The sequence below is a fragment of the Lepidochelys olivacea genome, assembly GCF_965140295.1.
Source record: "Lepidochelys olivacea isolate rLepOli2 genome assembly, chromosome: 3".
Taxonomy (NCBI): Eukaryota; Metazoa; Chordata; order Testudines; family Cheloniidae; genus Lepidochelys; species Lepidochelys olivacea.
This window is the reverse complement of record NC_140413.1, coordinates 8,204,277-8,470,791: the sequence shown is the minus strand read 5'-3', so window position 1 is coordinate 8,470,791 and position 266,515 is coordinate 8,204,277. Positions and strand designations below refer to the sequence as shown.

The following is a 266,515-nucleotide window of genomic DNA, read 5'->3' as shown; positions in this document are numbered from 1 at the left end:
TTTCAGACAGTTGACAAGAAGTTGTGAGTAACAGTAGGGGGAAATTAGTTTTTGTAATTACCCATCCACTTCCAGTCTTTATTCTGTCCTAATTTGATGGTGTCCAGTTTGCACTTCGGTGATATATGCCATCATGTGCCAGCAATGCCCCTCTGCCACGTACATTGGCCAGACCAGACAGTCTCTACGCAAAAGAATAAATGGACACAAATCAGACGTCAAGAATTATAACATTCAAAAACCAGTCGGAGAACACTTCAATCTCCCTGGACACTCAATAACAGACTTAAAAGTGGCAATTCTTCAACAAAAAAACTTCAAAAACAGACTCCCATGAGAAACTGCAGAACTGGAATTAATTTGCAAACTGGACATGATCAAATTAGGCCTGAATAAAGACTGGGAGTGGATGGGTCACTACAAAAACTAATTTCCCCATACTGTTACTCACACCTTCTTGTCAACTGTTTGAAATGGGCCACCCTGATTACTTTGGTCTCATTACCACTACAAAAGTGATTTTTCCTTCCTGGGTATTCTACTGTCGAGAAGAGCCCACTTCCACTTTAATTGCATTGTCTCATTAGTACTGACCCCCCAACTTGGTAAAGCAACTCCCATCTTTTCCTGTACTGTGTATATATACCTGCCTACTGTATTTTCCACTCCATGCATCTGATAAAGTGGGTTTTAGCCCACAAAAGCTTATGCCCAAATAAATTTGTTAGTCTCTAAGGTGCCACAAGTACTCCTCGTTGTTTTTGCTGATACAGACTAACACGGCTACCACTCTGAAACCTACACTAACTAATGTAACTTCTCATAATACTGCCTGGCATTATAAAACTTCTCTACAATCATTTTTTCCAAATGAGCTTCACTTTTATTCTTCCAATATGGGTACAGATGGCTGGCTAATGTGAAGCATCCTCTTGACTTCGCTTTTATTAATCTCACCATTTCATTTATTGAATTTGGGAAAATCCTAACTTGTCCTTTTTATTGGTCCCTTATTTGGAGCATACAGTGTTGTGAATGATAGAGCCATGTTTTCTGTTAATCCCTATGCCCCCCCTTTTCTCTTGCACCATCATATATTACCTGCAGGGTCTGTCTTCGTGAAAAGTGTATATGTTAAATGATTGATCTTTGTAGATTTGATCCAGTGCTTTCACTAGTATTTGGGGACCAAGCAAAGGGGAGCTGGATTAATATTTCATTATTTATTTTACCTAGTATGCATTCCTTTTTGGCCATGTTCACATTGTGATTTTGTAAACACTTCAGCCGATGAGTAAAGGATCAGGGTCTAGGGTGGAAACTCTGCCACCCACTAGAGCTTTGGCCTGGTTACCTAACCTGTATAAACAGGATATTTTTTCCTAATCATGTTATGAAACCATGCTACAAAATGTCAGTAGGGTTATACAATAGCATAATTTGGCTAACAAGAAAGAAATCATGCTAGCACAGTGTGCTTTAAACATAGCTGTTGCTAGCATATATTCAGCCTACTTTGGACAAGGCCTTACACCAGTTTTAGGAATGCACGGAGAGCTCTCCTCAGTAATTCATCTTGAATAAGGAAGCTGTGTTTTAGTGATGGACCATCTCAGACTTCAGTAGATGGTTAGTATGAAATCCTGGCTCCATTGAAGTCAATAGTAAAACATCCTTTGACTTCAATGGAACTAGGATTTCACCCGTAGATTTTTTTTGTATATAGATCTAGATAAATATAGATCTATCTTCACCATACTGATGTTTGAATTTTTCAATTCCACCCCCAAAAATCTAATCCATCTGAGCTTTTTCCTACCCAGATCATTTCCATCTTACAACTGCGGTTATAAGCTCTTTTTAAAAAAAAAAATCAAGGAGAGGCTCTTACCAGAAGCTCTCAAACTCCATTATCCTCCTCCTGTTGACATTCCTCAAGCAGACTGTTTGTGCTAATGTTAGTTCCTAAATCTTATTATAGTGAATACAGTTTTTTACTCAGAGTTTGAGGTCAGTGCTCTGTCCACCCTCCCGTTGGCCAAGCATACCCTAAAAAAATCATGAAGGCAATAAAAAAACCTTATTAAATTGTGCTGGAACAGTTTGTAGTTAAGGCTGGTTGCATTAATAACTTTATACACATTTTTGGAAGACTTTCATGCACTTTACACAGGAAAAAAGGAAAGGCTCCTGCATTAAACATCTGTAGCAAATATTTGCTGTCATGTATCTGCTACATTTTTAAGTTTTCTTTTTAAATCCAATAGGTCTGCTTTGAATGATTTGGGGTTTCTATAAATTGTAAAGCATATATAAGATTTCAAAGAGAATAGAAAGTGTAATGGTCTAAATGTGTGGTAACCACTAGATAGATCCTTTTATTGCACATGGTACAATGTTTTATGCAGTTGAAATGTGTTGTTTTTGTCCCACGTCAGGCGTAAGAATCCTTGTGTTTTTTTAAAACAAAGCCAAGACTTTCTACTGTGTTATTTAGAAGATATCAGACCTCAGCTGTCCCACAGTGTCTTGACCTTTTCCTTGTTGAAATATCACCTTTGGATTCTTGAGCGTGTTGATTCACACTGATTGTAATGCATGTTCTGTTCATGGAAAAGTGAATGGAGATAAGTTTGTGTTCAGTAGTGTAGCCACAGAGTCCTTAAGAGCAGGTAGAATTTGTCAGTGACTCAGAACTGGGTTGTATCCCATTCTATACCTGCTGCTCATCAGGAAACAAATGCACTCAGTCGCTGACTTCAAAATGTTCAACACCTTTTTCTTTTGTTATGTATGAATCAAGAATCCAGCTTGGGTTATTACATATCAGACAGGCAAATTTATATGACATGAAAACTTTTTGTGTGATGGTCTCAGTGGGGGCTGAGAAAAGCTTCCATGAGGTCTTGTGTTGCCATTACACTGTTAGTTCTTTGCACAAAACTATGTATTTAAACAGTGCCTTATCCTTGGGTCAGTCTTTACCGAATTCAGTGGGGGGGGCTAGGCTTATACTAGCCGGAAGCATTTGTGTGTAGCTTTTCAGTAATTTAAAATGACAGTTTAAAGTAAATGTGTAGGTTATTCACACTATAGGATGCAAACTGCTTGATCAGCTGTGATTGCAAACAACAAGTGTCTTGCTCCAGTCTGCTTTTTCCTTATTCATCTTTTTGTTCTCTAAACTTCCTCTCCCACTACATGCATTTGGTTCTGCTGTCCACCTTGCTCGAACCCACACACCCCACCAAAGAAAACCTCAGATATCATTGACTGACTGAATACAAGCTGATTGGAGCCAGTGACACACATAAAACTTCCTTCTGTGCTTTGGGGGTGGCTCTGAAACTAGCAGCTCCCCACTCCTAATTTCTCACTTGTAGAGTCCCTGAGTCTGATTCTAGCAGCTGCTACCTGTTCAGACCACAAAATCATTGAGAGGTTCTGATTTGAGTCTAGTGCTGGATCATCCAACACTGCGTGCCAGTTGGGTCTCTCACATCACAGCCATGCACCAACTTCCACTGGTGCATAGCTGAGACCTCCTCTCTACGGCCATGTCTAGGAACACTGCCTGAATAAGTATACTGGTCTGCTGTCTCGGCAAAGTGCTCCTAGCATGGACACAGTTTATACGGGCAAAACTACACTTCTGCCCCTCCCTGAGCAGAACAAGCTCTAGTAGCATGAGCACAGAATGGGCATCTACACTAAGGGCTTTTGCCAGCACCGCTATGTTGATCAAGGGTCACACCTCTGAGCAACATAACTAGACTTCTGCAGGTATAGCCAAGTCTATTGTAGCCATCACCTAAGAGTACTCCCTGCACCCATTATGTTAAACAGATGAAGAAAATATACTGGGGTAAATTGGATTATTGAGACAGGCAAGGGGGAGAGGAAGTTGAAGCACCTGAGGGAAGTGAAAAGAGATTGGGATGTTGGAGGAGGTGTGGGAAGTGTAAGCAATTCACTTCCTTTCCTCCTTCCCCACAAGTGCCAAGCTGCTCTTTCAGTCTCTAGGTCTTGTGACTAAAGTTGCTCTCAACTCCCATCCTATTCTGGTTGAAGACTCCATTGGTACCTGTTTAAATATTCCAAATCTAGCTCTTATAATGGAGTGGATGAAAGTGGCTGTTGGGCCGCAAACTGCTGAAAGGGCAGGGTTGTAGAGAGCTCCCCATGAGTAGGGGAAACCTAGAAAAAATACTATAAATATCCAAATAGTAGGGAAAGTTCATTTTACAGCCATTTCCCTACTATTTTCTTTGATTGGGAGCTTTTTTTTTCTTAATAGAATACATTGTATGACACCCCTTCCCGCTGCTGACTTTTAAGGCATTAATACATGCATCTTACTCTCAGCAATAATGGTTAAGTTATGAATTAGTGGGCTACTGCTACAATTCCAGGGTGTCTGAAGACCTTCTGTCTTCAGTACGGTTTCAGTCCTGTCCTTCCAACACACCCAAGGCATGTGCCGGTAGCTGACTAATGCAAACCATGGTGTGGCTTGTTACAGTCAAAGTACCTTTTGCTTTGTTATCAACACTAACATTTGAAATGTCTTGGGAGAGCCTTTTGTAATTTGTCTTTCTGTTGATTTTTGTAAATGCAGTGTATCTGTATATAAAGAGTGGCTATTTAGACTGTGGATTAAGTGTTGATCGATATACTTTAAATGAGCTAAAATCCAAAGATACTTTGTAATGAACTGTAAAGTTTTTAATTTTGTTGTACAATACTAAATGACTGTAATAGTGTATCATACATGCAATGCGACCTACAGTATCTAAATAAACACCTTCTCTAGAGCTGAGAAGTCCTCTGCTATTTTTTTTTTTTGGAAGTACCATCAAAGAGTTTGAAAGCCACAAAGCTAGAATTTATTTAGCTTGTTTAGATTTATACACATCAATTAAAAGGGAGAACCCCTATTCCTTCCTCTAGGTGCATCTTTGTACTTCTTATGGCTACATATTTTAGAATTGTCAAGATATCCGCTATTTTCAGACCACTTTATAATTGTTATACCTTACAAAACCACATGTGCGTATAAGGTCCATTTTACAGATGGGAAAACTGAGACACCGAAGGCCCGATTCTGCAAAGCAGATGTTTTAAGTGCTTTCCTGAATTGGGCCATTAAGTGACCTGTGTAAGTTAACAGAGCAAGTGAATGAACGAAGATGAGACGCGCTGTCAAAATGTCAGACAATGCCAGCTTCCATCACCACATGTTAAATTTTCAAACAACCACCTTTGTGCTTGGGAGAACTCCCAGTAAACATCCAAATAGCTACCTCATTGTCCTCCTTCAAGTCCCTCCTTAAAACTCTCCTTTGCCAGGATGCCTGCAAAAAAATTGACAGACGTTAAGCTGCTGGTGTGCTGATAGATCACTGCCTATCATGCTGACCAGTAATGTTTCCTTGTACTCCCGTCTGTCTGTCTCCATCTATTGTCTTATACTTAGATTGTGAACTCTTTGGAGCAGGAACTGTCTTTGTTCTGTGTCCTGGTTCATGAGTAGGGCTCTTAAGTGCTCTAGCAATTCAAATAATGGAATGCAGAAATTCTCACTCCAAGTTCCCCTGCTTTAACCTCTAGACATGGGACTGAATCCACAAAGAGATTTAGGCACCTAACTGCCACTTTAGATGTTTAAATGCAACATTTAGGCACTTCTGAGATCCTCAAAAACCCCACTCAGCCACTGCCTAACCTGGTAGGCAACTAAAATCCCAAGCCACCGCGTGTGGATGGGCATGTGCAAAAGTGCCTACGTCTTGATGTTGCTAATCCTGCTAGCCATGGCAGGATTCTCGAACTAGGCATCTCTTGCCTATCCCACCTATGGGCCGCAACGGGAGCAGGCCATGTACAAAAGACAGCTGGGGGCAATCAGATCAGAATTATTTGGGGGCTGGGGGAAGAGATCAGACTATCCCATGGCTGAGGGGTTAGGGCACTCACTTGGGAGGTGGGAGACCTGGGTTCAAGACTCTGCTCCGTATCAGGCAGAGGGGGGATTTGAAAACAGGTCTCCTGGGTTCATAGATTCCAAGGCCAAAAGGGACCACAGTGATTATCCAGTCTGACCTCCTGTATAGCACGGTCCATTGTGCCATAACTGCTGGGATATTGGCTATAACGGGGTGGGCATCTCTGCTTTTTCTTGAGAAAGGGCTGACCTGGGTTAGGCATCTAATTCCAAGAGAGAGTTCATGGCTGAGAATCTCAAGTTGCGATAGGCACCTCCGTCAGGCCCAGAGTTAGTAGCTGCATAAGCCACACACCCCCTCCTAAGCATTTCTTACTGGCTAGTTTAGGCCAGTGGTTCTCAACTGGTGTACGCGTACCCTGGGGGTACACAGAGGCCTTCCCAGGAGGTACATCAAGTCATTAGATATTTGCCTAGTTTTACAACCGGCTTCATAAAAAGCACTAGCCAAGTCAGTACGAACTAAAATTTCATACAGCCAATTACTTGCTTATGCTGCTCGATATGCTCTACACTGAAGTGAAAGAACAATATTTTTATTCCAGTTGATTTATTTTATAACTACATGGTAAAAATTAAAAAGTCAGCAATTTTCCAGTAACCGTGCGCTGTGACACTTGTGTTGTCTTTTTATGTCTGATTTTGTAAGCAAGTAGTTTTTAAGTTAAATGAAACTTGGGGTACACAAGACCAATCAGACTCCTGAAAGGGGTACAGTAGTCTGGAAAGGTTGAGAGCCACTGGTTTAGGCAGCTCCCCACACAGTAAGCTGGCTTCTGTGAATCCCATTCTTACATGCCTATCTTTCCCTATGCATTGTATAGGGAGCCTGGACAATTAACTCGGGGCTGTGTATTCCACTGGGCAGTAGGGTGCCTAAAGGTTAGATAGGGCAATGCTTAAATGTATTCTCTCCCAAAGGGGCTGTGTGCATTTGGAAATATCGCCTCATTCACAGCTGAAATCGCCTGCCTTTAAGTGCCCTTTAACAGAAAACTAAAGAGAATAAATAAGAAAATTGTTTCAGAATTTTTGGAGACTGTTCAGGTTGAGTCGGGCATAACCTCTGGGTTAAGTGGCAGAGATGTCCTCAAACCAAGCCGTTACTTAATGCCAGTCTGCCTGCGCTGCTTACACATGCTAACGAGCTTGTTAGGAGCGATGTTTGAATCAGAAAATACAGAACTGCAGAAATGCTAGGGTGCCTCCAAATAACGGAAGTCACAGTAAAGTATAAGGGGCGATGATCCTATTTCATTCTCTGGACCACCGAAGCAATGGGCAGTTCCAATCTGGGCCGCTAAAATTACACCTGTTCTGTACAGTGGGTTCTACTCAGAAATGGAGTCCAGGCAAACAGACAAGACAGCTGGGATATTAAGGTGCAGGACTGTTTCCCTGCTCCCAGAATAAAAGCTTCTGTTTAAGTATAACATTGTATAACGTTGTATAAGGGGACATGCTGGATACACTGTATATGAGAGGGCATGCCAAAAGTATCTTACAAAGTATCTGAGGGAGCACACATAGGGACAGTTAGCTTTTGAATGGAGAAGCAATTAAGATAGAGCCAGCATGTCTAAGAAGCAGGCATCAGAATGGAAGGTGTGAAGGGCAATTAGTTAAGTTAACTGGAAGCTGTTAAAGGAGATTGTTAAGGGCGGCAGGTAATTGAAGATACGTGACTGGTCTCAGGGATCTCGAAGGGTGGTGACTAAAATCTTTTTCTTCTTTTGTCTGTAACTTCTCTGTAACTTGTTCTCCAAAAAACTGTATAAATTAAAAGACACAAGCCCCACTTGAGGGCTTCTAAATGTATTAGCAGAGCAGCTTTGCTAATAAAACAGAGTGGTCTGATGAATTGTGAGTCTGAGTCAAACTTTGACACTTCATATAACCTTTTTTGGGGGCGGAGGGGTGCCTTTCTCCCTGCTTTGTAGGTGTACCTTTTACATTATCCTTGATCATCTCACTATTTGGAAATTAATACCTTTGTGAGGTGAGTGCTTGCTTTCTTTGCTGCTCTTTGGTATGACCTCGTGCAAGATTTGTTAGTAATCTGTCTTTGTATTTGCCTGATTGGTCTGTGGGAGGGGAGGAGAAGGGGGGGTCAGTTTGTTTTATATTTGGGTTTTATTATAGAGAATTTAAACTATTTTCAATAGACCTCTTTTATGGATGGATCAATTGAATTATTTGAATTGAAGTAAAAGTCAGCACATTTAAAACTGATGACATTTTTCACAATTTATGTTTTGCTGATTCTGAGGAGCCCCAGTCATGAACCAGAATCCCATTGTGCTAGGCACTGTGCAGTCACGGGGAGGAAGGGGGTGGGGAAGGGGCGGGAAGATGGGTCCTGCTCTGAAGAGCTTCCAAGCTATAATCAGAATAATATGATCTAACTATTATCTGCATTTCACATATATTATCTGCCTTTCATAAGGCACAGAAGTGAAGTGACTTGTCCCAACTCATGCAGCAAGTCTGTAGCAGAGAGCGAACCTGTCCGCTCTTGTGCTTTATCCACACTCCCCTTCCTGTCACCTTTGCAGTGGAACTCACCGTCACAAGACATTGCTGAGATACCTCACGTAGGCTTTGAAAAATAATTAGACATTTAGATGAGTAAATCGATAGTGTAACTACAGGTACTATTCATCCCGTTAGATTTATACAGAGAATAAAGGGCGCCTCTCCAAGGCTGTAGACGCAAAACAAAACCAAATTAAACTGCCTGCAGAACATCCCATTCTTCTCCCCTCCTCAAATCTGGTTCTTCTCAAAGGCCCACCTCTGACGCAGCCTGTGTAAATTGATGTGTCTTGCAGCATACTCTGAAGGTCAGTCGGCTCAGTCTATTTTGGATGAGAGGGGAAGCCTATTCCAGAGCTATGAGCCCCACACAGACAACACTGCCCCCAGCCCTCTTCCTTGGCAATTGCAGGGATTCAGCCTGCCTGCCTCTGTTGAGGGCAGCTGTGGCCATGGAGCCGGAGCCGAGAGACAAGCTTGCAGGTAGCCTGGTTTTAAGATCTTTGTGGCTTTATAGGTTAAAACTAGCACAATAGCTTAAGTTTATAGCTAGGGCTGCACATTAGGTCACTGTGAAGCATTTTGCACTAACCAAGTCCGTAGGTGACAAAGGCGTGAATCACAGAAGTAAGGTCCCTACATTAACAAGAAATGGCCACAATTTCCTGCCCAGGCACATAGCGTGAATCGCTTTTCTGGACACTGCAGCTATATGCTCATCCAACAGCAGTTAGGGATCCAACACACCACTTCAATGTCAAAGAGGAGTAACAAGTAGGAACACACCTCACTCAGAGGGGAAATTTTCAGCCTTACTTCCCCCAGCCTACCAGGCTCAACTGGATTTTACAAAGATTAAGCTCCAGCCAGTTATTCATCCATGCCCCAATCGCCTTCAAACACTGGTTATTACATGGGTCACAACACTGGCTGGATCCAAAGTGCTAGCCACTCCTATCTTCTCACTAGTCCTCCTAGCAGCCCTACAGATACAAATTAATATGGGGTCTCAATCCTAAAGTTTTAGCACATAAATCGGGCCAGGATTAAGAATAGTTTTATTTTACAGTCATGTTAATGCGAAATTGTCTGTTTAAACCCCTCGGTTCTGGAGGACCAGAACGGTGTTTGTCTTTTCAGGCGTGAGCTCCTGTTTTGAGTGCAACCTACTGCAAACCTCGAGCCACACCAGAGTTTTAAGAACTGAGTGAAGGTGCCCATGAGTCACGATGAATCTTAATGGAGGCTCCTTTATATTCATAAAGAGCTGTTTGCAGACATAAGCACTGCCAAATAGTGACACACGTTTGGCAGCCTGGATGCGGCCTACTTTGAATGAATTGGGAATCTTATATTGTAGAATTGATCCATCTCCATGGCAGAAAACGTTTTTCCCCCCCAGACAGCTGCTACCTTGCAAGTCAATGAGCTCCATTTAGAGAAAGCATCAGATGCGTCTGCTGAGCAACTGCAGCTCTGATTTGAGTCTCAAAGGAGTTGAGCCCTTGACAGAGCTGCATATGTGATCAGTGGTGGCACCTGGTGGGCCTGTTTTGCTGTCGTCGGGTGACCGTGAGCACTGGTGCAAACATCTCACCTCTTTTTGTGCTCAGTCAGAAATGGCCAAACGGTGTCAGCCCATTGTCTTCATTGGAGGCCCTTGCTGATACCATTCTGCTGCATGCAAAATGAGTTGTCTCTCTTGAAGTGGGGTCTAAACACCAAATGCCTTCACGTGCCAGTATTGGAGTGACCAGTTGTTCATTACTCAGCAGCTTTAAGTTGGATGTTTAATAGCTATCTGTATATAGAGAAATAAGCTAGATCAGTGTTTCTCAACCTTTTCAGGTTGGTGACGCCATATTCAAAGTCACAAATCTTACGTTTTTAGTCTTACTTTAATAATAAACATAGGGGATAACGATCATCCTGTACTTACTACAGCTGCTGCTACCATCTTTGACCTCACAACCTTGGAAGGTTTTGGCCTCCCTGCCGTTACCCTGAACATTTGGCTTTAGAATTGTAAAAATAAATAAATAAATAAATAAATTTCAACACTCCTGTTTTGCTTTCTGTCACCCCAGAGGTTGTGACCCATCAGCTGAGCAACACCGAGCTAAATTAAGCTGGAACTAGTCACATCTCATTTCCGTGTAGCAACTAATTGTTACAGCGATTCCATTAGAGCGAACAACCTGCAACGCTGCCGCTGATTCCAGCTGCAAGATGTTGATACAGAGGACTGATCCTCCAAGGTCTCATCCCCCTCGAAAATATCTCCCCCTGGACCTCAGCAACTTCTCAGCCTGGGTCTGCAAATAATGCAGGTGAGTGTTCATTACAACAGTGTCTTTGCAAGAAACATATTTTACCTCATGAAAACTAGTTACCCTTGATGAAGTGGTTTGCAGGCAGGGTCCACAGAAAACGCTTTAATTCAGGGATGAGCAAACTACGGCCTGTGGGCTGGATCCGTCCCGTCAGGGCTTGGATCCAGCCCACGGGATTGCCAGCCCCATGCCACAGTGGGGCTAAAACAGGCTCCCTGCCCTGGCCCCGCACCACTCCCAGAAGCGGCTGGCACCATGTCCCTACGGTCCTTGGCAGCGGGAGGGCAGAGGGCTCTGTGCACTGCCCTCGCCTGCAGGCACCGCCCCCACCCCCGCAGCTCCCATTGGCCGGGAACAGGGAACCGCGGCCAATGGGAGCTTCGGAGGAGGTACCTGCAGGCAAAGGCAGCGTGGGGAGCCCTCTGTCCTGAGCCCCTCTCTGCACCCTGCATGCCCTCCCTGCCCCAGCCCTACATTCATGGCCCTGCATGCAATTTCCCACCCGAATGTGGCCCTTGGGCTAAAAAGTTTGCCCACCCCTGCTTTAATTGCTGGTGCTGCCCTGGAATGGCGAGTGACAACTTGTTTAGATCAAGCCAAGGCTGGTATCCAAGTGGAGATATTCCCTACTGCTCACTTGCTTTGGGGGGCGGGGCTGACTTCCCTGCAGTGAGAGGGTAGCATACGTCTGGTCCTCTGATCTTAGCCAGGTTTCTCTCTGTTTTCATCCACCAGAGCAATTCTTCACCAACGAGCTTTGGCCGGAGGCCTCTGGCTGCTACTGCCGTAGCTGAGGGCTGATCTACGCTTAGGGGAGGGGTAGCAACGGTGCTGTAAATACGCCACCGTGACCCCAGAGTATAGATGCACCCTACAGCAATGGAAGGAAAAGCCCCCTCCGCAAGCACCAGCAGTTAGGTTGACGGAAGCCTTGGCGGGGGGTCACCCAAACTGTGTCTACAGCCGGGGTTAGGTCAGCGTAGCTACGGCCTGTGGGGGGAGCCTGGATTTTTCATAAGCCCAAATGCTAAGTATGGCCCAGGCCATGAAACTGTTCTCCTGCTATTGTAATCAACTGCAGTCACCAATAATGCTTCCCCTTTGCCCCCATAGGCCTTTCCACTGCCCTCGGTGACCAATTTCCACAAAAAGCCGCCCCCACCCCCCGAACATACGTGGTACGTTTCAACGTAAGGGGCGTTACAGACGCTTACTCCTCAGGGTGGCACCTCCAAGCCTATGGCAAAGTCCAGCATGCCGGTATTACAGTGCCATCTCCCAGGGAGCAAGGAGGCAAAGGCAGTGACTGTAAGGGCAGCACCCACCCTTCAATGCTGACAACTCGAGCAGCCTGGAGCTCCCAAAATGCTCGGGGAGGGACACACCAGACAGCAACTTTCCACTGCTGATTATCACCCTGCCCCCGACCCCCTGCTTCAGCCTGCGGAAGAGCCTAGCTACCCACGGCTGCAGCGAGTCGCCCCCCATAAGCTGAGACGCTTGGGCAGCTTCGCTCACGTTTTCGAAGGCCTGGGCTACGCTGCAGCGTCAGGTCGCCGTCTACATGAAAACGTAGTGCGGGGGGCGGGTAAAACCCCTTCAATTACTGTGGTGGCCGTGACATAGGGTGCCGTGATGTTGGAACGGAGCCTTGCCCCAAGCGCCTGGGCTAACGTCGCCCGTTCGAAGGGATGCATACACGGAAGGACTCTTTCTGCCTTCAGAACGCATCGTCTCCTCGCGCCGGGTGGAGGGGCCCAGCCTCAGTAAACCTGTGGGCGCATTTGTGTGGCCGTCCCAAATCATTTAGGGAGGAACCATGCAACAGGCAGCAGGGTATAGGGGTGGGAAGACTAGGCCTAGGGAGTGCAACATGCTAAGCTGGGAGAGGCATAGAGACCCCCTCCCCAAATCAGCCTGGAGGGCGTGCAGCAGAGGAAGGCGCAAAGAGACTCAGAGGGACACCTGCCGATTGATGGGGCGGGGGGGGGTAATGAACCCACAGTTAGAAATGGAAGCTTTTAATGAACCACTAGAGAAGCTGAATGAAGGAGGGAAACCTGTTGCTGAGGTGGGGGTGGGGCAGATGCCTTACACCGAGAGCCAAATAAATTAAGCCGCTGGGCAGAAATTTGGTGGGAACTCTACCCCCCCGGGCGCGGGGGTGGGGGGGGTCAAGTCACCGCTTTCCTCCGGGGCGAAGCCAAGCAGCCCCCTCCTGTTGACCACCAACGCTGGCTCTCCCGGCTGGATGGGAGCACTGAGGCCCAGGGCTCTGCAGCTGCGGGTTGTTGGCATGGCATGAAGAGTAGCCATGTGCACAGCTCAGGGCTGGACTATGGCATAGCCCACAGAGGGCAGCTGGGGTGGGGGCTTGCCCTATGGCCTCAATCCCCCTGAGGCAGGGGTGCCTGTTGCTGACCTGGGTGGGGGGACCCACCACCCCTCCCTTGGTGCCAGCTGGGGGATGGCCCAGAGGTGGGCGACCTCAGCCATTCCCCCCACCCCGCCCCAACATACACCTGCCCTAGCAGAGCCACAAAGAGGGAGGGGGAAGGGGGGGCCAGTTGCAGCAATGAACCCACACACAGTGTCCAGTGCTGGCAGCAGGGGCTCCCACAGCAGTAGGGTTCAGCATTCGCCGTGAATGGAGCAGGTCTCAAAGTGAGGGTCGCTGGCTGCTGCAGCCCTTTGCTTAACATTGAAAAATACACACACACACCCCTCCCGCCACCAAGCACTGGCTTATGTGTGCAAAAACTGAGCCCTTTGTAAATGAAAGCAGAGCAGCTACTGTCATTGTGTGACGCCCGTCCCTGTGACCATAGGCCCAGGAGCACCACGTGGCTATGGTTTAATCTGGCCTTCCATGGATTGGTAATATAGCCAGCCCTCCCATTTTAAATCCCACGAGAAACAATCAAGGGTGTTTTATTTCTGGATGCTGGGAGCCATAGCAGGCAGCAGAGGTCTAGCAGCATTCAGATTAGGCTGCAGTTAGCTACTCCCGTCTCACACACCAAAAAAAAATTCATTCATGTCCCAGTCTATGCAAAACTGGCCATTTGGGGGAAAGTGTACACAGGAAAAGCAGCTTTCGCGGTCTTGGACAGATATTTTCCGTTTTCACTTGTCAACAGTTTCTCTTGCAACAGCGTTTAACGTTGCAGACGGCCTCATTTGGTTTTGTTTTTTAAGCAGCACACGTTATGCCTGCAGCTTTCACCAACTCTTCAGAAAGCCATTTAGCAAAGGAGAGTTTTATTAGCAGTGTCTCGCAATCAGGACATGAAGAGTGCAGCTTGTTTCAACAGCCTCTTTGCTTTAATGTGGTCTCCGCTGAAAAAAAATCTTCCCCTGCAATACACAAGTCGTTTGAAGTGCATCGATGTTGTTCCAAGGCGCTTCCTTGAGAGGCCTGTAGCATTTCCTTGTGCTATAACCATGCTTGAAGCTATGGGCTGCAGCCAAAGCAATTCTTAAAAGCCACTGAACAAGTGAGCCGTAAGAACAACAATTACTTTTTCTCCCATCTTTCCTGGACAGCATGAAGGCCTCTCGCCCTCCTGGACTTAACTTTTTTCAAAAAACCCTTTATTACAGAGCCACAGCTTGAACGCTGTTTGAATCGTGTCCCTTTGACCAGTTATTTCAACAGGTGAGCGGAGACAGCAGCACAAACTTTGAGCTAGAGCCCAGTACAGAAGAAGGATGGTTTTGTAATTAAGCTGAGAAATCTGGATTCAGTTCCTGGTTCTACCACCAAGTTCCTTGTATGATGCTGGGCAAGTTGGGGCCAGAGTTTCCAGGGCTCAGCACCCTCCCTTGGGACTCGATTTTCCAGACAAGCTCAGCGCCCGTGAAAAACACGTGATTAATGGTCAACCTGACCACAGAGCTCATAGTGACAGCTACGGCCAGTGCTTCCAAAGAGCACAGCAGGCTGGGTGCTGAGCCCTTTTGAAATCTGGCCCCAGGTGTGGCTGTTAAGCCTGTCTGAAGATTCCAGCATTTGCCCATTATCTCAGTTCCCCAGCTGTGAAGTGGGGCTTATTATATTAATACCTCCATTTGCCCACCCTTTGCCTTGTCTGTTTAGATTGTGTCTTCTGAGCAGGGAATTGTCTCTTACCATATACATATGAACAATGCCTAACACAAAGGCTGCAACCTCAGATGGGGTCTCTAGACATCGCTGTAACAAGAGTAAACACTCGATTCCTATTTTTATTAATAAAAATTTAAACATCCGTGGAACAGAGAATGAGCCCCTCTGTACTCCCATGAGACTTAAGTATTTTGGTTCCTCCTTGCTTTGACATAATACTGCTGTGAGATGCTGTCCCAGCAACTGAAGCCATGTTGCCAGGTATGTAGTATTTTTACTCATGTTGTAGGAAAAAGCTACTTGTAAAGCCACTAAATTAGTTAAGAGAGGGATGCAACCTGCACACACAAGGGGTGACTTGGTCTTTGTTCTGTTTTCTTAGCTTTTTTTGTTTTGTTTAATCACTATTAAAAACAGAAAATGAAACACAAATTAATTCTTAATACTTTCATGTATCTAAGTTCAAATATAGCTGGATTAAAATGATGGTGTTGTAGGGCTCTTTACTATGAAAGTTATTGCTTATCCCAATTTTTTAGCTGCTGGCTTTCCAAACTCCATCTGGGACCTGCAAGCCAAGCAGGGCTCTAAAGACAGCCTATAACCAGAACTTTGCTTTCAAGTCTGTTGTTGATTCATAGGGAAGAATAGAATCTACTGCACTCATCCGTAGCGGCATGATGAACACAGAGCAATGATGTGTAAACACACTTTTGGGTCAGGTGGATATGCAGAACATGGCACGATTTTTACATCGTTTCTCTCAGAATGGTCTCACTTAAAGGCTGCTGTTGAGGGTAGGTATTGATTAAATTAGTATTAAGCCCAGAAAACATTTCAGAAACAATGTCTGTTTTGCTCACCTTAACTAATAAGTGCAAAGAGCCACTCTAACATGGTAGCTGCCTAGCAATGGCAAATGTAACGTGCCAGCCATGGCTGTTGGGCTGGAGAGTGTTGCTGGATGCCAGCAAGTGCATCTCTCATCGATGGGCAAGCACAGACCTTGCTGAAGCTGGTGGGCATGCTAGCCACAGCTCATTCAGGGTAAGTGGAAGAAACAAGTCCGTTCCTTTGCAGAGTAGGATAGCTGAAACGGTAGAAGCCACTGCTCAAGACATATGACCATGTGGGAAAGAAAGAACTCACAGAGTGGGGTTTCCCTGGGACTGAAAAGGCCGTGGGCTGGGTGTTGATTGAATTGGAGCCATGTGCCTGTGTCAGAACACAAACCAATTAGAAATCCAGAGCACGATAGCATGGCCTTCTGAGGGAACAGCGTTGCTGAGGCACAGGACTGGCTGGAAAGCAGGACTGGATTTCTGAACAACAAAGCTGCCCTCCTGTTTTTCTAGTGTTAGGGAACCAGGATTTCATGTGCATTCTTTGTAAACAAACAGGATTGCACCCAAGAAATACCTGCCTCATAGCATCAATTTCCTCTCCTAAAAGCAAGCACCCAGCAAGGCCTTGAATTTCAGGTAACTCAGGGGTGGGCAAACTATGGCCTGCGGGCTGGATCCGGCCCCTCGGGGCTTTGGATCGAGCCCATGGGATTGCCACCCCCGTGGCCCCGCGCCATTCCCAAAAGCGGCCGGCACCATATCCCAGGGCAAGCAGGGAGCAAACCCTGCCCCCAACCTCTGCCCTGAGCCCCCTCCCACATTCCAGACCCCTCCTGCACCCCAACCCCCTGCCACACCCTGCACCCCATCCTGACCCCCTGCCGCACCCCACCGCCCTGCCCCGAGCCCCTCCATACACCCTGCACCCCCAACCCCTTGCCCTGAGCTCCTTCCTGCACACCACACCCCCTCCCCACACTAACTCCTGAGCTAACCCCTCAAGTCAGAGGGGCAAGACCTGGTGTCACCAAAGCCAGGAGGTGGCTGTGTTGTGAATATTGCCTTTTTATTACTTTGGTGTAAGAACATTCTTCTTTCCAGCTCCTGCCATCTCAAACAGCTGCTTAATTTTCCACCCTCCTATGGTAGGTAACTCTTGTCTTTTCCATATCTGAGAAGCACCAGGCCATACAGTTCGCATGAAACAGTTTCTATCGTTATTACTGCTAGGAAAAACAAGTAGTTGTAAAGAAACCTTTTATAGAATCATAGAAATGCAGGACTGGAAGGGACCTCAGGAGGTAATCTAGTCCTTCCCCCCTACGCTGAGGCAGGACCAAGTAACTCTAGGCCATCCTGACAGGTGTTTGTCTAATCTGTTCTTAAAAACCTCTAGTGACAGGGATTCTACAACCTCCTTTGGAAGTCTATTCCAGTGCTTCACTCTCCTTATCATTGGAAAGTTTTCCTTAATAGTTAACTCTTGCTTGGTGCAGATGAAGCCCATTACCCCTTGTCCTACCATCAATGGACAGGGAGAACAACTGATCACCACCCTCTTTATAACAGCCCTTAACATAGTTGAATACTGTTACCAGGTCCCCTTCAGCCTTCTTTTCTCAAGACTAAACATACCCAGTTTTTTTAAATCTTTACTCATAGGTCAGTCAAGGTTTTCATTTTCCTTGTATCATGTTTGTTGTTCTCCTATAGACTCTCTCCAGTTTGTCCATATCTTAAGGACACTCCTGTTAATACACCCTAGAATATTCACTTTTTTCACAACTGCATCGCGTCGTTGACTTGTATTCAATTTATAATCCACTAGACCCCTAGATCCTTTTCAGCAGTACGACCGCCTAGCCAGTTATTCCCCCTTTTGTAGTTGTGCATTTGTTTTTTCCTTCCTAAGTGAAGAACTTTGCACTTGTCCGGATTGAGTTTCATCTTGTTGCTTTCAGACCCATTCTGTAATTTCTCAAGGTCATTTTTAATTCTATTCCTGTCCTACCAAATGCTAGCAACTACTCCCAGCTTGGTGTCACCTGCAAATTTTATAAGCATCCTCTCCACTTCATTATCCAAGTCATTTCTGAAATACTGACCAGTACCAGACCCAGGACAGACCTGTGTGGCACCATACTAGATATGATCTCCTAGTTTGACAGGAAACCATTCATACCTACTCTTCATTCATTACATTCATACCTACTCTTTGAGTACACAAAAGGAAAAGGAGTACTTGTGGCACCTTAGAGACTAACAAATTTATTTGAGCATAAGCTTTCGTGAGCTACAGCTCACGTCACGGTCTTTCGACCAGTTGTGCAGCCACTGTATAGTAATTGAATCTAGACCACATTTTCATAGTTTCCTTATGGGAATGCCATGAGGCACTGTGTCAAAAGCCTCACTAAAATCAAGATATATCACATCTACAGCTTCCCACCCATCCACTAGGCCATTAACTTTGTCAAAGAATTAATTTAGGTTGGTTTGGCATGATTTGTTATTGACAAGTCCATGCTGGCTACTATTTATAACCCCATTACAGAGGCTTACAAATTGATTAATAATTGGAGTGTTTTTCCAGATACCAAAGTTAGGCTGACTGGTCTATAATTTCCCAGAGTACTCTTCGTTTCCCTTTTTAAAGATAGGCTAACATCACACCTTCCTTAAGTTCCTTAAGTACCCTAGTGTGAATTTCATCAGGTCCTGGGGAACTGAATACATCTAACTTACCTAAATATTCTTTAACCTGTTCTTTCCCTATTTTGGCTTGTGTTCCCTTCACCTTGTGGTTAATATTAATTGTGTTAAGCATCTGATCATAATTAACCTTTTTAGTGAAGACCGAAGCAAAATAGGCATTACATTAAAGAACTTATGTTTCAGTTGTGTTCAGAGCCTCTTGATCTTTAACCTCCAGGCAGTTATTACACAATAGCATTTCACAAAAAGAATTATAGCAAAAAACCCTGTCTTTGTTCAGTTATACAGTTTTATTCTCTAATAGGTACAATACTAAAATAAACACAAATTAAAAAAAAGTTTTATTAAAACAAAACTGTACAAAAAAGCAGGTATACTACATTTTAATTACAGAACAGTCTACTGTCCAAAAGGCACTAATCCAGAATAGGAGATACAATGATACAGGACTCATTTTAACTATTTTAATCAATACAATAGAGCACTTGTTTCTCTGTCCATTCACATACAGAAACAAGGACTTTTGCTACAGTCATTACACATTGTTATAAATATGAGCCCTACGTATAAAGATGCAGTATCATTCTCCTTGTGGAAGAACTAATTCCAAAATTAAACGTTACTTTTTAAAAAAATATATGAAGGGCACAAAGGAAAAACCTAATAATACTTTGCACTTTTATTGTGCCTTCCATCTAAGGATCTCAAAGCACTTTACAAAAGTTACGTAAGTATTATTATCCCCATTTTGCAAATGGAGAAACTGAGGCACAGAAAGATTTGCCTGAAGGCCACACAAGAAAGTCTGTGGCAGAACTGGAGTTAGAACCCAGATCAACTGACTCCTAGACCTGTCCTTTAGCAACAAGACCACACTTTCCCTTCCATATGTCCTGCATGCTGTTTTACCTAGCTCTGCTTTGACATTTCAGTCTCCCTGTACAGCTATCAATGTTACACTTTATAAATAACTTTCCCACCACACCCAAAAGGGAAAGATTACTTGTTTTTCCTTTTAAACTGTAGCTGAGAGATCCAAAACAATGAAAATCATGGCGCACGCTCCTGCAATGTATTGGAGATATTCAGCAATTTTGAAAAGGTGCTTTCAGAATATTATTTCTGTGTTGCAAGCGTATCAAGCGATAAATGGAGGTTTGGGGCCCTTATTTAATAAGATGTACTAAAATATCCTTACAGCAATGGTCCCAACCGTCTTAGAATAGGGCAACCGTAGTGTGTGGGGTGATTAACAGAACGTTTAGTAATTTTCTTTTTTTAAAAGTAAAGTGGAGGCAGTTCCCACATAAGATGTTGCAGACACGCCTTCCACGGGAGCAAGAATAGACTACAACAGCATGTGCCAATGGAGAGCAAAGGCTAGCTCTCGCTGAGCTCCCATGTGGCCTATTCCTCAGATTACTATTTGGTGTTGCTTTCTAAGGTTCACTCGCTTGTGGTGTAAGATTTTATTTCTCTAACTTTTTGTAGCCTGAAAGCACCTTCCTAACAGAAGGATCCTCTTATTGGTCATCTTCCCTTCCAACCCTGCACTAGTTGGTTCTCAAATACTTCAGGGCTGAGGGCCACCAGGAAAGATTCAGTGTCTGTCCATGGAGCATGGCTGGAGGACTCTTGCATGGAAAGTTCTCTATCCCTGCTAGATTCCACAACAGTTCCTGCCTCCATTGGGAGTAATGGCACAATGAGATTTCCTCCCAGATATATTCTCTTCCTACAGCATTTCGCATAGCCACTGTGGAGTATGTACCCTTTAGTATGGGCAAGTAGCCCTTGTTCAAATAATTGACGCAGGCATATTGCAGGGGATGACGACAGTACCTGCATCATCAAATGCTTTCAGTGCCGAAAGGGTTTAAAATATCCGATAATATCTACTTCATGGGAGAGAGATACTGCAGCTTTTAAACAGTGTCATACACATATAAAGACAAAGACAGGCATCTGGATGTTAACAAAAATAAGTAACAAAGAAATATGATTAAACAAAATCTCTTCTCACATCATCCTATACTACATCCTCCTTCTGCTTAGCAGAAAATTGTACGTACACAAAAATACAAATACACAATTTTGTAGAACAGTCTGATTTTAATATATTTATATATATTTATATTTATATGAGTGGCAGGTTAGTTCATTATATAGAGCATTTTGCACTTTTGGCTCATATGCAACAAGGCTTATAAATTCAGCTTTAGCTTTCATTCAGGTTTTTATAGCTTTTTGAACAATTGTTTTCACATTTAAAGCAGCATCCAATTTGCAACAGGAGTTGGTGTCTACAGCAAGGATCAGGTCAAGAGGTTATTCGGGGGGAGGGAGAATATACATTCCAGTGTGTGTGTGCTAACGCTAATGCAAAAAAGATTGTGGATGCAGGACTATAGGACACCATGTTTACCTCTTGAGGTAGGCTGTACACCTACAGCAGATGAGACGTGTGTGATTTCCACCCGGGGAATACACTAGTGAGAGATGAAGGGTTTTAGAAATTAATAGAGAAACACACACACAAAAGAAACTTGTCGGCGGTCTTATACTGACCAGCAAAGAAAGGAAGTAGCTCATCTTATGCATTTGGTGGACACATGAAGTAACTGCAGATGACTACCAGCCATCCAACACACACACGATTACAACAACAGTCATGCTCGCTTGCCGTTTCATTAACACAGATGCAAGGTTGATTTAACACTCCACTCTCCCCCGAGTCAAAGTTACACTGGAACAATATGAAGAGGCAGGGAATTCTGAAATGAAAAAGGTAATACCCTTGCACTTTGCTAGTTTTTTGCACATTCAAATCCAGTCAAACTAAAGGAAAAAAAGCACAGACTTTTTTTCCCCCCTCTGATACTGTTCCATTGGGTTTTCCCCACCCCCTTGTAGGTTTGCAACACTCACGGTTACATTCACCTCTTTTCAATTACAGTCATGGTGATTGACAATCTGTTTAAAAAAAAAATCTAGCCATCAGGGTGACAGTACAATGCCGAACAGTCTTTGTGTGTTATAACTCCACAAATACTTTATTATCATTAGTACCACCGCAATAGATTCCCCTTTGATCACGGCTTTATCAACACCCATTGTGATCCTACAAGTTAATTGTCTGTCTTCTGCTGCTTAGATCTACTCATCACTATCTTTGCCAATAGTAATTGCCCACAGCTTCCCAACTTATCGGCATTATTAAATTGCCAGAGTGAAAATAAATTGTGTGATTAATGAAAAATGAAGCATCTACACATGGATGACTCCCATTTTCTGAATCCTTAAGTGGTACCAATAAATCCGAACCATGTGGTTTTGTTATAAGACTTATTTTTTGTGACCATACTAAATACAAGAAGTCTCCTTTCATGTGATTTTTTTTAAACCAGCATTTCAGATACTTTTTTTTTTTTTAATCCATATAAAATTCTCAGAGATGTTTACAAAATTATAACAACCCGTCAACGGTTAAATGATTTTGATAAAACGCTGAGCAGCTGTCACTATTATAAACTTAGACATAAATGAGAACACAGAAGGAAACAGCCTCCATGATCTTCAGAGAGGTGATTCTATATGTACATTTCGTCACTCCTATCCAGGATCTCAGAGGGTTGGTTACCCAGATATGAGTGATCAATATAGACACCGTCACGTGTATCCAGAATCCTAGAGGCAGTTTCCTATAATTTAGAAACAGAAACTTAATTCTACTCATGGCTCTTTGTTTCCAAATCAGAGATTATAAAGATTTGATTGAGAAACAGAAGATTCCTAAGAAGTTCTCTAAGAACGGGGGAAGGAGGAGGGGAAGGCAAAATGAGAAAGCAATGAGGATTTCTTTCTGGCCTGATTCTGCAGTTATTCCAGGCTCTGGATTCCCACTGAAGTCAATGGGAGTTTTGCATGTGGAAGGACTGCAGGGAGGGGCCTTTCTCAGGAGGGAAATGGGGTCGAGTCCTATTCCTCCAGCTCTCTCAAGAGTCCTGTTATTCACTTAGGCACTTTTTAAATGGACACTCAAGAAAAGGTACTGCACACATTTCATACTTACTGGGCACTCATGATGAGCCTTGGAAAGATCAGAAAGGTCCAGAGGGAGACAGCCAAGGCAATCTGTCAAAGAAAATAACACCCCCGGGCATGCAACTGACTTGAACTTGTCACGCTTAGCTAGAACTACTGTTCAAACTAAACCTACTTTAAATTGGTTAGTCCAGTATCAGCTTTAAGGTAAAAGCCATCCCTGTATTGGTTCATCGGCTTGTGATATTCCGCCATGCTGGCATGTGGAATCCGACATGTGACTCCCAACGAGGCTTCACGGCCTCCCAGCCTACGACACAGGCAGTGGGCTCAGCCATTCCATTGGGAGTGCTCCCCACCTCTCAGTAGCAACCTAGGAGGGTCTGTTGTTGACAGAATTCACAATGACACTGCTAACATGACAGCTGGATTTAAAAGGCATGTGAGGGCATTCCTGCTGGTCCAGTTTGCAGCCCATAGAACAACGAAACAGGAACCTGCTACTCTCAGAAAACAAAGCTAAACTCTGATCTCAGGTAAACTAGAAACAGGTAGACTCTCCAGGTAAGAGTAAATCACAATCCAGTACGGGAATCTGAACATCAACCAAGAAATGAAGAGAAGCTTCAAAGGATAACAGTCGAGGTTGGGAAGCCAAACATTTGAACGTAATTTTTATATCTTATATCAATCAGCATACCCACCCCCCCAACCTCCAAAAACCACAAAGCCACTCCAACTGCAAAGCTGGACAACAGCCCTAGAATCTGGGAGAGGCAAGGATCAGAATCACTATCAAGTCTTCGTGGACAAAGCTTTGCAGATCTATTTTATCCTGTTCACAGCTCAGGCATCACAAGGATGGGCAATAGCAAACCAGTGTGCAAACCAAGAAAAACATCTGTAATTAGTGTAAGAGTTTCAAGCTTCAGGTATGAAAAGGAGAACAAAACCAAATGAAAATACCATCCTGGAAGTGGCCTTTAGCTGTGGTCCAAAACTTAGTACTGAGTTATTTCATTCAGGATGTCACTAGTGAAGAACCTATTGTAAACTGCCTGAATTTACATGTTTTGGTTTTCTTTTTATGATCAGAGGGTTGACTCTACAAAGTGTTTCATATTTATACTTCAGCATGGACAATATATCTGGACTTCAACTAGGCATTTGACACAGCACCATTTGATAACCTAAGGGAAAGTCTAACAATATGGTGACTTGGACAGAAGTACTATTAAACAGATAAAAAACTGACTAATAGATATACTGCTCAAAGATCTGAGTGTAATACAGTGCCCGTATCAGAAATGGAGAAGGCAGGGAGGAACCAAATAAGAAGAGAGTAAGACTACGGGGGTGGGGGGAAGGTTGTAGCATGCAATAAGTCAATTCTAACACAAGAAGCTAAGCGAAGTAAGCAAGGCTTCCACAAATATCAGGAGATGGTAAAAGACCAGAGAGACTGCTCTCCCATTAATAAATGAAGGCGGTGATATAACAGATCATTTCACTGAGCTCCTGACCTGCTTTTTTCAAATGGCATTTTAAATCAGAAAGACACAGGACAAGTTAGGAAGCAATGAACGCCTTGTGAATAGAGATTCTGGGAAAAGATGGCATTACATGGAAAAACAGAACATCTACAGAAATCAGCAAATATGCAAGAGAGGCATCCCCTGGGAATCTGTAATGAACTTACCACTATCACGGCACAAACAAGAAAGAAAGAAAGGGCAGTTAGTAAAGTTATGGAGAAGTGAGGGAGATTCAAGAGGACTGGTGGGGCAAAACAGTAATATGATGATCAACACCACTCCTCTCCTGCATGTTTGCCATCCACATAGGTTAAATAATATAACATATAGTTAAAAAAGAATACCTGTACGCTGAGTATCACCAGCGATGACTACCGTGATTTACATAAAGAACTAATTATACCAGACAAACCTGAGTACTTTAACTGTGTGCTAGAAATGCCTAATTAATTTGTCACAAGGACTGCAGTAGGTGTAACACACCCGTAACTTCACATATTTGATAGTGTCACACTGGAGCTTTACTGGCACTCCAGGCACAATCCTGCTCTTGCAAGCAGATCGACCAGATGATCGAAGGGGTGACTTCTAAGTCTAGATGATATTATTTTAGTCATAAATATGATATCTATGATATAGGATTCTTATTTAGCAGGTCAGGCAGAAGTTTGCAATGGGCACCCTATACCTATCCGTATTAAGACCTATTTTGTTAAGAGTCATCAACACGCACAGGGATCAAGAGACAAACAAAAACACAGATGATCTGGAGAACCAGAGAGAGACTGTTTAGAAACTAATAAAAAGGAGATTACATTTAGGGTTATTCTTCCCCAGACTTACTACTTTATCTAAGCATCAAAACTAAAGCTGTAGAAAAATGGTTATTGACTAACAATGTTAAAAAACTTGGGTTTGCTGCCAAACAGAAAACTAGAACTGATTTCACAATATACTGAAACAACAAAATTCCAGTAACCAAACTGGATTGTACATGTCCTACACTTCTGAAGATGAGGGAGATGGAAATTTAGTGCATATAGAATTCAATCATTTTACCTTCTCTTTTAGTGGTTTAATACTCTCTTACAAAGTAGCTGGACTTTCACAGCATCAGGCCAAATTTTTACTTTTCCAGAGTAAATCCAGAGCAGCTCCATTGAAATTTGGCCCATTACAATCTGTTATGTAAACCAACCCTGTCACTACTTTGCACTTGGAGAAAACATACATCTTAAAAAGAAGGTAATTCAAAGTGTGCTAAAGAAGATCTGATTCCATGTTGATTTCAAAGATGTGGTCACAACATGCAAAGACAATGCCTCCCACCCTGGTTTAGGAAAAACTCCTTGATGAGCTGATATTCCAGATCCCTGGCTCTGGTTAGCAGTGGAGTGACGTTTACAGTCCCATTGCTATAGTCCTGTCCTAGCAGCAACTTTCTCAGCAGACTTAAATAATCAGCCTTACCAATGTCAAATACGCCTTGTGGATATATTGGATGCAGAAGATTAGTCATTGACTTATTTTCCATTATCTCTTTTGCTCTGCTTGAATGATTCAATGGATAACTTTATGAGTAAATGTATTTTTAAAAAATCTTGAACGTTGTCAAAACAGATCAGAATGCCAAAGTTATCCTCTTAAAGACACACTAATTACAAATGTATGTTACTTATGCTACATTTTGTGTCTTGTCATGACATGGAAGACTTGAGTCAGGCAAGTCAGGAAAGAATCTAGGTAGTCTAGCAAACAATAGCAGCAAAATTAATGCCTAAAGTCTTGTACACATTATGACTCCCCACCAAAAAATTTCCTGCCGTTCCTACTGCCAGTACAGCATCGCTGGAGATGGTGATGTTGAGAGAACTAGCATAAACAGATTTTTAGCCATCTTGTCAGGTAGACCTGCTCTGAACAGCACTGGACAATGAGCCAGACTTACAAAGGTATTTAGGCACCTAAGGAAACAGAAAGGTATCGACTGGGATTTACAAGAGTGCCTAAGCGTCTTAGGCGAATCCCGCTAGACGCCTGCCTGCATCTTGAAATGCCTTTGTAAATCTGGTCCAATGTGATTAAAATGCCAAGGGTGGCTCTGGTGACAAAAAAGGTAAGAAATTAGGTGGGGTGGAAATGCAGCATAGACCCAGCACAGCTGTACTCAAGATCCATCACTAAATAATGTTTCTCTTGCATTCTCTCCAAACAGCACAATGGGGGAGTGTTTGTCACGCCTTGTGATAGGTGTTTGACAGTATCCAGTGAGAACTTATGCAGTGACTTCGACAGCAGCTTGGTTCACCACTATATATTCAGCTCTGTTACCTGGCAGAACAGCAAGTGGAGGACAACTGAGTTCTTGTTTGACGTTAGGATCTATTTTGATATCTGAGGTATAAGGTGAGCTAACTCATATCACTTCTCGACAGCTCTCACAATAGGCAGTCTAAGTGACATGCAGCTCAAAACTTGATGACAACTGCTGACAACATTCCCAGCATGAGACAATACAACAAGATTACTTGAGAGCATCTAAGAGCTAATTATACTGTCTGGTCCAGGGGTTGGACAACAACAATACAAGCAGTATATTCCAAGGACAGATTCAGGATGAAAGCAATGGCAGTATTAAGGTGTGAAATAAACTGAGTTCTCTGGGTTTCTAGTGATCCTTCATTCAGAAAATGGAAAATAATTAAGCCATTACATGCATTTTTTTTTTTTTGCAACCCAATGAGACGCTATACAGATATGGCCAGGATAAAAGAAAGAGAAAAAAGCTTTGCGTAGAAACCTAATCCCAGTTTTGTCCAGCATTATAAGGAACAGGTCATTATTTTAGTTTACTCAGTAGCTGTTCCAAACATTGTTGAGTGCATTGGTACTAAGGGAAATTAGGGAATGGAAGATCTGCTGTTTTCAATCACATAAAGGGACAGAAATCCTTTTAATTACAACCATGCCAATCTACATCTTCCTGAAGCAGCTAATTACATGTCAGGCAGACATCCAGTCATTCAAAACTGCCATTACACTTTTATGTATTCATTCTACCCACCCAATTACCATGGCTACAGTTTGAAAAGACTGAGCAGAACCTTCATCGGATCACAACACATCAGTATGAATTGGAGAGTGAATTACAACAGAGCACACCGGCTTACATTAAAAAGATAGAGAATGAAAATGGAAGACAGAGCATTTTGCCAGATCATCTGAGTACTATAAGTACACAAACATCAAAGATCCATTATACAGCTCACTATGGCTCAATGGCATTAACGCACTCACACCTACTTGTAGCATCTAAACTCCTGGCCTGAGTGCTTCAATGATTACTGGAAAGAACGGCAAAGAGAAAAGCTGTGTATTATCCATGGATTGTTATTGTTCAGACTGATGAAAACAACTCAACCACCAATCTTGAAAAGGGGCACAAAAGTGAATAGGCATATTTCTCTCTCAACCCACTTTCCAATTTGTCCGTATGATTTAGCCCTTTGATACTGTAGCAATGAGCACTTTAAGAACATCCTAGTTAGACTGGGTGAGAGAAATCCTGAAGAAACCAAATATATTTGGGTCTTTTTTCTCATTAACACAAACTAGAGTGTGACATGCATTTCCACACAAGGGGATGACAGAGAAGATGCTTAAGGACTATAACCCCATCGAGGAGAATACCTTTTTTGCTGTGTCGGACACCACACATAAAACGCTGTCTCACTTGCTTTAAGTCCTTAGATGACCAAACACAGTCCTCTAATGCACTTCTCTCAAGAGAGAAAAATAAATTTTGTTTCTTTGAAATTCTAATTTGTAGCTGCCACCTCTTTTTTCTTGAACATGGAATATCTTTAATTGGACAATTTAGCTACTGTAAATTAGACATTGCTAAATGAAACGAAGAGACAGGGGTTTCTGGCCATGCTTCTCAGTCTGCCAAATTTGTGTTGGCCAACAACTGATTCAGAATCCTGAGTAAATACCCTAGCTATTAAGAAAAGCCCAGAAAGGAATGCTTTATTTGGAAATTGCTCAGCAATCCAGCTCCTTAGTTCTCCTGATCAGTGCACTCGCCTTCCATTCAAGGGAATGATGAGGAGTATGTCTTGGCTCAGTAAAACTGCAAAAGTTAGCTGATGTCTATGCAGCCCAATGAATTCAGCAGGAGGGCATTAAAAAACAGAAAAAGTCCTATACCCACAACAATGAATATATTTTGGTTGTGACATATAACTCATTTTTCAAGATACAACCTGCCAACAAAGACCCACGATAAGAGCAAAATTGCTAAACCAAATAAAAAAATTATTACCTAAAAATGTGTTTAGTAAATAATATTGTTAATGAAAAAAAATTGCATTGAAGAGTGCAACAGCTACTGGGACATGAAGCCCTTTACTAAATAAGAGCAAGGGAGTTTCTTCTGATGAGAAACCCAAAGTTTCTTGGTCATAATCCAACAAACTGTGACGTAAAGGAAGAGATAAATTACTTAGCTGATGAACAGAAAGCAATACTAAATTCACAATGTCCTGGTTAAGAAGAAACGTACATTCTAGCAAACATCACAACCATCAGAAATTAACTGATTTGAGGAAATTAGATGGAGCATTTTCCTCCATTCAAAACCCACAAGGGCAAACACCATCATAGTGACCAGTTCCTGGGGTCCAAACCTCATATAACTTAAGAGACTCAGACCAGATCTTGGACACAAATACTTATGAACCTCAGGGAGGAAGATGGGAATCTACATTTGGATCTCAATTCAAGCTACAACGTGAATCAAAATCCTGGATTAAATAGTTGGGGCAGTGTTGTTATTAGATGCATTCAAAATCCACACACCAATTTTGCAAGTCTGACTCATGTGTACAATAAAAGATGCTTTAAGAATGATGTGGACAAACTGGAGAGAGTCTAGAACAGAGCAACAAAAACAATAAGAGGTTCGGAAAACCTGATCTATGAGGAAAGATTTTAAAAATGTGCCCATCTAGTCATGAGAAAAGTCATCTGAGTGGGGACCGGAAAACAGTCTTCAAGGTTCTCTATGTCCACTGAAGGTAGGACAAGAAGTAATAGGCTTAATCTGTAGCAAGGGAGAGTTAGGTTAGATATTAGGAAAATCTTTCCGGCTGTAAAGATAGTTATGTACTGGACCAGGTTACCAAGGGAGGCTGTGGAATCTCAGTCACTGGAGGTTTTTAAAAACAGGTGAGACAAACACCTTTTGGGGTGGTTGAGGTATACTTGGTACTGCCTCCGTATGGGGCAAGGGATTCCAAAGATCCCTTCCAGCCCTAGATTTCTAGGATTCTGAGACTGTACCCCAGCCAGCCAGTGGAATCCTGCTGCCATTACCGGATAGCTCTGTGTGACAAAACTAATTAGATTGCATGAGGTAAGGCAGCGTAATGATAGAAAAGTACTTTAACAGGGAAGCTGAAAATCTTAGTGAAATCTTGCTGATGTCCCTTTAAGGCAGCACGACAAAAAGATTTCGACCAGTTCCGATATGAGCTGATTAGGTGCCATTCTACTTCTGCCACACTACTGGGAGTATGCCTACACTGCAATGTAAACTCAGGGGTAGGGTTTGAGCATCTGTGCTCATTTGTAATCCCAGATTAGGAATTGTTGAACCCTGGGAACCAACCTGGCGCTTCAGTGTCTACACTGTATGATGTGGGCCACAGCCCAACCACCCATATCCCAGACTTCCTACTGAACGTGTCCGCTCTAGTCCTTTGTTTGGGTGCAGTGTGGGAAAACATGATTGTTCCAGAGGACAAAGAAAGTTGGCCTGTGGGACAGTGGGATACTTTTGTCAGACTCCCGGAGCATAAGTCCAGTGGGACTACAGCTACACTGCAAAGCAATCAGGCTTGACCCCCTCTGTCCCAGCTTGACTCAGGCTCGGACCCTCCGCCACCACAGGGCCCTGGGTCCGAACTCTGGATTAGAGTGATTTATGTGTAGACGGAAGGAGGGCAAGGCTTGAGCCTGAATTTGAAGCCTGAGTTTACGTTGCAGTGTAGACATATCCTATGATTTTACTAGCTTTACACGAGAAGTAAAATAGCAAAAATCTTGCCAGCCTGCATATGAAAGTGATACTTATAGATAATCTCATTAGCTATGCCAAACTAAAAGATTCCCAGCCACAATAGCGAGGTGGTAGAAAGTCCAGTCAATGTATGCTAAAACCCATCTCAAAACTGTGCATCCACCTACATAGATAGTCTGGGTGTTATGAAAACACTGATCCATTAAACTCCACTATAGTCAATGGAACAAAATAGAGTTATTGAGAAATTCAATGAAGACTCATATAAGCATTATAGGTCACTACTGCAATTTATATTATACATGGGTCTGAACCAAAACTATTAATCCAAATACCCCACAGCTTTGAAAAGCTGGATCCAGACTTTGCAGACAAGGTCCAGCTCTTATAGGAGAATATTTTAAGTAGGTGAAAATAAAAAAAACAAACGCCACTCGCAATCATGTTAGGTCAACACAGCATCGCTGGAAAACACGGGTCAAAGTTAGAAACTCCCTTCTTGGTAAGAACACATTTACTGAAGCAGTGAAACTGTTGTAACACCACCTCCAAGTACTTAGAAGATGTCTCTGCATCACAAGGGCATCAAAGAAAAATGCTGTCTGCGGCTGTGTTAACTTACTATCTACGGCATCCTTTGCAAAATATATGGACATCGGTACCAAATTTAAATGAATATATTACACATAATAGTCCAGGAAAAGACACTGCCCAAACTACATGAGCAAAGAAAAAAGAAAAAGGGGAGTTAAAGAAAAGTGGAGCAATGAAATAGCCAAAGATGAACAAATCAGAGGAGAAAGGCCTGATGCAGAGTCAGGAGCCAGCCTGAGGAAAACTCTGGGGAATGTCCTCAGAGAAGGGACCTCCATGGACGGAGTCCTGTTCTGCACCGCACTCCCACACGCTCAAATAATATCTAGGAATAGATAGCAAGGACAACCTAGACAACCTCTCCTGCTCTGGAGGATGAAAAAAATGTTGGGTAAAGTATTATGAGCCATGAGATGACAATCTGGATTGAATCTGTTGGTGTAACAGCAACATGGAAGGAAGGAATCATAGATTCTTTAAACTGTATCCATGGAAAGAGTCAGTAACCGTTGTGTAACCAATTCAGCTTTCAGATCAATTTCAAGCAGAACCCAAGTGGGTGTGCTGCACAATAATTTAGCCTGGAGGTGATGAAGGTATGAATGTCAATAACAAGGTTTGAACTGCAGCACTGCAGAGAAAAGCCTGATTTGACAGAAAATGCAGAGATGGAAATAGCCTCAGAAGGACTGTCTCAGCTTGTTGAGGGAGTGACCCAGAACAAACCTTAATTTCCAGGGCTGTCTCACCAGCATTGTCCTCGCCCTGAACGACAAGGCTGCAGAAGCCATTCCAAAGTGTCTTGAAATTTTTCCCTCAACGCAGTACCCAAGAGTTATCTAATGAGAGCCTAGACCGGCTACCCCTCATCAAAACAAGTGTCTGTCAATCAAGAAACAGTCCACAGCGGGCTATAGAGGGAGCTAGAGAGCTCAGTGTCACCGGGATATTGAGGATGGCTAAGGTCATATTCCTTGATCATATCTTCTGGGGGCCGCACAGAGATCAAACAGAATGCAGATGAAGGGAGATAAACAGAACTATGTCGCACCTGGCTCACCGAAGGCATTTCTTACCTACTGAATCAGCCTATGCTTTTCCTCTGGTGCGGGGAAGACTGCTGTTTACCGGCAAGCTGCAATTTAGGATGGAAGACCCACTGATCTCTAATGATACACAAGTTGTTCATCTGCTTATTCTTTTTGATGTGTTATGAGACACAGGAGCTGTAAGACGGTGCTAGACAGAGTGAAGGCCAGATTCTCTTCTATACAGTGGTGTAAATCCATTATTTTTAGTGGAGTTATTTCAAATTTACACCAGTGCAGCAGAGGTCAGGATCTGGCCTTTACTGTATTGGTGTTATTCTTCCTTAATGCTCTAAATAGATGTTTGTTTTAAACAATGAATTTTTAAAGGTAAAATGTAAGCAATCTTTATTTTGTAAGTGCAGCTATCAGTTTGATTTGATTCTTTAAAATGCAACAGCTAGAACAAACCCTAGTGGAAATATCAGCATAAAGAGGCCATAGATTATTAAAATCTCCTTGCAATAAATTGTGGTGGTTTCTTGTCAGCTCTGTGTATGACTGTACTATGAATAAGTAGGTAAAATTCCACTGAAGCTAGTTTGCTGGATCATCCTGCGGCGCAAAAACACCCCTCCCCCGCTCTTGCTCACTAGTACCGAAAGATTCATACACACACACACACACACACACACACACACAAAGAAAGAACACTGCAATGATGACTGAAACAATTTCGTTCTTTCCTGAGTCTATTCTGACACTATTCATGAATTTGCCTACTCAAGAAATACAATAAAACAGAAAAAGACAGCTCCATTCTGCTTCAGTGATCTACTGCTAAAGAAAGCACATATATTTTCCAATGAAATCCATAAATAAACGACCGGACCAAGCCCTGCCTATATATCTTCAAAGTCACAGGGACAAAGAGGTGCCAACTCCCCCACATCTACCTAAACAGCTTTCACAAGATTAGCAGACATAAAGATGATCTAAAAAGAAAAGGAGGACTTGTGGCACCTTAGAGACTAACCAATTTATTTGAGCATAAGCTTTCGTGAGCTACAGTTTGCGAAAGCTTATGCTCTAATAAATTGGTTAGTCTCTAAGGTGCCACAAGTCCTCCTTTTCTTTTTGCGAATACAGACTAACACGGCTGTTACTCTGAAAGATGATCTAGTTAGTCTTTACCTTCAGGGGGTTTAAGGCTGGCTAAAACCCTGCTGATGTGCCACAATTTCATCTTTCTTTCTTTCTTTTTCTAAGTGCTTGCAATTATATCTGAGGGTTTCAAGTTGCAACCATCTTGCAAAGCTGGGGGATGAAGAGGAGATGGGAAGGAATAAAAACTAAACAAGTCATAGTAACTTCCCTTCACCTTTAAAAATGAACAAAAGACAAAGGAAAGCCACGCTTCAAAACAAAGCCATCTTCCCTCTTAAACTATTTCCATATAGCAGGGAGGATAAAATGGAATGCCATGGCAATGCTATGTAAATGTATTCATTTTTTCAAAGATATAATGCAGCCTAGACCGTCTCTAACGCATCCCGTGCTACTTCCAGGGAACAGTTTCCTCTTACCGGCAGCGACATATCACTTTTATCAGGATGCCATGAGATCACTTCCACACAATGCCAGCAGATGTAATTTTCTTAGATGCATACACAGTTCATCATTTAGATACTAGATGACAAGGTGATCACAGGGTGACTCTGTAATGCAAGTTTGTCGTTTGGTATTTTGAATTCTCAAATGATAAAAAAAAAGATTTATCAAATATAAATATCTTTAAGAAAAAAGTAACAAAAGTGCTACATATGATCAAGGAAAAACAATTCCATTAGTTTCTGCTACTTAAAGTAGGTTTGCTTTACAAATATTACCACATCCATTATCAATATGGCTTCCCGTTATTAATTAAATTGTCTTAGCAGTATAGCTTTCTCACACCTTAACAAGGACAGAGTAAAGAGAACACAAAAGCGTTACACCCTATATCTCAAGGAGGAGATCTTCCTGCCTTTTAAGAAGTGTTCATATTTGGGTGAATATTTATGCCATGTTGATAACTAGCAGAAACTAGATACCAAAGTCCTCCAAAAACCTTTCAGGCCTGTTGGGATTGCAGGCAGTAGTTACACAGACTTGTACAAACTCACCCATTTATTATCTTAATCCCTTTTTTTTGAAAACATTGCTTTTGAGAGGGGCTGGAGGGGGAAAGGTGAGAGGAAGAACAAAAGGTAACGCAACTTCTATGACAGATCGATAGAGTCTAGACCTCTTCGGAGCAGGCACTGCTAGATGTGCCAAATAATGAATAGTGGTTTTGAGAAGTGGACTGCCATCCATTAGACATTCAGCTCATTTTTCATGTGATCCCAGGCTGGGCTTCTATCATGGTCCCAGAGGCAGAAGGCAGTATTTTATCCACTAAGCCATGCAGCTTGTGAGAGTAGAGGATGTCTGTGTTGAATATGTGAGCATCAACCGAAATGTGTGAATATGTTTCCCGTGGACATGCTCAGCGCAGTACCCAAAAGAAGTATATCAAGTCACTGTGTGACCAGTGAGGCACGGCTTATTGCAGCTGGAAATCACTTATTCCCATGCTGAAGTGGGGTTTCTAGTGTTCTTTTTACTCTCTGTTGATACTCCCAATATGGTGTCCATCGACCCTGAGCCTCTACCTCAGCTTCCATCCTTTCAGTCTTGGAGAAGGAAAAGCGTACAGACTAGTTTTACATGCTGTCTAAGGGTATCCAAGATTTGACATGTAGCCTAAGACTTGGAACTGAGGGCTCTCTAAAATACCTGGAAGCACTTTCTTGGAATGCTAAGACAAAGCAGCAAGATTTTCGAGCCACTGGGGCTGGGAGAGGGAGGTTGGTTGGTTGACTGATTATTTACTGGGAATTAATACTGAGAGAGTATATGCAAAGGCTGAGGGCACCATGCCATCTTCACAGAACAAGACCCTAACAGCTAACTGACGTACAAGAAACTGCAAAGTTATACTGTAAGAAGAACACATATTAAGGACCGAGGAAAGTCTGCTAAGGTGCTACGTCTAAAACTAAGTTACTTCTTGTTTTGACCCTCCCCCTTCTTTGTATCAGTCGTCGTCTAGGGCCTCTGTCTTGATTTCGTTGGTTCCTTGCCGGGCCAATGCCAAGATGGTGTGGTTTACTGCTGCCATTTCCACGGCTAATGAAATGGGATCTTGGTGGTCACTATGGCTAGTGCTGTCATCCTGTGTATGCAGAAAGGAAAAAGATGAAGCGTTGTTAATTAGTGAGCATTCAGTCTGAGTGAAAGAGTTTTTAAAGTGAGCAGTTAACTAAGGGCCGCAATTACACTTTTGCTAACTGGGTAGGGTTGAAAAGAAACATGGACTCCCTTTAAGAAAATGTCATTCACTGGGCAAACACAGGTTCATTGAAATGGGCAGGGCAAGGCGTGGAGATTCTGTTTATTTTCAATAGATAAAAACTGGTTAAACGCAAGCTTAGTGAGGAATGTATTAAATAATAAGGTAAGTGTGATTTAGTGTAAAATAGAAGTGACACATATATACATAGGTTCTATTTTATATAGGGATACCCCTATAGACAATTGAGCACTAAACCAGCTGCTGAAAATGTCCCCAAGAGATAAAAAAGGTGGTGAAATGACCTCATGCAGGAACTGCCACAGCAGATCACACAGTCTAGCCAGCCTTCCTGCTACATGCCACACCGCACTTAATTAAATAGTGAAAACCTGTGGGTTTTACTGCTGCCTGCACTGCAAGTCAAACAGATCTGTCACCATACTTTCCTGTGTGTCTTTTTTCTAAACACTAAAAAGAAGCCTCTTAATTTTAACAGGACAACAGTTTACTTGTTCAGGATGTGTGGTTGCTGTGAAATACGAAGAATATGGGGAAACTTCGCTGCTATAGGCCTGCTCTCTGGCCACCCAGCTCTGAAGGCAGCGCAGAAGTAAGGGTAGCAATACCGTGATCCCCCTAAAATAACCTTGCAAACCCTGCAACTCCCTTTTGGGTCAGGACCCCCAATTTGAGGTCTCCCCTGTGAAATCTGTATGGTATAGGGTAAAAGCACACAAAAACACAGATATCATGATCCGTGACGCATTTTTCATGGCTGTGAATGTGGTAGGGTCCTAGGAATAAGACAAAGTCATAGAGTTTAAGGCCAGAAGGGAACAGCAAATCATCTATTCTGACCTCCTGTACATCACTGACCACTAACGTCACCCAATACCCGCACACTAAACCCAACTACAAAAATCCAAGTTCTAATCCTAAATCTAAAAACCAACTCTTTCTGGGACCTTGGGCAAACTAAGCATCAGCTTCCCACCTTTCTGAACTGGGGGTAAAAATACTTACTTACCTTACAGAGGTCTTGTGAGAATTAGTTAATATTTTACAGCATTTTAGAGAGCAAAAATGCTACATATTTTTGTCATTATTACATCAGGCCCATGATGAAGAATTTGCAACAGTATCATTTCTAAATCAAGATGGCAGGTGGTGATTGCTGGTGGGACAGAAATGCCAGTTTTCAGTAAACTCCTGAGGCTGCTTAACAGAATCTCTTAATTTGCCATGAATTTTGGGCCAGATGTTCAAAACCCCACATGTACATCAGAACTTGTGTGCATGCTTTTGAATACCTGACCCTAAAAGTCATATAAGTGAACTAGATCATGCCGAGAAAGTGTAAAAAACACAATCCTTCTGAAGTTGTATTAACATTATGTTATTAACTTTAATGGTAATTGGATAAACTTTATGTTTTAAAGTTTTCTGGAGTCTGAATGATACACTGAAACACAGGTTTTATGGTTTTAACGGCTGAATGGGTGTTAAATGGTCATCAGGACAGCTTTCCACAGTAATCCATTTAACTTTTAATGCCTAATTATCCTTTACAGTGGAGTCTGGGCTAGATCATTGAGAACTGCAATGTCTAAGGACTCTGAACAGAGAATTTTAATGCAATTAAGCAAATTATTTCTCTTTCCAAAAATATGTTGGATAATACAAAAATGCAGAAAGAAAGAAATGGTTTGGAATTCTAAACAATGCATCTGCTAAGCCATCAATTCCTCTATCTCACAGGCATGCAATTAAATGTGCTTGGCTGCAATTTCAAAATATATCACACCAATTATTTAGGAGATTCTGACCTTGCACAGCCATACGGAGCAGAGCTCCACCAACTACTCCCAGAGATGGTCTATAAAAGGATCTTCGTCCTCCACCAAAGAAACAGCAGCAGCTCCAAGGATGGTGGAAACAGAGCAGGTATGCCAGCACCTCTCACCCAATCACTGTCCCACTGGACTTGGGCTGAGCCTACTGGGGTAGCTACTCCAGGATACTGGCCTCCCAGTAACCACATGGAGATGAGATCTCCTACTTCTTTCCAGGGATGGCCTATTAAGAAAACCCCAACAAAACCCAGACACCTGGGTGTGGCAGCATGAACACAAGGAGCAAAGGAAGCAGAACCATCTAAGTGAACTGTTCAGTAAGGTCAATGATGTCAAATGAATCTATCCAAAATGGACTTAGTCACCATTGACTCTGCAGGGGAAGATGGAGAAGGAGAGGTGGGATAAGAACATGGGTGCCTGATGTCACAGGGACGCATGTTTGTGCCCAACACACTGCAGAAATGGTTAAAGATCTGTACATCCTTTCTTGAAGGTTAACCACTGTACCAGTGCCAGAGATAAGGACAGCTTGAATTATGCATGGTGCGTAGCTTGAGTTAACACTGTCCTAGCATTTTTCAAACATTGTGTGTTGTGTGAATGGTGTCACTTGCTTGTTTGGAGCAGATCCTCCTGTCTTCTTCTACCTTCTCTGCTTCTCTGCCTCCCTCTGAACATCTTCCCTCCTCCTCCCCATTGCGTACTTGCCAAGTGTCCTGTTGTATGACAATAAATCCAAGTGGGTGAATACTGGTTTCTCACACATTCAACAGGGGAGCTGTGCTCTTCCACTTTCCCCATTAAAATTACATGAAAGAAAAAAAAAGAAGGAAGTCTGACTCATGAGAGGTACAAGGCCCCATGACGCTGAAGTGTCACATGCGGGGTCTCCCATCTGGGGCCATGCAGCTCAGCTCAGATTCTTACCTGCTCTGAATAGTCATTCCCATCGACGTCATCGCTATTGGAATGGCCTCCTGGACTCTGTACATCTATGCCATGGCTCTCCAGGATTGCTGCTTCTTCGAAAAAAGCAAATGGATCCCTAAATTATCTGATGCATTACCAGAATTAAAGACAATCCATTTTTAGGCATTTGAAGAAAGTGGACTAGCAAGGTCAATTCTTGGCCTCCTCCTCTCAACTCTCCACAATTTGGGGTGGGTGTTGAGTGTTCACCTCTGTTGCCCCACAAAATTGTTTCCATTCTTCATGTCTAATCATCAAAATCTTCCTTCTTCCCCATCTAGTCTATAATGGACAGACTCTCCTTTGTGCATGCAGTGTTGCTGTAGCCGTGTTGGTCCCAGGATATGAGAGAGACAAGGTGGGTGAGGTAATATCTTTTATTGGACCAACTTCTGTTGGTGAGGTAGACAAGGTTTCGAGCTACACAGAGCTCTTCTTCAGGTCTGAAGCTCGAAACTTTGTATAGTCTGCAGAACCAACACAGCTAAGTTTGTGAGCTGTATCCTATTCCAGCTTGCACACCGTCAACAGAATTGTTTACTATGTTCCAATCAATTATGGCTCTGCAAACCTACTGAAGGCAATAGGTGGCACAGGGGTAACCGAAGGAAGAATTTGGCCTGCAGAATCCTTGGTACGGTGATGGAATTTGAGATGTAAAGAACGCATCTTGACTTTCAGATCTCAGTGGAATCTTATAGGGTTGGCAGTAAGAAAAATCACCACCATTTTGACTTGTAAAATGAGTACATTTGAGCTAGATATTACTGAGGCAAGAAACTTACACACAAAGACCCCTTTTTTAAAAATCGCTTCCCCTTTCCCCCTGACACTTTTCAGAGTGGGACTACACTTTAAAGGTTTTAAACTCAGTACATTTTGAATTTCCCCTATCCCCAGTGCAGAAATTACTGCTTCTCTTGCTTCATTTGGGACATCTAATGGGACTGGGCCAATAATCCGGTGTTAGGGAAATATGAATCCTTCTATATTGATCAGATTCAGACTTAAAACAGAAATTAGGTCCTCTAGTGACAGCCGAGCACTGAATCATTTTTCCTGTCCTACTACTGACATTTGTAAACTGAGTCCCCGATGATAGTTTAGAAATGTTGAGAAGGTGAAAGATTTATTTTAAAAAGTGCTTTAACTGACTATTAAAAATGCTTGGAGCTCCTAGCCATTTGCATTAATAGAATTCAATCTTATACTTTCCATCTCCCTCGAGCTGGCCTATCTACTTAAGCCCTTCGGGCTGTCTGAAAGCAGGTTCTCGGATACATTACCGATATTGGCTCTTCTCTTGATTTCCTTTCTTCTGTTGGCAAACCAGTTGTACACTTTAAGGGAGGTAACTCGTTCCAAATCGGACAACTTTTTGCCTGTGAAAATATACAGTAGAAAACACACAGTTGTTTACTGGGTTTCACAGGTATGGATGACACTTTGCACATGCATATAAGATCAGCAGATCCCTGCCCTGTGATAAACCCTTGAAACTTAGAGTAGACAGCATTAGAGAGTGGAACTACATAAGAACAGTTCACAAATGAAATGCAGGGCTTTTCTTTGCAACTACAGCCAGCTCAGTCCTAAACTGTGATAGCGAGCAAAGCTGCTCTTCCAATTCAGGTACTGAGATTCAAGAGACCAGGATTAAATTCACAGCTCTGCCACAGAATTTGTGCATGACCTTGGTCAAATCACTTCACTTCTCTGTGCCTCAATTTTCCACAGGTAAATTGGGGATAATACTTTCCCGCCTCATAGGGATAATGTGAGGCTAATCTGGTTACTGAGTCTGAGGTGCAAAGGTAGTGAGTGCCATAGAAAAGGGAGTAAACATTAATAAGAAGTGAGATATGAGGATGGCAGAGAGAAGATCTAGTAATAGTAATAACAACAACTTATATAGCATTTTTCATCAGCTGATCTCAAAGTGCTTTAGAAAGGGGTTGCTATCATCTCCATTTTACAGATGGGGAAACTGAGGCACAGAGCAGGGAAGTGACTTTCCCAGGGTCACCCAGTGACAAAGCTGGGACTAGAACCCCAGGATACTGAGCCCCCAGTACAGTGGTCCGTCCACTCGACTAGATTGCCTCCTTACTAGTTATAGTCATTAATGCTAAAATTGTCACATATGTTAGGACGTCTCATCCTAGCTTTTCTTTTTCTCCTTTGGGTTTATTGCATTACTTTTAATTCCTGTAAACAAACGTTGCAGAATGTGTTATCTGCAAGGTTTGGGTATGTTCTACTATTTCAACTAAGCAAAGGCAGGTGGGTTCACCTCTTCAAACTAAACCAGATACCCCCACTTCATTCCAGGTACCATTTCTCATTTCCTACCATCACAGGAGCAGGAAGAACGGAGAAGATGCTGGGGAGGGGGGAAGGGAAATGAGATCCTCCAATTTAACACACACAACCTACAGGGCAGGTTCATGCCTAGAAGCTACAGAGAAGCTTGGACATCAGGAGACCAGAGCTCCCTACTTTGCCAAGGATACACCATGTGATCGTAGGCAAGTCACAGTCTCTCTGTGCCTACATTTCGCCATCCTTAAAATGAGATCAGTAATAACAATAATAATAATAATGCCACATAACCACTTTTGTAGAGGGCTTTGAGATCCTCAGATAAGAAGCGCACATATTTGTAAAAGTAAACTAAAAATAATTGGCTTTAAAGAATGCAAATCTCTGAAATTTGTTCCCTTTCTATGGATACCCCACATGACCCTGTATATATGAAATGTTTTGATGCTGAACTTCACATCTAGCTCTCTACTATTTTAATTAGTAGAAATTTAACTTTCAGACATCAGTGTTTTGGTCTGAAAACTACATTAGCCCTCATGTTCATCCAAGTACAGCAGCGTGAATGACACGAGCCATACAGCGCTCTAGGAAAAACTTACTACTGGTTGAGAGCACTAAATTGTTAGTAACAGCCATAAAATGAGATTTGCTGAATTTAGCAGGAGATGTTGAAATCTAATTGCAGACTCCTTTGAGATGAACAGCGTGATCAGGTCCTTACCTGGCTTTTGTATAACTGCATTACAGGCATTTGCAATTTCTTCTCTCTTTGCCTCATCAGGATATTGATTCTCATTGAAGTAACTTCAGGAAAAAAAAAGGTTTTCAGAAATCAAAACATGAATGCACCAGAACAGCTTTACTAAAAGGTGTCAATGGCTAGTAAATGCACTGGTCTTAAAGGGACAATACAGACACATTAGGTTTTATGTTAAACAGTATGTGCATGTTTATGTATTACATGTGAACACACAGTTCCCCTTTAAAACCTTCTCAATCGCCTTAGATAACCAAATGTCACCGCCACACTTGCACTGTTCCCTATAGCAAGTGAGTATGTATGAAAAAATAGAAAATGCGGCAAATACCAAAGATACTATTGCAAAGTGAAGCACTTCTGGTAGGAAACCCCACCGTTAGTACTGAGGCACCACTACCCATTTAATTAAGAACATAAGAACGGCTATAGTGGGTCAGACCAAAGGTCCATCTAGCCCAGTATCCGGTCTTCCAACAGTCGCCAATGCCAGGTGCCCCAGAGGGAATGAACAGAACACAGGTACATCAAGTGATCCACCCCCCATTATGTGATAACTATTTTTTCTGCATGAGCCGTCTCATTCAGTGCACAATGTTCAATATTTATGTTGATTCTCAGGGTTCAGTAAGCATCTCTCATTCATTATGTACCTACTTCCACACTGACCACCAAAATCTTCACATTTTACCAGGAAACACATAACTACAGCTGTTTTGAGTCATTACTGTGGGAGAATGTAGTGGTTTTCTTACAAGGGTTCTGTGAGTGCAGAACTATATAGTAATACTCTAAGAACTATGAATTAACTCTAGTATGCACTTTTAAAATTATATTTGCAATTTAATAATTGTAAATTTACTATAGGATAATAAGATACTATTTTAATGTAACATTTTAGTGCTATAGCTTTTGATAATTATTTTACTATACCTATAGTTTTGCTATAAAAATTATAATTTTACTATTAGAAATGTTTTCCTTAGCCTTAACAAGCTCAAACAAACTGATTTAAAACCTGTAAGCCCAATCAAACTCCCATTGAAGTTAATGGTGCTGGTTCAGACCCTATATGCAGGAATCACTTCATTGCTTTTCAGTTTTCATCCTAGGAATATATTTGTATTTGTAGGGGTTATTTTGCAAAAGTAAAAGTCAAAGTTACAAAAGTTCCCCCGTCAGCTTGGTAATGGACTCTTAAAATTGTTGCTGTGTATTTAAGGGAACAAATTTTGCTTTTTATTTTTACCAGGAGACTATGTAGCAGTGGACTCATTAAGGAGGCAGCACACACCCCCACACGCAGGTGTGCACCCCGCCACCGCATCTTTGTGCGCATCTGCTCCCAGCATAACTTCATACAGTCGATATACCCTGATTTTTCAGCTAAAAGTTGCTATATATAAATAAACGGATGAAACCAATTTAGGTCGCCTTGCTGTTAAAAGCATGATTTTGTTCCCTATAATATTTTGTTCCCAAGCTACCTGCGAACACCGGCAGGTAACAGCGCTCCCCCTAGTTCGCTTTGGAGATTCTTCCACAGCCAAGGCAGCCTCATGGTGAGTAAATTTTTGTACATGTCCAGCCTGAATTTTCTTTTCTTGCCTTCCAGCCCTGCTGCTCACCCTGCACTTTGTAGTTACAGCTACACGCACAATCGGAGCCCTGCCTGCGGGCTGGCTACTCCTTGATAAATTGCTCATTTCGCATGGCAAGAAGTACTGTTAATGTGCATCCATTTGATTTGCTTGCTTAGAGAACAACTGCAACCACTGAAATTACATTTTTAAGCGAGGAGCAGAATATAGAAATTAGTGATTTGGGTACTAAATACCGTCTCTCTCTCTCACACACACACACACACACGCCCACCCTTCCTCTTCTAGGTTTCTTGTTGAGAGTCTCTCTTACGGACTAAGATAGGTCTACGTAGGCACCTAAATCCCAAACATAGGGACACAACTCCTAGTTTTGGGTTCCACCGAGATTCACGGAACTCCGGCTTGGTGGCCACCTAATCCTGTAGGCACCTAAACCTCACTCAGTGCTTACATTTTTGCTGCAAGTCTCCTAGGCCTCTATGTTTCTGCGCCCAGAGATGCGCACTGTAGCCTCATGCTAGGCCAGCTGTTCCCCATGAGGGGGCATGACCCTAAGTGAGGTTGCGCCATCAGCAGATGGGGTTGTGGCAATCCCGAGTGTGCAGACGCCATTTTGCTCCACACAGCATGGCCTTGTGGGTATGGTGCATGCAACGCCAAGCTGTGCAGAGGATGACATTTGGTAATGGCATCCTGCATGCTGTCTGGGCTCACGGGAGGCTGAAAATGGGGTCATGCAGGCAAAAAGTTCAGGAACCACTGCTCTAGGTGTACGAATGCCTATTTCCTGCCTAAGCCCCAGGGTGACCCACAAAGCCTGGAAAGATAGGCTTTGCCCACCTCTCTCGCCTGCGGGACCTGATCTGGTAGGCGAGCTCTGAGCATGCCTTTTGGACTGGGTTCCATTCAAAATCTGGCCAGAGGAGGCGGCAGCAGTGGGGGCCCCCATCATAACGCTTAGCCCAGTGCACTCATCTGCAAAGTGGGACACCCACGTTCAATGCCCCCCTCTGCCTGCTGTAGAGAAAAGGATTTGAACAGGGGTCTCCCACCGTTGAGGTGAGTGCTCTAATCATTGGGCTATGAGATATTCTCATGTGGCTCTCCCTCAATCTCCCCTGTTGAAGGTGTTCCACTTGGGATAAATCAGAATCACCGGAGCAGGGGGACCAGACTCAGGACTCCTCAGTCCCAGGTGAGTGTTTCTAACCACTAGGATATAGTGTCATTCTCTCTCTCTGCCCTGATGTCTATTTAGGTATTTATCCAAAGTGAAACAGTTTGAACAGGAGATACTGAGAGACCCACATCAGAATAGCCCAGTGGTTAGGGCACTTTATTCAGAGGTAGGATTCTGCCCGATGGGAGAACGGGAAATTGAACCCAGGTCTCCTACATCCCAAGGGGAGTTCTTTAACCACTGGGCTAAAGGAGGTATCGCTGCCGCTTCTTCCTATTTGGGGTTGAGTTAGGTGCCTGTTTAGCTCATTCTCACAAGAAACTGGTTAGGCACTTAAGTCACCTGGCTCCAGGAGTGGGGCTCCAGGCTGTGGATTGCAAGCAGAGATAGGGACCTCTTTGCAGCCTGGATTTAGGCACCTAACTTTGTGAGAGGGGTGGGGCTCATGACACACCCATCTTGTCTGCATGCAGCTAGCTTAGGCAGGAAGCCACCTAATGTGCTGGCTTTTGTGGATCCCATTCTTCAAGCACCCATCTCTCTCCATTCATTGTCCAGGGAGCTTAGCTCAGCTTTGTAGATTCCATTGCAATGCTGAGTGCTGCAACTCTGAACTCCCTTTGAGGATCTGGGCCTAAATCCTGAGAAACTACACACATCTACAATCCACACTATGCCTGGTGCCATTCTGTCTTAAATCAGGGCAAGCATCAGCAAAGGCTGCAGGGCTTTATTTGATCTGGCAATTTCCCAGGCCTGGAATCAATGTAATTTTCATTCTTTGAAACATACCATCCCTTGGATATACAGTACCATGGAATATTCAGCACAGAACTGTCCTCCCTTACAAATTCCTGTTTGCGGGGATTGTGTTTGTACAGGACTTTTTTCGAAAAGGGAATAACAAGGAAAGAAAGTGTAAAGAAATGTATAATGAAATGTGTTAGAAAAACACATATTATATATTTAATAGTGTAATACGAAAATGTAAAGGAATTTGTTGCATCCTGTAAGTATCTTGCTGACACAGCTCTCAAAACACTGGTAAAACAACTTCAAAGGCTAAAAAAATCATGAAGCTGGTTTGTGTCTTACCTAGAGTGGATTCTTGGTTGGTGTAGATAACAGGGCTAAGCACACTAGACAAATGTGTGATTTGTTAGCCAGACGCAACTCTCCTTAGTAAGACAGACTAGGGGGGATGGATTCTGACTGGACAGGACTAGTCAACCAAGGCCACAAGATGCAGACAAGTATGAATAAGACAACTGTTTTAAGAAATAATGGAATATGTGAAAGCAATAAAAGGACAGCTGGTTAAAAAAAATAGACAAGGCGGTACCAATTAGAGTTTTAGCAGGATAAATAAAAATGGATGAGTTAGAAGGATTTGGAGTTAGTTATTATATGTGTATGAAATATATTTAGAATCGAATGGTTATAAATAAGGTAGTTTTAATAACGTGTGCCTGCTTGATGTTACGAGACAAGGTATAATGGACGCATGTATAACAAAGGGGGCTGGAGGACGAGGAGCCAAGCAGGACCCTATCAGAGAGAACCAGCATGGACCTGATGATGACAAAAACAGCCTACCTATACCCCAGAACTGGGTAACTGATTGTTACTCTATCCTGCTCTCTCTGTTTTACTTCTGCTTGATTAAGTTGGTGATATATTGTCCTAAAATTCTCTTATTAAAGCTTTAAACTAGTTAGGCTTAGTAATTGGGTTCAAAAAACACCCCCCCAAATGACAAACGTTTTAATGACAAAAAGCGCTGGTGTGAACAGTGCATTGTTGGCAAGAGCCATTCTCCCGCCGACAAAGCTACTGCCCCTCGTTGGGGGTGGTCTTATTTTGTTGCTGGAGAGCTCTCTCCTGATGACAAGGAGCAGCTACACTGCTTACCCCACAGTTGTAAGGTGCACAGCGTAGACATAGCCGTAGATGCTGGGAGTTGCAACTCCTAACTTTTAGGCACCCTGCCGCCTAGAGGAATTCACAACTGAGAGCTAGGCACCTACTGTCCCTGTGCAATGCATGGAAAGTGGTAGGCGCCTAGGCAAGGGATTCACAGAAGCCAAGACGCTGAGTGGGGAGCTGCCAAAGTCCCACCCCTCAAAAGGAGTTAGGTGCCTCTGCTCGGGATTCTCCCTCTCTAGTCAGGCTCCTAAGCCAGCCCTTTCTTATGAAAAATTGTGATGGTTCTACCACGGCCACACAGATACCAAACAGCCCAGAGGAATTAGAGCATTCACCTGAGAAGTGGGAAACCCAGTTTCAAATCCCCACTCTGCCTGATGTGGTGCAGGGCCTTGAACCCAGGTCCCCCATCTCACTGGTGAGTATACTGACCAGTGGGGTGTAGGCTATTGCATGGTGTGGCTTTCACAATCTCTCTGATTGAAGTATAAGGGACTGCAATCTATGCACTAACCACTAGGCTCTCCCTGGCCCAATGTCTACCTAAAGCTCTGCTCCAACACTGATTGGGGATCTGAACCTCGGTCTCCCACATCCCAGGTGAGTGCTCTATCCACTGGGCTATTGGGTCTTAGGGAGACATCATTACCACCATCCTCCCTTCCTACTCCTCGTGGATTGGGTGTGCTGAGAGCATGCCCACAGGACCAGGCGACACAGGTTGGGGAACGTCTAGTTTGAGAAACCCACCAGGGCTTAGGCATGAGCTAGGTGCTGAGTTGTTTGGCAGTGTCAGGAATTAGTTGGCAGCGTGCACATACATCTGCAGAAATGTAGGTGCCTACGGGACTTTAGACGCCTTCAGGGTTAGGCGACAGCTGAATGGGGGTGGTTTGCGAATGCCAGTGATGCCAAAATGTTGGACTTCAGTGCCTAAAGGGGCACTTAAGTACCTAATTCCCCTTGAGAATCTAGTCCAAAGATGAAGTCTGCAAATCTGCCACAAATAGCTGTATTAGGTTTCCTGTGAAAACTCTATTTCATTTACAGATACTTGCCAAAAATCTACAAAACATAAAACAAACCCCATGAAATTAGAAAGAGAGGGAAAAACTGTCATGTACTAAAATCATAAGGTGACAGCCTGATGTTGTACTCCTGTACGCGCTGGATGATCCACAACCCTGTACCTGGTGGACGATGCTCAAGCTTAGTAAAGAAAAGCAAACAAAAGCCAACGTAAAAATGCAGGAAAAGCTCTGCATCTGAGAAACGGGGAGACATATTAATAAAGAGAAGAAAATGGAGAAGCCGTTCGCGAGCCTCTCATTCAGCCCATAGCTATGTGCTACACTGAATGCACTATTAACAAGCTGCAGGCTACCATATGTTCTGGCTGGCTCCAGTGCCTTGGAAAGGGAACAATGCTTGCTACCTGTAACAGAACTCAGGTTTGTGATGAGTGGGAGCAGGCTCCTTTGGACAAGCTAACCCTTTTCACAACATGAGGAGGAAATGACATGCCAATAGCAAAGTTTCATGGCGGATGCACAGAATGTGGTGAGGGTGGGCATTAAGGAGGTGTTGGGAGCGACTCCTCAGTTAAGATTAACAAATTCATTTGAGCATAAGCTTTTGTGAGCTACAGCTCACTTCATACAGACTAACACGGCTGCTACTCTGAAGTCAGTTAAGATTGTTGAGATTTAAGTTTAAAGCAGAACTAGAACCCCCCTGCTTCACACTTAAATGGACAAATTCACTCTCAGATCTGGCACAATAACCACAGGTGGTTTGCATTAGTAGAGATCACTTCTCTCACTCTCTGTCCATAGCCCCTTCTAGCTCAAACCCTATGCGGCATCTGAATTCCCCCCACTCACCCATCAAGCCTCTAATAGCCTGGTACAACTCCTTTCCTGCCCCTCCTATTAACTCAACTCACATTTTCCTCCACATCCAGTCTCCTGGACAGCTCCTCCCATCAACATTCGTAATCCCCAATGTTCCTTCTCCCCACCATGTTCAGCTTTTATACTTTGATCGAGCAATTCTGTCAGCTACTCCAGGCAGAGCAGACTGAAATTTTCCAGTCTAAAAGACAAAGATCTCAGAAAGTTACAAGCAACGAAAAACAGGTTAGAATGGAAAATTTTATGCAACCTTAACAGTAAAAACCACACTCCCACTATACTAACCTACACTCTTGTAACACCTTTCATGCAAAGATCTTAAAGTGGTTTATAAATATTGTATGCTACATCTACACCCTCCTCCACTTCTTTTGGGGCCCCAATCTCATCTGGCCCTATCGGTGATACCATAATACAAAACAAAACAACTAAGGGCTTGCATACAAGGTGCAAAAGGACTATGTTACCATGTACTAGGTACTTTTTCAGAGTGTGCTAGCAGGCTCTACATGGGACAGTTACAATCCAATACATTAGAGTACTCTCAAAATCACATCCCCCTAGTTCGCTGCTGGTGCCATGTAGACAAGCCCTAAAAGCTTCCCAATATCTCTGTAAGGTAGGTAAGTGTTATTATACACATTTCAAAGATGGGGAAACTGAGGCACAAAGACATTAAGGAACTTGCCACTGGCCACAGCTCTGGTGGCAGAGCTCCGAACAGAGCCTAGGAGCACCCAGTTGTTACCACCATCCATTCTCCCTGCCACAACCCAGAAAAGAACTCAAGAGTCCTCATTTATGGTTCCTGTTGAAATCATTGGAGTACACTCTCCCCCAGAGAAAGGGACAGAACCCATGAATCCTGAATTCTAGTTCACAGCTGTAACCACAAGACAACACTCCATTCACAATACTGGAAGTTCCCTAAAACTTCAGAAGAAAAGCCATGAAGCAAACTTAGAAGATATAAGAAAAATAGTGATTAAGCAGGCACAACTAAATCCTGCAAAGGGATTATGCTTTCTAGACAAAGGGCAGCTGTCAGCCGAGTAATCACTGAACACCTTCAGCGAAGAAACCAAATGATCTCTTTTGCAGAGAATGACAGTAAAGGATTAAAATGAAAAGTGGCCAAATAATTTACATGAAATGAGAATCCATAAGATGGGAAAGAATGGAGATATCCTTGAAGCAGTTTCATTTCAATAACACTGAAGTCTAAAAAATTGCAGATTCAGAGAAAACCTTTCAGGGATAATGTGCCTGGGACAATGACAAGTCAGAGAATCTATCTCAGCCCAGGGCTCTGTAACGTACATTTACACATCTCCACCAAGGTGCCCCTATTTGAATTCCAGCAATAGCTGCCAACCTTTTTGCTCAGTTGTAGAGTTTAGTTTTCCAGGCCAAGATCTTATATACACCAACTAATGCCCTCAGCCTCCCATTCTGTTGTGATCCCACTGATCCACAGTAGGAGTTTTATTGCTCCACATCCAACTGCTGGAAAGACAAGGGTTCGAAGTAACCTAAGCTCCTTAGCAGTGTAAGAATGGATAGCACTGGGGCATCAGCACTGGGGCTCGGAGAGGGGGTCTAGGGTATTAGTTTCAAAAGCCTGAAACACCAATACTGCCAAACAGACCCATGGCTTGGAACCCTTAGTACAGGGTGCCACTCTAGCAGCCTGGGGTTCAGGATACCTAATCATTTCCACATGTAATTCATTTCTATTTGTCAAGGAAGCTTTTGAGCTGTGAAATATTTCATCTTCTGTGGGGTTCTCTGGGTACCTGCTGGAGCCTGAACAGCGCCCTGTGTTATAGCCACCATCTGTCCAGGGGAGGGAGGAAGTGACAATCCCTCAACACCAGCTCCCATTTGGTTATTGCTGATGGGTATAAATTGCCTGTCCCACAAGGGGCTGTGTTCATGCTCCTGCAGTCCTCCTGCTTCCAGACACATACTCTTTTTTCAAGGCTCCCGAGTTGTGTTTAGTAGCTGTAGGCCGCCACGAATTTAAGCTCCACGTTTACGCTGTTTGAAAACCACATCACACTCTGCTTTCCAAACAAGCGCAGAAGTTCTGCCAGCTGCTTCAACTGAATTGCCGACTTTATCCCTCGTTAGTACATTTATCAAGGTGGCATGTCTCTGGCTAGGTCAGGGGTCTCAAACACACAGCCCGAGGGGTTATTTTCTGCGGCCCGCCAGCTCCCTGCGGCCCCCACAGCATTTACCTAGAGCGGCTCCGGCCCAGCTCCCCGCCTGCCTGCCCCCACGCTGCTCTGGGAAGTGGCCAGGACCTGGGGTAGGGGGGGCACAGGGGTCTGTGTGTTGCCCCGGCCGCTCCTCCAGGTACCTCCCCCCGAAGCTCCCATTGGCCGCGGTTCCCCATTCCCAGCCAATGGGAGCTTCGGGTGGAGGTACCTGGAGGAGCAGCCAGGGCAACACACAGACCCCTGTGCGCCCCCTCAGCAGGTCCCGGCCGCTTCCCGGAGAGGTGCAGGGGTGGGGTGGGGTGGGGTGGGGCGGGGAGCCTGTCTTGCCCCCGGTGTGCATGGCGCCAGGCCAGATCCACCCCCTGAACCCTTCCTGCAGCCAACCCCCCCGCCCTGAGCCCCCTGCTGCACCCCACAACCCTCCTGCACCCCGACCCCCCTGCCTAAAGCCCCCGCCGCACCCCTCCTGCACCCCAACCCCCTGCCCTGAGCTCCCTGCCGCACCCCACAACACTGCTTCACCCCGACCCTCTGCCCTGAGCCCCCTGCCGCACCCCACAACCCTCCTGCACCCCGACCCCCCTGCCTAAAGCCCCCGCTGCACCCCTCCTGCACCCCGACCCTCTGCCCTGAGCCCCCTGCCGCACCCCACAACCCTCCTGCACCCCGACCCCCCTGCCTAAAGCCCCCGCTGCACCCCTCCTGCACCCCGACCCCCTGCCCTGAGCCCTCTGCCGCACCCCGCACCCCTCCTGCACCCCAACCCCCTGCCCTGAGCTCCTGCCGCACCCCACAACACTGCTGCACCCCGACCCTCTGCCCTGAGCTCCCTGCCGCACCCCACAACACTGCTGCACCCCGACCCTCTGCCCTGAGCCCCCTGCCGCACCCCACAACCCTCCTGCACCCCGACCCCCCTGCCTAAAGCCCCCGCCGCACCCCTCCTGCACCCCAACCCCCTGCCCTGAGCTCCCTGCCGCACCCCACAACACTGCTGCACCCCGACCCTCTGCCCTGAGCCCCCTGCCGCACCCCACACCCCTCTAGCACTCCGACCCCCTGCCGCACCCCGCATACCTCCTGCTCCCCAACCCCCTGCTGCACCCCACCCCTCTGCCCTGAGCTGCCTGCCGCATGCTGTACCCTGACCCCCTGACACACCCCACACCCCTCCTGCACCCCAACCCCCTGCTGTACCCTTTGAGGGCAGGGAGGGGGCGGAGTTGGGGTGGGGATTTCAGGAAAGGGGTTGGAATGGGGGCAGAGAAGGGGTGGGAAGAGGCAGGGCCTCACGGAAGGGGTGGAGTAGGGGCGGGGCCGGGGCAGCAGTGCAGGTGGTAGTGGTGGTCAGTGGTGCGGCCCTCGGGCAAATGTACTAGTCCTCATTTGGCCCTCATGGTCATTTGAGTTTGAGACCCCTGGGCTAGGTCTACACTACCGCTTATGTCGGTATAACTTATGTCGCTCAGGAATGTGAGAAAGCCACCCCCCTGAGCAACATAAGTTACACCGACCTAAGTGCCGGTGTGGACAGCACTATGTTGGCAGGAGAGCTTCTCCTGTTGACATAGCTACCGCCGCTTGTTGGGCATGAAGAGATTAAACAGCTTGCTCAAGGTTATATAGGTAGTCTGTGGCAGAATAGAGACTCAAACCTAGATCTCCTGAATCCCCACCAAGTTCTTTAACCACACGACCATAGTTCCTTTCGCCAATATCTATCAAATGAGCAGTACTGTTTATTTAGTATTAAAGACCATTTCTTTCCTCATTAGTCAATTTTGCAGTTGAGGTCAGTGAGATGCTAGAGCTACCAATCTCCCAAATGGGGACGAGAGTAGTCCTGTGGGAGGCTCCTAGACTATGGCTTCCACACAGAGAAATAGTTGGTAATTATAGCTATCTTAGGTTTTTCTATTGCTGTCTGCAACTGCAGGATCTATACATCTAGCTAGGAGTCTTTGTAGATTTAAAGGCCAGGACTATTATGATCATCTAGTCTGACCTCCTGCATAACCCAGGCCAAAGAACCTCATCAAGCCCATATCTTCTGGCTGAGCTAGAGTGGATCTTTTAGAAAGAGAGCTCCAGTCTTGATTTAAAGACTTCAAGAGATGGACAATCCACTGCATTCCTAGATAATTTGTTGCAATCGTTAATTACCCTTACTGTTTAAAAAATCTGAATTGGTCTAGCTTCAGCTTTCAAGCATTGGATTTTGTTATGCCTTATTCAGTGAGACTAAAGAGACATTGTCAGACATCTCGTCCCCAGGCAGGGACTTGTAGACTATGATCAAGGCATATCTTAACCTTCTCTTGGATAAACTAAATATATTGAGCTTCTTGAGTGTCTCACTATAAGAGCATATCTTCCAGGTCTCAGAAGATTCTTGTAGCTCTTTTCATGGAAGGAATGAGTGTGGAGGAGGGATCTTAACGGGTGCAGGTTACTTAGAAGATCATAGATACGTAAAATAGTCATTACATTTTTATATACTTTAATATATATTTTTTATAATTTATATATATAATGAATTTCACAAGATTAAAAAAAATATATTTACCATGATTTTACAATTTCCTTTACTACAAATAAGTGTTTGGATCTCCCAGGAGAAACAGCAATTTACGAAATGCTTCCCAGCATGCATATAGTTTGATACTGTAGATCAGGCACAGGTAATGTATCTCCTGTAGCAATGCATGAGAAAGCAAAGACTTTCAAAGCTACTATAAGACTAACTGTATTTTTAAAATATGTTTCTCCTCACTAATTTGACAGCAGTTTCAAGCACAGCAAAGTTCTATCAAACTATTAAAATTATCTCAAAATGTGTTTGTTTAAAAACTGAATTTACCTTACAATAGCTTTGAAAGTCTCATACCTTCGGAGGGTGATCTTCACTTCCTAATCTATAGCGTCAGACTGTCAAAGTAACTACTCTCTAATTGTTAATTATTCTTTATTATAGCTAAGGCATTTTTAATTTAATTTTAAGGCATAATTTATTCTTCCTGTTAATTGAATATGGTAATTAAAATATTTTTGATAACATACAGAAATTTTCTGCTCAACAGAAAGATTCTCAATTATTAAACATTTGAAACAGAGAGGTCCTTCCTGGTTAAAACACCTTGAAGGCACTAAATGCAGACAGTGGTTAAAATCATTGAGAGAGGCCCCTGGCTTAACTGTGTTGCTGGTTCCTAGAACAAGTATGTACAGAACCACTGACAGACAAAAAGAGAAGAAAAGGGACAGGAAATTTTTTAAAGCTTGCAAGTAGATAAAACACCAAGACTTGATAAAGTGTGAATTATTCTGTAATAATTCACAACTAGCTGGGGCAATACACCTTGAAAGCTGTGCCTAACAATGCACCTAAGTATGAATCATTATAGCTTGTCTTATTGCTTTATTTACTTGATATATGTTACTTAACATCAGAACTATAGACTACAGATATATTTATGTACCTTGATATTAACTCCTCTGTGCATAAGCTTCTCTTGCTAAGATTTAATAGGGTGACAAGTGAGACCTTTATATAGACGCCCATCAAACAAGGAACTCATTCAAAACTTTAAACCTTGTGCAAGTGTTACTAAACTACCCCCAAATATAGCTATCCACCTATACTGCCTTGTGCTGTGGATTAGTTAGTTCTCACAAATTAAGTCAAGGAAGGGTCAGTTCTTGGACAGGGAACCTCCAAGGAACACCTAAGCGCTGCAGAAAGGGGTGTTGCCAATTCAGCAATGGCACCCTTTCTGACAAATCAATGCACCACCAAAGTCAGCAGGTATTCTGCTCCTGGAGGTACCGTCCTGCAGAGATGTATGGTAAAACTGAGGTCCTGACCACTTGTGATCATTAAAGGGTTCATTTCGTCAGAGCAGTGAATGCAAGTTTTCAGGGCTTGATTGGATACTATAGTAAAGGGTAACAAAGTGGATTACTTGTCTTAAACCTCATTCAGAGCTCTTGCAAAAAGTGCCCGGGGAGCTTTAATGACAAGATATGTTTTATGTCACATTTGGACCACAGTCGTTCCAGCAGCCCAGCCCAGCCCAGCCCAGCCTTCAAAACTGCGTAGGGGCATAAAGTTCTGGTCTGAGTCAGGAGGAGTTCTGTATTGCCAAGTGTTTAAAAATAAGGAACCCAAAATCATGATTGTAAAAAAAAAAAAAAAGGGGGGGGGTATTTTTATTTGCCTTCTGGGTTTTAAGCCAGGGTTCACTGTGGTCACATTTCTCAGCCTCTCTCTGCAACCTTGAGGGCTAGAAATTTGCTTTAAAAAAAAAAAAAAGCTGAGATGCTCACCTAATCACATGCCTCCAGGAGTTAAGGGTTTAAGAAAAAAAACCAAATATAGTGAGATTCATGATAAAATCATGAGAGTTGTCAACACGGAGTGCGCTATTGCTGAATTACCAGCACCCGTTCCCCACAGTGCCCTAGGTTTCCCTTTGCCATTTCCCAAGTACTGACCTGACCCAGCCCTGCTTAGCTTGGGACAGCTTAAGCAATCACAGTCGGAAGGTAAAGTTGCAGGTCAGATAACATCTGGAAGTCATTAATGGATTATACACAGGTTCAAAAGACCAGTTCAGGCCACTTCTTATGTGGTGCCATGTAAAGGTGCTTGGCAAAATGCAGGATTAAACTATCTAGTTCGGACTGTAACAGCAACACCTTGTTTGTAACATATGGTAAAGTTATCGCTTGTACACTGCCTCCATGGGCAGGAGATAAACACTCTTATAGCCTGCATTTATATTAACCTTTTACTTACAAAAACAAGACATCTGAAAAAGATGGGGGTGCTCAGAGTAATAATGTTACTTAATATAAAATCCTGTAATAATACTTGACACTTCTAAGGCACCTTCCAGCTTAGGGTCACAAAGCCCTTTATTAACATTAAAGACTATCACTTCCCACCAACTTTCTCAGATAGCTGTGTATTATTAGGCCAATTTTTCAGAGAGAGAAACTGAGCAGTTAAGGGGCGTGCACATAGGAAATCATCAGCAGCAAAACCACGAACATGACACAGCGCTCCCGATTCCCAGGCCTGAGCTCCAAATCACAGGATTTCTCTTTCTTCCTAGACCTCCGCCCTGCCCCCCATACTCAATTCAACAGAAAAGCCAAGACTCTTGAGGGGGTCTATTCTTCCCTCCAGCATTCACATCCCACGCTACTGAGAGTGGGGCTGCCAACAAGAAACTGATCAGCTGATTAACAGAAGATTATGGAGTACAGGGGGCGGGGGGGCGGGCGTGTGCGTGTGTGCTCACTTTACTCGTATGTTGTGTGGCCCCCCTGCCCTATCGTCATCCTCTTTGTTGCACACAAAATAAGCTTTTGGTGTTTGTACAGCACCTTGCATAAGGTGCATGCTGCTGGAAACAAATTTAAAAATGTAACAAAACATGGGGGTTACACAGGTGCCATCAAGGGAAAATAGGCCTCCTTTGTAAACCCAGCAGTTGTATAAGACACAAAATGGAAGAAGAAAGCCCCAGTGACACTCTGCAGATAAAGCCCATAGGATACTCCAATGCAGCATCCTTTTGCCTCCCTGTTTAAAGCACTCCACTACCCGACAGAGCTTACATAAATACATGATACAACCTCTCCGAAGAGTTTTAATCAGGAACTTAATTTCCCAATTTCTCCTGTTAGTAACTCCAAATGTTGCTTGGACAAATATCTTACATCTGCTGCTAGATAGTTTATTTCCTCTGGTGTGGGTTTGGGACTCTATTCAAAGACTAGCTTGCAGGAAAGCTAGTTTCTAGGAGAGGAATGGTATGAGAATCGAATGAACCCAAGTGATGCATTGAGTTGGATTCCACTGCCACGCATCTAACTGCTGACAATAAGATGCCCCAGAACTGAAGGTGACAAGATGCTAGCCTGCTTGCTAATTCCTTTACAGTTATTTCTAGAACACACAAGAGGTTAATTTTTTAATCCATTTAAGCAAGGTTTGCCCTGAAGATAATACCCTGTGCAGAGCTGGGTGATTTCACTGTGAGAAGCAGAGATCTCCCTAGATGAACTTGGGCTCTACACGACTCAGCTTTGTAGGTCATAGTTGATAAGTTCTCTCAGAGAAGTCTAAGCAGATTGGAAAGGAGCCAAGGGGTGAAAGTTAAACCAAAGCAGTTTTTTGAACAGTAGTATTTGCTGTTCTCTAGGACATAAAGGTACCACCGCATTGCTGGAAAGCACTGAATTCTCCAGCATCCTGCTCACAGAACACAGTGAAATATACAGGAGTACCAAAGAGCAACCAAAAATGTACCACCTTTAAAAAAGGCGCTGAGGAGAGCCAGGGAATTCCACCTGAGTGAGCCTTACCTAAATTAATAGAAACAGTAGCTGAAAGATCATTATAAAATATCTAGACTGAATGCAATATGCTAGGGACATGTTTGCAAAGCTTCTGTGAAGGAACCCAACCTCTTAGAATTCATGCTAAGGGATAAAGGAGACTGGTATATATAATTTATTTGGACTTTCAGATAGGCCTTTGATACGATCCCTTACAAGGGCTATTAAAGAAACTAAGTAGCTACTGGGTGAGAAGAATCTGTCAGATTAAAACTGGTTAAGAGAGCTGTAGAAAGAAGTGGACAGCAGCCAAACATAATTAGAAAATTATATACTACGTTATTTACCTGCTAAACTAGGTTTAACTCCACCACAAAGACATTGGCTCCCGAGAGCTGCAATGATCACCAAGTGCATGATTTTACAAAAATGGAAGAGTAAGGCATATACCCGGAATAGAGCAGCAGTATTTGAACCTGTCTGAGTTCACAGCCAAAGAAAGAATAGCTTATCCCTGTAGAGAGCAATTATAACAGATACATTTCTAGATACGTTTAGATAAAGAATTTTGAGATGGTTCAAAGACTGTGAGACTTCCATTCTACCTAACTCCTCCTCTTTTTCCCTACCTCTTGGTCCCTCCTTCCCTTAGTCATGTATATTTTCCCCTATTTTATTACTGTTACCGAACAGGTTATGTCTGTGTGGTATTGTCCAGTTTTGCAGCTTTGACAAGCTGTAAAACTGCACAATTGCATAATTCTATTGGAGACCCTGTGATGCGTGAAGTACTGGAAACAAGCACAAAAAGGTAAATGACTTACACCTTGTATCTTTCATTGTCTGTTTCTTTATGAAAATACAAAATTAATCACAAATCCAACCAACCACACCTGGTTAAGAGGTAAAAAAAAGGGTCAATTTTTAGCATAGAAGGACGTTAGTAAAGAGGTACACCAAGGTTCCATACCATTATTATTAATGATTTCCATAAGGCTGAGGCCCCACTCTGCTAGGCTCTCTACAAAGATATAGTAAATGACATTCCTTGCTCCAAAGAGTTTATAGTCTGAAAGAACCAGTGTTATTTATTACATTATTAATATCCTGGATCTAAAAGAGGGAGACTGAAAAGACTGCAGAAAGAAAACTCTTTAAATTACATAAGAATAGGGATTCTTGGGATTGGTATATTTAAAGGAATTGTTGGGAACTTTCAAAGGACTTAACAAAAACCAAATGACTGAATTTCAACAGTAACATTTCTCCAATGTAGATAAATGCAGGACGATGCACATTGGAAGGAGCAATTTTCAACTTCTTCTGTGCACTAACTGGTTCTAAATTAACTGTAAGCTACTCAGGAACAAGACCTAGGTATCATCGTGCACAGCTCAAAACATACACTAAATCAACTTACACCAGTGGCCAACAAAGCAAAAAAGAAGTTAGGTTGTTTTAGGAAATGTTAGAGACTAATCCTGAAAATATTTTCATATTGATATCAAATTGATAGCATGCCCTCCCCCTGGCATACTGCAATTGGTTCTGGTCGGCTCCTCTTTACCCAAATGGGGTCTCAAACAGAACATAGCAGAAATGAGAAAGGTCCATAAAAAGGCAAAGAACGTTATTAGAGGCATGGAAAAACTTCCAATATCAGGAGAGGAATCGAATTCTTTAGTTCAGCGAGGAAATAAATAAAAAGTGATCCGACAGTCATATATAAAACAAATGATACAAAGCAGGTAAAGGAGGTGCTCCGTTATATCCTCTCTCAGTATGCAAAGGGACTGGCAGTGAAATTTTTAAAAAGCAACACATTAAAAACTGATAAAAGGGAAATTCTTTATTCTTTGTATAATTAGCCTGTGGTTCTCACAAAGTACTCTAAAGAACTTAGATTCAAGAAGGATTAGAAATGTATATGAATAATAAGAATGCCCACACCAACCCTAGTCAGGATAAAAATTGATGCTGAATATCAATTTTTACCCATAGCTGTGTAATCACCAAAAGTGTCTATTTTGGGGGGAATGGGGAAAAAAAGGGGTGGGACTACATCTTCCTCTAAAGCATCCGATCAATGTAAAACACAGATGGATTTTCGATCTGATCTGCTATAGCAATTCCAATGCTGCTAGGAAAGGACTCTCTTCTTAAGGCCTCATCTGAAATCATAGATTTGCTGCTTCTCACCTGCATGAGCAGGACAGAAAATACTACAGTGCCTGGACTAGTACTGGAGAAAGATGGGAGAGTGTCAAGATTCGATATGGGGAGCTGCCCATTTTAAAATGTATTGTTATAGTATCAGGTAATGCTGCTATAATTCAGATTGTTATGAAGTGTAACCAGTAGTTAGCTAAGAGGATTATTTTTTCTTTTATTGAAGACAAAAAAAAAGAAAATTAAGTTACAAAAGGCTCCAAAATTCTCCTCAAAAGAGAAATAACCCATTAGGTGCAAAATCCTTACAAGACAGCATTGCCTGATGAGCTGTTTGAATGTAAGTTTTTGTATGTATTATATTTTACTGTGTGCAATCTGATTGGAAAAACTGGGATTTGATCATTACTGATTAGAACAGAAAGCTAATTGCATAGTGTGCATGTCTAAAATGGAACATGCTCGATGTAATCCAAAATAAGGAAGGCGCTATCCAGCAAGAATAATACGGCTGTTCTTGCATTTTATAAAAACATACAGCGGTGCCCCTGAGTCCAAGCACTTGAGCCTCTGAGCAGTAAAAAGCCCTTGCTGTTATGTCTGAACTCTGACATGTCCTTTTAGTCAATATGGTGTGTAGGTGCCTGCCCTGGAGGATCTCAATAGCACTTCACAAATATGAACAGCAAATAATAAATTAGCTCGCCATTCCTTCCACAGGCCTCAAAGCATGTAATGAGGTGAGCCTCCAGCTGGACTTGATCCTGCAGAACTTCAAAAGATGAAAAGTCAACAGCAAGACTTGAGGATCCCTCAATCGACTTCAATGGGAGCTTTGGGCCCATGGCGTCTTGCAGGAGGTATTCCCCCCCTCTCTGTGTGCTGGTGATGCAGATCATTATTTTAGAGATGGGGAAAGCCAGGCACAGAAGGTTTCAGTGACTCACCCAAGATCACACCATAAGACAGTGGCCAGAGTTTGACTGTCCACAGGCTCCAGTTCTATCCACTTGCTCATGCTGCTTCTCCAAAATCAAGCTGAGGAACGCAAGTGGAATTTCTGAGCTAACTAGTGGCATCTGTCATATTGACAAGAGAGCAATGTTCTGTCTCTACCAGTATGTGAAGAGACTGAAAACCAGTTCCCTTCTGCTCTGTTGCCAGGCTGGGAAGGGAAGAACAAGCAGAGCCCTAAACTTAGATCCCTCTTGAACACTAGGCAGGAAACAGGGTACATCTACACTGCCCTGCAGGTGTGTGTGATAGTGGGTGCAAATAGCAGAGTGCACCAAAGGGATGCATTGTAACTGCTCCATGTGGATGCTGCAGGCATGAACTAAAAGGTTCCTACTTTGTATTAATGTAATCCTCTTTAAACAGGATTATATTAATGGTTCCCAGTTTTCATTAATGTAATCCTGTTTGAAGAGGATTACATTAATGTGAACTAGGAACCTTTTAGTTCACGCCTGCAGCGTCCACATGGGGGTATTACAGTGCCGCACTTTGGTGCACACTGCTCTTCACACCCTTGTCACCTGATCTGCAGAGCAGTGTTGAAAAGCCCTTAGATCTCCTGTGGGACCAATATCAAGGTTCTGCAACAAACCAGAACTCATGGGATAAAATTAACAAAGGCAATTTTCCTATTTCACAAGCTAATGGATCTCTTTCTCCCCAGGTAAGCGGTGAGAGCCCAGTGCTTGGGACAGTGACAGTAATAATGCTCATAAGCAGGATAATTTTTTAATAATGAGCGTCAATGCAGACATCGCTCACTCCTCACCATGGGACTCAAGCTTGCTTATTCTGCATGCCAGCAGATACTGGGTGCACTGCAGAAGGTGCGCTGCACTAGTCATGTCATGCAGCCAATGCACAAAGTAACAGTGACTGTTTTTGGAGGGAAGTGGGTACAATCCTCTTTAGCCAGCGGGACGGTCATTGTGACATGGGGCCACTCCAGGTGAGCAGAGAGCGTAAGAGGGGAGAACTATTGAGGCTTAGTTATTTTTGATTGTTGGTACCTTCCCTAATATGTCTGTGGGTCCATCTACACTGCAATCAAAGGTGTGACTGCAGCATGTGCAGACATACCCAAGCTAGCTTTGATTTAGGTAGCTGAAACAACAACAACAGGAAGAAAAGGAGGACTTGTGGCACCTCAGAGACTAACAAACTTATTTGAGCATAAGCTTCCGTGAGCTACAGCTCACTTCATCGGATGCATGCAGTGGAAAAAATCAACAACAATAGGGAAGCCACAGCAGCACGAGCTGTACAACCCTGCCTGAAACCCTGGGGATGCACTCGAGTGGTTAGCTCATGCTGCTGCAGCTTCACTGCTATTGTTATTTGAGCTAGCTTGGGTATGTCTGTGTGGTACAATCACACCTATGATTGAAGTGTAGCATAGACACACCCTGTGTGAGTCTCCCAAGCATACAACTCAAATCCCTTCTTCTGCTTCCTCATCAAGTATAAACTCCTCGTCCTCATCTCCATCCCCCTCTTCCACTCTCTGCTTTACACTCCTTTCATGCAGTTCCTGTAAGCCTGGAAAGGCGTACTTATGTTTACTGGCCAGTTGAAAGTCAGGCTTTCTCCCTTCTCCACTGTAGTGTAGAAATAATGAGGGGCGGGGGAGAGGGAAGAAACAAAAATAACCCAAAGCAGAACTATGAAGCTACCTAGACCATCCCTCTGCCATTGATGAGCTGTCCCTGCAATTTTTGAGGGGGAGGAAAGGGGAGAGGAGGCAGCTGGGTGTGGAAGAATGAGCAATGGTTGCAGAGTCAGGAAGTCTCATCCCAGCTCTATTGCCGATTCACTTTGTGGCCTTGAACAAGTTGTTTCACATCTGACTCAGTTTTCCATCTGTAAAATGGGGCTAGTATTTATCGACATCTCTGAAGGGCTGTGACGATTAGTGAGTTAATGTTTGTGCAGTGCTTTGAACTTGTAAACTTGTAAATGCCAAGTATTTTTTAATGTCTAGATTGATTTAACCAGATGCTAGTCTAGGTCTTTGTCTAGTATAGGTTGTTTCTTCTTTAAGTTCCTTTGGGGGGAGGGATAGCTCAGTGGTTTGAGCATTGGCCTGCTAAACCCAGGGTTGTGAGTTCAAACCTTGAGGGGGCCATTTGGGATCTGGGGCAAAAACTGGGGATTGGTCCTGCTTTGAGCAGGGGGTTGGACTAGCTGACCTCCTGAGGTCCCTTCCAACCCTGATATTCTGTGATTCTATGAACAAAGCCAAAGGAGAAATAAAACTCAAAACCAGAAACCTCAAAACCTTATTACTTAGGCAATCCATAAATAAATAGTGCTGTACACTCATTAATTGCATCACTGATGTAACAGCTTCGTTTACAATAGCATGTACAAGCTGTGTGTGTTATTTTTATTTAAACATGTTCCAGCTTCATAGAATGGTTGTCAAAAGAAAACACTGCCCCTCCAAACCGGCAATGGAATACATACAGGAACTGCTCACTTAAAGTCGTAGGTATGTTCCTGAAAAATGCGACTTTAAGCAAAATGATGTTAAGCGAATCCAATTTCCCCATAAGAATTAATGTAAATGGGGGGATTAGGTTCCAGGGAAATTTTTTTCACCAGACAAAAGACTATATTATATTATATATATATATATACACACACACACAGTATAAGTTTTAAACAAACAATTTAATACTGCACACAGCAATGATGATTGTGAAGCTTGGTTGAGGTGGTGGGGTCAGAGGGTGGGATATTTACCAAGGAATGCCTTGCTGCTAAATGATGAACTCGCACTTGGCTGAGCCCTCAAGGGTTAACTCTCACACTCTACAATGCAGCAGGAAAGGAGGGAGGGCAGAAAGAGACAGAGACATGGCAGTGTGGGGAGGGACATCTGAAGTGCCTGCAATTGACAGCCTGCTGGGCAGCTGCTGCACAGGGAACTTAGGGGAGCGGGGAGCTGCTAGGGGGAGCTGCTAGGGGGGCTGCTGGTCCACCTTTGTTCCAAGCCCCCACCAGCGTGCTGCAACGGGCTGCTCTTCCTGCAAGCAGTGGACAAAGCAGGTGGCTGCCAAACAACGTTAGCATCGCACAATTTTAAACGAGCATGTTCCCTAACTGATCAGCAACGTAACAACGAAACAACGTTAACTGGGACAACTTTAAGCGAGGAGTTCCTGTACTTGTATAAAGGATGTCGTTTTGAAAAGGCCTCTTACAGAATGCCTTGAAATGGGTATGTTCTCCCAAGTTGATTCGGCTGCTACCGCTAGATGGCACAGCATTAATGAAAAGCCTGCAAAAGGAGGGAAACTGAGTTCTGAGGTATATAATTAGAGGGAAAAGCACAGACGTGTTTAAAAAAAGCAGAAATGGTTTCATTAAAAAATATATCTCTCTCTATCCCCCAGGGAACTTTCAGTCTGACAGTTCTAATGAGAGAAGCTGAAAGAAACAAGGGTGATTTTGATGCTGTGGAAAGAATCTTTGGGACTAGATGAAATAGAGAAAAACACAAACCTGCACAAGGAACAGACTTTCAAGCCTAACTTCAGATTCCAACCGAAACGATTACTATAATCTTCGCTTTGTTCCCAAAGGAGGGTGAACCATACCACACCACCACCACACATACAACTCAGCATATTTCACGAGCAGCTGGCTAGAGAAGAGAACGTTCCCCGCAGGTCAAGGTTGATATCACTGGCAAGGCAGCATGAGGGAGCTCGCATTGCAGTTGTCTGAACCACACCTTGTTTGCAGTTAAATATAGAACTTCACTTTCCGGAACTATTGCTCCTCTTAACCTTCAGAGCATAAATATTCAGAAAGAAATTAAAAAAAAAAAAAAAACCCAGAAAGAAAGACCTTCTAAATCTATTGTCCGAAACCCAAGCCTAACAACTAATAAAACTGTCCTGGGAGAAATTCCAAAAAGCAGCAAAAACAGGAGAATTGAATTACAGAAACCACAAGCAGCATTCTGGAAATCCAGAATAAACTCATTAGACCCTTTGATACACATGCACTGTATATAACCACACGTATCCATGGCATGAAAGTACACTCACAGGGACTGATTCTGATCTCACATAAACCAGTTTGACACCAAGTGTAATTCCACAAGAGTTGCAGCTGATTTACACAAATCAAAACCAGGAACGCTGCCAAATGAAACCATCACATTCCTTATGCAGTTCAAGAGCCACATCCGGCCACATCCGGAGTGGTGCTGTACACCCATGACGCCCATTCAATGCAGCAGTGGCACTAAATATGTGATTGCAGGATCCTTTGTAGACACAGGAACAAACACAAACAAAAGGGGTGTGGAAGGGACAGTCCTGGGTGTGTCTTTGATGAAATTGATAAACATGGCGTGTCGGTTGATCCTCATAATTCAACTAGACTATGTATCTGTGACCAAAGACACATTTACCTTTGGCACAGCAGTCGGCCAGCCAGCGCTCACTTTAACAGTGCAAAAGCAACTTCAGACGGTCATTCCTTGGGCAAATGGAGAGGATGCACACTGGGTCACTGGAGACATGATGCACTTTTTAAAACAGCATGTCTTGCCCTTGTCCAGGAATTGGTTGGCATGTGCCCTAGTCCACAGCAGAGTTAACTTAAACAACGAAGAGTGCACAGGAGAACAAGGACTGCACAGTAATGCTCAGACAAATATCACATGGAAAGCTAGAAGCATCCAAGAAGAGCCCGCGAGGCCCACTTAAAAGCAGTCACTATGTGCTCCATGGGACACACCAACATCACTTTAGTGTTTTCCATGAGTGGCACATCAGAACTACCAGGTGCTATGAGGACACAAAACAAGGGAACGTGTCTAACTGGTAAGGAAAATCCTTTGGTCTACTGAGTTGGATCAACTGCCTCCACTAGCAGCCAAATCCTAGAGATGAAGAAGCAAACCACCAGTGTGAAGCAACCAGATCACTGTGCAGTGTTATATGCTATAAACAGAAGCGGAAAAATTCCTTTCTGTTCCCAGTGGTAATCAGCACTGGCCAGGCATCAGGAAACCCGGCTGTGTAAGCATGTATTATGAGTCATAAAATTGGTGGGCCTGGGGACTGTGGTAACATGTAAGTGTATAATGTGTGCAACATCCCTGAGCTCCTACTCAGGTGTTTCCCCTGCTTTAGGCAATGTATTTGCACATGTCAGTGATTAATATTTGTTTACAAAACCCTGGCTGCATTGCAGCAGTGCCTAGAGTCAGGATCAGGTCACCATTGCAGGAAACACTGTGCAACCACACAGCAAAAGACAATCCCTGCCCCAGGAGCTTACAGTCTGAGACAAGATGCAAGGAATGAGTGTGGCAAACAAAGGAAAGAAGGCGCGGAAGGAGGGGGAGAAAGCAACGAAAATAAGATCACCTGGTTACATAGGTATCCTACTGCACAAGATATTGGTTTCTGAGAGTTTAAACAAACCAATTTTGACATTTTTTCTAATGCACAAAATTGTCCCTCCCTTACTGAGGTACAGCCAAACCATTATAGACTGATTTCTGGTAGGTGTCAGAGGAGGGATCTGAAGGAGAAGAGGGTAGTGTTTAGCATTGTCTTTTTGTTCTGTAAAAAAAGAAAAGGAGGACTTGTGGCACCTTAGAGACTAACCAATTTATTTGAGCATAAGCTTTCGTGAGCTACAGCTCACTTCATCGGATGCATACTGTGGAAAATACAGAAGATGTTTTTATACACACAAACCATGAAAATAATGCGTGTTTATCACTACAAAAGGTTTTCTCTCCCCCCACAAAAGAGAAAACCTTTTGTAGTGATAAACACCCATTTTTTTCATGGTCTGTGTGTCTAAAAACATCTCCTGTATTTTCCACAGTGTGCATCCGATGAAGTGAGCTGTAGCTCACGCTCAAATAAATTGGTTAGTCTCTAAGGTGCCACAAGTCCTCCTTTTCTTTTTTTGCGAATACAGACTAACACGGCTGTTACTCTGAAACCTTTTTGTTCTGTGTTTGTTCAGTGCCTAGCACAATGGCAGCTTGGTGCACAGCTAGGGCTCCTAGGTGCTACAGTAATACAAAACAACATAATAATCATTGTAACTGGGGGGGGGGGGGGCAGGGAGACATGTTTCCTTGCCCCAAAGAGCTTCAATTCTAAATCAGAGAGACCGTACAGTAGACACAGTGAATTAAACGTCCAGCCTCAAAGTGGTGCAGAACTGCAACTTCGCTGTCATTTCCCAACTATCACCTTGCAGAGGGGACACTCGGTTGTAAAGGTACTTCACAACTTTTTGTTTTAATGCTAAACCTCTAACCCATTATATTTAAGGGACAAAGTAAGGAAAGGGGAAGAGAAATGAAGAGGAAAACACCGTTGGAGTGACTCTCCTACGGGTCTCACGCTATATTAACTACTTACCTAGTTAGTGCAAACTCTGCTGAAGGCTATGCGACTCTGCACTGATGCAAGGCTCTGCACTATCAGCTTCCAGTAAAGGATGGGGCCTTCCATTACACAGACTCTTCAGGGCAGGCACAGGTTTACCATTTAAGAGAAGCATTTATGAGGAACAGATTTAACAAACCACAGATAGACACTGGTGGAGTCTCAAGAGAAGACTTGGAGACAATTGCTATTTACGGACCCCAAGACTGCAAAGCCTCCCTTCTGTGGATTGTCTCATTACTTCACCAAGACCATCCCTGTGAGTAAAACACTTTTGCTTGAGGAAGGGTGGCAGCACTGGGCCCCCAAGGTAGTTAACATTGTGGACTCAGCATCAGTAAAAGCAAGCTGACTCCTGTTAGGTGACAGAGCTCAGTGTCTGAGTGAAGGAAAGGAGAAGTGTTTTATACAGTGAAAGTGCCCCCACAAATAGAGAGCACATATTTCAAAACCTGAAAGTGGCTGAGAGCCTCCATCTCCCACAGATTTCTTTAGGAGCCAAAAGTGTTGATCCCCCCCCAGAGGTGCAGAACCACTTTGCAGGATCAGGCCCTTGCTATGTCAGAGTTAGGAGGCAGGCATCAATGTGCATCGGAGAGAACAAAACCCTATGTGAATTTTTGAACACCATATAGGTTGGAGGCATGATTGTGGCCTTCACCAAGTGCTCTGCTGGGTGTGCAAATGCCATCGATACTATAGCGATGAGCGTGACATGCATGAATAACTTGATTGTTGCCGTTGCACTAGGCGCTTCAGCTGCCTTTATGAAAAGCAGCTGAACTGCTCCTTATTGCTACATCCCCATAACATGTGTATCCTATTTTACTCCCCGGGGTTGAGCTGGAAGATGGCATGAAAAAAACCTGCAGCTTCAATTTCGACTTTCATGGTCTATGTAATCTCTCATGTTTACGGGTTAAAATTCTGGGATGTTTAATATTTTATTATTTACAATACCTTAATCTTCCCTAGGTTCTAGAACACGTCTAGCAGGAAAATACTAAACACAACAGCCCAAATGCCGCAAAATAGACAGGCTTGGATAAAGAGGTATTTGTCTGAACCCAGCAACATTTGCAGGATCTTCTGTGCCCTAACTGCAGATCCTCTTCTCACAAGGTTTTGGGCCTGTTGCTGTACGGAGCTTCCAGATTCCCCTCTGGCTGTCAGCACAGGGTGCTCACAGCCAAGTCCATTACCAGGGACAAGCTTAACACCCAGTGTGCCCCACACTCCAAAGTTGGAAGAAGACTGAAGGGGGGGTGGGGGCGGGAAGAAATTGCCTCCCAGCAATTTAGTCTTTACAAGGAATAAGCACTTACCCCTACGTGGTCACTCTGTACACTCTGGGCCTTTCGCAGCTACCAATTTAGACACTAGAGAGATTCTGAAGTGAGCAGAGGGCAAAGGCAAAGCATGCAGGCAGACCTTGCTAGGAGAGTGCTTAATTTCTGCAAGGCTGAAGAGCTGGGAGTTCTAATGACCACTTGCTTCTCTGCTTATGTATTTGAATGGATCTACCTTGCCCTGTATTGTTCCCTGCCAACATCCAGGGCTGTAATAGTCTTCTGGGCAGGGAACTTGTTACTTATCAGACAAAGCTCTCTTACACAGCACTGTATATGGACATGGTGCTGTACAAATGCCAGCATAAAATATTAGTTTTATCTGTTTGAGGTAGGATCTGCAAAATGGAAAGAGCTGCACAATACAAAGCAAAGATCATTCAGACTCCCATCTAGACAGAGCCTGAATTAGCTTGAATGAAAGCTCCCTGGAAAGCTAAGGAAGAGCTGAACAACAAAGACCTGGAAGGATCTGCAAACTGAACCAAGGGCAAGGCTTCCCAAGGGCTACGAAGAACGTTCAGCATGATCAAGAGGACTATGGCACGTAAATGCTTTACATGAAATGGGATGCAATAGTTCCTCCTAGTCCTCTGAATGAAAGAACAGGTCCAGGTAGCTAATTGGCTTGCACATTACTGCAGCACACTCACAATAAAGCAGTTGTTACTCATCAGAGCAGGGACAAATAGTATCTCATTCTACTTCCATTTAATGCACATCAAGGCCTTGGCAACCCCAAGGAGATACATACCTTTCCATAACTGCCAGACACTCCTTTCTCCATGTGAACCGACTGCCTCGCCGTAGTCTGAAGGTCCCAGAGGTAGCTGTGACTGGGGGAGGCGTCTGTCTCCATTCTGGCTCTTCTACTGGGATTGGAGCAGGTCTCATACTTAACGTAGCCCCTAAAAACAAGAATAAATACTGTGTTTCCTAATGGACTGAAAATCTTGCTTCTCTTCTCAGTCCTGCTAATAAAGAAACAACTGACTGGTGAAGCCATTCAAGCCAAAGATAAAACAAACACATTAAAGACACATAAGGCCAGATTGTGTCCTCACACAGGCATGAATCAGGAGTTACCTTGTTGAAATCAATGGAGTTAAACTGGTCTAAGTCAAAGGAGAATCAAGCATGCAGTCTTCGTTATACCCACTTTGGAAGAGGCAATTTGCCCTCATCAAGATGGCCAGCTTCATATAGAATGTCTGAGCTGTGCTCAGCGGGGACCCATTCCGGCTTTGCTTTGTGCTCTTTGGTCATGAACATAAAATCAGCCAGACCGAGTCAGACCAAAGGCCCATCTAGCCCAGTATCCTGCCTTCTGACAGTTATGCTGAAGTTAGGCTTACCAGCCTATAATTGCTGAGATCGCCTCTGGAGCCTTTTTCAAAAATTGGCATCACATTAGCTATCCTCCAGTCATGTGGGACAGAAGCTGATTTAAATGATAAGTTACGTACCATAGTTAGTAGTTCTTCAATTTCACATTTGAATTCCTTCAGAACTCTTGGGTGAATACCATCTCGCCATGGTGACTTATTACTGGTTAATTTATCAACTTGTTCCAAAACCTCCTCTAATGACACCTGAATCTGGGACGATTTGTCATCTAAAAAGAAGGGCTCAGGTTTGGGAATCTCCCTCACATCCTCAGTCATGAAAACCGATGCAAAGAATTCATTTAGTTTCTCCACAATGGTCGGAGAAACTAAATGAATGCTGCTGGCTACATTCTGGAGTGAACCATGGCAGAAATCTGGGGAGGGATGGCATGTGACCTTGCGCCGCCCCCCAATCCCAGGTTGCCTCAGAAATACATGGCACCAGGTACCAGGAGAGGGGGGTCCCTCCAGGGGGCCCAGCCAGACATGGAGGGCTGAGAGCGCCAGGCAGGGAGGGTCGGTCACCCCCTCATGTGAGAGAGGTGTATGGGAGTGTGTGTGTGGGTGGGGGGGATAGGGGTGTGGTTGTCACCCCTCCCTGTGTGGACCCTAAAGCCTTAAAGATAAGAAGGTAAATAAAAGGAATCCAACTACTCAGTATTTCTTTTTAACAGGGGCTCAGTCAATTTGATGTTAATTTGAATGCTTGTACTGCATAGTTCTGATTGATTGACATTGAACTCGCTTGAATTTGAGTAATTTTACCTGGTGCCCCATATTCAGCATAGGGAAATATGGTCACCCTATGTAATAGCCTTATCCCCCTTGACTGCTCCTTTAGCATCTCGACCATCCAGTGGCCCCATTCGTTATTTAGCAGGCTTCCTGCTTCTGAGGTATCTTAAAAAAAATTATGTTATTATTTTTTGAGTCTTTGGCTAGCTGTTCTTCAAAATCTTTTTGTGCCTTCCTAATTATATTTTTATACTTCACTTGCCAGAGTTTATGCTCCTTTCTATTTTCCTCAATAGGATTTAACTTCCACTTTGTAAAGGATGCTTTTTTGCCTCTGCTTCTTTTAATTTGCTGTTTAGCCACGGTGGCACTCTTTTGGTTCCCTTACTATGTTTTTTAATTTGGGGTACATATTTAATTTGGGCCTCTAGTATGGCGTCTTTAAAAAGTTTCCATGAAGCTTGCAAGGATTTCACTTTTGGCACAGTCCCTTTTAATTTCTGTTTAACTAACTTCATTTTTGTGTAGTTCCTCTTTCTGAAATTAAATGCTCCCATGGTGGGCTGCTTTGGTGTTTCCCCACAAAAGGGATATTAAATTTTATTATGTTATGGTCACTATTAGCAAGCTGTTCATCTATATTCACCTCTTGGACCAGATCCTGTGCTCCACTTAGGGAAGGAGTCGGAATAGGGGCAGGGAAGGGGCGGAGCTGGGGCGGGGGCTTTGGGGAAGTGGTTGGAATGGGGGTGGGAGGGGGCGAGCAGGGGGCAGGGCCGGGGGCAGAGTGGGGGTCAAGCACCCACCAGCGCCAGAAGAAGTTGGCGCCTATGCTCTACACTGTAGTTTTTTGCCATGCAAAATATTTACCCAGTTAAATGTATCATCATCGGCTGGTCGCACCATCATTTCAAAGTAGGTTTTTGGCCAACTTTTACCAATGTTGGTGCACGATTTTGTACGTTCTTATGTTTCAGAAAAGTATCTGATGGACACTGCCCTTCAAACACAGAATTAATGGGTCAGCAAGAGTTGGGAAATGTTAGCTTCCCCCGCAGTGTCTTACCAACAAACCTCCCCCTGACCAGGAGCTGTGAGAGCAGAGGCTCTCTCCACCTGCTCAAAAGCAGGCAATTTGGTAGCAGTGCTCTCTCAGGAATCAGATGAAAATGAAAGAGCATTTCAGTGATACTTAGCATCAAGGTAACAGCTGCAGAGTAATGATATTACATTAGTGTGTCTAAAATTTTTCTTAGGTAAAGGAGAAAAAAATGGAATAATTTTTTTTAAGAGCGTAAATCTGCTTCCATGTAAATCAGGCGTTGATACATTTACTTACTGAGTATAAAATGCTTTATTTTTTTTTCTTTGGGGTAGTGATAGCCTTGGTGGATCAATTCACACATTTCTCTTTTCCATGGGGCAACATCAGTAACAGCAGCATCCTGAAGTTGGCAGAAGCTGGAGAAATGTTTTCAGAACTGGGGATGAATATAGGCCTCCACCTCAACACATACACATGAGATCCAGCACAAGGAAAACCAAATAGGAGCATCAGGTGCTTGGAGCTCAGCTGCTGATAGGGGAAGTGCTGTTCAGCATAAACACTGCTGGCATGATCTTTAGTGAAAGAATCTGAGAGAGCTTCTCCTCTGAGCCCTTTGGTCACTTGTTCTTTTAACCTGCTGCCCCAAAGCATCACCTTGATTTTCTACCCACCCAGCTCTGCTTCTATAGTTTCTTTAAAAAAAGGCATAACATGCCATTTGTTCTACACTCAGGGCCAGATTCTTCAATTATACCAATGCACCTCTGCATGCAGATCCAGTTTACCTGTACCATGATGGGTGTATACAAAAGCCTATGACAGATCACAAGATCTGGCCCTAAAAACAGCAGATTTTTAAAAGAAGGGATACTGCTATGTTTTTGGCTCAGTAGATCCACAAAGTTAGGAAGCAATTAAATAAAAGCTCTGAGAATTGTGCCATAGCATATACATCTAAAGGTGAGGCACTCTGTACGTGAAGAGAGAGAAATTGTGTGGGATAACATGTGGGGAAGCCCTATTCATAGAGCATATAGGACTAGCATCTCCTACCGTCATCCAATGCCAGATGTGACCTTGTCCATGCAATGAAATGGATGTGACTAAATCGTTCCCTGGAAGGACCACGTCTAGATATCAGAGAGGAGTTCAGTCTCCATGGCCCTTTCAGTGATTGGCCTTTGTGCTGAAATTGCCAGCTAGGTTACCTGTTTATTTGTTGTTCCCTTTCCCCTAATCTGCATCTTCTTGTGTGTCTGTCCTTACACTGTGAACGCCTGGGGGCAGGGACCATGTCCGCTTTTCATAGAGTTTAAAACCAGGAAGGACAACCGGATCATCTGTTCTGACCTCCTGTAAATTTCACCCTGCTGCTCCTATGCTGAGGCCATTGACTTCAGTTAAAGAATTTCAGTCCTCAAGAGACTAAACTATTCCATGCCACTGGCAGAGAACAGGAGAGACCAATGTGTCACCAAGGTCTGGGGTTCCAGCAACAGTAAGGAATTGATTAGGTGAGATATGCCCAGATGATCCTAACAGGCGATCTATGCCCTATGCTGCAGAGAAAGGCAAAATGCCCTTAAGGTCCCTGACAATCTGACCTGGGGAAAATATCCTTCCTGAGCCCAAATTTGGTGATCAGTTTGACCCAGAGCATGTGAGCAAGACATGCCAGCCAGGTAGCTAGGAAAGAGGGCTCTCTGTACTACCTAAGGGTGCTGATTCACTCTCTCTCGTCCTGTCTCTAGCTAGGGCTAACCTTGGATGCTTCAGAGGAAAGTGAACACCCATCCCCACCCCCATACACCAAGAATACATCTGGACAATTGTGCACCTGGGAATAACATTCCTTCCTGACAACTAGCTGAAGCCTTGCAGTGCGAGATCTGATGATAGCTATTGTCTTAATTGAGAGGCGCAAGTGTTCTGAGCGTGTTGAGGACAATGCTGAGTTTCCTGTTCTCTCCATGAAGGAAGGGGATGAATAGGGGGATCTGTAGATTCACACACTCCAAGGCCAGAAGGGACCAACAAAACCATCCAGCCCAGCGCTTCCCCACCCTCACAGGTGGTAGAATTTCCCCAAGAAGCCAGATTAAAGCATATCTTTTAGGATACGTCTACACTGCAGCTCAGAGGTGTAATACCCAGCTCAGGTAGATGTACACAAGCTAGCTTGAAAGCTAAATGTAGCAATGTGGCTGCAGGACAATGGGCTAGCCACCCAAGTACAACCCCATCTGAGACCCCAGGTACATATTCAGGCAGCTAACGGGAGCTGCTGCCATGGCCATGCTGCTCCTTGAGCAGAGCTAGCGAGTGTATGTCTACCCGGACTGGGAATGACCCATCCCAGCTGCAGTGCAGACGCACCCTTGGAAAGATATCCAATCTTGTTTTAAAGATTACGTGCTGGTGAGTCCACCATCTTCACTGCAAAGCTGTTCCAATGTTCAATTAGCATCACTGCTAGGAAACTGCATCTCATTTCAAGGCTGAAATTTTCTACCTTCAACTTCCAGCCACTGGCTCTTGTTTTGCCTTTGTCAACAAGGTTGAAAAGCCCCTTCTATCGGATTCCTTTCCCATGTGTAAGAACCTAGACACAGTGATCACATCATATCACCTCTCCACCTTTCCTTTGACAAGCTGAATACGTTAAGCTCCTTAAGCCTCACGTCGAGGAGCTGGAAAACAAGCTTTATGATCGCTTTTGTGGCCCTCCTTTGAACACTCCTGCATATTTCAAAACTCTCTTGAAGTCTGGACACCAGAACTGGACACAGTGATCCAGCAGCTGTCTTTGAGTGTTTGGAGAATGCTCAATTCAACCCCAGTGCTATGCTAAAGAAACAATAACATTTTTTAAAAAGTGCCAAGCATGATGGTTTTTCCAGTGTGGACACAGGTTCATTGGGACCTGTCCTGAACCCATCTCATCTCACAGGTCACTAACTTCTTATCATGTGATAACTTTTGGCCATTACTGAGCTGGGCTGGATTGGAAACTGCAACCTAGACAGTGAAAGACTTTTTGCAATTTTACAAACAAGCCCATCGTTTAGATACAAGCTCTTCAGCACAGGAGATCTGTTCTCTGTGAAACGCTTAGCACGCTTGATGCACTATAAAAGAACGAATCATACCATCGCAACCCTAATACAAAGCTCCTGGGATAGCCAGCATCTTACTTTTTCATAAGCTTTTCTTTTAGAGCCAGACAAGGGCTCCCATGGCATTAAAATGATGGAAGATGCTACATGTTGCTGACAGCTGCCTCTCTCTTCAACCTGGCAGCACACACAGCCTTGGCCAAGATGACTATTTCTGCCTTCCTATTAAATGATTGGCAGGAAAAAAAAAAAAAGCTTAAATGTGGGCAATCAGACCACATATTGTAGTCTTAATGCATCATTTCTACAGCCTGTCTGCTCTGTCACAGCCCAGAGAGAAGGTGCCAAGGTTACTAAGCAATGAACATCTCACACTGCCCCCTGCTCTCAACCACACTAATAAGGCCAACCTTAATTAATTTTTTTATTTCAAAACATGGGTATGGGAAGATTTGTTAGAACAATGCAAGACTTCACTGATGCAGTAACGCTTAAATTTGGTTCCAAAACATAGAATATCATGGTTGGAAGGGAGCTCAGGAGGTCATCTAGTCCAATCCCTGCTCAAAGCAGGGCCAATCCCCAACTAAATCATCCCAGGCAGGGCTTTGTCAAGCCTGACTTTAAAAACCTCTAAGGAAGGAGATTCCACCACCTCCCTAGGTAACCCAATCCAGTGTTTCACCACCCTCCTAGTGAAAAAGTTTTTCCTAATATCCAACCTAGACCTCCCCCACTGCAACATTAATCCTTGTTCTGTCATCTGCTACCACTGAGAACAGTCTAGATCCATCCTCTTTGGAACCCCCGTTTCAGGTAGTTGAAAGCAGCTATCAAATCTCCCCTCATTCTTCTCTTCAGCAGACTAAATATCGCCAGTTCCCTCAGCCTCTTGTCATAAGTCATGTGCTCCAGCCCCCTAATAATTTTTGTTGCCCTCCGCTGGACTCTTCCCAATTTTTCCACATCCTTCTTGTAGTGTGGGGCCCAAAACTGGACACAGTACTCCAGATGAGGCCTCACCAATGCCGAATAGAGGGGAATGATCATGTCCCTCGATCTGCTGGCAGTGCTCCTACTTATAACAGCCCAAAATTCCGTTAGCCTTCTTGGCAACAAGGGCTCACTGTTGACTCATATCCAGCTTCTCGTCCACTGTAACCCCAGGTCCTTTTCTGCAGAACTGCTGCCTAGCCACTCAGTCCCTAGTCTGTAGCAGTGCGTGGGATTCTTCCATCCTAAGTGCAGGACTCTGCACTTGACCTTGTTAAACTTCATCAGATTTCTTTTGGCCCAATCCTCTAATTTGTCTAGGTCCCTCTGTATCCTATCCCTACCCTCCAGTGTATCTACCACTCCTCCCAGTTTAGTGTCATCTGCAAACTTGCAGAGGGTGCAGTCCATGCCATCCTCCAGATCATTAATCATTATAAACATATTTATGAAGTGCCAAACAGGTGCTCAGCCCTCCACAAAACATGACATAGTCCCTGCCCCCAAAACGCCCCATCTCAATAAAAAAGTATCACTGTTAATTAGATTAAATGAAAGACATTCCAATATCAACTGATCGTAATATTTTGCAATGAGTATTTCTTTACACAAAATCTGCCTTCATCCCCATCTGCAACTGCTTCCATAAAGAAAAACACAAGTGCGAACACATAAAATGACCTATCAGTTTTGCAGCATTATCATTAATTCCAGTGTCCTCTCTTCCAGAAAACCATTGATCATCAAGTTGGGAGCAAGATTATTATATCTAGTAGGAACAATATAGCCCTATTATTGCATCAGAGTTAAAACATTTCCCATAACTAGTTTTCTTTCTTTCTTTCAGTTTATCTGAGGCTGTCTGAACAAGAGTAACAAGCAAAGACACTAGAAAGATGTAGAGACTATCCATGGAGAAAAGCTAAACAGCGAAGAACATATACCAAAGGCCAGACAAAGTTGGGAGCCAACAGAAGCTTTGGAAGAGCTGAGCCCGCTTCTGTATTAATAGCAGAGAACATTACAAAATCTTGTTGTTATAAGGCTTCAAAACACAAAATTGCTAGATTAGCAGATACAGGACTGTATGCGAGTGATTTAAAGCATAACCCACCTATGTAGCACTGCTATATAATAGAAAAGGAGAAAAAAAGAAGTCATTTCTTGCAGTATTTATATTTCTTTTCTGTCTCTGCCTTACAGTAGCATCCAGAGACTATCATCATGTTGGTGCCATACACACACATAGAAAGAGACCGTCCCTTCCCTGAAAAGCTTACAGTCTAAATAGACAAGACAGATAAAGGACGTATTATCCCCACTTTACAGATGAGAATGGAGGCACAGAGAGTTTAAGTGACTTGCCCAAGGTCACACAGCAAGTGTGCGAGAGCCAGGGACTGAACCCACATCTCGTGAGTCCAGTGTCTTAACCATAAAACCATCCTTCCTCTCGAGGTCCCAGGTTGATTTTATCTACCTTCCTGGCCCGTCAAAACTGTTCCTGCTCTACAGGAAGGGAGAGTCTTTTTCAATGTTACTCAGCTGAATTCAGCCTGAGAGATGCCAAAAAGGGACAGGTCTGTAGGTATACATTTACCTAAATAAGAATTAATCTGAGAAAGTAGCTCCCATGCCCCATTGTCACCAAAGAACTCCCAATTCCCAATGTGACACCACAGCTTGGAGTAAACGAGTCACAGAAGGGAAAGGGATACAGTTGCCTTCCCAGCTACTGGCATTGTAGGGGAGACAACAAGAAGAAAAACAGACAAAACGAAGCATGCCTCTCTGTAGAAAGTTAGAAAACAGAAAAGGCACATGCCGATAATTTAATTTTGTGAGTTCTTTGGAAAAAGAGCTGTGTTTTAGTGAATGGTCGTACAGCACCAAGCACAACGTAAGTTTCTTCGGGCAGGAACCATATCTCTGTCAGTATGATGTATTCACCATTAGCACTCCACAAATATATATTAATTATCCACTGACTGGCCAGTCTGGACTGCAATACAATTGGTTGCATGGCAACAGTTCAAAGCAGCGGATTGTCCTAAAAAAAAAAATCCCCTCGAGTAGAAAATTCAAACAGCTATGGAAAAACAAAAAGGGTTTTCCAAGTCTCTCTTAGTAAATTGAGTGTTCTATTGGTCCGAAAGGGAATTTAGAGGCATCAATGCAATCCCTTGGCATAGGTAAGTGTCACTTTGTCTTTACAGTACTTGAAAAGGCTGTGTAAGGTCCCTTATGAAAAAACAAAATTAAAAAACCCCAGTAAGCGGCTGTTCAAGAAACTCTCTCCTGTGCCAATACAAAAGAAAAAAAACCAACAGACAAGTCCCCAGCCAGTCAGACAATGAAGTAGAACTTCAGAGTTTAACATCAGTTCATTTTGATTTAAATTGGTAAACTCTCATCAGAAATCAGTTCTGAGGAGTGAAAAGACACATAGGAAGATATGGGGGAGGGAGGCGTCACTGCTGAGTTTAACAAGGACTCTCTTACCGTGGCCCAAAACGCTCTCACAAACAACCCCAGGCAATACTGTAGCAGAAGGATCTATAAGGTTATTGGAAAACAAATCTAAGCAGCAGTTTCAATCTTCAGGAGAGGCAGTATTCTGTTTTCCAGCACTTTCCAAAAGCTCCAGTCCTCTTTTCCTGTCAGTTTTTGGGCCATGTCTTCTGTCAAAGGGGAATTTCTGGGAACTATTCCATAGGATGGAATCTGAAGGCAGCTGATGCTAAAACTTGTTTCCAATAACCTTACAGATCCTCACACAGTGCCAATTGCAACATCAACAGGGATTGTAAAATTGGTGTTCCTCACTGATCACAGCAACCTATCAACACCTCCCTCCCCTGGGCACAGTCTCTCTCTGAACAGCATTTCCAGATGCTTGAGAGAAAGAACAAAACTCAGAACTGTGTGTCTGAACCTAGCTGACCTTAAATTAAAGTATTCCTGGACCAACTGATGTATGAAGCCTCTTTATGTGCAGTTTACACACACAGCACTTGTTTTCAAAATCTGTTTTTACTGGAGTTTTACTTAACAGAACTCAGACTTTTGGAGCAAAGCTCACAATAGACAGACTGAGTTTTGACTCCCTTTAAATCAATTACATTTCAAAGGGAAGACAGATGGCACAGGGTGGGTATAAGCAGGCCTCAGATTAAACAAAGGAAAACTGAGGCTGAATAGTATCAAGGGGGTGGTCAGGGACTGTGGGATTTGTCAAAAGGGAGTAATGGAAGCCTGGGTCAAGCAAGAAACTACAAGGAAGAATCCTGCCAGGGGACAGACTAGATGATAACTTCACAAGTAACACTGCCATCCCTTATTTCTGTGATTTTCTATACCCACAATTTTGATTTTTCAGAAGAGAAACAAGCAGGCTTTGCAAGACAAATCTTGACACCATCATATCCCAACCATAGGGTCAGGGCATGATCCAAAACCCATGACACCCTACTGAAAGACTGTCCTTGGTTTTAAGGGGCTCTGGATCAGGTCCTTAAACCTCCTGTTAGTTTATATGACACAGCTATTTTCAATGCTATGGCATGTTTAAAGTTCCCTTCTCTTGATCCAACAGGGCTTATCTATTATTTATATTGAGAGGCTGGGTGTAAATTTAAAGCCATCTGATTACACCTCCAACAGAGACTACATATTCCCACACTTTCAGAGGGTGTGAAAATGAGCCAAGCAACCAAGAAACAGGCCAGAGCTGAAGACCTGGAGAGGCAGTGCTTTGGGTCACTTGCTGCAACCAAGAGTTTACGCTTAAAAACAGTTCTATTCCCAAGTAGGCTTACCCCCATTCCTCCCACTTTCTAAAAAGTAACTCAGTTACGGGATATCACCTCTTGGAAGATGCTTCAGTGCAGCAAGGTGAAGTGAACAATCAGTGCCACTCACAAACATGACCCAGGGTTTATTTCAGAAGTAAAACCTTAGCTTGTTTTGTTTACCAGGGTTTGTCTTCTCAAGCTGGTACCATCTGTAAAATGCCCTTTTCTTTTGTTCACTCAGGTCTGACCCCTGCTGCAACAGCCAGTGAGAGATCCGACTCTGGCTGATACCTACAAGAAAGAAGGAGGGAGAGAGAGAGAGAGAGAGAACACTTTTGTTCTATTTAAATTTTGACTGGATTCAGTGCTAGTGAAAGGTACTGGCTTAAGAGGCCCAGAAATGGAAAGCTAATATTTTATACACAGAAAAGGTAAACGGTTCAAGCTTCCCCCGCAGTGTCCCACCAGTGTGCCTCAACTTTTGTCCTTTATTATTTTTGACCTGACTCAGACTCCACCCCCACAGCAGGCACGTAGTCCAGCAGTTAGTAGAAAGTTCACCAGACTTTGGAGTGGGCAGGTCTGGGTTCTATTCCTAGCTTGGCCACGGACTCTCACAACATGACTTTGAGGAAATCATAATATCATTCTGCCTCAGTTTCCCCTCCATAAAATGGGAATATTGGTACTTACCCATCATTGTAAAGTGCTTCGAGATCTACAGACGAAGAAGTTTATTAAAGTGATTATGATGATTAAATGCTTGCAGTGCATGCAGTGCTCGACAATGAGGTGAAAGCAGAACAGCAGTCTGTGATATACAGATATTAGTCCAACAGAAAATGAAGTCATTCACCTACCAAGTCATATCTCACAGGCCAGAAACAAAACAAAACCCATCTGTCAGATGATAAACCGCTTCCAAACACTATGTACCTGGGCTGGATTAGACCCTGTGACCTAGTTGTGAAAAGTTCCATCTCTCCAAGAGAAATTTAAATCAGACTTTCATAAAAATAGTAAGAGGAGGAAATTTCCCAGAAATTTTTTCAGAGTGAAGCGGAATGCAGGATCAACATCGGCATTCCATCCATAACATTGAAGGACAAATTAATTAGGACACAAACCAAAACTAACCAAAAAAACCGAGGACGACTTGTGGCACCTTAGAGACTAACAAATTTATTTGGGCTGAAGCTTTTGTGGGCTAAAACCCACTTCATCAGATGCATGCAGTGGAAAATACAGTAGGAAGATCTATATACACAGAGAACATGAAACAATGGGTGTTGCCATACCAACTGTAACGAGACCAATTAATTAAGGTGGGCTATTATCAGCTGGAGAAAAAAAAAAAAACCTTTCGTAGTGATAATCAGGATGGCCCATTTCAAACAGTTGACAAGAGGGAGTGAATAACAGTGGGGCGGGGGAGAAATTAGCATAGGGAAATAATCTTTACTTTGTGTAATGACCCATCCACTCCCAGTCTTTATTCAAGCCTAATTTAATGATGTCCAGTTGGCAAATTAATTCAAATTCTGCAGTTTCTCATTGGAGTCTGTTTTTGAAGTTTTTTATTGGAGAATTGTGACTTTTAGGTCTAAAATTGAGTGACCAGGGTGGCTGACGTGTTCTCTGACTGGTTTTTGAATGTTATAATTCTTGAGGTCTAATTTGTGTCCGTTTATTCTTTTGCGTAGAGATTGTCCGGTTTGGCCAATGTACAGGGCAGAGGGGCATTGATGGCACATGATGGCATATATCACATTGGTAGATATGCAGGTGAACAAGCCTCTTATGGTGTGGCTGATGTGATTAGGTCCTATGATGGTGTCCCTTGAATAGATGTGCGGACAGAGTTGGCAGCGGGCTTTGTTGCAAGGATAGGTTCCTGGGTTAGTGTTTTTGTTGTGTGGTGTGTGGTTGCTGGTGAGTATTTGCTTTAGGTTGGGGAGCTGTCTGTAAGCGAGGACTGGCCTGTCTCCCAAGATCTGTGAGAGTGAGGGATCGTCCTTCAGGATAGGTTGTAGATCCTTGATGATGCACTGGAGAAGTTTAAGTTGGAGGCTGAAGGTGACGGCTAGTGGCGTTTTGTTACTTTCTTTGTTGGGCCTGTCCTGGAGTAGGAGACTTCCGGGTATTCTTCTGGCTCTGTCAATCTGTTTCTTCACTTCAGCAGGTGTGTATTGTAGTTTTAAGGCTGCTCAATAGAGATCTGGTAGGTGTTTGTCTCTGTCGGAGGGATTGGAGCAAATGTGGGTGTATCTTAGAGCTTGGCTGTAGACAATGTTGTCTACTTATGCTACATTGATGACATCTTTAACATCTGGACCCATGGAAAAGAAGCCTTTGAGGAATTATAACATGATTTCAACAATTTCCATCCCACCATCAACCTCAGCTGGGACCAGTCCACACAAGGGATCCACGTCCTGGACACTACAGTGCTAATAAGCGATGGCCACAAAACCACCACCTTACACCGGAAGCCTACTGACCGCTATACTTACCTACATGCCTCCAGCTTTCATCCAGACCACACCACACGATCCATTGTCTACAGCCAAGCTCTAAGATACAACCGCATTTGCTCCAATCCCTCTGACAGAGACAAAGAAAGTAACAGAACACCACTAGCCGTCACCTTCAGCCCCCAACTTAAACCTCTCCAGCGCATCATCAAGGATCTACAACCTATCCTGAAGGACAATCCCTCACTCTCACAGATCTTGGGAGACAGGCCAATCCTCGCTTACAGACAGCTCCCCAACCTGAAGCAAATACTCACCAGCAACCACACACCACACAACAAAAACACTAACCCAGGAACCTATCCTTGCAACAAAGCCCATTGCCAACTCTGCACATCTATTCAAGGGACACCATCATAGGACCTAATCACATCAGCCACACCATAAGAGGCTCGTTCACCTGCACATCTACCAATGTGATATATGCCATCATGTGCCAACAATGCCCCTCTGCCCTGTACATTGGCCAAACCGGACAATCTCTACGCAAAAGAATAAACGGACACAAATTAGACATCAAGAATTATAACATTCAAAAACCAGTCGGAGAACATGTCAACCACCCTGGTCACTGAATTTCAGACCTAAAAGTCACAATTCTCCAATAAAAAACTTCAAAAACAGACTCCAACGAGAAACTGCAGAATTTGAATTAATTTGCAAACTGGACATCATTAAATTAGGCTTGAATAAAGACTGGGAGTGGATGGGTCATTACACAAAGTAAGAACTATTTCCCTATGCTAATTCTCCCCCCCCACCCCCGTTACTCACACCTTCTTGTCAACTGTTTGAAATGGGCAATCCTGATTATCACTACAAAAGGTTTTTTTTTTCCTGCTGATAATAGCCCACCTTAATTAATTGGTCTCATTACAGTTGGTATGGCAACACCCATTGTTTCATGTTCTCTGTGTTTATAGATCTTCCTACTGTATTTTCCATGGCATGCATCCGATGAAGTTAGTTTTAGCCCACGAAAGCTTATGCCCAAATAAATTTGTTAGTCTCTAAGGTGCCACAAGTACTCCACGTTTTTTTTGCTGATACAGACTAACACGGCTACCGCTCCAAAACTAACCAGTTTCACAAGTAAAGAGACAGGTCTAAAAACCCACTTGGATGCAAATCACACTCATTTGTGATCACCACAAGCTATTCCAACAACTTATATAATTCAGTGTTCAAATGGCTGAAGCAGAAGGCTAACAGATGGGGCAAAGGAACTGCCAAGGGTGCATTCCCAACAAGTGTTAACAGCGTACAAACTCTCTTGGGAATTAAAGTTCTAGGAAGTGCTCACAGTAACAATATATTGCTAAACACCACCTGTGCCAACACCTGTTTAGAATTATAATACACAACACAAAGTTGCTTTTCATGAGGTACTCGCACCTACCTCTCCCATCTTGTGTTCTCATGATCATATTTAACTTATGAGAAATAGGCTCCAGAAGTTTTACATTTTCTCTAATAAGGGATTTTTTCCTAACATGTATTTTTGAGTTAAACAAAGATGCTAATAACATTTCAGAACGATTCAAAATCTCAGGAGAGTCTAATTCATATGGGTTAACTCCAACTAGGTTTTCAAAAATCATAGTTATGTTCCTAACTAGCCTGCATTTTATAGAATTCTGGAGCTACTAAAATGTCATTTGTCCTGCAGGAAAAGGGTGGGTTTGGTTTTTTTTAAACAGGAACTTTTGTGTTCAACAGAAATCCTCGTGCAAGGATGCATGAGACTTGAAGGCTCCATGAGTATATTCTGACTGGCTTGCTGCAGGCAGGACTGTATGCTTTTATTGTAGATCCCAAACCAATCTCTTTCAGGGACTGCCTCTGCCCTATCTATCAAAGATGGTGCAAACAGCTGAGGCCCTCCCACTTAGTCATCCCCGGGGTTGAAATCATGTCAACTGGAAGCATGTGCTCAGTAAAGGGACTTGGTTCTGAAACCTGTGTCCTTTGGTGTTCCATCACAGTCCACATCAGGACACTTTTTGAGCACAGAACTACATGCCTTAAGTGTTTGGCCTCTCAGTTATGGTTTTTCAGCTGGATGAGTTTTGTCTGTTGATGGGTGAGGGTAGCATTAGTTTATTACCTGGTTTCTAAGTACCGTGGTCTACCTTTAATTATGTAATAAAAATATTGTGTGTACAGTTCTTTGGTAACAAAGTAGGATATAAAAGCAAAGTATCAAATACTAAAGTTATGGATGCAGAACATATTTTCATAATAATATATTGGGGCATCCACTCTTTGCCAGAGAGGCTGCACCGGCAACTTGCTACACTTGTTTTGTATAAAATAGTACAGATTGCAGCTACCTAATACACTTGTGCTGCTTGCAAACGTTAATGGTAACTTGGTCCAGTGGTTGAAGCAAAGGAGTGAGAGCCATGACATTGGGGTTCTATTCCCAGCTTCACTGCTGACTCACTGTGGTCTTTGGTACATCACTCCGCAGTCAACCCCTTTCTGTAAAACGGACCTTTGTACAGGACATTGACATGCACAGATTAGAACAGTGCTCTTCTACAAATTCTATGCACACTACTGCAGGTTCCAACATGACATGCTCTGTAATGACTACTGCATCCCATGACCTGCACTTCAGAATGTTGTGGGCTGCATCTCGTCTATATCAATAGACTAACTCCAGGTAATCACTCCTGTTGAGAATCAGATCCTTTTCTCTCTGTCCACACAGCTAAAATTCTTGTTCAGGCCTCATATCTCAGTCTCTGTGGTTTCTCCAACACCCACATCACCCCCAACCCTCCCACCTCCAGCCCATACAAAATGCAGCTGCTGAGGTCATCTTCCTCGCTCACTGTTTTGATCAGTCAACTTTTTAGAGTTCTCCATTGGTTCCTCTTTCTCTACCGCATCACTTTCAAACTTCTTGTGATCACTTTCCTCCCCAACTCTTCATCTATCTTTGTCAGTTCAGTTCGGATACTCTCTGGGGCAAATATTGTAGTTTCCACTGTTAGAAAAATGCTAGCACATTTTGGATGCTAATGCAAATTAAATAATACTTTGTATTTATGAAATGCTAGCTAAGACTACTGGGAATTATTTCCTCTGTGAAATACACAATTTTTTATTATTTGGATCATGATCCAGTCTAGAGGCCCCAACACTGTACATAGTACACAAAGCAAGAGATGATTTCTGCCTCAGAGACCTTGCAGCCTATATAGACACGTATTATTATACTCATTTTACAGTTGGGAAACTGAGGCAGGGAGCGTGTGACTTTCCCAACATCACACACGTGAGTGACAGAGCCAGGAACTGAACCTAGATCTTTTGAGTCCCAATATAGGGCCTTAACCACAACTCCATCCTTCTGTTATTTATTTTTAATGATGTCCTTGTAGCAAAAACAAATAACAAAAAAGATTATTTGATTGTGATACAGTTTCTAGTTCCTAAAAGTTTGGTTTTATAAGTGGACTCACCAGAGCACTGGGAAAGGGATGCTTCTCAATCCAACACCAGTACCATCCAGTAACATAGCTTCTAATCCTGCTATTTCAGGAAATTACACTGGCAGGAAAAAAACGCTGCCAAAAGCAAATTCACGAAGGTAATTATCTGGAGCATCTAATATCCGGCTGTCTGGAAAAAAAACTCTCAGACTGACTCACGGATCACGAGGAAGATCGAGGTCCGTTGGTCTCTGGGCCAACAAGCCAGAAATACTGTACATCACGATGACGGCACCCAGCTTTGTCATAGAAAATGCAGGGGGGAGAGGCAGTCACAAAAGAACCAGGGCAAATTCTGATAAGTTTGACATTTTAATGAATATTTGTCAAATGCCTGCAATTCTGTCCCTCTTCCTGCTTCTCTCCATGCTCCCATTTTGCCTCTGTCCTTTCTTTCTGCCAGGTCTTTTCTCAGACACACTCCCCATGGCAGGTTCCGGTTCACAGATGATGATAACCCAGAGATATTTCCTCAGACTGCACTGCTCCTTGGGCCACGTCCCCCCGAGCAGATGATTTGGAAGAAAATTTACCTCCCACATGCCAAAGAGGCAGTAAAAACCAACACCAGGAGAAGGCAGGCACAGAGGCTCGCTACTCCAGTGTGTTCAGCGCATACCTGCTCACAACCCTGGAGACTGCTGCTCACACAAACCCCTAATCACTGGTTTTCCCCTTCCTCTCACAGATGGGTGCGTTCATCCTCTGTGGCTGCAATTTTTATTTTTTTTAATGTCTCTTGCAAAAAAGTATATAGAAGCACCTGGAAAGTATGGGATTTGGACAGTGCTTAATCTGTAATGAAAGAGCTGGGGCTCAAGCAATTAGGTGCCGAGACTCAAGCAATTTTTTTACTTTCATAACTGACAGCAAGCCCAGAGGTGCCGGGGCTATGAACTGCCAAGCCCAGAGGTGCCGGGGCTCAGCTCTGGCAAGCCCAGGCACAAGTTAAGCACTGGTTTTGGAGGAGAACTGACTGATTTTATGCCTTCATTCTCGTGTTTATAACAACGAATCCTGGATTTGTACAATATGTGCCCGCAAAGAACATCGATCAACTTTGTACGTTAGCAAGGTTTGTTTGGAGGAAAGGTGCAAAGATCAAAATCGTGTTAAAATAAATCCTCACCTGTGTCACCACCAACACCAAATATTTTAAAAAACTGTTTCTCATCATTTATGCTGGTCGATAACTTTTTGAATTCCATTCAGTGTGACAATGGAACTACTCTAGTCAGTTTCATTTTCTTCATACTGGGTTTTGCTTTGTGCACTATTCCATGTTGCTGTGTTTGGCTTTCCAACACTGCATGGATGATTATTATTTGTGCTAGGTTCTGTACATACCATAGGAGATGGTTCTGTTCTCAGGAGCTTATTGTCTAAATAGTCAAGACAGAGAAAGGGTGGGACAGGGATGAGCCATACAAGTAGAATGAACAGAATGATTGTTGACAAACATGTTAGAAAAAACCCTGTCGTTATGTATTTTTGAAACATATGAACTGATGTTCTAAGAGAGAGGATAGCTAGGCCACTAGCCTAGGACCCAGGAGGCCTGGGTTCAAGTCCCTGCTCTGCCACAGATTTCCTATGTGACATTGGATAAGTTACTTAGCCTCTCTGTCCCACAGTTCCCCATCTATACAATGAGCAGTACCCTGCCTCAGGGGTGTTGTGAGCACAAATACATCAATAATCTGTGAGGTGCTCAGATACTTTTATGGCCCCCATTAAATATATAAATAATGCAGGTATTAGGTTTCAAAAACCTACACTTAAACTCTGCCCCACCCTCAAAACACCCCAAATTCAAACCCTACATCAGGGTCCTAAATTACTTGGCAGCTTCCTTTAGTAAGCACAGAAAAACACTCTTTGCCCTACTGCAAGGGATCTCAAACTTTTTTTTGCTGGGACCCCCTTTGAAAATATTTCAGGCTGTGACAACCTTCCCATACCATGCCATCCTGACTTCTGTACTGCTAATGGCAGCAGTGCTGCCTTCAGAGCTGGGTGCCCGGCCAGCAGCTGCTGCTCTCACAACCCCCCTACAATAGTCTTGTGACCCCTTTTCGGGTTGGGACCCCCAGTTTGAGAAATGCTGCCCTAGTACCTATAACCACTTGGTTCAGAGGCAAATTTTCAGTTTTTATCACAACCGATTAAGACATGCCACTCTCTGTTATTGTTAAGGGGGATTTGGCATCTCACTCACCGCATGCAATGTTGAAAACCTATCCTTGAAGGGAGTAAAGCTGCAACTATGTTAAAGGAGTTTCAAACAACAAGATGGGAAATTCAGCAGGAACTATTATTAGCTCCTGTTTATACTGTCATTTTTCTTATCAGTAGAAGATTATTTATACAGCTCCCAACCCAAGAGCTTCTTGTTTATCTTATTACAGAAACCATTAAAGAAAGTTGCTATAAAAAGCAGCTTCTGTATTTAGTACGAGCGCTAGTAAATGCTCTGATGGGTTTTTCTCCTTATCAATCGTTTCTTTATTTTCTGGTCACCATTTCATAATTTCCTTTGCCATTTTTCACACTGTTCTCTTCTGACACTACAGACGACTTCACTGTGTGCCTTCCTCATTTACTACTCCATGTCAGTTTTATTATTTGATCACTTCATAAATTTATGGTCATTAAAAAACAAAACAAAAAACAAAACTAAGTAGGGGGAATATGGTTCAGACTGAAAGGCCTACATTGTACTACCTCAGCTACAGAATTCAACATTCAGCTACAATTAGATATTTTTTCTCTCCCCTCCTTTTCCCACCATCCCCCTCACCAGCAATGGAGAAATAAAAAGGAAAAAGTCATAGCGTGCTACTGCAGATGCATAGTAAAGAGTGTATTTTTTTTGGTATGGTGCCTTTTGTACGAACTCTATCCCAAAACACTTCACAAAAATTAAACAGGATCCCAACAAGGAGAGCTGGGACCAAGGGTCAGAGCAAATCTAAGGCTGGAAGAAGTGGAGGAATTTGCAGTCAGGTTCCATGGCAGGGTCAAAACCAAAGGTCAGAGTCCAAGTGAAGTTTCAGGGTCCAGGTGAGGAGGCAAAGTCCAAGGCAAGTCAAGGTCAGAGCAGGGAGCAGAAATGATTATGGCAACTACAGAAGATCCACACTGTCGTCTGGACACTTCCTGGAATGCCCCTTGGGTCTGTATAGAGTGGGGAGCCAGTGAGGAACCATGAGGCTGCTGCTTGTCAGACCCCTTGAGACGGAGCTTCCCATAGTCTGTGTCCACAGCAGGATGTTGGGCCATAGAACAGAAGCGGGTTACAGCTGCTGCTGAGTAGCATCATGGAGATGTCAGCAGCATGGCAGCTCAACAGACCTGGGTTCTAGACCTATAGGGGGTCTTACAAGTTGCTGCAGTGGAGGTAAGATTAGGAAAGGGAAAAAGAGGTTTTCAGAGGAGATTTTAAATGGGATGGAGGGAGACAAGAAAGTAGTCCCAAATGGCAGAAGATTGAGCAGAGAAGGCTCTCGCATCAAGAATGGTAAAATTATGTGAAGAGATGGGGAAGAAAAAAAAGGGGGCCTCTGGCTGGCAAGTAGAAGGAGATAAAGAATCATATCCTCAGCTAGTGCAAATCAATTTACACCAGCTACGCTGATTTACATGAGCTGAAGATCTAGTTCAAGATCTGTGATTTGAAATTGACATATACACCACTTTAGCTACCATGCAGTCAACAGTCACTCACTCACGTGCTCGTCCCTAACAACCCAATTGAAGAATGCCTTTTTTAGGAGAGACAGGGGGAGTTAAAAGTTTACACCTGGAATCCTGAAGCAACGTCCTTCAATAGAGCTGCACTGTCCACATCAGCATTTTCTTTAAAGGCCTAACCGACTGGCAACACCTGCAGGCAAAGCTTTAGGGGAGGGGTTCATCCATGAGGTAGTCTTTTTTGGTCAAATTGGGATTTATAACAAGAGGGCCAGAAATAACCCTAATTTTGGAAAGATCCAAGGAATGCGTCTTGTTTCTTTTCCTTTGCTCACAGCATCTGCCTTTGTAAACTGAGAGTGGGTACACCGGAAGAGGTTGCACACTTCCCAAGCATTTGTTCACTCTCTCTTCACATGTGGGGAGAGATGGAAAAGAGCTAGAACACCATCCAGGCCATCTTCCCATCGGTGCAGGATCATTTCCTACAAGGCAATTCTCTAGAACTTCTCCTCTCACAAGAGTTTGGCACTTATAGTCACATTTTCTTTCTTAACTATCTGACTATTTCAAGACTTCTATTCAGGCGTGGGTCTAAAAATAAATAAATAAAGGTCAGGAAGAGTAAGTTGTTTTGTCTCCAGTTGTACTCCTGATTCTGCTACCAAACTCTCTGGATGGCCTTGGCCAAGCCACTTAAACCTCTCTGCAAAGAATTAATCCACATTTGTAAAGTGCTTTGCAAACAGCATGTTGTGTGAAGGTCTAAATAGCTTTACTGGAGTCTGCTCACTCATCCCTAATGCCAATGGAGAAAAAGAGGGAAAGGGGAAGAAATACGGTACTTTCCCCTTTGAAACAAGGTTACAGATAATATGGCCATTCCCTCACCCCTCACATCTGCCTTTTATTATTATTTGCGACTCAAGGACAAGTGGACAAACTCTCACAATCAGTATGCTAAGTGTATTGATGCCAGCTATGGATACATTCCCAGATATATATTTGTGTATATACATTTGCCACACGTAATAGTGTAACTTCAGAATTAAAGAAAACTGTTTTAGTTTTAATATAGGAACTCTGCGCTTATTGCAATGCTGTAAAATAAAATTTGCTAGCAAAAGCCACACACACACACACAAAAAGTGATTCACTGGGGAAGTTCTATGATGTGTGGGACAATGGGTCTTAAATCAAAGGCATACATTATCATGACTAAGCTGACAGATCTGCACTGCAATGCAGAAAGCTGAGCAATAATCCAACATCTGCACAGGCACACACAGGAGGCTAGACACAGGACTCAAAATGAATAAAGGGCTCTTCAAGCTCTTACCTGTTACCTGTGCAACAACTGCTTGAGAAATCCTCCGATTGGCAAGAAAGGCTTTGATTTCCTCCTTTATCACGCTGCTGTCCCTCCTACCAAAACAAAACAAAAAACAAGAGAGACAGACAGACCAAAGGGCACTCTGAAGATGTAAAATGGTTTCGTTTCCTTTGCTTAAGGGGTGGGGGCCTCTGTGCGGCGGGGGGTGGGGGGGAGAACAGTCAAAATAGCTCACCAGTGGACACTTCTTTTAATGAGTGTCATGTTTGATCAAATCATCCCAGCAGGCGGATGGATGACTCATAGCCTATATAATACATACTAGGTGTAGGGCTGCCATATGGAATGTACAAAGTTTCATTACACAGGGATGAATAAATCTCTCACACCTGCATTAAAACTCAGTCGTAAAATGAAGCACAAAAAATAAAAGATAGCAGGGTCTGCATGGTTAGCTCCACAAATGAGGATATCGACAAGCCCTCTCAAACATTTCAAACAACGGGGCTGAAGGAAGGAAAAGAGATTTCGCAACCTCCACCCCAACAACCTCCCTCGCCCCCAAAAGCCTGGTGTGTGGGTGCACTGAATGAAAGAATACCCGTCATCGTTATATCCCTAGTTTTTCTGGAAGGATTATTTTTAAAAAATGTGGAGAGATGGTTCAGAAGGGACTGAATAATTATGCTAAAAGAAAAAGAATTTATTGGTTTCTTAGGGGCTGTAATATGCAGCAAGCTTAAACTGCAGTAAACAAACGCCTGCACCTGTGAAATTCAGAATCCGTTTTGTTGGGCTTTTAAAATCAGGTCGGGTTTATTCCTGGGGAACACATTTTTTCTTTGACTTTTTCTGAGCAGGGTTCGGTGATCAAAATTGTAATGTGACCAGCCTCAAGTTTGGAAAGTGTGAGTGAAACACAAATACTGCAGGTTCGTCATCTCTTCTACGCCCAACCCGCACCCTCCACACAAGAAAACATGGGACATTTCAACAGGAACAAGCACCAAACACTATCTGGGGCATCATGCTCATGAACTCCCAATCCGACAACAGGTAGATTTCAGCGAAAGGAGCGCCTGCCTACTGCTACCCTCAACTCTTTCAGATTCCCCACTATGCTGAGCCCAAGCAGCATGACTCACCACCTTTGTGGTTCTCCCCACCCATTTCTGAGTCTCCTTGACCCAGCCACCACACCTTCATTCAGTCCCTCCTTAAAAGGCATGTCCTCCAGGGGTCTGCAAGCCCCAGTCCAATATTTGCCAAGTATACATGAGAAAACATAACACTCCAAAACGACGACGAAAAGCAGCAGCAACAACAAATAAATCATAAAATACAACACCCCCCCCCAACTGAATTTAAAAGACATGCTACATTTCATCACTCATTCTGCCTCTTGCTTGAGCTAATCTTCCATCTCTCGTCTTATACACTATTAAGATCATGGATTCTTAATTTTGGAGCAACAACCACCCTAACCTTTCCCATATTGCTAAATGGAAGGGGTATCCTGCCTAACAAGGAAGAAGCCCCTCAACAGGAAAAAAGATGACCACTGATCTTGACTATAAGTTCTCCATAGATGATACCTGCCTTTTCATAATTGTTTTTATTTCAATGCTGTCATTCTTGGCCCTACATAACACACAAACAGAGGCAGTCCTGCCACAAGGAGCTTATTATCCAAAAGGCAGATAAGACATGATATATTAAGTCCGTGAAGAAGGCATTAACAGAGCTGTTTCCCTCTTCTCCCATACAACGTTGGGAAAGAGAAGGCATTGGACTGACATGAGCCCGTGGTGGAGAATCTCATGGGAGAAGAGGGCTGTTTCCAAGGGATTTGAATGTGGTGAGGATGGAAACAGTGCACTGAGATAAGGAACTCAATCCAGGCTTTGGAAAAAACTAAGACTGAAGAGGGATCCGTGACATAGCCCAGGACAAATGTGCACAGGGCTTCGAAGGGGAGGGTGGCCAATGGGGGACAAACATGCGGATAATTATCTAAGGCACCCCTCACACTATCGACAATACATATAAAAACTAAAGTAACCCTCCCGCCCCGCTCCACCCGAGATGCAGCTCTCTTCTTAGAGGGTTCGTCAGGCTGATTTACTGAACCATCTACAAGTTTTACTAACCTCATCAATTCTTCCACTTTGTCATCTACATCCAAGTCCTCTTCAGAGGCTTCAAAACTGTACGATCTTTGAGCCAAGCTGTTCGCAAGTGGATAGCGTGTGGGCGACATCTTCCCATTGAAAGCCGACAACCTCTCGTTACTCTCCCTCCCGTTCTGATTAGTAGTGCAAGGCTGTGGGGAGGTGTCGTAACTGTTGCTAGGCGATGGGGACATCCCAGAGTGCTGGGTCTGCGTAGAAGCTGTGGCTGTAGAGGAAGATGCTGGGATATTGTTGGTACTGTTGCCGTAGGAACCACCTGCATAGCTAGACCTTCTTCCAAACTTGTCACTATGCTCTTGATCGAGACGGTCCAAGGTTTCCAAGGCGTGGAGGATTTCGTGTCTGGTCATTCCAGTACGTCTCAGGCGCTGAAGCAGGTCTATCTGCTCTATAGTAAATCTGGGTTCATCTGTGTAGTGAGACATGGTTTCCAGCAGACTAAAAATAAGGTGAAATGTGAAAGCAAACAATTTAGTGCAAAAGCTCACTATGGGACATGTACAGCATCTCAGGTATGGCACTTAACAGAGGACAATAGGCCTGATTCTGGTCTCATTTACACCAGTGTAAATCATATAAGTGAGAGGGCAAGCCGGCCCAATGGGTGGAATCCCTCTCACTCATTGAACTCGATGGCAAAGCTCCCATTAACTTCAGGTTCATTGTTTGTTTGCTTCTGGTAAAGAATAACTTTGCATAGTTTTCAGAGAATACCTCACTCTCTTACTTCAAATCTCGCCCAACATACCTTTTGATTACTTTCCCATCCCCAGCTCCCTTTTCTACTCTCTTATCTTCAATAAACATGCCTTATGGAATGACAACAGTTGCTCCATAATTAAGGCTGCAACTGAGATTCCGTTATATGCCCAATTTTGCCCAACCCCCAAATCCACCAGGAAAGTCCCATTGGTAGAGCCCTGTGTGGATACAAAATTTGTATGCACATCTGATCCGCAAACATGGTCCGTGGATATAAAGTGGATATCCAGATTTGCAGGGTTCTACCCATTGGCCTCAAAACTCGCAGGTTAGAGCTGGGCCAGAGGTACAATTTTTCTAAAAATATTCAGGGATGCAGAAAAGGGTTAATGAGTTTTATGATTCCCTAATGTCAGAAGTGTGAAGAGTTCAAATAGTCTTAACTTTTTTGAAGGAAGGAGAGAGCTACAACCCAGTTTCTTGAACTTCCCTAACTGAAATCTAGTGCCTTGCAGCACCAACGTTGATTGAAGTTTGATTTCAGAAGCTGTTAACTTTTGAATCTGGAATGTTGCCATGGATCACCAGATCACCAGACCTGACAAGCAGAGTGCAGCATGTCTAATTACTGTTAGAGACCTGAGCTCTTTCATTTAAAGAAATAAGGCCCCAGCCTTGTTCTTTGCCAAGGGAGATCTCATGTGTAATCACTAGGGAGGCTTGTCAAAAGAACCTTTTTCCTCCTAAACTTTGCATAATGGTGGACAATATCCTGAGGCTTGCTGGGCACTCCCCCTTCCTGGCAGGCCTCAGCAGATCCATGGGAAATGGCCATACGACCCCTTAATCTTTCTCCCCTCAAGTTCCCTCATAATAGCTCTTCTAAAGTCTGCAGGAAGCAGGGGCCCTTCTTTCAGCCATCAGAAGATCTTGGAGATCGCGGCTGGAGGTCAGCATGAGAGTGGGGAAAAAATTATGGGGCATTCTTCCCTTCCTGTGGTCCTACACAAGGGTGTGAGGGGAGAAGCAATGGCAAACTCTCTGAAGCTCATTGGAGCCCACCTGGAATCCCAAGCATGGCAGTGGTGGGAGAGAGAGCTGACAACATACTGAAACCAGTGGGGGAATGGGGCCCCAATGAGAATCCCAAACCTTTATAGGAGTGGGGCTGCCTGCCCCAACAACCCTGCATCCCTAATGAACTCGGTGTTTATGTCTTTCTCTGTGCTGGGCCAAAGGCACACAGAAGCTGCAGTGGTATGGCAGTTCCCAGTCCTGACTACTACTGGTGTTGGTGTGGGTAAAGGGGGGTCCTTTCCAGGCACTCACACCCCAAGCTGGAGCTCTGTGACCTGCGGGGAGAGAGATGGGCCACGCTAGAGCTACGCTGCCGTACCATGATGCTGATACAGGGTGCAGGGGTCCCTTTAAAAAGGGTTTTACCCTTGTCGATGGAATCCCAGGGTAGAGAGGGAGGGGCACTGAAGCAGAACCTCCCACCTCCAGTCCTGCACTGTTATATGTACTCAGTCCCTTTCACTGGTTTGCTTCTCACAACTGTAGAAGCGGCTACAGCTGCATTCTTAAAAAATGATTTAATGAACGAATGCACATTTTTCTTCTGAAGTCCACAAGTGTGTACATCCTCGCAACCGCTCTGCACTGCTGCTGCCACCGGTGGAGAGGTGGGTGGGTAGGGGGAGGAGGATTCACAGGGACTCATGCCCCCTCCAGGGGACCCTAGCTGCGAGGGTGGGATCAGACTGAAGTCATGCCCCCAACGCGGCTCTCCTTCTGCCACTGGCAGTGTATCACTCTCATGAGAGTCTGATTTTTATGGCTGATTAGTATTAATTTCTCCAATAAGGATTATTTTAAATTAAAAAAAAACAAAAAAACTGGCTCCCAACTTAGCCCACTATAAGCAGAGAGTAACAGCCAGTGTAGAAATCTAATAACTGAATGGAATTGCAAACAATTAAGAGATGGAAGCCAGCTCCCAGATCATTTAGCTTAGTCCTGAGGGAAAATGAAATTATATATAATGTAGGGAATATCCTTCTCTGAATTCCCTTCAGTTTGTTTGTCTTTCTATTACCAAGGTGCCCTGAATGGTACACAGTGTTCCAGTGGTTGTCCAGTCATTTGTCTATCCTGCAAAACAAAGGTGGGTTCTTAACTCAGATTTGCTAATCCAAGTTAAAAATAGCAGTGAAAACATAGCAACGCCAATTTTAACTTGGGTTAGCAACTTGAATTCAGCCCCAAGCTTTAATTCAAGCTGCTAACCGAAATTGCCATGTCTTCATTGCCATTTTAACTGGAGTCAGCTACTGAAGGTTAGCTAACCCATCTTAAGAACACACACTATGGCTGTGTCTACACTTAAACCGCTACCGTGGTGCAGCTGCCGCTGTGCTGCTCTAGAGCTTCAGTGCAGACACTCACTACAGGGATGGAAAGTTTCTCCTGTCACTATAGTTAATCCGCCTCCCTGAGATGCAGTAGCTAGGTTGACAAGAGAATTCTTCTGTTGACCTAATCTTATCTACGCTGGGGATTTAACTACATCCCTCAAGGGGATGGATTTTTCACACCCCTGAGAGACATAGCTGGGTTGAACTAAGTTTTTAATATAGACCTGGCCTAAGTATTGTATCACGTACCTACCAACCCTGGGGTTCACATCACTTTCCAGTTTAATAACGTCTACAGATTTAGGCCAGGATCCTAAAATGCATTACACCCACACAGAGCCCCAGTGACCTCATAGGCTCTGGCAGGACTGGGGCCTTAATGTGCTCTTTAAGCTCGCTTCCAGATGTGGCTCTGACCCCAAAACATAATTTTAAAAGGTGTGGCGCTTTTCCATAGTAAATCCTCATTTGAGAGGATTTAATTCACAACCTTTTATTTGTTTTTAGATTGTATTTTCCTCTCTTTAGTCTGACCTCCAATTTCTGACTGAGGGCAGGGAGGGTTGTTCTAATGCAAAGAAAGGCAGCAGATTCAAATTAGACACTTAGGGTACATCTACCTTTTCCTGGGAGGTATGATTCCCAGCCTGAGCAGAGGTACCTGTGGTAGTTCTACTCGAGGCAGCATGCTAAAAATAGCAGTGTAGTTAGGGTAGCATGGGTAATAGGTTGGGCCCCCCCCGACACTGTCCGTGCTACCTCAGGTACAGTGATATTTTTAGCATGCTAGGTCAAGCAGAGCTAGCGTGGGTGAACTGAGGGTATGTCTACACCTTCCTGCTCCAGCAGGAATTCCAGCTTGAGGACATGTACCCGCACTAGCTTTGACTGAGCTAGCCCGGTGAAACTAGAAGTGTAGCTGCAGTCGCACAAGCAGTGGGAGGGGCTAGACACCTTAAGTACAATCCCTTCCGAGATGCTAGGAACATACTCAACACGGCCAGCCCCTCCGACTGCACTTCTGTTTTGAGCGCCCTTCCTCAATCAGAGCTAGTGTGGGTATGTTTCCTCGAGCTGGAATTTACATCTTCCAGCTCCAATGTAGACACACCCGAAGACTGGCACAATGTCAGGCAAGAGAAACACTGGCTCCTTGCAGGCTTTTGTGGCGAATCGGCTTTTGGTTTATCCAGTTTTCCTTTCCCAGCTCTCCATCACTTCTCAAAAAGGACCATCAACAATTCTGCAAATTTGTTAGTTAATTGTCTTAAGCATAAGCTCACATGCTTTAAATTGTGAGTCAGACACCCAAAAACCACGAGCCAAGAGGTTTTTTTTAAATAATATATGTGAAAGACTTATTTGCTTTGTGGATTTTGAATGGCAGGTCACGTTTTCAAGACTTTCTACTCAATGATGAGGACTACAAAAAACTTGATTTTGTTTTTAAATGAAAGATGAGCTTCTCGCATATCCAAATGCGAGAGCTGGGACTTCAAGAAAAATACCACATAACGTGAGACCCACAATAAAAGTCACAAGAGTTGGCAACACTAGAACATGTTCAATGTTACCAAGCATCCACGGCATTTTAAAGAATAACTACACTGAGTTGATAGTACAGTTATTTTAACCAGGTCTCAGTTACTTTCTAGTTCTTCATGCCTCCTTTTTCACTTTCCTTGTTAAAGACCAATTTACAAAGGAGTGAAGCAACCCAGCCACTTTAGAATAATTAATTTCATCCACCTCAATTAATTAATGGACATTCTCTAGTACTTTATCCCCACATAGGAGTCTGGTGGCACCTTTAAGACTAACAGATTTATTTTGGCATAAGCTTTTGTGGGTGGAGCGGGGTGGACACCCGCTTGGGCCCAGAGGGGTTTAAGATAGCCCTGGGAGAGGGCTGGGGCAGGGGAAGAGCTGGGCTGATTGGCAGAGCAGCCGCAGCTGGGGGCCACGCCCCAAACAGACCCAGTGGGCCTTATAAAAGCCAGGCGCAGAAGCGCACACTCTCGCTAGCTTCTGAGAGGGAGGGACCTGGCTGCAGGGACCTAGATTGGAGCAGGGCTGGGGAAGGGCCTGAGGAGCTCCAGCCAGGAAAGCCCCAGACTGCAGCCTAGCATTAGGCCCAACAGGTACTGGGGTTGCAGGGGACAGCCCAAGGTTAGACCGAGGCAGCGGCTCCAAACCCAACCTTGCCTGTGATGAGTGGCTCATACTGCAATCTGCCCCAAGGGGCGGGGGCTAGCTGGTGACTGGCAGGAGCCTATGACTGAGGCAAGGTAGGGATAGTGGGTGAGGGGTTCCCCTGGGAGGGGGAGACCCAGAACTGTGGGGTACTGCCAGGGGGCAGCACCCAGTGAAAGGGGCACCAGGGTCCTGGGAGGGACACGGGAGCCAGCAGCAAGGCGAGACACTGGCCTGAAGAGAGCGCTCTGGAGGCTGGAACACTAATTCCCTGAGATGACCAGAAGGAGGCGCTGCCAGTGAGTCTGCACCCAGTTACAGAGGGTAAAAAACCCACCTCTCCATGCATCTGAAGTGGGTGTTTTACCCACAAAAGCTTATGCCCAAATAAATCTATTAGTCTTTAAGGTGCTACCAGACTCCTTGTTGTTTTTACTACTAGCTATATCTACACTAGCACTTTTGTTGGTAAAATTGTCTGTTGGTAAAATTGTCTGTCTGTGTGTGTGGGGGAAACAAACCCACTCCTGATTGACTTAAGTTACACCGACAGAAGTGCTGGTGTGGACAGCACTGTTGGCAGGAGACGCTCTCCCACCAACATAGCTACTGCTGCTCGTTGGGACTTGTTTAATTATGCCACAAGAACAGGGGTCGCACAATGAAATTAATCGACAGCAGGTTTAAAATGTTGGATCATATTAAAATCACAAATGAGTTTGATTCCCCATAGTTTAAATTCCAGGGTATTACTAATTAAGAGGTCTCTTGGTTTTTGGTACTGTTTCTCTCCCTCTATGTGTGAAACTTGCAAGCTGATAATTGTGTTTTCTAAGACAGACTGTTCTCAAAGCAATTCTTCGTAACAACTATTCACACAGAGAGACTCAAAGCAATACTCTGTAACAACAGAAAAAGCACCCAGAGACTCCCCGCCCTTTTGTTATATTCATCTTGCTTTAACAATTGTGATTAAAATAGAGATAGAGGATGGATGCTTGGTGTGGATAATAACTGAATGATCAGGGAGGTGCCAGCTTAAGAATCCAGTGTCCATCGGTTGAAGAAGGCATCAAGTGGAAATAACCAGAGGACCTCTGGAGGGCAGCCTGCAATCCACCGAACAGCCTCAAGATGAGAGAACCAAAGAACAAGATAACATCTGGCAGCATGGAGCACTCAGGAATGTGCCATCTGCTGATTGATTCAGCAACAGCATGATGAAGCAATTCCCATAGACTGGCATAGGAAGAAATTCCTATAAAAATGGACTCTAGAAAGTGAGCACTTTGGGGTCTGATCCTGCAAACCAACTTCCAGGAGCATCAGATGTGCATCTGAGAAGGCCCTGCTCCCTCCTCCTGTTCAGGCCACCTGGCCAATGGCTTGGCATGAGCAACTCTAAGGCTGGTAACTATGATAACAACCTTACAGAACCTGTGTGGGTGTGTATGAATGAATGTGTGAATAAATATGAAATTGAATGGAATGTTATAGCTATAACTAACTGCTTACTATGATTCTTTCTGTGTTCACAATAAATGTGGCATTTGGCTTTTCCCCTTTAAGATCCTACTGGTTTTTATTTTATTGGTATAACAAACAAAGTACATCTTCATACAATCCATAATGAATTGTGGAACTCATTGCCAGGGAATGTTGTGAAGGCCAAAAATATAACTGGGTTCAAAAAGGAATTAGATAAGTTAATAGAGGGTAGATCCAATTAGCCTTGGCTATTAGCCAAGATGGTCTGGGACAAAACCCATGCTCTAGGTCAGCGCTTCTCTAACTGTGGGTCGTGACCCCAAAGTGGCTTGGGACTACATTTTAATGGGGTCACCAAGGCTGGAGTTACACATGCTGTGGCCGAAGCCCGAGCCATGCTGCCCAGGGTCTGAAACCAAAGACCAAGGGCTTCCCGCCCTGGGTGGTGGGGCTCAGATTACAGGGCCCTGGCTTGGGGCTGAAGCCCTTGGGCTTCAGCTTTAGTCCACCTGGGGCAGCGGGGCTCGGGCAGACTTAGGTTTCAGTCCCCCCTCCAGGTGTTGTGTAGTAATTGTTGTTGTCAGAAGGGGGTTGCGGTGCACTGAAGTTTGAGAACGCCTGGTCTAGGTGCACCTAGGCTTCTCACTGCCAGAAGCTGGGACTGGACAATAGAGGATGGATTACTTGATGAATAGCCCTGTTCTGTTCATTCCCTTTGAAGCATCAGGCACCAGCCACTGTCAGAAGACAGGACACTGGACTAGATGGACCTTTCATCTGACCCAGTATGGCCATTCTTACCTTATCCCAACCAGAAAAGTGCAGAAGGAAGAAGTGCCACCTCTGCAGCATCGTTCTCTCGGGCCCAGTCCTGCCAAAGCCACGCCATGAATTCGGGCTGTGTTGGTGCGATGACTGCTCTCTATACCCTCTCTGCCTTCCTTCCCAAACCTGTGGGTCTTAACCTTCTCTGTAGTTTTAAATTCTTCCCCTTTACAGGTTGGAAACCTTCTCGAGGGACCAGTAGACTGAGTGTGGGCCCCCCCAGAATTAACTTTGCCTGAGAGAAGCACACTGCCAGGCAGCTGGGACTCTAGCCTCTGCTGACTGAGGAGGTGGAATGCCTGGCCAGATCCAGGTAACCCTGTCCTGTTGTGACAATTTGGCCTACAAATATACCTGAATTGTGAGCGCAGCTGTAAGGAGTATGTCAACGTTTATAAGATGTTATATAATCTGTAACAACAAACGTGGATGGGGAAAAATACAAAACAGATGGAATAACTAAATGAGTCAGGAAAAAAAGGCCAAGTTAATATGATTCAAGGACTGTGTTTGTTATGCTTGTTAAAAACAGGAGAGATGAAGCTGAAAGTTAATGAATGAAAATTGGCATGTTAGATATTAGGCCTAATTGGTAGGCAAGATAATGAGGGGATGGGCTATTTCACCCATCATTCCCTTTTTGGGTCCTTAAAAGAAAGATTTGGTAGGGACAGTATGGAGAAGAAAAAAGAGACTAAAAGAACAGAGGCTACTGGAGCAAGCTTCACCAGCGTGGCTGCCACCCTTACTGTTTCCTGGGACTCTGGGCCTGACATCATCCTGTTCCTAAGAAATGTCCTGGCCAGCATGGGCCAGAGAGAGAGATCAAAATGACATCACTACCCCTACCAGATCCAACTAGATCCCAAATATCATCTGGGATGAGTTATTACCATTCTTAATACCACCTAAGACTTCTAGACAAGCAGACTTTTCCTTCTAAGACTGGACATCTATTTTTCCCACAAGGACACTTACAATCATCTTTGATACCATCTAGTAGACTGTCAATCAACCAGGGTGGGGTGAGGGGTGAAGGGGGTGTTGCTTTTAAAAAGTCTCTCCAGCTGAAGGGAAAGGAAACAAGTCCTGTTGGTAAAATGAAAGCTTTATTTAATACTTTACATTTCACATGCTTTGTTTTATCTTTTCTGTACCTTTAACAAAAGCTTAAGAGGATTTTTAATGGTGTGTTTGCCAGAGTGCTATGCAGGCTGAGGTCTCTATATACCAAGTCCTGGACCTCATTTAACACTGTTTAATGTTGGACAGTGACAGGGTTATGTTAATACCTTTGGCCCATATATTCCATCTAAATCAATACAACAGCCCCCACTTCCATGCCCCAACAGATGAAACTGCAATTCTAAACATAACATTTCCCTGCCCCTGAAGAGCTGCAGGGTCTCAATGCATGGATGAGATGATATTGTGAGGAGGAGGGGTTTAGATTTATTAGGAACTAGGGAACCTTTTGGGAAAGAGTGAGCCTATACAGGAAGGATGGGCTCCACCTAAACCAAAATAGAACTGGACTACTGGCACAAACTTAAAGGTTGCAGAGCAATTTTTAAATTAAGGGCTGGGGGAAAGCCAACACCGACACCCCTTAGGGGAGGATCTGTTAATGGAGATTCTCTATATCCTAGGAACAAAAGAGGATGGAGGATGATAAAATATGGGTAGTAGCTGACGAGAAACAGTCAAATGAAAAAGAGCCCCATTGAATTACATCATGTAATGGCAGACAGCTAAAAGTGACTTAAGTGCTTACATACAAATGCTAAAAGTCTAAATAATAAGATGGGTGAACTACAGTACCTCGTATTAAATGAGGATAATCAATGGGACACAGTAATACCAGGGTATAAACTATATCGAAAGGACAGAACAGGTCGTGCTGGTGGGGGAGGGGGCACTATCTGTGAAAGAAAGAGTCAAATGAAGCAAAAATCTTAAATGATCCAAACTGTACCAGAGAATCTCTATGGATAGTAATTCCATACTTGCATAATAAGAATATAGCAATTGGGATATGCTACCAACCACCTGACCAGGATGCTGCTAGTGACAGTGAAATGCTCAGGGAGATTAGAGCGGCTATAAAAATAAACAACTCAACAATAATGGGGAATTTCAACTATCCCCACATTGACTTGGTACGTGTCACCTCAGGACAGGATGCAGAAATAAAGTTTCTTGACAGCTTAAATGACTGCTTCTTGGAGCAGCTAGTTCTGGAACTCACAAGAGGAGAGACAATTCTTGACTTAGTCCTAAGTGGAGAACAGGATCTGGTCCAAGAGGTGAATATAGCTGAATCGCTTGGTAATAGTGACCATAACATAATTAAATTTAACATTCCTATTGTGGGGAAACACCAAAGCAGCCCACCATGGTAGCATTTAATTTCAGAAAGGGGGAATACACAAAAATGAGAAAGTTAGGTAAACAGAAATTGAAAGGTACAGTGCCAAAAGTGAAATCCCTGCAACCTGTATGGAAACTTTTTAAAGACAACGTAATAGGAGCTCAACTTAAATGTATACCCCAAATTAAAAAACATACTAAGACGACAAAAAAGTACCACCATGTCTGAACAATAAAGTAAAAGAAGCAATTAGAGGCAAAAAGATATTATTTAGAAAGTGGAAGTGAAATCCTATTGAGGAAAATAGAAAGGCACATAAACGCTGGCAAGTGAAATGTAAAAATACAATTAGAAAGGCACAAACACATTTTGAAGAACAGCTAGCCAAAGACTCAAAAAGTAAGATAAATGAGAAGCAAGAAGCCTGCTAAACAACCAGTGCGGTCACTGGACAATTGAGATGCTAAAAGAGCACTCAAGGACGATAAGGCCGTTGCGGAGAAACTAAATGAATTCTTTGCACTGGTCTTCATGGCTGAGGATGTGAGGGAGATTCCCCAATCTGAGCCATTCATTTTAGGTGACAAATGTGAGGAACTGTCCAGGTTGAGGAGTCATTAGAGGAGGTTTTGGAACAAACAAACAGTAAGAAGTCACCAAGACCAGACAGGATTCACCTGAGAGTTCTGAAGGAATTCAAACGTAAAATTATAAAACTACTAACTATGGTATGTAACTTATCATTTAAATCAGCTTCTGTACCAGATGACTGGAGGATAGCTAATACAACACTGATTTTTAAAATGGGTCCAGAGGTGATCCCTGCAATTACAGGCCGGTAAGTCTAACTTCAGTACCAGGCAAATTGGTTGAAACTATAGTAAAGAACAGAATTATCAGACACTTAGATTAACACAATTTATTGGGGAAGAGTCAACATAGTTTTTCGAAAGGGAAATCATGCCTCACCAATCTATTAGAATTCTTGGAGGGGGTCAACAGGCTTGTGGACAAAGGGGATCCAGTGCATATAGTGTACTTAGATTTTCAGAAAGCCTTCGACAGAGTCCCTCACCAAAACCTCTTAAGCAAAGTAAGCTGTCATGGATAAGAGGGAAGGTCCTCTCATGGATCAATAACTGGTTAAAAGATAGGAAACAAAGGCTAGGAATAAATGGTCAGTTTTCCGAATGGAGAGAGGTATATAGTGGTGTCCCCCAGGGGTCTGTACTGTTACCAGAACTGTTCAATATATTCATAAATGATCTGGAAAAGGGGGTAAACAGCAAGGTGGCAAAATTTGCAGATGATACAAAACTACGCAAGATAGTTAAGTCCAAAGCAATCTGTGAAGAGTTACAAAGAGACTTCACAAAACTGGGCAAGAAAACGGCAGATGAAATTAAATGCTGATAAATGCAAAATAATGTACATTGGAAAACATAATCCCAACTCTACATATAAAATGATGGAGTCTAAATTAGCTGTTACCACTCAAGAAAGATCTTGGGAGTCATTGTGGCTAGTTCTCTGAAAACATCCACTCCATGTGCAGCGACAGTCAAAAAAGCGAACAGAATGTTGGGAATCATTAAGAAAGGGATAGCTAATAAGACAGAAAATATCATATTGCCTCTATCTAAACCTATGGTACCCCCACTTCTTGAATACTGCATGCAGATGTGGTTGCCCCATCTCAAAAATGATAGATTGGAATTTGAAAAGGTACAGAAAAGGGCAACAAAAATGATTAGGCATATGGAACAATTTCCATATGAGGAGAGAATAATAAGACTGACTTTTCAGCTTGGAAAAGAGACGACTAAAGGGGGATATGATAGAGGTCTATAAAATCATGACTGGTGTGGAGATGGTATTTAAGCAAGTGTTATTTACTCCTCCTTATAACACAAGAACTAGGGATCACCAAATGAAATTAATAGGCAGCAGGTTTAAAACAAACAAAAGGCAGTATTTCTTCACACAACACACAGTGGAACTCTTTGCCAGAGGACGATGTGAAGGCCAAGACTATAATAGGGTTAAAAAAAAGAACTAGATAACTTCATGGAGGATAGGTCCATCAATGGCTATTAGCCAGGATGGGCAGGGATGCAAAACCATGCTCTGAAGAGTCCCTAGCCTCTGTTTGCCAGAACCTAGGAATGGAGAACAGGGGATGGATCACTTGATGATTACCTGTTCTGTTCATTCCCTCTGAAGCACCTGGCATTGGCCATGGCCGGAAGACAGGATACTGGGCTAGACGGACCATTGGTCTGACCCAGTACGGCCATTCTTATGTTCTTCATGAATGTGCCCCACCAAGGAGCAGGACTTTGCCCACGTGGACAGAGGAATATCTCTATCCACCACTGAAGTTCTAAATGGCAGAATGCAGCAGATGTTTAACAGCTCAGAGCAACCCTAAAAAACAAGTGTAGGGCAGCAACAGAATAAGAACTTCATGTCCTTTTGAAATTGCATGATACTGTGACATTGAGCCAGAAAGGGTTAAGAAACTAGCAGGTTAAACGACCTAAATTCAACCTTTAGAGACATATTAGAAAAGTATGTGAATGGTATTTAGAGCCATTTCATGTTAGATAAACTACAGCTTTGAAATGCAACCTGAATTGTTAGAGAATATGGGGTAATAGTAATTGTGTTTATTTATATCTTGCTAGATGTTAACCCTGTCAACAGACGGTTCCTGTCTGTTGCTATCTCTATTATTCAGAAATCAAAAGGCAATATTAACATTTAGATGAAACTTGGGTGTAATAATATCATTGTCTATATTTCATAGAATCATAGAATATCAGGGTTGGAAGGGACCCCAGAAGGTCATCTAGTCCAACCCCCTGCTCAAAGCAGGACCAATTCCCAGTTAAATCATCCCAGCCAGGGCTTTGTCAAGCCTGACCTTAAAAACCTCTAAGGAAGGAGATTCTACCACCTCCCTAGGTAACTCATTCCAGTGTTTCACCACCCTCTTAGTGAAAAAGTTTTTCCTAATATCCAATCTAAACCTCCCCCACTGCAACTTGAGACCATTACTCCTCGTTCTGTCATCTGCTACCATTGAGAACAGTCTAGAGCCATCCTCTTTGGAACCCCCTTTCAGGTAGTTGAAAGCAGCTATCAAATCCCCCCTCATTCTTCTCTTCTGCAGGCTAAACAATCCCAGCTCCCTCAGCCTCTCCTCATAAGTCATGTGTTCCAGTCCCCTAATCATTTTTGTTGCCCTTCGCTGGACTCTCTCCAATTTATTCACATCCTTCTTGAAGTGTGGGGCCCAAAACTGGACACAGTACTCCAGATGAGGCCTCACCAATGTCGAATAGAGGGGAACGATCACGTCCCTCGATCTGCTCGCTATGCCCCTACTTATACAGCCCAAAATGCCATTGGCCTTCTTGGCAACAAGGGCACACTGCTGACTCATATCCAGCTTCTCGTCCACTGTCACCCCTAGGTCCTTTTCCGCAGAACTGCTGCCTAGCCATTCGGTCCCTAGTCTGTAGCTGTGCATTGGGTTCTTCCGTCCTAAGTGCAGGACCCTGCACTTATCCTTATTGAACCTCATCAGATTCCTTTTGGCCCAATCTTCCAATTGGTCTAGGTCCTTCTGTATCCTATCCCTCCCCTCCAGCGTATCTACCACTCCTCCCAGTTTAGTATCATCCGCAAATTTGCTGAGAGTGCAATCCACACCATCCTCCAGATCATTTATGAAGATATTGAATAAAACCGGCCCCAGGACCGACCCTTGGGGCACTCCACTTGACACCGGCTGCCAACTAGACATAGAGCCATTGATCACTACCCGTTGAAACTTCATTTCTCTCTGAAGTTTGTAGTAAACTGTCTATGAACTGCTTAATGGATAATTACTGTATGCTGATGAATGCAACTAATTACCTGTGTATAAAGAAAATAGGTGATTCTACTTCAAAGCCACAATGCTCCATCCAAGGACTGCATGCTGTCAAGAGGCTGCCCGTGAACTATAAAAAGAACTCCTGTATCTCAGATCTGCAAAAGCTTCGTCAGGAGAAGTTTGAGTCACAAGACTGAGGTCCCCAGGTCCAGTCTGGGTCACTCTGATATTGGACACTGGTCTATAACCTATGGAACTAATTTTGAAAGAACTTTTTGCAACTCAGAAGCTTATCATCTCTACTATGAAACTGACCGAAGAACTTTATTCGTATCTGTATGTATAATGATCTTTTAACCAATACTCTCTCCCTTTTCTTTTTAAAAAATTTTTAGTTTAGTTAATAAGAATTGGCTGTAAGCGTGTACTTGGGTAAGATATGAAATAATTGACCTGGTGGGTAATGTGTCCGATCCTTTGGGATTGGTAGAACTTTTTATATAAAGAACAAGATTTTCAGTAATCCTCCTCCTCATATTTGACTTGGCTGTCTGGGTGGAAGCCCAAGGCTGGAGTGCTTTAAGGGAACTGGGTTTCTGGGTAACCAGTAAGGTATTGTAGAAGCTGTTTTGTTGCTGGCTTGGTGAATTTAAGTATTAGAATGACCACCAGTTTTGGAGATTGTCTGCCCCATTCTTTGCAGTTTGCCCTGATTGAGCAATCTCAGTGTGGCCCCGCTTGGACCCTGGTCACAGATACGTCTAATGGAATTTAATTAATTCAAATGGGAATCAGGGCTAATATCCCTATTTTTGAGAGAAGTTTTGGGCTCCTTAATGGCCACAAGTGGTCATGTTTCTCTATCCTGCATGCTGTACCTGGATGCGATGTATACTGACCATCACCGAAGAGATTTCTTTCTGCAGGTCCTCTGGGTCTGGAAATCTCCATTAAAATGCATTGCTCTAGCCCACAAGCTCTGCAAGACTCATGAGACTGCAGAAATGGCTGCGCTTTTTGACGCAAAGCACTACAAACATTTGATATGATGTGTAGACATCTAGACATGGGCTGAAGTCAAAATGTCGAGAACCAGATCCTAACCTTGGATGATTTTTGAATCACAATTCTAATAAACTCATGTCAATTGTGACCTGCCAGATGCAGACGTGTTCAGATGCACATCTGCAATGCACAGTATAAACTGCTGTCGCAGGTAATAGCATTATTCTTCATCCCATTAAGCATGTCATCTACACTCCTAATTTTGTTTTATAAAAAGATCATTTGCAACAGATTACTGTTTTTCGGGTGCCACTAAATACGACCTTCTCCCTTGACTTTAACATACGATTTGCCTTCCCTCTTTAAAATTACATTTAACAGTGAGTTATGACCCTTTCAACCATAAAAATGGTAACAGTATTCTCTGGATAATGTCTATCCGGCACGAAGCTAGATAAACGGTAACTAGAGAGAGGTTTAAATCAACACAGCGTTGCTTGCAGTTTGTTGCTGACAAACTTCTTAATCACAGAGTTTTTATTTTGTGTTTGTGAATTTTGTGGTGATGAGAAACGCTGACCATACAGCCTTGGAAATTGTATTTCTCTAGTCACAAAACAGGTACAGTGCCCACAGCAGCTGTGCAAGCTTCCCTCACGCTGCCCCCATAACATGCAGTTAAGTTGCCCTTGAATCTAATGGCCCCTCTGCTGAGACCACCAGCAAGAGTATCACTTTCCACCAGTTGTGGGGGTGCTTTCTATGCAGTTTATTTGTCTGGTTTGACTGAGACCAAACAACTAATTTCACACAAGCTAACTGGCCGAGCTGATAATTTAATGTCATAACCAATTCAGGCTGGATTTCAATCACTCTCTGACGCGGAAGTCTATTCTGCCCTCAGCCATCCAGGTTGTCAATGTTTTAGCCTCTTCATATATACACGTTGTACATTATACCCAGCTTATACTGTATAAAATGTTTTTCTCCTAAGACATTTTTATATATGCCCCCAGTCATCAAGAAAAGGCTTCAACCCTCTAGTCTCATAGAATCATAGAATATCAGGGTTGGAAGGGACCTCAGGAGGTCATCTAGTCCAACCCCCTGCTCGAAGCAGGCCCAATCCCCAATTAAATCATCCCAGCCAGGGCTTTGTCAAGCCTGACCTTAAAAACCTCTAAGGAAGGAGATTCTACCACCTCCCTAGGTAACGCATTCCAGTGTTTCACCACCCTCCTAGTGAAAAAGCTTTTCCTAATATCCAATCTAAACCTCCCCCACTGCAACTTGAGACCATTACTCCTTGTTCTGTCATCTGCTACCACTGAGAACAGTCTAGAACCATCCTCTTTGGAACCCCCTTTCAGGTAGTTGAAAGCAGCTATCAAATCCCCCCTCATTCTTCTCTTCCGTAGACTAAACATTCCCAGTTCCCTCAGCCTCTCCTCATAACTCATGTGTTCCAGTCCCCTAATCATTTTTGTTGGATCATATTAAAGAAGTTCTGTATTAAAATCACAAATGAGTTCGATTCCCCATAGTTTAAATTCCAGGGTATTACTAATTAAGAGGTCTCTTGGTTTTTGGTACTGTTTCTCTCCCTCTATGTGTGAAACTTGCAAGCTGCTAATTGCGTTAGTACATTCTAAGGCAGAGTCTGTTCTCAAAGCAATTCACACAGAGAGAGACTCAAAGCAAAACTCTGTAACAACAGAAACAGCACCCAGAGACTCCCCGCCCTTTTGTTGTATTAACAATTGTGATTAAAATAGAGATAGAAGATGTATGTGGATGGATGCTTGGTGTGGATAATAACTGAATGATCAGGGAGGTGCCAGCCTAAGAATCCAGTGTCCATCGGCTGAAGAAGGCGTCAAGTGGAAATAACCAGAGGACCCCTGGAGGGCAGCCTGCAATCCACTGAACAGCCTCAAGAATGGGAGAACCAAAGAACAAGTTAACATCTAGCAGCACAGAGCCCTCAGGAATGTGCTATCTGCTGATTGATTCAGCAACAGCATGATGAAGCAATTCCCATAGACTGGCATAGGAAGAAATTCCTATAAAAATGGACTCTAGAAAGTGAGAACTTTGGGGTCTGATTCTGCAAACCAACTTCCAGTAGCGTCAGATGGGCATCTGAGAAGGCCCTGCTCCCTCCTCATGTCCAGGCCACCTCGCCAGTGGCTTGGCATGAGCAACTCTAAGGCTGGTAACTATGATAACAACCTTGCAGAACCTGTGTGTGTGTGTGTTTGTATGAATGAATGTGTGAATAAATATGAGATTGAATGGAATGTTATAGCTATAACTAACTGCTTACTATGATTCTTTCTGTATCCACAATAAATGTGGTATTTTGCCTTTTCCCCTTTAATAAGATCCTGCTGGTTTTTATTTTATTGGTACAACACCCTCCGCTGGACTCTTTTCAATTTTTCCACATCCTTCTTGTAGTGTGACGCCAAAACTGGACACAGTACTCCAGATGAGGCCTCACCAGTGTTGAATAGAGAGGAACGATCACGTCCCTCGATCTGCTGGCAATGCCCCTACTTATACATCCCAAAATGCCATTGGCCTTCTTGGCAAAAAGGGCACACTGTTGACTCATATCCAGCTTCTCGTCCACTGTAACCCCTACGTCCTTTTCTGCAGAACTGCTGCTGAGCCATTCGGTCCCCAGTCTGTAGCGGTGCATTGGATTCTTCCGTCCTCAGTGCAGGACTCTGCACTTGTCCTTGTTGAACCTCATCAGATTTCTTTTGACCCAATCTTTCAATTTGTCTAGGTCCCTCTGTATCCTATCCCTACCCTCCAGCATATCTACCTCTCCTCCCAGTTTAGTGTCATCTGCGAACTTGCTGAGGGTGCAATCCACACCATCCTCCAGATCATTTATGAAGATATTGAACAAAACCGGCCCCAGGACCAACCCTTGGGGCACTCCACTTGAAGAAACCCTTCTTGTTACTCTTAACATCTCTTGCTAGCTGCAACTCCAGGTGTGATTTGGCCTTCCTGATTTCACTCCTGCATGCCCGAGCAATATTTTTATACTCTTCCCTGGTCATTTGTCCAATCTTCCACTTCTTGTAAGCTTCTTTTTTGTATTTAAGATCAGCAAGGATTTCACTGTTAAGCCAAGCTGCTTGCCTGCCATATTTACTATTCTTTCTGCACATCAGGATGGTTTGTCCCTGTAACCTTAATAAGGATTCTTTAAAATACAGCCAGCTCTCCTGGACTCCTTTCCCCCTCATCTTATTCTCCCAGGGGATCTTGCCCATCAGTTCCCTGAGGGAGTCAAAGTCTGCTTTTCTGAAGTCCAGGGTCCGTATTCTGCTGCTTTCCTTTCTTCCTTGTGTCAGGATCCTGAACTTGACCATCTCATGGTCACTTCATTTTCTCCCCTCCCTTTTCTGCCTTTCTTCTTTCCTGGTTTACCAGTGCAGCTCATCCCTGCAGAGAGCTCAAGCAAGACAGCTTCCTTTAAACTCCACTCCATACAACAGCCAGCATAGAACATACGGTGAATAGTGTAACTAGCTCCCCTTAGTTTGGTAGTGCCCACTGCTACCAGCTCCAAGAGACAGAGACTTCAAGGTTGTTTCCCATCCACCACTAGGTAAGAGAGGACTAAGGAATAAGTTAAGTTGCCACACACAGGGCACAACATTGTAAGGGACATTAGAACTAGAACTATTAATATGCCAGTTCTAGACTGTTCTTCGAAAACTATCAAGTTTCTGCTCACTCAGCTGCCACTTCACAAGTGTATGCCATTTTTGTCTCAACTATGCGCAGCAGGCAGCTGTCTCTCTGATATTATGTCCCAGAATCTTTTGGCTTTATTAAGGCCATGTCTACATTGACTGGTAGATCAGCACTGCTGTGATCTCACAGCGGTGAGAATGTAGTGGGTCTGGTGAAGACCCACTAAGTTGATGGCAGAGGGCTCTCCCATTGACTCAGATTCTCCAGCTCCCCAAGAAGAGTAAGTCAGCAGGAGAGCGTCTCCCATCGACACAGCATGGTATAGACACCGCGTTAAGTCAACCTAAGCTATGTCGTCTTCAGTTACGTTATTCACGTAACTGAAGTAGTGTAACTTAGGTTGACTTACCGCGGTAGTTGAGACAAGGCCTCAGTAATGCCACTTTTGAAGCTACAGTCAGTGCTACGAATGCTGGGTTGCAATTAAGAACTAAGGATATGAGTCTTCTCCTTAACACTTATGTAAAGCAATAGTATCTCCAGCTACTTCAATGGAGTTTTACCAGTGTAAAAAAGAAAAATCAGGCCTTAAAAGTGCTCATCATGTCAATAAATACAGAGCCATCCCTACATGTAAGATAGCTTTTACAGTTGCATCCCTTAGTTCTGATTTTCAAAGAGGATTCCACTCCCATTCATCCTGATCCACAAACATAAATGCAACACTCTAATGACTGCTCTAGTCCTAAGAAAATAAAACCTAAGACTTCCAAGCAGTGAAATCAGACTTTAACTGATCTACCAAGTTTAAGCATTGCTGATTGTGTTTATGAATGCAAAACACTGTCTTATGAATGCAGAACACTGCCATATGCTTTCGATCAAAATGGTGACAGCTAATAAGAGCAGTCTGAAACTTCTGAAAATAAATCCAGTGTAATCAAATAGGCTGAGAGTGGAATATCAACTATCAGCACATCACTCCTCTAGGGTGTCCTCTGGTCTCTGAACTAGCTTTAAAACCAAAAACCAAAACAAAACAGCCCCACATTCTGGTTCTCTCTGTAAACTATTGTTCCATTTAGTCTTTGGAATTCTCTACAGCTGATCAGTGGATAGCAGCTGGTTGGTATTAAGCAGACCTGAGCTCTAGTCCTGGTTTTACCATTGACACTCCCGTGTCACCTTGGGCAAGTGATTTAAGCTCTGCGGCGGTTTCCCCTCTGTAAAATGAGGATAATAATGTTTGCCCACCTTTGTAAGTCACTTTGAGATCTGCCATACAGATAAAAAACACTACATAAAAGCTGATTATTTTCATAATCAAAGTCTTACAAAAATGTTTACCTCGGACTGAGCACAGGATTAGGAGCCTGGAATTCCTGAGTTCTACTACAGCTCCGACATCTACTCTGTCTGCAGTCTGAGATAGAGACATAGGGTATGTTTACTCTACGAGTGCGATGGTGGCAGAGCTGCAGCTACGCTGCTATAGCATAGAAACTTGCTACGGAGATGAAAGGGGTTTTTTACGTCACTGTAAAATCCTCAAGAATTTGTCTATTGACCGAGTCATGTCTATACCAGAGCTTAGGTGTGTTTAACTACATCTCTTAGGGTTTTCACACCTGAGAGATATAGCTAGGTCGACCCATGCTTTAGGTGTAGCCCAGGCTTTAATCTCTCTGCTCCTCAAGTTCTCCATCTGTAAAATCAGGGCTACTAGCATTGCTACCTCAGAGCAGCGTGGTAGGAATTAAAGCTGCTGGCTCCAGGGCAGACTCCACTATTTCTTTGCTGTGCCTGATAGGGAAGGACTATGAATGAACTCCCCCAGGAACTAAGGACCGTCACAAAACTTACCACCTTCCACTCCAAGTGCAAGGTGCATTTATGTGACCTTGCCTTCTCTAACAAAAATACAGAGCAACATGTACATTGAAAAAAAAATCCTACCAAAACAAGACACTCTACTGCATAGACTTCTCCCCATGGGGAGAGGCCAAGACAACAGATGATAGATGTGAGCCATATCACTTAATGACAGGTTTCAGAGTAGCAGCCGTGTTAGTCTGCATTTGCAAAAAGAAAAGGAGGACTTGTGGCATCTTAGAGACTAACAAATTGAATTGATCTTAAGCTTTCGTGAGCTACAGCTCACTTCATCGGATGCATTCAGTGGAAAATACAGTGGGGAGACTGTATTTTCCACTGAATGCATCCGATGAAGTGAGCTGTAGCTCACGAAAGCTTATGCTCAAATAAATTTGTTAGTCTCTAAGATGCCACAAGTCCTCCTTTTCTTTATATCACTTAATGCAGTGCTGAAAAGCACTCAGGGTATCTCTACACAGCAGCTAGGAGTGTACTTCCAAGTGCACGTAGACAGACATGCATTAGCTCTGCTCGAGCTAGTGCTCTAAAAATAGGAGTGTGGCTGCAGTGGCATGGGAGGCGGCTTGGGCTAGTTGCCAAAGCATAATCCTGCCTGACCTCCTGGTTATGTATTCAGGCAGCCAGCCCGAGTAGCTGTGGCCACACTGTCCTTTTCAGCATGCACCTCAGAACCTTTGATGTATCTATCTTCAGAGCACCCCGTGTGGTAGGGAAGTGCTATCTCTCCATTTTACAGATGGGGAAATGGGACAAAGGATAGACTTGCCCAAGGTCATACAGGAAGTCTGTGGTGGAGCAGGGATGTGACATTTTAAGACCAGGACCAGAGTAAACACTGCCTGGTATATATCAACTGCTTATCACCCTGCAGGTCTGACTGGGTTTCAGCCATTTGCAATTCCACAGAACCTGTGACCAGTGATACTGACTACTGGTGTTCTTAAAACCAAGTATTTTTACTAAGTAGTTGGAACAAAGCATCCAAGAAATAAAGGATTTTAAAACAAACAATCTACATACATATTTAGACTCATGTAATCTTACCCTTCACTGCAAGGTAAGGCCTTGTCTACACTAGAATGAGTTTGCCAATATAGCTATAATCGGTATAGATATAGCAGGAAACCCTGCTACTGTAGACACAGCTTATTCCAGAAGGGTGTGCTTTGGCCAGCATAGTTTATGTCAGTAACCCAAACAAAAACTATACTGGCAAAAGCACTTTTTTGCTGACATAATTGTGTCTACACTAGACTTTTTGCCTGTATTAAAATATTGTTTAAAAAAAAAATCACAACCCTAAACAATATTACTATACCAACAAAAGTCTGTAATGTAGACCAGGCCTGAGTTAGACAAGCTTTCCTCTTCAGAAGCAGCTTACATTCTTCTAGCAAGCCCAGATCTTTCTGTGACCCACATTGGTCACCACTCACAGCATGCCCTGTTCTGTGAGAGGTTTGTCTCCGGGCTTGTCAGCACATGGAGACATTGTTATTCCTGAATAACTCCATTTGTAGACAAGCCTTAAACCTGGTTCTCTTTGACCCAGATTCAACCTGTTTTTTTTCCAGTCAGCAGGAGCATCTGTCAAGGCTTATCCAGGAGAATGCACCCCTGAGGCCTGCTCCATTGTATGGGTAGTTAGACCCATTAGTCTCAATGGCTTGTAATCACTGGCCTGGAGACCATACCCCCCTGAGAGTGAGGGTGTTCAAACTGTCAGATCCCATCAGACGTCAAGCATATAATCACCACATTTTGGAATACAGACCAAAATATGCAATTAATATTGATACTTATGGCCATATTCCATCACAACATGCACTGTGAGGTAAGTAGATAATTCACCCCACTGTACAGATGGGGAAACTGATACAGAGAATTTATTTACTTCAGGTCACAGAGGGGATCAGTTTCAGAGCTGTGATCTGATTCTTGAAGCTCTCAAGCCTTGTATATCTCTAAAATTCTGCTGTAGATTTGTATTCTTTGGTTCTTCTGAAGAACTATTTCCTGCCCTGATCAAGAATTGCAAAATGAACCTCATTTCTGGGAGCCTTTGCAGTAGGTTTGATAGCTGTTACCTCCTTTTTTAAAAAAAATAGGCTTGACATATGGCCTCACATGAAGATGATCATAAACTGGTTCCATCTGGATGGTAGGTTTGCACCACTATTGTTTTATGGCCCTTCATCTTCTTTGTCTCCATCACTTATTTGTTAAGCCTATTCAGCCCTTTACATAAATTAATCTATAGTTTAGTCTGGAAATTTTTTTCAACCTGACACACCATTTAAGTGGAGTGTTTTTCCTCCATTCTAATATTCTGCCTCTAATCCTCCATTGAAAAGCTGCCACCTCTGGGGTGGAAGACAGCATCTCTTTCACGGTACAGAGCAACATTCCACAACAATTTTGGAAAAAGTCACCGAAGAACACAGTACCCAACTAAAACTGCACAGAGAATTTAGAGAGGCAGAACGTAATTGAAATTAGGCCAGGACAGCCGAGCTAATAGTCTAAATCTACAAACCAGGCATTAAAATTGTGTTAAGAGTCTGATTCAGAGTTAAGACTGACAAGCTGGGCTGTCCTTGTGCCTATACACAGCTCAGGTGATCGCTCAGGGTATGTCTACACTGCAGTTAAAAACCTGGTCCATGCCAGCTGACTTGGGCTCACAGGGGCTCAGGCTAAGAGGCTGTTTAATTGCAGTGTAGATGTTCAGGCTTGGGACCTTCCTACCCTGCAGAGTCCTAGAGCCTGGGCTGCAGTCCAAGCCTGAACATCCATACTGTAATTAAACAGCCTCAACAAGCCCAAGTCAGCTGGCACAGGCCAGTCACGGGTTTTCAATTGCAGTGTAGACCTACCCTAAGTTCACCAGCCATTCTGCAGCCTGTAAAACACAGGTGTAACCAAGGGAGTAGAGGAAGGCGCTGGCATTACCTCCACGTTTCTTTCCTGCTGTGAATTAAATCTTTAAAATTTTTAAATGGTGTCTCTATTCAATACTGAAATAAATCTGAAATATTTCCAGCTATGGTAAGAGAAGATGGGCGTGGCTGAAGAGACCGGTAATGTAATAAGAAGCCTTTCACTTCTAAATTACTGGTTCAAATCCAGAAGCAACTAAAAGTCTCAGAGTTCTCTCCAGGGGCCTTTTTGAAACATGTTGGTGGTTTAGTCGACAGGTGGCCACAGCACAAAAACCATCTCAACTGTTACCCTTGCCACGAGCCTCAGCGTAGATATTTGTGGCATTGGTATTATACAGACAGATCTGAGCTCTAGAGGTGGTTCTTCCAGCAGAGAATGGAGCACATTCACAGAAAATGCTTGCAGTCCTGCTTCTTGCTACCTGTTCTGTGAACAGAGGAGTTTACTTTCCAGTGTCAGGTAATCTGGTACATTTCCTAAACTCTAAATCCGGTGGCTCACTTACCGTGTGCAGCTGGGAGTGGGAGGTTGTTATGGTGAAAATCATACATAAGCATATAAACTAGAAGGCTTAACTTAAAGCCAGATTTAAAGACACCTGAATTCTGAGGTGTTTTGAATTCACACCCAAAGCTTTTCAGCTTGAGTTAAACAAAAACAAAGCAAAGATATAGAGCAGCACAAGGATACAGGCATTTATATTGCTTTTACAATTATCTTTACAAACCCTAAGACAACAAGACAAAAATAGAAGAGATATTCCAACTTAAACTGGTGCAACCAATTATTTTCACTCTAATGGACACTGCCTTAGGCTTTTTGTTCTTCTAATATATCACCACCCATATGGCACCTGTAACCCTTTCTACTAACTCACAGTAAGGATGTTAAACCTCCTTGAGAGCATTGATGTTTAACCATTATGTCCGGGAGACATGAGAAGATTTCCAGTCTTAAATGGTAATGCTCTATCGTTCACCTCGAAGTTTCTAAGGCCATGTCTACACTACAGAGCCTATGTGGGCATAGCTATGCTGGCAAAGCCCCCTAGTGTAGATGCAGCTTATATAGACAGAGGGAGTTTTTCTGGCAGTGTAGGAACACCTCCTCCCTGAATGACATTAGCTATGCCAACAGAAGCACTCTTCTGTTGGAAAAGTTGGGTTAATACTGGGGTTTTTATTGGCCTAGCTATGTTAGCCAAGGATGTGGTTTTTTCACACCCCCAACTGACATAGCTATGTCAGTATACATTTTAAGTGTCGCACAAACTTAAAAGTTACAAGCATTTGTCTCCTGACCACAGCTCTGACCATTCCTCTGTTCTCTTTACATTGAATTACAGAAATGTCAACTTTTGAACTTTCCTGGAGTGACTTCTTGTTGTTGTACTTACACTACTGGAAAGGTTCTGAGCATACTTTACATGAGGAGGGCAAGTCAGAAAGCCTCGCAGGGGTCTTCAGTGTTATTTACCATTCTGTAACAGACAAGTTAGAGAAAAAATACCATTAAAATGTGCTCAAAACGTAAAGGCATTTTCATTTTTACTATCTGGCTAACAACAACATAACCTGGATACCACCGTGATGTGCAGCTTTATAAAAGCCAGACAGAAAGACACATTAAAATAATCTGAACCCACCATTTTGAGAGCAGAAAACAGGGACCACACGACTAAATATGATAAATTAGGGAAAATCCTCCCTGCGATCCTTGAATTTCTCATACAATCTTTCAATATTTTGTTGTATTCCAAGTACCATTCGGGCCCCAGACTCATCCCATTGACACCAATTGGAGCTTCACCATTGATTTCAATTGGCCCTTAGTAAATAATTCTTCGCATTTAAACACCATACATATTACAACGATTCAGATTACAATTTGATGTTTATAGGCCCCAAAAGGATGACCAGCTAAGTACACTCTGCATCAATATAGGTATATTTTAAAGTCTCATTACTATCATGGTAATCTGTGACAAATCCATCTCCATATATAATCAAACATACAAATCAATGTACACAGAACTCTACTGAGAATGGTGGCATCTGGTTCTATAACCATAGGTCTCCGGGCTAAGAAATCCAGACTACAACAGAGTCTCTATGGCCATGGGTAAAACTAATCCGTGCCTCCATTTAGTACTCTGTGAAATGATGCTAGCCACAATTACTTATCTCCCTTCCAGGGGTGTATGAGGATTAGTTAATGTCCGCAAAAAGCTCTGAAGTGCTAAATATTATGGAAATAGGTGACCTAATAACACTTTCTTTAGCTTCCATTTCTAGTGACTTGCTCCCCAAGGTGGCATGAGTTGGAAGCACTGCAAAAACAGAACTATCATCCATTTGAGACGAGGCAGGCAGGACATGCTCAGGCAGACTACAGAGAGAGTTACTTGGATTATAGGATACTTCATTCAGTCTGGGACAGACCACTCTACTTCATTCAGTCTGGGACAGACCACTCTATAACATGCATGATTGGAACTAGAATCATCAATGGAAAAGCCCTAGAATACAGAGGGACCCAGAAGGCACCACACAAACTTACAGAACAGCATGAATAAAAGCTCAACTGTTGCCACTCAACAGCAAACCTTCCAGCTGGATAAGAAGCAATATTTTATCCCCTCGGTCCTATTAGCATGGATTTAGGGGAGAGAAAGGGTGCAGTTCATCTTCCCTGTACCGAGTTTGGATCTTCCATTACGATCAAGTGGTCAGATCCAGAACAATTTTTGGGGACTGCAAGAGATGAGCACTGGGGGACATTGGTCCTGTTATCCTCTTTTCTATTTATTCCAAAAATTTTGTGTCTGGGATAGCAGCCATGACACAGTGTTGAACGTGCTGAAGGATGGGGAAAGTCAGCCTCTCTCTCCCGCGCCCTCCAAATCTCCCTTTCCAAATGTTGTTATACAGTCAACTACTCTCGTTAAACCTCTCAACTGCATGAAAAATGTTTTCCCTCAGCTGAAGTCACAAAAGCAATGAGATCATATTGTTGACCAACTGCCAAATTTCAGCTTTGAAAATCAAAGCAGTTTCTGTGTTAAAACAGAAACAAAATAAAGTCGCATCTTAAAATATATATAAACTTTCTGAAGGGCAGAAGGCCTAATTATAGCAAGTTCAGGACTCTAGCTCTGATGCTTGATCCTAGGCCAAGAGCAAGGAAGAAGCAGTGCAGATAGCCGCTAGAGTTAAAGACGATCACTTTCCATCGCCACAAAACAGAATTTTAAAATCTGGAGGGAGCTAGGCGATATACGGGGAGCCAAAAAAGAGGAGGCTGCAGGGACTTAGGTGAAAGATGACAAAGGCACAGACAAGGATTTTAGTGGTGGTAATGGAAAAGAAAGGATGGTACAGATTTCTGACATGTTCCATATAAAGAACTGGAAACAACTGGATGCAAGTAGAGAAGGTAGGGATAGCTCAGTGGTTTGAGCATTGGCCTGCTAAACCCAGGGTTGAGAGTTCAATCCTTGAGGGGGCCATTTAGGGATCTGGGACAAAAATTGGGGATTGGTCCTGCTTTGAGCAGGGGGTTGGACTAGATGACCTCCTGAGGTCCCTTCCAACCCTGATATTCTATGATTCTAAGGGAAGAGAAGAAGGAAACATCTAAAAAGGGTGACAAGCTGTGAGCCTGGGTGAGGTTAGGACAGCAGAATTTCAACGGAGATGAAGAGAAAAGGCTTTGGGAGGAAATAGGAGACATTCAGTTTTTCCATGTTAAAGGCTGGGGTGGACGTGGGATGTTCAGACAGCAAACAGTCACAAACATCAGATGGAACAGCAGGGTAGATCTGGGATCCTTAGGGGTAGCCATAGTGCTCAAATTGTGACAGTAGATGAGGTTAAACAGGAAAAAGAGGAGGGGAAACTAGTGACTCCTCCAGCTAATGTAGGGACAGTGCCAACAGCCTCTGGAGAGGGTTACAACGGATCCTCCTTGCCCAAAAGGAAAGTTGGTCTAATGTTGATCAGGGAGAAATAGCAAAGGGCCTTCTCAAGAGACTCTCTGATTTGACTAACCCTAAGAACAGGAACAATGAAAACATAGAAATGTAGTGCTGGAAAGGACCTCAAGAGATTATGTAGCTCAGCCTCCTGTACTGAGGCTGGAACAAGCTATTTTATCTAGCATGTTGGAGGAAAGGGGGTGCCGGTAAAAGAAAAATGCCAGTTAACTAAGAGGGAGGGAGTTTGGGCGTGAGAGAGGGCTTGGGGCATGGGAGGGGGCTCGGGATGCCGGATCCAGGGGGCACTCACCTCAGGCGGCTCCCTGCAAGCGGCAACCTGTCCCGGCTGCTGCTAGGCAGAGGCATGTGTCAGGCGGCTCTGCGCGCTGCCCCTGCCCTGAATGCTGGCTCCGCAGCTCCCTAGGAGCAGCCAGGACAGGTCACCGCTTGCGGGGAGCCACCCGAGATGAGTGCCCCCCAGATCCAGCACCCTGCACCCCAACCTGTAGCCCCAAGCCCCCTCCCAGAGCCTGCGCTCTGCATCCCCTCCTGCATCCCCACTCCCTGCCAGCCGTGCGCCAACCAGACTATAAACCAGACTTCCAATGAAGATCAGAAATGCCGGTTTAACCTGTTCTTAAAACCCTCCAGTAATGGGGATTCCACAACATCCCTTGGAAACCTATTCCAGAGCTCAATTACCCTTATGATTAGAAAGTTTTTCCTAATATCTAACCTAAACCTCCCTTGCTGCAGATTACGACTATTACTTCTTGTCCTATCTTCAATGGACATGGAGAACAATTGATCACCACCTTCTTTATAAAAGCCTTTAACGTATAAAAGCCCCCCACTCCTCTCTTCTTAAGACTCGACATACACGTTTTTTAACTTTTCCTCATAGGTCAGGTTTTCTAAACCTTTTGTCATTTTTGTTGCTCTCCAATTTGTCCACATCTTCTCTAAAGTGTGACACCCAAAACCGGACACAGTATTCCAGCTGAGGGTTCACAAGTGCCAAATGGAGCAAGACAATTATCTCCCAGGTCTCACATACAACTCCTGTTAATAAGCCCCAGAATATTTGTCTTTTTCGCAACTCCACCACATTGTTGGCTCATATTCTATTTGTTTGACTCACTATAATCCCCAGATCCTTTGCAGCAGTACGACCGCACTGCCAGTTATTCCGCATCTTGTATTTGATTTTTTCCTTCCTAGGGTGTAGTACTTTGCACTTGTCTTTACTGAATTTCAACTTATTGCTTCAGAGCATTTCTCCAATTCTAGTCCTGTCATCCAAAGTGCTTGCAACCTTTCCCAGCTTGGTGTCATCCACCAATTTTACAAGCACTCTCTCCTCACTGTTACTTGAGTCCTCATTGTGAATGTGGAATAGTACCAGACCCAAGACAGACCCCTGTACCACTCTACTGGATACGTCCTCCCAATTTAATAGCATTGATAGCTGCTGTTGAGTACAGTTTTTTCAACCAGTTATACACTCACTTTATGGTAATTTCATCTAGACCACATTTCCCTAGATTTTAGCCAGGTCATTCTGCCTACATAACATGACTACAGCCATCAACAAACTTCTACAACGGTGTATCAATGCCCTCTTCCTTTTATTATACACCAACATGCTAAGCCAGCCTTAATCACAGCAGCAAAAGCAGGTGCCACCGTAATCTATAGATGATATGCAAGTAAAAACTCACAAACCTTTGCCCTCTTCATATTATTAATTAAATAAATTACCCGTTAGTAATACAGGGAAAACACACAACAACTCCCTTTTCACTTTCCTAGTAGGGACAAAATAAAAAAAATTCAGTATTAATATGGACATCATGTCCACAATTGTAGAATTGAATGTAATGAACAACCCTGCTCCCAGCCTAAGTTACTGTAAAGGCAGCTTAAATTTACAATGATGAGTCTTCATGACAATCTGTTTCTCAGATATTAAAAATCTCATTTTCTCTGTGCCAAGGACAAGTGGATGTGTGAAGCACTGGAGTATCAACTTTGCATTTGTCTCACTTGACATGATATCTTTCTCATTTTAGTTCAGATTTTCTAATATGTTCTTGGGAACCACTTCAGTTTTCTTTATTTCTCACTATGTGCAATTAGATGTCTTGAAGTACAGCTTCCCCTGATCCCCAACTGCTGGCAAAAGAAAGAAGGAAGTTTCTTGGTTAAGATCTCACTGATAGCACTTTATTTCGAAAAGAGATAAATTTTTCCCCTTAATTTTTTTTTTTTGAGGGGGTCAGGCTTTGTATTTTGTACACTACTTCGTATTTCTCTAGTACCTTCTATCTAAGGATCTTAAAAAGTCTTTACAAACAATGAATTAAAAAAGTCTTCACGCACTTGTGAGGCAGGAAAGTCTTGTCTTTATTTTCTAGAAGGTGACTCAGGCACAGAAAGGTTAAGTTGCTGGCTTACGGCCACATAACATAACACTGTTGATTGAATGTGTGCTGCACCTGCCCCAGTGGATGGTCCATTAAAAACCTACTACTGCTACCAGATAATGGAACTCCTCCGTTAGCTCAAATGGTGGAGGTCTGTGCTATGGTGCTGAAGGGCCTAATTCCAAACCTAGCTGATGACCCATGGAGGAGGGTTGTTAAATCAGCATGGGCCAAATTCAGCCCAGGTGTAATACCACTGTCTTTAAAAAATTAAGTTGTACCAAGGCTGAATTTTTGCCAGAATCCAACTCACCAGTCCTGTGCTCTGATCATGAAACAATCCTTCTTCTCAAAAGTAACAGACAGACATACAGACTGAACTCCTCTAATTACCCATGGAACTTAAGCCCAGCAGGGACCATTAGATGAACTAGTTTGGCTGTCTGTATATCATGGGCCATCACAATTCACCCAAAGACCACTGTATTGAGCCCAATAATTTGCATTTCTCTAAAGCATAACTTGTGTTTGGCAAAAGAATCTCTCTTTCAAAAAGGCAGCCAGTCTTGATCTGAAGACATGTTCAGATGAAGAATCCACCACTTCCCTTGGCAGTTTGCTCCAATGGTTAATCACCCTGTTACAAATTTATGCCTAATTTCTAATTTAAATTTGTCTTGGGTCAGCTTTCAGCCACTGGTTCTTGTTATGCCTTTCTGTGCTATAATAAAGAGCCCTTTTATTCATAGTAGAGGTTCAGATTAATGTTTAAACAGGGCTTTGACAACTACATGTGCTGTATTTATTAAAAAACTTATTTTAAGATGTGACCATCTGGAGCTGTTGGTGCATGCACAAAAATAGGACTAGTATCCAAAATATGAAATCTTCCCTTCCAAACCTAATCTAGGACTCTCTCGCTAGTCATTACAGTCCATTCACCCACTTTCCCAAAATAAACCTCTGAACAAAAGATAAACTCTGCAACATGACCTAAAGGTGCATAAATCTGGGTTCTGGGAAGCAAGTTCCAGAGCTGAGGAGCCTTCACTAAAAATTCCCTGCCTCCAAGCTCCTACCAGTGATTCTTAACCTTTTTGGGCTCAGGACCCATTCACAGAATCAGAGAATATCAGGGTTGGAAGAGACCTCAGGAGGTCATCTAGTCCAATCCCCTGCTCAAAGCAGGATCAATCCCCAACTAAATCATTTGTAAACCTTCGGGGTCTGTCACAACCCAATAAATAGTTTTAGTGCAAAAAACATCTGGCTTACTAAATATTTCTTACCCATGATATATAATATACAAATGAACGTAGTAAGCACTAAATAAGTGCACTGGGCATACCATAGTGGTGGCTCCTGAGGCTCCTCTCCTGAGGGGCTGGCTGGGCTTGGCTCCTCGCTCCAGGCATTGCGGCCTCCAGGGTTGAAGTACTGCTAAGGTTTGGCCTGATGCCCCGACACAGGGTAAGACGGACCAAATTTGAGCAAGTGGTGTTGCTTTCTAGTGTATGGGCTCCAGTACAACGTGCTCAAATTTGGCACATCTGGCTCCCTGCCATCACCATGGAGGAGCAGCTGGGCCAAATCTGCGTAGTGCTGCAGCCCCACGTACCAGGTCGCAACAGCCAGAGCAGGGTGCTGAGACCAGACAGCCCCATGAGCTACTGCTGCGGGGCAAGTGCAGGGAGAGGGAGAGCTCTGCAACCACTGCCAGGGCCTTCCCACCCATCTAGGGGCAGGGACCCAGCTCCCACAAGGCCTTTCCCCCGGAGTGCCTCCCCACCACGGTGGAGGCAGGATCCAAACCCTCTCTCCCAGGCTTCCCATATAACCCTTTGACACATTCTGGAGACCCAATTTTGGGTCATGACCCATGGGTTGAGAAACCCTGGTCTAAACCACTTGGGCATGGAGAGTCCTCCAGCACCTTCCCACAATCCCACCTTTGAGCCCAGAAGCATAGACAAGTTCTCCCACCATTCTCTGAAAAAGAACCGTAGAGCTGCTCAGCTTACAAAAGCACAAAAGAACCATGGGATGTTCCCCCAGAAGTCCTAGCGACACACAGTGGGGTGTGCAGCACCAGGGAGAATGCAGTAACTTGGCTATGGCTTTGCAGGGTAGCTGTTCACACCCGGGGAAGGGTAACTTGGGTGCTCAGAGAGTTAGACCAGTGTGCCCATCATCCAAGCTACTTTTACAATTAAGACATACCCTCGGACATGTTCCAGTGGGGAGTCTCCTCCTGAAAGGGGAGTCTCAATGGTTCATTCAATTCTTAGCCACTTTCTTGAGACTGCCAGCTAATACTGGCTACCCTGGAGATTCTGTGATATGAACACTTGTACGCTAAGAATTACGCTTACCTGTATTACAGTAGCACTTAGAGGCCCTAATTGAGATCAGGGCCCTATTGTGTTTGGCACACATCCAAAGAGACAGCCCCTGTCCTGCAGAGACAAGCAAGGATGGGAAGGGAAAAAGATGCACAGAGGGGTGAAGCGACGTGCTTGAGAAAGCTTGGAAAAAGAACCAGGGTCTCCCAACTCCCAGTCTAGTGCCCTATCCACAGACTAGACAACATACTTCTTGCTAAGACCAGACTGAAGTCCTTCCACTCACTTCACATATGGCACACAGAGCGGATGGTTAGCAAACAGTGATCAGATTATTTTGTATTAAACACAGGCAGAATGCCCAGAGCGATACGAGAAAAGATAATCTCAGTCTCAAAAAGTTTATCCTCTGAAAAGATAAATTAAGCAAACTGGAAAACTAAAGGAAAATTCTATATAAAGCATTTTGCAAAAATCTGTAGACCGCATTGGGGAGTGACAAAGATTTTTGTTGAAATCCCTTAGATCAGAAAATCCAGCGTCAGCTGTGTGAATGTATTACAAGTGTTGATAAAAGCCAAAACTGCAGAACATTTGGAAATGCATAATTTAATAGAGGACAACTGGTACGGCTTCATAAAAGGAAGGTCATGCCTGACAAATCTGCTGAAATCCTTTTTATTATACAACCAAATTGTTAGGTTAAACATGAGTGAAACAGTAGATATAAGTTATCAGGATCTCAGGAAAGCATTTGATTTTGTACCACTCAGACTGATTTACCAAGTCATAAAGCTTTGTCCAGGCAAGAGGTACTGAAATGGAGTAAAGAACGTTAAGGATAGGATGCAAAGAGTGCCCGTGAGCAGTAACAGTCTGCAGCAATGAGGCAGGAAGGTCAGTAAATCATTTGTTTACCTTGGTAAATGGACTCTCAGGAGGGTAAAACTTCAGTTTAGCTCAGGGGTGGGCAAACTATGGCCCACGGGCCAGATGCGACCCACCAGCCATTTTAATCCAGCCCTCAAGCTCCTGCTGGGGAGCGGGGTCTGGGGTTTGCCCCATTCCAGTGCTCTAGCCAGGGAGCAGGGTCAGGGGCCGCTGCACGCATCTCCCGGAAGCAGCAGCATGGCCTCCCTACAGCTCCTACGCATCGGGGCAGCCACGGGGCTCCGCTCTGCACGCTGCCCCCACCCCAAGCGCCACTCCCGCATCTCCCATTGGCCGGGAACCACAGCCAATGGGAGCAGCAGGGGCGGTGCCTGCGGACAGGGCAGCGCACAGAGCTGCCTGGCCGCGCCTAGAGCTGCCTGGCCGCGCCTCTGCTTAGGAGCCGGAGAAGGGACATGCCACTGCTTCCAGGAGCCATTTGAGGTAACCGCCACCCGGAGCCTATGCCACCTCATCCCCCATGCTCCAAACCCCTACCCCAGCCCTGATCCCCCTCCCGCCCTCCGAATCTCCTTGGTCCCAGCCCAGAGCACCCTCCTACACCCCAAATCCTCATCCCCAGCCCTACTCCAAAGCCTGCCCTCACAGCCGGAGCCCTCACTGCCCCCCCACACCCCACCCCTCAACCCCCAGATCCCACACCCCCAACCAGAGCCCTCACCCCCTCCTGCACCCCAAACCCAATTTTGTGAGTTTTCATGGCCCGCCAAACAATTTTTATTCCCAGATGTGGTCCTCGGGCCAAAAAGTTTTCCCACTCCTGGTTTAGCTCCTACAGAGGCAGAGCATACCAAAAACCCCGGTCTGGGGGCTGAGCTGCGAGAAAAGTATATAAAAGGCTGGGAGGCCAGCACAGGGAGGAGGAGGAGGAGGAGGGAGACGGTACATTTAGAACCAATAAAAAGGGACTTGTGAAGTGCCGAGCCAATCTGTGGAATTCCCTGCTGCCAGAGCTGATCAGTGAAAAACCACAGTGGTTGGATGTATGGATTAATTTTAAAGAGGATTCAATAACTTTATGATCATTAATAAAACCTGCAGCTACGCACATTGTGATGACATGGGTAATTAAATCGGAAGTTTCTGGGAATAAGCTGATAGACTGAGAGGGTCAGGAAGGAGGAATTCCTTCTGTCCCTAATCACAGGAACAGCTTTGCAAGTTAGGTAAGGGAACGCCAAGTGGTATGGGCTCTTCCTGTCCCTGAAATATCAAATGCTGCCCACTTCCTGAGACAGATGGTTGGATTAGAGTGATCTATGATCTGACCCTGCTTGGCACTCCTGAATGTGGAAAGGAGTGACTAAAAGTACCCCATCATCTCATGAGGTTTGGTAGCCTACAAGAAATCAGTTTGGTGGTTCTCAGTCTTGCTTCCAGTGCACAATTTTCCACATGCAGCCACCTCTGAAGATCAGCCATGGATTAAGGAAACCTGCAAACAACAGTCTTACCTAGAGGTGATCCTGTCAGGTCAGAGTTGAGGTTCATTTCTGGAGGACAGTGTAAGAGTTTTTAAAATTCAAATATTGCCTTTTCTAAGATCCTTGTCGGTGTCGTATTAGTGCCTCAGAACCATTAGTGAATGAATTCTCTTAACAGCTTCATGAGATACAGAAATATTACAGATGAGGAACCGAAGTACAGAGAGATCAAGTGACTTGCCCCCAGGCAGCTGCGGTAGAGCTGGAAACAGAAGGCTGCTCCTGAGTCCCAATTTAATGCTTTAACCATTAGACTATGCTGCTGCCACGTGTGCTATCTGTGGGTAGAGGGTTTCAATCTCTACGGCTATCAAAGCCAGCAGCTTTCATGAGCACTAAAATTCACTTTGAAAACAAAAATTCATTTAAAAAAAGTTAAAGAACGGGTGGTTCCTAGGTCACAAAAACTCTTCAGTGCACACTGGAATCTTTCATCCTACTGTTCTACACTGCACCTTTAAATATTCTTCTACATAAAAGGTATGATATGCAAGACCAAAAGAATAACTGAGAAACCGTAATTCCTAACAGATCAACTGTGCTTTATCTACACAGATTCTGCTTTCATAAAGGCATGGAGAGGAGCTGGGGGAGGCGGGAGGGAGTACATTTTATTGTTTTCTGAAGCTTAAAATAACCACAAAATGGCTAAAAAAAATAATCAAAGCTGTTCCATAGAACAGCCAAAAAAACTCTCAATGAGCATTTCAGAAAGACGGTAAGTTGTTGAAGATGGAATTACAGATCTAAAGAGAACCATGGTCAGTGTTTAACTGCTATATTGGTCTACTTTGAAACAGGTATAGTTTAAATGGGAAATAGCCTCCAGAACGTGTGCCCATGTATATGATGTGGAAGTATAACATTGTATAAGTATAACGTTGTATAAGGGGACATGCTGGATACATTGTATATGAGAGGGCATGCTAAAACATGTTACAAAGTATCTGAGGGAGCACATGTAGGGACAGTTAGCTTTTGAATGGAGAAGCAATTAAGATGGAGCCAGTATATCTAAGAAGCAGGCATCAGAATGGAAGGTGTGAAGGGCAATTAGTTAAGTTAACTGGAAGCTGTTAAAGGAGATTGTTAAGGGTGGCAGGTAATTGAAGATACGTGACTGGTCTCAGGAATCTCGAAGGGTGGTGACTAAAATCTTTTTCTTCTTTTGTCTATAACTTCTCTGTAACTTGTTCTCCAAAAAAGCTGTATAAATTAAGAGACACAAGCCCCACTTGGGGGGCTCACTTCTAAATGTATTAGCAGAGCAGCTTTGCTAATAAAACAGAGTGGTCTGATAAATTGTGAGTCTGAGTCAAACTTTGACAATGACTATTGCTGTCACTATTGTTATTGGTTTCAGAGTAGCAGCTGTGTTAGTCTGTATTTGCAAAAAGAAAAGGAGTACTTGTGGCACCTTAGAGACTAACCAATTTATTTGTTATTAACTATTGTTATTGCAGCCATTATTAACTGCATTTTCAGGTGCTAACTTTTTTTTTTATTAAATTTTCCCATATTTATATTTATTGCAAGTGAATTTAGAAGCTAACTGAGGTGGTTTAAGTTTTTTGGAGGGATTTGTTAAATGGAAAAACAAAGGAAAGGAGAGGGGACACTGAAGGCAAGCAAGTGACGAATAGGGAAAGGAGCGTGAAGGGCGAGTAGAAGCGATGATGAAAGAGGATGGAAGAGCTCATCAGCAGAGGAGCATGTCCAGAGTTAAAACTGTAGAAAGCAGTCTGATGACAACATGCTGCAGGTAGCTCTGCCCTTGAGTAAAAAGAAAAGGAGGACTTGTGGCACCTTAGAGACAGACCAATTTATTTGAGCATAAGCTTTCGTGAGCTACAGCTCACTTCATCGGATGCATACTGTGGAAAGTGTAGAAGATCTTTTTATACACACAAAGCATGAAAAAATACCTCCCCGCACCCCACCCCACTTTAGATAAGCTATTACCAGCAGGAGAGTGGGGGGGAGGTATTTTTTCATGCTTTGTGTGTATAAAAAGATCTTCTACACTTTCCACAGTATGCATCCGATGAAGTGAGCTGTAGCTCACGAAAGCTTATGCTCAAATAAATTGGTCTGTCGCTAAGGTGCCACAAGTACTCCTTTTCTTTTTGCGAATACAGACTAACACGGCTGTTACTCTGAAATCTGCCCTTGAGTGTCTGTCTTCTAGATGCAAGCAGGTGCTTTACCTGGTGCAGCTCCTTTTGAGCTGATAGCTCCATGTTCAGGCCATGTTTACACTACGGAGACTATAGCAGCTTATCTGCAGTGCCATAGTTATGTCGGCATAATCCCATAGTGTAGACGCAGCCTACAGCAATGGCAGGGGGTTTTCCATCGCTGTGGGAATGCCACCGTCCCACGTGACAATAACTAGGCCAACAGAAGTATTTTTCTGCCCACCTGGCTGTGTCTACGGCAGAGTTCCGTCGGCACAACAATGCCACTTAGGGGTGTGGATTTTTCCCAGGCCTGACCAACCCAGCTATGTAAACACAAATTTTTAGTATAGACCAGGCCTTAGTCTTCATGCAAGTATCAGTTTCTGGGGAAGGAAACTTTGCCAGCTTTTTAGTTAGCCAAGTTTTGATTGCAGCAAGGAGAGGCGGGAAAAGACATTTTCCCCATTTTGTAGAATGCTCACCACACATCTAAACAGTCCTTGGGTGATAAAAAGCAGCGATCTGAAAGGTTTCTGAGCGTGCTCATTGGTTTCTATGATTTTTGCAGATTCCTCCTGAAACACTGCCCTCATCCTCATCCCATTTCATGACACAATTAGAGATTCTTTTTTGACTGGCATCAACAGCTCATAGGCTATTTTACACTAGCAAACGACTTAGCATTAATTCCCCATTGGTGCAGCTTCACCACCCAAAACAAAAAGTGGGAGCTGTCCCATCGACAAACCTCAAGCATTTTTACCACACTGGTGAATGCTGGCTAAGAAGCTTGCCACTGGAGAAAAGGCACAGGACTACTGCTACAATCCAGGATGTTTCTATCATTTTGATTGCAAAGATAGTGATTGGAAACCAAAATGGATTGCTGTCCTGCTCGCCCAGCCTTTCAGCAACATGCCTCAAGAACAGCATTGCAAAGAGGTTAGAACTGCCCCTTCACCCCCGAACCGTTTCAGTGAGGAGAGCTTTCAAAGCTGAATTGAGCATGCTACTGGTGAGCACGGGCTATTTCTTCTCTAAATACAAGTTAATGCAAAAATCTCTGTCAATGCAATACTAAGGTTGCACAGTTAACATTAAGTGTCAGGAAATGCAAACATTAAGTTTTCTACATCACTGTTAATTGGCCTTTATACATATATATATATATATATATATATATATATATATACACACACATACACACACACACACACACACAGTATTGCTAACCCAACAACTTTAAAACCATGAGCCAGAGTCCCCCCCAAAAAGTCATGGGATTTGATTTAAAATCATGAGGGTTTTTTAAAAAATGCATCAGGGTCTGACTTCTAATTTTTGAAGTCTTAGACAAGCCTCCTGCCTTCCACTGTGTGTACACACATGGTTCAGGATGAAAACTCATCCTGAAACACAATGCGCACACTCAAAATTGAGGGGACTTTTCCTCTTCCTTTTTTACATAGACTCAGTTCTTGGCCCTCTTACCAACTCTGTTGATATCCATCTTCTACCTATCTGATCCTCTCCATATGGGTTGAAATGAGAGCCTAGCCCCTCTGAAGATTCATCTATGCTCATTTGAGAGCTCACAATGCGGTATTCAGTTACTGAACATAGGTGTCCATATTCAGAACTTAGATCCCATAGAGGAGCTGGGTGCATTTACAATCAATCCATCATTCCTAAAAAAATAAAAGCTATCATTTGATGTGATACGCAAAAAAAGGCCCTCTTCTAGCTAGTCTGCAACAGAAAATTATCTAATAAACAATTTTTCACAAAGTTCTGCACGTTCTTGCTGACTAATGATTCTACTGGCGAGAGAGAGAGAGAGATTCTTTTTCCATAGTTCTAAGAGTATTATCCAGAATGGTGACTTAGATAAAGGGACACTTCCAACTTCATTTATATTACCTTATGACTTCAGAAGATTGTTTTTATCCAGCTGATCGTGTTTGGATACTTTTGTCAACTACATAAATCTTTGACCCTATCTGCAATGGGATAGGAACTATGTTTGCTGAACTGGTTTTAGACTTAGTTTAAACATGGTTCAGCAAGACATTGAAGACAGGAATGAACCACATGTGATAGATGTCATTTAATGAACTACTGGTAGGTGCTCTGACACATGACATCAGTACAAGAACCTTATATAGAGCAGAATAGGGCAAGCAGTGCTTAAAAAGTTTGTTTGGAGGCTGTGTTCTAAGTCTTTGTCTCCGTTTCCAAATTTGTGAAATACATTGCAGGCCTGTCCACAATGGCTGGCAAAGATATTTTTAAAGTATAACAGAGCAATCCTGATGACTCCACCCAGCACTCAGAATAGGTGGATCGCATTAGCTTCAGTAGGAAACATAAGAAGAGGCAGAGTCTCTCTAGCCAAAAGACAGAGTAGAAGGGACAAGAGATTACTACAGGAAGAAATCTAATCATCCTTGACAAGAGGAAGCTTGTGGGGTACCTTAAGGTCTATAAATACAATTCTGCTTTAGGATCATTACTTTAATAATAAAGGCAATCTCTGACACAAGTAACTTTGGACAATGTCGTATTCTATGTATATACTGTGTTAATAACAGGGTGAGGATGCCACCCATTTACAGAGAGTTAACCTGAACTAGCTCAAAAACTGTGCAAGTTAATGAGGGAGATAATGGCTCTGTTTAGCCTTGGCCTCAAGCTCTAATGCCTTGCCTATATAGAAAGTTATACTGCTTTAATTACACCTGTTTAGTTAAACCAGTACAACCTCCCTCCCCATGTTACTCCTGGGGGAATTCTGCACCACTGCGCAGTACAGAATTTGCACAGAAATAATGTTCTGTGCAGAATTTCATGTTTTCCCTGCAGAATTGGGGCTGCAGAACTGTAGGGTTTTAAATGTAGACAAGCCCCCACTTCCCTGAGAGGCAGGAGCTAGGTTTACGGGAGAATTCTCCTGTCAACGTAGCACTGGGGTTAGGTTGCTCAGGGATGTGGATTTTAAGCCCTAGATCAGCAAGGTATCAGTGTTGTCAACTCCCACAATTTTGATCATGAGCCTTTTGATATTTTGTGTTAAAGCCCCAACTTTAAGTTTCCCTAAAGCCTCAAACCATTAAAAAAAAGCCTCAAATTTATAAAAAAATATAATTTTTAAGCAGGTTTCATGATTTTAAGACCTCACTCGTGAATTTTGCATGTTTGGAGTTGGCAATCTGAATTGAAGTTAATGGAACTACTCGTGCTTAAGGACTGGGGCCATAGGGGCTGTTCTACACACAAAATTTCCTCTGGTTTAACTAAATTCGCGTTTTAAATGGATTTAGTCAAACCAGAAAAACCTGGAAACTGATGTAAACAGATTTAAGTGTTTTCCAAACAGGATTTGCTCTGGTTTAACTCAATTTTAGTAAATATAATGCAAGTTTTATGTGTAGGCCAGCCCAAAGGCCATCAAAAAATATCAGATGCCTTGACTTGTTCTAATTATACAAGCTCTATTTTAAAATATATATAACAGACACTATACTCACCTAAGTTTTCTGCAAGATGGAATTACCTTGGTGCAGTTTATGATACCCTCTGTTCCAGGAAACAGGGCTCATGGACATCTTATAAACAAATTACACTAGAAAATACTTTGACTTCACATCACTGATTTCTGCTTCAATGAGAAACTGACATTACAAACCCATGAAATCTGCTACCCCTTAGGAGATGGGCAACAGTATACAAATGTACATAAATGGATTAGCCTGATTCTCTAAACTTTAGTGATCTGACTTGTATGATTTTTCAGTTTGAATGTCTTTTCACACCATTTTTGATTTCTGAAACACGTGGGATGTTTTCACAAATTCACATTCACTTTCCACTAACACATAGAAGTTGAACTTGAAATAGGAAGATACCAGACCACAAAGTAAACCCGATTTCCAGTCAGTGTTATAGATACACTCATAAATTAACACTAAGTACTCCATTAACTCAGAGATCTCATGCTTGTTCAGAACCTGCCAAATCACTTTTGGTGTCTGACCTTCCTCTCCATCTCCCAAGTGGGGTTGCCCTAACAGAGGAAGGATGCCAACACTGCAAGCGCTGGTTGTCTAAGGCTTTGCCTTCACTGCTAAAATAAGGTGCGTTTTTACCACAGGATAATTAATATGCAATAACTATCCTGCTGTAAAATCTTAATGGAGACAGGCACTTGAAGTTTTCACAAGCGAGGCAGGTAGGCAAATTCAATACTATACCCCTGCCTATGGGTGACCTCCAGGTACAAATTAAATGTGCCTCTTCCCCACCAGGATTTTACAATAGGGTAACTAGTGTGTGTTCATTATCCCGCAATAAACACACACCCTTTTTTAGCAGTGAAGTCAGAGCCTAAGGCTGTCTTCACTGCTAAAAGATGCATTTGAGGTTTCCACATCAAGATCTTGATGTAAAATCCAAAGGAGACAAGACACAACTAGTTTTATTTTGATGTAATTAGTCAAGGTAAAAACCACCTGTGCCTTGTCCCCTCTGGGAGTTTACATCAAGATAGCTATCTTGATGTTAAAACAAAACAAGCAAAAGCCACAACTATCACCCACACCTTTTTTTTTTTTTTTGCAGAGCAGACATAGCCAAAGGCTAGGTTTGGACTCATGTTTTCAACTGTAGAAACTTTTGAAGTCATCAGGAGCTGGTTGCTGACTCATTCATAGCATTTAATGTATCAGGTTGCTGTGGGTTGTGTTAATCGCATTATAAGTATTCAAACTTTTAATATGTTTAGTGGAAAATTAACCGGGAAAGCTGCAACCTCCTTTATCACACAACGTGCACTTTACATGACAAGTCAATTACACAGCGTTTTCCTCCTTAAAATTTGTTTTACAAAGGGAACTTTTAATAACAGGCTACAAAACTAGTCCCATCCACCCCAAGCTACTTTAACTTTATCATCCTCTCAACAGAGAAAGGTCAAGAGCTGGCCAACCTGAGACACTTTTAAAGGGGTCTGATGTTTCAAAAAGTGCATAACACTGACCCTCTGCATATTAAGCTACTTTAAGGTGTCTTATTGTTGGCTGCACTCAAAATTATTAATTACTTCTGGGCAAAATGTGCTTCCAAAATACTGTAATAGGGAAAACTCCTTACACTGCTGCTCAACTTAATCATGGTTGGTAATGTAATCTCACTATACCACATTCAGGGCATGGCTACACTTGCAGATGTAGAGTGCTGTGAGTTAAACCAGCCTTCGTAGAGCGCAGTAGGGAAAGCGCTGCAGTCTGTCCACACTGACAGTGCACTGACGTTGCAACGTTTGCTGCACTTGCAGTGGCACTGGGAGCCGTACATTATGGGCAGCTATCCCAGCAGGCTAGTGACTGCAACGTGCTTTTCAAATGGGGTGGGGTGGGGTGTGACAGGGAGTGTGTTGTGTGTATGTGGGGAGGAGAGAGTGGGTTTTGGGGGTGCTGAGTGCGTGTCAGCATGCTGTCTTGTAAGTTCAGACCTCCCCCTCCCCCCCGCCTCTCTCACACTCACTCAAAGCAAACAGTAAATGTTTGCTTTTTCTCAGCGCTGATAAGCAGCCAGCTTCTCAGAAAGGGAGCTTTGAAAAGGTATTTCCGCATTCCTGCAGCCAATTTCACAACAGTGACAAGAGTGGCCCCTTGACTTAAGGGGATTATGGGACTTTTCCGGAGGCTGATCAGAGCGCAGTAAAGCAACACCTCATTCACACTGATGCTGTTTCATGTTCTCTGTGTATATAAAATCTCCCCACTGTATTTTCTACTGCATGCATCCGATGAAGTGAGCTGTAGCTCACGAAAGCTTATGCTCAAATAAATTTGTTAGTCTCTAAGGTGCCACAAGTACTCCTTATCTTTTAACTAGTTACCAATCCATGAGAGGACCTTCCCTCTTATCCCATGACAGCTTATTTTGCTTAAGAGGCTTTGGTGAGGGACCTTGTCGAAGGCTTTCTGAAAATCTAAGTACACTAAATCCATTGGATCACCTCTGTCCACATGCTTGTTGACCCCCTCAAACAGTTCTAGTAGAGATTTCCCTTTAGAAAAGCCATGTTAACTCTTCCCCAACAAATTATGTTCATCTATGTATCTGATAATTCTGTTCTTTACTATAGTTTCAATGAGTTTGACCAGTACTGAAGTCAGGCTTACCGGCCTGTAATTGCTGGGATCACCTCTGGAGCCCTTTTTAAAATTGGCATCACAATAGCTATCCTCTAGACATTTGGTACAAAATACACACTGTAAGGAGAATGATCAGGTAAGGTGAGCTATTACCAGCAGGAGAGCGGTACTTTTGTAGTTATAGTCAAGGTGGGCCATTTCCAGCAGTTGACAAGAATGTCTGAGGAACAGTGTTGGGGGTGGGGGGGGAAGCATGGGGAAATAGTTTTACTTTGTGTAATGACCCATCCACTCCCAGTCTTTATTCAAGCCTAAGTTAATTCTATCCAGTTTGCAAATTAATTCCAATTCAGCAGGCTCTTGTTGGAGTCTGTTTTTGAAGTTTTTTTGTTGAAGAATTGCCATGTTTATTCCCCGCCCCCCCACACTGTTCCTCAGATGTTCTTATCAACTGCTGGAAATGGCCCACCTTGATTATCACTACAAAAGGTCCCCCCACCCCGCTCTCCTGCTGGTAATAGCTCACCTTACCTGATCACTCTCCTCACAGTGTGTATGGTAACACCCGTTGTTTAATGTTCTCTGTGTATATAAATCTCCCCACTGTATTTTCCACTGAATGCATCCAATGAAGTGAGCTGTAACTCATGAAAGCTTATGCTCAAATAAATTTGCTAGTCTCTAAGGTGCCACAAGTACTCCTTTTCTTTTTGCGGATACAGACTAACACGGCTGCTACTCTGACACCAAGTTTCTGTGATGGCTATTATACCAATATCCTCATTTAATATGAGGCACTCTAGTTCACCCTCTTATTACTTACACTTCTGGCATTTGTATATAAGCACTTTAAAAACTTGTCACTTTTTAGCTGTCTGCCATTATGTGATGTAATTCAATGGGACTCTTTTTCATTTGACTGTTTCTCATCAGATCCTACCCATATTTTATCATCTATCCTCCTTACTAGGATATAGAGAATCTCCATTAATAGATACTACCCTAAGGGAAGACTCTGTCTGAACCACGTGCTCCCCTGCACCCGTCAGCTTTCCTCCCGCCCTTAGTTTAAAAACTGCTCTATGATCTTTCTAATTTTAAGTGCCAGCAATCTGTTTCCATTTTGGTTTAGGTGGAGCCCATCCTTCCTGGAAAGGCTCCTCCTTTACGAAAAGTTTTCCCAGTTCCTAATAAATCTAAACCCCTCCTCCCTACATCATCTCATCCACGCATTTAGACCCTGCAGTTCTGCCTGTTAACTGGCCCTGCGCATGGAACTGGAAGCATTTCAGAGAATGCTACCATGGAGGTCCTAATCTCTTACCTATCAACTTAAATTTGGCCTCCAGGACTTCTCTCCTATCCTTCGCTATGTCATTGGTACCCCACAGATGCCAAGTTTTGTGCAGTTCCACATGTAACATTTTTCATCAGTGAGAAAGTCACTGGTTTCCCCTTCAGGCATAAGTGTGGGTGAGAGGCACTGTTACCTAGTGGCTACAGCAGTGGACTGGAACTCAGGAGACCTGGGTTCTATTCCCAGCTCTGCTGCTGTCCTGCTGTGTGACCTTGGGTAAGTCACTTTACCGCTCTGCCTCCGTTTCCCTGTATGTAAAATGGGGATAATGATTCTGACCTCCTTTGTAAAGTGCTTTGAAGTCGATTTGATGACAAGTCCTACATAAGAACTAGGTATGATCTCATACCCCAGAAGAAAGGGGATGCGCGGTTGGGGACAGAGAGAGAAGGTAGCTGAAGGGGCAGGAGTGGTGCAGGTGGAGAGAATGGACATAGAAAACCAGTGGTTGGGAGGAAAGGAAAGGCTGGGCCAATAGGGAGTGGAGGGAATTGTTGGGGAGCCATGGGAGTATGAAGTCTTGAATGGAACGACCCATTCTGCCTCAGATTACCCCACCGAGCTTCTGTTCCCCACACCTCTCTGCTGGAAAGGCTCTCTCCTTCACAGCAAACTCCACTCGGGCTCAGCACCCACCAGGCCAGCAGAAGAGCACACCATCTCCCTATCCTATGTGCCAACACTACAGTGGCTCCCACTGGTGGGAAGTAGTCATTGCAGGGGAAACCCTGCTCAACTTTTCAGCCCAGCTTACGGGTGAGCTGAAATAGAATAAGGGATCCTCACAGAAGATACCAGGCAGCAATTTTTTTAGATTATAAATTTAAAATAGTAAAAGTTTGCAGGCCTTGCCCACACACTGCCCAGGCTTCACAGCTTGCAGGAGCTGGCTGTCACAGTAACATAAAACAGTAACATGTCAGACAGTATCCAGCACCAGAAGAAGTGTAAGAAACCTCATAGTGTGTAATAACGGACTAACCCCAGCGCAGAAATAATCTATTTACTAATCTTAATTAGTGGCTGATTTATGCCGTGAAGTATGATGTGATATGCTCAGTGTTTAAAGACTGTACCACATCTATTGTGGATTAGCCATATAGGTATTGAACTATTTCTGAATCCCACTAAGCTCTTGGACTCATTATCTAGTGGCAAGGAGTTCCATGGGCCAATTATGTTTTGTGTGTAATGACCACACACTTCAAATGTGCTGGCTTTCAACTTCTTTCAGTGTCTGCTAGTTCTTGTATTATGAAGCAGAGTAAACAGAAGTTCTCAGTTTGCCTTCTTTATTCCATTCATTATTTTATATACTCCTATCACATCCCTTTTTTGCCTCCTTTTTATGTTACTGTGTCCTAATGACATGCAAAATATTGAGTCCATTTATATCAACATTCAATTTCTGTTCTGCATCCAGATCTGAGAGGTTTTTGTTTTTTTCCTGACTAGAATCATAATCAAACCTAGTATTTGTTGGGATATTAGTGCCCAAGGATGTAGCAACAGGCTTTTCTGATGTAACAGAAGGACAAACATACCTCCCTAATGTACTGTTCTGTTAAAAAAAAATGAAAGGAGAAGAAGAACAGTACATATTGCATTTACATAATGCCTTTCATCAGAGAAAGTCAAAGTGTTTTACGATGCATTAAACAAACCTCAACATCTGAGTTCGGCAAGGGACACAGAGGTATCACTTCACCAATTCCTTAAATGCACTACCTCTAGGATGGAAAGTAGCAGCAATCTAACATATAACAGTCCTAGAGAACAGCTGAGGGCAAGAAGTGAAGAATACTTTATCCAACAGAAACGGCAGAGGGAATTGAAGTAAACAGAATGTAATTAATAGAATAAAGCCAGGCTATGGAGGTTTATCACCCCTAACTTTTGTTTGATAAAGTGCAATGGAATTTTTAGTGAGTACAAGGTATCAGGACCTCACTTTAGGTCTCATCTCAAAGATGGAACCTCCAGCAGCACAATGCCACATACCAACATCTTGGGGCATGTTTGGTATTGACCGAGAGGAAAGAATGCCACATTCTAAACCACCACCACCATCCCCACCTGCATGTTGCCCAGAGGTTTCCCAGCCAAGCACAGATCTAATCGGATACTAGTTAGCTTGAGGGAGTAGTTAGTATCAAAGCACAAGGCAGTATTGCTGTTGTGTCAGTGAAGAACAGCAGAGAAGAATGGTTAACAAGAACAACATTGCATGTGAGAGATAAGGATACTAGCCCGAGTCACAATGAAACCTGTTGCCTTCCATTCTAATCACTTAATTTTGTACAGTGCTTTGAAGATATAAAGCACAATATAAGTATTAATACTTTAATGATCAAAGAGCTTCAGTGCCCATTTCAAGGCACGTGCAACCCAGGCCGAGTTCAATCTTCATCCAGCACATTTTATCTAATTTATAATAAAAATAATAGAAAATAAGTGCAGACTTGTTGCCTCCTGCCCAGTCTTGTTCTACAGTTGACTGTACCTGCCCCAAAGTTCTCATTTAAAAACCTCACCACACCCAAAACTAGCAGCTCTTCAACAGGACCTTTTGTATGATGATCTCTAGAGACACTAAATGGCAGAATCTTTAAAAGTGTTTTGTTGTTTTTATTACAGAAACATAACATCCCCTTTAGTCTAGCATCTGGATTTAAAAATAAAATTGACCAAGCCAGTTCAATTGCTGTCTTAAAAAGTGACTCTTGGTGTAACTTTTGCATGTTTTTTTCCAAAATTTTAATGATATTTCTCCAGGTATAAACTGGCTTACTTGGTGCATTTCCCTCAGCTTGGACACTGAAACTAGACCAAGATCAGCATCCACTGAAAAGAAAAGTATAAACTAAAAAATTAAGAAAATATTCCTGGTAGGTTTTGCATAGCCTTTACGCCCCCTTATTCACCAAGATGCAAACCTGGAGGCAAAGGTAGTTGCCAATCCCTTTATGGGTCAACATAAAAATCACTTTTCAGTGGTATGAATTTATATTGCAAAGTTTGCAAAATACTTTCTTTTAATAAAAATCTTCCTTCGTTGATGCTTGTAATCACACTTGGGCTGCTAAAATATTTATACATTGTGCATTCTGCAGTAAACTTTTCATGTAGGTAAAACGACAGGTATATTTACAGGTAACAGTGGCTCTTACAGTGGTATCTTCTAGCAAACAAGAAAATATGCTGATAAAGCAAACAAGTGTTTACAGGATTCCTCCACCCCATCAGTTGTCCTAATACAGGACGGAGCCACTGATCTAACAGGACTGACGCAGGTTTCATGGCATTCGGTTTCTCCACACTGATCATTGAGCAGCAAACTGAAGTGGCAGTAAAGAAAGTTTCTCTTTATTGAAAACAAAGCCCACACTGCCTTTACCAGAAGAAAACAAAAAGTTGTCTGAAGCCAACTGATCTGTACTTCATGCTCTTTGAAAGCATGATCCTCCCATCAGTGTTCCTTGGGCCGCTTCAACCTCCTCTATAAAAGAGGTAGTTTTCCGGTTCACAGATCTCTCTTCATCCCCACGCTCAGTAAGTACAATCTTCCTAGTTCTTAGCCTCTTTACTTGAGCTCTTTCAAACTACACTAATACTGCCTCCAGTTCTTCTGTGACACCTTCTAAATTGTTCACTGAATTCTTCCAGGACATTTTTAATCTGAGGCCATGTCTACACTAGAGATCTTACAGCAGCACAGCTGTAAGATCTCCCACATAGCTGCTCTATGCTGACGAGAGAGAGCTCTCCCAACCATCTAATTAAACCATGAGCAACAAATGGTGGTAGCTGTGTCAGTGGGAGAGCGTCTCCCGCCACCATAACACTGTCCACACTGGCACTTCTGTCAGTGTAACTTATGTCACTCAGGGGGATTTTTTTTTCCATACCCCTGAGCAACATAAGTTATGCCAACAAAAGTACTAGTGTAGACATAGCCTTAGTTTCCCTGTTATCTCATTCCACTCCATCATCTATCTTTTGCCCCTCCCATAAAAACAAATCATAAAAAAGTATAACACAGCAATATTTGAAAGGGGGGAGGGAAAGAGACAGAAGGGTGAAAATGTTAGGGAAAGTAATGTCTTACTGAGAACCTGTAAATGAAATTTAACAATTAATGAGGGGAGGAATTATCTAGGATTTATATAGTGCTTGACATGTGTAACAATAACAGACTCATGAAAGTGAAAATAGAGTAAAAATTTAAACTCTTCACTTAGTATACAAAGAGCAAGATAGAGTGCAAGCTAGATTTTAAAAATGCAAACATCGAGGGAACAATACAAAGTTAATAAGAATATAATAGCCATTTTGGTTTAACTATAAAAGTTTTAAGCTTCAAAAACCCATAACTTCAAGGCTGATAAAGTGTTACAATTACAGATGTAAAGATGCCATTCTGCAAAGCTCTTGGTTGCAATGCTAGCCCCTGATCTTGCAAACACTTACATGTGAGTAGCAGTCCCATTGGATTCAACAGGATTACACATGCACTTCCATGTTTGCAGGATCAGAGCCTAGAATTGCATCTCTCAGGCAGAAAGTGGGAGGGAAAAATCAATTCCTTAAGAAGCTTCTAAAAAGCCATAACTCCTCTGAGTTAGATTAAAGTCAAATGCTGGAAACCAAAGTGGGAGATTAGAACCAAAACTCTGTTTCCCAACTCTATATACTAAAATGTAAATGATTCATTATACCAAATGATCTATGAATTTATAATTCATTATTGTTCAACAGAACTGGACAGAGCATGTGCAAGAGCAGGAGAAAAAGAAAAACCAAGTAAACCAAATAAAACCCAGACCATATTAAATCCACTGTTAGTTTCCTCCAATTCTACTCCTGTTATTTACTGAATCAAACATCTTGGCCCAAATAAATAGGATATTGTGATGATTTGGGGAATCTGTCTAGGCACAACTTATGAATTCTAGTTTGACATTCTGTATACTGTTAACTGCATTTTGACTAGAAGACTAGTCTGGCTTTCCTGCTACCTTTTCACCTCTATCCTGGGATGGAATTCCAACAGGAGAGGACAGAAGGCTAACAATGGAGGGGCATTAAACTTTGATAGTCTTCTATTCAAATGGATGCTGCCTTGGGCAAAGAAGGTCACCAGACCAAGAAAACCAGTCCAGCCAAGTAGGCTGGTAACTAAGGCTATGTCTATACTACCGACCCTAGAGCGTAAGGTCTCCTGTGTAGCCGCTGTAAGGTCTCCTGTGTAGCCGCATTATGCTGGCAGGAGAGAGTTCTCCCACCAGCATAATTAAACTACCCGCAACGAGCAGCAGTAGCTATGGACGTAGGAGACGCTCTCCCATCAACATAGCACCGTCCACACTGGCGCTTTTGTCAGTGAAACTTATGTTGGTCAGTGTGTGTGTTTTTCACAACCCTGACCGACAAAAGTTTTGCTGACAAAAGTGCTAGTGTAGACAAAGCCTAAGCAACAGATCGTCTGGGGGGGATTTTGAACACCTGATGAGGCTCACAAGAAAAAGGAGACAGCAACTTTAGAAAAGGAGGACTCCCTCTCACCTACCTCACCAGCCATTTTTAGAGAGAAAGGGAGAAGACACCAGAAGCAGAAAAGCTGTGCAGGTGGCTCCTGGACACTCTAGAAGACTCTGAATTAAGCCCCAAGACCACTCTAGAGTGGTAAGGAAATTGAGGCAGGGAAGGGAGTTGTTGGTGTTTTTTGTTTTTACCTCGATCTGAATAAATCTTCTGCCATCTGAAGAATAGTTTGCAAAGCCCCTGTCTCACGTACCTCAACTGTCATGTGTCCCTGCAGAGGTAAATGGTAAACCAGAGTTCCGACACGGTTAGAACTCTGGGAAAGGACGTGCTTAAGCTGCAAAGGCGCGCAGGTGGCAGCATTGGTCCTGGGGGCCTAAAGCAGCTGAACCACAAGGTCTCGCTTCAGGGAAGGGATAATAAACGGAGTCTGTGCTGAGGAAGCATGACAGAGAGGCCAGAGAAAGATGGTGCTAGAGTCTTCCCAGACCCCGGGAAGCTTAGGAGCACATGGGTCCAGTGGTGGGACCCTGGTGAGTGTACAGCTGGAAGAGTTTGCCAGACAGCCACATTCTAGATGTAGAACCACTGTAGTCAGTCCTTAGGTACTGTATGGCAAATCTCCTTGTCCCCAGCAAAGTGCTCAGTTCTCTTTATCAATGAGTGTGAACAGGACAGAACTCCTGGGAACATCCATATTCAAGATTAATATCCAATTAATATCCAAGAAAAGAGCTGCTATTCTTACAATCTTGTTTTCAAATTATTTCAGCAGAGTTTCATAGATACTAAGGTCAGAAGGGACCATTATGATCATCTAGTCTGACCTCCTGCACAACGCAGGCCACATAATCTCACCCACCCACTCCTGCAAAAAACCTCACCTATGTCTGAGCTATTGAAGTCCTCAAATTGTGGTTTAAAGACATCAAGGAGCAGAGAATCCTCCAGCAAGTGACCCATGCCCCATGCTACAGAGGAAGGCGAAAAATCTCCAGGGCCTCTTCCAATCTGCCCTGGAGGAAAATTCCTTCCCGATCCCAAATATGGCCATCAGCTAAACCCTGAGCATATGGGCAAGATTCACCAGCCAGATACTACAGAAAATTCTTTCCTGGGTAACTCAGATCCCACCCCATCTAACATCCCATCACAGGCCATTAGGTCTATTTACCATGAATAATTACCAAAATCATGTTATCCCATCATGTTATCCCATCTCCTCCATAAACTTATTGAGTTTAATCTTAAAGCCAGATAGGTCTTTTGCCCCCACTGCTTCCCTTGAAAGGTTATTCCAAAACTTCACTCCTCTGATGGTTAGAAACCTTGGTCTAATTTCAAGTCTAAACTTCCTGGTGGCCAGTTTATATCCATTTGTTCTTGTGTCCACATTGGTACTGAGCTTAAATAATTCCTCTCCCTCTCCAGTATTTATCCCTCTGATATATTTATAGAGAGCAATCATATCTCACCTTAACCTTCTTTTAGTTAGGCTAAACAAGCCAAGCTCCTTGAGTCTCCTTTCATAAGACAAGTTTTCCATTCCTCGGATCATCTAAGTAGCCCTTCTCTGTACCTGTTCCAGTTTGAATTCATCCTTCTTAAACATGGGAGACCAGAACTGCACGCAGTATTCCAGGTGAGGTCTCACCAGTGCCTTGTGTAACGGCACTAAAACCTCCTTATCCCTACTGGAAATACCTCTCCTGATGCATCCCAAGACCGCATTAGCTTTTTTCACAGCCATATCACATTAGGTGCTCATAGTCATCCTATGATCAACCAATACTCCAAGGTCCTTCTCCTCCTCCGTTACTTCTAATTGATGCGTCCCCAGCTTATAACTAAAATTCTTGTTATTAATCCCTAAATGCATAACCTTACACTTCTCACTATTAAATTTCATCCTATTACTATTACTCCAGTTTACAAGGCCATCCAGATCCTCCTGTATGGTATCTCGGTCCTTCTCTAAATTGGCAATACCTCCCAGCTTTGTATCATCTGCAAACTTTATTAGCACTCTCCCACTTTTTGTGCCGAGGTCAGTAATAAAAAGATTAAATAAAAAATTAAACCGATCCTTGAGGAACTCCACTGGTAACCTCCCTCCAGCCTGACAATTCACCTTTCAGTAGGACCTGTTGTAGTCTCCCCTTTAACCAATTCCTTATCCACCTTTCAATGTTCATATTGAGCCCCATCTTTTCCAATTCAACTAATAATTCCCCATGTGGCACGGTATCAAATGCCTTACTGAAATCTAGGTAAATTAGATAGACTGCGTTTCCTTTGTCTAAAAAATCTGTTACTTTCTCAAAGAAGATTAGGTTGGTTTGGCACGATCTACCTTTTGTAAAATCATGTTGTATTTTGTCCCATTTACCATTGACTTCAATGTCCTTAACTACTTTCTCCTTCAAAATTTTTTCCAAGACCTTGCATACTACAGATGTCAAACTAACAGGCCTGTAGTTACCCGGATCACTTTTTTCCCCTTTCTTAAAAATAGGAACTATGTTAGCAATTCTCCAATCATACGGTACAACTCCTGAGTTTACAGATTCATTAAAAATTCTTGCTAATAGGCTTGCAATTTTGGGTACCAATTCCTTTAATATTCTTGGATGAAGATTAAATCAGAGGGCCCAGATAGTTCCATTAAGCTGTTCGAGTTTCGCTTCTACCTCAGATATAGTAATATCTACCTCCATATCCTCATTCCCATTTGTCATGCTACCATTATCCCTAAGATCCTCTTTAGCCTTATCAAAGGCTGAGGCAAAGTATTTGTTTAGACATTGGGCCATGCCTAGATTATCCTTAACCTCCACTCCATCCTCAGTGTTTAGTGGACCCACTTCTTCTTTCCTTGTTTTCTTCTTATTTATATGGCTATAGAACCTTTTACTATTGGTTTTCATTCCCTTTGCAAGGTCCAACTCTACTTGACTTTTAGCCTGTCTCACTTTATCCCTACATGTTCTAGCCTCAATAAGGTAGCTTTCCTTGCTGATTCCTCCCTTCTTCCACTCCCTGTATGCTTTCTGCTTTTTCTTAATCACCTCTCTGAGATGCTTGCTCATCCAGCTTGGTCTACAACTCCTGCCTATGAATTTTTTCCCTTTTCTTGGGATGCAGGCTTCCGATAGCTTCTGCAGGTTTGATTTAAAGTAATCCCAGGCCTCCTCTACCTTTAGATCCATAAGTTCTTCAGTCCAATCCACTTCCCTAACTAATTTCCTTAATTTTGAAAGTCAGCCCTTTTGAAATCAAAAGCCGTAGCTGCAGATTTATTTTTGTTAATCCTTCCGTTCAGTTTGAACTGAATTAGCTCATGATCACTTGAACCAAGATTATCCCCTGCAACCATTTCTTCTATGAGGTCCTCACTACTCACTAAAACCAAATCTAAAATGGCATCCTCTCTAGTTGGTTCAGCAACTACTTGATGAAGGAATCAATCAGCTATTGCATCTAGGAAAATCTGAGCCCTATTATTATTAGTAGCACTCGTCCTCCAGTCTATATCTGGGAAGTTAAAGTCTCCCATGATCACAGTTTCCATTAGTATTTACTTTATTAAAAACAATCAGTTGTGCCAGCCTCCATCCTAGAAGTCTATTTCCTTCCCTACTCAGATGAAGTCCATCCCGAGAGAACTGTCCTCTATCCATGAATGCCTCCCAGTGGCCATACATCCCAAAGCCCTCCTTATAGCACCACTGCCGAAGCCATCTGTTGATAGCCATAATCTTGTCACACCTTTGTTGCCCTTCTCTAGGAACAGGCAGAATCCCACTAAAGATCACCTGAGCCTCAATTTCCTTAAGCGTCTTCCCCAGCCTAGCATAGTCTCCCTTAATACTTTCCAGCGAGAATCTAGCCGTATCATTTGTTCCCACATGAAGGATAATTAGGGGATTCTTTCATGCTCCCTTTCGGATCCTTTTCAACCTCAGGTCTACATACGGTATCTTAGCACCTGGAAGACAGCACACCCTTCTATTCTCTGGATCAGCTCTGGTTACAGGCCTGTCTATTCTTCTCAGTAAAGAGTCCCCGATCACATAGACCTGGCTTTTCCTGATGACGGTGCTATTCTCCAGTCTATCCCCTGTTCCCTCTGGCTGCAAGTTCTTTCCATTCCTATTCAACCCATCCTGTATCCTCCTGGGGCTCATATTTGGTGTAGTCTCCATTGACTCTTCCCCTTTTCCTATAGGACTAGCCGCTCTTCTTTTCTTCCTTGCCCTTCCACCTTCAGCGACTACCTGCTGAGCCCCTTCTTCATTTTCCAACTCTGTAAACCAGTTCTTGAGCTCTATTTCTCCTTCACTAGCCCATCTTTTCCTCTGCCTGGTTCTTTTGGTCACATGCTTCCACTGACCACTTTCCTCACACAGTCTCCCCTCAGAATTCCCCAGCCCTGCTTCCATCTGTAAGTCTGAGTTTTTCCCTTCAGATACCTCATGTCTTTGCTCCATCATCCGCTTGAACTCCTTCCTAAACTCAACCAGACTTTCCACCTGTATCTCCAAACCTCGGATCTTTTCCTCCATCAGTTCTACCAGATGGCATTTCAGCAGAGTTGTTTTAGGGGTAGACAAAACTAATATTCTGAGAGCAGGGAAACTGAGATAGCTGGGATAGTGCAGATCGTTTACTCATTATCTCATTCCCTGAGAAATTCATTCCTCAGTATACTCAGGAAACACAAGTAGCCATATATTGAAACAAATCTTGGCTCCAAACAATTTTTTTCCCTCCAAAGCATTATTTTTTTTTTTTTTTTTGCCACCAACGGGGAAGAAATTGCATCTTGCTCAGATGCTACGTTTTCAAGATCTATACCATGGAGTTTTTACTCCCAGAAATTTGGACAAAACTTTCTACCTTGGCTTCAGTAATGTTCAAAGAATCCCTTACCACAACACAATTTCTATGCACCATGTCCAATTCTGGGGCAACTGCAGACTTTCAAACCGGCAGCCTTGCAATCCATCCAAGATCGACTGTGTCGGCAATAAGGGGATGTAGTGCTGCCATCCTTAGCATGTCCCAGATGAGGTTTAAAGAAGGATTTATTTGGAGAAGGCGGCCGGTGTTTAATTTACAAGCTTAAAGTAGCAGGCAGGACCCAGCTGAACTCTGTTTGTCTCCTGCCCATGCATGCATGTCCTTCAACAGTATTTCTGAACAGAAAGGATTTAAATAGCTCCTTTCCTAGTAGCTTTCTGTAGTCCTGCATGCACAGTGGAACCAGAAAATCAAACCATTAAAAATGTGGGTTTGGTGTGCCTGTAAAACACGCACATTCTAATACTGTCTGCTGGTGAAGTCCTCAAACAAAAATTACACGACAATTGCATTTTTCAAAAAAACAAAAACAAAAACAATCACATGCACCATGTCTAATCTTTAGGTCCAAATTTCAAAGACAGAGGTATGTTACTAAGGGCTTGTCTACACTACCCGATCGATCCAGCGGGGCTCAATTTATTGTGTCTATACTGAGCACTCTCCCATTGACTCCGGTACTCCACCAGAACAAGGAGCAGAAGCAGATTCGACGGGAGAGCTGAAGACACTGCAGTAAGTAGATCTAAGTACATTGATTTCAGCTACGCTATTCATGTAGCTGAAGTTGCGTATCTTAGCTCGACCCCGTGCGGTACTGTAGATAAGCCCTAAGTATGCCCAATTGGTGTGTGCCTACACCATGGTTTCTTAAGTACAGCAACATACGCACATGTAGCTTGTTGCCTCTAACTGGATTTTCACAGCAGAGCGGATAGAAATTAATTTTAAAAAAAAATCAAAATCTGATTTAAATTGGAGTTAAATACTTTTTTCTTTTTTAAAAATAAACCTATTTAAAATTAAATATGAAATTATGACAATCTATATTAAGGCCTAAATTTATTATAATCTGTTAATCATTTAAATAAAAAATATTCAAGCAGTAAGTTTGCTGCTGAAGTTTTAAAGTAAGTCAGACACTTGGCTAAGCACCAGCAGCTGGAGTCTGTTGAAGTGCTAACCAACTTTTGAAAGCTGTAGCCTCTTTTTCAGGTGCAGAGAATATTTTCTTCATTTCAGTTTATTCACCTATTGAAGTTCAGTTCAATGACTGGTTGATTCAAAGCTGAGAAATAAATTGGGAGTTAAAGCAGGAAAATTTGTTTTCCTCTGCCAACCGATCAATAAAAACAAGTGTGAGGAAAAGATCTACTAGTTCGAAAATCTTGAGGAACATGGTGACCAGAAACATTCAGTTCACAAACTACAGGAAATACTTCCTTTGTTTAATAAATGACTTAGTTTTAAATGCAAAACATGTTTCAAAATACTTATTGCTATATATCCAGCACATTTAAGGCTGTTTTACTAAATAAAAAACCAAATTTTAAAATGCTGGTTTTGTGCATTTTAATTTAATTCCAGTTTCCATCAAAATCTACTCTGATACAAATCCCAAGTAAAAAACCAAAATAATCTAGTAAAAGAAAATGGTGAATGACACTTTTTAAACATATTAAAAAAGTAAAAGTTAGGAATCTGAATAAATGTTAAGCTACACACTTATTTAAGCAATTATACCAAAAGTGCATACTCCTAGTTACAATTTAGTACTACGTTTTGCTAACAGCCAAAAGTTGATTTTCATTCTTTAGGAAAATAACAAAATGCTAGAAATGCAAAACAATTAAAAATTGATGGTTTTCATCAAGGTTTCCTACTTGCTGATTTAAATCATGATTTAAACCTGTGATTTATATCCCTGATTTAAATCAATCCACCCTGCTGCAGAGTTAACTTGGGAGATCATTACAAAGCCACACTCACGTGTGTCCACTTAACTGCATCCACACCAGTACTGTATTCAGGTGTGTCAAACACTAGACCTTCTAGGGTCATATCCCATGGTTCTTGGTGCTGCAGCAAGCTGAGCCACTCTGATTCTTTCCCAGTGAATTGTGGAAAAACTTGTCTGTCTTTCTGTCCATCCATTGCAAAATGGATGGTTGTAGTGGTCCATTGGGCTCAGGCTTGGACGGAGGCCACTAACTTGCTGCATCAGGCAACAAAAGACAGTCAATTAGCAGTCTGCAGCTCTGGACCTCTGAGTGGGCAGAGCAGGGAGCAGGTTATTGTCTAAGCCAGGATGGGAAGGAATGGTTCCCTAGACTGTTTGCCAGAAGCTGGGAATGGGCAACGGGATGGATCACTTGATGATTACCTGTTCTGTTCATTCCCTCTGGGGCACCTGGCATTGGCCATTGTTGGAAGACAGGATACTGAGCTAGATGGACCTTTGTCTGACCCACTATGGCCGTTCTTATATGTTCTAAGCGTCCTTGCTAAGGCAGCCAGCAATCACAATCTAGGGCCCTGCAGCCTTCTGGCCGGAGCAAGCCAAAACCACAGGCCTTCAGGCCAAGGGGGAGGTTGGGGTGGGGATGGCGGGAAGGGCTAAGGGATCCATGCCTACTCTATTCCACCAGGTCCCAGCCCAGGGCCCTAATAGCGATGGACGGTTCCACCACTGGGTCAGCAAAGATTCCGTTGAAACATGCTGACTTGCTCCCTGGCAGCAAAACCAGAGTAATAGTTTCCTTGAGCTACTTCCTATGCAGTCTGGGTGCAGAACTCCGTAGTCCAAGGGTCCACCATCTCTTTGGGGTACACAGCTGGGGGCAGTCCTGGCAACTTCTCTCCACGGTTGGTCTTCTCCGGGAGCAGGGCACTGCACAGCACAGTTTCAGCTCCGGAGTTCTGCAGCAGACTGGAGACATTTGCCTCCTTCCATGGCTCCAGCCCAACTGAGCTGCAGAACCCAGCGTGGGCACAGGCAGGGCTGACCGGGCTCCGCCCACCAGGGGAGTGTAGTGGCTTGGGCCCACTACAGTGGACTATCTGCTTGAGTGTAACCAGCACTGGGATTTTAGCTTATATCCCAGGATGGGCCAGCTATCCGGGGTGTGAGACACTCAACACTTGGGTCAGAGGTTTGTGTGTGGAAGGGAGCCACATTATAGCCAACACCCAAGAAAGAGCCAAGTTCACTCCACACTGAAGACATTCCCTAACTGGCCATATGTACATGTAAAGGCCTTCCATAAGGACCAATCTTGTATTCCTTACTCAGGTAGAATGTCCATTATTTTTGACAACAAAGCCTTTTTGACCAGAACAAACATGTTTCACGAAAAAATTCATTTTGGTAAAAATTTTCAAATGTTTATGGAAAATGATTAAAATTTCATTTTTCCAGTTCAGATTTTGGTTTAAAATAAATAATCAAAAACTGATGTTTTTTTTAAAACCAAACTTCACTGATCAAAAAAAGTACAAAGTGTTCATGGGAATTTTGGAAAGAGAAGCTAATTTTTTAAAAAAAAGTATCCCAAGAAAGTTATTTAGCCTTTTATTTTGGGGGGGGGAGGGGAGGAAGGGGTGTCAGCTAAACTTCTAAAAGTCTGGATTAAAACTCTTGTGGCAGGGACTGTACTTGCCTCTGTTTTGTAGAGAACTGTGCAAAGAGTGGGCATTCAGCAAATAGATGTAAGCTGTTTTGGGCAAGCTACCAATTCTGCCCTGGACATTGCAAAACTGGTTGTCCCTATATTGGGAGGAGGCATATAGAACACATAAGTGGTCTGGCAAAAAGAGCTCCAAGAAGGAGCAGATGTCAATATAAATTGTGTTTCAAATTAACTAATGTTTTAATTAGAATGAAGGGTAAGACAAGACAGTAAACAGAATTTTACATTGCATCTAGTGCTATGTCAGGATATTAAGAGTAACAGTCTGCATGAATTACTGAAAGTCTTTATGAACCTTAAGTTTCCAAAAACCTACCTAGCAATCATCCAGACAAGCAGAAATAGTCGATGAATAACCTGAACTTTGGCCAAATAGGTAGGCACGCATTTGAGAAAGCGGTTTTAAAACAAATAAAGGGCCAGTGATATGTAACCATTTCATTCATATGTGGTGTTAAACATAGAGCTGATTATATTGTAAAGTCCTACAGTTTGTACTCACTCAGAGTGAGCCACGTTTGACAACATGGGACACCTAACTGGTTTTGAAGATGGCTGTCCTGTTGGCATGCACAGGGCCAGTGGAGTTTAGCAGAGCATGTTAATTATACAACAGCACAAGTGTGCTTGGGACTCTAAAGAGTAGAGACTACTATAAACTTGTCTACACAACAGTTGCAAGGATTAAACTCCAGTTAACCTATCAGTTCAAATCTGTGCAGCCTTCTGTGAACACTCTGAAATCACTTTAAGAACTCCTTACTTTGATTTAGCTTAAGATAACTTCTTATTGACTAAATCAAACCGTCTTCCCCTAGGAAGGTATAGCCCTGAGCACAATGAGGACGCAACGATTGGCACCTCTGATTGCGATCAAAGTACAAAGTACTATCTCCCCAGTGTTCCTAGACACTGCAAGGACCATATCCATTCCCAAAGAAATATGCTATTCAGCTAGACCAATTCAGTGCAGTTTCTTTCTGCTTGTAACAGTCTCGTCTCCTCCTCTCTGTCCCCCCACTACACATCCCACTGTCTTCTTGCCTCTCCCCTTCTCTTTGGTTATTGGTGGAGGGAGGAGAAGGGGTTCTCTCATCCCCCATCAACTGAAAAACTTTTAGATAAGAATTTGATATGGGATCAAAGTCAACACAAGGACATATTTAAACATATATATACACACACATATATATATGTTAACCACTTTCTACCTCCAAAGCACTTTGCAAACACCACTAAGAGGCAGGCAAAATATTTTGTAGATGGGGGCGCTTGATGCGGAGAGATTCAGCTACTTTACAAACTACTCTGAGTAGGGAGAAAGCCGTCTAGGCCTGACCACCATTTACACCACGGGATCTCAACCTTTTTCTTTCGGAGGCCCCCCAAACATTCCATAAAAACTCCACGGCCCACCTGTGCCACAATAACTAGTGGGTAGCAAGCAGGGCAATTGCCCAAGGCCACATGCCAGAGGGGGCACCATGAAGCAAAGTAGCTCAGGCTTCTGCTTCAGCCCCAGGTAGCGGGACTCAGGGCCTCACCCTTCAACCCCATGCAGTGGGGTTTCAGCTTTCTGCCCTGGTCCCCAGCAAGTCTAACACTGATCCTGCTTGGCGGACCCCCTGAAACCTGCTCGCAGCCTCCCCCCACAACCACGAAGCCCCGGACCCCTGGTTGAGAACCCCTAATATACACCAGTGTCATTGTATAAATAAAGTGACTTGTACAAGGTTATATAGAGTGTCGTTGTCAGAGATGGATTAGATTCCAGGACTTTCTAATTCCTGGACCTGTGACCTGACCATACTTCCCTAATCCTTGTGTAAATACTTACACAGTTTTCATAGCAGTGAGTTTAACTGGTTTTGCCATCAACATAATGTGTATGAAGTCCATTGCATTTATGAAGTCCACTTGCTTTGCTTAGGATGGAAACTCCTGCATGTGAGTTGGTAAATACAGATAAAGATACATTTAAACAAAGTAATAGATAAGCAATCATGCAATATAAGGCCATCATTACACTGAGTGAAAAAGCACGAGAGTATCCTCAGGTAATGTAATTATTATAGAGAATCACAAAAATAGTCTCAGCTTGTGTCCTGACACTAACACAAAGAGCATGGCCTTACGGAGCTCACAATTTCCACTGGTGAAAAAACTTTACAAGAGGTGAATAAACAGAAAACATACTAATGTGCCGAAACTAATGGGTTTAGTTTCAAGTGATTGGAACATATCCTTAAACTAGGCTGATGAATCTTTTCTAAGGGCTTGTCTTCGCTACCGGGGTAAGTCAACCTAAGTTACACTACTCCAGTTACATGACTAATGTAGCTGGAGTTGACGTAGCTGAGGTTGACTTACCCCAGGGTCTTCACAGCACTGAGTCGATGGGAGATGCTCTCTGATCAACTTCCCTTACTCTTCTCGGAGAGCTGAAGTAAAGTAAAGAATAAAACTGTCAGACACATAGAAAAGCATAAATTGTTACACAAAAAAGTCAACATGGTTTCTGTAACGGGAGATCACGTCTTACTAATCTATTAGAGTTCTTTGAGGGGCTCAACAAACATGTGGACAAGGGGAATCCAGTGGACATAGTGTACTTAGATTTCCAGAAAGCCTTTGATAAGGTCCCTCACCAAAGGCTCTTACGTAAATTAAGTTGTCATGGGGTAAGAGGGAAGATCCTTTCATGGATTGAGAACTGGTTAAAAGACAGGGAACAAAGGGTAGGAATAAACGGTAAATTTTCAGAATGGAGAGGGGTAACTAGTGGTGTTCCGCAAGGGTCAGTCCTAGGACCAATACTATTCAACTTATTCATAAATGATATGGAGAAAGGGGTAAACAGTGAGGTGGCAAAGTTTGCAGACGATACTAAACTGCTCAAGATAGTTAAGACCAAAGCAGACTGTGAAGAACTTCAAAAAGATCTCACAAAACTAAGTGATTGGACAACAAAATTGTAAATGAAATTTAATGTGGATAAATGTAAAGTAATGCATATTGGAAAAAATAACCCTAACTATACATACAATATGATGGGGGCTAATTTAGCTACAACTAATCAGGAGAAAGACCTTGTAGTCATCGTGGATAGTTCTCTGAATACGTCTACACAGTGTGCAGAGGCAGTCAAAAAAGCAAACGGGATGTTAGGAATCATTAAAAAAAGGGATAGAGAATAAGACGGAGAATATCTTATTGCCCTTATATAAATCCATGGTACACCCACATCTTGAATACTGCATACAGATGTGGTCCCCTCATACCAAAAGAGATATACTGGCATTTGAAAAGGTTCAGAAAAGAGCAACTAAAATGATGAGGGGTTTGGAACGGGTCCCCTATGAGGAGAGATTAAAGAGGCTAGACTTTTCAGCTTGGAAAAGAGGAGACTAAGGGGGGATATAATAGAGGTTGTCAAGGTTCCTCCCCCACTCTGAACTCTAGGGTACAGATGTGGGGACCTGCATGAAAAACCTCCTAAGCTTATCTTTACCAGCTTAGGTCAAAACTTCCCCAAGGTACAAAATATTACCCCCGTTATCCTTGGACTGGCCGCTACCACCACCAAACTAATACTGGTTACTGGGGAAGAGCTGTTTGGACGCGTCCTTCCCCCCAAAATACTTCCCAAAACCTTGCACCCCACTTCCTGGACAAGGTTTGGTAAAAAGCCTCACCAATTTGCCTAGGTGACTACAGACCCAGACCCTTGGATCTTAAGAACAATGAACAATCCTCCCAACACTTGCACTCCCCCTTTCCTGGGAAATGTTGGATAAAAAGCCTCACCAATTTGCATAGGTGACCACAGACCCAAATCCTTGGATCTGAAAATAATGAAAAAGCATTCAGTGTTTTACAAGAAGATTTTTAATAAAAAATAGAAGTAAATAGAAATAAAGAAATCCCCCCTGTAAAATCAGGATGGTAGATATCTTACAGGGTAATTAGATTCAAAAACATCGAGAACTCCTCTAGGCAAAACCTTAAGTTACAAAAAAGATACACAGACAGAAATAGTTATTCTATTCAGCACAATTCTTTTCTTAGCCATTTGAAGAAATCATAATCTAACACATACCTAGCTAGATTACTTACTAAAAGTTCTAAGACTCCATTCCTGTTCTGTCCCTGGCAAGCGCAGCATACAGACAGACACAGACCCTTTGTTTCTCTCCCTCCTCCCAGCTTTTGAAAGTATCTTGTCTCCTCATTGGTCATTTTGGTCAGGTGCCAGCGAGGTTACCTTTAGCTTCTTAACCCTTTACAGGTGAGAGGAGCTTTCCCCTGGCCAGGAGGGATTTCAAAGGGGTTTACCCTTCCCTTTATATTTATGACAGAGGTATATAAAATCATGAGTGGTGTGGAGAAAGTGAATAAGGGAAAGTTATTTACTTGTTCCAGTAATATAAGAACTAAGGGCCACCAAATGAAATTAATGGGTAGCAGGTTTAAAACAAATAAAAGGAAGTTGTTCTTCACTCAGCGCACAGTCAACCTGTGGAACTCCTTGCCTGAGAAGTTTGTGAAGGCTAGGACTATAACAGGGTTTAAAAGAGAACTGGATAAATTCATGGAGGTTAAGTCCATTAATGGCTATTAGCCAGGTTGGGTAAGAAATGGTGTCCCTAGCCTTTGTTTGTCAGAGGGTGGAGCTGGATGGCAGGAGAGAGATCACTAGATCATTACCTGTTAAGTTCACTCCCTCTGGGGCATGTCTGCAGATAGGATACTGGGCGGGATGGACCTCTGGTCTGACCCAGTATAGCCATTCTTATGTTCTTATGAGTACCGGGGTCAGCCAGAGAGTGCTCTGCCATCGATTGAGCGGGTTTTCACTAGACCCATTAAATTGATCCCTGCTGCATCGATTACACCAGCGTCAATCTCCTTGTAGTGGAGACCAATCCTAATATCTAGCAGCTTTGGGGAATGTGTCTATTTTTTTTCTTTGTGACAGAACATAACATCAAACCTCAGCATTGTTGGAACGCTCAGCGCTTTATGATAATGAAGTTCCTACCTGAAGGAACTTATGTTCCAAGGGCCAAATTATTCCCTTACACTTGTATGCACAACTCCCGCCAATTGCAAAGAGAACTGCTCACATATCTGAGGGCAGAAACTGGCCCTTCGTTGGAGAGAAAATACAGTTCAGAAGTGGAATACACAGGATGAACAAGAATTGGCAAGTACAACCTGAATCTGCTGCAGATACTTCATACTGAAACCCCAACCATGCAAAAAAAACTCAAGAGATTGGCTGGGCTATCCCCATTCCTTGTGTTGGAACATTTAGGGTTCATATTTTCAAGCTATTCTGTGCAACGATGAGGGCTAGAAATTTTTTTCAAATAAAAGTTGAGATTCTCTGTAATAACCTGAGACTCCAACAGTTGGAGTTTTGAGACCACAAATATCACGTGACTCATGACAAAATCAAAGGTACACCAGTACCTTTATTTTTTTTGTTACTGTTTAAGTTTCTTTGGGGAAGGCCAGAGGCTGGGGCCATAATCAAAAAGACTTTAAGGAAGAAATTTATCTCTAGGAGAAATTTGATCGGGGGGGTTTAGTGGGTGTTGTGCTGAGGGGCCCCATTCAGGGATCAGGGCTGTATTGTTCTAGGCACTGAACAAAATGACTGTCCCTTCTCTGGAGAGCTTACATTTCAAAGCCCTGATCATGGGACTACTATTGGTGGTAAAGTTAAGCACATGTGTAAGTGTTTGTAGGATTCAGGCCTAAGGTAGCCAGTCCTTCAATGCACAAGAAGTGGGAAATCCAGTGAATGGGGAAACACAGAAAAACATATAAAGACCAGAATGAAACATAGTTCAGAAAGCTCATAGGATTACAACAAGAGATAAGTACTGGACATCAGGAGGGCTGCTACTTCTCATAAAAGTTAGTTCAGAGATAAGGAAAGACTACAGCAGGCCAGGCCATTAAAATCAATTTATAAGAACAAGAGCCTGATTTCGCAGGATCTTGGTTCCACTCACACAAAGCAAGAGCCGAGCTCTAGTTCCTCACACAAGAATTCACACACAAGAACATGGAAGCCACAATTTTGTATCCTGCAAAGCCCAATATACAGGATAAAAACAAACCCAGATTTTTTTTTATCTTAAGTTATCCAGCAAGCTATTGATACTACAATGATAGGAAAGAAATCCTTGGAGACAGACATCAGCAATGAACCTGCAGACATGCTATTAGGGATACAGGAAGAGTGAAAAGGACCTAGTTGGAGACCAGTCCCCTCTTATCACAGGCAACACACCCATATAATCCTGTTTATAAATTTATTACGCTCCACCTTAACATCCGATAGATTTCTTGCCCCAACTAGTCCTATTGGGAGGTTGTTCCAGAGCCTCACTCCTCTGATGATTAGAAACCTGATTTCCAGCCTACATTTATTCATGGCCAGTTTATATCCATTTGTGCTTGAGCCAACATTGTCTTTAAGTTTAGACAGCTCTTCTTCCTCCGTGGGGTTTAACCCCCAGCCCCGCAATGTATTTATAAAAAGCAATCAAATCCCCTCTTAGTCTTTCTTTTGTGAGGCTAAACAAGCCACGCTCTTCTAGGGTAAGTCTACAATGCAATTAGACACCTGCGGCTGGCCCATGCCAGCTGACTTGGGCTCAAGAGGCTGTCTAACTCTGGTGCAGGCATTCAGGCTTGTGCTGAAGTCCAGGCTCTAGGACCCTGCGAGGTGGGAGGGTCCCAGAGCTTGAGATGCAGTTGGAGCCTGAATTAAGCAGCCCCTTAGCCTGGGCCTGCCGCAGGTGTCTAATTGGAGTGTAGACATACCCACAGTCTCCTCTCATAAAATAGGCCTTGACCATCCTAGTAACCCTTCTCTGCATGTGTTCCCGTTTGAATTCATCTTCCTTGAACATGGGTAACCACAACTATACAGAGTATTCCATTATTACCAGTGCCTTCAACAATGGTGTTAATGCTTCCCACTCTACTTGAAATACCTCACCAGATAAGATACATTGTAAGAACTCATGTTGTGAAGAAGAGCTATTTCTGATGGTCACTTGTTAAGATTGGGGCATATACATCTCCTTGTTAAAGTTAGTGGTTTTCCCCATGTAAGTCTATTAGTCATTTAACTTCTCTAGCCTCCCTTTCCCTGCCCTCATCAAAACGGAGGGGGGAAATGGACCATTAGAACTATTTCAGAAGCTTCTCTCCTGCTAGAATAGACATTGCTATGTTTAGACACTACTGTTCTCTCTTGTTGATAACCCTCAAAAGGAGGATGTCAATCATTTTTCTACTGAAACTGTTAAACCAAAAGTTAAAAAAACGAATCTCTCTTCCAATCTCTAGAACAGACACACAAAAAGCTACCACTTAAAGTGCAAAGGGACAATGAAACCCAAGACTTACAAAAAAGGCAGGAAGCAAGAGAACATCTAGAGGAAAACATTAACCCCTGCACTTTCATTTGTACAGGAGTCCAGCTGCACAGCTCACAGAAACTTTATTGGAAGAGGTGTGTCCTAATCCCAATATGTGAGTGCCTTATTTACAAGGACCTGCTCATGTGTTTATACAGAAACATCCTACATAAAACAAAGGTTTAGTAATATTTCCAAATCATTTGGAAGGGGTGGGAAAGATCTCCCCAAAATCAAAGACTAGCCAGAGGATATCTTGATATAGAAACCTTGAATTTCAGTGTTCAGAACCTTATGTGATTTCCATGACTTATAAAACACCCTTCTGGGGTGGAAAATAATCCCCAAATACAGATATTCACTGGGAGGGAGATACCTGGAAAGCAGCAGTGCTGACAGAAGCCCAAGGGTATTAATGGACAGAAAACTGGATAGCAGCTTACAGCATGACATGATGTTCAAAAAGAGGGTGAAAAGCCCATGTGATTCAGGGCTGCACATGCAGGGCCATTGTTTCGCAAAACTGGGAGGCAACTGCCCATTACTATGGTGCTGGTGAGAATGCACCAGAAAGACATCAATAAGTTGCACAGACAAGGTGGGTGAAGTAATATCTTTTACTGGACCAACATCTGTTGATGAGAGAGACAAGCGTTTGAGCTTACACAGAGTTCTTCTTCAGGTCTGGGAAATGTACTCAGAATGTCACGGCTAACCTATTATTGAAGCTGACTGTGGCTTCCAGGAAGTTGATGCTAGTGTGGGAGTTTTCTAGAGAGAGTTTAATGGATGGGTGGTTGAATTTGTGATGGAAATCTATGAGGGAGTTTAGGTTGATTGTCCAGAGGATGAAAATATCATTGATGTATCTCAGGTATAGCATTGGTTTTGTGGCTTTGGCTACAAAAACACTGCATACAACAAGTTGGATGAAATTTAGAGAAAAGATACAAAAGGTTATTAGGAAGCTAAAGATTCATTTAGGGCCCAATTCTGCCTTCCTTTACAGGCACGCAACTCCCATTATTGTCAGTGGGAGTTGCACTGCTAAGTGAGAGCAGAATTGTTCCCTAAATGCAGAGAGCTTAGCTAAACAATGACTCAGGAAGCATCTGATAGCCATCTGCAAGTATTTGAAAGATATAAATACACTAAGGAAGGAGAGGAATTATCCATTCAGCCCTTAGCCTGTTTGCTGTGACTGGTGCTAGTTAGTGGCACAAAAACAAGGATGAAACAAGGGTTGAAATAAGGATGTCAAAAGAAACAATTATAGTGATTTTTTGTGAGACGGACACTTATTCACTAGAACGGGACTGAGATATTCACTTGCCCTGTAGCAACAACATTCACGCCTTGCCTATTATCAAAATTACACCCATTTAAAGGTGTGATTGTAAACCAATTTAGCTGAAGAGGTACAAAACACAGCGTGGACACAATTCAATTTAAAACAGGCTTGTATCCATATAACTTAATTCAGTAAGGAATTCTTTGGGTAAGGAATCAGCTTTTCAAGTGGTCTAAAGTTAAACCATCTCAATTCTGCATACAGGCAAGGCCTCTGTGACTACAGGCCAAGGCCCATCTTGGAGCAGTGACTATGGTCTGGTCTATACTACAAAGTTAGGTCCATGTAAGTTGCCTTGCATCAACCTAGTTGTGCATGTGTCTACACTTAAATTTGTCTACCACGAATGTAAATGCCCCGTTATGGCAACACAGTAACTCCACCTCCCCAAGCAGCATTGAGCTATGATCAAAGTACTGAAGTCAACACAGCATGAGTGTAGACACTGTGTTACCTATGACAGGTTTCAGAGTAACAGCCGTGTTAGTGTTAGTAACAGCCGTGTTAGTCTGTATTCGCAAAAAGAAAAGGAGGACTTGTGGCACCTTAGAGACTAACCAATTTATTTGAGCATAAGCTTTCGTGCGCTACAGCTCACTTCATCGGATGCATACTGTGGAAACTGCAGAAGACATTATATATCTCTGTGTATATACACTTATAAGACTTATATATATCTCTGTGTATATAATGTCTTCTGCAGTTTCCACAGTATGCATCCGATGAAGTGAGCTGTAGCGCACGAAAGCTTATGCTCAGATAAATTGGTTAGTCTCTAAGGTGCCACAAGTCCTCCTTTTCTTTTTGTGTTACCTATGTCAACCCTAACAGTCCTCCAACAGTTCCACAATGCCCAACACTGACCACTCTGGTCACAATTGTGAACTCCATTATGCCAGGGTCACAGAGACTGGCGGCATCCCCCAATAATACCCCCTTAAAACTCCATATATTTTGTAAATACCTTTTCCTGATTGTACAGCTCAGCAAACGTACCTAGCAGCTCTCCACAGTTGTGTGCAACGGCCAAGCTCACCATGGTGGCTACATGCTCCAGACGCGTTCTGGCCTGGAGTAGACAGAAGATATTGGATTTCCTGGGCCTGTGGGGAGAAGAGGCTCTGCTAGGGACCAGCCACAGAAAGCTGGACATCTCTGAGCAGGTTGCATGGGGGTTGCAGAAGGGGCATAACAGGGATCAACAGCAGTGCCACAGTAAAAGTGAAGGAACTGCGGCAGGTGTACAAGAAGGCCAGGGGGTCCAACAATCAATCCAGTGCAGAGATGCAGATCTGCTGCTTTTACAAAGAGCTGCACACCGTACTTGACAGAGTCCCCCCCCCGCCACTGTGGATACCTCTGAGAAGCCCAAGACGTAGACCCATGGTGTGAACAGTGAGGAAAAGGAGGAGCTGAAGAAGGAAGAAGAGAAGGATTGGGGACATGCAACTAGGGGGATCCAGCATGCTGCAAGCCAAGACCTGTTTGAGACTCCACCGCAGTCCAGCCAGTTCCAGCAGTCAAGCACAGGCCTGTTGCAGGGGAAGGAACCTTGGGTAAGTAACTGTATTTCCCATTACATGTACTGACTTCACAGGACATAGCTACTGACATCATTAATTTGCCGGTACCAGAAAAGGTAGCAGTACAACAAAGAGATGTAGCATGGTCATCTGATTTTCATTCCCTTCTAAAGTTAGGTGTGGGGAGGAGGGGAAGCATACAGCACAGTTTGTTTATGTACACAGGGATGTTCCTTGAATCCTCCTGAGAGATCTCAAGGAAACTTTCATGTAGGTAGTCTGCAGTCCTCTCCTGAAGGTTTCTAGGGATGGCAGTCTTATTTCTTCCTCCGTGGTAGGACACTTTCCCATGCCACCTACTGATAACATGGGTAGGCACCATTGCAGTAAACAGGCTAGCAGCCTACAGGCCTGGGCGGCTACAGGACACCAGCAGCATCTGTGCTCTCAGTGCCTTTGTTCCCTCAGGAGTGAGATATCAACTAAAAATTACCACCGGCAGTGGAAAATGGCACCAGCATTTTCCCCGTACTCATAGTTTCAGGCAACTGAGCAATGCCCTCACTCCAGGTGGGCCATTCTCACGATTGCCAGTGCTGTGAGTGGTGCTGTGCACAAGCACTCTGAAACAGAAGTGTCAATAAGCATGTCTTGTTTATAACTTCGGGAATGCAAAGGAAAGGAGTTCTGACCCTTAACTCCCTCTTTCTGTTGTGATTATACTGACAATGGTACCTCTGTATTTTATCTGTAGCTGCTGTCATTGCAGCTTTGAAGGATTCCCCCTCCACAACCACAGAATGCCCAAGCCAGATATGGAGGAGAAAGAGGAGGACTTGGGATGACATGTCCTGGGTAGAGGGAGGGAGCTGCACAGTCATCTCCTTCCATCTTTGCAACCAGTGGCCTGTGCTCCCCACTGCCGTGCTGGAGCCTCCACATTTATTTGACAAACAACATTTGCAGAATTTTAAAATATTGTGTGCAGAACTTTTAATTTTTTGGCACAGAATGCCCTCAGGAGTAAGAAATGTAACAACTAAACAGGCAGGTTGCTAATGTTCTCATTGTTAGTTAATTGTTTGCTTTCTTAGTCTATTAAGGCTCCTTTACCTTGCCAGAGTGGTGTAAAGGAGCCTTATTGTAAATGACAGTCACGGAATCCTCAGCGAGGAAGGTCTCCGTGCGTTCTCACTTTTTTTCCTGTGCCAGAGAGGCACAATGGGGTTAGATTACAGCTCAGGATCTGTTTTACTTACCCATTTAAAAAAAATGCAGGACAATGATTAGCAAAACCATATGACTTTCTTGTGTGAAAGTCTGAGCAATTTAAAGCAACATTCTACTTCACAGAACACCAAACACAAAAATAACAGTAATGTAATTTAAATGAAAATCCAAGGTTATAACTGGAATGCAGGGTGTTGGTTACCAAGTATTTGTAACTTAAGTTTCATGTGTTTAGGAAATGCTGAACAGTTATTGTGATTTTTTTTCTGTATGGTAGTTTAAATAAATTACGCTGTAGCTCACGAAAGCTTATGCTCAAATAAATTTGTCTCTAAGGTGCCACAAGTCCCCCTTTTCTTTTTGCGAATACAGACTAACATGGCTGCTACTCTGAAACCTACCAAAATAAGTGAAACTGGTGTAATTATATTGCATTATTTTTCAGAATTTTGCAATTTTTTGGCACAGAATTCCCCCAGGAGTAATAATAATAGAAAAGTATCCCTTTCTGTCAATATGCTATGGGGCAAGGTGGGACGGTGGCATAATAAGGGTGCCGTCTATTGCTCCACTGCAGCTCGGGAACTCTACTGTTGCAAATCCATTCACTGTGTCTACATAGGAAAGCTACACTGGTATAAGCTAACGTGTTAATTTAAACCAACAGTTATATTGATATAACTTCCCCATGTGGACACGCTTATTGTGGAATAATAATGTCCATATGGGGCGTTACACCAGCACTGGTGTATCTGGAAAAAAAAAAACAAAACCTTTCCCATCCAAACAAGACCTTATGGGTTGTGAACAAGATCACAAATTATGCTTTTGTTAGACCCTCACACCCAACCGCCCACACCCACAGTGGGCTTTGTTTTTAACACACTGCAGAAAGCACAGTCAGGCATGGGGGAGGATTGGTGGAATGGAGGTTAGCGTTAGAAGGTTTTTGGAAAAATGTGTTTTAAGTTAGATTTATAAAAAGAGAAAATTAAGGTTGTGCCGCGTACAGGATTTGGGTTTGGAGTCCAGGCACTGAGGCTGGCTCGAGAGAAGGTGTGTGGTCGCTTGTTGGAAAAGAGGGCCAAGAGAGCACCAAGTTGCACCAAGCAGGTAGAGTATTTTATTTTATCATCATTATTTATTCTTTGTATTACAGTTGCACCTAGGAGTCTTAGTCGTGGAACAAGACCTCATTTACAGAGTGCCCAAGAGTGCATAGTGGCACAAGCCAAGTCACCTAAAATCCAATGCAGGAGAGTTTCATAGGATTGTGCAGGAAATACAGTGTTTAGAACTGACACCTCCAGCCCCTTCCCTCTCCCCTCCACATAAAATCATATTTGCAGCTAAACTGTGGTACGGGCCATCATAGTTACAACCAAACTAGAGGCACTGATCCTGCAGTCCTTACTCTGGTACAACTCTCACTGAAGAAAGACTGGAGCATCAGGCTCTTTATCAATTAGGTACAGAATAACATTTACTACGCTGGTGACTAGCAGGCCAGGTTTGGGGATTTTTGAGAGAGGTGGGGGGGGTTTCAGGGAGGGGGAAATAATTTTCCAGCACCCTCTTTGAAATTAGTAATTTGCTGAACACAAGATACCCAACTTCTTGTTTAGAAAGGTTATTACCGCACAACAAGAAGGGACGCACAAAGCAAAATCTCTTTACCTCATTACTGCTTTAAAAAAAATGTTTAGTAAATTGTTTTGTCAAATAATTGGAGGAAGGGCCAAGGCCTCATGTGAAAGGTGGATTTGGGAAGTCAGATGCAAAAAGAATTAAATAAATTCAGTGAAAGGATCTAGAACTCTGTAAGCTACAGGTCTCAATAAATAAATAACCCTCCCCATTGTGATCCCAGTCCACCTCCTGTTAAAACAATGGAAAGAACTTCCATTGGCTTTAATGTTAGCAATATCTTGTTCTAAGGGCTTGCTCCTGAGAGGTCTTGAACTTTAATGGGAGTTGGAGGTATTCAGCTCTTCTTGGAATAAGCTCTTGAACACCAAAACTGACTTGAAACATGCAAGAGTCTTCATTTCATGATGCTTCATTTCTTTTGAACACCATACACTGGTACTTGCTGATGCTAGGTAAGTTTTGTAAAGAAACATACACATTAACAACCACGGAAAAGTTATGTTTTGGCTTGGAAGTGGTGAAATAGCTTATTTTGCATTTTAGAACTAGATTAGCACCTAGCAAGCAATCAACTGAGTGAGGGGCACAGAAAATAGTGACTGATTCATTTATTTCCTAAAGGATGATTAATTTTTTACTTCATCATTTGTGTCAAGGTGCATTTAGATGGAAATTGGAATTCAGGTAAAAATGCACAAAAATGGCATTTTAAATTGGCTTTTTAATAGTTAAATAAAACACCTTAAATGTGCTGGGTACCTAAGGAAAAAAAGTTTATGAAAATATCTTTTGCATTAAAATTCACTGATTTGTTAAACAAAGAAAGTATTATCTGTAGTCAGTGAACTGAAGTGATTGTTTCTGGTCACCATGTCATTCAAGGTTTTAAAACTAGTAGATCTTACACCTAATTTTCATTCATAGATTGGAAAAGGAAAAAACAAACAAACAAGCTTTCATGGTTTCTCAAATCTCAATGGGTTCCTCAACTCTGAATGGACTAGTCATTGAACTGAGCTAGCTGAATAAACTCAAATTAAGGAAACATTCTCTCTGCACCTGCAGAAGAGGCTATGGCTGTAAAAAGTTGGTTTAGCACTTCATCAAACCTGGTTCCAGCTGCTTAGCTGCCAGTAACTTCCACCAGTTCAGTGCTTTAACTTTCCTTAAAACGAATAGCAAATACATACTGCCTGAATGTTTATTTAATTTAAATAATTTTAAATAGATTATGGTAAATTGAGGCTTTAACATTGGTTGTCAATTTCCAAATAGACATCTTTTAAAAAAGAAAAATGTATTTAATTTGAATTTTTGAAATCTGGGTTTTTTTTAAATCATTGATTTTATCCATCCTGAGTTCTGCTATGCACTACAGTAGCAGCAGACCCTGTAATTGTAAGGGGTGGATGGAGCTGGTTCCCTGATGGGTTTTCTTATTGGCTAGCTCAACCAACAGGCCATTTTTAATCTCTTTATCAAAGATGATACAAGTGCATTCATTTGCTATTTAATATGTGCATTTTCGGCAAATTGGATTGCCACAGTCTTCTGGCAAGTTGCCAGCACGGCCCTCGGTATCACAGAGCTTGGGTGCTTAGTGGGACAAGTACAGAGATTTGAATGCCTTCTTGGAGCAGCACTAAGGGTATGTCTACAATACAATACAGGAGCATAGCTTACAGCCCTGAACCTGTGCTGCTTTAGCACAGCAGTGTAGCCACTTGCTACAATGATGGAAGGGGGTGTGCCGTTGTTGTAGTTAATCCACGCCCTTGAGAGTTATGGCTGCATCATGGTGACCTCTGGACACAGGAGACTTAAGTGCTTCTTTCTCCAGCTATTAGCTGTAGGGGGCTTCCCTACCAGCCTGCTGGAAGGGGAGGCCAAATACTCTGCAGCTCCACTAAGAAGGCCAGGCAGAAATACACCGTTGGTGGGACTGTCCCATATTGACATGCACAAGGAATTACACAGGACTGGTTGAGCATCCATGGTGCTTAAATAGTGGAGAGGGGAGCATCCAGGGGAGATGGTCCCCAAGGTTGGGGGAATGTCTGGGGTGGGATGGGGTCCCTGATGCAGTGAAGGTTGGGGTATAAAGGAAATAGCCAGGCAGGGGTGGGGGTTGAGAGAGCTTCCCCCACAGTGCTGTCCCTCACCTAGAGCCTTGGGACTGAGCCTCTTACCCCCACCCCCATCGTCTGGATATAAACTGGGGCATCCTTACAGCAGGTTATACTAGCCAGAGCAAAGTGAAGTCTTTAAACTACGATTTGAAGACTTCAATAGCTCAGCCATAGGTGAGAGGATTTTCGCAGGAGTGGGTGGGTTAGATCCTGTGGCCTGCGTTGTGCAGGAGGTCGGACTAGATGATCATAATGGTCCCTTCTGACCTTAGTATCTATGAATCTAAGTGGTAGCTAAATCGATGGGGTTACCAATCCTCCAGGATTGTCCTGCAGTCTCCAGGAATACATCCAACTGAAATTGGCAACCCTGAAAAAGAACTGTTCCATGGACCTAGTGGTGTCTATACTAGGGTTTAGGTGGGCTTAACTATGTCTCTCTGGGGTGTTGATTTTTCACACTCCTGAGTGACATGATGAAGTTCAACCAAAGTTTTAGGTGTAGACCAGGCCTTAGCCTTCATTTTCAAAGACAAATACTATTAATCAAGACGGTTTATTTAGACTGTAAACTCTGTGGGGCAGGGACTCTCTTCCTATTTTCTGGTCAGCGCCTAGCACAATGGGTCCTGATCATGGTCAGAGCCTCTAGGCATTATTGGAATACAAATAACAAATATTAGGAATTGCATCCGAAAATTTATCACCAAAATATAAACTCAGTGAGCATGTGAATACTAGGACCCCAAGAGGGACTAGATCCTGCTTCACAACTCTCCCCACCCCCAAGGTTTGTGCATTACCTAAACAGCCATTTTAGCAGGTGGGATCTCTTTCCTTAGCACTGAAATACTACAGGAAAAAGCCACGTTTAATGTAATCAAGCTCTACATTACAGCCACATGGAAACAGTTTCAGTCAATAAACAACCTCTGTAAGAAGACAGCAGAGCAGTGGAAAAATCAGATACCAATTTAGCCAGGATACAGAAGAGTCACTGGTTGAGCTCACGGGCTTTTGTTATAAATGTATTTACATCCAGTGAAGCAGCACACAGTTGAGTCTCCACTGCCCCTTTTAGTCTTCCGTAGCTCAGTGAGCCCAAATTGTGTCAGTGAACCCAGCTCTGCACCTTCTTCTGTGTTATTCTCTCCCATACTTGGAACAGCCTCCCACATTCTGTGCATCAAATGCTGTCCCTTTATTACCTTCAAATCTCTCCTCAAAAACCACTTCTACGAAGTGTTTCTGTCTTGATTGCTGCATCTAGTCCCCTCACAGAAGCACCACTGTCCCATGCACCGTATCTGCTGAAGTTACATCGTTAGATCCTTGGAGCAGGAACATTGGCTTTATACACATTTGATAAACCACTTCAAACATCTACCAGTTGGTGTTTTAATAAAAAAAACCTGCCTTCCAACAATGGCATCAAAGCCAAGCTCAAGACTGGACTCCAGTTCTCATACACAGTGTGCACCAGTGGAATGTCTCCAGGGGATAACAGGCTCCATCACTCCTGCAGTGTTTCACTTGAGTCAATTTCTACAATGGGTGTAGGGTCTAGCAGAAGGAAACGTGGGTGTACTCTCCTGGTCAAAGCCATCACCAGGAAGGATTCTGAACAAATAATTTGTTTGGGGTGGGAAAGGGAAGATGCATGGCAAACATACTTTCATTGCAAAATCTGATTCCTCATATTTGCTGGTAGTAAGAGGTGTATTACTAGGAATAAAACGGAATTTACTTGAGTGTGACCAAGGAGTGACACCAACATTTATCAGAATTATATCCATGAAATGAACTGAAAGATAATTCATGGTCCTCCTCAAAAGCAACTACTTGTAAAGATTAGACTGCATTACACCTGCATTATTACCACAGAATTGGAGACCAATCTGGCAGGAGACATATAGCAAACAGAAAGCTTTTTGGACATTTGGAGACTAGGCCATTCCTCTTACTAAGAGAAATACATGACTCAAAGCATGAGCAGCTATAAGAGTTATAAATGCAGATGAGTTTTTATTGGCAGAGGGAACCAGGGTTACTGTGAACTCTAGAAGCATAATGAAGAAACTTATCTATTTTTTATCTTGCCTTTGTAATTTTGATAGGAAGTTCAGCTGGAATTTTTATAAGACCCTTAAAAAACCTCAAGAATTGGTTGATGGTACTTTTAACATAAGGAAGACCTCTATTCTAGTGCAAAAGACGAAGTGGTGGTTGCCATTAAATCCAAAAAATAGGACACATTGCATTATTGGAGCAGACATTTGTCGGACAGGACATAAAACCAATGTCCTGGTATCTTGTCCTTAAAGATACCCTTCTACTTTGTGGTAGTAGATGAGGATGAGGAGTGATCTTTGTGCAGGAACTCAAGGCAATTCCACCTGCTGGCATGAACATTCAGGTGAGCACACCCTCATACTGCAGGGCATAAGTCACCTATTAGCTGCCTGACTTTAGGAAGAAACTTCCTTTATGGGCAAGTTATTACGTAGTTGTCCACTGTGCAGCTTCCTCTGAAACATATGGCAGTGATCAGCGTCAGAGACTGGACTAGACAGGCCATTGGTCTGATCTCATATGGCCACTCTTATCCCAGCTTTACTGATGAGGAAGCTGAAGAGTTTGGAGTAAGCTCATGTTGTTCCTGGGTCTCAGTATGGTGTTCAGACCACTATACACACTGCCTTTCTAATAAGCATAATAAATCACTATGCTAAAGTATACAGTGAATATGGTGAATTACTACTAATTGCAAAGTCTGGGGGCACCACAGCCCCATGCAGCATAGGGGTTAAAGACTCCTAATTGATTGAGAAATGTGTTGTTCCGATTTCCTCACCTGTGGCATAAGAGTCAAATTAGCTTAAGTAACTGGTTCTTGTCTTATGTAAATAAAGTTATGTCATTTATCTCACCAGCCTCTAGATATTTCAGTTTTGTTTATAACTGTGATATTAGCATGCACTTCTAACACACCATTCATCCATGGATCTCAAAGCACTTTACAAAGATGAAGCCCGCCAAAAGCCCTGACACAGAGAGGTTAAGTGACCCTCCCCAGATCACAAAGAAAGTCTGTAGCACAGCCAAGAATTAGAGTTGTGTCCTTACCACTAGGTACAACTTTCTTCCTCAATATCTGACTTTTGTTTACATGTTAGAGCTACTGCATGCTGTGAACACCACTACCCCAATTATAAAACTCTGCCAATAGAGCCAGAAAGAGATTGCTAGCAAAAGGTAGAAGCTGTGATCACAGAAGCTACATCGCAGAAGTACTATCCTGTAAAGAATTAAATAAATATTCATAGCAGGGGCAGCAATGACAGTTCAAAAAAGAGCTAAGTGCCTTGTGTTTGGATTAGTATCTCAAAACAACTGGGCAGCTCAAAATGCAGAAAGTGGCTATGAGCTACATTTCCTAGTTTACCAAATGTAGGCTCTTCAAAGCAACAAAATCAGCTGCTCAGCAGGATTATTTTTAAATCCCCAGAAGAGGAGTTTTACTGTTCTGTTTCAAGAGTAATAGTTTTATTCGAGGACACAAATAAGAATTCACTGAAGTTATGACTTGCATTTCTTTTTAAAAAAGGAAAAAAACAAGGCAGTTTTGCTATTGAATTAACAGTAAATGAACTTTAACCAACTCTAGGGATTCAGAGCAAGGGAGATTCATCCGCTGCATATTCATGGCCAAGCATAATGGATTTATCTTGTGTACTTGGGTTTTAATTGTATGCACTTCTTCAGCCAACTGGCAGTTTCAGTGGCACCTCAAAGCACTGGATAGGTTTCATATACATTTCATGTCTCAGCTACAAGGTGAGAAGGATGTTATTCCTGGCCACTTCTATGCATTAGGAAATATTAAATACACAAAATTTAGCCTCTGTAGACTGCAGACAGTAGAGGGCAACATATTAGGATATTTTTGATTAGGTCTGACAACAATATTCCATCCACAAGAGGGCAGTACCTCGGAGGAAGGATTCCCCAACAACATACACACATGTTCGTAGGTATGCGTGTGGTCAACCATACAACAAACTCAGTCAGAGTGAGATGAATCTAAATCATATCTGATGAATGGCTAAGCCTATTAAGTTATTACCTAGTAACCGCAACAAACCCAGCATAAATCAAGACAGTAAACAGACATACAAAAATCTTATAAGAGAAATGTTTAGGTAATTGGCCTTCCATACATTTGTACTGCATGGACATGGTAAAGATGAATCAGAACACACCTAGTCAAAAGCACTGCACTACAACAGTTCTGTATTTTAAGGGCTCTCCAGTTTATATTTACCTTTACTGTGCAGCCTTGATTAAAAACTAGGGGTAGGGGAAATCTGCCCAAAAATGTATTTGAGCAATATAATCATTGGCTTGTAATTCTGAAAAAACACTAATTGTTCAAGCTTAGAATATTTGCATTATACAAAAATAAGGGAATAAAATGCTGATCGTAAAGGATCAGACCATAAACTCCTTACAGATTTAAAAATATAAAACGTTGACAGATCACAGATGCAAATTAAGCATGGGACAGGTCTAAGGGGACTCGTATTTCTAATTGCCAATGACAGTGTGTGAACTTGGGCAAGTCCCTTAGCCTCTGAGCCTCAGCTTCTCTGTCTGCAAAGTGCATCTCTGTAAGGTACTTCAAGATCTACAGATAAATGTGCAAAGTATTACTTTATCATGGAGTGGTTAGTAAGAAGGACAGTGTCTCAGCAGTAATGAATCAAATATGAAATGCAAGAGCCATACAGTATCAATGCTGCCTACAAGTTATCGCCATAAATCGATCATTCTGATTAGATTAGGCTTCATGATGCAATCATACCCATAAGAAGCAGTTTCACAACTGCGAAATGAGCACTTTGCTCAGCAGCATATTATGAAGTATGTCTGCAGTAACTATGGAATTTTGGTCAACTTGTGATTGAAATTTGTGTTTCAAACAACACTATAAACAAAAAGTATTTCAGCGCATCCTCATTTTAAGGCTAGGTATATTAACGGCTTCTCAACAATCATTTCTGGCCACAAACTAACCCTGTGTAAATTCCCTTATTGAAAAACCAAACAAGACTAGATTCAAGAGAGAACAGATTTTCAACCTAGTATATCACCTTAGCAACTTTTTTTTTTTTTTTTTTAGCAGGCACAACATAAAAATAAATGTGTCTTTCACAGTTACAAGATGAAATTTTCAGTTGGCCAGATACTAGAGAACTGGTTTTCCACTTTTTGTTGTTGTTGTCATAGACCACATGACTGCCTCAATCTGAGAACATTTTACGTGCTAACCTGCAACAAAGACCACAGTTTGCAACTATCTTTCCTCCAAAAAAGTCTTCATATGTTTAATTAAAGATTCACTTGCTAGAGACGGTTTCCGGTTAGTAACGGGTCAGGGAAGTTCTGTTTGGATGAAGCTTTCCAATCTACTATTTTCAAGACCCAACTGAAAAATAAAAGTAACTGCCACCTTCGGGTTAAAAAGTTTGAAAGAAAGAAAAGAATCTGTAGGCATTATTTTAAAATTTGGTAGCTAGCCAAGTAACTCAGAGAGCAAGAAACAATCTGGTGATTAAAGCACTAGTGTGAGACTCTGGAGATCAGAGTTCATTTCCCAGTTCTGTCACTAACTCCATGTCTGATCTTGGACCAGTCACTCTCTTTAGGCCTCGCAGTTCACTGTCTGTAAAATGGGAACAACATTTCCTTTTTTACACTCCATCTAGCTTGTCTGCTTGGATCCAAAACCCGCAAGCACTTATACACGCACTTAACTTTAAGCATGTGACTAGGCTACCTGCATTCATAAAGTTAAACATGTTTACAGAATATAGGTCTTCTAAACTCTTAGGAGCAGGGATTATCTCCTAATATGTGCATATGCAGCACCTAGCAAGACAGGACCTGATCTCAGCTGGGATTTCTAGGTGCTACTGGAATACAATAGTAAGAATAATAAGTGATATAAAATAGGGAGCTGGAAAATGTAATGGATTATCAAACAACTTTAGAGAAGTGATTTAAAAAATAAACAATTTTAAAATAACCCCTCCTCATCACCTTGTAAAACTCCATCCAAAATCATGACATAAGTGTCTCATTTAAAAAAAAAGAAAAGAAATCAGATCCAAGGCATCTGCTACATTTTAAGTGTTAATAAATCACTAATATTATTTAACATTATTGGTAACATACAAGATTAAAGCAAAAGATAAATTTGTCAGCACAGGCCTAAGTAAGGGCCCAGTCTTGAAAAGCTGCAAAGTGGACTCCTGTGCACGGCTGAAGCCCCAATAAATCAATGTAAAGTGAAACTGACTTCATTGATTTTAAAGCATCCAAAAATGTAGAATAAACAAACTGTATAAAGTTACTGATAATAAGGGGAAGACATATGTTCCTTTGTAATCGGGTTTTTGAGTTGACAGCATCCCTTAAAATGGTTGACCTCCAATCCTAAACTTTGTAGAAGGTGAAGAATTTGCTCATAATAAGTCCTGATCCTGTAATCAGAACCCCTCTGGGCACAACACAGGCAGAGGAGCCTGTGTGCATCAATACTATTGCAGGCATGACAAGTTGCTTAGTTTAAATCCAAATCCACTGCCATCCCACACAAGCTACTGTTATCTGCCTGTTTGTTAGTGTAGGTGTCATCAGAAATACCTGTTTATGAAAGAGAGGTAATATGTTATAAGTTAAACTGATTCCCATATCTTTTAAAATGTGACTCATTTTTGCCTGTCTGGAGTCCTTCCCTCTCCCCCTGAATTACACACTGAAGGCCCAAACTACAAAAAACTCCTACAGACTTCAATGGAAGCAGAACAGCTTCAACAGTTCGGAATGGAACAAGTAAATTTTAATACAGACCTTTGCATTTATTCAATGTAAAGAAAAACAAAGCCACAATATTTCTCTAGTTCCTGATCTGAAGGCGGAGAATCTCCAAGTTCCCCCATAAATTTATGAATCTGCCACTTCTTATGACTACAAAATAATACTTCATAAAACACTAACTGCACTTTCAAAACACTGGCCAGACATTTACTCACAACACCCCTCTCAAGGAGACTAGTAAGCATTCCTATTTTACAGATAGAGAAAACAGAGAGAGAGATAAGCTGGTTGGGGCAGGCACTGGCTACTCACGCTCCAAACAGTGTGGAGATCTCATTCTTGGTTGGCCTCTAGCCGCAAATTATAATAGACAGTACAGCGGTAGATGTTTTAGAAAGGCCCAACAGATAAAAATGCACAAAACTACACAAGAAATAAATGGCAGAGATAAGAAGGCCTGGTCGAGACAGGATTTTTTTGAAATCCTCCCACTATTCTTCTGGCAACTGTGCAGCTTCATCCATGCTAGCACTACTATAATACGGCTGGTGGCCCACACTCCGCAGTTGTGTCGACCTGCTCTGAACAGAGTTAGATGACACGGTGGTAAGAATGTGGATGCCTGTTCTGTGCCAGAGGAACGCTAGGAATAGACACAGCAGTGTAAAACAAATTCCTTGTTCCTAGTCCCATGCTCAGCTCACTATACAATTCAGTCAACCCTACAAAAAGGCTGTGCCCATCACACGGAGTTAAAGATGAAGAATCTTTGCATAAGAGAAAATGGACAGTGTTCCCAAATGCAAACACATCAATGTACAGGTACATCAAGTATAATCCTGCCACCTCAGAAATTCCAGCACTCGTAGAACATAGAGAGATGGCAAATAATTTTCACAACCAAGTTTCAGAGTAACAGCCGTGTTAGTCTGTATTCGCAAAAAGAAAAGGAGGACTTGTGGCACCTTAGAGACTAACCAATTTATTAGAGCATAAGCTTTCGTGAGCTACAGCTCACTTCCTCAGATGCATATCGTGGAAACTGCCTTGTCTGTATCTGTACAAGTTTTTTCATGCAGTTGATAGATTTCCACTCCATACGGCTAAATGCAGTGCCTTGCATAATGACAGGTTTCAGAGTAACAGCCGTGTTAGTCTGTATTCGCAAAAAGAAAAGGAGGACTTGTGGCACCTTAGAGACTAACCAATTTATTAGAGCATAAGCTTTCGTGAGCTACAGCTCACTTCCTCAGATGCATATCGTGGAAACTGCCAAAAAGACAAAGTCTGTCTGAACCTAAAGAAGTTCCAGCTGTGTGTATGTAATGTGCTGCCTGTCCCCCAACCCTTTCCTTCAGGATTTGGCTCAGAAACAGATAACCCAGCAATGAGGGAGTGTCAAAAACCACAAAGACATGAAGTTTACTGCCTGCTGTTGCAGAACTGTGTCCTAGCATCATCTTACAACAATGGAAGAAAAGAAACACGTTAGTGAGATGAATTCACATACACCCACTCCCCACTACTCCAGGCATTCCCATTGGCATGGCATAGTGGTAAACAAATATAAATGCAGTTCCTACTAATGAGGCAGGGAACAGTGAGGCCAAAGAAAACGCAATCATCTCAGGGGGGGAAAAAAACTGCACAGGACTCCTCCTCTCCCATCTATGGAGGAAATCAGATACCAGCTGCACCATCCCAGGAAGGAAGCAGAGAAGCTCCTGCACCTGATGAGCCATGCAGAAATGAGCTAGTGATATCATAGTACCCAGACAGGCGCTCCACGGTTTTGCAAGCTGAGTTGACTGCCTAGCACAAGCCGTTTATACAACAACTTTTTGTGTAGCATCATTTATCCAAATTGCATTCCCTTCATCAGTTCAGTCTCCTCTAACTATCCCCTCTGGTTTTTGAGTCAGGGGCACACAGCCAGTACCTAGCAGACTTGCTGTTCCCAAATCAGTTGTCCTGGGCCATTACATTTAAAACCCACCATTTTCAGTCCATATGCATTTAGCACTTGAAGCCACCTGCCTCTGTGCTGCCAGTGTCACTTGAACTCCAGAATAAACCGAGTACATAGGACTTCACATACAGGGAAGTGGCAACGCTCATCATACTTCCTCTTTCCCTCCCACCCCAAAAGGCATCCTTTCCTTCCCTTATTTGAAGGGGGTGGGGGAAATAAGACATATGATCAAAAGATTTTTCAGAGCTAATGAAAAAATTGTTTCCGAAGAAAGTACCCTGCAGATACATTTAGAGGCACTTTTAACCACCCCTTCCCACCTCCCAAAACTGAGAAGCAAGAGCCCAACTCAGGCCATCATGCTGTATGTATATTTACACCAAAAAAAAATGGGCAGGATGGTTTTCTTTGAACTCCACAGCAAAGCAAAAACTAACACAATGTACCAGCCTAGCGGAATTCCCTGCCGCCTTTTCCAGCCTCACTCTTTTTTAGGCAGTTGTGGGGCCACACACGGGCATTCAAAGGAATGTCCCAGGTACAAATATAAAAGCAATTTTAACACCCTCCCTCCAGCTCAAAATCTGAGCCTCTTAAAAGTAAAAACAAAACGAACACCCCACCCATGTTCTTCTCCCATACATTCAAGGAGACACCTTCCTATGTTTCCCCCCTGCCCTCCAGCTACAACATCAGCTACAACATCCCTTTAGGGTTCTCACCTGTCTCTTCCTCATCATGCATGCTCTCTCCTCTGTATCAAGCAGATTTGTTTTGGAAGCAAGCTCTCACTAGTGTCTTGGACATACAACCATAAAAGCACTATACCATCCCCCCTACACCCACCCACACCAACCTACCAACACAGAATCTCTCCTCTTGACAAGGACCCTCCCTCTCCCAAGTGATTTCACAGACACATTATTTGCTTCAAAGGTATCTTCCCTATCCTACTCTCCATAGGCCAGTATAAAATTCCCTGGCAAGAAACAACCACCTCCTCTTTTTTCACCATAATTCATACCACACACATTCTGTGTCTCAAGAACATAATCTAAGTTTTAATAGCGTGCCCATCACCGTAGTATCCCAACACCGGACAAGGCGCCTCCCTTCTTCTCTAATCCCCCTCTAACCAGCCCTATGTTCAACTCCCCTGCAAAACTACAACAGCCTGCAGAATACCCCAACACACCCCAGCCCACCGGCAGCAGCAGCTGTCTCCGTCCTCCTCCTCTTTACCTGTCCCCTATTTCAGGCAGTGCAAGTGGCCACACAAACCTCAGACACCCCAAACCCACCAGAACCGAGTCTAACCTGGTGCAAGTCCCCCTCCTCAGACACACCATTGCTCTCACACAGTTTTGTGCTTCAAGCAAAGAAGGAGCCACCATCCCTCCTCATCCCACCGTCAAACTCCTCAGCAAAACCCAACCCAGCCTAAGGGGATTCCTTCCCCTCACCACCCATCTACTCTCCCCCTTCCCCCCTGAAAAAAATTAATGTCACTCGCAGCTTGTATGTCGAGGAAAGCAAGAAGCCCACCCCTGCCCTTAACAAAACCACAGTGTTAAATTCCCCCAGCAAAAAAACAGTCCTGTCTAGGGGGCACCTCCCTGCCCCCACTTCAAGGATACAAGGAGCCACCCAGATCCCTTGTATTAAACTCTCTCAGCAAAATCCGGCACAAGCTAACGGGACCTCCCCTTCCACTACCCCCAAGCCCAGCACAGGGCAAGGGGACTCCCCCACCCCCGAACCCACCTCACCCAACCTCTGCTCCAGGAAGCTCCCCCTACCCCAGGGTTCAACTCCCCCAGCCAGACCCAGCACAAGCTCAGGGGACCCGCCCCCCGAAAGCAGCACGATCCCCCCCCCCCGCCCGGTAACACTCACCTCTGGATCCTGGTCACTTCTCCACCTCACCATTTAACAGCACCGGGGGGGGGGGGATCCCCAGTCCCAGTGTGAGGGGGAGAATAATGGGGGTGCAGAGGGAGGAGAGCAGTGGGGGGTGAAAATCCCGCAGCTTCCGATGCCCCCGCCCCGACCCCCCCAAGAGAAATTCCCCCCTCCCCCCTGCTTTTTTTTTTTTTTTTTTTTTTTTTTTTTGGCTCAATCACACCAGCCTGACTGTCTTTGTCTGTCGGGCAAGCGCCATGTTGATATCAACATCCAAGCTCCCACCTGCCGCCGCTGTGAGACCCTGGGACTTGTAGTTCCCCCCTCCCTTGGGCGAAGGGGAGAGCCGAGGCCCGAGGACTACAACTCCCAGCATGCCCCCCCCCGGAACGGCACGCCAACGGAGACCGGGGCTCGGGCTAGGAGGGGACTACAACTCCCAGGATGCCCCGGGGGTAGAAGAGGCTGGGCATGACTTCATCCTGGGCAGGAGAAGGCGCGGGAGCGGGGAGAGGGAAGGGGACTACAAGTCCCATGGTGCTCTGGGTGGCAGAGGCTGGGCAGGAAGCGGGAGGATGGTTACAGTCAATAGCGCCGGCCGGGTAAAGCATGAAGCTGGTGAGTCTGTACAGTCAGCGTCTGTCGGTGGGGCTGGGGCGAAGGATTCCCCCGTGGTTCAGGCCTGGCCACCTCTGGGGGCTTCAGAGTGTTTACTGAGCGTCAGGGGGTTAACCCTCAGCCCTGCCCCTGGCTGGAGCGTGGGGGTCGCCTTCCTCCCTACCGGTGGGGAAACTGAGGCCCTGCGAGGAGCAGGGCTGGGCTCAGCGCTGGGGGACGCTTTTTGTCGTCTGTCTCTGGGGGGAGCATGCAAACACTGAGCCAGGTCCTGCAGCACATGGGAAGGCAAAGCACCCTGCCATGCAGAGCTGCAGCCGAGAGTCCAGATTCTCTGCTTCGGACGGTGACCCGAGGCTCCCTGTGAAAGGCTGGGATAGCTGCAGTGGAGGGCAGGAAGGGCCTGATGTTGATGGTAGAGTAGGAGACACTTCTGAAGGGGTGTCACACAGGCAAAGGCCTCTCTCTGCATGTCACAACGAGTGGCCCACCCTGATAATCCTCACACAGTGCAATTCCTTGTCTGAAAGTTGGAAAAGCTGAGTCACCTCCAGGCCGTCCGAACCCAAATTCTGAGTTCTTTAACTTGGAGCGATACGGTCCTTAAAAGTGGAGCTCTCTGAAAATACTTTGGTTTACTTTGAAGAAGGATTTTCCGTAGGGAAGGTGTGTATTCTAATAGAGCACAAGCTTGTGGGGTGGAGCTCCTGAGTTCTGTCTCCATCTCTGGCTCGTTTTGTGACTTTGGGCAAATCACTTACCTTCCTTATGACATAACTTCCCTCTGTAAAATGCAGTTAATAGGTAGGTAGCTTAAGGTTCTGATCCTACAAACAGTTACATATGCATTTACTTGGCACTGCCTCTGTGCAGGGGCCTGGACTTGATGACTTCTCGAGGCTCTTGCAGCCCTACACTTCTGTGATTCAATGTGCTTAACGTTATGTGAGTAGTCCCACTACTCATGTAAACTTAAGCACATGCATAAGTGTTTGTAGGAGTGGGGCATGATAGGAAGGATATGAAATCTAAGTGTTTGCAGAATGCACTGAAATCCTTAGTTTGTATGTGCATAGTGCTTTTCACCTAACTTACTTTAGTGAGCTACCATGTACTGAGCTGAAAGAACAATTTTGTGCTAAGAAACAAAGACTCCATTGTTGGGGGGAGGGCAACTGGGCTGAAATGAGTATAAAATATTTGGAGGCCAAGGTGGTAGCTGCAGGTCCTAGCCTTGTCTTGGGTCACGAGGGAAATCCAGGGTTTTTGGCAATTTCATCCTGGTCCCCCATTTATTTGTTTTAAATCTGGAAGAAAAAGACCAAAAACAATAGGCACCAGTCCTAAGCAGTGGATTTCTGCTCCATAGCCTAGTGAAGACAATGGAAAGATGGCCACTGGTTTTAATGTACTTTCATTCAGGCTCTTGCTGCCGCTGACAATTATAAAGGGAAATCCAACAGCAAACTCCACCATATATATATATATATGTATATATTACACATACACTGCCCATAATGAGCATGTAACTATAACATTTGAGCACTGCTGCACAACCTGCCCTCGTTTCTGTGTGAAACTTGAAACGTTGGGTTTTAACCTACAAGTCCCTGAATGGCTTGGGGCCTGGTTACCTGAGAGATTGCCTCTCTCCCACTCCAAGCAGCCACATGTGAAGTCAGCAGAGGCACTCATACTCGTGATCCTTCAACATAAATAAGTAGGGACCTAACAAATTCATGATCCACTTTGGTCAATTTCAGAGTCATAGGATTTAAAAAATTGTACATTTAATGATTTCAGATATTTAAATCTGAAATTTCACATTGTTGTAACTGTAGGGCTCCTGACCCAAAAGCGGGTTGTGGGGAGGGGGATCACAAAGTTATTGTAGCCGGGTCGTAGTATTGCCATCCTTATTTCTGTGCTGTTGCTGGAGGGGCGCTGCCTTCAGAGCTGGGCGCCTGGTCAGCAGCTGTCACTCTCCGGCCATCCGGCTCTAAAGGCAGCACAGAAGTAAGGGTGGCAATACCAAGACCCCCTTACAATAACCTTACAACCCCCTTTTGGGTTGGGACCCCCAGTTTGAGAACTGCTGGTCTTCCCTGTGAAATATGTATAGTATAGGGTAAAAATACACACAAGACCAGATTTCACAGCGGAGACCAGGTTTCACGGTCCATGGTGCTTTTTTCACAGCCGTGAATTTGTTAGGGCCCTATAAATAATACAGTGGAGCATCCTCTGTGAGGAGTCCTTGGATTTGGAACTTGCTCCTTGCCTTGATCTGCCAGAGTCCAGATGTGTTAACTTTCCAGCTGCTTTTCAAAGCCTGTCTCTTTCTTCTCTAAAGCTGTTGAAGAGATCATGGGCTGAGGTTGATATATTTATGGACAGACTTTGGTTCATGTGTTATGACCTTTAATTAATGGAACAGGCACCGAGAGCACTTGGGATGCCTGTAGTTGTATTTTTAGAAAACTGAAGAAAAGATAAATAGCAAACTAGACCCACCAGTTGGACAGGCCAAAGAACACAACATTTGGGGTACGTTGCAGGTCTGCTTCAATGAGCTTTAAGCAATAATAACTGTTTATTTGAATTTCAATACAGTACAACTTAAACTATTTGAAAGTCATACAGGACATTGAATAAGTCATAAAGGAAAAAAACGGGGTGGGTGGTTTTCCATGGATCCAAGAGATTTCAGGGACATCATCATGTTCCTATTATGCCTCTGGCGTTTAGGGCAGTGACGAAGCTCCTCCACTCCTGTCAGTTTCTGGCAGGTCTTTCAATGGTTCCCCAGCTGTGCCCCAGGTTTTTCAGCTCGGCTTCTACAGCTCTTCGCCATGTTGTTTTGAGGCAGCCTCGTTTTCGCTTGCCTTCAGGTGTCCATCTTACTACTACTCTGGTGATAGAGTCAGTTTCCGTCCGAAGCAGGTGACTGATCCATCTCCAATGCCCTCTGGCAATGATGGTGCTCAGGTCCTCTTGGCTGCACTGTGTCGATAGATCTTGGTTTGAGATTGTTCTGGGCCAAAATATACAGAGGATTTTTCTGAGGCAGGTTGTATGGAATGAAGACAGTTTGGATGTGTCATACTTTCTCATTCCCCAGCATTCTGCGCTATAAAATAGTGTTGAAAGTACGCCGCTCTGATAAATCTTGAGTTTGGTTTTGGTGTTGTATTTTGATGATTTCCAGACTGTATTTAAGCTCCTGAAGTTGCTCCTGGCTTTATTGATTTTGTTCCGGATGTCCTGGCTTATTCCACCATCCTGGCTGATGGTACTGCCCAAGTATGTGAATGTTTCTACATTGGTGAGAACATAATCCTCTATCCGTACTGGTGATGTTGAGACAATATTAAAGGTCATATCATCTATTTTGTTGCGGTTTATTTTCAGTGCAATTTGCTGGCTATGAATGCGTTGAGTCAGTTGTTTTTTCTTGTATATGGTGTTGGGTATGTGATAGGAGAGCGACATCTGCAAAGTCCAGGTCTTCAAGGGATGAGACGAGTGTCCATTTAATGCCTCTTGGCATGTCTTCTGTTGTACACTGCATTACCCAGTCGATGGCAATGTTGAAGAGGATTGCAGACATGACAAACTCCTGACGTACTCCTCTTTTGACTTCAAAACTGAGCTTGCTGTGATCAACACTGCATGTAAAGTTGAAAGAGAAGCTTTTGATGACGATGATGATATGGAAAGGAATGTCATATGCCCGCAGAATGCGCCATAGGCTGGTCTTGTGAATGCTATCCAAAGCCTTCTCAAAGTCTATGAAATATATGTAGAGTTACCGTTGCGATTCTAAGCACTGTTCTGTCATGTTTCGTAGAATGAAGATGTGGTCTGTGCATCCATGCCCTTTCTAAAAACCAACTTGCTCTTTTCTGAGAACGCTATCAGCTGCCTCTGATATACGCTGGACTATGATCTTACACAGTACACCTCTACCCCGATATAACGCGACCCGGTATAATACGAATTTGGATATAACGCGGTAAAGCAGCACTCGGGGTGGGGGGGCTGCGTGCTCCAGTGGATCAAAGCAAGTTCAATATAATGCAGTTTCACCTATAATGCGGTAACATTTTTTGGCTCCGGAGGACAGCATTATATTGGGGTAGAGGTGTACTTTGCTTGGCACAGATAAAAGTGTGATACCATGCCAGTTATTACAATCACTGAGAGTAATTGAAGCAGATATTTATGAAGTCATTGGGAGGTGAATTATCTACAATTCAATAGGTTAATCATTAATATTTGGAGGATTTTCTTGCCATGCTGTATTAAGAGGAGAACATCACCAGACAGACATTTAAATTGTTTTATTTAACTAAAACAACAACGTTAAGTATTCTGGATTTTTTCTTCAACAGCAAACATATAATATTTTAATAAAACAAGCATATGTCCCTTGCTTCTCACATTTATCTCCAGACTTCTTCTCCTTGTCCAGATCTGTTCTGTCCCCAACAATCTTCTATTCTTTGAACTTTTTGAAACTTTGCACTTTTAGAGAGAGGTAAGGGATTTATTCTCTGTACACAAATTTGCAGAGGGATGATAGAGTTGAGGTCTGTTATTTCTCACCTCTCTCTATATATATTTATTTATTTTAAAACATTTTTGCTGTTAACAAGCATGTTACCTCTGGAGACACAAATCCACAGTTTGAGAACTGCAAAACTAAGCTTCTCTGATGGTATCTTCTAGACTGAGCACTGATATTGGGTAGATAGAAAGATTAACCTAAATAACCTATACAGAAGCCTGTGGAACCCCGTAAAATTGGGTCCCTAAACCATGAACTATTGGAACTCATTTACAAAACTTTTCTTAAACATTACATGAATATATTGTCTCATACTATAGAATTATAATTTATAATCCCTATTCCATGATGAGATATCTTTGAGCTATAATGTATCTTAATTATAACTATCTTTAGGCTTTTTCCTCAAAACGCATTTTATCAAAAAAATCCGTTTTAAATAAAAAAAAAACAGATTTTTTTTTTAAAGCATAGATTTTTATCTACCCTGTGTTGAGCACTTCAGGGACATAACTCTGTTCTAATAACAAGGGAGTTTTGAACACTGAAGGTTGTAATGTACCCATTTAAAAATACTTAATTGCTGAATTTTTAATACCTTTGTTTAATTAGGGTCTACAGAAAATTGTCTGTTTTCCCACATCTCCTCCCACTTGCTGGATCTGTGGCAGCAGTTACATATGATTTCAGTCATACAAAGACTTATGTGGGTGCTTAATTTTACACCCAGGAGTAGCTCTATTGACTTAATGGACATTATTCCCATATATTCACAATAAGCCCCAAAACCGCAAGGACTTCTCTTAAAGCTGTGCTGACAGAAAGCAGAATTTAAAGAGATGCTGTTGAATAACTTAGGTTTTGCAATTTAAAATTAAAACTTGAGCAATTACAAATCTAATAAGGAAAATGTCTTCCTGATTTTTCAAATTTAATTAAAAACAGCTTCTTTAGGGGTGGATGTAAACATTCTCCTCAGGACTTTTAACCCAAACATTGTGGGCCTGTGTTAATGTGTGGGATCGGTGCTAGAAAGTAAAATGGACTAATCTACCTTATTCACTAAAGAGAGTAAAATGAAATAAATGATCACAAAATAAACGTGGCTTTTAAAATCAGTTTTTAATCAATTTAGTGTTTTAAATGTCTGTGAAGAGCTTTGAATATATAAAGTGGCTATGGTCATACTTAGTATTTAAATTGTGCAGCAAGAGAGGCTAAGCTACCAGAAGTGATGTCTTTGAGATGTTAAAGCAAAATCTTGACCACTTGAGGTCATTACAGATCCCAGGTAGGAGAGCAGAGGCCCACATGTCCTGGCCGCATTCTAGTTTGAGCAATAATATTACCCCTCCGGTTTCAATCATATGCAGTATTCTTCACTTCGTGGCTTATACTGTTCCACAGTGTTGCTATACATTTTCAAATATTTGCCACTTTCTGTACCAGAGGTGCCTGCTTCTCGGTTGAGACTGCAGTCACCCCTCTGATATGTAATTTATATCTTCGCTTGTTAAGTTTGCAAAGCATTTAGGGTTCTTCATGATCGAGGAGGTTATATAAATGTAACTTGTGCTGGTGTCTTTGTTCAGAAGCAAGTCCCACACTCAGAGCTGCGGCTTAGGCAGGCTACATTTGTACAACTTTTCCTTTGCAGGGTTGTTTGCCAAGAAGCCTAGGCTGCTGCCATTTTTTTAAAAATAATAAATGACAATTATTTGACCCTTTCAGCTTGTGCTTTGTTATAGTTGATTCTTCATTAATTCTAGTTTTCTTCTTTCAGTACTGCTTGTCGGGGCATCCAACCTTGCCATGCAATGTGCTCAAGTTCAAATCTACCACCATCATGTTAGACTGTGGACTGGATATGACCTCTACCCTCAATTTCCTCCCGCTGCCACTGGTTCAGAGGTATGGTCAGTTTGCAGCCTGAAAGCACTCTAGCCCAGCTCTTCCCAGGCTGCACTTGGAGTGCTTTTCTTAAAATGGCACCTGAAGCGAGAGAGGGTACAAATGAGCAGTATCGTCTGATATCATATATAGACCTGCTCACTTAAAAGTTCCCTTTATCAAAATAATGTCCCTTGGCTCAGTAGACAGAAGACATTTTATCAATTTATTGATTGGCTTTTCCAGATAATTTATTCTGAGCTTCAGTAAAGTATTGCTGCAGCTGCTGAGTGCAAGTGAGGTCGCATATCTGTCATCTTTCTGGCTTCTTCATGCAAGATGAGATAAATGGGTAACTGATCTGGAGTGCATGGAATCCCAGCAAACGCTGTTTAACCACCTTCTTCTCCAGCTCTTCTTCAGAACTAATGCAAATAAAAATAACACTGATTGCTTTTCACCTGTAGATTTGAAAGCATAAGCATTATTAGCCTAATTTTTTAACAGGTGGGGATAGAAATGGATTAATGATGAGGTAATGTGACTTGTCCAGAATCCCACAGTGAGTGATTAGTGGAGCCAAAACCATAATTTAGCTCTCCAGACTCCCACTTCTGTGCTCTACCCACTGACTAGACCATGCTTCCTTGTGGTATAAGTGAAATTAGGCCCTTTGCTATGGTGGCTTACTTCTTACGTAAGGTTGAAGAAGTTGCCAAAATGGCAGGTGGGGAGGAAAGGGATATGTTTAATTCTACGGTGACTAGAGGCTCAAAAGAGTTTTAATTAAAATTATATAGGCCTCTTCAAATGCCTTGGCCCACAACCTTAGTCACTGTGGCAGGTGGATGCTGTAGTTTTGACTTTGGTCTAATGCACTGCAGGGTCTGGGTGCTGGACTGGAGGTGATCATGGGGGTGTGAGAGCAGTCTTATTGATTAGATGGAGTAGAACAATTGCCCAATGTGCCTTCCTGGAGGGGGAAAAATAGACCCACATAAGCATCATTCTGCCAGGGCCTGCAGCTCAACCTCTGCTTTATTGAAGGCGATTGATATGAACTAAAAGAATCAGCCTGGACACCTGATCTCTGTCCAGCACCAAAATGAGCTGAGAGCTATCGACATACCATACAGAGGACCACAACTAGATTTTTTTTTTTAAAAAGGATCCATGAAATCTGAGGACTCCAGGTCCACACCTGCTTTCCAAAAACTTCCCCAAAACAGAAAACTTAGAGCAGTAATTGACAACATTATCTGTGCCAAGAAGTAACTTCTTCCACAAAGGCCTAACAGTTGCTTTAGGGGTGCTGGCATCAGTGCTCCTTGTGGCAATCCAATAGCAGATCCAGTGCCTCCTTGTTTGATTTAACCTGTCATGAGTGACTACATTGCAGGTCATAGCCCCAAATTCCCCAAGAATCTCCAGAACTTCTGAACAAAACTGACTCAATTTCAGTAAAGAAAGATGTCAGATTTGACCCTCTTCTGACCCAGCAGAACCAACTAATCAGATCCAGAGACAGTCTTGTCCGTAAGGTGATTGAAAAGCCCTTGCAGCAAGAAATGTACCAAGCATGTACCTTTGCAAGGCTTGGCCAGCTTTGGGGAGATAACTAATCTCCTGAGCACTCTGTGAAAGGGGTGAGTTGTGGCCGTGAAAGTCAGGCTTTTGAGAGGGGCTGGATCTGAGGAGTCCTGTTCTATCTATGGTATTTATAGAATCCTAGTTACCATAGTATCTGAGCACCTCCCAGTTTTTAATATATTTATCATCACAACATCCCTGTGAGGTAGGGCAGGGTTATTACCTGTAAAATGAGGATGGGGAACTGAGGTACAAAAGGTACAGCTATGTTGAAGTTGGGGGGTGGGGGGAGCAAATGGCAGCTCATGTAGCTGTACCCTTGTTAGCTGTACTCTAGCTAGCTTGCTAAAAATAGAAGTGAACTTGAACCCAGATTTCCCAAGTTCTAAGTTTGTGCACCAACGACTGGACCATCTTTCCTCTTTGCCTTGGACTCTGCTAAAATGAGGCATGCCTCATACCTTTGCTTTAGACTTCCAATGAGGGAAGCCCTGTCTTGTTTCGCCTTGTTTCTTCACACTTTTCTGTTCTATCACAAAGTTGTTTAGACTCCATCTAGTCCTGCAAAAGCCTTCCCTGCTCTCGGCAACGTGATACACCACGATTCACGCACAAAGCGTGTGTTTGATGAGTTGGCCAAAGAATGTTCTTTTGTGCCATCTATACACTGGAAACAGGTGTATCAACGGAAGTTCTCTCTCTTACAACAAAGTCAAATGCGAAGAGATAAAAATGAACACACAGAAAGCACTTAACCTTTCCTTTCTAGCAGCGTGACACGCTTGCTCACTTTATTTATGTGACAGTTCTAACTAGTTTGGATCAATCAATCACTCCATCACAATATCAAGAGTGGTGTAGGAGGGAATTGTGCTACTTTTTGGCTTCGAAGGAAGAGTCCTCTTTGCCCCATGTCTCTAAATACATTACCACTTAAACCCAAGACCTAGCTTTTAATTTTGCTACAAAAGCCAAATGTCTTGGTATCTTTTTTGACTCTAGACACTCCGTCTCTTCTCTCACTTGTTTAATTTTTTTTTACCTATAGCATATCACATACACTTGTTCTTGCTTCATTCCTGCCTTTCCCTTAGTTTTTTTAACCCCATCTCACCTTCTCAAAGTGAGCTTCTTTGAATCCCTGCATCTCCAGATTGCTATGTTATTCCAGGAAACGGATTTATTTCACCTCCGCGCACTCACTGGGTTCTGTACATTTCCAAACTAATTCAACTTTGCCTTCCCAGTTTTCAAAATGGGATTGACTTCACCTGTCATCACCCTCTCATGCCACAGCTCTGATCTTATCTTATCCCCAGTCTTCACTCCTCCCATCTTAATCTCCTCTGTGTCCCACTCCCTGTGATGTTCCATAGTGGTGCTGGGGTCGATTGCACTTTTGCTTGTGCTTCTCTGCATAAGAACAGCCATACTGGATTAGACCAAAGGTCCATCTAGCCCAGTATCCTGTCTTCCAACAGTGGCCAGTGCCAGGTGCTTCAGAAGGAATGAACAGAACAGGTAATCATCAAGTGATTCATCCCCTGTCGCCCATTCCCAGCTTCTGGCAAACAGGCTAGGGACATCATTCTTGCCCATCCTGGACCTATCCTCCATGAATTTATCTAGTTCTTTTTTGAGCCTTGTTATAGTCTTGGCCTTCATAAAATCCTCTGGCAAGGAGTTCCACAGGTTGACTGTACATTGTGTGAAAAAAATACTTCCTTTTGTTTGTTTTTAAACCTGCTGCCTGTTAATTTCATGTGATGACCCCTGTCATAAATATAAAGGGAAGGGTAAACCCCTTTGAAATCCCCCCTGGCCAGGGGAAAGCTTCTCTCACCTGTAAAGGGTTAAGAAGCTAAAGGTAACCTCGCTGGCACCTGACCAAAATGACCAATGAGGAGACAAGATACTTTCAAAAGCTGGGAGGAGGGAGAGAAACAAAGGGTCTCTGGCTGTCGATATGCTGTTTCTGCCGGGGATAGACCAGGAATGGAGTCTTAGAACTTTTAGTAAGTAATCTAGCTAGGTACGCGTTAGATTATGATTTCTTTAAATGGCTGAGAAAAGAATTGTGCTGAATAGAATAACTGTTTCTGTCTGTGTATCTTTTTTGTAACTTAAGGTTTTGCCTAGAGGGGTTCTCTATGTTTTGAATCTAATTACTCTGTAAGGTATCTACCATCCTGATTTTACAGAGGTGATTTCTTTACTTCTATTTACTTCTATTTCTATTAAAAGTCTTCTTGTAAGAAAACTGAATGCTTTTTCATTGTTCTCAGATCCAAGGGTTTGGGTCTGTGGTCACCTATGCAAATTGGTGAGGCTTTTTATCCAACATTTCCCAGGAAAGGGGGGGTGTAAGTGTTGGGAGGATTGTTCATTGTTAAGATCCAAGGGTCTGGGTCTATAGTCACCTAGGCAAATTGGTGAGGCTTTTTAGCAAACCTTGTCCAGGAAGTGGGGTGCAAGGTTTTGGGAAGTATTTTGGGGGGAAAGAAGTTTCCAAACAGCTCTTCCCCAGTAATCAGTATTTGTTTGGTGGTGGTAGCGGCCACTCCAAGGACAAAGGGTGGAATATTTTGTACCTTGGGGAAGTTTTGACCTAAGCTGGTAAAGATAAGCTTAGGAGGTTTTTCATGCAGGTCCCCACATCTGTACCCTAGTGTTCAGAGTGGGGAAGGAACCTTGACAACCCCTAATTCTTGTGTTATAAGAAGTGGGAAATAACAATTCCTTATTTACTTTCTCCACACCAGTCATGATTTTATAGACCTCTATCATCTCCCCCCTTAGTCGTCTTTTTTCCAAGCTGAAAAGTCCCAGTCATATTAATCTCTCCTCATACGGCAGCTCTGTAAGCTTGAAACTCCTTTCTCCCTCTGAGCCATTGAATCACTTCCTCTTTTGAGGTACTGAGCCCCTGCAGATCTCTCTGCAGTCAATGGAATTTGCAGGAGCTGCTCATCTCTCAGGATCTCTCCCAGAATCTGAAGTCAAGACAGCCCCAGTACCCTGTTGCTGCAGTGCCCAGTCACAGGAGAGCTGAATAACGTTCCCTGTGTTTCTGGGTTTATGTGAAAACCTTAAATCTGAGTAGACAAAAGTTTGCAGCTCAGTTACAGGCCCTCTGAAGATGTTACGCTGAAGGTTTTGATAGTCTCTTAACTATAGTAGCACAAGTGCTGCTCTAATGCTTCCTGCAAACATTTTGTTGGGATGCCATCCTCGAGGATGGTTGATCAGTCTTAAAGATAAAATCACACCCACAAGTGTAGCTTAGTAGTATCTGAGTTTCCAATCTGAAACATGGGTTCAAATATCGGCAGGATTGACTCGCACCTTCTCGCTTCCGACACTGGGAAATGTGTTGCTATACATATGTATTTTGTGTGGATCTTTGGGAGAGCCCTAAAACCAGGTTTAATTTCTTTGTGGATATAAAGATCCTTTGGCACTCTCCCCTCCCTCTTCCCAGCCACAATGTGTGCCATAATTAGGATGTTTTTTAAAGTGATTCCTGTGAATACTTACATGATTTCATTGCATTTATCTATTTTATTGAACTTGTTAGTTCCTTAAGTAAGGGTTTGTCTATTTCCTGTACAGTACCAAGTGTGAGGTAAGTGCTTAACAAAAAAAATGAAGTGAATTATACCATTATTAATGATGACTTAATACTTAGCAAGTTATTTTTTTTTTCCCCTGCAGTCCCAGGCTGTCCAAACTCCCTGGCTGGGTTTTAAAAGATGGAAACGCTTTCCTAGACAAGGTAACTTACGGAGCTTTTGAATTTCCTTGCCGGGCAAGAAGTCACTTGACGTGGCTGGAGCTGTACTACTGTAACGATATTTCTGTGCTGCTTCCTTGCATATATTTATGTGTATGTCATTAGGCAAAACATTTTGTTGCAATATCTAAACAGTGGCTCTGTGGTTTCAGTCTTTAGAACAGTCTTTAAGGGTCATTGTAAAGTGCAGAAGTAGTGTGTGTGACAGTTTTTAATTTTCTCTTATTTTGTGCGGTTTCATATTTCAGACCTTGTCATTCTGTTGTGCCTTCTATCAGAGAACGTCAAAGCTCTTTACTAACACTAATGAATTAAGCCCCGTAAGCCACTTGTGATGTAGATGAGTATTATTAACCCTGTTTTTAGACAGGGAACTAGAGAAGCTAAATGATTTGCCCATGGTCACATTGGAAGTCTATGGCAGGGTAAAGACTAGAATCAAGGGGTGAAATCGTGGCTGTGTTGAAGTCCATGGGAGTTTGCCATTAAATTAAGTGGGGCAGGATTTCACTCCTGAACTCCTAATTCCAAGGCCTGGAATTTACGTAATTTACCCTGACTCCACTTGAGAAATGTGATCTCTTTGCCTCTTGCATCCTTACCCAGTACAAAAATTTCACAATCAGAACTCAGATCTGTTGATCTGAGGCATCACAGAATCCAGCTTACTCTCCCACAGCTGAAACAGGCATAAGCTCGTTTAATGTTTGTAAAACAGGCAGATGCAGCTCAAATACACATGGGCAGCAGTTTTAATTGTTCCTTTTTCTGACTTCATGCATACCTTAAATCAGAACCTTAATAGTAGGCACGTAGAATTGCAGAGGTGCAAAAAGATTGATGGACCTGATTTTCTTCTGTTTGAAGTCAATGGGAGCTGTGGATGCTCAGCACCTGGGGCCGGCTCTGGGCACCAGCAAAACAAGCAGGTGCTTGGGGTGGCATGTTTCTAGGGGCGGTGTTCCAGTGAAATGTGCCCCCGCCGCCCCAGCTCGCCTCCGCCTGCTCCCCTGAGCACGCGGCCGCCGCTCCGCTTCTTCCCCCTCCCTCCCAGGGGCGGCGGTGGTGGAGCAGAGGTGAGCTGGGGCGGGGAGCGGTTCCTCTATTTCCCTCCTCCCATTACTTCCTGCGCTCTCCCCACCCCTCACTCACCTCTGCTCCGCCTGCTACCCTGAACACGCTGCCTCTCCCTTGCCTGAGAGGGAGTGGGGAGAAGCGGAGCCGTGGTGTGTTCAGGGGAGCAGGCGGAGTGGAGGTGAGCTAGGGTGGGGCGTTGCTGGGCGGGAGCTGCAGAAAGCAATGGGGGGGATGCGGCATGCCTGGGGGAGGAGGCGGGGCCAGGGATTTGGGGAAGGGGTTGGGAAGGGGCGGAGTTGGGGCGGAGCCGGGGGTGGGAGGGCATGAAAAAAAAGCGGGGGGGGGGGGTGGCCAAAAATTGTTTTGCTTGGGGCAGCAAAAATCCTAGAGCTGGCCCTGTCAGCACCTCCGTAAATAAGAGCCTGAGGCCTGGTCTACACTGTCGGGGGAGATCAATCTAAGTCACGCAGCTTCAGCTACGTGAATAACATAGCTGAAGTCAACGTACTTAGACCTACTCACCGCGGTGTCTTCACTGCGGTGAGTCGACTGCTGACGTTCCCCCGTCGACTCTGTCTGTGCCTCTCACGGTGGTGGAGTACAGGAGTTGACGGGAGAGCGCTTGGGGGTCGATTTATTGCTTCTAGACTAGACACGATAAATCGACCCCCCCCTCCCGCTGGATCGATCGCTGCCCACCAATCCAGCGGGTAATATAGACATACCCTAGAAGTAACTTGTGTACAATGAGTCGGGAGAACTGGGAGTAGACTCATTTCTAACTGTGTGTCCTGGACCACACTGCCGTCCAGAACAAATGCCTGTCTGAATGTCTATCAGAACCAATTCCTCATGCATCTCTTCTTTACCATAGATACTGTATCCTGTCCAAAGAACCCACAGACCTGATATGACATCAGTGTCTTGTACAGTGTATGATTTGCTGTAGTTCCATTGGCATTGAATTTGTTCAAAAGATTCTTCAAACCAATGCAGTATCAGAGGGGGGTCACATTTTATTAATTCAAAGGCAGCATCTCCTACCCTTGCATTGACCACTGTAACTGCTTTGAATGACAAATACTCTTACTGATGCTGGAAAAGACGGAAGTGAGAGTCAAAGGAGGGTATTTTGTCATGGAAGGTGGACATATACCCTCTTGCAGCATTATTCTGGATGCAGTTATAAAACCTATTTAAGTCCAGGAGAGACATTGAAATTCACCCTGATCTAGTTTTAATCATTCTTAACTCCCTCAAGATGAGGTGAGGAGACTTTTGCCATTAGATGTAATTGCTCATTTTTTATTAGTTTTCAAGTGCACCGTAACTATTAAGAATTAGAACTGAAGACTGAATCTCATTCCAAAGCTGGCTGAAACCGTTCATTTTGGGACAATAAACAGAGGTGTTTTAAGAGGAGGTGGTTTGTGGGTGACTTGCAGGATGTTACTACGATCAAGTTTGAGGTCACTTTTGTTTACCTTACACACGCATAACCTTGATGCTTGTGATTTTTCAATTGGTTAAACTTTCAGATGTTGCTGTCTTGAACTGGTGGGGAGAGCAGGAAAAATAGATCAGTAGAGATCAAAGGGGATGAAATCTAACAGGAAATGCAACACAAAGCTTAGATCAAGCAAAGGTGTTGGATAAAATGCTTCAAACATATGAGCTAAAGGCCAGATCCTGTTTCCATTAATGCCAAATTTTCACTGACTAAATTGGGATCAGGTCTGGGGTCCAAATCTGCAAAATGTTTTAATGGGCCTGTAAGCTGGTAAGCAGCCTTTCCAGCCACACAAGGAAGAACAAATCCCAACAAGAAGTCACTTCACATCCTGTTCTTTGGGGCTTGCTTTATTTCCAAATGACAAAACTCAAAACCAGAGCAAATCTACTTGTACTGCTAGGAAATACCCACCCAAGGCATTTCCAGCTTCAGCTAGCTGAAAAGGAAGAGGACCCCCTGCTATGATAGCTTCCTTTGCACCACCTTTACTTCTCCTTTCATAACCCCAGCCATGTGATTAGCAATGAACCCCTTACATGCTGGAGCCTCTTTAGTGTTTGTTACAGTGTCCTACCTGTTCATTCAAACTAATGTCCTAATCCCCTGAAGTACTGAACAGCCTTGTCTCCCACTGAAAGCAACCCTAGCACAACCTCTTTCCAGAAGAGAGTGGTTAGAATTGAAAATTAACAATTATAGTAATAAAAAGCTGGAAGTTAGCTGTTGTAATGGAAAGCCTGCAATGGATTTGAAGAGGTAAAATCCATCATGTTAGAGGGAAGTCTTTATTTGTATAGCTTTGTGTTTTAAAAGCTGCTTTTGTATCATCTCTTCTTGCCTATTAATATCCTTTTCCTTATAGGAACTAAAGGAATGTTCTGGCCATGTGTTTGTAGATTCTGTACCTGAATTCTGTTTGCCAGAGGTGAGTTTAATTGAAACCTTAATGCAGAAATAGTATTCCATTGAAGTATCCCGTGACTTTTTTTTTTTTTTTAAACTTCTGAGATATTAAGATATTTGTGACGCTGCAGAAAGAATAGAAACAGGCCCCCACTATTTTAGGAGATTGGTGCAAGACAACTCGAGAGAATTAACATCTGACAGTAGGATACAAAGGCACTTATAGAAGCTACATTGGCATCATAAAAAAGGGAAATAGGATATGTCAAACCTGTATATGACAGTGGATACATGTTCAGACATACAAAACTGTTACTGAAAAAAAAGAAGTTACTTGCCTCTGACCACAGAGGCTTTCATGACGTGCTTAACTGAACTCTTTTGTGTAGCCTGCAGTCTGGTTAAGCCTCACTCTTGTTCCATTAGAAGTTCCTTCACTTGATTTAAGTTTCCTGTGTTCTTGAAGTATAAAGATAGGATTACTTTTGGGCTGACTTTTCCAGGCCTTTTGACTCTGAGAGTCCTGGTCTCCAAACAGACTACTTCAACTTGCTTGGGTCATCTTCCGGTTTTTGACATCAATGTCCCTGGTCTGCTGATTCCCTGAAATGCACCCTTTGCAGCTTCTGACACTTCAATTGCTAAAAGCAAGTTGGTGGTTGGTACAGTTTTTGACAAGCCATGTCATCAACTTTGTGTGGGGAGGCTGCGTGCTACCCCAAACATGCAGGAACGTGACCCCACTTCAAGAACCAGGATGCTTGGCAGTTACTGTCCCTTATTTAAAAAAAAAATACCAAACAAACCTTCTTATGGATGGTGATGCAGAAGGCAGTGGCTGTTCAACTCCAGCTGCCCTTGGCACCAATGTCCTAGGTAGACTTAGTTTCCAGCCTTCCTTTGAAGATGAGACCATACTTCTCAAGGTCACAAATGATCAGCTGCTCATTTTAGGTTTAGGTCAGCTGGCTTTTCTGATGATGCTGCTGGACTGGAATATACCCAGCTCCGCAGCTATCTGGTGTCTGACAGGGAGTTGTAGTTTTGGTGAGTTGCCAGTGTATCTGATGCTCCTTAGTCATAAGGGGAAGACGATAGTGACACCATTTTAGGGATGTTATAGGTAGCTTCTGTTGAGATGCTCCACTGTCTCTCAAGGTTCTCAACAAGTATGAAGCCTTCGTGGTGTAATGCTGGTGATACACAACTATATATCTCTTGCCTTGTAAACTCTCCCCTTTGGTAGAATGCTTGGGTGATATTGCCAGCTGAATGTATCATGCTATGACATTCTTGGTCCCACTAAAGCAGAAGTCTTGCTTGTGGTTAGATCACAAGAGGAAGCTCTCTCTCCTTCCACGCTCTCATTTTTGAGGGGACTTCTGCAGAGGCAGCCAGTTTAAGGTATCACTTCTGCTTACAACTTCTGACAGCCTTGTGTTGGCTGTGGAACAAAAGTGTTCACTCTGCCTGTGAAGTCTGTGCCTTTATTTTGTCCCACAATGACAAATCTGACCACAGGAATACCCTTTTTGAGAGGCTGCTCTGCCACTTGTTCAGAACTCGGCATGCTTGCTTTGTTGGTTTGCCCAACCATGATTGCATTATGTGAACCTGTAACAGAACTCAACCCCCGTTAGGGCACCCTCTGGCAGTGATACAGGCATGTCCTGTCTCTGTTTCCCCTACATTCCCCAGAGACTATCAAATTGCTTATCTCCCCCACAGATCAAACTGACAGCCATCTCGCCCACACACAACTAGAATAATGATGTTCCTCAGGGCAGTTCAAGCCCTGCTTCTGGGCATAATTTATTAATACTGTGCAGTTTCAGACTTCTGCAAATTCTCTCAAAATCCCTAAAGTATGAAAAGTTAAAATGCAGCAGTCCTCCATCCGTACACCATGGTGGTCTTCTCCACCTGACAGTCAACATGCACTCTGTTCCTTATTTCCTTTGCTGCCCTGTTTGAGGTCCTCCACCTCTGGTACTTCTCTGTACTTCTTGCAACTCTTCTGCAACCCACAACTCAGGTTTTCTGTGAGAGGGCACCCTGCAATATTTTGCTCCCCAGGCCCTTCTCCTGTAAGTCCTACCCCTGCTCATTGGAACCTCCCTCCAGGATCAAGCCTTTTGTTTCTGGGCACAGCCTGCTCTTATTCAGCTGGTTTTCCCACATTACCTAGGGCAGTGGTTCTCACATTTATTTATTTTTTCAAGGACCACTTGAAAATTGCTGAGGGTCTTGGCAGACCACTTAATGATCTTTCCAAATGTTGTTTGTACCATTAGCTAATTATTGTAAAGCGCTTTGGATAAAAGTGCTATGTAAAAAAACTTAGTAATAATTAAAGGTTTTTTTGTTCTACAAATAAAAGCACACAACTCATATTTTAATATCAGTAGCTCTCCCCCACTGCGGCAGCCCCCGAGCTGAGCTGGGAAGGAGGGGTGGTCTCTCCTCTCCCCTGCTGCAGCAGCCCCCGAGCTGGGGCTGGGAAGGAGGGGGTTCTCTCCCTGGCAGCCACAGCCATAAAGCTGGAGAAAATAGCCTCTTTCTCTGTCCACTGCAGCCCTGCACGTCCCAAATTCCCCCTACCTCCTCTTCTCACCCCACTGCCCCCCCTCCTATTTCCCTCACCTCACCCCACTGCTCCCTCCTTTCTACTCCCTATTCCCCCCCAAGGCCACCACCTCACCTTACATGTGCATCTTCTCCACACCCGTGCAGTTCCACTAGTTAGGTGAGTGGCCCTTCATTCTCTCGTGTGCGGCAGCCCAGGCACGCACCTTAGAAGAAACTATCCGCAGACCATCTGAATGGAGCTCACAGACCACAGTTTCAGAACCTCTGACCTAGGGGGTCTCTGCACAAGCCTTCTGCCTGGCAAGTTGCTCAGTGCTGGCCAGTTCTCTCCATTTGTGCTCATCCTCAGCATTCTGCTAACAGCTCTCATTTGTTCTCTTTCTGCCCCAGCAGTTCACACCTACTCCTCTCTCAGATCTCATCCAGCTGTCTCTGAGCAACTCACCAGATTCCTGCTTCTCCTTTTCTCATCTGGGGCCTGTGTCTTTATAGAGGGCATCTGCTGTCTATCAGGCCCTGTTGGGAGGCAACTAACTATTCACAGGTGAACTAGACCCAGTCCCCCTTAAATGGGCCAGTCTCCCTGTGACAGCACCCTACATTCTTTGTCTGGCTACATATTAAATAATTCACTGACTTTCATCTGGGCCAGTTGATTTTTAACGTAGGGCTGTCGATTAATCTCAGTTAACTGACGCGATTAACTCAAAAAAATGAATTGCGATTAAAAAAATGAATCGCAATTAATCACACTGTTAAACAGTAGAATACCTATTTAAATTGACTAAATATTTTTGAATGTTTTTTTCTACATTTTCAAATATATCAATTTCAATTACAACACAGAATACAAAGTGCACAGTGCTCACTTTATATTATTTTTTATTACAAATATTTGCACTGTAAAAATGATAAAAGAAATAGTATTTTTCAATTTGCCTCATGCAAGTACTGTAGTGCAATTTCTTTATCATGAAAGAGCAAATTACAAATGTAGGTGTTTTTTGTTACATATCTGCTCTCCAAAACAAAACAATATGAAACTTTAGAGTCTACAAGTCCACCCAGTACTACTTCTTGTTCAGCCAATCGCTAAAAGAAACAAGTTTGTTTACATTGACAGGAGATAATGCTGCCCGCTTCTTAATTACAATGTCACCTGAAAGTGAGAACAGGCGTATCCTCACACCCTTTTGTCAACCGTCTAAATGGGCCATCTTGATTATCACTACAAAAATTTTTTTCTCCTGCTGATAATAACTCATCTTATGTAATTAGCCTCTCACAGTTTGTATGGCAACTTCCAACTTATCTCTGTGTGTGTGTGTGTGTGTATATATATATATATATATATCTTACTATTTGTTCCATTCTATGCGTCCGATGAAGTGGGCTATAGCCCATGAAAGCTTGTGCTCTAATAAATTTGTTAGTCTCTAAGGTGCCACAAGTACTCCTGTTCTGTTTGTGGATACAGACTAATACGGCTGCTACTCTGAAACCTTTCATGACAAAGAGATTGCACTACAGTACTTGTATTAGATGAATTGAAAAATACTATTTCTTTTATCATTTTTACAGTGCAAATAATTGTAATAAAAAATAAATATAAAGTGAGCATTGTGCACTTTGTATTCTGTGTTGTAATTGAAATCAATATTTGAAAATGTAGAAAACATGCAAAAATATTTGAATAAATGGTATTCTATTATTGTATAACAGCATGATTAATTTTTTTAATTGTTTGACAGCCCTATTTTAAAGCCTTTAATTTTGTATATGCTGTGTATATATATTTGAGACCTCTTTATTAGACTGGATCTCTGCACTCAGACACTTCCTATCTTTTAACGATCACATACTAACGGCTTGGCAGGAGAGCAGGCTTTTACTATTGTGGGCCATAGGGTACAACACTCACTCCCCTTGGGCAACTTTCTGAGTCTCTCCCACATTTAAAAAACAACTTAGGTGCTTTTTAGCAGGAGCCCCATAGTGCATGCTTTCTCCCCCTTTGCATTTGTTTTGTTTGTTGCACCCCTTTGATTTATATACAGAACATTCCTAATGTGGTGAGCAGCTGAAGCACTGGGGCTCTACAGTTGGTCCTTTAGGTTCCCCTTTCTGATGAGTCTCCAGGTTGGATCCAAGTGCAGCGCTGAAGTTCACCTCACATTCAGTTTTGTGTGATCTAAACTGCTATTAGCTTGGGCTCCCCTGCACAAGACAGGGTTTGAGAAAAGCACAAAATCAGTGGAGGATTAGATTCATGGAAGAAGCAGGTCCTAGATGCTGCAGTAGAAGCCTTAGTCAGGCATAGTGGTACTTAATTGGCACTGGTGAGGCCTCAGCTGGAGTGTTGTGTCCAGTTCTAGGTGCCACCTTATGGGAAAGATGTGGACAAATTGGAGAGTCCAGAGGAAAGCAACAAAAATGGTAAACAGTTTGAGAAACCTGACCTATGCGGAAAGGTTTAAAAAAAACTAGGCATGTTTAGTCTTGAGCGAAGATGACCTGAGGTGGGACCTAATAAACCTTCAGTTATATTAAGGGCTATTATAAAGGAGACTGTTATCAATTGTTCTCCATGTCCATGAAGGTAGGACAAGAAGTAATGGGCTTAATCTGCAGCAAGGGAGATTTAGGTTAGATATTAGGGGAAAACTTTCTAACTCTAATGGCAGTTAAGCTCTGGAATAGGCTTCCAAGAGAGGTTGTGGAGATTTTTAAATACAGGCTGGATAAACACCTGTCAGGGATGTTCTAGGTTTACATGGCCCTGCCTCAACACGGGGCGGGGGGGGGGGGTGGACTTGATGACTACTTTAGCTCCCTTCCAACCCTACATTTTTATGATTCGGTCCAGCAAGGTTAGAAAGATAAATGAATCATGTGTGGTCTGTATCCTGAGATGGTTCTTCCTGCTTTTATTCCCTTTGCCCGTTCTTTGCCTCATTGAGTTGCACTTTGAAGAGACATCTGCAACTTCACTCATGATCATGGGCTGAAAGCGTGAGAGCTAGAGATATGAGATCAGAAATGTGTCACTAGAACACTAGGGTCAGGCTTCTGGAAAGTTGAGTAACCTACTTTTCTGCCATTTTATTCAGATCGATGGACCGAGCCTTGTAATGGGATAATCTGTGCTTGATAACTTTTGAATCCCATTAGCTGCTTTATAATATCTGAGTTAGAGGTCAAATGTCTTGTAAATTTCTGACTTGACACCATTTGTATTATAGCATTACCAGTAAATATCTCTAATTAAAATTCCTTCGTGTGTTAAATTTTCTCCTTTGCCTCTTTTGAACCATTACTGTAGCTGTCACATAAAAACAAATTGGATTCTACCTCTGTTTCTTAGTATCTGATGAAGTGTCACAATCTCATACTCGAATACTGTGATGGAAAACATTGTGACTGATAAAGATGTTAAATAATGCAATGTTTAGTGTGTGAAGTGCAGGAATGTAGCGTTGTCATTGTTAGATAGACTGGTGTTCATCTAGTCTACTATGCTGTTTCCAGCAGTGGGCAATACCAACCAGCTGCTTGAGAAGAAGATGCAATAAACCCCATAATAGATGGCTGTGGGATAGTCCAATGGTGATTGGGTGAAATGTTCACTCATGTTGATGGACACATGCTAATTATATAATAAGAAGTAATGTTACATGTTCATTTATTGCATTCATACATACTCAAGGGTCTGTGTGGTCTAAAACAGACAAATCAAAGACTGGATGACCTGAGCAACCCAAAGAAGGGAGTAACTTAGAGGTTTTTAAAAAATATTAACTCATGGAAAATCGTAACTGTTCCCACAGACATTATGTGCCCCTGTTTTAATGGTTAAATGTTCATCAGGTTACAATGAAAAGTGTGTAAATACTTGAAAAACAATTTTGCTTTGTTTCCCAAACTGTGTGTGCAAAGATTACAGGTCACTTGTCTTTCCCTTCTGTTTTCAGACTGAGCTACTAGACCTGTCTACGGTAGATGTCATCCTGATCTCAAACTATCACTGTATGATGGCATTGCCCTATATCACAGAGTATACTGGATTCACTGGAACAGTGTATGCCACTGAGCCCACTGTTCAGATTGGCAGGTGAAAAGCCCTTTAATATTCTCTAATTCTTTTCCTTCACTACTAAGGAAAAGGTGTTAAGGACAGTGTGGGTAGAGGTATGGCATCTGATGTTCCTAAGAGGCTTTCAGGCAATAGTTGAAAGTTAGCCAAGTCTTTACAGCTGAAAATGTATTAACTCAGTGTTTCCCAAACTCTGTGGCTGGCCCTGCTGTGAGTGCTGTGTGTGGGCACAGGGCAATAGTGCATCCCAAACAGGGCAGCTCCAGTAGACCCATTGTGACTTGCAGCGGTGTAATTCCAGTGTCGCTGACCTCAAGCCTTCAAAGATCATGATTTCTTAGGCTTTGAAAAGCAAGAGATTTTTAAAAACCCAATAAATTAAAGCATGCTCCACAACCATGAGGGTAAGAAATTTGCTTATTTTAAAAGGAAAACTCAGATTCTCCTATAATCGCATGACTACAGTTGCTGAGGCTTTAAGGGGAAAAAAAATCAAATATTGTGAGACTCCGGATAAAATTCCAAGATTTGGCAACACTGTAAAGGTTAATGCAGAGCCCAGTCTTGCAGCCCTTACTTACCCTAGTAGTCTTGTTGACTTCAGTGGATTCATCCATGCAAGTAAAGGTTGCAGGATTGAAACTGTTTAATGTATGCAGCATAGTTGTAGTTGTCTTGTTCCCAGAATATTTGAGAGACCTCATGGGTGAGATAATAACCTTTTATTGGACCAACTTCTCTTGGGAGAGAGAAGCTTTGGAGCCACACAGAGCTCTTCTTCAGGTCTGGGAAAGAAACTCACAGCAAAATGCAAAAACAATCTGTTCCAACCCTGGTGTTTGCTGATCCCTGAATGGAAATGACATGGCAAATATTAAAAAGTCTTCTCCAGCCTCTGTCGTCATGTAAAATAGATATGTATCTTCTGGGAACCATCTTGCTACAGCTTTTCTTCATAAAGCAAGGCATATATACATTTTTGGGATCTGAATGGTTAGTTCAAATGTGGTATCACTCTAATACCCGGTACAGCCTCTATCTTGAAGACTGCATCCGGAAGTTGCAGGAGCTAAGTCTTAATGCTAACATTGCACTTGACCTTTTCAAAGTGCTGTGCGGATATCAGCTAATGTGTCTTTTCCATCTCTAACTTGTACAATCGTATGACGAACGATTCTTCAACCCTAACCCTAGATGATCATGATGGTCCCTTCTGACCTTAACATCTATGAGTCTAACGAGAGAAATATGATAATGTCCATTGTCATTCCATTATTTTAGATGAGCCAAAAGTCTGTGGGCAGGTCCTCAGCTGGCATAATCTAGCATTTTTCCATTGACTTCAGTGAAGCAATATTGATTTATACAATCTGAAATTCTGACCCTGGAAGTCTGGAACAGTGTGGCTTTTTTCTTGTTTTAGCCTATAAGGAAGAGAGGATTTTAAAAAAAACAACATATGCCATCCCATGAATTTTTATGCAGTATGTTAGTAGCTAATGCAGTGACTGTCACTGTAATGAAATATCCTAATTTCATGCAATGAGAATTCGTGGTGTTTTTGATTAATGCTAGTAATGGTTCCTTTGCAGACTTCTCATGGAAGAGCTGGTGAATTTTATTGAACGTGTGCCAAAGGCTCAGTCTGCCTCCTTGTGGAAGAATAAGGAAGTGCAGCGGTAAGGAACAACTTGTTTGTAAAACTACAGTGGCTGTCAAAAGCTCACTATAATGATGATTCAGTTGCTGGACTTGCAGCCCTTAATATAACCAGAAAAAGAATCCTGAAACAAACATGGTTATGGTTTCTCTTCTGATACTTTGCATGGTGGTGTCTTTTTCCAAACCACTAGCCAAATTAATTCTTAGGAAAATGTGTGCCGAATACACAAAGGCCTGACTCTGCTCTCTCACTAGTTTAATTCGACTGACTTTACAGAAGTGACTCCTGGTGTAAATGAGAGTAGGCTTGAACTGTTATCCATGCATCTGTAATGTGCCATTACATTAGTATCCAGATTTTGTATGCATAGTTAAGAGTAGCGTCATTTCTGTCTGCAACGCTGCGTGCTTCTTGTTGCTTAATGCTCCAAGCTGACAACTCCACATTAGGGGCATTTTCATATTATCAAATGTTTGGGTTTTTTCCTTTTGTTTATAGAATATTGAAAACTGAAATGAGTCGTGACGTATAACTTCCTTGGTGTTTTCTCAAACTAAAATATATACAGACATTTCAATGTTAACTATGATAATTACATATTAATATTACACCTACTGCTGTTGTCCTTTGTTTGTACAAGCCTAAGTTAGTCCATTGCCTTATGTAACCACAATTTGAATATGGAACTAAAATCAAGTGTAATGTGGCGTACTTTAATGAAACAGTTTTTAAAATAGGAAATGCCTTAAATTGGGGCTAACTAGGTTTTCCCAAGGCAATAAAAGCCATGATTTTACCTAATAAAAACCACCTTTGGTAAATACCATGCCATCCTTGATTTTAGAAGTTCAGTTCTTTAGCAGGATCATTCTTGGTGGTCATATTCCAGGAGAAATGCTGTCTACCTGTCTGCAGTAGCAGTCATCTCTTTCAGAAAGGGCTACACCAAGAGATGAGCTTTGCATTGCTCCTGAAGGACCTGAGCCAACACCCATAGAAGCCAATGGGTCTTTTAATTGGTTTTGTTGGAGTTGGAACAGGCTCTAAAGAGGGCAAGATGTGGGTTCATTCTTCTCTCCACTGGTAGAAAAATGCCTTAGCCCTGAGAGTTTCAGCCTGGGAACTGTCTGCCATGGTCTCTCTGTCAGCTGCACCTGTTGTAACGTTACCCGGGGTTCTTTCAACCCAAAGCTCTTGGTAACTTTTACTCTGTGCTAAGGTGATGTCAGGAAATAAATTGGGGAGACATGGCCGTCTGACTGATAGATGGCTGTCACAAACAGGACAACACAAGAGTGCTTTCACTTAAAGCTAAATTTTACTTAGCCTCAAGCACTTCCTCAACAACTTAGTAAAACACCCCCAACCCTTGATCATTAGCTGAGTGTGGCTCTCGAGTGGCACAGAGGCAGGCTTCCGGGGGCCAAATCTTCCATCTGCTAGTGGTGACTGCAAGATGTATCCATAGGAGAGTCCAGAAGAGTCCAACTACCTCAAACTTTTCCCCCTTATTTATACATTAGTAATAGAATGACATGACCCTTAAAGAAAACTTGTTAAGCAAGCAGTTCCAATGGTCAAGCAAGAGGTTTCTTCTGATTATTGATTAACCAGGGGTGGGTTTTTCCAGAGTTTGCAGCCTTGAGGCCCTAATAGATATTTCTGAAGCACATCCTGCTCTTCTAAAATGCATGTATCAGCAACTTCAACACAATTCTTATCAGGAAGGAAGCAGGGTAAAGCTGCCCTTTCTGTGGCACCCAAAACCCCCTCTCCTCCTGCCTTGGTCAAGCTGAGGTTGTTGCTACATGGCCAATTTACAGCCTGCTGACTTGGCTGCTTTTAGCAATAAGCCATAGTGGTTTCAGGCACTTTACTGGTTTGCTGACATCTCCCTGTATAGTAGCGGGATGGAGATGGAGCAAGAGTCAGTCCCTGAGCTGGGTAGAGGACCTGTGTACAGCATGGAATACAGTGTGATGAGCTGTAGTCAGGAGTCTTAACTAGAAGACAAGCTGCTGCTAATTCCTGCAGCCTCCAAATGGACGATCTCTAAAGCTTATATCATGCCCAAATACTTTGTAGGGAAGGGCAGAGGAAATTGGTAGAATAATCTTCTACCAGCATGGTATTGAAGAGTAACCAGTAAATAAGTTCAGCAGAATTTGATTTTTTAAAATAATTTTGATAGATTATATTTAATTTTTTAAGCATTTTTTTCTGTTTTTATCCATTTAAATTTTCATAGTTGTGGGAAATGATGGGGAGGTCAGACAAGAATTCTTTAATGGTAGTAAACATTGAGATTCAGAAAGTTAAAGCTCTATGACTGTTAAAACACAAATCGTCAACATCACAGGTCAAAATATAGCAAGTGAATAGCCGTAAACTCTAGTAAGAGCTCAAGCAGCATTCTTCTTTCTTCACCTATCTGTAAATTTCAGTTATCATCAGATATTTGCATGTGCGCACGGGTATGCTGAAATTGACATTTACAGATAAAAATCTAAGCCTTCCAAACCTACCAGTAACCTTAAAATGCATCAGTAGCAATATTAGTGATCACCACTGTGTGACCAGCCTGATGGACCAGTGTTGTCTGGTACTTAATTAGAATGGGGAACTGAGAGCAACAATTCCGGGTTCTATTCCTGGTTCTTTCCGTCACTGACTGGTCCTGGGCAAGCCTCTTAACCTCTCTCTGCCTCTGTAAAATTGAGCTAATCACCTTCTAAGGGTGTTGTGGGCTTAATTAATGTTTGCAAAGTGCTTTGAGATTTCAGGTGACAAGTGTCATGTAAGTGTAAATGAAGCTGATTATCATAGCCTTTGAGCTAACATCCACTAGTCCACAAATTAATACCTGATTAATAATATGCTCAGGGTAAAAATGGCATCAGTTGTTTCAGAGGATCCTATCCTTGTTGTTGAATTTCAAAGTTTTAAAAGTACTTGGTAGCTGCTGCTGGAACAGAATACTTATTACGTTCGAGTCTGTAACTTTTTACAAAATGTTCACCCTGATCAATCACCATTATTACTTTACAGCTCAGCTCGTTTCACTCTGATTAGTTAGTATGAAACACAAAGTATTATCTTCATTAAAGCGCTGAAGCAATTTAAATGCCAATACTGTAAAAAGTAAGTGCCTTATAGTGGGTGGCACTTTTCCATTACCAGATTCAGCATGAACTAATTACTTAGCAAGTTTTATTACCAGTAGTTTTTATATTAACTGAATAGGCGTTTGAAGGTTCTATAGAAACTCAGCCTTCATATTGACTCCGATCCTGCTAAGTCCTTGTATTGCGGGTGCACAAAATGCCTGTTTTCCAGGTATTAGTAGAGGCTAGGCACGATTCATCTGTGGAACTCATTGTTGCAAGATATGATTGAAGCTAAGAGCTGAGCAGGATTCAGGAAAGTATCATTTTATGTAATGAGAACATCCAGAGTTGCATTAGTAATAAGTTAATAAACCCAAACATTTGGAAGGAATATAGGCCCTCACACTTCAGGGAATCTACCTCTAATTAAGGGGGGGGGGGTAAGAAACTTTCCTTAAAGGCACTTTGTTCCACAATTACCCATTTAATAGTTTCCTCTAAAGTACCTGGAACTGGCCATTGTCAGGATACTGGACAAGATAGGCTGATCCAATATGGCAAGTCCTCCCTTCCTCCAGCTGGAAACCAGTTTGGTAAACATTAGGCATGGTCCTCTGCACTGAGCAGGATTAAGTCATATTTTACAGATGCGGGAAGCTGAGGCACATGCGTTAAGTTAGTTGCCCAAGACTATGCAAGGGCAAAGTTAAGAACAAATTCCAAAGTTCTGATGCCAGAGTTCTCATAAGAACCATTAGCGCATGCTGCCTCCCATTACCTGGGTCTTATCTGCACTGAGTTTTTACCAACTGCCCCATCATCCACCCAAATATGTCCGACAGCCATGAGAGGGCCCACAGTGGGGTAACCGTGAGGAATGCATAGAGCTGAATGCCATCCTCATATAAGTAGTGTTTCAGCCCATAACCCTTTTCTTCTGGCAACCTCATACACAAGCTGAAAAATAGGGTAGTAGTCTAAGGGCAGATCTTCAGTACCCGCCAGATATGTGGGTAGTGATCGATTTATCGCCTCTCATCTAGACGTGATAAATCGATCCCCGAACGCGTTCCCCATCGACTCCGGAATTCCAGCTCGAGAGAGGCAGAAGCGGAGTCGACGGGGGAGCGGCAGCAGCCCACTTGCCGCCATCCTCACGGCCAGGTAAGTCGACCTAAGATATGCCGACTTCAGCTACGCTATTTGCATATCTTAGATCGATTCTCTAAAATTAGTAGGTCTAAAACTGCAGAATCCTGGCAGGGTGACTTCTGAAGACCAAATCCCCATTGCCACCTTAAGAAGTCATTCTAGGAGTGAACTTGACCCTCTGAAGAGTGGTTCTGCCCTTCCTGCTGGGGATTTTAACATAATTCTCAGTCTCTGAAGATCAACTATGTCCAAGGATGCTAGAAAATTACCTTTGTCTGCAAGGACAGATCCCCACTTTGGCCACTGCTAGGAGACCATTCTGGGAAGAATAGGCATATTGTGGCATTCAACAGTAAACGGCTTCTTATGGCAGGTACGAGACACTGCATTGAAACTATTGCCTATAGATCTTGGGCTCCTATCTGCATTGTCTCGCTCCCTGTTTTATGATTTCCCAAAAGAGGCCTTGGACACTTCATTTGCCTCCTTAACCCTTTCCCTTTCAGCCAGTGTGCACTGGAATTGCAGTCATTGCGGTAGGCATGCATGATGGTCTTGGCAAGAGCTGGCCTTAATCCTTTCTTCAGTATGTTAAATTATGGAGAAGTTCTCTGAACTAGTAGACATAACAATAAATTACATTCCTTTAAGCAAATTTATCAAAAAAACTTGACCAATTTTCATAAATCATGGGAAACTGGTTTGAATTAGCCTTTGATTTAGCATTAGTTTAATATACCAAAAAACCTATTCTTCTTCCGTGTTTTGGCAGCTTCTGCCTTGGTTCATGTTGCTAAAGAAGATTTATTTCCCTGAAGTTAGCTACCCCTTTTACAGGCTCTGACACTACAGGTCACACCTTCCCCTGACAACACTGGCCGACTAACTTGCAAAAAATACATATGTATGCAATGTATGAAAAATAGAATGGATGAAGTTTTCCAAGGTGTGAAAACTCAGTACTTCCATGCATGGATGTCAAAGTGCTTTGCAACATCAATGAATTTATTCTTGCAAATTCCCTCTGGAGAAAAATATTGTTTCCATCTTACTAATGTGGAAGCATGTGACTTAGGCCTCTGAGTCCCAAAGTTTGCAGCAGAGCTGGGAATAGGCATAGGGTCCCCGGATTCTGGGTCCTGTGCTTTACTCACAAGACCATACTCTCCACCTGTCTGTGTTCAGATTCACAGCTTCAGAGGTGGGTGTGTTGCAGGCAAATCCAAAATACCTACTGTCCCTCAAACCCAAATTCTAGCAGTGCCTTTTGCTATAAACACAGCCTATCTGTACTTCAGATCTGCTACTATTTCTAATCCATGGTAAAAATGATGCTGCAACCCACCTTTCCCCCTACTGTTTCCTGACTTAAGGGGGTTGGGAACCATCAGCAGAAAAAGCTGGAGGAAGTGTTTTCTGGGGCCAGGTGGCAGTGGCCCATCCCGGCTTCTGATTAGCCAGGAAAACCTCCCAGCTCAACCTTCCCTTCATCCTTGGAACTGGCCAGTCCCCAGAGTGCGAAACAATGTGGAGTGAGTTCTAGGAGCTAAAACGCGACAAAGACAAATAGAAATAAAAGTCTAGCAGCCGAACAGGAAATCCTGAGAATGCCTAGATCCCATTTGATCTTTACAGGCTGTTGCCCGCCCCTCTGAAAGATGCAGTGGAGGTGTCTACATGGAGGAGGTGTTATACCATGCCCGAAGTGAACTCTGCACTCAGCAAGATCCAGCTGGTGGGGTATTCTCAGAAAATTGTGAGTATTGATACAGTTAATGTCAGGCAAACAAGAGCAACATTTTTTCCCCTTCTCTTTTGTCTTTGTAGGAATCTTGGGGCGCCCTCATTTTCCTATGCTCTGCACCCATTCTAGATGCTGTGTTGGGGCTAGTCATGCTAGCCTGGAGGGTGGGACAGGATTCCATTCAGTGCTCTACATCACCTGCCTTGTGAGGAAGATTCCCCTTTGGTGAAGACCAAGCAGCTCTCTGGATTCCTCAGGGGAAGCTAGTTTTAACATAAAGCTGAGATTCATAAAATTAAAGCTGGCCCAGTGGGAGGTGGAGGTGTGTTCTGAATTAGCATATCTTCTGGGTTCCCTGGCCACGTCCCCTCCCCAGCCAGTACATCTCACTTCTGGGGATCTGCTGAATGTCTCTGTCTTCGCTTTTCCACCTCCTCCCCTCCCCAAGATAACTGGAGTTTGTGAGCACTTTACACTGGTGCAATCCACCCCATCTGCACGCTTCTCCTTTTGGGCCCTCTGCTGGGGTTTTTTGTGCCATAAGCAAGTACACACCCTAGAATGAATTAAACCCAACAACTTAATAGCCTACCTTTAGGATAAGGCAGTGGTCACCAACCGGTAAATCATGATCGACTGGTCAATCATGGAGCCTCTGCCAGTTGATTGCAGTCTTCGGCCACTAAAAGTACGGTGGCACAGCAGGGCTAAGGCAGGCTCCCTGCCTGCCCTGACCCCATGCTGCTCCCGAAAGCGGCCAGCACATCCCTGGGGGGCGAGGGGGTCTCTGCACACTGCTCCTGCCTATAGGCACCACCCCCGCAGCTCCCATTGGTTGGGAGCTTTGTATAGTAACTAGTAGGAGGGCTTATATTTTAATCAGTAAATATTAATAGTAGTTCACCTTTATTTTGACTCCTACAAATGTTGAATCAATCATTTACTTTATTCATTTAATGTGCCTGTGAATCTGGGGCCCTGGATTGTAAACTGTTTGGGAGAGGGACCATGTCTTTACCTATTTTGTGAGGCATCTAGTATGTGTTCGGATGCTTAAATATGTATATTGCAAGATTCAGCCTCTTGTTCTCTTAGCTTTGTAGCCACAAGGTAAATCATGGCAGTCATTACTGCATACAGACAAAAAACATAAGCTTTGTAGAACAAGAGGAAAGGAAACAACTCGATGAAAGAACACTGCTAAGTAGTTTACACTTACTTACCAGCGATCGACGCTGCACCGACTGCTCCACCAGGTGTCGATTTAGCGGATCTAGTGAGGACCTGCTAAATCGACCACAGATTGTTCTCCCATCGACTCTGGTACTCCACCGGAACGAGAAGCATAAGGTAAGTCAACGGGAGAGTTTCTCCCGTTGATCCAGCCCTGTGTAGACACTGCAATAAGTCAACCTAAGGTACGTTGACTCTACCTACGTTATTCACGTAGCTGGAGTTGCGTAACTTAGGTCGACAATCCTGTAGTGTAGACCTGCCCTCAGAATTTAGGCTGTTTTTTGCTTGTTTGTAGAAGGAGGGGCTGTTCCAAAACCATCTATGGATAATAGTTTCAATAAAAATAGTCTTGTGGGGGGAGGGGAGCAGTGAGTTTGTCTTTAAACATAAAACCTTCTCTTGCTATTTTCCCCATCCAAACAGAAGTCTTGCACTAGTGCAGGAGGGGGTGAAAGTTTTTCACCTGGGCTCTAAAGAAAGTAAAACTCTAAATTATCAAGATATTTTTGTAAAAATGCCTCTAATCATCTAATTGCTAACCGCACTGTCATTAATAATTATTTAAAATCTCATCAGTGCTCTAATTTGTCTCTATGTTCATTCTCTTCTGTTTATTTCTCTCAACCGGTTTTTTTCCAGGAGCTGTTTGGCGCTGTGCATGTGACTCCTCTCAGTTCCGGCTATGCACTTGGAAGCTCCAACTGGATTATACAATCACATTATGAAAAGGTGTCCTATGTTTCGGGGTCCTCGCTGCTTACAACACACCCACAGGTACAAACACTCTGTTCAATCTTGATAGAGCAATTCCATTTTTGGGGAAGTGAATTTGAGGCTCAATAAACAGGGGCCCTCGCCTCACTTGGGGTCAGGTCTGATAGCGGCAGGCACCTTGTAAAAGTTTCCCCATCTAAGCTGTATTAATGCCCTGCAGTTGTGATCGGCCAGACGTCCTAGTTGGCATTAAGCAAAGACGGCCACTCTTTCAAGCGTACGAGCATCCTCTAGGTCAGTGGTTCCCAAACTTGTTCTGTCGCTTTTGCAGGGAAAGCCCCTGGCGGGCTGGGTCGGTTTGTTTACCTGCCGCGTCTGCAGGTTCGGCCGAACGCAGCTCCCAGTGGCGCGAGCCGAGGGACATACTGGCTGCCACTTCCAGCAGCTCCCATTGGCCTGGAGCAGCGATCCGTGGCCAGTGGGAGCCGCAATCGGCCGAACCTGCGGACGTGGCAGGTAAACAAACCGGCCCAGCCCGCCAGGGGCTTTCCCCGCACAAGCGGTGGAACAAGTTTGGGAACCACTGCTCTAAGTAGTAAAGTGAGACAACTAAGCTCTTTGTTACCAGTGATCAAATTTTAACCAATCTCCAGAAGTAAAAGTCTGCTGCTTTAATGTTAAGGGCCATGTTAACTCCAGAACTTTCCTGTTTAATGCAGGAGAGCATTGCTTAAAAAAAACAACAACCGTATAGTCTCTAAAGACAGTTCACAGGCTGCTTCTGTATCACTTCTGAAAGATCCTTGCTTTGAAGGAATGATGGCTAACTGGGTGCCAATATTTCCACCCTGCTCTGCTAAGGGTAAAGTCTTTATAGTGCTGTACGTGTAATTTCCAGTAAATTAATTCTTTCAGGATCCATAAATTTTTAGTGGAAAGAATGGCTGGGAGTTCACAGTACTAAGTTGTCACTTACAATAGTTAAAAGAGAGGTATTAGCAGGAGGCTTTAATAAAATAATTTTAAAAGGTGAGGTTCATGATCAGTAAGTAACCTTGTCCCAAGGAGAGTATCCTCTATACTCCCTGCTGTTGAGTATTGTGCATGCAAAAGCTTGACAAGTAATTTTCACCGTCCCTTTATAATGCAGCTGTATTTACAATAGATAACATATTGGGGTCTCTAAATCCCCATCCTTTTTCTCCAGACTGGCGTGGGTGATGAATGGAAGACCTCCATGGGAAAATCTTGATGCTGTAGGAAATAGTTTGGGTAGTTTGCTAGGTGTTGCTCTTCCTTCTCAGTTAGTACTGAACAAACACCCAGTCGTGTGAGGGGGCACAGTGCTGCTCCAAGCACCATCTATTAAGCTATAACTTGCCATGCTTCATTTCTGTCTGAAGGTACGTTCTCCTTTTGTTGGAAACTTTGGGCAAAATCCCTCCATCTGTCCTTGAATTCTGCGAGTGTGTTTGGGGAGGAGGTGGCAGCATGCAGGTGCCTGTTTTGAAAATATAACAAGTGAGCAATGGAGGCTGGCTGCACTGACCCACTGGAGGCAGGAGTTGATATCTCGGTAATGAATGAGAGACGATAGGTAGGGTGTGGGCAGGCCATAGAGGGCCTTGAAAGTGAAGAGAACTAACTTATATTTGATGTGGTAGAGAAGGAAGGTACAAGTAGAAGGTTGCACTGGTAAAAAGTGATAGAGTAGGAAATAGATCTCTGCCGCAGCATTCTGAATTGATACGAATGGGGCAAGATTGTATCTTTCAAGGCCAGAAAAAAGGATGATGATGTACTGGAAGCATGAGATGAGAGTCTTAGTTGTGTGGATGGAGAGGAAAGGCTGTACCTTAAAGACATTATGCAAAAAAAAAAAAATTGCAAAGGCTTAGACATAGCCTGCGTGTGAGGAACTAGAGGGATGTCTTTGTTGAAGAGGAACCCCAGGGTAAGGGCTTGAGTGACAGATGGGATGATGGTGCTGTTTGCAGTGGTCGAGAAAGGAAGTGGCGGGAGAGTAGCTGAACTTGAACTGACAGCTGTACCCAGATGAGGAGATGTTGCAGAGATTTTAGTTTGGACAGAAGAGACTGGGTGAGCGAGGTAGATCTGTGACTCGCCTGCATAGAGGCGATCATTGGATTTGTTTGTGGATGAGATTACACCAAGATAAAGTGGAAAGGGCATGTGAGCAGGATGCTCCCCTGGCTTTGGAATTAGTCTGCAGAATTCACTTGAGTCATTTCACTGGATAGGGAGTGAGACCAAAGCCAATTTCTGACTCCCTTGTCCTGCCCTTTTCATGTTTTATCTTAAACACACACTTCCCACATTAATGGTTAAGCTTATTCATCTAAGATTTAAAACAAATCAAGAAAGCAATGTTAAGAGCCATGTTGCATGGCCTATATATTTGTGGTGTTTATTTAGCAAGGAAGACATATTGTTTTCTTTTTCAGTCTGTCTTGCTGTAACTGTGTACCACAAATATACAGGATGTGTAACACGGCCAGATTAACATTGCTATAGGACTAGTAACCCTTTCAATTCCTAATTCCTTTCACTTGTGCTACCTTAACATTCCATCAGGAGTCTTTTTTCCTTTGTTTTTTATATTGCCCTTTAAAACTTACCTGACTTACAACATTATTGACATTGCAGCAGCCAACGATCTCCATTCCTGACCACTGTTCCATTGAGTTAATAGTGTTTGTGTTCCTGGATGTAGCTCCTTTCATGGATAAAATATAGCTGTTTTTCCTTCACCCTGATACACTGTGATCATCCTTAGTATAGAGCGGAGTATAGCACACTTGACTTCCTTACGGAACATAAGAGAAACTGCAACGAGCAAGTCAGGTTGAAATATAGTACAGTAATGCAAGTAAATCTGTTGTCTAACCAAGTTAACTGAACATTTTGTGGATATATTGTGGTTTTCGTGCAGGCTGCTGGGCAGTATTACTAGTGTCTTCTGTGCACATAATCAATCTTTCAAGAGTTATCCTTGATCCATTTTGCCTTGTGCATTTGCCTCTGCTTCCCTCAAGAGTGTGTCCTTCTCCAGTCACTGTAGCTTATTGACTAGTTCCTTTTGTATATAGTGCTAGTAGGCCAGGTAGAGTAGGAGGTCTTATATGAGGTACTTAAAGCACTTTCATGGGAAATGTAAGTCAGGTGGTCAGCAAGATTCCATTCATGACTGCTCCATATATAGCTGCAAAGTTTAAAAGGGTTTATTTGATGAGATCTACACCGGACACACACTATGGCTTTTGCTCTTCGCTCTTATGTTCTGACAGAGGGTTCCCATTGGAAACATTGCCTAGATGCCTATCGGCACCAGAAACATATGGAATTGCCTTCTGGCGCCAAAGTGGAGACCTTGAGGTGACCATGTGATTAGAAGTGTCACTAAAAGCCTTTTAAAGACCTATTGTTTACATTTACCAGAAGAATCAATACAAGCCCTCTCAGTGCAGTAGAAGCTGAAATGATGGGTATCTAATATAGCATAATCATTATGTACATTATCACTGGCAGACTCAATATTATTTTATCGCATTATTGGCACTTCTGTGTATGTGCATTTCATTTGTCACAGGCGCATATTCATGGACTCAGAGATGGTCTTCTATGAGCCTGGCCCTGTGAGGTGCTGAGCACCCTCAACTCCCATTGAAGACAACGGGCAAAATTCATCTGTGGGATCAAGGGCAGGTGTAAAGCTCTTTGAACTGCCTCCACGCTACACCGGGAGCATGGGAATTGTACCAGGATCCTTTAGTTTCTCAGAAGGAGTCTGCATCAGCCTTGCATAGGCTGGTGCAAAAATCTGTGCTGGGGGTAGGCCAGGGGAGATGCCCATGGCCCTAAATCACCAGACAAGTGGTGCAAAGGGGCTGCAGCTGCTATGCCATGCTAAAAGCTTCAATGGTAGCAGTGAGGGGACTGCAATGCGGTCCCCCAGGCTGGGGCCAGAGTTAATTTCTCTAGCCCAACTATATCATAGCTGCATCATGCCCAATTGCTCAGCCTTGGAGGGAGAAGTGAATTTCTCCCAGTCAGAAGTTTACCATTTCAATTTGGATGAAGTTCTGTTTTGTGTATTGGGAATACATGTTTTCCATACTAGCACCCATTACATATAATCTCCAATCTTAGACTCAATATAATTAATGTGGGGGTGTTGGGGGAAGAAAGTTTATTGCCACCCTAATTTAATTTAATGCTGCTGAAATGTCAGATTATTAGCCCCAGAGAATAAAGTCCTCTAAGCACAGCACAATGCAAGCTGTCCTTACACTTCCCTGCCCAATGTGTCTCAACCTTGACCTAGAGGGACTGTCTCTACAGGTGAAAGTTTACACTCCGTTTTCATGGGCCATTTCGTCTTTGGCGCCTCTGGTGAGCCAGCAAAGGGGCCGATTGTGGTGGTGATTTTCTGTGGTGTAAGCCTCTGTCCATTAGGAGCTGGATAGAGCATGGATTATGTATGGACAAGATGTCACCTGCAACTGCAACCAGTAGGACCAGACACCTGCGTGCTTTATCCACGTAGTCCAGTTTGATTTGTACTTTGTGATTGTACAGGTGCACACAATGAGTCAGGAGGGCACGCCACTTTGAAGACACCCATTATGTTGAAACCTTCTTTTATTTTAAGCCTGGTAGCCTCTAGCACAAGCTGCAAAGACGTATGAATTAAGAATGGAGATCCTATAACCCTATTTTGATTGACTGCTGGGAGGTGTTCAATGTTGAAAGGAATGGTGATGTAGAGGGTAGTTTTCTTCATTAGTTTGACTGTCGCGTTGCACTGCAGATGCCGTGGTTAAGTTTGTGATGGGGTTTCTGTACAACTCTATATCAGTTAGTTTTATTTTGCCAACTGTATGTAACTTTGGGGTTTAAATGTCTTTTTTTTTATTTAATTTTTTAAAATGTATTTATAATGCACCAGTCACAGCTTTCTAGGTGTATTAATAAAAAATACTAATGGATCACAAAGACCCATGATAATCTTCCCATCCTACATCCCCCTGCTCCCCCCCCCCCCAAAATAAAGTCCTGGACTAATAAATGAGTCTAAAAGTGTGTCTTGAAATTGGCTAGCTCTAGCTCTGCCACCGGGGCAGTGGAGCTGGCTCTAGATTTAAGGACCCTCTACTGAGAATACCCTGATTCCAGCTCCCCCATGTAAGAAATCTGCAGCTTCTATCTCCCAGGAGAGAAGGAGGTTCCCAAGACCGAAGCAATATGTGTTTTTATAGATCAAAGTTAACACCTTGAACTGTGCTTGAAACCTAGTTGGAAGCCAGTGCAGTCTGTGGAGCAATACGCTTCCTGCATTACATCTTCAGAAATGTTTAGTATTAACATTTCAGCCACGCTGTCAGCTCCTAAGGCCGCAAGATGATTAATCTGTTGAGGATGCTACTTTCAGAGGGGGCTAGTTCTAGCTCAATCACATGACTTCTCTTGGCAGATACCGACATGGCTATACAAGAGTGAGGGGGGATTTGATAGCAGCTTTCAACTACCTGAAGGGGAGTTCCAAAGAGGATGGAGCTCGGCTGTTCTCAGTGGTGGCAGATGACAGAACAAGGAGCAATGGTCTCAAGTTGCAGTGGGGGAGGTCTAGGTTGGCTATTAGGAAACACTATTTCACTAGGAGGGTGGTGAAGCACTGCAGTGGGTTACCTAGGGAGGTGGTGGAATCTCCATTCTTAGAGGTTTTTAAGGCCCAGCTTGACAAAGCCCTGGCTGGGATGATGATTTAGTTGGGGGTTGGTCCTGCTTTGAGCAGGGGCGTGGACTAGAACCAGATGACCTCCTGAGGTGTCTTCCAACCCTAATCTCTGATTCTAAGCTTCTGTTTAGCTTTTGTTGCATCTCTACAGATGCAGGAAGGCCAGAAGTTAAATTGTTAAATTGTTCCATAATCTCTGTGTTGATTATGCTGTGTTGAGTTACTTTGCCAGTCCTTCTCTTACTGTAAAACAGGGAACGTCTGTGCTGTGGCTGTTACTGAATTTACTTCACTTCATTCTTTTTCAGGCCATGGACCAGGCTTCTCTTAAAAACAGTGATGTTCTCATTCTGACGGGGCTTACCCAGATTCCCACTGCTAACCCCGATGGCATGGTGGGGGAGTTCTGCAGTAACCTGGGTAGGTCGCTTTGTAAGAAGCACTTTACTTATTTTATAATCTTATTCATTGCTTTTGGTGGGAAATAATTCGGCGATTCCTGGAACTGAGTAAGTTGCCTGACTATATCTTCTGGCATAAAACTAGCTGTTTAGATTTTACGATGTGCTCCTGATGTCATTAATAAAGAGCCTTAAGAGACACAGGTTGTACCTGAAATGGTTTGGAATGGAGCAGGTTTAATGAGATTTAATCATCTGCTGCTTTTGGTTTGCTAAATATGCAGCCTCGCTGCCAACCGACTACGTGTTGCCTAGGCTTTGAATAGACATCCCAGCTGAAATATTGCTTTTTCCTTCCTGTATCTCAGCCAGTGTAAAATCCTTGCACACCATTTTTATGACTTTGTTTCTTTTCTTACACCTGGTTTGAAAATATATCAGAAGCAAACTGTACAATCTTCTTTATTTTTTATTTTATATATATTTATAGACCACAGAAATATTAAATCTAATCACAAGCTTTCACAGCTGCAAAAGCTGCTAATTGCAAGCTGTAACATCAGAGTGTGAATTGCAGCATTTCCCAACCTGTTTGGAATATATCTGACTTTTTTCCCCCTTCTCTTCTCCCCCCTACCTAGTCCCTTTCTGTGGTTACTCCCCTGTCCTCATGGTTTCTCCTCACAGATGTTCTGCTGCTTCTGCCTGTTCTTCTAGCAAACAGCTTTATTGTAAACTATATATTTTGAAGGAGGTCAGGGTTGTAACAAAAATAACAACTTCACTCTTGTATAGTGAGAAACTCAAAGGGCTAGAAACCTAAATAAACTAACCTCACACCACCATAGTTAGGTAAACCAGTATCATTAGCCCCATTTTACAGTTGGGGAAACCTGAGGCACAGATGTTAGGTGACTTGCCTAAGGTCACAAAAGAAGCCTGTGGCAGAGTTGGAAACAGAACCCAGGAATCTTGGCTCCTGCTTGCCAACTCCTTCTGACAGAAGCAGTAAATTGTAAATTCTCACCCATGCGTAAATTCAAGGACAAAATCACTAGATGGATGTTCCCTCCCACTTTAAAGACTCTCTATCTCAAAATCCTGATGTGGGGATATAATTCTAGTTAGAGGGCAAGTTGTTGACCAAGGGATTTGCTGAATTCTCCACCACTTGAAGTTTTTACGTCAAGATCAGATGTCTTTCTAAAAGATATATATGCTTCCGTTCAACCACAGGACATTAGCCTTGCTATGGGAATTAGTGGATGAAATTCTATGGCTTGTATTACACAGGGGGTCATATTATGTGATCATAATGGTCACTGAGCATTAAAAGCTGTGAATTGCTTACATTTTGTTATGTGATAGGTGCTGTATATACATGTGCATACTGCATAAATGTAAAGTTTGTTGTATTTCCAATATTATTATTTTTATAAGTCATGAGAGGAAGAAAGCAACAAATTTCAGTGTTTCTACTCCCTAAATTATCATGTCTGAAGGAAATGTAGAAATGTCAAACCATCTATCTTAAAGTTTTATATATAGAAATGTCAGAGATCCAAAAAATGAAATTTTTTCGGAACCACCTGAACAGTTCTGAGGTTGACTGGGGAAGGTCTCCCAGCCAGCTTCAGTCTTGAACTTGGTGAAATGAGACATTTGAAAAGCATTAAAAACAAACAAGGAAAACGTTTGTTCAAAGTCTGCCCCCTGAGAACGTGGGGATTCCATCTTGGGCTTAGCAAAAAATATGAGAGGGCCTGGGAAAACAGAAGATGACTTTAAAACATTTTAATGCCAGGGCTGTTTGTTAGCACACAAATAGTATGAAATCCCTTCCCACCCAGCCTGACATCAGAAAGAGTCATACACTGGTCCAGCTTCCCAGTAGACCTGTAGAAAGGCCCCAAAAGCAACCGGCTGCTAAGAAAACCAGTTGAATTGGCAGGGCTGTTGACCACAATGATAATTTTTATAAAGCTCCCGTTTGCGAGCTGCTCAGGGAACTGCACAAACAGATCATAATATAGTAGTTAAATTTTAAAGCAGACACACATTTTATTCCATTTCCAATACCCTAAAATAATGGCATGTTTGTGACTATTAAAGTGTAGCTAAGATCAGAAGTGTAACTGCAAAAGCTTCACCTTGAGCTCAGTTTTCATTTTTGTCACAACACTCTGTGGCTTAAACTCCCAACTCCCATTATTAGGGTCCCATGCATGATTCCCCACCCTGAGCTTGTCTTCCAGGTCATATTAGCTTACTGACAAACCACTTTTTACAGTGCTCAGCGCTGCTGCACCAATACACTGCAGCTATGCAAAATGGACTTGTATTTTCATTGCCTTGGGCATCATCAGCAAAATTTCCAGACTCTTTCTGTGGATGTGTTTTTATTCAGATGCCAGCTTGACCTTGCACCGGCAGCTGTTGGAAAGTCAAGTATCTTGTTTTGAGTTGTAAATTGAACCAACTTATTATGGAGTTACTGAATGAGATTAAATTTGAAATGCCACGATTATAATACTATATTAAATTGTGAGTACATCGTCAAGATAAATTGGGCTCAAATCTCTGCTTTCAGATACACACATTCACTTATTGGCATCTGTAGAAGTCACCCTGGTGTATCTGAGAGCAGACTTGTGTGTTACAGAGAGACATGGATTAGGGTCCAGTTCTGTAGGCCTTTAACTGACACTATGCAAATAAATGATATGTGTTGAACCAACATCTGGATAGAAAGACCCAACAATGTTTATGCAAACCACTGCAGGGTGTACAGCTCACATGTTTAATTGTCTGTCATGCCCTCTACATCTCAGAATGTAATATTCAAAGAGGTGCAACTCAAAGACAGTGGTCTGGCACAGGTTTTTGACCGAAGGTTTTCGTAGGAAAATGCTAGTTTGTCACAACTGAAATTTTTCATGAGAGCATATCTGGGTTGATGACACTTTCAAGAAGGTTTCTCAGGTGCAGGGTGGAATTCTAGAGAGAGCCTCACCCTAGAATAGCCAGTAGCTAAGGTGGGCGTCCCAGGGTCAAGTCCCTGCTCTGCCAGTTTTGGAATAGGAACTTGAACCTGGGTCTCCCACATCCCAGGAGAGGGCTCTAATTCCTGGGCTTTTAACTATTCTGGGGTGGGGATATATTGCTGTTTTTGCAAAAAATTGCCCAAAATTCTTGGTTTCCTCCCAGTGCGAAATGGGAAACCTTTTTAAATCTCAGATTTGTTGTAGGATGAGAAAAATGTTTCCTGTCCAGCTGTAGTGTGTACAGAACAATGCATTTGTGAAGCCTTTCAGCTGGTCTGAGTGCCCCTGTTTTACAGGTGCTAGGGGTTCACTCTTAATATTTCATTTATGGTAGCACGTTAGAACCCCAGTCATGGATTAGGGTCGAGTTGTTCTAGGCACTGTATAGGCAAGTAACTGACACTGTGCAAACAAGTGATACCTATTGAACCAACATCTGGATAGACAGAACCAACAATGTTTATGCAAACCACTGCAAATCTACAGCTCACTTGTTTCGTTATCTGTCATGCCCTCTACATCTCATGAACAATGTAATACTCAGAGAGACAACTGAATGAAAGCAGTCAGGCACAGTTAAACCAAAATGGAGAGAAACGTCTACAAAAGGAAAAGGAGAAATCCAAGTGAGGCAGCGAATTTCCCATCAGCCCCACTTTCAGCTGTCACCTCTAACACGTCACGTCAGCCAGACATGCAGCTTATAGCCATAAGATGTTTTTTAGGAATAAACTTAAGACTTAAAACACTGAGCTGTGAATAAGATAGAGCTCTGCACGTGAACTGTACTTAAGGGATCGTTAAAATTGTGCTATAGCTTACCCTGTATGAGGAAGAAATGAAAGCAGACTAGATTTATTAGATGTTATAACTGGAAGAGATTCTTGCCATAGCCTGTAAACTCTGAGACTGTGAAGGAGCTTACTACCCCTTTAAGGGACAGACCGGAGCCTGTGGCCGACATAGCCTGGGGTGTAATCCAGGAGTCCATGCCCGCCCTAGCGCTGGGCTGTTTGAACAGGAAGGTGAGCAAGAGAGGGGAGTAGAAGCCACGCAGGCTGCAGTGGGATGTGGTTTGTGTCTCAGGCCTGGCTGCACCACACAGCTTGACATAAGCTGCCTTGCATCGGCCTAGCTGTTTGGAAGGGTCTTCACTTAAATTTAGCTCCAACTGACATAAGTGTCTCTCTGCATCGATTTAGTAACCCCACCTCGGCCAGCCGTGTCGCCTCACAGTCGATGTAATTAGGTCAACACAATGTCAGCGTAGACACCACGTTGCTTACGTTGGGTGTTACTGGCCTCCAGGAGCTATCTCACAATGCTCCACACTGACCCTTCAAGCGCTCCTCCTGACAACGTGCACCGCTGACACAAGGAGCCAAGCATGCATGTACGCAAGCGACTTAATAACTGCGGTGGCTGTATGCCGACATAAATTAGGCCAACATAATTCTGGGATGTGGACATGGCCTCCGGCTCCAGGAGACCAGCCCAACCAGACAAGAGACTTTGTTTTGTGGTATTGGGAGCTCTGCACCAGGGTCCTGATGTGAGGACTTTCTAAACTGATTATTGACCTAGAACCTTATTAAAATGGGACATGCTATTTTGTCAATGGTGGTGGGGGATTCTCCTTACCCTGGGCTGTTAAAGCAAACCTGTTGCCACCTCAGTCAGGGGACGCAAAGGTGGGACACACTGACAGTGCCACGCCAGCCCACAAGGGCATTATCCACACTTTTTTACAGAGCCCGTTAAGCTTCTTCGAAAACTTTAATATGCTTCTGCCAAATCCTGGCATAATCCTGTCCCTGGTTTAAATCCATGCTCAAGCTGAAGGTGCCATTTTCCTCCATGTTTAAATTGGGAAGAATGGGAGGCAGTGTCATCCAATCCTGACGTCGAGGGCTAGGTGTGAGAAGTTCTGGGCTCTGTTCTTGGCTCCAGCACGTCTTGCCTATAGTCACCCAGCTCCTTAGGTTGAGATTGTTTTTAAAACCAGCTAAAGGATTTAATCTTAAACTTCCCCCAGCTGTCTTTGAAAACCTTAACCTCCCTGTACCTCCACCGGTGCCCATTTTCCAGATGAGGAATGTATACTTGTCTGCCTCACAGGAGTGTTGTGAGACTTAAATGTTAGAAAGTGCTTTGGCCTCCTGCAGGGTGATGCTGTAGAAATGCAAAGGACGATTATTTTTATTCATGGTTATCAAAATGAAGTATTAGACTTTGCATGTGACCTAGCAGAGGACAGTAACCCAGTCCTCTTCCTGACCTTCACTGATGTGTAATACAGCTCTGATAAATACTGGGAAAGGCCTCTCTGACCCATTGTCGAAAACAGTATGTGGTAAATGCAACTCCTACTTGAAGTTGGGCACCTAGGCACGTAGGTGGCATTTTCAAAAGTGCCCATGTGCTTCTTTAGGCAACTAAATACCTTTAAAAATCTGGCAGGTTGGGCAGCAATATCCCTAAAGTGCTAGATCTTTGCCCATCTGACTTTGTCAACAAATTGAAGTCACAGAAGTAATTATAGCAAGATTTAATATATGCAGTTCCAGCTCTTTCACGGGTTTTTGTTTAATGCTTTGATGCATATTACTGCTTCTGCATTTCAGTTAACGTCAGCGTAGATGGGTTTTGCCCTGTGGCCACAGAAGAAATCCCAGTTCGGCAACGAGATTAACAATCTCATTGAGATTAACAAGGGAGAAATGCTTTGTCATAAGGTGCTACAGCAGTTCTGTAGCTGCGTGAAGCCAGAGGAATAACGTGTTTCTCCTGGGCTTCCTTACTGTGCCGTACTCAGATCTGTCTAGATTGCACAGGAAAATTATTTTTATTTTCCACTTGTTCTCTGCCTGCCCATGACTTATACAGCTGACACCTTTTGCAGCTGCTCCTGTTGTGTTGAAGGAATTTAGAAGCATTTGCAACTTTAGAAAAGAAAATCCCTTCATGTTTGGGGAGGCTGGGTCAGGTTTGAAAGAACTAGACTTTCTAACCACAAATTAAAATCCTCAGCCATTTGTCTGAAATAGCAGAATTGAATACAAAACAATTTACAGGGTATGGGATCTTTCAGATGAGACCAAAGAACAGCTCTTCAGCATGGACACAAGTAGATTTATTGAGCGTTTTTTATGTCAGGGGTGTCTTTTGTCAGTTTCTTCAGTCAAAATTTCTCCTCTTGTGTACTGGTGCAGCACTGCCCTCTACTGGATGGAGTGTCAGACAAGCGCAAGTGTGTATCATAGGTCCCAGGGCTAACAGAAGCTCCTTTTGCTCAAAGCTGTGCTTTTGCAGGAGGAGGATCTGATTTTGTCCCACTTAAGGCTGTGAAGTCTTGAGGGGTCAGAAATCTGTCTGCACACATCACTCACTCCGTTAAGCAACATGTTGTGCACCAGTTATCTAGATAGCTGCTTTTCTGTGCCCTGCAGAGCTTTTTGGGCTGAAAAGCACTTTTTGAAACCTGTTAATTCTCCCTTCTCTTTCTCCCTCAAGCTATGACTGTCCGGAATGGAGGAAACGTCCTGGTTCCATGTTATCCTTCTGGAGTGATATATGACCTGCTGGAGTGTCTGTATCAGTACATCGACTCTGCAGGACTCTCCAATGTCCCCTTTTACTTCATCTCACCTGTTGCCAACAGCTCCCTGGAGTTCTCCCAGATCTTTGCCGAGTGGTAAGTATTAGTGGGCTACTCTGTCAGGCTGGATTCCACCGTACACATTACAGTAAACGTGTGCATAGTGAGTGCTGATAGCTGCAGATTCTGTCATTCTGGATATACACGAGATCGGAATTATGTACACGCTTTTTCAGTTACAGGAATTGGTGAGCAAAGGTGCCCTATAATTAGGGTGGCATTCATTCCAGTAGTCTGTATGTTAAATCTGTTTAAAAAACATCGATATGTTTGACATTGGCACTCAGAGCCAATGAGTAAATGATGCACTTCCTCAGAGTGACTTTCAGATGCCTTTTTCTTGCCCATTGTGCGTTTCACTCAATGCTCCAAGGAGCATACAGCAATCCAACTACACAAACTGGTGAGGTTTCTTTATATTCCTAATTCAGATGAGTCATAGAACTGAGGGGCCTGACCACTTGTGATTATTATGTATTTGTTAAGCAATAATAAGATCCTGTACGACACAAATAAGCTAATCCATGCCTCAGAGATCTTCCAATCTGGAAGACAGAAAAACAAGGTGCACTGGGAGAAATTGAGCTGAGTGAATTCTTCTGGAAGTATTTGGATAAGGAAAGGATAAAATCTGATGGATTAAGAGGCCATGCTACTTTAAGCAAGAGTAGGGGAATCTAGCTTTTGGGCCCTAACCAAATTTCAGCATAGGTATTCTAAATTTATGCCCATTGAATAGTGCTGCAGTTAAACAGCTGCTGTATTTTATTTGACTAGTGGCTGTACTTTAATAGTGAATTAAGTGATTCCTATATACATAGTTTGAATCAAGTGATTCCTATATACATAGGTGCTATAAAATTGCAAGACTGGTTAGTAAAAAAACTTTTTCTAACGCGTACAGTGGTATGGCAGCACAAAGCGTAGCATGCAAGTGGAAATCTTCTTTTGTCAATTACATATAGTTTGCAGAAGTCAGACACTTAATAGTTTACTGAAATTCTAGAATATTTATTATTCAAGACAAGATTAAAACATACTTTAATCCTACTTATATGGTAATTTATCTTCAAAAGTCAGTAGAAACACTACTAATCCTCAGACATCCTTAATAGGTAAAATATACCTTGTTCACAGAAAACCGAGGCAGAGGTTGTGACGTCTCTAAAACCACAGATAGAGTTGGGGTTAGAACTGAGGAATTCCTGTCTGACAATCCCACGATAGTCTGCTAGACCAAGGGCTTTGTCCACCATCATCACCTAGACCGCTGCCATATCTGCTCTTTTATTCCACCTCCCAAGACAGAATGAATCAAATGATCTTGCTGAAGTCAGGCAATAGCTTTTAATATCTACTTTGGGAAAGGAACCCTTGACGCAAAATAGCCAATGACCGTGAACATCCTAGAGGGCTGAGAGAGGCAGTTTGCTAGCCTTATACCCACAATAATGAAATGTATACAGGGGGACTAGTTTACGGCAAATGGAAGGGGTGAAATCTTTGAGAAGACAGTTGAAACCTTTGGGTTTTTTGTGAGGGTTATTGGGGTTTGCAGGATATTGAATGAGAATCGGTGAGGTCCTACTGTATGTAAGATGTCAGTGAATGCTGAATAACATATCCATTTTCACAGGCAAGAGGACTCTAGTTATTATAAAATGGTTCTAAAGCAATTTCAGCCTTGTACTGATGTACACCTTCTTTAGATCATAATACCCACCCCCCAGGCATCTTCCAGTGCCCCCTGTTAAAGTGCGAGGCTTTGTGCTGCTTCTGGTCACGGAAGTGGGATGACTGTCCAGAAAATCTTAACAGTAGATGGCAGCAGATACTGCAGTATGTTTTCCTGCACGTCTCTAATCCACGTTTTTTCCCCTCCTTTTAAAGGCTGTGTCATAATAAACAGACGAAGGTTTATCTCCCGGAACCCCCCTTTCCTCATGCCGAGGTAAGCAACTGCGGAGGCACCATGTGTGATCAGTGCCAAGATTAGGTGGCTTCCTAAAAGCCAGAGCTCCATGAGCCCATTCTCTTTCTGTGACTAATTCTTTTGGATCTGTGAAATAGTCCTTTTTACCGTGGGTCACGCAATTTGGCTTTCGTTCCATTATTTATAAAAATAGGTTTTGGGGAGGAAGATGTCAGAATGTACCATTATGCACTCATCCATTTTATCTGCCTTCGTGGAAAGGGGTCTGATATCAACACGTTTGTTTGCCCTTATGGAACTCTTGAGTAGAAATATGCTCTTTGTTCAAACCAAGCCACTAATCTCAAAGTGCATGGAGATGAAACCTTGCTGTTGGAGATGAAGCTACCTTCCTAATTGATGGGCACTCATGTTGTCTAGTGTTAAGAAACTATTAATCCTCTATTTCAAGATGCCTTATCAGTATACAAGGAGCTTAAATCATAAGTGCTCAGTGTTGTCTGGTATTTGCAAAGAAGTGTCCTGGGTGAGCTTGGTGCTGAAGCAAGTAAGGTTGCTTGACTGCTGGCCCTTTAGGATCCTTGCAGAATCAAGATGTGCATCTCGGGAGCAAAACTTAAATAGATGTGGCACTTAAATAGATGTGAACTTCTGCCTTCAAAGAGACTTCTATAGAGAATCCATGTATTGATGGGAACCAATACAACTCCAATTAGAGTGAACGGGAGGCACAGGGGTGAGGATTGATGAGTGCAGGTAGAGGTGGCTTTCTGAGAGAAAAAGGCTAAATTTTCAGAAGAGCCTCTATCTATCTTATATCAGAAATTGAGCCATTTTGCGCATGCACATTTTGTAGGCTGGCTTTTGTGTATAAAGTCCATCACTTGTGCTCAAAAACATGTGTAAATGCTTGAATGTGCATAGCTGCAGTCACACAGGTGGAGGCCTCAGATTAAACGCCTTGACCAACACCACAGTCTTTTGCTCTAATGAGGGGTTTGACCAGTGACCCATCCTTGGTAATGGATTGGAAATCTCCACTGTCTACCACCTGTATATCTTGCTTTAAGGCCTTGTAGGTTCCTGTGATATGGATATTGATCTTAAAGGTGTTTATAAACTCTTTCACTGTCCGATATTAGGTAGGTTTGGAGTTATTTTAAAAAGGGGCCTTGGTTTTACTTGGTTACTTGGCAAATGCACAAAAACATTTATTCAAATTAAAAGTTTATTGATTAAACACAAGAAGGAACAAGAAATTAAAGTAGACCTTTATATTGAAGCTGTGATTGAGTGATTATGCAAAATAAACGTAGGCTTTAATCATGATTGTGACTTTCTCCTTTTGGAGGCAAAATATCAGCCTTATTTTCAGAACAACCTTTCTTTGATGAAGAAAGGATTAATTTTACTCAGTCCTGATGTGTAGCAGGCATTTACTTATCCTGTTCTTAACAGACACAAGGTGGAGAAGAGACAGTAGAAAAGATGGATGAAATATGGCTTTTGTTGATGGATTTTGAAACGCTGGACTGCTGGTTAGCTATGAGTGAATGCTTTTGGCTGGCAAGTCGGCCACGACACCTGCTGTTTGGATCCTGGCTTATGATCTGGTTTGGGAGTCGTTGGATTGGATCTTTTCTTCTTAAATAGGGCAGGCTCGGATGAATACAGTTTAGTTGATTTCAGGATTTGATGAAAAGCCAAGAGAGTGAGAGAGAGGCTAAAAGGAATCAAAGGGGGGCAGAAAATAACACAACAAGGGCAGGGAAAATGAAGCAGGACCTTATATGCCTCTGCAGTGCTGGCATTTGCAAATCCCCACTGATGGGCTAAGGATTGGATGTCATGATAACGTGATGTCTTTCAGCACTCACAGGTGACAACAAAATTCCTTGAACAAGCTTAAGGCCAGCCAGCCAGCCTTTCTCTCAGGAAGACAGTCCTTTAGATGAGTCGAAATGAGTGGCAGTTCAGGGGGATGGGCTGAGATGCAAGGTGGGTTGGGAGATGAGTGGGAGAACTGATCTGAACAAGTCTTTTCCAAAGTCTCTCTTTAAGAAACCCAAAAGGGGGAAAAGTGGGCATCCTAGTTCATTGCCCTCATTATTTTGTCCAGCAATTAGGCCTCATAGCTGTCACACCAATTTTGGTCTATTAACTTGTGATTCCACATCTTCTGGTTTGTTTGTTTGTTTTTACCAAGCTTAATTTCAGCAGTCCTTGGATTTTATCAGCGTGGCCGTCTTGATTTAAACTAATCTGGCTTCTTTGTCTGGTTCTCTTGCACTTGTTACAACATTGTGTTGTAAACAACTTGACCTGTTTTTCTTGGTTATTGTATCATCTTATGAACTTTTATATACTTTTTATATGAGTTTGCAATAGGGCTACACTTTGTAGGCTTAATAGTCACAACGTTTCCATTGAATAGGAGTAGGATCTGGTCCCTAGCGTTCACTCTTTCCAGGTGCTGGACTATATTTCAAGCAGGGTATGCAGGGAATCAAGAATAATGGAAACTTCCATAGCTAACACCCACACACTGTTCTTAAAAACTTACCCTAGTAAATTAAGTTCCAAAGCCTACTCTCAGAGTGCAAGACACTCCAGCCATACTTCCTAATTTACCCTGCATGTCTCTGCTTTCCAAAGTGTCCTTGTTGGTCCATAGAATGTCTCTGAAGTGCCTTCTGTTTCTCCGTAAGCTACCGCCTACCAAAGGTTTTAAGGCTTCACAACTTTTTTCCACAACACACAATAAACTGCTTGGTGAAAAAACATCCACCATCAAAGGGTGGATTAATTAAGTCTGTCATGATGGGTGGGTGTATGTTTATGCTGTGTTAACTGCATCCTCTGATTTTAGTGGAGTGTCTTTAATTTCTTGGGTAGCCTGTTGATAATCAGATACCCCCAAACTACTTTACTGCTGTTAACAAATTTGTCAGCTCCGTGTGTAGATTAAGTTAATTACTCTGATCTCTGAAAATTGTGAGTTACAGTTAGAATATTTCCAGTGTTAAGATGAGAGATTGATCTATCCCAGTAAGAAAGTTCCTGTGGTTTAAGACCTCTCAAAACCCATATGAACCATGGATCTGAACTAAAAATTCTTTGCCTGCAGCCTAGACTGTCAGTTTCACTGGCTTTTAATATAAAATACCTTTTTCCCCTCACCCACAAAAGAAGCAGTAAAATCACCCTGGGGACAGTGGTGAGGATATGTTACAGCTAAAACAGTGTCTTTATTCCAGGAATTACTATAAACAGCAACAATTTAATTCCAAACTGTTATATGAACACCACAGCGTATAAGGATGCTGTAGCACTATCTTGTAAAAACTCAGGTAATTCACTTCGACACAGTCTGATTATGGAGGTGGGAATAATTTATACCCCTGATACAATCCAGTGAAGTCAATAGAAAGATTTACTACAGTGGGCTTTGGATCAGGCTTCTGATGGTAAACGGTATGCATTGCGGGAATGACCTGACTGGGACTGTTACGGGTATAGACAGGCCATTGTTTTGTTCTGTGTTTGTACGGTGCCTACCACTCTGGGATCCTGGTCCCTGACTAGGGCTTCTAGGCACTATGGTAATACAAGTAATGAATAAGGACAAATAATATAGTGAGTACTGCTGATCCCACGGTAATGTCCTCGAACACAAATGAGGGGTTTGTAGCTGCAACTGGTGCGTGCCCTGGGGATTTGAACTGTCTTCTGCTGGCCCCTGGTGTTGGAATCAAGGATCTAATGGGTCTCTTCATTGCTAATTCCTGTCGTTTACTAACCACTTTGCAAATACAGGTTTTACAGTGGTGACAAGTGCTCAGGCACATTGAAAAAAGTGCATGGTGAGTCTGCCATTTCATCTAGGGCAGAGGTTTTCAAACTGTGAGGTGTGCCCCCGTTCATGGGAGTGAGCAGCAATGCCAGGCAGCTTGGGCCAGCCACACACCACCTCCACCCCCGACTCGCCTCATTTTATCTGGGTTGGGAGGTGGGGTAACCAAAAATTGTAACTCAAAAGGGGGGGGGGAGCTCAGCTGAGCTCAAAAAGTTTGAAAACTGCTGATCTAGGGCTTCTGGTAAGGTCATAAATTACTGGAGTGAGGTGCACTTCAGGAGAACACACAGATCAGATTTATAGCCCCCAAGTTTGCTTTCTTTTATTTTATAAAATACATGGATCCAACTTTATTAAAAAAAAAACAGTAAACACCTACAACTCACCCCCCCAAAGCACTTCCACATCCGTGTGCAGGCTCCAGGGCTCTCCACTGTGCATTTGTTTACTCTTTGCCTCCCTGAAAGCTATCCAAATGCTATTATCCGCTACTACCCTGATTGGTTCCCTGATCTGCAACCCAATCCTTCTGATTGTGCTCCTATGTCCACTGCTGGTTTAATATTACCATGCTGTGTAAAAGGGGTGGAGGTGCATCTGGTTTGATTTTGGTGGTTTTCGCTAGACTGAAAAAATATTAAAAAAAGGAAAAAACTCTGGTAATTGAGGCAGTGTGTGAATATCTGTGCAAGGCATTTATATGGCCTCTGTGAGGTAGGGAAGTACTAATGTTCCCACTGTACAGAGGGGGATCAGCGGCACAGAGGCTAACTGACTTGCCCAAGGTCATACAGGCAGTACCTGTGATGGAGCAAGGACTTGAACCCAGTTCTCTCAAGTTCTAGGTTAGAGTCCTAACCGCTAAACCATCCTTCCTCTGTGTGTGTGTATGTGTGTATGTGGATACACAATTTCTTTTTAAATCCATGAATCAATCATTTCACAGGAAGGGGACTGTTCAAAGGGAACTTCAAGGGCATTGTTAATGAGTATCAGAAACAGGAATTAAATTATCACTTGTATGGAAACAGCATTTAGATAGGATGCTGATAGAATAATTGTGTGGTGCTTTTTTCAATGGTAGGTTTATCGCATTTGAACAGAGATCAGTTGATGAGCTCAGAGCATCTTTGGGAGAATAGAGTAAGAGAAATTACTCAAATACACGTTAGTTATTTAGATGAGCAGCAGCAATGTGCTTGCTGCTGTTTGCCAGTGGGAGAGGGCAGTCCTGGAAACTGATGCCCTCTATCCACAAACAAATACAGTATAGGCAGCAGAGTCCAGTCTGCTCCTGAAACCGGAAGTTCTCATTACCCAGATAAATGTCTAGTTCTTTTTTTGGTTTTTGTCATCCTAAGCTTCTGTCTTTGGGGCAATACCTTGGGAGCAATGAGTTACCCAGGTGGTTTATGCATAGTGTGAAAAGTGTTTATTTCCTTTTATCAGTTGCCAATGTGTTGCCTTTAACATTTCATTGCTTGACTGTCCCATTACTCTTATTATATGAGAAGGTAAATAGAAGTACCTGACTTACCTTCTCTACCATTCATACACCTTGGCCCTATCCCCTCTTCTGTCTCCTCTGTAAACTAAGCCTTTCCAATCTGCTCACTCTCTCCAAGCCTCTAACTCTCATCACTGGTCTCTGAACCCCCTTATTTCTGCTGTATCCTTTGTGAGATGGGATGACATAAAATGGACATGGAATTCTATCCCTCAGAGCACCCTAAACACTTCCTCTCCCTCCTTGTTGTTTATGTCTTTCATGTAATTGTAGATATTTAGCATGTCTCCTCCCCTTGATCATTACATAGAATTTGTTGTTCTCCTGGAAAGTGATCTGTTTCCTAATGTCACTGAATTGATTGTACAGAGAATCCCACTCTTCCACTATTGCAAGCAAGAAACATAGGCTAAGATTTTCAAAACGACCTAGTAATAAAATTAATGGAAACTGGATGTTCAAATGCCTTGAGCAGCTTTGAAAATCTGCTGTTTTCCTTTACTGGAGCAGCAGTTAAATGGGAAGGTTTTTAAGTGAGCTTCTCCATAATGGCTGGGTCTGCAAGGGCTTGTCTACACTACCCACCAGGTCGGCAGGCAGCAATCGATCCAGCGGGGCTCTATTTATCAGATCTAGCATAGACGCAATAAATTGACCGCTGAACACTCTCCCATCAATTCTGGTACTCCACCAGAACAAGGAATGCAAGCGGAGTTGACGGGAGAGCATCAACTGTCGATGTACCGCAGTGAAGACACCGCTGGAAGTAGATCTAAGTATGTTGACTTCAGCTATGCTATTCACATAGCTGAAGTTGCATATCTTAGATCTACCCCGCACAGTAGTGTAGACAAGCCCCAAGTCTCTGCTGCAAGGAAGTTAGTATCTGCCAGTAATTTGTCAGGAGGAAGAACAGAGGTATGGGAAGGGCAATATGATGGGAAAACATTCAAAAAGGGATGACCAATATCTGGACAGTTCTCGCCTCTGTTCATACAGCTGTACCAGTTTTGTTTTCACATGCAGTTTTTGTGACTGGAAGGGCTAAGAGCTTGTACTGAGGCAACTTTAGAAGCCTCTACCAAGTTAAAAACAAAATGTAACAAACGTTTTGAGTTTAAGGGATTAGTAAAGAGAGATGGATGGAGTCTTTTACCTCCAGGACGCTGCTTTGACTCTAGTCCAGAAACACAATTTTCAACTGTGACTAAGGGCTTGACTACACATGAAAATTAATCTGGAATAAGGTAGGGTGTGAGTTTAGAGCGGTTTAACCATTCTTGCTTTAACTTCATGTATGGATGCTCTTATTCTGAAATAAGAGTGCCGTACTCCAAACTAGCTTAATTCACTGCCAAGGAGAAATGGCTAGAAAATAGGCTATTGTTTTTTGACTGCAAGTAGCTAGGGTGGAAGTAATTTGGATCGTTTGCTACGGAAAAACTAGCATTCTTCAGCTTGATCTTTGTTTCCTTCCTTCATATCCTGGCTCCAGCGCATCATACTCAAAACAATAAATACGAGGAATTAAGTGACACAGGAGGAACGGTCGATTCTACAGCAAAAGGCCTCTGTTAGAGGTGGCCTATAGAGGGGACAAGGAAGATGAAGTAACACATGCGTCACTCCCTCCCTGCTTGATAAAATAGAGGCATAGCTATCAGAATTTTTGGATGCAGAACGCACACAAAATAAATGGCTATAAATTTTGGCTTTGCTGAACAAAGGGTACACAATGGTTACATAGATTTATCCAGTTAATAGTTGCAGTTACTGACCCCGTAAATCATGTCTACTACTTTAAAGGGAAGCTTAGCCATTTGGGATTTTTTTTAAAAAAAAACCCACAACAAAAAAACCATCATAGTTTAGATTCAATACATTTTACTGTCTCTTATCTCTTAAGCTTTCAGTCAATAAAGAATCTTTCCACAGAAAGAGAGGCCCTAAATGTTTCATGCTGCTGAAAGCTAAAGCTTCAAGACGCAATTTTGGAGATACAGATTGGATAAGCACCACCAACGCTGCTGACCCTGGCTTGTTGCAGACAGTGCCGTTTTTAACATGGTTTGCTGATCATTGTTATACTTCTCTATATTAAAGAGACAGGGTGGGTCAGGTAATGTCTTTTTATTAGACCAACTTTTGCTGGAGAAAGAGACAAGCCTTCAAGATTACAGGTGCTCTTCCGTGTAAGTGAAAAAGCTGGTCTCTTTCACCAGCTGAAGTTGGGCCAATGAAAGACATTGCCTCATCTACCTGGTCTCTCTGTCCTGGGACAAACATGGCTAGAAGTGCACTGCAGACTGTTCTCTTATCTTAGACATTTTCAAATGTTTTCATGTAGCCCATTTTCTCTTCAGATCTCAAAGACATTTACAAATATTCACCAATTAAATCCCCCTAATACCCGGGTGAGGGGGAGAAGTAAGTATTTGTTGTTAGGCCCATTTTACAGATTTAATTTTCTCCCCCCGCCCTCTTTTTTTTTTTTTCCTGGTTGAATAATTAGAATGGATCATTCCAGAGATTATCAAGCAACCAGGTGTTTCTCATGTGTGCGAGGTCTCTAATGTTTTTATGTATGGCCTGCAGTCATACTACCTCAGGCCATGGTTTTATCAGATATCACAACTTGGAGGAGGCCTGGTCAATATCTTGTTGGGACCTCCATGAAGCACACCGTGCTGCAAGGAACAGTGGTGGGGATTCAGTAAGTGGCAGCCTCTTGAATCAGTCCTGAATGAATGCCCCCATACTTGATGATTACCCATTCTGTTCGTTCCCTGAGGGGCACCTGGCATTAGCCACTGTCAGAAGATCGGACACTGGGCTGGATGGACCTTTGATCTGATCCAGTATGGCTGTTCTTAGGTACTGTGCTGGAGGATACAGTGCTGCTGGAGATATAAAACCAAGACCCAAGACATTTGTGATCATTTAAAGAATCTATGGCCCTCATGATAAGCACAAGAAGCTGCTTTGAAGGTGCTCAGGGGCTTGGAAGGTGGATTAGTGAGCAGAGTACAGGTGAGATGTCCAGAGTCGCACAACAAATTAAATGATCACATAATCTTGAACAATCTAGAATTTGCGTACATTTATAGAGATACATTTGACAGTACATCACATGTGTATGCAACTAAACATATGCAGATAAAATAAGCCAGGTCTTTGATAATCTTCTGACTTAATGGTTCCCCCAGTGCATAGCAAAGCTTTGAGTGCTGTGTGTAAATGTTATAGTAGACTGGGACATTGTGGAGCTGTGTACTAGTGGAGTGATGTGGGATCTTTGGAAGAGAGGTATTCTATAAATGCCAGTCATAGGAATGTCAGTAATTACTGCAATTTTTTTGGAGCCTTTCCCTGGCTCTGTGGCACATCACAAATCCACTTTGGTTTCCAGAGTAGAAATTCCACACGTACTCCACTGAAACAAGATTTATAACTTCAGGTTTAGGATTTTGACATAGCTCTGACATGTGCCGCAGTTAGCTTTTGGAACTGTTTCCCTATTAGATTCCGATCATTTACAGGATAAAACTTGTTTTGCGTATTGTCTGCTAAGCATCTCTGCAGCCAGCTCTTATTACTGGAGGCAACATTCAGATTCCAAATATTGCACTCCAGATGCTTCAATCAGAAATCTTTACCAGCTTAATTGTAGGAGTGTTTGCAAGACTGAGTGCATATTAACTGGCACAGCAGTCATTGGGTGCATTATTTAAATTTTCCATTTAAAAGCTGAATTGGAATTTGATATTATTGTCAAGTTGCAGGAGGTGGGGTGCCTCAGACTTGCATATTGCAAAGACGTGGAGAAAGTCATAAGCCCTTTCTCTATGATGACGTGGTTAATTCTCTATGATCCAAGAGCGCAAGTGGCAAATCTGATGGACTGGACCTGCTTGAAGTGTCATCCTGTACATCAGACCCCAAAGATAGTGCTGCCAGTCAAACCCTGCTTGTGATCCATTTCTGTGCTGCAGTGTAGTGTTACATTGCTTGTGCGGCAGCAGGCAGGCAAACCAACGGCCAAACAAATCAAAGACAAAATTGTGCCAGAAAGCCCTTTTAGAAGAAGCTGAAAAGGGGGGACGGTGGGAAGTGAGAGAAGAGGAGAAGGTACTTATTTGTGCAATGTGTAGCCGGGCTTCTTTCCTAACCTGGAACTGAGAGCAAGTTTCTGTGTTGCGTCAGTACTTCACTGACTACAGGTTTCTTGACCGGTTGCAGTGTTCATTGCTGCTGAACCTGAGTAACAACAAGTAATCCAGAACTTGTAGGTGGATGATGGTTTTTATTTCTTCTTCAGATATTGTGTACCCCATAAGTGTTGATGATCGACAGCATGGGCATTCATGTTGCTTAGCAGTACAAAAATGTGATCAGTGCTGCCCCAAGAAGCTTAGACTCTGAGTTAAACATAACACGGCGAGAGATGATAGATAAATAAAAGGGAGCTGAGCTCTGGAAAGGCAAGAGTTACAGCAGTGAAAGACCATGAGATGCTTATTTTAACACACTCTTCCTCTTGGTTTCTCTTCTAAAATCGAATGTAATACAATGAAGACCGGTGTCCAGAATGAAGGTCTTCGGCTGTAAATCATGGTATGCAAGTTGCCATTCACTCACAAGCAGGATTGTACAGGATTTCTGTAGAATAACACAGATGCTTTTGGAAATTGTGCTGTGTTGCAAATTCCTACCACCTGAATGACTGCTACACTTGGCAGCAGACAGCACTGTGTGTTCAGGGGGTTTTAAATTAAGAGCCCCCGCTCTTTTATATACTGACTGGTGATGGGGCATATGAGTATGGAGAGAATCTAATCAGATTGTGTCCAGAGGATACATTTATTTATTAAATCCAGTTTCCTCCCAACACTCTGGGCAATTTGGATCCTCATTTTACAGATGGAGAAACCAGAGGCAGTGGAAATAAAGCAAAGCTCTACTCTGAAAAGTGCCTTCATAAACTTTGCACCATCTTACTAAGGAGATCTGTTCCCTGTGTGTATTCAGTCATAGTTGGCTGACCTTCCTTTTCTTCTTAGGGGAAAAAGGAATTTTTACTGCATTTCTTTTAGTCTGGCAGAGCCAACCTATCTAAGAGAGGGCAAGCTGGAGTCTGTTCCTTCTTGTAGCTCATCAGAAGAGTTTCCTGTGATTTAAATCTGTTACATCTGAATCCAGTAGTGACAGATGTCGCTGAGGGCAGAATCTCTCAGCATTAACTTAACATGCAAAGAACCCACGTTAACTTTCGGACCCCATAGTGTGTTCGGTGGGACAGCAGCTAGAAAGAGCAGCTTTTTACCAGTAAACTGAGGTCACTTTACTCTGGAAATCATTGAGAAGCACTTCACATGGAACCTCTGCAGAGCCACACCTCAGAATATTATGACAGGAGGTCAGGAGCATCACTCTGAAGTTCCCAGCTCCAGTCCTGTGCTTGGCTCTCCAGACACACCTCCCTCAGAACGTTCCCTCAGAACGTGCAGCACTGACTCAATGAGCTCAAGTCCTATGGAATATATGGGAGTGAGCCGGGTAATATATTATAAATAACCAACCATATATTCGGGTGAGGGTGCGTATTCATGTGTGTGTGTTTGTGTCTATGTATATGCACAAACACACAATAATATAATAATAGCCAAGCATAGATGTGCAAAAAGTTAGTAAAGTCTCATTATTATTTTATTTCAGCTCATTCAGACAAATAAACTGAAGCATTATCCCAGTATCCATGGAGACTTCAGCAACGATTTCAAACAGCCATGTGTTGTGTTCACTGGACATCCCTCCCTCAGGTTTGGGGATGTGGTGCACTTTATGGAACTGTGGGGAAAATCTAGCCTTAACACTGTTATATTTACAGGTAAGTCATAAGTTCTTGTTGGACCAGATTCCCAGGGCCTCCCTCGTTCCCCGGTTTGATGACTTCAGTAGGAGCTTGTTCAAGTGAGGCTCTCAGGACTGACATCAGTGACAAATAATTTATACTGCATTTCATTCCCGTTAGCCCTGCATAGCCAGTCCTTGCCTTTTGTAAGCAAGATCTTTGTATGTACTGCAGTAAAATGCCTTCAAGAGATCAGTTCTTGGATGAAGAGCAGTTGGCTCAAGCTGAACCCTGCCAAGACAGAAGCAATGCTGATTGAAAAAGGGAAATGCTTTGATGAGCTGGCCAAGACTTTGTCTTCAACTTCCATCAAAAGCATACAGCCCTTATTCATCAAAGTGGTACAAAACCTCAGGGTCCTCTCAGACTTCTTGCTACTCTGGGCTGACCAGGTAGACTCAGTTTCCAAAATGCCTCCCTTTACCTCCAGCTTGCTAGGAAACCTCATTCCTACCTTGTGGCCGGGGACCTAGCCACAGTGATCTATGAGTTGTCACCTCCAGTCTGGATTACTTTAGCTAACTGTATCTGAAGCTGAATGTGAAGATGATACACAGGTTCCAGCTTGTCCAGAACGGGGCAGCCTACTGTCGCCCTGGCTCAGGCACTGAGAGCAAACCTGTGCTCAAGTCCTTCCACATTCCCACAGTCAGCTTCTGATGCTAGTTTAAGGCCTTGGTCCTAATTTTCAAAGCAATTAATGGATCAAGCCCCAGCTGTGGCAAAGGCTGATTGTGATCTATGAACTACCGAGACAGGTGCATTCCTCTATGACAATGCAGATCCCAAAGCCCAGGAAAAAGCACATGAGAGCTGGGAAGGAAACATCCTCTGAGGAGAACAATCTTCCAGAGGTGATTAGAGTTTGACCATCGTTAAGAAATGTTGCAAAGCCTTCCTCTGTGAGAGAGCCTTTCCACCAACCCTGCCCCAAGCAGAGTTCTTTCCCTGTATTGGTAAAAGTTCTAGAGACTCTGTTTTTTTCTGTGGAAGGTGCCCTGATACTATGGTGATGGGTGGCAATATCAAACACGTAGATAAAAGGGTAAGGTCTTGGGACAAGATCAAAATAGGGAGAGGAGATGGGAGGCTCTGTAGATGGTCACGTACATCCCGGTTGAAAAGGCAGGACATAGTCCCCATATTAAACAGACACTACATTTTGTCACTAATGAAAGCCAGCAGAGGCCTATTTGGAAGCAAAGCATGAGCCCTCCTGAGTGACTGGCTGTGGGTTTTTGTACCATATTCAGTGTTATCTGGGTAGTCACTCCATCATTAACTGCTTTAGCCCTGATTCCAATAGCTGACAATGCTGCCATATAGGAGCATACCACTTTGGAAATACCGTACCTCACGCCTATTCCAGACTTCTTCATTTAGGGCCAAGTTCTGATGTCCTTACGTTGATTAGTACCTTACTCCACAGTTAGTCCCATGGAAATTAATGGAACTACTCATGCAGTCAGGTATTACCCAACATGAGCAAGGGTATCGGAATCTGGCCCTTAGTGAGAAGGTGTTTCATTCTGAGCCTTCCTGCGAGGAGAAGCAGTTGTCCCGTCAGATACTAAAATGGAGTCATTCTGACATCTGCAAAAATAGAGTAGGTTCTCTTATTTATATAGCTGCTTCACAATGCTATTAGGAGACCCTAAAGCTGGTGGCCAAAGCTTGGCCCTGACCCAGCCTACCTGAGGCCTCCTGAGATATGCAGCATTGCGTCTGCTATGGTTTCTTGTAGTGAGTTGAGTTCAGTCAGGGTGTCATTGACAGCCCTGCGAAGAACAGCCTATTCTCGAAACACGGGTAGGGCAGTGATGGAGCAAGCTTTTCCACATCCTTCCACCAGTGTTCCCTCCAGTGAGATTGGGGCACAACCCAGCATTGTGCCTCACTGCCAGATTCCCTCCCATTGTTCTCCACAGGTGCAAGTAATGGTGGAAGAAGTAATCCACAAGAGTTGGGGGTGTGTTTGTTTGGGTTTTTACCACCATGTCTCCTAACTCTGTTCTGAACCGGTGTCAGGGCTGTACTTACACTTCTGCAATTGTTACCCGGGTGGAAAACTATGGATCCGAATTTTACTAGCGCAGACAAGACCTAGGAGTGTGATGGAAGTTTGGGGAAAGTTTCTGGCTCTCTTTAAGTACATGCCCAACAAGAATGCCAGTTAGTACCAGCCATTGTGGGTTTAGTGAGGAAGCACCGATCCCCTAGAAACTAGTTTGAGGTCACTACCAAAAATCACATATAAGCTGCAGAACAGCCATCTGATGGCAACAGCTTTCAGCCACTACTACCTGTGCTAGAATGCACTGGTAGCATGGGGGTAAAAAAGGTGAATATCCTATTACGAGCTGCCCTGAGTTATCCAGTTCTCTACAGATCCACTAGGGTTATGGTGGAATATGTGGTGAATAGTTCCTTATTCTTCCATGAGTCTAATACTGACACCCAGCCTAAACTAAAAGGAGTAATTATGAGGAAAATGGTGAAAATGTATTTCCTGAAGGTGATACTGATGCCAAATCATCTTCAAATATGAAGTGTTTGTGTTGGATTTTTGTCAGGCTGAGAAACCAGGCCACTCAGGTGGGTTTGTGATACTGAAAAATGGTAAATTGTGCTCTCTTTTTTTTTTTTTTTTTTTTTAGGATCTGATTAAAACTAAGAGATGCTGTTTTTGTCTTGATTAAATTTGTTATAGAAAAAGCAGGCAATAATGCTTTCAGATGAAATGGTGCTGCTCTGCTGCTTGATTGAGCTAAGACTAATTGTGGGCATAATTTTCATCAAATTAACTGAAAATAACTGGGGGAGAAAAAAGAGAAATCCATAAGTGAATTAACATTGCCAAATGACAGCCCGTCTAGACTAGGGTGTGGTGATAGGGAGAGGAATTTTGGCAATATTCTTGAGACATCAAATATCTTCTGCATTTTTTTCCCTCTCTTCCAGAGCCTGACTTTTCGTATTTGGATGCACTAGCTCCTTATCAACCTCTGGCTATGAAATGCGTTTACTGCCCCATTGACACAAGGCTGAATTTTATTCAGGTGTCCAAGTTACTCAAAGAAGTCCAGGTAATGAAATCTCTCTTGCCTTCCCTTTATGTTTATAAACCTACACCCACCCACCCAATGGATACTTTCACTGTGGATGATCTTTATATCAAAGAAATGACTGTTTGTGTTTTCTGGTTTTGCCAAGTCTCTATAAGAGAGCACACAGCATATGCCTCCTCTTCTAACAGCCTGCACTGAAATGTGTACAAAATGGCCACCAATCTCCAGACAGTGGACTTTAAACATTTAACGGCTCACTATGCAAAGTAACAGTAGGTATGTAGCATAAAACATCACACATTTCCAAGATTGAGCCTCTTAGCAGTTTATAAACACAATCATTTTTCCTGTTGAATCTTTCCTGCTTGTTTAAATATGCCCTGGATGTGTGTGCTAAGTATTTATGTCCCAAAAGTACAAGGTGTGCTGAGATACCTCAGCTTCATTAACTTCAGTTAACTCCACCATCCCCTGGTCCCTCAGACCTATAATCACAGCTTCCTCTTTGATACGGACACTGTACTTTCTGGGCCTGCACATCCAGGTCATATCCAAATCCTGCTGCTTCCTTTTTTATCTCCGGCCAGACTGCCAGAGCTCTTGTTCAGACTGACATCTCCCACCTTGGCTACCACAGTCTCCTCTTCAGTCTTCCCGGCATTCACCTCACCCCACCCCTTTCTATTCAAAATATTGCTGCTAAAATTTTCTTCCTGGTTCATCCCTTCAATCATGTTACCCCCACCCCTCCTCCTGTTGGGTTCTTCTATTGGCTCCCTCTTCAGCACATCCAACACGCACGATAGTGTGAAGAGCTGTGAAAGAACAACATCGCAATGTGAAGAGATGATTGGCTATCTTCCCCTTCACTCCATGAATGATGGCAGATTCCACTGTTCGCTTCTTCCACCAGCACCTTCTTCCATGTTGCCCTTCTGTGTGGCATGTCCTCCTCCTCTGATCAGTTCTCACAGACACTGCCTTGTCCATCAGACTCACGCCTCTACCATGACCCCTGTAGTAAACAGCCTATTAGTGATCTGTTAATATATCTAGTTTTAAAAAAATCTATGAAGCCTCCAAATTGTCTGTTTGGCTAATATATGCAACCATATATTCCTCCTACTGTCACCCTTATCTTCCCACTCTCCACTCCATTGTATTCTACAGCCACCTGTGGCATTTTGTCCCTATTTCGAGTAAAAGGTTTTTGGGACTGTCTTCAGTTTTGTTTGTACAGCACCTGGCATAACTATTGACATTTATTTGTATTCAAATGCTGCCTTAGGACACCAGTCAGGGTCCACTGTGCTAGGCACTATATAAACACATAACAACTGTCCCAGCCCTGAACTGCTGACTCCAATCCTGATTAAGGGCGTCTAGGTGCTACTGGAACACAACTAAGGTATATTACTAATGTACAACCACGTTACAAACCTTATAATTGCAGTGTCAGTACTTGCATTATATACACCTTCTAGGGCCCTGCACATTGACAGTTGGACGTCTATCTTCACCACCATCTTCTCTCCTCTTCTAGCCTCTCCATGTGGTTTGTCCAGAGCAGTACACCCAGCCTCCACCCACCCAGTCCCATCGCACAGACCTGATGATAGACTGCCAGCCGCCGGCAATGTCCTACCGCAGAGCAGAGGTGCTGAGTCTCCCGTTCAAGCGGCGCTATGAGAAGATTGAAATCATGCCAGAAGTGAGTGACTAAAGGAAAACAGCATGGTGGCCCCTTGCTGTCTAACCCCACATTGGTCCTGATGCTCCGTGTTTGTAGTCTCTTCAAACAGAAAGGTGTTACACATGAGACTTATATTGCATATGAAGGTGCAAAGCACTTCCCACTAAGCAGAATGCCAGAATGAGAGGTACTCATGAGAGGGTGTTCACAGTGTGAATAACTTAAGGTTGACGGAATCACTGTGGGAAAACTAAAAATGTTAATTATCCTTTGCAAGGACGTCACACTTCAAAGCACATCATACGTATGTTAATCCTCTGTGGACCCCAGTGAGGTTGCCAAATACAATCCACATTTAAAAGATGGGTAAACTGAGGCACTGAGAAACTAAATGATTTGCCCAAGGTCTCACGGTGAGTCCGAGAGAAAGCTGAGAATTGAAAGTCAGGACTCCTGGCTTCTGTCTCCTGCACCACTTGCTAGAAAAACCCTCTCCTTCTCTTGTGAAATCATGTTAAGGCACGCTAGCAAATGGCTTATTTAGTGTTAACAAATGATGATTCAGTAAACGGTCTTAGAGTCCAATAAGTTAATTGGTTGCTTATAACCATATAACATATGCTCATAGACTTTTTAAGGCCAGAAGGGATCATCATGATCATCTAGTCTGACCTCCTGCACATCGCAGGCCACAGAACCTCACCCACTCACTCCTGTAATAGGCCCATATCCTCTGGCAGAGTTACTGAAATCCTCAAATCATGATTTAAAGCCTTCAAGTTACAGAGAATCCACCATTTACTCTAGTTCAAACCGGCAGCTGACTTGTGCTCACCACTCTAGAGGAAGGCGACCACCCATCCCCACCCCCAGGTCTCTGTGAATCTGACCTGGGTGAAAATTACTGGCTGACCCCAAATATGGCAATCAGTTAGACCCTGAGCACGTGGGAAAGACCCAGCAGCCAGAAAGAATTCTCTGTAGAGCCCTCCCAATCCAGTGACCCATCTCCCCTGTTGAGGATATTTGCTAATAGCAGTCACAGATGGGCCATATGTCATCGTAAGGCAGTCTTATCCGACCATTCCCTCCATAAACTTATCAAGCTGAGTCTTGAAACAAGGTAGGTTCCCCCCGCCATTACTACCCTGGGGAGGCTGTTTTAGAACTTCACTCTTCTGATGGTTAGAAACCTTTGTCTAATTTCAAGCCTACGTTTACCGAGGGCCAGTTTGTTCTTATACCAGTGCTGATAAGGCCTCAGTTAGAGCACTGTGTCCCGTTCTGGGCACCATGCTTTGGGAAAGATTGGACAAATTGGAGAAAGTCCAGAGGACAGCAACAGAAATGATTAAAGGTCTAGAAAACATGACCCACCAGGAAAGATTGAAAAAATTGGGTTTTTTTAGTGTGGAGAAGAGAAGACTGAGGGGGGACATAAGTCTTCAAGTATGTCAAAGTTTGTTATAAAGAGGATGATGATAAATTATCCTCCTTATCCATAAAAAGAAAAGGAGTACTTGTGACACCTTATAGACTAACCAATTTATTTGAACATAAGCTTTCGTGAGCTACAGCTCACTTCACTGGATGGAGTTGTATGCTCAAATAAATTGGTTAGTCTCTATAAGGTGCCACAAGTACTCCTTTTCTTTTTGCGGATACAGACTAACACAGCTGCTACTCTGAAACCCTCCTTATCCAGTGAGGATAGGACAAGAAGTAACAAGCTTAAATAGCAGCAAGATAGATTTAAGTTCGACATTAAGAACAACTTACTAACTGTCAGGGTAGTAAAGCACTGGAACAGACTACCTAAGGAGGTTGTGGAATCTCTTTCATGGAGGTTTTTAAGAACAGGTTAGACAAACACTTTGTCAGATATGGTCTAAATAATATTAGTCCTGTCTCAGTGTGGGGGATTGGAATAGATGACCTATCGAGGTCTCTTCCAGTCCTACATTTCTGTGAGTCTCCATTCCTCTGATCATCCTAGAAGCCCTTCTCTGGAACTGTTGCATTTAAATTTATCTTTCGTAAACAGGGGAGACCAGAATTGCGCACACAGTATTCCAGATGAATACTACTTATGCCTGTCACATTGATTAATAATGTATTAATCCTATAAACTATGCACAAACGTACTCTTAATATTAAGTGACCTGTATTCTAAGAGACATGATGTTAAAATAGTCTGACAATACAGTCAGCACAGATGTGTCCTTGGATCAGAGGTGAGGCTGTTGACAAGCAGGGTATATAACCCCATGGAAATGAATTAAAAAAGAAAAGGTCTGTTTCTCATTGGAGGAAAAACAATACCGTTAGCGTTAACAGAGGATGCAGAATTACATGAGGAATGGTACCTGAGTAACAAACCGCGATAAGCCAAGTTCTACAACTGCCACATCATCTGTGTCCAATTTGTGCCTGAATTCAGTTTTGTGAGTACGCAACCGCCTGTGAGATTATCCCTGGAGTCGAGGATGGGTTTTTAATTGAAAAATGTACTCTCAGATGCAACTTCACTGTGGCATGTGTATTTGTTGGAGCCATTTGCATATTTATTGGATCCTGTTAAAGCCAGGGCTAGTAAAATGTGACGTATGTTCAGGGCTGTGACCAAAACAAATCTTGTGTTAGCAGAGTGATAGTCACCCCCTACGCAGAGAGCCGGGTCAAGACCTAGGGAGCATTTAAATTCTGCTGTCCAGTCCTGAGGCTTCTCTTCAAGCCTGTTGTAGTAGTTCCTATTCCTTGGCCTGGCTCTGCTCAGGGGGCAATATCACCTGTCTCTGAAAACAGCGAGGCTAACAGCAGAGTAAATTTGCAAAAAATGTTATTCAGACGTTCTTGTGTTTTAAATACATTCATTTCAGAAAGAGGAAGGATGGCCCACTGGTTAGAGCACTAGCCTGGTACTTGGGAGACCAGCATTCAAGTCTCTTCTCTACCACAGACTTCCTGGGTCAACTTGGGCAAGTCACTTAGTCTCTCTGTGCCTCAGTTCCCCCTCTGTACAATGTGGGTAATAGCACTGCACTCCCTAACAGGAATGTTGGGAAGATGAATACACTAAAGCTCAAATAGTATGCTGATGGGGGACGAGATGACTGTGAGAGAGAGAGAGAAAGAGATGCCAGCTGTGTTTGTGTTCCTCAAATATGCTGGCCCACAGGTTTATTGGCAAGAATATTTGCAGAAACCGCCATCTTTCTCTTCCAGCAAATACCACTAACTATAAAACTTCTATTCACACCAGAAACCTGATTCAAAGCTATTTGTCCATTCAGGGTATGGACACGTCCTGTGTGACCAATTGGAACACCGTGAGGTTTAAAACATGGTTGCCAAGTGCTTGAAGCCATCTACTCGGGAGCAGCGCTGAGGCTGAAATGGGTTCATGTGAAACATCTGTCGTAGTTTTGAAGCACGCCTGGCTTCTGGGAAGCGTGATCCTTTGCAGAATATTTGTAAACAGAAAAGAGGCCAATGGAATGGATAAACTGGTGTTTATGAATAGTTCACCCAGCCTGGGGTCCAAATAGGAACCCAGAAGATAGTTCTGGAAAGGACCTCCCAGAGTGTCTAGTCTGTTTGTGTGGTGCCAGAGCTATGCAATATTTCTCACGCTGACCTCCCTGAGAAGGAGCCAGCCTCTTCAGGGAGACTCTCCAGCCAGCCCAGGGGAAAATAGTGAGGACAGGAAGAAGGGGAGTTATAATGATTGAGCTAGTCCACACAAAGTACCAACAAAACTCACCCCCTTTTTGGCAGCCTCAGCAGAGCCCAAGAAACTGAATGGACCATGGAGACTGAATTCTCAACATATCCCTAGAGCTGGTCCCTCCAGGTCAGGTCGGAAGTACACTGCTGGGGGTGGGATGTGAGGAAACTTGCTCTGTTGACCGTTAACCAGTGGAGAGAGGGCTTCAGTCTCCAGAGGAAGGATAGCCTAGGGCTAAGGTGCTAGGTGGAAGTTGGGAGATCTGGCCTCTCTACCTCCCTCTGCCACAGCTTGGGGCTTTCTTTGCAGTTTTTGTCCTGCTTTAACCATATTGGTTTAGAAACTAGTATAGTTTGAGGTACAACTCCTAGCCTGGGTGCAGTGGTACCAGAGTAAAAGTGCTTTTACTGGTATACCTGAGGGAAGGAGTGGGGTGAGAGGGAGAGATTTAACTATATTGCATAAAATCACACCCCTGGATACCGCAGTGGTGAACTCCACAGAAAACCCTACTAATAAAGGACTGTCAATAGGGCCTCCTTCACCAGCACTGAAATGTTGAGAGAAAATATCATAGAAACGATTTTGTTTGTTCTCTAAATGAACGTAATGCTGGTGAAAGGTGCTGAATTGGCAGTGCTAAAGACTGAATCCTCTGGCCACCCACACAACAAGTGCATCTGCTGAAGGGGTTAACTTTATCCCCCTGCACTGCCAACGTAGCTCCAGGAGGACCCAGCATAACCACATGGAAATGAAATTCTGTCTTCCTGGTCCATTCAGTCTTTGACCGTTGAGTCTCGCAATAAGGATGGATGCCAGTTGGCACTAATCACAACTCAGTCAGACTGTGCAAAGCCTAACATCTTTTGTAATCTCTCCTTCTCCGTATTCTCAGCTATGCCCTCTAGTACAAGTGATCTTCAAGGATCATTATAGACTTCAAAGACCTGGGAGGAGGGGAAATTACCTGCTATGACATGTATTTGTTTCACCCCTGCTCCTCCCCCTGCTTCCCTTAACATCGCAGAGAACTGCCCCCACTCCACCTTTCAGATTTTGTCATAGCCCCCTGCCTTTATGATCCTGTAGAAAAGACCAGTGTGTTGCTCCTTTGTTGTGCAGAGGAGTCATTAGTGAGTTGGTTTGGAAAGGTCTTCCCCTTGCACGGATGAATCATCTATTTCAGCCGGGGTTTATGCCAACTTCTCAGCCATGTGGAAAATTTCATTGTCAGAAGGTGCCTGCAACATCCCCATCTGCAGGGAGGGCCATGCGGGGCCAAAATCACACCAGCAGTGGTCCCTGTAGGGTGGAAAATCTCAAGTGATGGGGTAAGTGGCAACACCACCTGCTTGGCTTGTGGTGAGTACCACCACCCATGTTGTGTGGAGACTGGACTGACGCAGGAAGGGGTATTTTACAGCCCCCTGCATCAACATTGTGAACCTGGCCTGTTATCTCTCAAAACGCAACTTAAACCAAAGAACAAACACTAAAACCTGCTCCGGAAAACACCAGTGTGCAAATGTCTGCCAGCCCTTTCCCTTTCTCTCTAGTACATTAACTTCCATAGACTTTCAAACTGTACAAAGAGGTGTGTCCAAATTTGTCTCCTGATTCCTTAACTCTCTTGTTAAAAGTAAAAAACCCATGAGTGATTATGGTCCCAGTAGCAACAGAATGGCTTCAGTGATGTGTGTGATGAATCATAGAATATCAGGGTTGGAAGGGACCTCAGGAGGTCATCTAGTCCAACCCACTGCTCAAAGCAGGACCAATCCCCAATTTTTGCCCCAGATCCCTAAATGGCCCCCTCAAGGATTGAACTCTCAACCCTGGGTTTAGCAGGCCAGTGCTCAAACCACTGACCTATCCCTCCCCTGATGAAAGGAGGCTTTCTGTTAAAACCGTTTTCCTCCACATCCCGACCCAAAAAAGTCTTAGCTAACCACTCTAGGGTCAGATTCTGGTCTGTTACACAGGTGTGAATCCATGGCAATCAGTGGCGTTACTGTGTATTGAGATCACCTTAACAGAGAGGAAAATCTTGCCCAGTCAGACTTTTAGACATTAATGAGATTTACACTTAGTACAGCCTTTGTTCAACGGGTTTTTAACTCTCCAGTGGCACAAGGCTAGGGCTGGCTCTCCAGAGTATTATGGAAGCATTTTCACTTTGTTTAATTAATCTGTTCCTTTGAGCATCTGCATGTCACTTTAAAAAGGCAGCTTACTGGAAATTGGTAAGGCATTGTCTGTTCGTAGGAGAATGGGAGGGCGGGGTGGAGGAGGGGAAATGGAAAACATCTTCTGGAGCAAACAGATAAATTTGAACAGTAGCCTCTGAGCAAACAGTGTGACTCCAGTTTAATTACAATTTGAACAATGATGCCTATCACAAGACTCCAGCAGGAGGCTGTCTAATTGAATGAGGGCTGTTTTGTTTTTAAAATATTCTTCTTTTGTAAAGCTCATTGGGGTAAGGACCAGTGCTATTTGGATGTGTGTATGCACCTTCTAGCACAATGGGACCCTGGTCTTGGTTGGGGGCCTCTAGCAGTGCCCCAGCCCTAAATGAACTCCCCTTCCTGGGCACTTACCAGGCTGCTGTGCGGGCCCACCGCACTGGACCTATTTGCTCTTAAGTGTCCCTTGGTCCCAAGCTGTACTCTTTCTTGGTTCCCTTTTTCTTCAGAAAGAAAGAGGGGGATCAATAAGGTACAGCCTGTCTCAGACCTTGTTCCATTGAATCTTATCCCTTCTGGGTAAACCTTCCTGTGTGCTCTCTTGTTTAGACCAGCCTGTTCCACTTGCAGAAGATGGGATAAAAGGGGAAGATACTGGATTGAAATTCACCACTCAGCAGCTGGGTCTAAGGTCTGGTCTACACTGGGGGGTGGGGGTGTCAATCTAAGTTATGCAACTTCAGCTATGTGAATAACATAGGTGAAGTCAATGTACTTAGATTTACTCACCACGGTGTCTTCACTGCTTGCGAGTACGGAGTCGATGGGAGAGCACTCGGCGGTCGATTTATCGTGTCTAGATTAGACGCGATAAATCAACCCCCGCTGGATCGATCACTGCCCATTGATCCAGCGGGTAATGTAGACAAGCCCTAACAAATCTTTCTTTGAGGGAAAACACTAGCAAGTAATGATCAGTTTCTCACAAGTGGGAAGCTCCTCAGGACACTCTCGCTGCAGTCCCTTCCAGCACTGGACAATAGACAGCTTCAGCTGATAACTTTTTGTTATCTCTCTTTATATATATGCATTAGTCTTTCATTTCTGTTAACTCTCCTCTCCAGTCAGTCCAGGTTTTCTGTTCATCCAAACCAGTTTCTTCTAGCTTTGTGGTTACTTTAATCATGTTTGTAGGGAAGACAAAAGTTAATCTGTGATGTCTTACACATGTGACTATGCTGTGCTGTAAAACTGTTTAAATCACGGGAGGCTTCTGTCAGGCCTAAATAAACCTTCACTATCAACAGAAGTGAAGTTGCCTATAAATTTAGGTATACCCAATTAGGGAGGATGCTAACTTTATATGGATGCAACTTCTAGGTTAAAAAGCTGAGTGAAGCATGTTTTGTGCATGGACTGGCCCTGGGGAGTATCTTGGCCTTGTGCTTATCTGAACTGAGGAGCTACAATTCTGGCACTTGCTGGGTGGGTGGGGAAGTGGAAATGATTGGCCAGTAACTAGCCTAAAAATTTACGACAAAAAGCTCATTTTATCCTCAATCATTGTGCAGCCCCTCGTTGGATTCAGTGGAATTCTGTCTGCGAACTAAAGGTAGTGCATGGCCTGAACTGAAGTCCAATGACCATTTTACATGAGAAAGGATAAGGTAAAGATTTAGGATTTGACCCTAAGCCTGCATGTACCTTTATCTTCCATGCCAACAACTGTAGTTTGGCCATCAGCAATGTTTGATGTGCCAGATCTTGTTCAGTTGTGGAAAATAGAATCCCAAGCGAGAGATTCGGCAGCAGTGTTTGCTAAGAAGTTCCTTATGCTGCAAGAACTTATGCTGCCATCTATGTGTAAAAATCACAGTAGTGACACTTCCAAAAACAAATCTCTCTGCAATTCTCCTAGTTCACGGGGCTGCACTCTGGCACGACACTGGCAATTTTACTCTTTTATGGATTGATTCTTTTTGGTAAAAATTCAAATGGAAACAGACCAAAACACAAAAGTAAAGAGCATAAAACTAAACCAGATAAAAACTGCAGCAAGCCACCCTCAAACCTGCCACCTCCCAATCTAAAGGTTGATGACATTAATCCCCAGTGCTATACTAGTATTGATTCTTCCCAGGCCTCCGGCAGTATGAACATGGAAGGAAATCAAAACACCACCAATGTTTTCATGTTAGTAACACCACCCAAGTGCTAATCTGTGTGTAGGGGGCTGATCAGTATAATGCTAGTGCTCAGTGTTTGTGTTTGTGTTTTTCCATGGCTTCCACAATGCTAGCCCATGCCGCTAGGGTTGAACTAATGACTTTGAAGTAGAACTTTCCTCCTCGTTGCATCGCTGGGTGTGACGTAATAACCTTCTGTTTGGGTCCCTAAGCTTAAGAATCGGCCAACTCTTGATCAATGGAAGATGAGGCAGTATCGTAGAGAGAGTAAAAATGAATGCCTGCTGCAGAGCAATGTTGACTGTTAATGGCTCAAGTGTTGCAATTTACTGTACACGTGGATAATACTCACTAGAGGGGAATAGCAGAGTGCTTCAGTGACAGAAGAGGCACTCTCAGAACTTTCATACAAGGTAGCTCCTTTCACTTAAGAATCTCTTCCTTTACAGTAGTTGTCACTTTTCATTGTGTTCTTTATTAGAGCCAGTTCTGTATTGATTCCACAGTGCAAAGGGGCAAGGAGAGAAAGTGCCTTCGATCCCTTCAAAGTGCAATGCATTACACTGCTGCAAGCATTGCTATTTTTAGCTCTGAGGCCAAATCTGAAGCTGTGACTGGGAATGTACTGCTTTTCTTTTACATTTTCCTACTGAGGCCTATATGAGTGTCTGTTATTTTCCAGTAGAAAACATCAACCCATCCCTTTTTAGGCCGGTGTTCTCAAATTTCTTCAGAGGATGGGCCACATCTTAATAGTGACACTGGGTAAGATTTTCAGAAATGTTTAACGTTGGCCTAAATGCTTCCATTGTGAAGCCAGTGGTAAAACTCCCGTTGCTTCACTGGGAGTGGGGTCAGGCCAATGCTGAGTGCTTTTAGAAATCCCATGCATCGCTTCTGTTCAAAATTGTATGGATCATGGCCTCTACCACTTGCAATCACGTCACGTCCTTGCAGCAATTGCTTCCATAGGAAAGTATATAGTACCCACCTCCTTGCACTGTGGGAAGGTAGCATGGTATAATGGTTTAAGACAGTCAACCTGCTCTTATTCCAAACTCTGCCAGGGACTTGCTGTGTGATCTCTAGCAAGGCATTGAACCCCTCTGGGCCTGGAATGGGAATAATCCCCATCTCTGTGAAATGCATGGATATCCTCGTCCAGTTTTTCATGCATGTGAAAAACAGTGTGTGGCAGCTGCTAGACCGCTTGTGTTCCCTTGCTCTCAGTGTACCGGAGATGCTTGGCTATAGAGGCCAGAAGTTCTGAAGAGCTCTGTTCCCAGTTAGGCATGGAAATGAGTGGCTGGAGTTTCAAGGGAGCTCAGCTCCCTGGATGCTAAGTCCTTCTCAAAATCTGGCCCCAGGCATGGGTGCCGAGCAGAGGACTAGGCTCAGATGAGAGAAATCTAGTGGAGGCTGACGTGCTATTGCGTGGGATATGGGGGTTACTACTATGGGAAAACTGTGAAGCACATCCCTGCCCCTTCCAGTGAATGGTTGTGCTTACCTTTTTGTTACCTCTCTTGGGACCACCTGGAGTCCCAACAGCGTCTGAATCATCTTGGGCTGGCTAGGAGTTGGCAGCCTTTTCCATCCGGTACAGGCGCTCCCATCCATGCCTTTGGTACCTCCACATTGCATAACTGCAGTGCCCTCTGCTGCGCTACTCTTGAAAACTAAGGGGAAAAGTCAGTGGATGCAGCATATAAATACTCGTTCACGTAGTGCTGTTCCTGGCAGGGAGCCTAGAACACCTGTGCTCCAAGGACAGCATTGGCTTCCAGTTCGCTGGTGCAGGTCAAGGTGTTTCGTTCTGACCTCTCTGTGCGTTTATGGCTTGGGTCTGGCGTACCTCTTTTTCTCTGCCTGGGTGCTTGTGCTCACGAGTCCTGGATTTGTATGTTTAGAGGCTGCTGGCCAATCCCCCAGCTCAGGAATTCATTTCCCAATCACCTTGGTCGGGCAAGTCCTGAGTCTGCCTGCCCACTCTGCAAGGCCTGTCAGTTTGCTCAGACTTCCCCTGCAGAGATGTGCTCGGGGGGGAAGGGGGGAGTTGTAGATGGCATGGGGACATCTCTTTATACAGCGACAGTAAGTTTTAGATGAATATCAATATGTAGGTGCTTTATAAAGTTGCACCTGGGACGAGAGATATGTTCATCATATTTAAAAAATTAATATTTACCATGAACGAAAAAGTTTAACAGTCTAAAGTGACTAAAGAGAAAGGCCAGTGGGAGGCCAGAGTGGGTGACTGAAATTTGCCCCTCATGTCACTTCCTAGTTGCCCACCTTCTGCAAACCTCTGCATCCACAATGCTGACCATGGAGCATTTATTGCCACATTCTCCCTCCAAACACTAGTGGGCCATGCGTATTTTAAAGGGTTGCCATTGACTGAAACTCGGACCCAAATCTAGGTGTTGAGTGAAAAAAGCAACAGAGGCACCTGCATGCGCTTTAACAAGCAGGTTCCAAATAAATTCAGCTTCCCCGCCATACTCTGCAACCCAGACACTAAGACCCTGAACGTGAACTGGATTTTATTATTTTTTTTTTTAAGAAAAGGAGGACTTGTGGCACCTTAGAGACTAACCAATTTATTTGAGCATGAGCTTTCTAAAGCTTTTCTTTTTGCAAATACAGACTAACACGGCTGTTACTCTGAAAACTTTTTTTTTTTTAGTGTCCGAGATGTAAATAAACAGCATGAACAATGGAAAATTAAACTTTGAGTGCGGCTAATCAAAGGTGTCAGTAACGTAGCTAAAATTAGGTGTCTCTTTAACGGTCCATTTCATAAAAGTTGCCCCTGAATCCCGAAAGCCCACTTCTGAGAGCGATACAAAAGTCAATAGCACTGAGACACAGAAGGGGAGAGAGACAAGGAGGGGGAATGCCAGGTAGGAGGAGTGCTCTGTCACTGCACCCTGGTCTGTGTTTGCAGTTCATTAGTTCGTGTTAAAAACATCAGGCTGCCAATTTAAATCACAGCTGGCTTGGTGGGAATTTAGAGATTATCACTTCCTAAACAAAATCCTTTGTTTGTTTCAGCTTGCAGATTCACTGGTGCCCTTGGAGATTAAACCTGGCATTTCCTTAGCAACCGTTTCTGCTGTGCTGCATACTAAAGACAACAAGCATGTGCTTCAGGTATGGTTTGATGGGGATTGGAGGAAACTCCATACACAGGGCAGCCCTGGCATCTGGGTCCCAGCTCTTCCCATGTGGCAACCCCTTCAACTGGCACCTGTGCCCACACTGCAGCAGATGTAGTCAGAGGCTCTCTCCTAGTGCGCATGAGCGGGGTGGGCTCCTGGATGAATTAGATGCGGAACTGAAAGTGGGCTGCTTCTAAATCTCCGTGCTTCTTTCATTGGCTGTGCGCCTAGCTGAGATAAAAGGAGGAGAGGGATCGTTCATAAGGAAAGGCCACAAATCACATTAGTGTCTGTCCCTAGTACAAGTACTGGGATCGGTATCATTCAGTCTTTCACAGTGGTCGGTCATGGAGTAGAAGGTAGATGGCCTTAAAACACTGCGGGGGGAACCCCCGTCCCCTAAGCGAATGAAATGCTCTGTTCTCCTAGGGGCAGATCATGCACCACAGCACTGGGGTTAGACTGTGAACTGAGGTTCTCCAATAGTCAGCTGGGGAGAGAATCTTTCCCCACTTAGGCTTACAGAAGCAGTTTCTGCAGCACTGGTTTGTAGAGGGAGGCAATGTCTAAACCAATGAAAGCCGGGCCCTAGCTCTTCGCAGAGATCTTTGCCCTCCTGAGCGCCTCCTGCTCATAAAAGAGCTGGGGTTTGTGGGCCACTCCTCGCCATCCCTGTCCCCCCCCACCTAAGAAAAGATCAGCAGTTCAGGAGCTACACTGTTCCTGGTAAAGAGGCAGTGGCATTTGGGCTGCTCTGCTCCCTTCCTCCCCTCCAGAGAAGGACCCGGAAGCTTCCCAGCATGACGCAGCACACTTACCTGGGCAAACTTTCTAACTGCTCCAGAGAATGCTTTTCCAGGGCCAGCCCATGCAAAATCCCTCCCTGTAGGTTGGCTTTTGTGATGCCAGTGAGAAGCGAGTTGACATCGTTAACACACACAATCCCCACACAATCGTTAACACACACAACTAGTTCCTCACTCAGGATTTGCCAGTGCAGCCTGACTTGTGTGTGTGTCTTCTGGGTTCGTAAGGGTGGGGACGGCCTCATTTGGTCTTGCACAGCACTGAGAATGTTATAGGCGCTAAGTCAATAATAATGGCATAAACCGCGAGGCCTGAATGTGCAAGAGCAGGTGCTCAGCACGTTCTGCACATTGGGCTCCTTTAAGGCGTCTCAAGACGGGCACCCAAAAACTGCTCATTGCTTTTGAAGATCCTGGCCTACCGGTGATGGCGGGCAGTGGACTCCAGGGTCAGTTTCCCTGTCTTCCCTTCAGAGCTAGAACACCCCCTTCTCAGCAGTGAGGGTAAAATAGTCTGCCACTCCCCACCACCTCTTACATTCATGCACCCAAGGTTACTAATGCTGTAAAAAGCTTTTCAGCTGGTCTGTTACTGTGCATTCTTGCCTTTAGCCCCCCCCAAAACCCGCACAACCCCCAGCCAGCAAGAAGAGAAAGCGGGTGAGTGACGACGCGCCAGAATGCAAACCTTTAAAGCCGCTGCTGAGTGGCTCCATTCCCATGGACCAGTTTGTACAGACACTGGAGAAGGTAATAACATGTTTCCTGTAGCATGGGAGGTTCAAATGGACTTTCCCAGAGCCCAGAAAGCCAGTAAAGAGCAGGAAAGGGGATTATCTACGGTGGTCCAAAGGGGTATAAAAAGACTGAACAGGATGAAGTGAAGAGATAATAGATACTGTGAATATGGGGGTGGGGGTTCTGCTGTCTGATGTATCTTCCCAAGGAAAGTGATAGAAGACCCTTTTTAGCCGTCATTTTAAAACCATGTTGGACAAATTACTGCAGGATGCCACTGTGAGGAGCCATCTGGCTTTCATGGGGAGACTAGATGGCCTGTCGGGTGTCGTTTTGCTCTTCTCTCACTGTACAAATACATTTGCCCCCCACCAAAATTTAAAACTTTTCTGAACTCTGGCTTTGTGCTCTGGACACCTCAGTAATGGTGTTTAGCCATGGGAGTTTGGCGGAGCGTCACTTAGCTCCAGAAGGGATCCCCGCTAACACAGTGCTTTTTAAACTGACAGCCTTAAATAATGCAGGAAGCCTCATAGCAAATTAACCTTCCTTCCTCTCTCTTTCTCCATTGCAATGTGTGTTATATATCATTCACTGGTTTCTGAGGTGTGGAAAGGGAAAAAAACTATCAAATGAAAGAGCCAGGTATTTAGCTGGTGGAGGAGTGGAGAGGTTGCTTATGGTGAGAATAGCACAGAGCTGAACTGGTAGGGAAGGGAGCAATGTCTAGGGGTTAGAACAGAGTACTAGAAGTCAGAGTTTAATTCCTGCACCTGCCACTGAACTGGTGTGTGATCCTAAGCAAGTCAATTCGGCCAAAAGTTTCAAAAGGGCAGATTAACTTCGGGTGCCTCTGGTTTTTCTTGAGGATGTCTTGCGATACCTAGGGGGCCTGATTCCCTCCCTTCCCCCAGCTGGAGGTGCTGAGCTCCCACAACTGCTTTTGAAGTCAAGGAAGTGGCATGTCCTTGGTGTCTTTGAAGATCAAGCCCTAGCTGTCTAAAGTTGGCACCCAAAATGAGTGGCCATTTCTGCACATTTTGGCTTTAACCTCCCTGTACCACAGTTTCCCCAATCTATACAATGGGGATAATACTTAGGCTATGTCTACACTGAACTTTCATCAGTAAAACTCTTGTCAGTCCTGGGTGTGAAAAAATCTCCCCGACCGACGAAAGTTTTCCTGACAAAAAGCGCCGATGTGGACAGTGCTTTGTCGGTGGGAGACGCTCTCCGGCTGACAAAGCTACCGCCCCTTCTTGGAGGTGGTTTTGTTTTGTTGGCGGGAAGCGGCACAGCTGTGCTGCTGTAAGGTGCACAGGGTAGACCTAGCCTCAGTGTTTATCCTAGGAATTTCAGCAGGCTTATAACTAAGAAGGATGAAGGATGAATTCAAACTGGAACAGGTACAGAGAAGAGCTACTAGGATGATCCGAGGAATGGAAAACTTGTCTTATGAAAGGAGACTCAGGGAGCTTGGCTTGTTTAGCCTAACTAAAAGAAGATTGAGGGGAGATATGATTGCTCTCTATAAATATATCAGAGGGATAAATACCAGAGAGGGAGAGGAATTATTTAAACTCAGTACCAATGTGGACACAAGAACAAATGGATATAAACTGGCCACTAGGAAATTTAGATTAGAAATTAGACGAAGGTTTCTAACCATCAGAGGAGTGAAGTTTTGGAATAGCCTTCCGAGGGAAGTAGTGGGGGCAAAAGATCTATCTTGCTTTAAGATTAAACTCGATAAGTTTATGGAGGAGATGGTATGATGGGATAACATGGTTTTGGTAATTAAATATTCATGGTAAATAGGCCCAATGGCCTGTGATGGGTTTTTAGATGGGGTAAGATCCAAGTTACCGGGAAAGAATTTTCTGTAGTATCTGGCTGATGAATCTTGCCCATATGCTCAGGGTTTAGCTGATCGCCATATTTGGGGTCGGGAAGGAATTTTCCTCCAGGGCAGATTGGAAGGCCCTGGAGGTTTTTCGCCTTCCTCTGTAGCATGGGGCACGGGTCACTTGCTGGAGGATTCTCTGCTCCTTGAGGTCTTCAAACTACAATTTGAGGACTTCAATAGCACAGATATAGGTGTGAGGTCTTTTTTAGGAGTGGTGGGTGAAATTCTGTGGCCTGCATTGTGCAGGAGGTCAGACTAGATGATCATAATGGTCCCTTCTGGCCTAAATATCTATGAATCTATGAACTAATGCTTACAGAGCAGTTTGCTACTTACGGAAGCTTTCAATCCCACATCATCTTGGTGTTCCAGAATTTGAGTGCAGAGCTGTGTCTTTTATGGCCCTTAACACCCCCTCCCTCCCCCCCAATATTTCACTGCAACTGCGTTCTAAATGTGAGCACTCTTTCTCCCCAATCCCCATCTGCAGCATGGTTTCAGTGACGTGAAGGTAGAGGACACAGCAAAGGGACACATTGTGCTCTTGCAAGAGGCAGAAACCCTCATTCAGATAGAAGAGGATTCGACACATATCATCTGTGACAATGACGAAACGCTCCGGGTCAAGCTGCGGGACCTGGTCCTCAAATTCCTTCAGAAATTCTAGCAGTTCCCCAACAGAGATCCTGCCAGCCTCTCCTGAATGAGGAAAACAAAGCAGGCCTGTGAGACGACAAAACTCCAGAGCAAATGTAACCGCTTCCCCTGGGGGAGACACAGAGAGCACCTCTCTCATTCATAAAGAGCCAGAAAACTTCTCCCGCATGAGGGAAAGGGGGGAGTATTTTATATATAATTAATTTTAACCAACTTTTTACAACCTTTCAAACCCATTCCCTTGCTGTAAATTTGGGTTTAGAGCCCCTCGGTAAGAATTGCAAAATAAAACATATACTGTATGTTTTCATCCAGGTGAAAATGCTATCTAGAAACAAACAGCTGTCCCGGATTGCTATTAATACCATGGACCCTGATCGTCTGCCTGAAAATGTTCATTGCAGAAGTCTGTCCAGCTCATTACTGGATGGGCGGGAGGGGAAGGGTCTAGGTTATTTACTTTTTACCATATGTGCCCTCTATTTCCTTTTGCTCTGATTGGCCAGTTAAACCAGTCAGTTTTATTTTCTGATCCTTTCTGCATTTGCGCAATGCTGCAGTCACGTTTTCATTCCCCACACTGGGGTGGGGCGGTGGGATATTTATCATCACTTGAGGCCAAAAAATTTTTTAAAAAGATGGGTGTCTAAAACTAGTTTCTTGGGTTTGAAGTTAGGCACTTATTTAAGTACCCTGATTTCCCATCCGCCCTTGAAAGGTCAGTGCTCCTAGCAGCTCATGTTGAAGTCGTTGGTAGTTCAGAGAAGCTGAGCTCCTTTGACCATCAAGGTACTTATTTGGGTGCCTAAATATGGACTTAACAGCATAACTTTAGAGGGAGACTTTCACAGGAAGAAAAAGGAGTTAGGACTCCGCTCCCATTGTGCTTAACTCTTGTTTGATCCTTTTCAAAACCTCCCCTGTCAGCCTTCATTTTCAGAAATCTTGGCCTGAAATTTTAATAATCACTTGACCGATTCCATTCATATCCAGGTTTATGAAACTTTTCCCTCCTGCATGTGGGGGTCTAAACTCAATGAATACGGCCACGTTAGAAAGCAGCCAATTGATCGCATTTCACACCATTGTTTCCGAATGGGATTTTTGTATTTACTTGGAGTTGAAAAAACCGTAGTAAGAACGCTAAAAGCAGGGGCAGATTCTGTGGTTTGTCAAAGCACGTGCTTGCCCAGACCATATTTTGTGCAGGTATGCATGCGTGTGTACGTACGTACACTTGGAAAATACATTTGCTTTGTGGCCTGTAGGAGATGAAAGCAGTATAAAAGCAGCTCCACAATAAAAAGTATTTATTTATGCTTGTGCAGCTTCCATACTGCATTTTCTACACTTTAGATTTGTGTTTGATGGGCTGGAGAGGCTCCTGCAGCTACACCTTGGCTGGGTGCGTGTCATGGCATGTGACAAATAGTGTTATTAAGGTGATAAAAACTGGTTTCAGTAACATTAATCCTAATAAGAGTTTACAACATTTGCAGTAGTTCTGCTTTTTTATCGTCCCTCTAAAATGGAATAAAAGAATTGGACATATTTCACCTTGTAATTAAATCTCCAAAAAGATCATTCTTAACACACAAAGGCTGTGTGATAAACTCAGCGGAGTCAGGGAGGAAGCGAGTGTGGGGAATACATGAGTCCTTGAAAATGTCTCTCATCTGGGTAACTAAACCATCTCCAGCGCTGAGCCCGAGTTCCACAGTGTTATGTTTGAGACTATTAATTTGCATTGATAATAGCAGGAGAATTTACCTGAGGCTTTAAGGAGCTGGATTCTCGAAGCTGAAGCTTTGCATTTGTGCTTGCTGAGTCAGCCTGGCTGGAGTGTCCCCAAACCAACTGCCAGCCGGCAGACAGGCCAGCTAGCCAGATATTAGTTTCCCCTTGTCACTGCCTATACTGTGAGTGATTTAGTATCATGAAATTAAAATCAAGGTCCTGCTGTGTAATCCCTAAAGGCAACGCCTGGGAGTTCAGGAGCAACAGCAGAGTGCAGTAATTAGCAATACGGGGATGTTAAGTTGGGTCCTGCTGTCACCATGACTAAGTGCAAGCAGTGAAGGAAATGGGTTTGCTGGGTGACGTAGATCTTAAAAATCCTGCTCAGTGTTGTGCTGGTGTCTACTGGAGAAGTGGAAGTAAATTCACTGTCTAGAATGTACATTGCGTGCTGTGAAATTGTTCAGTGTGTCTTTTACTTACAGCTGTGTCATGCTTTGCTCCTGAACTGGATTCTAACCCCCATTTTAGGAGCCAGTATGGTTCCTGCTGGTGGGGAGGGGAGGAGGGTCTATTCCTGATGCTTTCACACACTTGCCAAGTGATCTGAATGCTGATTAGCAGAGTCTGGGTACTTGCAGCTCCCACTGATGTCGGTTAGAGCTCTGGGTGCTCAGTTACTTGGCCTTTTCTTGTGCATCCATTTCACCACCTGCAACTTGGGGATCACGATACCCAGCTTTTGGTAAAGCGCTTTGAGGACTTTGGATTCAAGGTGTGGTTGGTTCAAGGTGTTATCCTTCTCCTGTTGTATAAGGAGGGGAAGGGAAGTCTTGTTTGCTGAAACACAAGACTGGGTTCTGGCTCATCTTGCAGATTGGGGGAAAATAGTTCCCTAATCAAGTCATCTGCTTGGGGAAATTGTATGGCCTTTGTTATGCAAAACATCAGCCTCCAGCCCCACGGACGCTTCTGGCCTTAAAGTCTACAATGCTGGGGGCAGTTCCAGCCTCTGTTCCAGTGTGGGCGATGTTCTCCCTGCAAGGCCCCAGGGATCCTTTTCCCCCCTACCTCCTCCCCCACGCTGCCTCCTTGCTTAAGGTGTGAGAACTCCATAATATGTCTCCAAACAGAAGAACCCGCTATTAAACTTAACCAGGAATTGGCAAAAAGAAAAGGAGTACTTGTGGCACCTTAGAGATTAACAAATTTATTTGGGCAGAAGCTTTCATGGGATATAACCCTCTTCATCAGATGCATGGAGTGGAAAATACAGTAGGCAGATATAACTATACAGCATGTGAAGAGATGGGAGTTGCCTTACTAAGTGTGAGGTCTGTACTAACGAGGCCAATTCAATTAGGGTGGATGTGGCCCATTCTCAACAGTTGACAAGAAGGGATGAATATCAACAGAAGAGAAAATTACTCCTGAATAAAGACTGGGAGTGGCTGGGTCACTACAAAAAATAATTTTTTTGGCGTAACCTAGGGCAGTTGTGGAATCTCAATCATGGGAGATTTTAAGAGCAGGTTAGACAAACACCTGTCAGGAATGATTTGATAATATTTAGTCGTGCCATGAGTGCAGGGGACTGGACTAGATGTCCTCTCAGGGTCCCTTCCAGTCCTATGATTCTATGAGCTGGTTTCAGCGCAACTTTATTTCAAGTCACCACAGGGGGCAGTTCCTCTCTGCCAACCAGTAGGCATGGTAGTGGCACCTCTAAGGTCCCAAGTGATGCTGGGGAGCAACCATACTTCCTCCTACTCCCATCCAGCGGGGATATCTGAATATTGTCCCAGGGTCTGTTAACACCCAAGGAGTTCTTATGATGCCCTTGGATGAAATCCATTCCCAATACAACAGCAGTAGAAATATCGGTCACCACACTAGAAGTCCATTTAGCCCCAAGTTCAGTGGGAGCTGGATTTCTCCTGTGGCTGATCATTACTAGTCACTAATTGAACTCCTGCAGTACAAATGTTCTTCCCCTTTAGCATAGGATGTTCATCATGGATCAGAATTATTTCAGTTCCTGAGTCCAACAGCATTGTGGTTTTCCAGATATCAATGTCTTAACACACACATAGTAACAGGTATCTGGGCAGATCTCCATATGGGCTGTTCCATTAGTTGCTACTTTCTAGTTTTCCTGATGTAGCTTCCCTCGGCTTGGGCAATTCCATCTCCAATGGCCTTTGCCTCTGCATTGCCTGCAAGTTTGGTCTGGCCTGGGCCCCACCTGGGAAACACATTCTCTGATCTGACCCACAGGACACCTGTGAATCACTGTACCTGGGCCATCTCCAGTTTTTTTAACCTCTTCCCTAGCAATCATTTCTTGAAGTGCTGCATCTCGTATAAAGGGGTCACCCTGGAGCTGGGAATTAGCAGCGGATACGTTTAAGGACACCATTTCTGCTTCCAAGTGGGAAACTCTACGTATGACGTGGCCCACAGGTTTATCCAGTGTGTTATCTTCCTTCACCAGCAAGTTATGAAGTTCCATTGTCAAACCATTTATAAACTGACTTGTCAGACAGGATTCCCTCATGGCTTGCCACTGGGCATAGTCCCCTCTCGCTCTTGTTACTTGCAGATGTGCTGCAGCAGGTTCTGCTTCATGCAAGCCATCTCTCGGCCTGGGTGGCGCAGGGAAAGCCCTATCAAAAAATCTCAGTGCGCACAAAAAACTAGACAGGTATGCTCCAACCTGAGGCCTCCTGCCCTGCCATTCTTTCCAGTAGTTCAAAAAGGCCAAGGCCCCCCTCCCCACGCCCATAGCGCTCCTATCAGTGATTGCGTAGCTGGCCGTAAGAGCCAGGATCCACACTTTAAAGCTGTTGGTAAACAAGGTAAGTGTCCAAAGACACTTCTAGATACTGTGCTGCTTTCTCATCAACCCACTTGTTCATAGAGAGCAACAGCTCAAAGTCCGTCAAGTACACCGGCTCCTGTCTCATCTGTGCGACCAGCAGTGGGGCCAATTCAGATATTTCTTTGCGGGGGAGGCAAATGCTGGTGCCCCCCCGACCCTGTCCTGAAGGGACCCCATTCCAGTCCCTACTAGTTCCCCACCTCTTCCCACTCAGGGATGCCAGGTCTCCCTCAGCTGGGGAGTCTCCCCTCACTCTTACCACACAGAGCAGGAGTTGGTACTGCCAGAAATTGAGTTCTTGGCAGACTCCCCTGCACTCTGCCATACAAGAACAGATTCCCCATGTGCCAAATTGCAGCAGCATCTGGCCCAGCTGCCCCTCCAGCTGGATGGAAGGACAGCGGAGCCAAATTTGAGGGGTTCAGACCCTGTGCACAAGGTCTGTACGGAGGGGCTGCTAGGTCAAATGCCAGTAGCATTGTGACCACACAGCCAGAGCAATGCTCCAGGCAGCCATACTGATTTAGTACAGGACAGCTGCTCAAAAGTGGCTGGGCCATGCCCCCCACCCCCAGCTCTGCGGCTGACAGAACTTTGAGCAAGTGCAAAAGCCTTGGAGGCGCCAAAGCTCCAAAGAGAGAGAGCACTGATGCCCTTCAGGAGATGTTTGAAATGAAATATTCACAGAGTAGTTATGAATTTGCTGCCATGTAACTCACTGCAGATCAGGGGAGCCCTGAGGCCAAGCTAAATTCCATAAACAGGAGCTGATTGCAGTTATTGCAACTCAGTCTTCAACATCGAGGTGCAGTGGATGGAAACTACAGAGAGCAGTTCTTCCTTCCCATCGTTGGCACCACCGATGACAAGTACATTTCTACTCAGGCAAGAGTGCTTTGGCCATCTTCTGCCACCAGCTGTAATGTTCGCTTATAGATGTCAAAGGCATGATTGGAACAGTGCAAGTAACAACCCAGCACACGCAGGCAGGACTTAACTTCCACACACACACACACACATACACACACACACCCCAAGACAACATTACAATACCTTTGAGAATCTGGCCATTACTGATTAGTCACTTCAAATAGCAAAAAAAAGAAAAAAAGGGGGGGGTACTTTAACAGCACAGTTCATTGGTTTATAGTTCCAAGAAGGTGAAAATCCTCGCCTTGGTTGCAGCGTGTGTGGAGGTCTGTCTACGCTGCACTGGAGAAACGGGAGCCCTGAAAAGGCTAGTGGGATGCGGACATGTTGCATGGGCCCGAATGGCTCCACCGTCACCTTTTAGAGCCACATCAGACACATCTTGTGTCTCCACCAAGCAGAGCTTGATAATGAAACGCAAACGTAGCCATTTTTCCAAACAGGCAATTTGCCGGGCTGCACCTTGCAACCTCACAAGCAATTAATTTCCAGTACTCCCCTGGTCCTGCGCTCACCAGAGAGACTTCAGTGCAAACCACCAGATGAGCCACTGGGTCAGAAACTAATGAATAAAAAGTTAAAATGAGCTTTTTTGCACTTGAGCAGAGTGAGATGCTCATGGATAGGTAGAACAATAGTATGGTTGCTTTCCATTTATATTCTCCTTAAAGACCAGCTGGACCAATTCATTCAATTTCATTTTTTCTGAACTCATATACCTTACTACCATTTCTCATGCTGTCCCTCCAAGGAGAGAGACAGTCAGCAGTGACTGGTTCCAGACGAAGTAGAAAAAGCATAATGCAGAGAGAATTTCAGGGGAAATCAAGAGCTTCTAAAGTTGTCTGGGGAAAGTAAAATACTTGAGCGGAAACAGATCCCTTCACAGATGGGAAAGTGGGGAATGAAATTAATGACTACTCAAAAACAGTGGCAAGATTGATCTCTTCTAAGCTCTGTCTGTACCAAGAAACATTAAGTCAATCAAAGACATAATTAAGCCTCAGTATGTAGTTACTGAGAAAGAGCAGGAAAGGGCAGAGCTGAAAAATGTGAATATGCAGGAAGGTGAAGCATCATTAAGGGAGCTCTATAACCACTGAATGAATGGTGACGGCCTCACTCAGAACCAGAGCCCTCAAGGAAACACCACCCATGTCTACAGGGCAGCTCCGAATGACGGTGCCCAGACAGACACCCATAGGCGAGCGTTCCCTGGAATGGGCCTACACTGTTGGAAGTCACAGCCAATGCAGCTCAGGGCCCGGTTAGCCCAATCGAGTAGGAACATACAGCTGTCTAGTCTCAACAAGGCCACCCTTCCCCTAGCAGAGCCGTCCACCACATGACTCAGCCATGAATACCTGAGGGAAAACTGCTACTGGTCTTTAGACAGCCCAGGGCATCCCTCAGGCCGGGTCTGTTAGGGCTGGCTGGAACATCTCCGGCCAGACACTCTTCCAGTCCTTGGATGAGCTGGGGGAGGGGCCAGGAAGAAGGAGGCCCCAGCCCCACTCAACAGACAGCGCTGTGTCCCTTCTTCCCCTCACACACACACAGCCCCTTCGCTCCAGCGCACCCAATGAAAGGGAGCAGTGGACTGGGGAGGAGAGAGGTTCCAAGCCTGACATCTACCAGGGACAGGCCCTCTTACCATCTCTGCACTGGGAGGCCCTCAGAAGCAGGAGCCATTGGAGGAGGGCAAGGGCCAGAGCTGCAGGATCTCTGTGAGGCATGTTCCTGTTGGCCAGCCCAAGCCTTGCAACCTTCAGCTAGCAATGCAAATCTCCTCCTTTGGCAGCTATTCTTCAAGCAGTTTAGGCATAGAAGAGCAATGAACAACACAGCAACGAACGGCTCTTATGGGTGGTGGGGAGGATCATTAGTTCCTGCTCCAAAGAGAGCACTGGTGCCCTTCAGGAGATGTTTGAAATGAAATATTCACAGAGTAGTTATGAATTTGCTGCCAAGTAACTCACTAGCCTCAAATCCTGGGTCTGCAGATCACGGGGGCCCTGAGGCCAAGCTAAATTCCATAAACAGGAGCTGATTGCAGTTATTGCAACTTAGTCTTCAACATCGAGGTACAGTGGAGACTACAGAGAGCAGTGCATGCTGGGACCCGAGGTTTCTATTAGCTTCATGGTGGTGTTAAATATAAGGGCCATCACAGCCTGAAATGCACAACTCCATGGGCCACACTCCTGCCAACCTTACTGTAATGGCATGTCCAGCAGAGGTCTGCCTGAGAGCAGATGACAGAACTGTCTGCATTAACGTACATTGCTTGGCCTGGCAGAATAAGCTAAAGACCATGCTAAGCTGGAAAGACCCTTGTTTACATTTTCCCTTATGTGTATGAACTCTCTCCCTTGGAGGGATGAACAGGCCTGATCCAGCTGAGTTTACTCAAAATGCCAAGGTACGTTTTCCTTTTTGAGCTGGGGTCAAGAGACCACAATTTGTCTCTCCCATGAATTTGTGTAAACTTTCAGACCCTAGCAATGAATACAGGCAGATAAATGAAGCTAGATTAATTTATCCATTTGCTGCATTCATGAGGCTCATCCGAAATTCCTTTTGTTTCATAAATCATGTCACGAGTTTATTGCATTGACTGACAGAGGCAAGGAGGAGGAGGAGTAAACAGGATTTTTTGTTTAAACTACTACAAAATGTTAACTGTTACTCACTGCCTTCTCTGTCTCTATCTTTCATGCTTTAAGAAAGATGTGAACAAACTGGAGAGAGTCCAGAGGAGAGCAGCAAAAAGAGCGGGGTTGGAACACATGAGCTGAGGAAAGATTGAAAGAACTGGGGCATGTTCACTTGAGAGATGAGAAGGATGAGGGGAGACATGATTCCAATCTTCAAATACCTAAAAGCTTCTTTTAAAGAGGACAATGAACAAGTGTTCTCCATATCTACCAGCAGGAGAGTGAGTTTGTGTGTGTGGTTTTTGGGAGGGGGGTGAGAGAACCTGGATTTGTGCAGGAAATGGCCCAACTTGATTATCATGCACATTGTGTAGAGAGTTGTCACTTTGGATGGGCTATCACCAGCAGGAGAGTGAATTTGTGGGAGGGGGGGGGGTGGAGGGTGAGAAAACCTGGATTTGTGCTGGAAATGGCCCAACTTGATGATCACTTTAGATAAGCTATTACCAGCAGGACAGTGGGGTGGGAGGAGGTATTGTTTCATATTCTCTGTGTGTATATAAAGTCTGCTGCAGTTTCCACGGTATGCATCCGATGAAGTGAGCTGTAGCTCACGAAAGCTCATGCTCAAATAAATTGGTTAGTCTCTAAGGTGCCACAAGTCCTCCTTTTCTTTTTGCGAATACAGACTAACACGGCTGTTACTCTGAAATCCATATCTACCGAGGTTTCCAGCAAAAAAGATTCAAGTTAGATATTAGGAAAATGTTCCAGCTATTAGGCTAGTTAAGGTCTTGACCAGGTTACCTGGGGAGGTGGTGGACTCCCCGTCATTGGAGGTTTTTATAAACAGACTGGACAAACACTTGTCAAAAGTGGCTAGGTATACTTGGTCCTGCCTCAGGGCCTGGGGATGGTGTTTGCAAATAGACATTGCATCTACTTGTTACCCAGTCCGTTGAACTGGCATTAGACTGCACCAAAATTTCAAGTCGCACACTTAAAGGCTGCAGGCTCTACCCACACCAATGGATTATTTACAAAGGGGAGGAAAGCAGCAGCCTTAAAGAATAAAGGCCCAAAGGGAAACAAAATAAGCCAAGTAGGTGGCATCAGACAATCATGTGGGGGTGTTACAGGAGGTTTTCTTGCCACTTGCTTAGGAAGGTCTCCTAAACTACCCCCCTGTCAGGAATGCTGGTGGAGGGCACGTGTTAATTTATAGGGTGTGTTGAGCAATCAGTAATGAACGCTTGCAACATTCTGCACTGCTACAGCTCCTTCCATCTGAGGCTCTCCAAGTGCTGTCTGCACATTAGCTCTCCTCATATCTCCTGTCAGAGAAGGGCAGTAGGAGTCACTTCCCTGACCACTGAAAGCAACTACCTCAAGGGAGGGGCAAGTGGCAGCTGTTTAACTGCACCCAGCAACACTACACAATAGTGCAGGACAAGACCACCGCATGCAATTAAAATTGCAAGGGGAACACTGGGAGGCAAAGTGTTATTATGCAGAATTAGGCCAGGACATTAGGACTAGCATCCCCCCCCCCCTTAGGAAAAGCACCAGGGGAGAGCTAATAAGCACATGTGATCAGGGATTTCTTATAATCAAACTTAGGGCCTATAAAGTGATTTCCATCTGTAATGGCCTTTACAATATTATTTTAACACAATGTTAGTGTGGTAGGTAAGTAGATGGGCGGGTGTGACAGTTCTCAGGGTACCCAGGATGGAGTCAGCTTGTCACACCCTAGCTCTAGGGAGAGCTAGCTTTGCCCAGGGTGGCTGGGTGTTAGCTTCCTAACATCACCAGCCTTTCAGCCACTGAAGCACTTTCCTCTGGGCTATGTCAGCCCTGTCTTCACCTTGCAGGTTAACAAGAGTTGCACCCAAATCCCTGTGAAATGCAGCCCCTGACCCTGACCATTCCCAGAAATCCCAGCTCCTGTGCCCGAAAAGAAGTCATGGGCCCCCCTTTACCATAAATCACCACTCCTGTATAACACAGAGCACTTGGAATAAACCAAAAGAAGGTTTATTACAGAAAGAATACAGATTCAACCAAACCAAAGCAAGTGGTGAAAACAAATGGTTACAATACAAAATAAAATAGTAAAATATGCACTAGGGGTCTACATCTCTTAATATTTAACTTTCCTATCTAATAAAGTAGGTTCCCCTCTCCCCCCAGCCCCCAAAGTTCAGTCTGTTGCAAACTGGCTGGCTTCACAAGAACCAGGATCTGGTTTTTCATGAGAACACCTGTGCTCCCCTGAGATATCCCCTCAGTGAAAGGATGCAGAGTGCTTCTCCCCATTCTGTTATATTGAAACTGTCTTTTGTCTTTATTCATTGGGCAGGGTGATCCCTGTCTGTTGTAATGCTCTTGTATTTCCTCCAAGCTGTTTTGATTGTTGTCTCTGATGGCTTTCCATTGATAGTCTTGGCATGGAGCAAAGTGGACAATTGAGCCTTGCATTACTTCTCCTGCTAAACAGGGAGGGATGACAACTCCCTCCTACCTGAATGGACCATCACCGAGACATATTATCCCTGGACAGCTAACTTTTCCACCAAGTCCAAAAAACAGACTTTCAATATAAATACATTATTCCTATCTTTACACATTACCCTTATATACATCTGGCAATGATTATGACTCTTGACCAGTTATGAGCTTTCTGTAGACACCTTACAGGCTATTCTTTATGGATAAATAACCTGCAAGATATGTTTGGTGTAGTGAGTTTGTCAGGTCTGAGGAGGGAGTTGTTTGCAGAGAGACAGGGACGTTTGCCAGGGAGCCTCTGTGACACTGGAAAATGAACCAAAAGAGTGAAGAGACTTGTCCAGCATCACACAGTGCGTACACACCAAAGTAGATGTGTGATGTTTTTGGACTAGATGACCTTCTGGGGTCCCTTCCAACCCTGATATTCTATGATTCTAGATATTAAAACTCCAGAGGTCCTACCTTCCAGTCCTGCACTCTAATCACTAGACCATAGGCCAAGTTCAGCACTGCTGTAAAGGGGCATAACTCCATTCATTGATTTCAAGCAATTAACACCAGTGCACAGAGCTGTGTTAGGACCCATGCTCTAATCACTTCCTTACTCCATAGAAAGTTGTTAGATCACTTTGGCCACAGATTTACTAAATTAAGCATTAAAGATATTTTACCATTGATTTTTTTTTCATTGTATCAATAGCAAAATCTCTTTACGGTGGCAGCTTAAAACTAGCTACTTAACATAACAGGGACCTGAGATAGGAGAAGAATGTAAAGTGAAAGCATTTCCAAATGCTTAGGAACCATAATGTAAAGCAAACGTGGTTCATTTGATTGAGCACATCATTTTGCCTCAAAGAAAAATCACTGAGTTTCTGCTAAAAATCTCAGGAAAGCCGATTTGGATTCATGGAAACCGTGGAGCATTTGAGTTAAGCTTTTACACATGCACACATATTATGTACAGTCTGCCAGATTAATGGTACACAAGACATACAGATGATCAATAAATTTTATTAGCCGGGTGGCCCGTGGGTAAGGCACTAGCTCAATTCTCAGCTCTGCCATGGGCCTCCAGTGTGCCCTTGGGCAAGACATTTAACCTCCGTGCCGTGGTTCCCCCTCTGTACAATAAGAATAACGGTTCTACTTTTATCTTGTCTATTTATCTAGATTGTAGACAGGGATTGTCTTTTACTTGAGGTGTACAGCACCTAATCCCTTGGGGCCCAGCTAGGGTGTGCAGGG

At 43.4% G+C, this 266,515-nt stretch overlaps 2 protein-coding genes across 12 annotated transcripts; one reads left to right on the top strand and one right to left on the bottom strand.

The window, feature by feature from the left end:
• Positions 1–33,698: 33,698 nt before the first annotated feature.
• Positions 33,699–176,206, bottom strand: HMBOX1 (homeobox containing 1). 11 transcript variants are annotated; one of them, XM_084623911.1, is made up of 13 exons: positions 176,092–176,206; positions 160,291–160,341; positions 159,806–159,912; positions 116,443–116,526; positions 91,562–92,041; positions 89,418–89,503; positions 78,529–78,639; positions 68,029–68,182; positions 41,074–41,156; positions 39,314–39,409; positions 37,986–38,080; positions 37,673–37,774; positions 33,699–35,082 (listed from the first exon to the last, which is right to left on the bottom strand). In XM_084623911.1, the coding sequence occupies exons 4-13, from the start codon at positions 116,463–116,465 to the stop codon at positions 34,945–34,947; spliced, it is 1,368 nt and encodes a 455-aa protein (XP_084480037.1). In that variant the 5' UTR covers positions 116,466–116,526; positions 159,806–159,912; positions 160,291–160,341; positions 176,092–176,206; the 3' UTR covers positions 33,699–34,944. The 11 variants fall into 11 exon arrangements, with proteins under 11 accessions (XP_084480037.1, XP_084480034.1, XP_084480040.1 ...); XM_084623908.1 differs by lacking the exons at positions 159,806–159,912; positions 160,291–160,341; XM_084623914.1 differs by lacking the exons at positions 159,806–159,912; positions 160,291–160,341 and having other exon boundaries at positions 37,706–37,774.
• Positions 176,207–176,634: 428 nt separating this feature from the next.
• INTS9 (integrator complex subunit 9) lies at positions 176,635–256,727 on the top strand. Its single transcript, XM_084623898.1, has 17 exons — positions 176,635–176,715; positions 183,066–183,193; positions 188,477–188,537; positions 192,008–192,070; positions 198,609–198,748; positions 200,323–200,409; positions 206,288–206,408; positions 208,272–208,406; positions 214,413–214,524; positions 221,063–221,243; positions 223,098–223,158; positions 234,219–234,390; positions 237,376–237,500; positions 239,026–239,193; positions 250,335–250,433; positions 251,860–251,997; positions 254,382–256,727. The coding sequence occupies exons 1-17, from the start codon at positions 176,707–176,709 to the stop codon at positions 254,556–254,558; spliced, it is 1,977 nt and encodes a 658-aa protein (XP_084480024.1). The 5' UTR covers positions 176,635–176,706; the 3' UTR covers positions 254,559–256,727.
• Positions 256,728–266,515: the final 9,788 nt, after the last annotated feature.

Bases quoted from the DNA above. Each gene is read 5' to 3' on its own strand.
- HMBOX1 (XM_084623911.1), bottom strand. From the start codon at position 116,465: ATGCTCAGAACCTTTCCAGTAGT. The intron at 92,042-116,442 runs GTAAGTACAACA...CCTTATTTTTAG, and splicing joins CTCAGAACCTTTCCAGTAGT to TCTGCTGGAAACCATGTCTC. The intron at 39,410-41,073 runs GTAAGGACCTGA...ATATTTTCACAG, and splicing joins TGCAGTTATACAAAAGCCAG to GCAAAAAGTTGTCCGATTTG.
- INTS9 (XM_084623898.1), top strand. The intron at 237,501-239,025 runs GTAATGAAATCT...CTCCTCTTCTAG, and splicing joins AGTTACTCAAAGAAGTCCAG to CCTCTCCATGTGGTTTGTCC. The intron at 250,434-251,859 runs GTATGGTTTGAT...TCTTGCCTTTAG, and splicing joins ACAACAAGCATGTGCTTCAG to CCCCCCCCAAAACCCGCACA.